General features: G+C 43.8%; 1 protein-coding gene across 1 annotated transcript; it reads right to left on the reverse strand.

Moving 5' to 3' along the window:
• Positions 1 to 45,203: 45,203 nt before the first annotated feature.
• On the reverse strand, positions 45,204 to 221,818 carry VOPP1 (VOPP1 WW domain binding protein). Its single transcript, XM_069730175.1, has 5 exons — positions 221,045 to 221,818; positions 110,175 to 110,233; positions 69,766 to 69,843; positions 55,292 to 55,428; positions 45,204 to 45,848 (listed from the first exon to the last, which is right to left on the reverse strand). The coding sequence occupies exons 1-5, from the start codon at positions 221,093 to 221,095 to the stop codon at positions 45,676 to 45,678; spliced, it is 498 nt and encodes a 165-aa protein (XP_069586276.1). The 5' UTR covers positions 221,096 to 221,818; the 3' UTR covers positions 45,204 to 45,675.
• Positions 221,819 to 288,358: the final 66,540 nt, after the last annotated feature.

Genomic DNA, 288,358 nt, shown 5'->3' on the forward strand with positions numbered 1-288,358 from the left:
CTTAGGTGACAAACCACACAATGTTTAAGAGTTGTTGGACAGCTCTGAAAGAGCAGGCAGATCTGTGGCTGTCACCGCTGAACCTACAGCGAGGCATGGTCGTGTGTGACAATGCCCGGAACCTGGTGGCCGCGAGGCGAGCTCACACACATACCCTGCCTGTTCCATGTGCTTAACCTCGCTGTTCAGCAATCTCTCAAAAGCTACCCAGTCAGCTATAGCTTCCGTCACCCTTGCCGTGCTTCAGCAGTGTTTGTAGCTTCCGGCTCACCGACTAGTGTGTGATGTCCCCAAACGTTGGAACTCTACACCAGGGGTGTCAAACTGCATTCCTTGAGGGCTGCAAACAGGTCATGTTTTCAGGATTTCCTTGTACTGCACAGGTGATAATTTAATCACCTAAACACATAATGATTGCAGCACCTTGTGCAATGCTAAGGAAATCTTGAAAACACGCATGGTTTTCGGCCCTCGAGGAATGCAGTTTGACACCCCTGCTCTACACTGTATATGTTGGAAAGGATTTGTGAGCAGAAGAGGGCAGTTGTTGACTACCAACATCAACAAGGCCATCTGTATTCAGTTCAGACTACGCGCATAAGACTTCAGGAGTGGACATGGATGTCAGACATATGTTCCATATTCCTAAACTTTGAGGAGTCCACCCAGATGGTGAGCGGTGATGACACCATAATTAGCGTCACCATCAAAGAGGATGCATTTCAAGCGGAGCACGATGAGATGGAGCAAGGAACCATACAGGGTGATTACACATAGCCCAGCCTCATGTCTTCCCAACATGGACTGGGTGACAGTGAGGAAGAGGAGGAAGAACAGGAGCTACTTTCATGCGTTATAGACTGTACTACAAGCACAACTGTCATACCTTCTGTTTAGTGTGGATGGCCTGAGAACAGGGAGGAGGAGGAGAGCCTGGTCTGTTGTCCTCTTGGTGAGGACACAGAGATCTTGCCTGTTAGCAGTCTGGCACACATGGCTGACTTTATATTGCGCTGCCTTTCCCCTGACCCTCGTATTCTCAAAATTTTGGGTGACAGTCATTACTGGTTGGTGACACTTCTAGACCCACGCTACAAGAACTTTCAATCTCTTCTTCCAGAGGCAGACAGGTCTTCTAAAATGGGGCAGTACCAGAAGGCCCTTGTTGTGGAATTATTTAAAAATTCCCATCTGAAAACACTGGCGGCAGATGTCACAGTGTGTTGGACAACCAAAGAGTACAGGCGAGAGAGATACAACTCCAATCCAGCAGAGGCAGGGGAACACTGTTAAAGTTCTGGGAGTTTTCTCAGACCCTCCCATCGCATAGGCACTGAGGCGTGGGGTACTCTCACAAGGAGTGCAAAGTTTGGGAAGATGCTAAGGGAGTACCTTGCTGACTGTACCAGCATCCTCTGTGATTCCTCTGTGCCTTATAATTATTGGGTATCCAAGCTGAACACGTGGCAAGATTTGGCTCTATGCCTTGGAGGTCCTGGCCTGCCCTGCCGCTAGCATTTTGTCAGAACAGGTTTTTAGTGCCGCTGGTGGAATTAAAACTGATAAGCGCATCCGCCTGTCTACTGAAAATGCTGACAGGCCGACTTTTATAAAAATGAATTGTGCTGGATTGGGCCAGACTTTTCTACACCACTGAATGATAACAGCTAAATATAACCTAAAATCCAGTGTCATTTTTTGGAGGTATATTCCCATGCACCTCTTCACAGGTGTAAGGAGTTCGCTCTGCTGGGCTCTGTGCTACTCTCACACAGGCTGTGCTCTTGCAGGGCTGTCTGCTCTACACCAGGGGTCCCCAACTCCAGTCCTCAAGGCCCACCAACATGTCATGTTTTCAGGATTTCCTTAGTCTTGCCCAGGTAATAATTACATCACCTGTGCAATGCAAAGGAAATCCTGAAAACATGACTTGTTGGTGGGCCTTGAGGACTGGAGTTGGGGACCCCTGCTCTACACCATGCAAACTCCACTCTGATACTGACACATCCAATGCTCTGCTGCAGGGTTTTTTACCAACAAACCTGTGGCTTTAGGCCACATGGAAAACCCGGCCAGGCATGAAACGTACTGCAACCACAGTTATGCCTGTGACTGCGATGTCCTCTCATGACCTCAATACGCCTCCTGGGGGAAACATACAGCGACCCCTACAGGTAGCACCAGTCACTGCCTCACACCTCCCTTTTGCCCCAATAAAAATAAAAATAAAGTACACATATTTAGTGAAAAAAATCTAAACCTCAGAATTACAGTTTTTTGTTCACCACAACATTGGAATAAAATGCAATATGAGGCAACAGAAATATGGTGTCAGTAAAAACATCCGCTCAAGGCTCAAAGAATCGCATTCACATACCCTCATATTGTCATGGGTGTGTTTGATGCAACAGACTGTCGCTCTGTATCTGGCTGCAGAAGGTCTATTTGTACCATCTAATCTGCAGCGCAAAGTAATTAAGGAACATCACAACTCTGTGCTTGCTGGTCATCGAGGTGGTAAGTCAACTGTGGGCCTCATTTCTCGTCGCTTTTGATGGCTGGGATTGTATCGGGATATGGTGAAATACGTGTTTTCTTATAGTATCTGCACGTGTTCTAAAGTATTGCATACCCGCCCATCTGGTACTTTTCTTCTGCTACCCATTCCTAGCAGGCCATGGACACACTTGTCCATGGATTTTTTTACTGACATACTGGTATGTGCAGTCAAGACTGTGGTTTTGGTGGTTGTAGATAAGTTCAGTAAAATGTATCACTTATCAGTAGAGTTGAGCGACCTTGACCTTTTTAGAGTCGAGCCGGGTTTTGCGAAACCCGACTATGTCCAAAGTCGGGTCGAGTGAAATCGGCCGATTATGACGTAAAGTCGGGATCGACCGAAACACGAAACCCAATGCAAGTCAATGGGGCAGCATAGTCGGCAGTGAGTGGGGGCCAGGAAAACACCTAGAGTGCCCATTTTAATGTCAAAACCATCCATTCTTCTTAATGAAGCTTGTCAAGCGTAATTTACCTTAAAATAATTGGAAGGCATTTGAAATTGGGGGTCATTTGGCTAAAGTTGTGGGGGGTAGGGCTGGTTCAAGTAATTAGTGGGCCCAGTAAATCTGGACCACGTCACGGCAGTGGAGCAGGGAGAGGTAAGTATTTCAACTTTGCAAGTGCTGTGATCCTGAGCAAGCAGGGGGGGCCCACTCGTTGGCATTGGCACTGGCACAGGGCCCCTCAAAGTACAGCGGTGTGTTTGCACGGCGGGGGCGCCTCCCACCGGCAGCAACACTTTTGCGTACTATGAGAGGCCCTGTGCCAGTGACGTCGCCAACTAGTATTCCTCCCCCCACCTGATGAAGGAACCTGCACTTTCATCTGCACCTTCCTCTTTGTCCCCGTGTAAGGTGGTATGGTATGCGGGAAGAGCAACCTGACTTTCAGCAGGGTCACAATGTTGTTGTGTAGCGTGCACGGGGAATGTTGCGTTATGGGTCAATGTACCAGCAGACTCATCTATCACTGGCTGGGCAATGGGCACGATGAAGTGGAAACACAGATATAGGCCCAAAGAATAAAGTGGGCTAAATGCAGTTCAAAATTGGTAACACAGGAATAACCAGGGGGCATTGCAGTGGAGGACAACTGGAATGAGAGGCTGACACAGAGAGTAGGGCCAAATCAGTAAGTAGTCGAAATGCAGTTCAAAATTGGCAACCGTAGTAAACAGGCGGCACAGCTTTGTTCAGTGGAGGAGAACAGCAAGGAGTGGCAGACACCGATAGTAGGCCCCAACCCAACTAGTAGGCCAAATGCAGTCTAACATTAACAACTACTTAACGAGAGGCTGAAAATGGAATTTCAGGACAGGAAACCAGGAGAACAGCAAGGAGTGGCAGACACCGATAGTAGGCCCCAAACCAACTAGTACGCCAAATGCAGTTGTTCCATTTAACCACAATTTAATGAGAGCCTGAAGATCGAAGCTCAGGAAAGGCAACCTGGGGAACACCTTGGAGTGTAACAACAACCTCTCTCTACACCACGGAAGGGCTGATTCTTAGGAAGGAAGGCTGTTGTAAATAAGCATTGCGCGTCCGAGGGTGATTATATTCTTATTCGGTATCTACTCACCCTCGGACGCGCCATGCTTCTTGATTTGTAATTAATGTTTATTTGCAATGTGCTTTTGACTTACTCAATAATTTTTTTAATTATTGATTTTATTAAATTAATAGTTTAACATCTTATTGGAAATAATTTAAAGGAGACGCGACAGGACAACACTCGGTGGATGCCATATCTGTGTTAACAACTCCAAAAAACTTTCAGTTAACTTCTTGCAGGAGAAAGAAATTGTAGCTGTTGGACCTTTGTAGTACAGTTCCAGATATTTGTTGTGTGTTTGTTTTGATTGTTAAAATGTCTGCATTTGAGATCTCAACACGATCTTATTTTTTATAATCAAATTAATTTTTTAAATATTTTATTAGGTTGGTTCAAGGGGTACACGGGCCGCAGTAGACAGGTCAGTGGAGGCCTAGTGGAAGGAGGGACCGCAGATGCGCCACTGTTTCACCCATACACAATTAGTAGGCCTAATGCAGCGTAGTTTCCAACAGCTACTAAACGAGAGCCGGAAGATCGAAGCTCAGGAAAGGCAACCTGGGGAACACCTTGGAGTGTAACAACAACCTCTCTCTACACCACGGAAGGGCTGATTCTTAGGAAGGAAGGCTGTTGTAAATAAGCATTGCGCGTCCGAGGGTGATTATATTCTTATTCGGTATCTACTCACCCTCGGACGCGCCATGCTTCTTGATTTGTAATTAATGTTTATTTGCAATGTGCTTTTGACTTACTCAATTATTTTTTTAATTATTGATTTTATTAAATTAATAGTTTAACATCTTATTGGAAATAATTTAAAGGAGACGCGACAGGACAACACTCGGTGGATGCCATATCTGTGTTAACAACTCCAAAAAACTTTCAGTTAACTTCTTGCAGGAGAAAGAAATTGTAGCTGTTGGACCTTTGTAGTACAGTTCCAGATATTTGTTGTGTGTTTGTTTTGATTGTTAAAATGTCTGCATTTGAGATCTCAACACGATCTTATTTTTTATAATCAAATTAATTTTTTAAATATTTTATTAGGTTGGTTCAAGGGGTACACGGGCCGCAGTAGACAGGTCAGTGGAGGCCTAGTGGAAGGAGGGACCGCAGACAGGCATCGAAGGCCTAAAATAATCACACATGGCTGTAGGCAATTTTAAATTGGTTCCAGGGGTACACGGGCAGCAGTGGTGTGGTCAGTGGAGGCCTAGTGGAAGGAGTGACCACAGACAGGCATCGAAGGCCTAAAATATTAACACATGGCTGTAGGCAATTTTAAATTGGTTCCAGGGGTACTTGGGCAGCAGTGCCCTGGTCAGTGTAGTAGTAGTTGAAAGAATGGACCGCAGACAGGCATCGAAGGCCTAAAATAAAAAAATTGGGCTGGCTGTAGGCAATTTTAAATTGGTTCCAGGGTTACACGGGCAGCAGTGGTGTGGTCAGTGGAGGCCTAGTGGAAGGAGTGACCGCAGACAGGCATCGAAGGCCTAAAATAATCACACATGGCTGTAGGCAATTTTAAATTGGTTCCAGGGGTACACGGGCAGCAGTGGTGTGGTCAGTGGAGGCCTAGTGGAAGGAGTGACCACAGACAGGCATCGAAGGCCTAAAATATTAACACATGGCTGTAGGCAATTTTAAATTGGTTCCAGGGGTACTTGGGCAGCAGTGCCCTGGTCAGTGTAGTAGTAGTTGAAAGAATGGACCGCAGACAGGCATCGAAGGCCTAAAATAAAAAAATTGGGCTGGCTGTAGGCAATTTTAAATTGGTTCCAGGGGTACACGGGCAGCAGTGGTGTGGTCAGTGGAGGCCTAGTGGAAGGAGTGACCGCAGACAGGCATCGAAGGCCTAAAATAATAACACATGGCTGTAGGCAATTTTAAATTGGTTCCAGGGTTACACGGGCAGCAGTGGTGTGGTCAGTGGAGGCCTAGTGGAAGGAGTGACCGCAGACAGGCATCGAAGGCCTAAAATAATCACACATGGCTGTAGGCAATTTTAAATTGGTTCCAGGGGTACACGGGCAGCAGTGGTGTGGTCAGTGGAGGCCTAGTGGAAGGAGTGACCACAGACAGGCATCGAAGGCCTAAAATATTAACACATGGCTGTAGGCAATTTTAAATTGGTTCCAGGGGTACTTGGGCAGCAGTGCCCTGGTCAGTGTAGTAGTAGTTGAAAGAATGGACCGCAGACAGGCATCGAAGGCCTAAAATAAAAAAATTGGGCTGGCTGTAGGCAATTTTAAATTGGTTCCAGGGGTACACGGGCAGCAGTGGTGTGGTCAGTGGAGGCCTAGTGGAAGGAGTGACCGCAGACAGGCATCGAAGGCCTAAAATAATCACACATGGCTGTAGGCAATTTTAAATTGGTTCCAGGGGTACACGGGCAGCAGTGGTGTGGTCAGTGGAGGCCTAGTGGAAGGAGTGACCACAGACAGGCATCGAAGGCCTAAAATATTAACACATGGCTGTAGGCAATTTTAAATTGGTTCCAGGGGTACTTGGGCAGCAGTGCCCTGGTCAGTGTAGTAGTAGTTGAAAGAATGGACCGCAGACAGGCATCGAAGGCCTAAAATAAAAAAATTGGGCTGGCTGTAGGCAATTTTAAATTGGTTCCAGGGGTACACGGGCAGCAGTGGTGTGGTCAGTGGAGGCCTAGTGGAAGGAGTGACCGCAGACAGGCATCGAAGGCCTAAAATAATAACACATGGCTGTAGGCAATTTTAAATTGGTTCCAGGGTTACACGGGCAGCAGTGGTGTGGTCAGTGGAGGCCTAGTGGAAGGAGTGACCGCAGACAGGCATCGAAGGCCTAAAATAATCACACATGGCTGTAGGCAATTTTAAATTGGTTCCAGGGGTACACGGGCAGCAGTGGTGTGGTCAGTGGAGGCCTAGTGGAAGGAGTGACCACAGACAGGCATCGAAGGCCTAAAATATTAACACATGGCTGTAGGCAATTTTAAATTGGTTCCAGGGGTACACGGGCAGCAGTGGTCTGGTCAGTGGAAGTCTAGTGGAAGGAGTGACCGCAGACAGGCTTCCAAGGCCTAACATAACAAAATTGGGCTGGCTGTAGGCACTTTAAATTGGTTCCAGGGGTACATGGGCAGCAGTGGTCTGGTCAGTGGAAGTCTAGTGGAAGGAGTGACCGCAGACAGGCTTCCAAGGCCTAACATAACAAAATTGGGCTGGCTGTAGGCACTTTAAATTGGTTCCAGGGGTACATGGGCAGCAGTGTATGGTCAGTGGAAGTCTAGTGGAAGGAGTGACGGCAGACAGTCTTCGAAGGCCTAACATAACAAAATTGGGCTGGCTGTAGGCACTTTAAATTGGTTCCAGGGGTACATGGGCAGCAGTGTATGGTCAGTGGAAGTCTAGTGGAAGGAGTGACCGCAGACAGGCTTCGAAGGCCTAACATAACAAAAATGTCAAAACAATGGTATTGTCAGTGCCAGGCATTGAAGGATGTCAGCGCCTAGACTACACATTGGTGAAGCTGTGAGAGATAATTTTGCTAGTGGTAGAGCACTGTTTGAGCTGGGGGGGGGGGAACTGGCTTGTGGCCGGCGGTACAGGCACAGGGCCCCTCATATTACAACGGTGAGTCTGACGTTGGGTGCGCACCACCACCGCCAGAGACACTTTATTGTACTATGAGGGACCCAGTGGCAGTGCCGTCGACCAAAAGCGGCCACACCCACCTCTTCAGACAAACAGCACTCTCAAGGGTCCAAGCGCAAAGTGGCGATAGCACGACCCCGTGTGGGGAGTTTGGCCATTTCGTGAGGTGGAAACATGTCGTATGCTGGACAATCAGGTGAAGAAAATTACGAGATTGGAAAAGTCATTCAGAATAGTCCACAGGCAAGACCTTTTCATAGGAAAGCTAGGTGTCAGCCGGGCAGGGTGGGGCAAAAGATTTTGAAATCCAGTTGTGGTTCATTTTAATGAAGGTTAGATCATCTACATTTTGGGTAGCCAGACGAGTCCTTTTTTCTGTTAGTATTGAACCTGCAGCACTGAATACTCTTTCTGATAGGACACTAGCTGCCGGGCAAGCAAGCTCCTGCAATGCATATTCTGCCAATTCTGGCCAGGTGTCTAATTTGGATGCCCAGTAATCAAATGGGAATGACGGTTGAGGGAGAACGTCGATAAGGGATGAAAAATAGTTTGTAACCATACTGGACAAATGTTGTCTCCTGTCACTTTGAATTGATGCTGCAGTACCTGTCCTGTCTGCGGTCATAGAAAAATCACTCCACAACCTGGTCAGAAAACCCCTCTGGCCAACGCCACTTCTGATTTCTGCCCCTCTAACACCTCTGGTCTGCTGGCCCCTGGAGCTCGTGTGAGAACGATCACGGGCGCTGTGTGCAGGGAATGCCAGAAGCAAACGGTCAACAAGAGTTGATTGTTTTGTTGCTAATATTAGTTCCAAGTTCTCATGTGGCATAATATTTTGCAATTTGCCTTTATAGCGAGGATCAAGGAGGCAGGCCAACCAGTAATCGTCATCGTTCATCATTTTTGTAATGCGTGTGTCCCTTTTGAGGATACGCAAGGCATAATCCGCCATGTGGGCCAAAGTTCCCATTGTCAAATCTGCGGTTGTGCTTGGTTGAGGGGCAGTTGCAGGCAAATCTACGTCACTTGTGTCCCTCAAAAAACCAGAACCCGGCCTTGCCACGCCACCAATTTCCCGTGCCCCCGGGAAAGCTTCCTCATTAAAAATATACTCATCCCCATCATCCTCCTCATCCTCCACCTCCTCTTCGCCCGGTACCTCGTCATGTACACTGCCCTGACCAGACAATCGCTGACTGTCATCAAGGCTTTCCTCTTCCTCTGGTGCAGACGCCTGATCCTTTATGTGCGTCAAACTTTGCATCAGCAGACGCATTAGGGGGATGCTCATGCTTATTATGGCGTTGTCTGCACTAACCAGCCGTGTGCATTCCTCAAAACACTGAAGGACTTGACACATGTCTTGAATCTTCGACCACTGCACACCTGACAACTCCATGTCTGCCATCCTACTGCCTGCCCGTGTATGTGTATCCTCCCACAAAAACATAACAGCCCGCCTCTGTTCGCACAGTCTCTGAAGCATGTGCAGTGTTGAGTTCCACCTTGTTGCAACGTCTATGATTAGGCGATGCTGGGGAAGGTTCAAAGAACGCTGATAGGTCTGCATACGGCTGGAGTGTACAGGCGAACGGCGGATATGTGCGCAAAGTCCACGCACTTTGAGGAGCAGGTCGGATAACCCCGGATAACTTTTCAGGAAGCACTGCACCACCAGGTTTAAGGTGTGAGCCAGGCAAGGAATGTGTTTCAGTTGGGAAAGGGAGATGGCAGCCATGAAATTCCTTCCGTTATCACTCACTACCTTGCCTGCCTCAAGATCTACAGTGCCCAGCCACGACTGCGTTTCTTGCTGCAAGAACTCGGACAGAACTTCCGCGGTGTGTCTATTGTCGCCCAAACACTTCATAGCCAATACAGCCTGCTGACGTATGCCAGTAGCTGCCCCATAATGGGAGACCTGGTGTGCAACAGTGGCAGGTGCGGATGGAGTGTTTGTGCGACTGCGGTCTGTGGACGAGCTCTTGCTTCTGCAGGAGGACGAGGAGGAGGAGGAGGAGGAGGGGGTGCGAACGGCTACAGACAACTGTTTACTAGACCGTGGGCTAGGCAGAACTGTCCCAAACTTGCTGTCCCCTGTGGACCCTGAATCCACCACATTTACCCAGTGTGCCGTGATGGACACGTAACGTCCCTGGCCATGCCTACTGGTCCATGCATCTGTTGTCAGGTGCACCTTTGTGCTCACAGATTGCCTGAGTGCATGGACGATGCGCTCTTTAACATGCTGGTGGAGGGCTGGGATGGCTTTTCTGGAAAAAAAGTGTCGACTGGGTAGCTCGTAGCGTGGTACAGCGTAGTCCATCAGGTCTTTGAAAGCTTCGCTTTCAACTAACCGGTAGGGCATCATCTCTAACGAGATTAGTCTAGCTATGTGGGCGTTCAAACCCTGTGTACGCGGATGCGAGGCTAAGTACTTCCTTTTTCTAACCATAGTCTCATGTAGGGTGAGCTGGACTGGAGAGATGGAGATCGTGGAACTAGCGGGGGTGCCGGTGGACATGGCAGACTGAGAGACGGTGGGAGATGGTATTGTTGCCGCCGGTGCCCTAGATGCAGTGTTTCCTACTACGAAACTGGTGATTCCCTGACCCTGACTGCTTTGGCCTGGCAAAGATACCTGCACAGATACAGCAGGTGGTGCGCTAAATGGTGGTCCTACACTGCCGGAAGGGATGTTGCGTTGATGACTAGCTTCATTGGCCGAGGGTGCAACAACCTTAAGGGACGTTTGGTAGTTAGTCCAAGCTTTCAAATGCATGGTGGTTAAATGTCTATGCATGCAACTAGTATTGAGACTTTTCAGATTCTGACCTCTGCTTAAGGAAGTAGAACATTTTTGACAGATGACTTTGCGCTGATCAATTGGATGTTGTTTAAAAAAATGCCAGACTGCACTCTTTCTAGCATCGGATACCTTTTCAGGCATTGCAGACTGAGCTTTAACCGGATGGCCACGCTGTCCTCCACCAGGTTTTGGCTTTGCCACGCGTTTTGGGCAAGATACGGGCCCGGCAGATGGAACCTGTGGCGATGTTGATGCCTGCTGCGGCCCCTCCTCCTCCTCTGCTTCAGAACTGCTGCCGCCTGCACCCTGTTCCCCCAATGGCTGCCAATCGGGGTCAAGAACTGGGTCATCTAATAACTCTTCTTGTACCTCCTGCGCAACTTCGTCTGTGTCACCGTGTCGTTCGGTGGTATAGCGTTCGTGATGGGGCAACATAGTCTCATCAGGGTCTGATTCTTGATCAGCACCCTGCGAGGGCAATGTTGTGGTCTGAGTCAAAGGACCAGCATAGTAGTCTGGCTGTGGCTGTGCGTCAGTGCACTCCATGTCAGATTCAATTTGTAATGGGCATGGACTGTTAACTGCTTCACTTTCTAAGCCAGGGACGGTATGTGTAAAGAGCTCCATGGAGTAACCCGTTGTGTCGCCTGCTGCATTCTTCTCTGTTGTTGTTTTTGCTGAAGAGGACAAGGAAGTGACTTGTCCCTGACCGTGAACATCCACTAACGACGCGCTGCTTTTACTTTTACCAGTTTCACGAGAGGAGGCAAAAGAGCTAGAGGCTGAGTCAGCAAGATAAGCCAAAACTTGCTCTTGCTGCTCCGGCTTTAAAAGCGGTTTTCCTAATCCCAGAAAAGGGAGCGTTCGAGGCCTTGTGTAGCCGGACGACGAACCTGGCTCCACAGCTCCAGACTTAGGTGCAATATTTTTTTCCCCACGACCACCTGATGCTCCACCACTACCACTACCCTCATTACCAGCTGACAATGAACGCCCCCGGCCACGACCTCTTCCACTAGACTTCCTCATTGTTTTAAAAACGTAACCAAACTAACGTTATTTGTTGCAGTCACACAACTTACACGGTGAGCTATAACTTCAGTATGATTTAGCTACCCCTTTACAGGTTGGTGAGACCACCGCGAAAATCAGGCACAATGTTACACACTCTTTTTTTGGTGGCTGCAAATTAGAGAGATGCCCCACACGCAGGACTGTCACTGAAGCACAAATGTTAATATTAATGTCACACTATTATTTGTTTTTTATTTTTATTTTTTTCAGGAACACTTTAGAAACCCCCCCAAAAAAAAAAAATTGATTTTTGCAGGGAGAATTTAGAAAACAAATGTAACAAACTATATGCTTTCTATGGGCCACTGAGTGAGAGATGACGCACACAGGAATCAGGAGTGGCACACAAGCCCAGAGGCCAATATTTTTCTACCAATGATTGATGGAGTTATTTTCTCTGGTAGATTTTGGAACCCAAATCAAGGAAAAAAAATATAGGCTTTCTATGGACCACAATTGGAGAGAGAGAGAGAGAGAGAGAGAGAGAGAGAGATTGCACACCCAGGAGTCAAGACTGGCACACAAGCAGAAAGGCCAATATTAATCTCCCACTGTTTTTTTTTTTTTTTTTCAGGGAGACTTTAGAAAAAAAAATAATAAAAAAAATATGATTTTATCAGGAAGAATTTAGAAACCAAATAAAATAAAATGATTTTTTCAGGGAGAATTTAGAAAACAAATAAAACCAAAAATAGGCGTTCTATGGCCCACTGACTAAGAGAGAGAGAGAGAGATGGAACGCTTAGTACTGGCACACAAGCCCAAAGGGCAATATTAATCTCCCTTTTTTTTTCCAGGGAGAATTTCTAAAACCCCCCCCCAAAAAAAAATAGGCTTTCTATGGCCCACTATTTGTGAGAGAGATGGGACGCTCAGGACTGGCACAGATGGCACACTCAGGACTGGCACAGAAGCCCAGAGGCCAATATTAATCTCCCTTTTTTTCTGGGAGAATTTATAAAACCAAAAAAATATTTAAATAGGCTTTCTATGGCCCACTATTTGTGAGAGAGATGGCACGCTCAGGACTGGCACAGATGGCACGCTCACAACTGGCACACAAGCCCAGAGGCCAATATTAATCTCCCTTTTTTCAGGGAAAATTTATAAAACCAAAAAAAAAATTAAATAGGCTTTCTATGGCCCACTATTTGTGAGAGAGATGGCACGCTCAGGACTGGCACAGATGGCACGCTCACAACTGGCACACAAGCCCAGAGGCCAATATTAATCTCCCTTTTTTCAGGGAAAATTTATAAAACCAAAAAAAAAATTAAATAGGCTTTCTATGGCCCACTATTTGTGAGAGAGATGGGACGCTCAGGACTGGCACAGATGGCACGCTCAGGACTGGCACAGAAGCCCAGAGGCCAATATTAATCTCCCTTTTTTTCTGGGAGAATTTATAAAACCAAAAAAATATTTAAATAGGCTTTCTATGGCCCACTATTTGTGAGAGAGATGGCACGCTCAGGACTGGCACAGATGGCACGCTCACAACTGGCACACAAGCCCAGAGGCCAATATTAATCTCCCTTTTTTCAGGGAAAATTTATAAAACCAAAAAAAAAATTAAATAGGCTTTCTATGGCCCACTATTTGTGAGAGAGATGGCACGCTCAGGACTGGCACAGATGGCACGCTCACAACTGGCACACAAGCCCAGAGGCCAATATTAATCTTCCTTTTTTCAGGGAAAATTTATAAAACCAAAAAAAAAATTAAATAGGCTTTCTATGGCCCACTATTTGTGAGAGAGATGGGACGCTCAGGACTGGCACAGATGGCACGCTCAGGACTGGCACAGAAGCCCAGAGGCCAATATTAATCTCCCTTTTTTTCTGGGAGAATTTATAAAACCAAAAAAATATTTAAATAGGCTTTCTATGGCCCACTATTTGTGAGAGAGATGGCACGCTCAGGACTGGCACAGATGGCACGCTCACAACTGGCACACAAGCCCAGAGGCCAATATTAATCTCCCTTTTTTCAGGGAAAATTTATAAAACCAAAAAAAAATTTAAATAGGCTTTCTATGGCCCACTATTTGTGAGAGAGATGGCACGCTCAGGACTGGCACAGATGGCACGCTCACAACTGGCACACAAGCCCAGAGGCCAATATTAATCTCCCTTTTTTCAGGGAAAATTTATAAAACCAAAAAAAAAATTAAATAGGCTTTCTATGGCCCACTATTTGTGAGAGAGATGGGACGCTCAGGACTGGCACAGATGGCACGCTCAGGACTGGCACAGAAGCCCAGAGGCCAATATTAATCTCCCTTTTTTTCTGGGAGAATTTATAAAACCAAAAAAATATTTAAATAGGCTTTCTATGGCCCACTATTTGTGAGAGAGATGGCACGCTCAGGACTGGCACAGATGGCACGCTCACAACTGGCACACAAGCCCAGAGGCCAATATTAATCTCCCTTTTTTCAGGGAAAATTTATAAAACCAAAAAAAAAATTAAATAGGCTTTCTATGGCCCACTATTTGTGAGAGAGATGGCACGCTCAGGACTGGCACAGATGGCACGCTCACAACTGGCACACAAGCCCAGAGGCCAATATTAATCTCCCTTTTTTCAGGGAAAATTTATAAAACCAAAAAAAAAATTAAATAGGCTTTCTATGGCCCACTATTTGTGAGAGAGATGGGACGCTCAGGACTGGCACAGATGGCACGCTCAGGACTGGCACAGAAGCCCAGAGGCCAATATTAATCTCCCTTTTTTTCAGGGAGAATTTATAAAACCCAAAAAAAAATAAAATAGGCTTTCTATGGCCCACTATTTGTGAGAGAGATGGCACACTCAGGACTGGCACACAAGCCCAAAGGCCAATATTAATCTCCCACTGTATTTTTATCAGGGAGAATTTATACACCCCACAAAAAAAAATACAGAAAAATGAAAAGGCTTTCTATGGCCCACTATGTGAGAGAGATGGCACACACAGGGATGGCACTCTAGCAGAAATGCCAAATTGCCAATCTTAATCTCCCACCAAAAAAAAAAAAAAAAAAAAAACAGGGAATGTCCTACAATTACTATCTCCCTGCCTGCAGTAATCTCAGCCAGGTATGGCAGGCAGCTACTATCTCCCTGCCTGCAGTAATCTCAGCCAGGTATGGCAGGCAGCAATAAGGAGTGGACTGATGCACAAATGAAATAAAAAGTGTGGACAAACAAAAAAGATAGCTGTGCAGAAAGGAAGGAACAAGAGGATTTGTGCTTTGAAAAAAGCAGTTGGTTTGCACAGCGGCGTACACACAGCAATGCAGCTATCAGGGAGCCTTCTAGGGCAGCCCAATGAGCTACAGCGCTGAGGGGAAAAAAAAAAAAAAAAAACTTCCACTGTCCCTGCACACCGAGGGTGGTGTTGGACAGTGCAAATCGCTGCAGCACAAGCGGTTTTGTGGTTAATGGACCCTGCCTAACGCTATCCCTGCTTCTGACAAAGCGGCAGCAACCTCTCCCTAAGCTCAGATCAGCAGCAGTAAGATGGCGGTCGGCGGGAACGCCTCTTTATAGCCCCTGTGACGTTGCAGACAGCAAGCCAATCACTGCAATGCCCTTCTCTAAGATGGTGGGGACCAGGACCTATGTCATCACGCTGCCCACACTCTGCGTTTACCTTCATTGGCTGAGAAATGGCGCTTTTCGCGTCATTGAAACGCGACTTTGGCGCGAAAGTCGCGTACCGCATGGCCGACCCCGCACAGGGGTCGGATCGGGTTTCATGAAACCCCGACTTAGCCAAAAGTCGGCGACTTTTGAAAATGTTCGACCCGTTTCGCTCAACCCTACTTATCAGCACTTCCGAATGCCAAGATTCTTGCTCAGGTGTTTATAAATGAGATCGTGAAGCTTCACGGGGTTCCCTCTGATGTGGTGTCAGATCGGGGGATCAACTTTGTTTCCAAATTCTGGAGAGGGTTCTTTTCTCGACTGGGGATGCAGCTGACCTTTTCCTCTGCCTTCCATTCCCGGTAGAATGGAGAGAACGAATGTGTTAATCAGAATTCGAAAACTTACCTCAGCTGTTTTTTTCTGCATAAGGTTACCATCCACAGTTTAGTACTTTTAGCGGGGAAGGGGCTTCGGGAGTTCCTGAAGAGGAATGTTTTGCTTCGTTGCTCATCTCAGTGTGGCGGGGGTTCTGAGTAATTTTAAAGGGAACCTGTCACCTGAATTTGGCGGGACTGGTTTTGGGTCATATGGGCGGAGTTTTCGGGTGTTTGATTCACTCTTTCCTTACCCGCTGGCTGCATGCTGGCTGCAATATTGGATTGAAGTTCATTCTCTGTCCTCCGTAGTACATGCCTGCACAAGGCAAGATTGCTTTGCACAGGCATGTACTATGGAGGACAGAGAATGAACTTCAATCCAATATTGCAGCCAGCATGCAGCCAGCGGGTAAGGAAAGGGTGAATCAAACACCCGAAAACTCCGCCCATATGACCCAAAACCAGTCCCGCCAAATTCAGGTGACAGAGTCCCTTTAAGATCATGTGAGACACTAACAAACGTATGGCTGACAGAAAGCACTTGTGAGGTCCGGGCCTGAATGTGAATGACTTTGTATGATTGTTTATCAAGTTGAATGTTCCTTCGTGGAAGTTGGGACCTAGATTTATTGGTCCCTATGAAATAACCTCCGTCATTAACCCCTTCATGACCTTGGGATTTTTCGTTTTTCCGTGTTCGTTTTTTACTCCCATCCTTCCCAGAGCCATAACTTTTTTATTTTTCCGTCAATTTGGCCATGTGAGGGCTTATTTTTTGCGGGACGAGCTTTACTTTTGAACGACATCATTGGTTTTAGCATGTCGTGTACTAAAAAACGGGGAAAAAAATTCCAAGTGTGGTGAAATTGCAAAAAAAGTGCAATCCCACACTTGTTTTTTGTTTGGCTTTTTTGCTAGGTTCACTAAATGCTAAAACTGACCTGACATTATGATTCTCCAGGTCAGTACGAGTTCATAGACACCTAACATGACTAGGTTATTTTTTACCTAAGTGGTGAAAAAAAATTCCAAACTTTGCTAAGAAAAAAAAAATTGCGCCATTTTCCGATACACGTAGCGTCTCCATTTTTCATGATCTGGGGTCGGTTGAGGGCTTATTTTTTGCGTGCCGAGATGATGTTTTTAATCATAGCATTTTGGTGCAGATACGTTCTTTTGATCGCCCGTTATTGCATTTTAATGCAATGTCGTGGCGACCAAAAAAACGTAATTCTGGCGTTTCGATTTTTTCTCGCTACGCTGTTTAGCGATCAGGTTAATGCTTTTTTTTAATTGATAGATCGGGCGATTCTGAGCGCGGCGATACCAAATATGTGTAGATTTGATTTTTTTTATTGATTTATTTTGATTGGGGCGAAAGGGGGGTGATTTAAACTTTTATATTTTTTTATTTTTTTCACATTTTTTTAACTTTTTTTTTAACTTTTGCCATGCTTCAATAGCCTCCATGGGAGGCTAGAAGCAGGGCACAGCACGATTGCCTCTGCTACATAGCAGCGATCTGCTGTTCGCTGCTATGTAGCAGAATTGCAGGTGTGCTGTGAGCGCCGACCACAGGGTGGCGCTCACAGCTACCGGCAATCAGTAACCATAGAGGTCTCAAGGACCTCTATGGTTACAATGGAGAAGCATCGCCGACCTCCGATCATGTGAGGGGTCGGCGATGACGTCATTTCCGGCCGCCCGGCCGGATGTGGTAGTTAAATGCCGCTGTCTGCGTTTGACAGCGGCATTTAACTAGTTAATAGGCGCGGGCAGATCACGATTCTGCTCGCGCCTATTACGGGCACATGTCAGCTGTTCAAAACAGCTGACATGCCCCGGCTTTGGTGCGGGCTCACCACCGGAGCCCGCATCAAAGCGGGGCTTCTGACCTCGGACGTACTATCCCATCCGAGGTCAGAAAGGGGTTAACCCAGCAGCGTTTCGTCTTGAGCTACCTCAGGCCCTTAGGATCCACAATGTCATTCACAGGTCTCTGCTCAAGAAATATGTGGAACCTCTTGAGTCCTCACCCCTACCACCACCCCCAATAATGGTTAATGGTAATTTGGCATTTCAGATTTCAAGAATTGTAGATTCTCGTCTCCAATGTTGTAACCTACAGTACTTGGTGCACTGGAAGGGTTATGGTCCAGAGGAAAGGATTTGGCTTTCAGCATCAGAGGTGAATGCCCCCAGGCTGGTTCATTCATTCCGTACCTCTTATCCTGAGAAACCTGGTCTTGGGTGTCCGGAGGCCACTTGTAGAAGAGGGGATACTGTCACGGGTGTATCAGATGCAACAGACCGTCGCTCTGCATCTGGCTGCAGAAGGTCTCTACGTTTGGTATTACAGACACCTCCTTAATCTGTCTGACTCTTGGACCCAGTGGCAACCTCCTTCTGGCTCTGATTGACACATCTGGACTTGGATGTTTATAAATCCTTAGTCTGCTGCAGAGAGTCGCAAGTAATATTAACATTTTTCTCTTATGAAGGCTTGGAGCTTTAGCAGTCGGCTTCCTCTCTGGAGCTGTTTGAGGACATTTGGTGTTACCTCTCTGAGTCTGCCCAAGCTAAGTTCCTTCCCCTTGTCTGTCTACCTTTTTGTCTTTAGTTTACAGTGGGGACTGATCAGTACTCATCTCACCCCCTCCCTATGCAGGGCATAGCTCTAAGGAGATACAGGGCTTAGGCTTTCTGTTCAGCGATTGGTGAGGAACAAATTTAGGGATCGTAGGGCAGGTAGGGTGTTTTTAGATCTGCCTAGGGGTCTCCACTCACCCTTTCCCTAGTGTCTGAGCTTCCTTCCCCTTATCCCTTCGTGTTGCACTTAGTCTTTCCCACACTGTACGTGACACATATCCCTAAAAATGACAATGTTACAGGTCACGGAAAATGACAACAAAAGCAAAACTTTTTTTTTTTTTTTTACAAAGTAATTTTTTTTTTTTCACCACTTAAATAAAAAAGCTACATCAGTTGTACCATATGGTAAACATGATGAATAAAAAAAAAAATTGTAAAATTACACTTTTTTTTACAGTTTCAAAATTCTTGGAATTGTTTTCCACTTTTTCCAGTACACTATGTGGTAGTATGACTGTCATTCAAAAGTCCCGCAAAAAACAAGCCCTCAAACAACTACGTTTTTTTTTTTTTTTTTTTTTTTTTAAAGCTATGGCTCTTGGAAGAATTGGATAAAAGAGAGCACAATGTAGCCCTGTCATGAAGGGGTTACCTGTCAATCAGATTATATCTCCTAGACTGTACATGTGGCCTTCAGTATATAGGGTATATAGGTTGTACCATTCAACCTCTAGGAAGTCATATAACAAACACAGGAGTAATGTACCCACTATGTAGTGTTTCCAGATATAGGGCCATCCATCACAATTGCAATTTTGGAGATTTTTACATCACCCCCAATGAAGAAATTAATTCCAACATTCCTCATACATTTAGCCACCTAAAGAAAACAAGAAATGTATATAAATTCCAAATATTAGCTCCCACCTCCAACAGGCATCAATGGAAGCCTTGAAGAAATTTGTTTTCTTAGTATACCTATGTACCTACCCTTTCCTTTTTGGTGTTATGACAAGAGATGAGCAGATGTTCGGGTTGGCTGGGTTCGGCTGAACTGTCCAAAGTTTGGTTCAGGAGCCAGAATTTGACATCGAACCCAATAGAAGTCAATGATGACCCGAATGTTGGTGCTGTAAAATGGTCATAGTAAGGACTAGGGGATTGCAAAATGGGGGCAAAAGCAGGATAATTTCCCTGCAAATAAATGTTGATGTGAAATGACTTAACCCCTTTCCGACATCGGATATAATAATCCGTCCATGTTACCATGGGCCCGCTCACACAGGTGATGTGTGGGAGATTGCTGCTGGGTGTCAGCTGCCAGAACATTAGCTCCTGAAATGCTGCAATCGAACATAATTGGAGCATTTCGGGACCCAGCAGAGGGCTGCCTTGGGATCAGAGAACCCGTGGGGTGACATAGGGTCCTGAATTCTGCCATGGTGACTGGATGTCGTTATGATGACATCTGTGTCACCAGAGCTAGGAATCTTGGTGATCACGCGCAGTGCATGATCAGAAACTTTCCATGTCAGTGCAGAGCTGGCAGTTTGTGCAGCATGGGAATGCTGCTGCATCCCCATGTTGTAGAAGCGATGAGCCTGGAAAAAATGATAGTCCCATAGTGGGACAAAGTAAAACAGTTAAAAAAAAACGTTAGAAACATTGTTTTAAATAATTGTAAAAATATTTTTTTTAAATCCAAAATATTAAAATCAAAAGATATTGTATTCATAAATAAATATTTGTATGAAAAACAACAATAAAAATATACATATTAGATATCGCCACATCCGCAACGACCCGACTTATAAAACTGTCCCACTAGTTAACCCCTTTAGTGAACACCATAAAAAAAATTTTTAAAAAATTAAAAACAAGGCAAAAAAACAATGCTTTAACATCATACCGTCAAACAAAAAGTGGAATAAAATACTATAAAAAAGATGGATATAAATAAACATGGTCCTGCTGAAAACATCTTATTTCGCAAAAAAAAACAAGCAGCCATACAGCTCTATCAGTGGAAAAACAAAAAAAACTCTCAGAATAAAGCCATGCAAAAATAATTATTTTTTCTAGAAAATAGTTTTTATTGTGTAAAACCGGCAAAAAAAACAATATAAATGAGATATTGCTGTAATCATGTAGACCCGAAGAATAAAACTGCCTTATCAATTTTACCACACACGGAACAGCTTACCCCCCCCCCCTCCAAAGCTGTCACTAGGATGGATAGTTGAATACCTGGCCGCTGTTGGTACAGGAACCCACCCTCTGAACAATGTGTGGATGACTGGCCTGATAATGGTGTGAATTGGCCTTTTTCCTCCTCTTCCTTCTGTGCCACAACCTCATCCATCATCGTCTGGAGCGTTTTTTCAAGCAGGCATAGAAGTGGAATAGCATCATCAGCGCTGGCCATGTTGGTGGAGTACTTGAAGCAGCGCAGCATGACCAACATGGTCGGTGGTAGTAGAACATGTGCCAAAATGCTTTCCGCCTCAGGCCCAGTGCTACCACATTTACCCTGTTTTTGCTGAATGCACAGTGGACCTTGACAGCTAGTCCCCCTTTTCAAATCCTTGCACCTGTCTGCTGGTGGGTCGAGGAGCCCCACTGCTGAGGCAGGTCTGAGCCTGACAGCGGCGCTGCATAGGACCCCATGCCCATGCCCCTCTCCCAAGTGACCCTGTGCGTCACGTTGGGTGTAGTGGGTGATGAGGTAGGGCAGTCGTGTGGTCCTCTGGAGGCCAGTCAGCTTGCCCTCCCCTTGCAAAGGGTGTTTTCCAGACGCCTGCCGCTTCGGGACCTGCCTACACAGCGAGCTCCTTTCCTTTCAGAGCACCCCCCTACGCCCTCCCTTACATGGTGACCATGAGTAATGGAGAATAGGGGTTCATTTCCAAAAAAGGGAGCCTGATAAATGGCTACCACATCCAAGGTAGCAGGCACGCAAATTACCCACTCCCGACCCAGTAAAGTAGTGACTGAGACTAAGTAACAGGACTCTTTAGAAAGGCTGTGTAATTGGAATGAGTACTTTAAATCCTTTAACAAGGATCTATTGGAGAGCAAGTCCCATGGATCCAGGACTCGTCCCTACATTCCCAGGAGGAGAGAGGGTGTTGTGGGCTGGAGTCTGGAGGTAGGCCCCCAACTTCCACCTTCGGGTCTAGGCCGGCAGGTGGTTGGAGGCTACATCAACTGGCCAGGGGACCTACAAGATCTTGTTGACACTGTGATTGTGCAAGCTGGGGGCCTCAGACACAAACCTCGGGGAGCTGGAAGACCCCTGAGGCTGAAGCTATGGCCGCGGTGGATCCTCCCAGAGGTAAGCAAGGTACAATCATATACACAATAGCATACGAGCAATGTATAGAGAAGAGAGGTGATCTTGTGTTTCTGGAAAGAGAGGCATGGATTGGCTGCCTTCCAAGAAGAAAGAGGGGGAACCGTAAGGTCCCTCCCGACAACCGGGCCAGGGGCCACCAGGAGGAATGTGGTCCATCTTTGATGGAGGGGTGGTGAAGCGTATCTGCCAAGGACTAAAGTGGTGGAGCTTCTCCTGAAGATGGATTTCAGGCAACCAACATCTTTACCCTGATGCATCCTTTTGGGACCTCTACTTTCAACATCAGCTTTGTTCGACTGGGGAACCTGGAGCTATTTTGGTGGAATTATGAGCTGGTGAAAGAAGAGCTTGGCTGGCGAGACTTTTCCATTCAGGCAGTGGGATAGAGATAGTGACCGTTGTTCTGCCTTCCTCCACGTATGGGGCCGTGTGGATTTCAGCATACGGCTAACCCTCATCCACTTCCCAGTAAACAGACAGTATGGATTCTTAAGTCTATATTTATTGAGATGACGAACAGTGGACGATAATGGGTAAAAACTACAAAGAGAATGAAGTGTATCAGTACGGGCAGATAACAGAGACAAAAGCATGATACAGAGTGCAATTATATCAGTAACTCACATTACAGAGGCTGCAAAGTAACATTACAACACAGGAATCCAGTTATAATATCTAAGGCAAATACATGCTGAAACACTGTTCTGCTCTATACAGAAATGCAATCTATCTGTAAGCAGTGCAAAGGCATTATAATAAAATGCAGGATACATTGCACAATATAACTAACTACACAGTACATTGCACGGTGACTGCATACACAGACTCTTACATAGCACACCCATGTAAGTACATTTGTGCCTCACCGGAATCCGCTTATCAAGAGCAATGATCTGCAGGATGAAAGAGCCAGGAACACTTGTGTAAGACTCAAGGTCCGGGGGAAAATGGCTACTCTTGCCCGAGAAACCAGGGGGGGCGGTTCTAGTCAGAACACAGGGCTTAAAGCGAAATGCTCCTGAATACAGGGGCAGGATAAATGTGTACCTAATGACCTCTAATGGTGACAACTGGTACTACATTGTGAATTAACTTGCTGCACATTAATGGGCAGAACAACCGTGCTGAAAAGTAACGAGCCACTTTCTAGAGTCGATATAATGATGTGGCTTAGCCAGTACAGGGAAGTCAAGGAAGACCCAAAGAAAAATCGGAACAAATTTGGCATCTGGTCAGGGGTTGGACCTTCATGATGAAGTTAAAATGTTCAGGTGGTGCTGACACCCACATCCCTTCCTTGGCAATCCTAGGGAGGGATAGGATCCTGGTCTTCTACTAGGAGCAGCTGAAAATTTGCCACAGGTGCAGCAATCCCCACCACTTTATTGTGAGATACAAGGTACAAAAATATGCCTGGAGTGGGGAGTAGGCCGTCAAGGCTGCATCCTCTGGTGATATTAGGTGTGGTGATCTAGGTCACCTATACAGCTGCTTCTCTAATGTCATCTCTGGCCAGGCAAGTGGAAGCCGAGAGGGGTCCCTGGCGGTGCAACTTCTGAGGCTGGAGATGGCAGCGTGGAGGGGGCTGAGGGTCAAGTGAAGAAGGGCGAGACCAGAAATATCGCTTATCAGAGGTGGCAAGAGGAGCAGGAAAGGACACGGAGCCCCAGGAAACCTGAGGGTGATGTCTGTTCCCTCCCTGGAGACAGTGATGTGTGTTTCTGTGGCCCCGGGGGAGGAAAAAGTGTGCGAGGATTTCAGGAGGATGGAGAAGGAGGAGTTGGCTGATCCTTCATATTTCTCCCAATATGAAAGTTTGGATGAGGAGGGTGGGGAACAACCTAGAAAAAAGGATGACTCAGGTACCTAAAAAAGAAAAAGAAGGGAGCTAAAAAGTCTCAACCTCTGACCGAGAGGGTGCCTGAGGAAGGGATGACAATTTCACCTCTGATCCCCCACTATAATTGGTTTCAAGCCCTCGACAACTCTGCTGAGAAGTGTCGGGGGTAAGGTTCCGGGGCAACACTAGGGGGTCGTTTGTGGATGGTGGGGACTGTCCTCCGGAGGCATTCATTTCTCTGGAGGGCTATCCCTGAGTAAGGATGCAAGAAAGTGTCGGGGGAGGAAATGGATGTTTCAGTGTCCTTAAAGAGGAAGGGGAGTCTGTTTTCACCACTGAGAGAAAGAAAAATGGGGTGGGGTTAAGGAAAAGGCCATCTAACTTGGATACTCAAGATGGGGAACCCACCCTGTTGACAGCTTAAATTTGGATGCAGCTAGATTTTCGGCCTTTGATTTTTCCACCCGACTTGAGGCTGGAATTTTGTTTTTGCAGGAAACCAGACTAACAAACATGGGGTCCATGTATAAAGCAAAGAGGGAATGGGCCCTCATACTGGTCTCTTGCTGCCGAGCCATATACCGGGGTGGTGGTCCTTTTTAAGGCCGCATTGGTGGAATGCTGACATGTAATGAAATTAGAAATGGGAGGTGCCTGGTCTTTGACATCTTCATGAGAGAAGAGGAGCTTTGGTTCATCAACATCAAGTGTCTCTTCCTGAAGATTAAGCCCTATCGTTTTACAATCCAGCAGGTGGTTTCCAGAGGAGATTTTAACACAGTAACTAGATCCCGTGATAGGGGAGGTTCCAAGGACTGGCTGGCTTATGATGGCATAGCTCTAAATAGCATAGTAAGCGAAGCTCACCTGGTGGATGTTATCATCTGGCACACTCCTGGTCACAGGGGTTTCATCTTTCATAGGGGTAAGGCAGTAAGACTACGATAGATAAGATTTTTTTAAAGGAGAAAGCCATCTCTTCGGCAGTGTCTGGCATTAAGGTGGAGGTCTCCAACCACTGTTTAATTTATTTTCCTTTGAATGTTGCAGAGACCCAGGGAAAGTTTCTACAGAAGCTGATTTCATCAATTTTGGAAGAAGTGGAAGTAAGACAGTCTTTTGAGGAGTTTGCTCAGACAGGTACCACTCTTGGATCTCTGTAGCAATAAGTCAGAGTGGTGGAAGATCTTTAAATAAAGGATGGCACATGCTTGGTTTTAGAGGAATTTTGGCAGGTACCGATTGACCGACCCTTACAAAAACTGTAGGATGTCAGTGAGTTGTAAGCTGGTTACAGGACTGATAGACAATGCAAGTTCCCTGGATGGATTCAAATCAGGGATCCTTGAAGTGGTCAAGTCCTTCTACTGACACCTCTTCGAAAGGAGGTATCCGTATCAGGATGGGATGTTGGCTTTCTTGGCTGAAACCATTCCTGAGCCAGGAGATAACCCCTCTCTTCTCATTTTTGCTGAGGCAGTCAGGGAGAAGAAGTGAGACTGGCAATTGATGGGCTCCGGCCCAAAAAAGTCACCAGGTCCAGATGGATTAGCATCTGAGTTTTATAAGACCTTTAGGGACTCCTTGGTTCCCTCTTGACTGAGGTGTTTAACAAGTGCCTCTCCTCAGACACTCTGCCCAGATCAATGAGTAGGTCAACCCTGATTATCCTGTCAAATGGTAAAATCTCATCCCATATTGAGAATTGGCATCCCATAGCGCTTCGCAACATGGACCGAAAGGTTCTGGCAAAAGTGCTGTTTAATTAGCTGCTGAAGTTTGCACCTTGGCTCCTTTCAGGGGCTCAGCACTGCTCTGTTCCAGGCCGCAGTACATTTACCGCTGTGCTCAGTGTTCAAGAAGCAGTGGAGTAGAGTAGGGCAGGTCTTTAGAAGGGGTACTTGCTGTCCTTAAACCAGGCAAAGGCTTTTGTCTGGGTGAATCAAGAGTACCTCTGGTCCGTACTTCTGGGGTATGGTCTGCCTGGGAGGTTTATCGATTGGTTAAAAGTATTGTAGAGAGGGGCAGAAACTTTTCTACTCATGAACGATTGGATTGGTGACGCTTTTGTGGTTGTGTTTGGAGTCCGACGGGGCTGTCCTCTGGCCAGCTATTATACGTGTTTGTAATTGATTCTCTTTTAAGGAGGATGGAGCTCGGGCCAATGGTAGAATTTGGGATGGACTGGACGGAATTAGAGGAGAATCTGATGGTGGTAGTCTCTTTTTGTGTCCTTGAGAGAGGAGGCAGAATGGGCCATCTCTGAGGTTGATCGCTACTCGGAAGCATGATTGTGACGATACAGCATTTCTTCTTAATTATGCCTGATGTAAATTCAGTAGGCCCAGAATCATAAACTGTTGTCTGAAGTAGTGACTCTTCTTGTAGGTTGTATTGATATTTGTAAATTTATGAATGGTTGCTATTTATCTCTTATATAAGCTCCTACAGTTTATTGTACTGTTATCTTTGCAAAAACAGGGATGCAGGGTCGCTGAACAATGATTTTTGCTAATATGTTGATTACACATTGTACCGGGCCATGCAGTTTGTTGACTTACAAACATTGAAGGATAAACTATAAATAATCTGACAATGCGAGTTAACTTGATCACACCTACCCCTTGACCTATGAATGATGGCTTGAAGGACAATTATATAAGGAGACTGTTCCAAGTGAAATATAAGAAAAAAGTTAATCAACTCACCCTTGATTTGTCCACAGTAGGTGCAGTTATCCACGAAGGTTCATGAAATAGCATTCAAGCCTGCATGGAAAGTTAATCCATAATGATCCAGCACATCTTCTTGATAATAAAAAACTTTTAACTTTATTCAAATCCTCTTAAAATCATTGTTGGAGATCAAGACAGAATGGGGTAGCTAGTCCCACATGAGAATAAAACTTTACGCGTTTCGACCCATGTGTGGGTCTTAATCATAATAAGTAAAAAAAAACAAAAAACTCCTGACTTGATATCCTGCTCAGCAGAGGAAATGACATTTGTGAAACAGCTGATGAATAATCAATGTTAGAACACATACCAATCAATAAGGAACACCATATATACAAGAAACCACATATCACATGTAGATCAAAAACTATGGAGCAAAATCCCAAAGATTATTTCTGCAGAGAAAGGAAAAAAAAAAAAAAAAAACCTTTATTTTTTGCTATTAATAAAAATAATTTAAATCTGTTTTCTGATTCAAACCTAAGGGAGTTCTAGTGATTAAACGCAGAATTCAGCATGCTTCCCTTTTATGCATTTCATGCACTATGTCCCCTCCTCAGTGTCTTATATTTATTTTTTCAATTACAGTGATTTTTAAATCAGATACATTGCAGGAGTGAGCATGCAGAAAATGCTTAGAAAAACTAGACAAACTGTGTGTTGTACGGTTTTGTGCATCATAACTGTGTTCTGATAACCGTTTGGGCAGTGTTCTGGTGGTGCACTCAACATATTGCACTCTGCACTTCTCACATGAGATAAGGTATACTAGATATGTGCTCTCACAATTCATCATCGGTTTTACATTGAAAGTTTCTCCTGTCTGATAATAAACAAACTGTTTGGTATTGTTCATATGCCTGCCAGCTCCACATGTTTTATGGCTACACCAATAGGAGCCTTTTGTTGCCAACCAATTTGTCTGATCTGCTGTACTGAAATTAACCCTATTCATGTGGTCACTTGGAGACAGTACGTTCCGGATAGTCAGACCCCTTTTCAAAACAAATTTAACCCCATTTTCCAATATTTTTTTCATTACAGGATCAGTATTTAAAATCGGTAAGTACTTTTTTACAATAGAAATATTTGACCGTATTGGTTGTTATAAGCGGTACAGAAAACAATCTGGGAACTGGAGGACTCTACACTAGATCTATTGATTTGTAAAAGGTATTCCACTCTGCTTTTTTGATCAGCTTTTGCAGTTATTGCATTTTAATGCAATGTTGCAGCGACCCAAATAAAGTAATTCTAGCGTCTTGACTTTTTTTCTCATTACGCCGTTTAGCAATTGGGATAATTTTTTTTAAATTGATAGATCGGGCAAATTCTGATACCCAATATGTGTATGTTTGTATTTATTTATTGTTTTATTTTTAATGGAGCGAAAGGGGGGTGATTTGAACTTTTATATTTTTATAATTTTTAAAATATTTTTAGAAACTTTTTTTTTTTTTTTTTTCACTTTTGGTATGCTTCAATAGTCTCCATGGAAGACTAGAAGCTGCCATAACCCGATCTCCTCTGCTACAGTTGTGAATTGGCCTTTTTTCAGAGAATATGACTTGGCCTTGTGTTTTGGATCATTGTCATGTTGGAACGTCCAAGTACGTCCCATGTACAGCTTCCGAGCTGATGAGTGCAAATTTACCTCCAGTATTTGCTGATAACGTGCTGCATTCATCTTTCCTTAAATTTTGACCAAGTTTCCTGAGCGTATGTAGCTCACTCATCCCCAAAACATCAGCGATCCTCCTCCGTGCTTTACAGTAGGAATGGTGTTCTTTTCATCATAGGCCTTGTTGACCTCTCTCCAAATGTAACGTTTATGGTGGTAGGCAAAAAGTTCAATTTTGATCTCCTCACTCCAAATTACCTTGTTCCAGAAGTTTAGAGGCCACTTCTTTCAGTGGTAAGGACAGGGTCTTATTAAGGGTAAATTTATTATAGTATAAATATAGCAGTATACAGCCATGGCCAAAAGATTTGAGACTGACACAAGCTTTAATTTTCATAGTTTACTACTTCAGTTTTATTGTGTAATTTGTATAACTACAGATTATTATAGATTGAATGGATGAATTACAAAAAATTGCAACGGCATTTCTTGCCTAGAAAATTAACTTAGTCACAAAAATCCAACGAGGACAAGGTAACAGATGTCACTTTGTCATGCTAATTGAATTATGATGAAACCAAAGTAGATCTGTTTAGTAGAAACAAAACTTGCCCTGTTTGGAGGAGACAGAATGCTGAGTTGCATCCAAAGAACTCTATACCTACTGTGAAGTATGGGGGTGGCAACATCATGCTTTGGAGCTGTTTCTCTGCAAAGGGACCAGGACAACTGATCAGTGTACATGAAAGAATGAATGGGGCCATGTATCGTGAAATTTTGAATGCAAACCTTCCATCAGCAAGGGCATTGAAGATGAAACATGGATGGGTCTTTCAGCATGATAATGATCCAAAGCACACCGCCAGGGCAGCCAAGGAGCGGCTTTGTAAGAAGCATATGAAGGTCCTGGAGTGGCCTAGCCAGCCTCCAGATCTCAACCTCATAGAAAACCTTTGGAGGGAGTTGAAAGTCCGCGTTGCCCAGCGACAGGCCCAAAACATCACTGCTCTAGAGGAGATCTGCATTGAGGAATGGACCAACATACCACCAACAGTGTGTGCCAACCTTGTGAAGACTTACAGAAAATGCTTGGCCACTGTCATTGCCAACAAAGGATATATAACAAAATATTGAGTTGAACTTTTGTTAATTACCAAACACTTATTTTCCACCATAATTTGCAAAAATAAATCTTGCCAAATCAGACAAGGTGATTTTCTGGATTTGTTTTCTCATTTTGACTCCCATAGTGTGGTCTACCCAGGGCAGTATTTGCCACTGGGCACTGGAGGGCACATGCCTAGGGGCGCCGGGCTGCAGGGGGCGGCACCAAGAAAGAGAAGGTTTTTTTTTAATTGTTTTTTTTTTTAACTTCCCCTCTGAAAAGACAACAGATTTCATGGGTTGGGTAACGGAGCAGAGGGGGGGAGGGTCAAGGTCAAGAGTGCCCCTCCATGTTCACTTCGATGCAGGGAGCTGACTGACCTAGGAAGTAGTGGTGCCACAACTTCCGGGGTCAGAGAGGTCCCTGCATCCGAGGTGCCGCAAAGTCTGTGTGTGCTTTTGAAGAGGATGAGATCATCTCTCACTGCACACTCACAGCAGAGGAGGTCTGAGGTAGACAACATGGGAGGACACAGGAGCAGGTGAGCGCTCATAGAGCTGAAGATGGGGGGCTGGTGACAGGGGAGGCTGGAGCTGCTGTATACTAGTGATGGGAAGCTGGAGCTGCTGTATACTGGTGATGGGAGGCTGGAGCTGCTGTATACTGATGATGGGAGGCTGCAGCTGCTGTATACTGGTGATGGGAGGCTGGAGCTGCTGCATACTGGTGATGGGAGGCTGCAGCTGCTGTATACTGGTGATGGGAGGCTGGAGCTGCTGTATTCTGGTGATGGGAGTCTGGATCTACTATATACTGGTGACAGGGGAGGCTGGAGCTGCTGTATACTAGTGATGGGATGCTGGAGCTGCTGTATACTGGTGATGGGAGGCTGGAGCTGCTGTATACTGGTGATGGGAGGCTGTGGCTGCTGTATACTGGTGATGGGAGGCTGGAGCTGCTGTATACTGGTGATGGGAGTCTGGAGCTACTATATACTGGTGAGAGGGGAGGCTGGAGCTGCTATATACTGGTGAACAGGGGAGGTTGTAGCTGCTATATACTGGTGAACAGGGGAGGCTGGAGCTTCTATATACTGGTGAACAGAGGAGGCTGGAGCTGCTGTATACTGGTGACAGGGGAGGCTGGAGCTGCTGTATACTGGGGAACAGGAGAGGTTGGAGATGCTATATACTGGTGAACAGGGGAGGTTGGAGCTGCTACATACTGGTGAACAGGAGAGGCTGGAGCTTCTATATACTGGTGAACAGGGGAGGCTGGAGCTTCTATATACTAGTGACAAGGGAGGCTGGAGCGGCTATATACTGGTGAACAGGGGAGACTGGAGCTTCTATATACTGGTGAACAGGGGAGGCTGGAGCTTCTATATACTGGTGAACAGGGGAGACTGGAGCTTCTATATACTGGTGAACAGGGGAGGCTGGAGCTTCTATATACTGGTGAACAGGGGAGACTGGAGCTTCTATATTCTGGTGAACAGGGGAGGCTGGAGCTTCTATATACTGGTGAACAGGGGAGGCTGGAGCTGCTATATACTGATGAACAGGGGAGGTTGGAGCTGCTATATACTGGTGAACAGGGGAGGTGGGAGCTGCTATATACTGGGGAACAGGAGAGGCTGGAGCTTCTATATACTGGTGAACAGGGGAGGCTGGAGCTGCTATATACTAGTGACAGGGGAGGCTGGAGCTGTTATATACTGGTGAACAGGGGAGGCTGGAGCTGCTGTATACTGGGGAACGGGAGGCTGGAGCTGCTATATACTGGTGAACAGGGGAGGCTGGAGCTGCTATATACTGGGGAACAGAGAAGGCGGGAGCTGCTGTATGCTGGTGACAGGGGAGGCTGGAGCTGCTGTACACTGGTGAACAGGGGAGGCTGGAGCTTCTATATTCTGGTGAACAGGGGAGGCTGGAGCTGCTATATACTGGTGAAGAGAGGAGGCTGGAACTGCTGTATACTGGTGAACAGGGGAGGCTGGACCTTCTATATACTAGTGACAGAGGAGGCTGAAGCTGCTATATACTGGTGAATAGGGGAGTCTGGAGCTTCTATATACTGGTGAACAGGGGAGGCTGTAGCTGCTATATACTGGTGAACAGGGGAGGTTGGAGCTTCTATATACTGGTGAACAGGGGAGGCTTCAGCTGCTATATAATAGTGACAGGGGAGGCTTGAGCTGCTATATACTGGTGAACAGGGGAGGTTGGAGCTGCTATATACTGATGAACAGGGGAGGCTGGAGCTTCTATATACTGGTGAACAGGGGAGGCTGGAGCTTCTATATACTAGTGACAGGGGAGGCTGGAGCTGCTATATACTGATGAACAGGGGAGGCTGGAGCTTCTATATACTGGTGAACAGGGGAGGCTGGAGCTTCTATATACTGGGGAACAGAGGAGGCTGGAGCTGCTATATACTAGTGACAGGGGAGGCTGGAGCTGCTATATACTGGTGAACAGGGGAGGCTTGAGCTGCTGTATACTGGGGAACGGGAGGCTGGAGCTGCTATATACTGGGGAACAGGGGAGGCAGGAGCTGCTGTATGCTGGTGACAGGGGAGGCTGGAGCTGCTGTATGCTGGTAAACAGGGGAGGCTGGAGCTTCTATATTCTGGTGAACAGGGGAGGCTGGAGCTTCTATATACTGGTGAAGAGAGGAGGCTAGAACTGCTGTATACTGGTGAACAGGGGAGGCTGGACCTTCTATATACTAGTGACAGGGGAGGCTGGAGCTGCTATATACTGGTGAATAGGGGAGGCTGGAGCTTCTATATACTGGTGAACAGGGAAGTATGGAGCTGCCATATACTAGTGACAGGGGAGGCTGGAGCTGCTATATACTGGGGAATGGGAGGCTGGAACTGCTATATACTGGGGAACAGGGGAGACTGGAGCTGCTGTATACTGGTGACAGGGGAGGCTGAAGCTGCTATATATTGGTGAACAGGGGAGGCTGGAGCTTCTATATACTTGTGAACAGGGGAGTATGGAGCTGTTGTATACTGGTGAACAGGGGAGGCTGGAGCTTCTGTATACTGGTGAACAGGGGAGGCTGGAGCTGCTATATACTGGTGAACAGGGGAGGCTGGAGCTGCTATATACTGGTGAACAGTGGAGTATGGAGCTGCTATATACTGGGGAACAGGGGAGACTGGAGTTGCTGTATACTGGTGACAGGGGAGGCTGGAGCTGCTATATACTGATGAACAGGGGAGGCTGGAAGGTCTGTATACTGGTGAACAGGGGATGATGGAGCTGCTATATACTAGTGACAGAGGAGGCTGGAGCTGCTATAGACTGGGGAACAGGGGAGGCTGGCAGTGGCGGGCTGGGCCGGGTGGCAGGGATGCATTTTCCCCCTAGATCGGTCCCCAGGCAGCTGTTCAGGCCCGCCGGAGGACCGGCACTGTACTTTTGATTGCGGCTGCCAAAACTTAATTTGCGGCCTGGCTGGCAGACTCCTTCCTGATCTTGCATGATGCATCCACATGTATTCGCCTCTTTGAGATGCGAATACATTTGAATACATGATATCCGGCACAGAGCAGAGCATTGCGTTTTTTCCCGCACCGCGGCCTAGCGTGCAGCAGAGTGATGAGGTCATCATGCTGCTACCTCGTCACACTGCTGCTGCTGGCAATGCAGAGCGGGGCAGAAGAGGCAGGGACGCAGCGGCTTACTTGAAGAATGGTGAGCAGCGCTCCGATGAGTAGCAGAAGCTGAGCTGCTGAAGATTAGAGATCTGTCATTTGCTTTGTATATGGAATTGGCCATGGTGTTGGTAGTCCACGAGGGCAGCCGCATGACATTTTGTGTGTGTGTATGAGCGTGTGTGTGTGTATGAGCGTGTGTGTGTGTATGAGTGTGTAAGGGCTCATACTCACATGCGAGAAACTCGGACAAGTCTCGCACGTCAATACCTGCCACTGCCGCCACCACTCGGATCGGAGCGTTCAGCTGCATAAAATGCGACACATGAGGTGCGTCTTTCCAGACCGCAGCATGTCTATTTATTTTGCGGAGACACTCAGTCTCCGCAAGATGTCACCCATACAATATTTTGGATGCGGTGATTCTGCACGGTTCAATGAGCACATTGAGAATCACCTACGTTCAAAAGCCGGCAGAGCTTTGGACAGAGCAGACATGTACTGCGTCCAAAGCGTTGCCTGATACTTACCATGAGAAAAGGAGAGAATAGACTGTCATGCATTCAGGCAGGGATCACCATAAAAAAATAACAAATTTTATTAGACTATATGTAAACCACACAAAAATATTAAACACATTTAAAAAAAAGTATTTGTATACTAAAGCTTGTCTGACAGCACTCTGTTAGCAAAAGTGAGTGCTGTCTAAAATCAGCTTGCAGGTCTGCGCTTACTCACTGAGGCTGGTTTCACACTCTTTTTTTTTTCAAGTCAGGCAAAATCAGGTTTTTCAGCTGAAGGTGTTAAAAAAAACGCTCAAAAGACTAAAGCACTTTTTAAAGTGTTTCACAGAGTAGATCTGCCTTAGGCCAGTCTCACACGTCCAGATAATTCCGGTACCGGAAAAAATCGGTACCAGAATTATCCGTGTCCGTGTGCCCCTACGTTTCTGTGGCACATCAGTGTGGCACACGTGCGGCACACGTGTGCCGCCCGTGTGCCCACTGGGTACCACACGCACCGTGCTGGGTACCACACGTACCAGCATCTGGTGCTGAAGCCCCATTCATATCTTCCCTGCAGCAGTGTTTGCTGTAGAGAAGATATGAATAATTGTGTTTAAAATAAAGATCTATGTGCCCTCCGCCCTCCCACCCCCTGTGCGCCCACCCCCCCTCCCCCCCTGTTCTGAAAATACTCATCCGGCTCTCTCCCTCGCTGGCGCTGCTTCCAGTTCTGGCCGCATCTTCTCCTGTATGCAGTCACGTGGGGCCGCTCATTTACAGTAATGAATATGCGGCTCCACCCCTATGGGAGGTGGAGCCGCATATTCATGACTGTAATCGGTGGCACCACGTGACCGCTGATACAATAGAAGATGCGGCCAGAACAGGAGGCAGCGCCAGCGAGGGAGTCGGGTGAGTATTTTCAGAACAGCGGGGGGGGAAGGGGCGCACAGGGGGTGGGAGGGCGGGGGGCACATAGATCTTTATTTTAAACACAATTTTTCATATCTTCTCTACAGCAAACGCTGCTGCAGGGAAGATATGAATCGCGGCTTCAGAACCAGTGGGGGGACAGCGCTTAATGTAGCGCTGTCTCCTGCACGGCACACAGACTGCACACGGACAACGTCCGTGTGCGGTACGTGTTTTACACGGACCCATTGACTTTAATGGGTCTGTGTAATACGTGCGCTCCCACGAACACTGACATGTCTCCGTGTTTGGCACACGGAGACACGGTCTGCAAAAAATCAATGACATCTGCACAGATGCATTGATTTTAATGCGTCTACGTGTGTCAGTGGCTCCGGTACGTGAGGAAACTGTCACCTCACGTACAGGAGCCACTGACGTGTGAAACCGGCCTTATATAGATGTCGTGTGCACAGACTCAGTGTGTGACATCAGTAAGGGGCACGACTACGAAAAGTGCCTAGGGCAGCACGAAGGCCAAATACGGCCCTGGGTCTACCTATGATGTCAATTACAGGCCTCTCTCATCTTTTTAAGTGGGAGAACTTGCACAATTGGTCACTGACTAAATACTTTTTTTCCCCACTGTGTGTGATTGCTTTCCATTCAAAGGAATGGGCATACTGTCAGTTATGCCTAAGAACAATTCTATAAGTAAATTATGGTCAATAAACTTGCTTTTTCCAGCATGATGAAACAAGTCATCATAAGGCATGATAAATATGTGGCTCGGTGAACAAAACATTGAAATTTTGGGTCTATTACCATGAAAAGCCCCAGATATCAATCCTTCTGTGGTCAATCCGCAAAAAGCAGGTGAAGAAATAACAACACAGAAATTGTAATAAACTCCAAGCACTAATTAGTCAAGAAAAGGTTGCCATCGGTCTGGATTTGGCCTAAAAGCTGATACCTAACATGCAATGGCGAATTGCTGAATTCTTGAAACATAACAGCCAACATTATAAATATTGCGTCATTGCATAAACTTTGTCAAAAAAGTTTTAAAACTTTTCAAATGCTTATAATTGTACTTCAGTATACCATACACACATCTGACTAAAAGATCTTAACACACGAACGCAGCAAACGTTGTAAAGAGCAAAATTTGTATCAGCTCAAAACTTTTGGCCACAACTATATACAGCGTATACTCGAAAAATAAAATGAAGTTGCCCTCACCTAAGGTCCAAAGAAGCAACTCATACTGATGCAGGTAAATTCACACATGTGCACACATTGCTTTTTCTGAAAGTCACCTGAAAAAATATCAGGAATTTTAATGTTATAAGCTGTAGGAAAAGTCCATCATTTATATTCCAGGGCACATTTATTTTATTGGTATCCTAATCTCAGTCTAATGACCCAGAAAAGGTGGTAATCTAGAAGCCATCTGGTTTGAAAGTGATGGATTATTGGATTTAGTATCATGGAAGTAACAAAACTACCACGAATTGAGGCTTTCACATGCATTCAGCTTAATGCCAAGAAGAAATAGTTAAGTCATGTAAAAATAAATACACAAAGCATCGCTACTGTGTAAAAGCTTTTAATAAATTGGAGGAAAATAGACTGTTAGGGAAAAAGCACATGTTGCAGATTTTGTTGCAAAAATTTTTGTGTCTGAAAATCAGTTCCATTCATATAAAGGGTTTTTTAGGGGTTAAAACAGCAGCACAATAATAACTGTTCAAAAGTAATTCTACTTCTTGTTCCCGCAGATATATGGCACTCCACTTTTTAAATAAAGATAAAGATAGAGTTCAGCAATAACAGGTATCGTAATGCACGTGCCTTGACCCAAGGACCACACACTTTAAAAGGTCCACTAACCCTTTAGGGTCCAAAAATACAGCTTTTTACCTTAAAAGCAAAGCCGTAGGGCTCACTCACACGTCCGATTTTTCCACATGAGTACTATCCTTGGTTTTCATAGCTAGCACTCGTTCCTATGATAGTCTATGGGGGCCATTCATGCGTCTGTGGTTTTTCACGGACTGAGATGTTCTAAAAAGAATTGCGGAGACATGTCCAATTTTGAGTGTCAAATCAAAATTGTCAATGGGTCCGTGAAAAGATAATGCTGCACTTTAAATTTTAATAGATTGTCAGAATGGAGAAGGTGGATACACTTTTTTTTTACATTTTTTATTCCTCCACACATAAAAAAATGGATGACACTCAAAATCTGATCAAAATAATGGGTCCGTTTTCTCGTACATGGAAAAATCGGACATGTGAATGAAACCTTAAGCTGCCACATACAGTGTGGAGTAGGTGACTCTCAAAATAGTCCGACAAACAGGTTCTTGGCAATGCAATCACCTTATTATTTGCAGAAATACGCATTTGCAACTCTAATCTTTTGTGTTTTACACAGAAGAAATTGTCTGCCATCTATGTCAACCATCTATATACATTTTTGTCATCCTAGATCACCTTCCACTTCACACATTAAACACTGTCTCCAATCTATATTGCAACATTAAGTATACTTGGAAAGAATTTACAGCAGAAAACATAAACTGGACATAGACCCCCGTCCCCCACCCTTTATAAAGGTGACAGCTGAACATTGTTAACCACTCTACTTACAGGGAGACCTGTTTCAATACACACACCCCAATTGAGCCTGACACAGAAAAATTGGTCTATATGGCCGTGTTCACACAACGCATTTTTTTGCATGAGGGCTAAACACAGCATTTTTTAAGCAATTTTGGAAACTCTCAGAATAAAATGCATCGAGAGGACATTGTGTGAACACGGCCTACACCTACATATGAAATCTGATTTTTATGAAAGTTCAATTATTGCTCTATATAAGGTGGAACTGCAATGAAAAGAAAAAGTTTTGCTATGACTGAAACAGGTTTTGAGTACTAAGCACATAGCCTATAGGGCATATGATCCCTATAAAAATTTCATATGACAATTTGAGTAATTGGTACACCCTGGGCGTCACCAATAATCAGTTCACTATTCCACCTATTGATTTTGCATTTCTAGGCTTTTTTCAGTGGTAATTGACAGTACTGGTCTGAGTGTTCTCTGCAGACGGTGCTCCAGACAAAACACATAGAAGAAGGCTAAGTTAGGACACCCACTCTTGATCCACGGAACCCACTCGGAAAATAAAAGCAATCAAGAAGAAGTAATAAAAGTACTTGATAAAGACCTACTACTGGTCGAAACGTCGTATCGTGTCATGGCGGAATAAAGCATTTTTCCAACCTCTTCACCTGGATTGGACGCTGCTCTTATTATTTCTTCTTGATTGGTTACTCCAGACAAGACAGAGGGTGAACAACATTTATTAAGAGGCCTGTGCTGCTTAATAATTTTGGTATGACTTTACATTCAAGTCTGGCATGAGAACCTCAAATTTTGGTATATTGCCCCAGACAGATTATTTCCGGTGTTAGGTCCTCGTATTGTCACGTTTTAAATAAAGTTGACCCATTGGTACCAACCAATACTGCAATTGTAAAGTTGTAGTGAGGACACTGTTCATGTAAACTCACAACCCAATATGCAATCCAACACAACTGGAATTTATGGATAAGCAGACTTTCATTTCACATATCCAATTTTTTATGATTGTATACAATAAGCTCTGAAGCCCACCTAGTGTACAATGCGGTGTATTAAAAAAAATGGTGCTGAATGCTTCCTAATGATTTCTGTTCATATATCAAGAAATCATGCAGTAAAGAATACTAAAGTTAAAGGGGTTGACCACTATATCATTAGTGGTAGTCTCTAGTATACTCTTCAACATGGAAATTGCAACACCAATGAGGAAAAGTCATAGAATTATGGAAATCATACAATTAATATGAATGTTAATGATATGTAAATGAAACAATTGTAACAATTTTCAAAACTTCAATTTTTTCGAGTACGTGCAAACTATGCATAAATACCTGCACTTACACGCCTTGTTATGCTATCAGTGAGGTTATTAATGATCTGAAGAATGTTCTGCCTCACTGAATGCATGTGGTCATGCAGATCTTCTGCTGGAATGAAGACTAATGGGGGTCTGACTACTGTACATTATTCCATCTCACACCATAATTCCGAGAATAGGATTGGTGTGATGTTCCCTCATGAAGGCCTCTTCATGGTGTTGCAGTATCCAGACCAATCGCCAGCTATTGTTGTGTCCAAGACAAAAACGAGACTCATTGCAGAAGAGACTGATGGACACACCTCTATTCCATCTTCCATTTCTCCATTCCAGCCTGCGGTATTCATCCAGAGACTATGTGAGCAATGCCATGGAGAGGTCTTCACAAGATAAAGCCGCAACTCTTCTACTCAAGGAATTATGATCTGGGGAGGCGTAATGTATAGCCAGACTCTTCTAGTCTTCATTCCAGGTGTACGCTAACATCTCAGTGTTGCAACCATTTCTCCATTGTGTCACAGGAGCCATTTTTCACCACAACAATGCCAAGTTGCATGTTGTTATGCTAGTATGAGCAGCCTGTATGGCTTATACGTACTACCATTACCAACAGCATTTCTGGAGATGTCTTACATCAAGCACATCTTGGACATCAATAGTTGGCAGTTGCAAAGGAGGGCGGCTAGGGGTAGATCTTGATGATTTGTGTGCCCAAGTGCATGTAGTATTGCAGAACATTCCTCAGATAGTGATTAATAACCTCATTGACAGCAGACAATTCATATAAGTTTAGGTATTTCTGCATGTGGCGGTTATACTTAATACTGAATAAATGGAGGTGCTTTAAAAATATTGTTTCCATTTTTCATAATTTGCTTATCATTAACATGTCTGTCTTGTGATTTTCATAGTTTCATAACTTTTCCTTCTCGGTGTTACCATTTCAGTGTTGAGGAGTCTATAAATATATATGACAGGTTCTCTTCCTGCATTTACAGTATTAGTACAGTTTTCCTTACAAACTGCACAGCTCTCCTGTCCACAAAATGTCAATGGGTGGAGGAGCATGTGACTAAACAAGCCCATCTGCTTTCCCCAATTGAAAGCCAGCTTAACCATATGTAGTGTTTTTCAACTGGAGTAGGCTGACGCACATTTCTGGTCCGATATAACTCCACTAATAGTCATTTTGTAGACAGGAGAGCTAAGCAGTCTTATGAAAGCTACACTGACATGTACAGAAGGAGAATATATAATGCTTAGTATATATATCTTATATTATACTTATACGTTAGTAAGTATCATAAAATTATACCCAGAACACATTTGTAAAGGTAAAGCAGCCAACCTCTTTAAAATGGCATGTTTTTCAAAGAAGAGTAGTGATGGGTGAATCCAAACGGTAGAGCTAGGGATCCATACTGGACACCTAGGACTTCTCCCAGAAGTCCGTGTTACTGTTCGGGTTCAGCAATCAACAAGCTTTTCCAGTGTGGGCACTTCTGGCTACATTACAGCCCCTCTATTTTGGATAACCAGCCAACAAGGTAAAGCAGACAGCTGGTGGCTGATATTCTCAGGCTGGGTAGATCCATGGATATTTAGCCTCCCCCAGCCTAAAAATAGCAGCTTGTAGTCTCCCTAGAAAAGGTGCATCCATTAGATGTGGTAATTCTGGCTTTTTGCTTGGCTCTTCCTGCTTGCCCTAGTGCAGTGGTCCCCAACTCCGGTCCTCAAGAGCCATCAACAGGTCATGTTTTCAGGATTTCCTTAGTATTGCACAGGTGATGGAATTATTGCCTGTGCAGGTGATGCAATTATCACCTGTGCAATAGTAAGGAAATCCAGAAAACATGACCTGTTGGTGGCTCTTGAGGACCGGAGTTGGGGATCACTGCCCTAGGGCATTGGCAAGCGAATAATATTTTGTGGTTGACACAGCTAACATCAAGCCTAGAGGTTAGTAATGGAGAGGCATCTATAAGAGAGCCACATTTATAACCCTGTTGTCAAAAGTAATAAACACACACAGAGAAAAGTCCAAAACACTTCCAATCCTCTTTTACCCATTTATTACCTTAAAAAATAAAATAATTCAAAGTGGTCTGCCATAAATCCATTCCACATCCCACGACGATCCCTGACTCTGCAACATCTGGATGCAGTGATGAGCAATAACATCTATAATGTGACTGCTCAGTGCGGCTGCCGGAACACACACACAGTAGCTTATGAATCCAGATTCTCCAATGAGCGCTGCCATCAATAAGGTTATCACAGTTCATAGCCGACGAACTGTGGTGACCTTCCTGACATTACTTCTCTCAGCGTGAGAATTTTCTCATGCTATGAGCTGTGATGTTAGTAAGTTTACCGCAGTTCATTGGCTACAAATTGCAATAAGCTTACTGATGTCAGTGCTCTTCACAGCAGCCGGATTCACACGCTACTGTCAGTGTGTTTTGGACACCGTGCTGAACGGTCACATTACTGATGTAGCAGAGTTGGGGAGTCATGGGATAGATTTATAGTGAACTACTTTGAATTATTTTATTTTTTAAAGGTAACAAATTGGTAAAAGAGAGTCAAAGATTGTTTTGTACAATTAAAGGACTTTTCTCTGTGTACTTGTTTATTACTTTTGACTATGGGGTTAGAAATGGGTGTATCTTATATTACTAACCCCTGGACTTGATATCAAGGGTCATTACACAGCTGACATCAACTCCAAAACCATTCCCCACTTCCCAACGCACCAGGGCAAGCGAGAAGAGCCAAAGCTAAGCAACAGAATTGGCACATCTAATGTATGCGCCATTTCTGAGATGGTTGAGGACAGGTGTTATTAGTTTGGGAGGGGGCCCATATCAAAAGGTCCTTCCCAGTCTATTAATATCAGCGCGCAGCTGTCTGCTTAGCCTTTGCTGGTTATTAAAAATGGGGGGACCCCAAATCATTTTTTCAGCCCCCCCTCTTTTTACTAACCAGTAAAGGCTATGCAGACAGCTGTGATCTGTTATTAACAGTGTGGGAAGCTTCATGGATATTGGCCTCTTCCCAGAATAACAACACCAACCCCCAGCTGATTGCTTTCCCTCAGCTAGGTATTAAATATAAGGGGGCCCGCTGCACTAATTATATCTCACTGACATCTTACTTACTATGCACGGATGCCGACTGGTGAATGCTCTCATCGCGTCGCCTTCTTTTGCAGCTGTCAGCGAGACAAATGATGAGAGTAGTAGTCATCAGCCAATGCCTGACTGGTGGTACCCTTTTCCCTGCTGGCCACAGCTGCTGGCTCACATGCTGTTCTCTGTGTGACAGCGTACAAACCGCGATAACCAGTGACTGTGATCGGCGGTGACTTCAGTAAGGTTACCGCCAGTCAGAGCCGGTGTTTCCCACGCTTTCACACAGATGACAGGGTGGAAACTGCCAGATTTTTGCCCCCCCGAAATAAATTGAATGGGATCGACATTCAGGATCAAGTTCTTAAACCATTCTGGTACCCAAACTGACCTTTTTTTCATAAAGGGTCTGTTCATCCCTAAAGGTGAACATTCACTTTGAGGAACAAGACTAAGACCGCAAGGAACAGAGCTTGTACATTGGCACATAAGGTACCCAAAGTCCAGTATTGCATTGCTATAGGCACTTTGAAATATTTCATGTGATGATACAATTCTCTATAAATCTGTATGAAATATAAAGCATACAGAGGTACAGTTTTGGTCCATTGATTACTATGTGTATGACTATATGAGTGCCATTGCAACAATTCATACTATATCCTTATTATGCATCATACAATCCATAGTAAATTTGTAGTGTATGCGGGTTTGGGCCGCACAAGTGTCAGTTTTCTAACACTTTAACACTTTCATTCAGTATCAAACGTAGTTTAAGACATGCTTGATATGATGTGTTCTACAACCTCATTGAGTGGCCATGTTTAACATGTCTAACTTTTAGATTGGGCAAATCTAGGGTGCATTTACACTGCATAATTATTATGAACAAGGGTTCCTAGTTTCACGATAATCTTGCAGTCTATACAGGCTGATGATTACCCGATGAAAAGCAAAATACATGTTCATTGAGTAAAATTATATTTTTACAAATGTGTGATCTTGCAATGTACAATGCACAATCAGTAATAGTTCATTTGGGCATAGAAATAGACCAAAGTGTGTACAGGTTGCTAGACTATTTTTCACTATTTAAAAACAAAGTCTCTTGTCCCTACATTTATCATTCCCCTCCAACTCCTGACCCAGCTGCTCCCTCCTCCCCTTTGCATTGATGACTTATGCAGGGAAAAATTGACCACCTGCTCTACTTAGAGCTTAGAAGGATTCAACTAGTCTGTTTGTAATCATGTGATGTCATAGACCTAATGGAAAAGAGAAGAATTAGCTGGGTAGAATACCAAAAGGAGCAATTGTAAGTACACAGTGCTATATAATATGATGATTGCAATATATTAAGAGGATAAAAATTTTGATGTGAGGAGGGCTTCTTTAATAGAAATTTTGTTCAAGAAATTTCTGAAAAAAAATAATGGATTTTTTTTCTTGAATCTGGTTGCTTTAGCAATAAGCATATGCTTTTCTGAAAGTTCCAATAAGATGAATTCAGATTTTGCTGCAGAAATTTCTGCCACTGTCTTAGTATGTGATTTCCCCCTATTTTGGCTCTTTCACAAGTTATACAGTCATGGCCAAAAGTATTGACACCCCTGCAATTCTGTCAGATAATACTCATTTTCTTCCTGAAAATGATTGCAAACACAAATTCTTTGGTATTATTATCTTCATTTAATTTGTCTTAAATGAAAAAACACAAAAAGAATTATCCTAAAGCCAAATTGGATATAATTCCACACCAAACATTAAAAAGGGGGTGGACAAAAGTATTAGCACTGTTCGAAAAATCATGTGATGCTTCTCTAATTTGTGTAATGAACAGCACCTGTAACTTACCTGTGGCACCTATCAGGTGTTGGCAATAAAAAAAATCACACTTGCAGCCAGTTGACATGGATTAAAGTTGACTCAACCTCTGTCCTGTGTCCTTGTGTGTACCACATTGAGCATGGAGAAAAGAAAAAAGACCAAAGAACTGTCTGAGGACTTGAGAAACCAAATTGTGAGGAAGCATGAGCAATCTCAAGGCTACAGGTCCATCTCCAAAGACCTGAATGTTCCTGTGTCTACCATACGCAGTGTTATCAAGAAGTTTACAGCCCATGTCACTGTGGCTAACCTCCCTAGATGTGGATGAAAAGAAAAATTGACAAGAGATTTCAACGCAAGATTGTGCGGATGTTGGATAAAGAACATCGGCTAACATCCAAACAAGTTCAAGCTGCCCTGCAGTCCGTGGGTACAACAGTGCCAACCCGTACTATCCGTCGGCATCTGAATGAAAATGGACTGTATGGTAGGAGACCCAGGAAGACCCCACTTATTACCCCGAGACATAAAAAAGCTAGGCTGGAGTTTGCCAAAACTTACCTGAAAAAGCCTAAAACGTTTTGGAAGAATGTTCTCTGGTCAGATGAGACAAAAGTAGAACTTTTTGGGCAAAGGCATCAACATAGAGTTTACAGGAGAAAAAAAAGAGGCATTCAAAGAAAAGAACACGGTCCCTACAGTCAAACATGGCAGAGGTTCCCTGATGTTTTGGGGTTGCTTTGCTGCCTCTGGCACTGGACTGCTTTACCGTGTGTATGGCATTATGAAGTCTGAAGACTACCAAAAAATTTTGCAGCATAATGCAGGGCCCAGTGTGAGAAAGCTGGGTCTCCCTCAGATGTCATGGGTCTTCCAGCAGGACAATGACCCAAAACACACTTCAAAAAGCACTAGAAAATGGTTTGAGAGAAAGCACTGGAGACTTCTAAGGTGGCCAGCAATGAGTCCAGACCTGAATTCCATAGAGCATCTGTGGAGAGATCTAAAAATGGCAGTTTGGAGAAGGCACCCTTCAAATATCAGGGACCTGGAGCAGTTTGCCAAAGAAGAATGGTCTAAAATTCCAGCAGAGCATTGTAAGAAACTCATTGATGGTTACCGGAAGTGGTTGGTCGCAGTTATTTTGGCTAAAGGTTGTGCAACCAAGTATTAGGCTGAGGGTGCCAATACTTTTGTCTGGCCCATTTTTGGAGTTTTGTGTGAAATGATCAATGTTTTGCTTTTTGCTTCATTTTCTTTTGTGCTTTTTCATTTAAGACAAATTAAATGAAGATAATACCAAATAATTTGTGTTTGCAATCATTTTCAGGAAAAAAATGAGTATTATTTAACAGAATTGCAGGGGTGTCAATACTTTTGGCCATGACTGTATTTTCTTATAGAGTGATATCCATGTTTTTCACTCATACCTATAATAGTGTATGTGGTAGTTCACATGTCCAATTTTTTTTTCCTCTGACCAAGTAGTCTCCACAAAAGCACAAACACTTGTCAATATTGATCCAAGTGTCAGATCTAAATTGCCAATGCAAATCTATGGATCTGTGATAAAACTGTACAGCACTCTGATGCCCTCTGTCTGTTTTTAACAAACCGGTTGATAGAAGAATCTTGAGAAACCTGCATCATTTTTGTTTTTCATCCAAGAAAAACTGTTGAAACTCTGATCAAACTTTGATGGTAAAAACTAACACTGACCAAACTCTGATGGTAAAAACTAACACTGACCAAACTCTGATGGTAAAAACTAACACTGACCAAACTCTGGGGACACTCTGACAAAAGACTGAGTGTCTTTTGTCAGAGTGTCCCCAGAGTCCATTCTTTTTTGCATAAAAGAAAAATCACTGTTTATGTGTCCTAAATTACTTCTAGCTACATTAAGAATATTCAACTTTCTGCCTAAAATGACATGATTCTGTCTTTCCCAAAATAATCTCCATTGTGTCACTAAAATGAACCTTCACTATATAGTCCAGCAATGCATCATTTAGCACCATCACTTCATTACACTTCATGCTATCTTTTGGACTTTTATTTTTCATAGGTGATCTTTGAGTAGCCATTTCCTCCTTTGACATGGTTTTATCTAAATTGTTATGATGATCATTTCCATAATATATCTTTATGAGCTCTGTATACAGTGCATTGAGCTCTGAAATCCACAGTAGAGAAATTGAGATGTGAGTTTGTCACATGAACTTGTTGCCATTTGTAAGGTCCTTTTTAATACTAGGCAAAATGGAACAAAAATAATGACTAATAGCAGAAACCTTAACTTTTTATGAAAAACACAACTTATCCAACATGGTTTCCATGAAGAGCATGCCTTTTATTGTAGATACTGCATATTCTGCTAGCACTCGAGAATAATAGGCAAACTAGGCGACGATATGTACTGTACACCACCGGCATAGATACAATAAAAGAGCTACGTACTAAGGAACGTGTAGAAAAAAAATAAATTACCGTAAACTAAAAAAAACTGCTTTCTTAGCAATGGAGGAGCGCAATTAACCATCATACCCCATGCTAGTGCCAAGTCGTTAACATAAACTGTAATTCTGAAAAATTGTCATGACTGCAATCATGTTACAGCATTACTGTCCCCTCTAACCAGATCTGAGCTTCCAATACTTCATACCAATAGATCAATCATCATGCCAAAAGAGAGTCCTCCTCATGGTAAAGTTGTAAAAAGTCAGATATTAGAAAAAAAATTGCCAAGTGCAAAATTGCTTCATTTGCAAGATTTCACCACTTGCTCGTAAGGTGGTGGAGGTGTGTTGTAGTAGGACGGAGGCGGTGGGAAAGCTGGGTTTCCTTGAGGGGAGTTTGGCTGCATGTGAAATGAAGGTGGGGCTGGGTTTCCCCCTGGATCAGAATAATATGGCATTCCTGGCTGTTGAGGTCCTGCAATATAAAATGAAATACATCAAATAACTGTCCCATATTAGGAGTTCAGACTATCAACACCATTGACATGCAAAAATGACTTTTACACAAAGTTGAGTCAAACTAAACTGCATTAAGTTTCAGGCTGCACTACTCTTTTATTCATGTTCACACCCGCTGATATACATTGTGAAATTTTCTTATGTTAAGCTGTCCCTCCTACTAATACATCCTGGATATGAGGCCGGTGTGGACAGGATGCTGCCGCCATCACTAGTTATCGTGTATTAGCACAGCTTTAGTCCTGTACTGCATCATTATTCTACAGTCTTTGGCTACAGTCACACTAGCAGAATTTGGTCAGTATTTCACATCAGTATTTGTAAGCCAAAACCAGGAGTGGGTGATAAATACAGAAGTGGTGACGTGTTTATATTATACTTTACCTCAGATTGTTCCTCTCCTGGTTTTGGCTTACAAATACTGAGGTAAAATACTGACCAAATACTGCTGGTGTGAATGTAGCCTATGAGGGATATCTGTAGAGGGATACACTGTGCTGATAAATACTGAGGCTACAGTCACACTCTCAGTAATTGGTAATTGGTCAGTATTTCACATCAGTATTTGTAAACCAAAGCCAGGAGTGGGTGATAAATGCAGCATTGTTGCAGGTGTTTCTATTATACTTTTCCTCTAATTGCTCCTCATCTGGTTTTGGCTTACAAATACTGATGTGAAATACTGACCAAATTATTGATAGCGTGACTGTAGCCAGATGCTGAGGAACGAGGGATTTTCTCCCTCCCTGTGCAGAGTTCTCTCCTTTCTCTCTACACTGCAGACTGTCCGGTTTGTCTACTTCAAGTCCTCTATACACTCTAATACAATTCAGCTTGTGTGATTTGCTCTTTGTAAAGGCTAGGGTTGTTTCCTTCCTCTCAACACTAGTATCTGCCCCATACCACTTTTTTCTTCTCATTGTAACACTTAGACAGGTTTCACATGTCCTGATATTTCCAGGACCGGAATAATAAGGTACCGGAGATGACAGTGTTTGTGTGTCCGTGTGTGTAATACTTGCGGCACATGTGTGGCAACTGTGTGCCTCCCATGTGCCGCATCAGCACCACACGGACAGGCGCCAGGGAAGAAGCGCTATAGTAAGCGCTGTTCCCCGGCGCCAGGTGCTGAAAGCGGCTCTCATTTTACTCCCCTGCTCTGCCGGCGATCAGTGTTAGAGGGGAGAATGATAAGAGTTATATTCAAATGAGAACAATGACAGCAGGAGTTTGCTGATGGGACCATTACTCCCATCAGCCTTTTCCTGCTGCCGCTAATAACAGTGACAGCCGGAGTGGCTGATGGCAGTATTCCTCACCCGCCGCCTGTGCTAGAAATGAATGAATGAAAAACCCGTCGTGGGTTCCCCTCTATTTTCTATAACCAGGCAGGAAAAACTCACAGCTGGGGGATGCAACCCTCAGCTGTCAGCTTCAGCAAGGCTGGTTATCAAGAATAGATGGGTCCCCATGTTGTTTTTTTAATTATTTAAATAAGAAATTTAAAAAAAATGGCAGATGGTCCCCCATTTTTGACAACCAGCCTTTCTAAAGCTGACAGCTGGGGGCTTGTATTCTCAGGCTGGAAAGGTGCCATTAATATAGGCTTCCCGAGCCTAAAAATAGCAGCCTGCAGCTGCCCAGAAAAGGCGCAGCTATTAGATTTGCCAATTCTGGTGCTTTGCCCGGGTCTTCCTACTTGCCCTGTAGCTGTAGCAAGTGGGGTTCATATTTGTGAGGTTGATATCACCTTTGTATTGTCATCAAGCCCACGGCTTAGGAATGGAGAGGCATCTATAAGATACCTATCCATTACTAATCTTATAGCTATTTGGTAAATAAACACACAGCCAGAATAAAGTCTTTTATTAGAAAGAAAACAAAACACAGTTTTCCATTTTTATTTAAAAATAACAAACACAGTTATACTCACCAAACATCTAATTCCACTGAAGCCTTTGTCTCCTGTAATAAACCAAAAATAAAAAACAACAATATCCCTCAACCTGGCTGGTTATAAAAAATAGAAAATAGTTATTTACAGCACTGGTGCCAGCTGAATACTCCCATCAGACACTCCTGCGGTCACTGTTATTAGCGGCAACAGGTGTAGGCTGATGGGAGTAATAGTCCCATCAGTAGCTGCCTGCTGTCATTGTTCTCACTTGAATATAACTCTCATCATTCTCCCCTGCTCACGCTGTCCGCCAGCAGAGCATTGGATGGGAGCTGTCTTCAGCACACAGGGCCAGGGAACAGTGCTTACTGTAGCGCTGCTTCTCAGGTGCCGGGTCGTGTCACACGGATGACATCCATGTGTGTTATCTGAGTGCACGTGGTGTGCGGGACGTTTTGCGGCCTGTGCTGATGGTAAAAAATGGACATGTCAATGTGTTTTAGTCACGGACACACGATCCGTGGAAACACACTGACATGTGCATAAACCCATTCACTTGAATGTACAGTGGGGCAAAAAAGTATTTAGTCAGTCAGCAATAGTGCATGTTCCACCACTTAAAAAGATGAGAGGCGTCTGTAATTTACATCATAAGTAGACCTCAACTATGGGAGACAAACTGAGAAAAAAAAAATCCAGAAATTCACATTGTCTGTTTTTTTAACAATTTATTTGCATATTATGGTGGAAAATAAGTATTTGGTCAGAAAAAAACAATCAAGATTTCTGGCTCTCACAGACCTGTAACTTCTTCTTTAAGAGTCTCCTCTTTCCTCCACTCATTACCTGTAGTAATGGCATCTGTTTAAACTTGTTATAAGTATAAAAAGACACCTGTGCACACCCTCAAACAGTCTGACTCCAAACTCCACTATGGTGAAGACCAAAGAGCTGTCAAAGGACACCAGAAACAAAATTGTAGCCCTGCACCAGGCTGGGAAGACTGAATCTGCAATAGCCAACCAGCTTGGAGTGCATAAATCAACAGTGGGAGCAATAATTAGAAAATGGAAGACATACAAGACCACTGATAATCTCCCTCGATCTGGGGCTCCACGCAAAATCCCACCCCGTGGGGTCAGAATGATCACAAGAACGGTGAGCAAATATCCCAGAACCACGCGGGGGGACCTAGTGAATGAACTGCAGAGAGCTGGGACCAATGTAACAAGGCCTACCATAAGTGACACACTACGCCACCATGGACTCAGATTCTGCAGTGCCAGACGTGTCCCACTGCTTAAGCCAGTATATGTCCGGGCCCGTCTGAAGTTTGCTAGAGAGCATTTGGATGATCCAGAGGAGTTTTGGGAGAATGTCCTATGGTCTGATGAAACCAAACTGGAACTGTTTGGGAGAAACACAACTTATCGTGTTTGGAGGAAAAAAGAATACTGAGTTGCATCCATCAAACACCATACCTACTGTAAAGCATGGTGGTGGAAACATCATGCTTTGGGGCTGTTTCTCTGCAAAGGGGCCAGGACGACTGATCCGGGAACACGAAAGAATGAATGGGGCCATGTATCGTGAGATTTTGAGTGCAAACCTCCTTCCATCAGCAAGGGCATTGAAGATGAAACGTGGCTGGGTCTTTCAACATGACAATGATCCAAAGCACACCGCCAGGGCAACGAAGGAGTGGCTTCGTAAGAAGCATTTCAAGGTCCTGGAGTGGCCTAGCCAGTTTCCAGATCTCAACCCCATAGAAAACCTTTGGAGGGAGTTGAAAGTCCATGTTGCCAAGCGAAAAGCCAAAAACATCACTGCTCTAGAGGAGATCTGCATGGAGGAATGGGCCAACATACCAACAACAGTGTGTGGCAACCTTGTGAAGACTTACAGAAAACGTTTGACCTCTGTCATTGCCAACAAAGGATATATTACAAAGTATTGAGATGAAATTTTGTTTCTGACCAAATACTTATTTTCCACCATAATATGCAAATAAATTGTTAAAAAAACAGACAATGTGATTTTCTGGATTTTTTTTTCTCAGTTTGTCTCCCATAGTTGAGATCTACCTATGATGTAAATTACAGACGCCTCTCATCTTTTTAAGTGGTGGAACTTGCACTATTGCTGACTGACTAAATACTTTTTTGCCCCACTGTATCTATGTGTGTCAGTGTTTCCGGTACGTGTGAAAAACTGTGAGTGTGAAAGCTCTAGACCCTGCCCCTATCTGAAATGAAGCATCATTGGTGACACTCGTTTCAGGGGCTGTGGGGGCTACTTAGGGTGCAATGATAGTGCGGTGTCTAGTAAAAGGTCTATGATACAGGGTGGGGGCTACTGTGAGGGCCATCATACACTGTGGGAGCTAATGTGGGGCCATAATACTGTGTGGGGTGCATAATACAGTGTGGGGGATATTGTGGGTGCAATTACACAATGTGAGGGCTAAAGTGGTGTCATTGTACAGTGTGGGGGTTATCAAACAGTGGGGGGCTACTAAGGTGCATTATACTGTGTGGGTGTTACTGAGGGGCCATTTTCCAGTGTGGGGGTCATTATGCACTGTGAGAGCTACTAAGGAGCCATTATACAGTGTGCAAAGTAAAAATATTGAGCACTCGCATACAAATGGGTGGACCCCTGGATGTTCCGGTCTGACAGGTTCGGCCGAACAGTTAAAAATAAGTTTGGGTTTGGGTACCAGAACAGTACTCCGACCCGAATCCGAACCCCATTCACTTGAATAAGGGGCTCGAACATCCAGTGTTTGCCATGCTGTTATGTGCATGACAGCACGGCAAACACTGCTTCTGATCGGCGGTAAAATGATTACCGTCGGTCAGACAGATGCAGCTCCCACGTTGTCTAATGACAGCATGAGCCCGCAGCTGAGATTAGATGTATAAAGTTTACCTTCACTGGCATCAGCTGATGGGACTACTGCTCCCCTCAGCCGGCATCTGCTGCCGCTAATAACAGCGAGTGCAGGTGCGGCTGATGGGAGTATTGATCAGCTGGCGCTTGCGCTCTAAATACATAATTTAAAAAAACTGAGTGGATTCCCCTATATTTTTGATAACCAGTCAGACAAAACTGACAGATGGGAGCTTCAACCCTCAGCTGACAGCTTTAACAAGATTAGTTATCAAGAATAGAGAGGTCCCTATGCTGTTTTTTAAAATTATTTAAATAAATAATTTTTTAAAAATGCCGTGGTATCCCCCCATTTTAGACAACCAGCCTTGCTAACACAGACAGCTGGGAGTTGGTATTCTCCGGCTGGTAAGAGGCCATAGATATTCCCCCACGGCTAAAAATAGCATCCCACAGCTGCACAGAAAAGGCGCATCTATTAGATGCCCCAATTCTGGCACTTTGCTCGACTCTTCCCACTTGCCCTGTAGCAGTGGCAAGTGGGGTTCATATTTGTGTGGTTGGTGTCACTTTTATATTGTCCGGTGACATCAAGCCCACGGCTTAGTAATGGAGAGGCATCTATAAGACACCTATCCATTGCTAATCCTATATTGTAAGTAAACACATAGCCAAAATAAAGTCTTTTATTTAAAATAAAAACAAAACACACTATCCTTTTTAATTTAAAAATAACAAACACAATTATACTCACCTAACACCTAATTCCATTGAATCCCTCGTCTCCTGTAATAAAACAAAACTAAATAAACAATATCCCTCACCTCTCCGATGTTCACTATCCATGGCTCCTTACCATCCTGAGAATGCCAGCCGTCAGCTGTCTGCTTTAGCAAGGCTGATAGTCAAAAGTGGGGGGACCCCACATTTTTTAAAATCATTTATTTAAATAATTAAAAACACAGATGTGGGGACCCCTCTATTCTTGATAATCAACCTTGCTAAAGCTGACAGCTGAGGGTTGCAGCCCACAGCTGTTAGTTTGCCTGGCTGTTTATCAAGAATACAGGGCCATTTTTTTATTATAATTTATTTAAAGCGCTGCCGCCTGCTCTTACTGTTATTAACGCCAGAAGTAGTCCCATCAGCTGATGCAAATGACCAGAGGTAAACTTTATACCACCAATCACAGCTGCGGGTTCACACTGTCATTTGACAGCGTGGGAACGGCGTCTGTCTGGCCAGCGGTAATGATTTTACCGCTCATCAGAACCAGTGTTTGTCGTGCGGTCATGCACCTGGTGTTTCTGGGGGGCCAAACCCAAACAGTAACATGGACTTCCTGGTGAAGTCCATAATCGGCGTACGTGCCCGAACAGTAGGTGTTTGGTACGGACGCCGAACTTTACGTTAGGGTTCGCCCATCTATACTCTCATATATTCTTTGCTTTTTATTGAATCCATGTCAATTGTGACTTATCAAAAAAAAAAAAACTGTGAGTTTTTAGTTATAACATTTTGGCTGATCCCAAGCCTGGTTCACACAGAGTCACAGTGATCAGATGAGGGAAGATGCTATCAAAAACAATTACAAAGTTCTTAAAAAATTAGGTGGATCAGTGATATCATCTACACGTAATTCGGCTTATTCTTCTCATGCTTACAGTATGTAGATCTCTTAACAGTACTCTAGTTCCATCTCACTTTTCAGAAACATACAGATCATTTAACTTCCTGCGGTTGTACATGCTTATTCCAATCATTTAAGGAACCGTGTGAATAATGAACTGCCCCCTTGTTTACTCAGTGAACTGTTTAAGTAAATGAATTAAAATTGATTAGAATTTACACACACAGGACTAATTACTGCCAATCTGGCTGCATTAAGACAATTCTACAAAGAAGCCGAGCAATCAAATGCCTTCACAGTTATCAGAAAAACTGATTTCCAATTATCAAAAGAGCTTAGTAGAGCTAAGTAGAGCTTAGGATTTCCTGCTTTGAGGCAATTTTTTAAACTGTCATGAGCAACCACTTAAAGGGAATTTGTCACCAGGGTTTTGCTACTCTATCTGAGAGCAGCACGATGTAGGGGCAGAGACCCTGATTCCAGCAATGTATCACTTACTTTACTGAGCTCTGCTGCTCTTATTAAAAATTGATTAATCTGCGCCTGGTCTAGCAGTTCTCTGATTGCTGAGCTCTCTATAACCTCGCCCACACTACTGATAGGCAGCTTTCTGTGTACACTGTGCATAAGCAGAAAACTGCCAATCAGTGCTGGGGGCGTGGTTGGACTACCTGACAGCAGGCCAAATAGTCTGCTAGTAATAATCTCCTGCTGATAAAACAATGATTTTATAAAAATTACCCTTAGCAGATTAGTAAGTGACACATTGCTGCAATCAAGGGATCTGTCTCTACATTATAATCTTCTTAGATTAGGTAGCAAACATCTGGTGACATATTCCCTTTAAAATGTGAACTCAATTCAAAATTATATAATGTGTTTATAAAAGGCATGTAAATAAAAATATAGTGGGACAAATAGGAACATAGTTATTAAGGTTGAAGGAAGATTTTAAGTCCATCTAGTTCAACCCATAGCCTAACCTAACATGCCCTAACATGTTGATCCAGAGGAAGGCAAAAAAAAACCAATGTGGCAAAATGTTATGGAATATTATATAGATTATAAATATTATAGATTATGGCATTTTTATAGTGTATTAATTAAATTAATTAAATTATGTCTCACCAAGCTAGTCACTGCATCATCAAAGAGGAGTTAAAAAAATATATATGATAAAGGCTAGATAGATAGAAAGAGATACAGCAGGCTATTTTTGTATTTATTATTACCCTCAGTTCAGGGCAATAGTCATACTTCAACACTCAATATTGATTCAGTTTTCCTTAAAGAGACAGTCCCAGAAAAACAAATGAAAGTTAATTTGTAATTTACAAAATGTAATATATAGTATAAAGTAATATAATATAATATTTTAATTGTATTACCATTAGCTTTATTTCTGAGTTATTTTAGTCCTGCACTGCACCACTTGACCTATACTTTTAATCTCTGGATCATTTCCAGTTAGAACCTTGATGCAACTCTTATAAGAAATCATAGAGAAGCTGAATTCTGTTTCACAGTGAAAACGATGTGACGTGCCCGCAGGGCAGTGGGGTACTCGGTATCGGGTCCGGTCGCAAAGGGGGGATGTCACGGTGGCTGCGACCAAGTCCGTGGTCCTGGGCGTTAAAGGGGGTTAAATGTTCAAGGTTTGTCGTGACGCCACCTGTGGAGTTCCGTCTGTTGAGGGACCGACGCTGCATTAAAGGGGTCCCCTGGGGGATCTTGCAGCAGCCCAGATGTTACACTTCCCACAGGTGAAGCGGGGTCCCCAGGGGTCCTATGGTGTATGGTGTAGATAGTGTAGCCGGTGAATAAATGGAGGAGACAAGTGATAAGTCTTTACCTGGTTTACTTGTGAATGAAAGGCCACAGTCCAGGGTACCAGCAACAGGTTGGTTAGGAGTCCGGGCAGTCCAGAGACAAGCGGGGTCCCTTGGGTAGGTCAGGTAAGGGCCTTCCACTCTGCGCTACTGTCTCTGAGGTCTCTGCTGCCACAAGTGTCTCAAACAAGGTCCTTATTCGTTCTCCTGTCCTGGGACAGGTATAGGTATGGCAGGCAGCTTGAGCCGAGCCTACTGGGGTCCTTCACGGTGACTCCAAGCTCCAAGGTGCTGCTTTGCCACAGGTAAATATGGGCAAAGTCCATGTAATTCAATGCCATCCGGTTCTGCTCTGTGTATTATAATCCACATAAGCCTCGGGCTCCCAGTTCCCAGATTCTCTGCGCACTGACTCCCTGGGGCCTACTCGTAGCCTCCTGGAGTCCTGTATTTCCACTGTGCTCCATCCCTGTCTGTGCTCGCACACAGACTGTCTGCACTAACTGAACTCACCCCGCCTCCAAACCAGGATCTTTATCCAGGGAAGCTGCCCTAAAACAGGGTCTTGAGCTCAACCTCCTGGCCTGGATTTGGAAGGTGTGTGTGTGATAACCTACCAAAGGGAATCCCACTTGTCTCCAGATATAGCACTACCCTCCCCGAGAGGAAGGCAGCACTACTGTGATTGTGTAATTCACAGTGTTCAGTGAACGACCATAAGGGAGCTGATAACTCAGGGGTAATAAAGCCACTGGTAAAATTAGTGCCAATACTATTTACCTTCCATACATTACACATGGACCATATAACAAAATTCCTTCTGGGATTGTTTCTTCAATTACTAGCACTGGCCAGAATGTAACAAGAGTGTAGTGAGCGCCATATCCTGCACCCTGGTGCATCTACTGATGTATACCAGATTGAACCCTACATTCACTCTTTTGTGGTTGAAAAAGTGACAGCAAACTTTAGTAAACTTGTTGAACACCTTGAAGGATTTATTCCTTTTATATGAAAAGCCCAAAGATTTTGTAGGATTGAAAAAACCTTATGAATTATTACTTTGGAAAACCAGTATATATAGTGATACATATGCACGTGTATGATTTTCCTACAATGACTTTTAAAAATATGTAAAATGATGTCCAGACCTGGTGGAGGCCCAGGTGTTTGCCTTGTGTAAGATACATTAAATGTTGGTTCTTCAACAAGCAATGGTGGATACATTCGCCTCCTAATGAAGAATCCTGCTCCGCAACAAAACAAAACTCCCATCATCAGTAGAAACCTAGAGAACGAGAGCAGAATATGTTATTGTGTAATAGAAGCATGACCTTAGGAAAATCTTCATCTGTTATACTGCTGTTACTACTTATAACAGTCAATTGCAGATATACAGCTCATCCCATGGTCTTTCATTACATTGAAGCCATATTCAGATGCCTGAAAAGTAATGCTTTCAGTAAGGGTCACAATCAAAGACAATGTCACCATATAGACCTGGACTAAGAACAGATATTAGGTACTGGGTTTGGGCTTAAAGGGTTTTTCCACTTTTTCAACTATATAGACCCCAATGCTCTAAAATACTTATATTACCAAATAGAGCAGGTATTCACCCTTCCCAGGTTTAGTGCTGGCTCCTTACCGCTGCTCAGTTCTCAGTGTATTGGCCGCAGTGGTGACATCAGATCACCAGTGTCCATCATCTCTGTAGCCAATCACGGAGCTCAGCAGCTTGTGCCAGACACCTCACTATGGTGAGCTCATTGATTGGCTACAACGGTGATACGTATTATCAATGTATCAATGTCATGTAACCACTGCAGATACTCTGGAAGGCTTCTAGTATCTGTGTAGTACATGTGTGAGGGTGGTGAACAATGTCTATAACGTTCCCACCCCTGAAGACACCAAATTCATCATTGTATTGTAATGTGAATAATGTCTTGCGTCATTTGTAAATATTGTGTCATGTGAAGTGACGTATTATATTGTGATGTTTGCCTGTATAATGTATAGTGTGTGGTAATGTAAGATAAGTAATGTAGTGCATAGTGTAAGGAATGTTGAGAGTTAATGTTTGATACTAGCCCACAGGGAGCGGGGCTAGTGTTAGGAAGAACAACTACTTCCTGCTAGGAAGACAGATTGGGTCTGGAGTGCAGAATGAGTAGTGTCGCTTACGAGTGTGAGCTAAAATGAGAGGAGACCAAAAAAGATTGATAGCTAAATCCTGAGGATGAGTGATAGAGAGACAGAGTGGTCTTCCGGAGATAGGTCCTATGAGAGGATGCCTAGTAGTGATGAACGAATATACTCGTTACTCGAGATTTGCCGAGCACACTCGGGTGATCTCCGAGTATTTTTCAGTGCTCGGAGATTTAGTTTTCATCGCCGCAGCTGAATGATTTACATATTTTAGCCAGCATAAGTATATGTGGGGGTTGCCTGGTTGCTAGGGAATCCCCACATGTAATCAAGCTGGCTAAGAGATGTAAATCATTCAGCTGAGGTGAGGAAAACAAAATCTCCGAGCACTAAAAAATACTCAGAGGACCCCCGAGCATGCTTGGGAAATCTCGAGTAACGAGTATATTCGCTCATCACTAATGCCTAGCCACAGGAACTTGAGCTAGGCCTAAACAGGACGGAGAGACTGGGACTAGTGAATGAGTTCCAGGGTGCCAGTACTGGAAGAAATAAGATGCGGAACCACTGAACAAGTAAAGGTGACTTGTTAATCATTACTGTAGCGTTAAAGCTGGGTTGTGGTGAAGTAGGGAGAAACAGTTAGCATAGAGGTCCCTGGAGTATACTACTAAGGAAACTGTGTGGAAAATACTTCATATTGCAAATGAAACGTCCATAAGACTTTGTACCCGCTCTCCCTTGTATATAACAATTACCAAATTGCTGTTTAGTAAAGAGTTTATTGTGGAATGGTGGTCTCCCTCATTGAACTGTAACACATCTGGTCCTGGCAAACCAGAATCATTGGTTACATGTGGCCTGTATCCTGTATGGGCATAATGCCCTCACAGCACAAGTCTACACACCCAGCCAGGACCTTAATTTTAATGTAATGTGCCTGGGCGCCCGAGATGAGTGCCTCGCCTGTGGCTACCGCCCACTGCCACCTTACACATGGACAATCAATTGGACATTATATTCAATGGGCACTGAAAAATGCTTCATGAATCTGTGTTGTAAAATTGAGCACTTTCTGCCTTGTGTTCTTTGAATCCCAAGAAAAGAGCACCCTACAATTACAAATGACCTTAGCAGAAAACCCCTTTAACATCTGCATATAGATGTTAGTGTGGCACCCCTAGGGGTATTTGCCACAAAAATAGTTACTGACAGTAAATGCAAATACTAAAATAGCAAGACTGCACTACCACCTCCGGCCAGAAGGGGGAGCTCCAGAGACTCCCCTTGATCCATTCTGGTCTGAGAGAAGAACTGGCAGTTGGGCTAAGGAGCTGAAAGTGAGAGGTCATACAGTTGAATCTCTAACAGCCCTGTGACTGTTACCAGGCCTAAATCACCGGCCTGAGGAGAAGAGGGATAGAGAAAAAGGACATTGTGAGAACCGGGTAGCATTAATCACTACCCAGAACAGGCGCAAAGACGGATACCGGATCCGTGGCTGTATTCATTACATATAATACAGCAACCGGAAAAACGTGAGGTGATATCAGCTTCACTAGGGTCGGACGCAGCAACAGACACAGAGTTCAGCGGTACTCCTGGAGGGGGTAAGCCGATAAAAGGACTCGGGTTGCCCGTCGAACCAGGACCCGGAGGGGACAGATTGGGCCGGCAGCCAGTTCACATACAGCAGCAGGGCCACACAGATATTGCGTACAATAAGAGGCGAAGACCCCGGCAGGGTCAAAGTAACTCAGAGTTCCCATACAGACTCCGGTGACAGGACTGGTTGTAAATCCTTTTTTGTTAAAGTAAACTGGTTAAACGTTTCAGTGCCTCAGTCTTTCATTTGGACAATAGCCATCTATCCAGGATTGGGATCATCACCGCTGGGAGAACCTGCTGCTGATCAAGTAAGTGCCTGTTCCCTCACGATACCCTTTACACTGTGCATTGCCTGAGGCCACAGCACCGGGTCAAGCCACCCGTGACACCCCCCTCAAGAGACAGACCCCATTGGTCCGGTGCTGGGTACCCCGGTCTCTTGGGCGTCACAATTTCCCCCTTAGTTAAGAACAGTACTCCGGGACTGTGGGACAATAACATTTTGAAATAACAATTAATATGTACAGAGTCTTAAAAATGAAAAGTTACAAAAACCACTCGAGGAAACAAAAATATAGTTCTGTACAAAGTCACTTCAAATAGCGTCCATTAATACAGTTCTATCCTTGAAGGTATTAGGAAAGGCACTGTACTTAGTGTCCAGGAATTTAGTTCCATTTTTCCAACGGAGTTATCAATATAAAGTCTAAAGAAAGTTCAAAAAGAGCGAGGAGCAAAGTTCAAAAAGCAGTCTTTCCGGAGCTTTGATTTAGTGCCTCCGGGCTGATAAAAAGTTCAAGAATATGCAAGAAGTTCATACAGACAAGTCTCTGTAGGCACTGGGCTTAAACGTTGCAGACTGATAACAATGACTATACTACATTTTCTGTTTAACTATATACGGCATAACATATATACAATTCACATTATGAGCTTTATAGTTGGTAATCTGCATACCTGGCCGGTAATTGACCCTGGGTACTACGCTGTGATCTACGTAATAGCGGTGTCTCTTCATGTGGTGTACTACTGTCTACTGCGGATGTAGTATCTGCCCGCTCTGCTAAAGATAATTCCACGACTATGGAGTTGGCAAGTCCACCGTGAATGGGATTACTCTGACCAGGAATCTGTTCTTCCTGGCCTGGAACCTCCTGTAGTACGGGGTCAGCCTCTTCCTGTCTTGGGACTTCTGGTATTGGGTTTGGTGTTGGGTAAAAGGCCACCATGGGAACCACTACTGCACCATGGTATGTTAGTAGGGTTTTGGGAAAGTCTCCTATACAGGTGTGATACACTTCCTCTTCTTTTTCCTTTACTGGTTGAACCTGTATGGGTTGAATAACTTCTGGTTCTGGCTGGACAACGTCTGGCTCTTTCAATGCCTCCGGACATAATTTAAGATTGTCTCTTGACACTAGTACAGATGTTAAGCCTCCGTTTTTGCTAATGAGACACATTTTAGGATTATCCACTCTTGTTGGTAAAACTGTGTAGGGTACGGCTTCCCACTGATTGTCCAGTTTATTGGTTCGACGATTTCTCTTGAGCACTTGGTCACCTGGTCTTAATGGGGTCGCTAGAGCATTCTGGTTGAAAGTTCGCTCTTGTCTTTCTCTAGTTTGCTGAAGGCTTCTTTCCACACTCTCTTGCACTTGGCGATACTGCTTTTGCCGTATGATATCCCAATTGGAGTCTTGGACTTCTGCGTCTGGTTTCAGAATTCCCATTTCTAGATCGATTGGTAATTGGCCGGGTCTTGCACGCATAAGGTAAGCTGGGGTGCAATTGGTGGAACTCACCGGGACATGATTATACAGATCCACCAAGTCAGGCAATTTCTCTGGCCATTGATTCCTTTCTGCCTCAGGTAAAGTCTTTAGTAGTTCTATTACAATATGGTTCATCTTCTCGCATAAGCCGTTTGTTTGTGGATGATAGGCCGTCGTCCGGATCTTTTTGCAACCATACATATTACAGAATTCTCTGAAGATCTCTGATTCAAAGGCTGTACCTTGGTCGGTGAGAACCTGTTCCGGATATCCATGGGGTCTACAAAAGTACGTTTGGAACGCTTTGGCTGCTGTTTTTGCTGTCAGATCTTTTACGGGTACTACTACCAAGAAGCGTGAATAATGGTCCACGATGGTCAAGGCATAGACATAGCCAGACCGGCTTGGTGTCAACTTCACGTGGTCCATGGCTACAAGTTCAAGTGGTTGTTTGGTGATTATGGGCTGCAGTGGTGCTCTTTGGTTCTTTTGATCGTTTCTTCTGAGGTTGCACGGGCCACAATTTCTGCACCACTGTTCGATTGATTTTCTCATCCCGACCCAATAAAATCTTTCTCTTAGAAGTACTTCTAACTTTTTCCAACCGAAGTGACCAGCACCATTATGGTAAGCTTCGAGGACCATCTTGACATCTTGTTTAGGCACGATAATCTGCCAAACCAATTCATGTGTTTTCGGATTGGTGTACCTTCTACAGAGCTTCCCTTGATACAGGAACATTTTGCCTCTCTCTTTCCAGAGTTGATGCGTCTCTTCTGGGGCATCCTCATCGGGATATGCACTTTGCTCAGTTAACAGTTCCTTCACCAACTTCACAGCCGGATTGCTGTCTTGGGTGTCAGCCCATCTATGGTGTGCTAACGGATTTAAATTCACCTCTTGTTGTTTCTGATAGGTACTTGACTGATGATGTTTTGCCTTGGGATGATGGAAGGCTGGTAGTTCAATTTCTTCAAGCTCCCCCATTTCTTCTTCTACATCTCTCAAGTGTGGCATCCGGGATAGGGCATCGGCATTTCCATTCTTGCGACCTGCTCGATACTTGATCTTGAAGTTGTAATTAGATAACCGGGCTATCCATCGCTGTTCTAACGCACCTAATTTGGCTGTGTCCAGGTGGGTCAACGGATTGTTGTCAGTATAGACAATAAATTCTGCAGTGGCCAGATAGTGTTTGAAACGCTCAGTCACAGCCCAAACTACTGCCAGTAGTTCCAATTTGAAGGAGCTGTAATTTTCTGAATTTCTTTCAGTAGGCCGGAGCTTTCTACTTGCAAAGGCGATGACTTTCTCCCGACCTTCTTGCTTTTGTGACAGCACCGCTCCTAGTCCCACATTACTGGCATCGGTGTAGAGGATGAAAGGTTGATGGTAATCTGGGTATGCCAGAACCTCTTCTCCGGTTAGTGCCTTCTTTAGTTGTTCAAAGGAGTCTTCCCTTTCGTCGTTCCACTGAAAAGGAGGGTTTTGGTTTGAAGGTTTCTTCGTCTGCCCTACCAAGGTGTCTTGCAAGGGTGCTGCCAACTTGGTAAATCCTTTTATAAATCTGCGATAGTAACCCACCAATCCCAGGAATTGTCTCACTTCTTTTGCGCTGGTAGGTCTTGGCCAATCCCTTATGGCGCTTATTTTCTCGGGATCTGGTGCTACTCCCTCCGAACTCACGATGTGTCCCAGGTACTGTACCTTTGGCTTGAGAAGGTGACATTTGGATGGCTTGACTTTCATGCCATACCTGGATAAGGCTTCGAACACTTCTGCCAGGTCTATTAAGTGTTGTTCGTAAGTCTTTGAGTAGACGATCACATCATCTAGGTACAGGAGGACGGTCTCGAAGTTCTTGTGTCCGAGGCAGCATTCCATCAGCCGCTGGAAGGTACCGGATGCGTTGCAGAGTCCGAACGGCATGCGATTAAATTCACATAGACCCATTGGTGTGGTGAATGCCGTCTTTTCCTTATCTCGCTCAGCCACAGGGACTTGCCAATACCCGCTTGTTAAGTCTAAGGTGGAAAAATAATTAGCAGATTTCAAAGCAGTTAAGGACTCTTCTATCCTAGGCAAGGGGTAGGCGTCTTTATGGGTGATGTTATTAATCTTCCGGTAGTCTACGCACATTCTCATGGTTCCGTCCTTTTTTTTGACAATCACTAGAGGGGCCGCCCAGGGGCTACAGCTGTCTCTTATTACCCCGGCCTGTTTCATCTCCCTCAGCATATCTTTTGCACATTGATAGTGAGCGGGCGGTATGGGTCTATATCTTTCTTTTATTGGGGGATGGTCACTGGTGGGGATTGTGTGTTCTACCCCTTCTATCCGTCCGAAGTCCAATGGGTGTTTACTGAAGACTTGTTCATATTCCGTCACTAGCCTATACACCCCTTGTTTTTGATGGGTAACATAGTAACATAGTAACATAGTAACATAGTAACATAGTTAGTAAGGCCGAAAAAAGACATTTGTCCATCCAGTTCAGCCTATATTCCATCATAATAAATACCCAGATCTACGTCCTTCTACAGAACCTAATAATTGTATGATACAATATTGTTCTGCTCCAGGAAGACATCCAGGCCTCTCTTGAACCCCTCGACTGAGTTCGCCATCACCACCTCCTCAGGCAAGCAATTCCAGATTCTCACTGCCCTAACAGTAAAGAATCCTCTTCTATGTTGGTGGAAAAACCTTCTCTCCTCCAGACGCAAAGAATGCCCCCTTGTGCCCGTCACCTTCCTTGGTATAAACAGATCCTCAGCGAGATATTTGTATTGTCCCCTTATATACTTATACATGGTTATTAGATCGCCCCTCAGTCGTCTTTTTTCTAGACTAAATAATCCTAATTTCGCTAATCTATCTGGGTATTGTAGTTCTCCCATCCCCTTTATTAATTTTGTTGCCCTCCTTTGTACTCTCTCTAGTTCCATTATATCCTTCCTGAGCACCGGTGCCCAAAACTGGACACAGTACTCCATGTGCGGTCTAACTAGGGATTTGTACAGAGGCAGTATAATGCTCTCATCATGTGTATCCAGACCTCTTTTAATGCACCCCATGATCCTGTTTGCCTTGGCAGCTGCTGCCTGGCACTGGCTGCTCCAGGTAAGTTTATCATTAACTAGGATCCCCAAGTCCTTCTCCCTGTCAGATTTACCCAGTGGTTTCCCGTTCAGTGTGTAATGGTGATATTGATTCCCTCTTCCCATGTGTATAACCTTACATTTATCATTGTTAAACCTCATCTGCCACCTTTCAGCCCAAGTTTCCAACTTATCCAGATCCATCTGTAGCAGAATACTATCTTCTCTTGTATTAACTGCTTTACATAGTTTTGTATCATCTGCAAATATCGATATTTTACTGTGTAAACCTTCTACCAGATCATTAATGAATATGTTGAAGAGAACAGGTCCCAATACTGACCCCTGCGGTACCCCACTGGTCACAGCGACCCAGTTAGAGACTATACCATTTATAACCACCCTCTGCTTTCTATCACTAAGCCAGTTACTAACCCATTTACACACATTTTCCCCCAGACCAAGCATTCTCATTTTGTGTACCAACCTCTTGTGCGGCACGGTATCAAACGCTTTGGAAAAATCGAGATATACCACGTCCAATGACTCACCGTGGTCCAGTCTATAGCTTACCTCTTCATAAAAACTGATTAGATTGGTTTGACAGGAGCGATTTCTCATAAACCCATGCTGATATGGAGTTAAACAGTTATTCTCATTGAGATAATCCAGAATAACATCCCTCAGAAACCCTTCAAATATTTTACCAACAATAGAGGTTAGACTTACTGGCCTATAATTTCCAGGTTCACTTTTAGAGCCCTTTTTGAATATTGGCACCACATTTGCTATGCGCCAGTCCTGCGGAACAGACCCTGTCGCTATAGAGTCACTAAAAATAAGAAATAATGGTTTATCTATTACATTACTTAGTTCTCTTAGTACTCGTGGGTGTATGCCATCCGGACCCGGAGATTTATCTATTTTAATCTTATTTAGCCGGTTTCGCACCTCTTCTTGGGTTAGATTGGTGACCCTTAATATAGGGTTTTCATTGTTTCTTGGGATTTCACCTAGCATTTCATTTTCCACCGTGAATACCGTGCAGAAGAAGGTGTTTAATATGTTAGCTTTTTCCTCGTCATCTACAACCATTCTTTCCTCACTATTTTTTAAGGGGCCTACATTTTCAGTTTTTATTCTTTTACTATTGATATAGTTGAAGAACAGTTTGGGATTAGTTTTACTCTCCTTAGCAATGTGCTTCTCTGTTTCCTTTTTGGCAGCTTTAATTAGTTTTTTAGATAAAGTATTTTTCTCCCTATAGTTTTTTAGAGCTTCAATGGTGCCATCCTGCTTTAGTAGTGCAAATGCTTTCTTTTTACTGTTAATTGCCTGTCTTACTTCTTTGTTTAGCCACATTGGGTTTTTCCTATTTCTAGTCCTTTTATTCCCACAAGGTATAAACCGCTTACACTGCCTATTTAGGATGTTCTTAAACATTTCCCATTTATTATCTGTATTCTCATTTCTGAGGATATTGTCCCAGTCTACCAGATTAAGGGCATCTCTAAGCTGGTCAAACTTTGCCTTCCTAAAGTTCAATGTTTTTGTGACTCCCTGACAAGTCCCCCTAGTGAAAGACAGGTGAAACTGCACAATATTGTGGTCGCTATTTCCTAAATGCCCAACCACCTGCAGATTTGTTATTCTGTCAGGTCTATTAGATAGTATTAGGTCTAAAAGTGCTGCTCCTCTGGTTGGATTCTGCACCAATTGTGAAAGATAATTTTTCTTGGTTATTAGCAGAAACCTGTTGCCTTTATGGGTTTCACAGGTTTCTGTTTCCCAGTTAATATCCGGGTAGTTAAAGTCCCCCATAACCAGGACCTCATTATGGGTTGCAGCTTCATCTATCTGCTTTAGAAGTAGACTTTCCATGCTTTCTGTTATATTTGGGGGTTTGTAACAGACCCCAATGAGAATTTTGTTACCATTTTTCCCTCCATGAATTTCAACCCATATGGACTCGACATCCTCATTCCCTTCGCTAATATCCTCCCTTAAAGTGGACTTTAGACAAGACTTTACATAGAGACAAACCCCTCCTCCTCTCCGATTTTTACGATCCTTTCTAAACAGACTGTAACCCTGTAAGTTAACTGCCCAGTCATAGCTTTCATCTAACCATGTCTCGGTTATTCCCACTATGTCAAAGTTACCTGTAGATATTTCTGCTTCTAGTTCTTCCATCTTGTTTGTCAGGCTTCTGGCGTTTGCGAGCATGCAGTTTAGAGGATTTTGTTTTGTTCCAATCTCCTCACTGTGGATTGTTTTAGAAATGTTCTTACCTCCCTTCTGAGTATGTTTTCCTGGGTCGTCTTTGTTCGAGTCTAATGTTTTTCTTCCCGTCCCCTCTTCTTCTAGTTTAACGCCCTCCTGATGAGTGTAGCGAGTCTTCTGGCGAATGTGTGTTTCCCAGGTTTGTTGAGGTGTAGTCCGTCTCTGGCGAGGAGTCCATCATACCAGTAATTCACACCGTGGTCCAGGAATCCAAATCCTTGTTGTCTGCACCATCGTCTTAGCCAGTTGTTTGCATCAAGGATCCTGTTCCATCTCCTGGTGCCATGCCCGTCTACTGGAAGGATAGAAGAAAAAACTACCTGTGCATCCAGTTCCTTTACTTTCTTCCCCAACTCTTCAAAGTCCTTGCAGATTGTCGGTAGGTCCTTCCTTGCCGTGTCATTGGTGCCAACATGTATCAGAAGAAATGGGTGGACGTCCTTGGAGCTGAAGAGCTTTGCTATCCTATCGGTCACATCCTTGATCATCGCACCTGGAAGGCAGCATACTTCTCTTGCAGTTATGTCCGGTCTGCAGATGGCTGCTTCGGTGCCTCTCAGTAGTGAGTCTCCCACCACCACCACTCTTCGTTGCTTCTTGGCTGTACTTTTTGCTGTCACTTGTTGCTGTGTGCCCTTTTCTTTTTTGCTTGCTGGTATTGCTTCATTCTTAGGTGTGCCATCTTCATCCTCTACAAAGATTTGATATCGGTTCTTCAGTTGTGTGGTTGGTGATTTCTCCATGGTCTTCTTGCTTCTTTTGGTCACATGCTTCCACTCATCTGCTTTTGGAGGTTCTCTGACACTTTTTGCACCTTCTGTGACCAGTAGAGATGCTTCTGTTCTGTCTAGAAAGTCTTCATTCTCTTTGATGAGTTTCAAAGTTGCTATTCTTTCTTCCAGACCCCGCACCTTTTCTTCTAAAAGGGCCACTAGTCTACACTTCTGACAGGTGAAATTGGATTCTTCTTCTGGTCGATCTGTGAACATGTAGCACATGCTGCAGCTCACCATGTAGGTTGTCACATCTGCCATGTTGCTCCTAGATCCTGCTGACTTGCTGTGTGTTTTCCTTCTTGTGTAATCTACTCAGCCAAGCTCTCTTGCAATAAAGTCCTTACGGCGCGCGGTTTGGTGATGCTTTCGAAGCAGCTGGTCCCGGCTGTACCCAACGATCTTCTAGCTTAGGGAGACTTCGCTTCTCCCAGAAGGCACCTGGAATATGCAAATTAGCCTCCTGAAGCTTGAATCCCTGGTTTGGTGATGCTTTCGAAGCAGCTGGTCCCGGCTGTACCCAACGATCTTCTAGCTTAGGGAGACTTCGCTTCTCCCAGAAGGCACCTGGAATATGCAAATTAGCCTCCTGAAGCTTGAATCCCTGGGTAGGTGTTGAATTTATGCCCACGTGTAGCTGTTGGCACCAATCCTCCATTTCTCCATCTGAGCCATTGCCTTCCACCTGACAGGTTGGTTCTAAGGGCTCAATGGTTGTGATGGCATTGTTGTCAACAGTATATAGCTTTGCCATTGTAGCATACCTTGGCAAAGTGACCTCTTCCTCTCCACAGTTCAAAAGTCGTACCGGCACTCGTCCCCGGTGTACCTCGACTATCCCTCGTGCTGTGAGTATAGTGGGCCTGCTGTCGGTGTACACTGGTTCTATTAAGGCTTGATAATCTCGTCCCTTAGTACCAATGGCTGCTCTACACCATACCAGCATTTCTGTTTTTGGTGGGATTACAATAGATGTTGGATCACTTACCCTCACACTGCCGATTTCTCCACCTGCAACTTCTACCTGTTGCCTTAACATCAATACTTTTATTTCCCTCCGGAGAACTCTCTGCTGGCAGGATTGGGCAGTTTCAGCAATTTGCTGTAAGACAGAAATGACTTCGGAAAAGCAGTTCTCTAACACATTCATTCCTATCAATACAGTTGGTTCACAGTTCCGCCGGTCAACATCAACAACAATTATACCCTGTTTCTTCAATTCTACTTTACCAATCTTTATGGTCATCTCCCTGAATCCTAGTTTCGGTACCAACTTACCATTACTGGCCCATATATCTAGTTCAACATCAGAGGGCCCTTTATCAATATCTGCATCAGCCCAGTACCTCTTATAAAGGATATACGGTATAGATGAAATCTGGGAACCTGTGTCCAGCAAAGCGTTGAGGGGCATTCCGTCCAGCACGATAGGGATAATGGGTCGTCCTCCGATGTACCTGTCGTGCCAGGGTGTTGGGCCTTGAAAGTTCATTCCTGCGAAGCGGCCCGCATTCCCAGGGGATTCCCGTTTAAATCACAATCTCGTGCAAAGTGGCCTGGCTGCTGGCAACGGCGGCAAATGGGCTGTCCATCCGGTTGGTAGCGGTCGCGGGGTCGTCCTCTCCATGTCGGGTATCTCCGGGGTCTCATCCATGGAACACCTTCTCTACGGTTTGACAACTCCATCTTGGGTCCTCTCATCTCCTGCATGGTTTTAGCCATTGAAGCAACAACATCAGTTAAAGAGTCGGGCTTAGCAATGGCCCCGGACATAGCTGATGTCACTGGTACTCCATGTTGTTGAGGAGCCTCTGCCATGAGTTGCGCAGGATCCTGATCCCGAGGTGCCTCTGCCAGCTGGAGACGTATAACGCTCTCCTTTAATTGGGCAAATGTCAATTCAGGGTTCTTAAAAACAAGCATGCTCACATGCCCCCGGTGAGAAGGGGTGTAGAGTCCCTCAATAAATTGATCTCTTAGCAGTTTATCCGCTCCGGTGTTAAAAATGGGTTCAGCCAGTGTAAGTGATTTAAGGGCTTCCTGCAGGTTTAAGGCAAAGTCTCTCACGCCCTCATTAACTTTTTGTTTGCAATTAAAGAATCGTACTTTAGCTTTGCTGCTGGCAGTGGTTTCAAATGTAGCTTTTAATCCAGCAAATATGCGTTCAACAGTGCCTTTTAGATCAGCTGCCCACGCTGTGACTTCTCGCTTAGCATGGCCACTTAACTGCATCATCAGGAGACTAACACGCTGAACTTCACCCACAGGGAACATGTCAAAATGGGCCAGCATCTTTTCTCTGAAATCGTCAAGGGTATTAGGCTCACCTTCATACATTGGAAGCCATGGGCCACCCGGGGTATATGGCATCAGCACCGGCATGATGGGCGCCACTCCTTGCACCGCTGCGCTACCGGACTCTCTATCGACACTCTGTCTTTCAGCTGCATTAGCGTCGCCGGGTGCTGCGGCGTCTCCGTGCTGCGACATACTGTGCCCCCTTAGTTAATCCGGACCCTTCCGGTCCTCCGCTTCCGTCGGGATAGTGTAGATTCGTTCCGCTGTGCAGCAGGATCGATTTTCCCCTTGCTCTGATGTCAGAGCGCTCAGCTTGGTGCCGCCCACAATGACACGCCCCCTGCTGCTCCCACCCACCGCGCTCTGTAATGGCGGATTCTGAAGTTTTTCAGTTAGACTGGGGCTCAGGTGATGGCGTAGCTCAATTAACAGTCTCGTGCCTAACGGTTATGAAGTGATTACCTCAGGGGATGGCGGCCATCTTTACTCCATTATAACCAATGGGGAAAAGTCACTTTCAATAGTTTTCAATGGAGAATGGATTTTTCTTTAATAAAGTCAATTTTCAAGATTTTTCATCCAAGTTTTCACAGTTTTGGGCTCCAATCACGGCACACAATACCCGGTATACGGGCTGGCTAGATCCTGTTCGTGACGCCAATTGTGACGCCCAAGAGACCGGGGTACCCAGCACCGGACCAATGGGGTCTGTCTCTTGAGGGGGGTGTCACGGGTGGCTTGACCCGGTGCTGTGGCCTCAGGCAATGCACAGTGTAAAGGGTATCGTGAGGGAACAGGCACTTACTTGATCAGCAGCAGGTTCTCCCAGCGGTGATGATCCCAATCCTGGATAGATGGCTATTGTCCAAATGAAAGACTGAGGCACTGAAACGTTTAACCAGTTTACTTTAACAAAAAAGGATTTACAACCAGTCCTGTCACCGGAGTCTGTATGGGAACTCTGAGTTACTTTGACCCTGCCGGGGTCTTCGCCTCTTATTGTACGCAATATCTGTGTGGCCCTGCTGCTGTATGTGAACTGGCTGCCGGCCCAATCTGTCCCCTCCGGGTCCTGGTTCGACGGGCAACCCGAGTCCTTTTATCGGCTTACCCCCTCCAGGAGTACCGCTGAACTCTGTGTCTGTTGCTGCGTCCGACCCTAGTGAAGCTGATATCACCTCACGTTTTTCCGGTTGCTGTATTATATGTAATGAATACAGCCACGGATCCGGTATCCGTCTTTGCGCCTGTTCTGGGTAGTGATTAATGCTACCCGGTTCTCACAATGTCCTTTTTCTCTATCCCTCTTCTCCTCAGGCCGGTGATTTGGGCCTGGTAACAGTCACAGGGCTGTTAGAGATTCAACTGTATGACCTCTCACTTTCAGCTCCTTAGCCCAACTGCCAGTTCTTCTCTCAGACCAGAATGGATCAAGGGGAGTCTCTGGAGCTCCCCCTTCTGGCCGGAGGTGGTAGTGCAGTCTTGCTATTTTAGTATTTGCATTTACTGTCAGTAACTATTTTTGTGGCAAATACCCCTAGGGGTGCCACATTAGCATAATGTTATCATAATGTGCCTATGATCACTCGGATGAAATGCCTTTAATGGTGATTCAAGGCACTTAAATAAGGTAACCTACCAAAAATACCATAGCCGTTGGATGGAGAGTGCCCGTACACAACATCTTGATCCACAGCAGTCTTCATATGCTCTGCATCTATAAAAAAAGCAGTATATTGTATTTTCAACAATAAACACATAGTGATCATTTTATTTAACAAAAGCAAGACGAAATGTTCTAGAAAGATCCCAAACTGAAAAGAAAAGAGTATTGAGAGGATTGTCACCTCTGGTCAAGACCGGGGGGGGGGGGGGAGGGCAATGCCTGGTGTTACCCATTAGTGGGAATGTGTGCACCCTGCCGTGCAGGTGAGGGAAGTGGCTACCTGGACATGACTGGGAGGAATGCATCACCTGATTCCTTAGATTTGGGCTGGCTATTTAAGCCCTGCTTCTAGTTCAGTTCATTTGTGCAGGTGTATAGTGAGTGCTTGCTGGTTGGGCTGTGGTTGCTTCTCAGTATTTGCTAATGGTCGTTATTGGTTCTGCTTTATTGGCTATTCTCTCGTGGTTTCCCTTTGATTTTCATTGGGGTTTTTTGCTAGCTTTGAATGTGCTCTGTAAAGTCCCCCTCACCTTCAGGAGCAGGTGGAGAATATCCCGGCCCCTAAGGACTTGCCTAGCAGTGGTGGCTTGCGTAAAGTGCATCTGTGACCACGCTTTTGGTCGTCCAATGCGAGTCGCTACAGAGTAGCTATTCCAGCACATAACAATTTTAGGCTGTTATTTTTAGGGGACTTTTATTTACAGTTGGCTAATAATTTACCGTAATATCTTGGACAATTCCATTATACAATATAGTAATCATCATCATCACATGCCTAACTAGTCAATTCATACAAGAATCATACCCCATAAATGACATGCTTAAATGACTACCCAAATACTTAATTGCCACCTGACTTGCATACATATACTGTAGGGTAAACTGGTCATCACGATTTCACAACAATAAAATAATAAAGATGTAATTCTTATCATCACGATCTCCTTCAAAGAAATCCTGAAGCAAATCTGATTCATTTGAGCAATTTATTCCTTATGACTCATGACATAAACAGGATGTCCTAGGACTCCTGGTATTATAGCAAAGCTGAAATTCTGGGAAGAACCTGACTGTAAGGACAAAGCTCTACAGAGCTTATAAACTCATTATTGCCAAACAGTGTGCTCATGAACAGCTGAAAAATGTATAAACAAGATTAATCATATAACAAATCAATCAAAGGCAATGTTAAACTACAATATAATACATTCAATAAAAATATACATCGTTTAAACTTAGTCTTAAAATCTAAGTTAGAAGTAAGGCTCATAAGGAATGTCATGTGCAACCAATACCAAAAAATAAGCACAACTAAAAAAAAAAATGGAAAAATATATAGAGGTCACCAAGGATTTCAGCTATTGTGCTGCCAAAATCTAGACAAAATCCCTTTTTTGTTGTGTTAAAATGGGGTTTGTTAAATATATTTTATAATTTCATGAATGAAAGAAGTCGCCTTATTGAGAAATAAATAAAAACATATCCTGTATTAAAATTTAGCCCATATAGAGACTGGAAAGTAATTGCACAGTTGTACATAGAATGCATGAAATTTATGCTATCTGTTAATTTGCAGGATTTATCCTGGTGAGCCTCATCAACCCTGGTTACCATCCTGAGTAGCCTAGTGTGTTTTATCATAACACACTCCCGATGCACATAGTGGATGAAAGTCTCTTTGTGCGTGGGGGGCACTTACAAGGCCCTCCACACTGTTGTTCATTTGTTAACCTTGTGGTTTTTTAGTTGTTTTTAACTTGTTTGTGGCTTGTCTAACTTTAATTGTCTTAATAAAATTAATATTGTTACTTGTTATATTGTTTGTGGTGATCCTTACCTTTACACGCTACTTTCCTCTCTTTGGTCACAGGAAATTTATGATAGGCACGTGCAAAAATGGTATAACATATCATAGGCAAGAGATAAAAATATCAAATACAAGGCTTACGTATTGCAACAAATACTGTCAAAGCCAGGAAGCACATGGCACTCGACTTGATTTGGGTACCAAAGCGGTACCCGAACCCGGACCCCAATCAAAAGAATTGGAGGCCCCAACATCTGTTGTTTGCCATGCTGTCATCTGCATGACAGCACAACAAACACAAGCTCTGATCAGCAGTAATATTTCCGCCAGTTAGAGAGCTGTGGTTTCCCTTTCTGAACCCTGCTTATACAGGTACTATACAGATGATCAAGTTTTTAAATACATCAGATAGGGATTATACACATTAGGTAGGACTGCTCTATATGGGTATACCTTGACGATTGGTGGAGCAGCTTACTATACATTTTTTTGCAAAAAAAGTATCAACTAAATACCCTGTTTTTCCATCTTTTGACTAGCACTTGCATATTACTGTGATTTTTTTTTACATCAGAGTATTTTTGACCTCACTGTGCTCTTTTGTGTCTTCAAGTTTCTTGGTGGTGTGTGAACAGGTTCCTACAGACTTGTCCATTGTGCAAGTAGCCCATGTGTTTCTGGTTCTGTAATTGTTCTCTTGTTTCTACAAGACTAGGGAGTCCACCACTCCTTATGGGTCATTTGCATCAAAGCTGTTCCATCCAGCATGTCCACATGAAAATTCCCTCTCTGAACCCTGCTTATACAGGTACTATACAGATGATTAGGTTTTTAAATACATCAGATAGGGATTATACACATTAGGTAGGACTGCTCTATATGGCTATACCTTGACGATTGGTGGAGCAGCTTAGTATACTTTTTTTTGCAAAAAAATGTATCAACTAAATACCCTGTTTTTTTCCATCTTTTGACTAGCACTTGCTTATTACTGTGATTTTTTTTTACAACAGAGTATTTTTTACCTCACTGTGCTCTTTTGTGTCTTCAACAATTTAATAATGTTGGCTTATATTTTGCTTCATCATAAAAGAGTCAAAGATAAAACACCAATCTGAGTAAGTCTCTCTTTTGTCTCAGATTTGTGAGAAGGAAGACAGTTTTTATGTAACACATATAGAAGAATCATTTCTAAATTTCTCATAGCTTTGGTTGCAATAATATGCAGAACAAGATGAAAGTAGAGGATATTTTGGGTAAAAAAATATGGTGTACATTAAAGGGTTATAAAAAAAATACTAGCGCGGACATTGGGCAGCGACTAATAGTATTTAGTAATGGTATTTAACAGGGATAAATGCAAGATTTTACATCTGGGCAAGAAAAACAAAAATATATATCTACAGAATGGGAGGAATAGAACTAAGCAACAGCATGTGTGAAAAACTAATGGATATACTAATAGATCACAGACTGCACATGAATCAACAGTGTGATGCAGCAGCAAACACAGTTCTGGGATGTATTAAGAAAAGCATAGAGTCTGGATCGCGTGAAATAATTATCCCCCTCTATTCCTCCTTTGTCAGGCCCATCTCGAATACTGTGTCCACATTTAAAAAAGACATTGAAAAACTGTAACAAGTTTAGAAAAGAGCTACCAGGATGGTGAAAGGATTGCAAACTATGTCCTACAAGGAAAGGCTAAAGGATCTAGGAATATATAAGGCTACGTTCAGACTAGCGTTGTGCGCCGCTGCGTCGGCGACACAACGCACCGAAAAACGCGGCAAAACGCACGCAAAAACGCTGCGTTTTGCGACGCGTGCGTCATTTTTTGCCGAAAATCGGACGCAAGAAAAATGCAACTTGTTGCGTTTTCTTGGTCCGACACTAGCGGCAAAAAAGACGCACGCGTCGCAAAACGCAACAGACAAAAACGCATGCGTCCCCCATGTTAAACATAGGGGCGCATGACGCGTGCGTCGCCGCTGCGTCGCCCGATGCTAACGCGACGCACACTAGCACAACGCTAGTCTGAACGTAGCCTAACTTGCAAAAAAGAAGGCCAAGATGAGCATTAATAGCTGTCTACAAATATCTGAAGGGATTTGCACAAGGAAACACGAGAAGCAATGAAATGAAACTCAAAGGTAGAAGAAAGATTAGATATTAGAAAAAAACTTTTTGACAGTAAGGGTGATCAATGAGTGGAACAGGCTGCCACGAGAGGCTGCAGAACCCCATTCTTAAGGTTCCAGGGCCTTGATGTTGGGGTTAGCAAGAGTTCTAGTGATTTGACCACTAGAAATTAGCAAGTTATACCCTATCCACCTTTTTTGTTGGCGGAATAGTGGTATGGGGGGGGCAGGCACTCTTTTTAAGAACTTTTTCAAGATTTATGAAAAACAGAAAATAGATCCAACGGTTGGGTGGAGGCTATTGAGTCAATAAGTAAGAAACTTTTTAAAGATTTACGCAGTTTTTGATATTTCTTCAAATCCCGGTGTTGTTAAGAACTCTTCTTGACAATGGTTGTGAGCACATTTTCGTCTTTACATTCTTTTTTTCATTGTTATATTATTCAGAAGTTAAATATTTAACCAAGTAAGATTTAAAAGCCTCATCATATAATAACCTGAGAATTATACAGTATTCACTGAAACAGCAAAGCGGGAATCAAAGCAAAGTGGCAGGGAAGCAAAAACATACTGTAACCAGTAAACTAAATGCTATGCGGCAAACCAGCAAACAGCTTATTTTTAGGTTGCAAATCATGTTCATTTGAAGCTGATGATGCACATATGGGAGAAAGACAGATGGGAAAAACAAATATGAAGTTACCTAATTATATGCTTGAAACAAAATCATAAGTGCAGTAACATTTCTTTAATCCAACATTTACAGGATTTCTCAGTAATATATTCTATGGCCTGTCCTCTGAAGTATGCCATGAAAGTCTGATCATGTGGGGTCTGACCATTAACATGCCACTTTTTAACAACTAAACTACAATAGAAGGTAGTCAGATGCCTTCTATATGCCATAAATCAAATTTTTGTGATTTGTAAAATGATCATTCCCTGATGAAGTCATTATTACATCACAGTTAAGCTTAAAGGGGTTGCTCCTCTAAATACATGTATTATCTATCAACAGGATAAAGGGTAGGATGACGGTTCCAAGGTCTCCTCTGTAATTAGAGTTAGACACTGGCTCCATTCACTTCTATGGGACTGAAGGAAAATCATGGAATTGAACAAATTGAGAATGTGTACTAATATTCCATTTATAAATAGGACTTTGCAACTTCCAAATCAAAGGAACAGCGGCTACAGCATTCAAATCCAAATGATCATATATTTATCACCTACTCTGTGGATAGGGGTTATATGAATTTAGTGGGAAAAAAAAAACTTTAAATAAACAAAGTTTCCATCATTGATTACAATTTTGAGAGTCAGAGTGTGGGACAATGGAATAATTGGAACAAAACTGATCATTCACTTAGTAAGTAATCTGTAAGAAAACTTAGACCAGTACTATTTATATCATATACATTGCAATCAGGCAAAACCTAGAAAAAAACCAAAATGAACAAATATCCTGTGGTAAGTAAATACTGTAAATAATAATAATACATGTAAATAACATAGGGTACTTAGTTTACATTATCTGTATCAAAAGAGCGTAAAGGCCATCCAACCGCGACAAGGCGTACCCAGGATAGTCACTAACTTTTGTACTTCAATCCACTATGTGTCAGAAAGCCCATGGGCAGGTGCAATACAGTCATCTCTGGGTCTGTGTCTATTTTGAGGTTTACTGACATATAGCGAGGTGAACTACAATAGTTTGTGATCATCCTGTCTGCATTTTTCATAGACAGCCATGTGCGCCTATCCGTTATGATTGCACCAGCCAAACTAAAAACCTGCTCAAACAACACACTTGCAGCAGGGCATGGCAGCATCTCCGAGGTGTAGAAGGAGAGATCAGGCCAAATGTGGAGCTTGGACAACCAATAGTTAAAGAGCACTGAAGAATAAGGAAGGATGCTGGTATGGTCACTTAAGTAGTCCTTCACCATCTTGGTCAACTTCTCCCTCATCGTCATCGTTACACCCACAGATAGCCCTTGCTGATGTGATGGTCTCATGAAAATGTGTCAAATGGTGGACATTTCCCTCCCAAGTTGCACCTGGTGTGCGTGGCCCTCCTCTGTAATCCTTGTGGGTGAGAAAAGCCGGTACCTCTGCCAACAGCGTTGTCTGGGGGTAATCTTTTTTAGCAAGTCTTCCACAATGGCCCTCTGGAATACATGTATACCTCTGCCTCTGACATGAGAGAAGCAAATTTCTCCTTGTACCGTGGGTCAAGAAAGGTGCACAGCCAGTATTTCATGTTGGGCAAAATGTGTTTCACACAAGGGTCTTGGGAAAGGCATCTGGACATGAACTCTGCCATGTGAGGTAGACTACAAAGAGTCAAATATTCAGTGTCCTCAGAAGGAAGAACACTAACCATCCTCTCCTCCTCATGATGCATAGCCTCCTCCTTCTCCTCCTTCTCCTCTTCAGGCCATTCATGCTGGACAGGCAGGAAGCTGGGAATGGGAGTCTCCTCTGTAGTGCAGACCAAAAACTCCTGTTCCGCCTCCTCCTCCTGTTCCTCGTCATCACCCAATGTGGCTTACATTATGGCTGGCCGGAACAATTAAAGCAATAGGCCGGAGTCACACTACTGTAGAATATGGCCGACTGCTATGAGAGAAAGCATCGCATAGTACTCGTCCCAGTGTTAATCTATGGGGCAGCTCACATCAGCATTTTTGTAAAATTGCAGCATGCTGCGATTGTATGCATATATCACCTGAGACTCACCAATGCAAGCCTATGGGTGCGAGAAAAGCGCAGACGCCACACGGACCATGCGAATGCTGTCCGATTTTTACGCATCGATGTCCTTTGAAAATCTGGCAATTCATCAGCCGAGTACACACACACACAGACACACACACACACAGAAATAAAGTCATTTAATTGAAAGAATGACACAGACTCCTTTAATAAATCTTAATTAAACCATACTTACGACTTCGCCCATTCCACCAACGCCTTTGTCTTCTGCAAAAGAGTAAAAAAAAACGAACAACCATATTCCTCACCTTTCCCAGAGATGATAATCCATTTGTCCCATGATGGGTTTAGCACTGCTACATCTAAATGGCAGGCTGCATGGTTGCATGATGCGACCATACAGTCTGTCATTCAGCAGAGACACTGAGCAGCGTGTGCTCAGTGTCTCCCTGTGAACTCCTATTACCTATCTGATGGCACCACGAGCATGAGAAAGTACTCCAGCTTGTGGTGCCATCTGACAGGTCGTGGGAATTCACAGCCAAGGAACTCACTTCACCTATGTGATGACAGCGCGAGTGCGGTGGAAAATTTTCAATTCCCACAAGTCAAAATGGCATTATTTCCAGGGCTACCAATCTGGCTATGTGGGTGTTTAGCCTTTTGGTCTGTTGGTGGGTCGATATTTCTTCTTTCTGTTAAAGCTCTGGGGCAGGGACTAGTGAACGCTGTGCTGGGACAATGAACTGGACTTGGTTGCTGACTGTTGTGTCTGTGCAACTGCAGGTTGTGGGCAGGAGGCATCAGTGCCTGCTTCATGGACAGCAGATTGGGAAAGCCATAACACAAGGGAAGGGGCAGTGGTTTCACCATCAGACAAAGATTTTGTACGCAGGCCTTCCGCCCACCTACTAGGGTGCTTGGCTGCCATGTGCTTTTGAATGCTGGTGGTGCTCAAGTTGGCAGTTTTCTTGCATCTTCTTAGCTTGGCATGGCAGATGATGCAAATTAAAGTTGTTTTGTCTGAAGGAATTTCACAATAACTGTCATACAGGGGAACAACGCACCCTTGGCCTGTTATCTAGCCGAGTACGGGGGGTTATCCCTCTGGTCAAACCACTACCAAACCATACCTATTCTTGCCTGTTTTTGTGTTATGGACCGATCCCTGTCTGCACTGCTATGTTCGTTAGGTATTCCACCTTTCCTGGTTGGATCAGTGGCCTCATGATCGACCACATCATCTTCAATTACTCTATCTGATCCTCCTTCTGTGTTGCGATTTTAGGCTGACCTGATGGCAACTGTGCGTCATGATTATCCTCCACCTCTTCAGACATGAATTGACCTTCCCCAACGTGACTTTCTCCTGGCCATGGGTGTTCAAATGTTTGGGCATCACTGCACTCCACCTCCTCTTGACCCTCTTTAATGGTGCATGTTAAGAGGCCTGACAAATTACAAGGGAATGTAAACAGCTTCTCAGAGTTGCCAGCGTTGGGGTCACATGTCTCCTAAGACTCTTGATGGCGGGAGGAAGGAGGACCAGGTTGAGGATTCAGAGGCCCAGCCTCTTGGCTACTGAGACTGGACTGTGTGGAAGACTTCGTGGTGGTGCTTGTCAACACACTGGAGCATTTGTCTGCCATCCAACCCACAACATCCTGGCAACTGTCTGGGTTCATCAGAGGTGTATGGCACTGAACATATTTTGAAAGGAAGCTAGAACTAGATCAGTCACCTTCTGATCTGTAACATGGCCTTGGCAGGCACCACCACATCCACATCCCTTAAAGCCACCCTTTTTCATATGCTTAATGCTTATGAAAAAAAAATTCCTGGCTTGACTTTTGACAAGTACCCTCACAGAGGTGTTATGTACAAATTCAATATATCTAGCAATGTGTGTAAATTTTTTTTAAGATATCAGCTTTATTACACACGGCAACAGCAGACTCACAAAAATTAGACATAAGTAGTAATGTTTGCGTATCTCTGCAGGCTTTGTGCCAGTTGCACAACTGCTAGATAAAGATACGCTATATTTTAAACCAATAGAAAATGTGAAGGCTTGTGCAGATTGGTTCATTGGCTCTATTGTCTCTTTCCCATGAGGAAGCTGCTTGCAAGTAAAATGAGGCTTATACATGTTCCTGACATGGGTTTCAGGCCTGACAGATTGACCACAATACAGGCCCTCGCTTGCATACACTATATTCAGAATTTAATTCTAATGCTTTTGGTGTCCGGTAGAATCCAATTTACTGACATTGATCATACAGCTCCCCCAACTCCTGTATTATATTCACCTTACAGCGGCTTCACCCGCTATGACAGTTGTTCCATTCGGATCCGGTGGCAAAAATGAACTGTGGAGCTTAAAAAACACAGGTTTCACAGCACCTGCTGGCACTCTGACAATTGTCAGAGAGTGCCACATAATGACATGGTGGTGGAAATGGTGGTGGTGGCAGGCAAAGCCCAAAATTCAAATGGGCATGTTTGAAATGGCATTGTAAAGTGATGGGGAATATGTATTCCATTATATGGCTAACTATTTGGCATGAGGGAAGGACCTCCCGAATGTAGGCATGAAAGCTCTCCCAAATGTATGATTCAGGGTTACGTGAGAGCTCTTACCAAAATCAGGTTTCACGGCACCTGCTGGCACTCTGCAAATTGTTAGCGAGGGCCGCAAATTGACATGGCGGTGGACATGGTGGTGGTGGTGGCTGGCAAAAACCAAAATTCAAATAGACATGTTTTAGTTGGCATTGTAAAGGGATGGGGAATATGTATTCCCATATCTTGCTAACTATTTTACATGAGGGAGGGACTTCCAAAATGTTCACGTGAGAGCTCTCCCAAATGTATGATACAGGCCCACCTGGGGGCCCTTTCCAAACTCAGGTTTCACGGCACCTGCTGGCACTCTGCTATTTGTTAGAAAGAGACGCATAATGACATGGCGGTGGAAATGGTGATGGTGGCGAGGAAAGGCCAAAATTCAAATTGGCATGTTTGAAATGGCATTGTAAAGGGATGGGGAATATGTATTCCACTATTTTGCTAACTATTTGGCATGAGGGAGGGACCTTCCAAATGTAGGAGTGAGAGCCCTCACAAAAGTTAAAGGAAAAACTAAAGTCAAAACGCTCCGTGTGAACATATGCTAAAGGGGAGGTATATTTTTTATTTTTATTTTGCATTATATACATGTAATTACGAAGGAAAAAATGTTTCTTAGCATTTTCCCTTAAAAATGTTTTTTGGGTTTGGTAGGTCTTTTTAAAAATCTGTAAAACCGGCACAATAGTCGGACAACATTACTCCAGATACCATATGTGAGTTAGAAAGGCATGCCGGCATCTTCTCCATGCTTTTCCCATTTAGTTTTAGCTCTTTGCCATCCATTTCAGCTTTTTTCCCATTTACCCAGACCTGTTTGTTGGGTCAAGCAGAAAAATATTTGCATTTCCCATTGACTTGCATTGGATTCGTTATTCGGTACAAATACAAGGATATTAGAAATCATTTGTGCTGATTTTACCGAATCCAAATATTTCACTATTCGATCATCACTAGTAACCATGTGATACTACATTTTCATGTGGAAACGGCAAGAACAAAGCTTGGATGATCATGGCTTCCCCTCTTATCAATTTTATAATGAGAGCTTCAGCAGGTGGACTGATTGCTCTGGTGGAATAGGGTTACCTATTATACAAAAAACCTATAGCACTTATTGTAATATCACCTTATGATTAGGTGGTCTTAATGTTTTTCTCCAATTGCATGCATATTGTCCATATAAGGATTCTACAGATCAAACATTTTTTACAATTAAATACAATTCAGATACTTATACAACTATTGCAGGCGGACTTGTTACTCTCTCTGTCATTCATTGCCGTGCCATTCTAAATATCATTATAAACCTTATTTCTGCTGTTACCTAGACAACTAGCCTCACAGGCGTAAAACCGCCAATCTGAGGATTCAATTGCTTCTAGCAGTGAAATTGTAAAAAAAGTTGGCCTCCTGAATAGAATTCAACATCAAAGAATCATCATGGATAATGATGTGTGACCTACAAACTGAATACTTAGCTATCCCTACAATATGTTTCTTTTTGGCAGATTGGGAAAAAAAAGAACTTGAAAACGAAAAAACGTATAAAGCAAATCTTAACACTTCTCCTATTAAGATGAACAGTGGAAACCACAATGTAACTGAGTTCCTATATAAACCTTGTAAACCTAGTCCATCTATTGGAAAATGTGACTTCCTTATAAAAAGATTTTTCTGATTTGTAGTCAGCAATAATAAGATGAACTCATGCTACGAAGGAAACTATTTTCCGTGTACAACTCAAAATATAATTGTTAAAAAATTATAGTTTGTAAATGCAGAATTTACCTAAACCATTTTTTCAGTGTGTCAGGGAATGTTATCCTGCTGATAGGGGCCACTGCTATTAGGGAATACCTTTGCCATATCGGGGTGTACTTGATTTGTAACACCGTTTACCAGGGCCGGACTGAGACTAAAATTCAGCCCTGGCATTTGAAGTTACACAGGCCCACTTGTCACATGGTGACTGTATAGTATCTTTGTACACTTGTAGGTTACAAGAAGTGAGGGGACTGTAACACGACTATATAACATATAATTACAGCTGTGTCCAGCATTACAGCTCAGTCCTATTTATTGCTTTTAGTTGCAGTACCAAGAAAAGCCGCTACTTTACCTACATAACTGGATCTCGTAGATAATGAAGGGATGAGACGACCAAAGGCTATGGAACCTCATTCTGATGCTCCATAAACTTTGCCTACAGCCACTTTTGGTTCCGCTGCGCAGCATGGGACCCAGTGACTCTGAAGAGCAGTGACATCAGTAACGTCACCGCTCTTCAGATATTTCGGGTCTTGCGCTGAGCTCGGCGACTGTGAAGAGTGGTATTGTTACTACTGTCACCAATCTTTCAGAGTTGCTGGATCTCGCCAGATCTGGGCTAGAAGTGGGGGTGTCTGATAGATATCTCTCCATTACATACACCAGAGATTGATAGCAGCTGGCATTACACAGCTGACATCAACCCTAAAAATCATTACACATACCAGAATTAAATGTTCTCACAGGTGGGAAAAGCAGTAGAGTTAGCGCTATTCCCAGGTGCCGGAAGCTAACTACAACTGTCATCATCCTTGCCTCATCAACCTGCGAAGCATTTCTGCTCTATTTACATGCGCTGATCTCAGGCCACTAAACGAGTGTGATCAAAATACTGAAGTCATTTGCTTGTTTCCCGGCCTCTTTACACCAACTGAGAAAGAATGAAGGGAACAGAACAATCACAATTAGATCAATCTGTCCTCATACAGTATCATGTTATCAGCAGCACAACTACAGTTTACACCAGCGATGTGCTGCTGAGAGCAAGGATAAACAATCCAATCACTCGATGAATAGGCAGCATTTTGCTTGTTTAGTATAATACACCCCACAGTCCTCCATATATTATAATGTGCACCTCAGTCCTCCATATAGTATAATACACTCCTCAGTCCTCCATATAGTATAATACACTCCTCAGTCCTCCATATAGTATATTACACTCCTCAGTCCTCCATATAGTATAATACACTCCCCATAGTCCTCCATATAGTATAATACACTCTTCATAGTCCTCCATATATTAAAATACACTGCAATTCCTCCATATAGTATAATACACTCCTCAGTCCTCCATATAGTATAATGTACTGCCACAGTCCTCCATATATTATAATACACTCCTCAGTCCTCCAAATAGTATAATACATTCCTCATAGTGCTCCATACAGTATAATGCCCTGCCATTGTCTTCCATGTAGTATAATTCACTTCCCATAGTATAATGCACCCCATAGTTCTTCATATAGTAAAATGTATTCCCCCTAGTCCTCGATACAGTATAATGCGGCCCACATATAGTATTATGATGCCACCCCAGAGTATAATGCAGCCACCCCACAGAATATATTGTAGCCGTGAGTATAATGTAACCCCCAGAGAATATAATGCAGCCCCCTCATATAGCATAATGCAGCCCCTGCATACATAAGATATGGTAGCCCCCTCACAGAGCATAATACAGCACCCCATAGAATGTAATACAGCCCCACATAGAATGTAATACAGCCCACCTCCCCATAGAATATAATACAGCCCCCATAGAATATAATGTAGCCCCCAGAGAATGTCATACAGCCCCCCATAGAATGTAATACAGCCCCCCCATAGAATGTAATATAGCCCTCCGCCATAGAATGTAATACAGCCCCCCCATAAAATGTAATGCAGCCAGCACCCATAGAATGTAATGCAGCCAGCCCCAATAGAATGTAATACAGCACAGCCCCCATAGAATGTAATGCAGCACAGCCCCATAGAATGCAATGCAGCACAGCCCCAGTAGAATGCAATGCAGCACAGCCCCCATAGAATGTAATGCAGCACAGCCCCCCATAGAATGTAAGGCAGCCAGCCCCCATAGAATGTAATACAGCACAGGCCCCATAGAATCTAATACAGCCAGCCCCCATAGAATGTAATGCAGCACAGCCCCCATAGAATGTAATGCAGCACAGCCCCCATAGAATGTAATGCAGCCATCCCCCATAGAATGTAATGCAGCACAGGCCCCATAGAATGTAATGCAGCCAGCCCCGTGTTATTGCCGCAATGCATTCTTGGGACCAGAGCGGCGCGCGAGGAGCGGGAAAGGCCTGGGCTGGATTCGGGTGCCACCGGAGGGTGAGTACATAACTATTTTTTATTTTAATTCTTTTTTTAACAGGGATATGGTGCCCACATTGCTATATACTACGTGGGCTGTGTTATATACTACGTGGCTGTGCAATATACTACATGGCTGTGTTATATACTACGTGGGCTGTGTTATACATTACGTGAGCTGTGTAATATACTACGAGGTTGTGTAATATACTGTGTGGGCTGTGCTTTATACTATGTGGGCTGTGTAATATACTACGTGGCTGTGCTACATACTATGTGGGCTGTGCAATAAACTACGTGGCTGTGTTATATACTATGTGGCTGTGCAATATACTACGTGGCTGTGCTATACACTACGTGGGCTGTGTTATACACTATGTGGGCTGTGCTATATACTACGTGGCTGTGCAATATACTACGTGGGCTGTGTAATATACTACGTGGCTGTGTAATATACTGCGTGGGCTGTGCTACCTACTACGTGGCTGTGCAATATACTATATGGCTATGCAATACACTACGTGGCTGTGCAAATATACTACGTGGCTGTGCAATTTACTACGTGGGCTTTGCTATATACTACGTGGGCTGTGTTATACACTACGTGGGCTGTGTAATATACTATATGGTTGTGCAATATACTACGTGGCTGTGCAATATACAACGTGGCTGTGCAATATACTATGTGGCTGTGCAATATACTACATGGGCTGTAATACATACAACGTGGGCTGTGCTACATACTATGTGGCTGTGCAATAAACTACATGGCTGTGTTATATACTACGTGGCTGTGCAATATACTACGTGGCTGTGCTATACACTACATGAGCTGTGTTATACACTATGTGGGCTGTGCTATATACTAAGTGGCTGTTCAATATACTACGTGGGCTGTGTAATATACTACGTGGCTGTGTAATATACTGCGTGGGCTGTGCTACCTACTACGTGGCTGTGCAATATACTATGTGGCTGTGCAATATACTACGTGGGCTGTGCTACATACTACGTGGGGTGTGCTACATACTACGTAGCAGTGCAATAAACTACATGGGTATGTTATACTATGTGGCTGTGCAATATATTACATGTCTGTGCAATATACTATGTGGGCTGTGCTACATACTACGTGGGCTGTGCTACATACTACGTGGCTGTGCAATATACTATGTGGGCTGTGTTTTACACTACGCGGGCTGTGTTATATACTGCGTAGGCTGATATATACTACGCGAGCTGTGTTATTTGCTACGTGGGCTGTGTTATATGCTACGTGGGCTGTTATATACTACGTGGCTGTGTTATATGCTATGTGGGCTGTTATATACTACGTGGCTGTGCTATATACTATGTGGCTGTGCTCTAAAGCCCATGGGCTGTGCTATATACTACCTGGGCTGTGTTATAGACTACGTGGGCTGTGTTATATACTACGTGGGCTGTGCTATATACTACGTGGGCTGTGCAATATACTACGTGACTGTGCAATTTACTACGTGGCTGTGCTTTATAGTATGTGGCTGTACTATATACTACGTGGCTGTGCTATATGCTACGTGGGCTGTGTTATATCCTACATGAGCTGCTATATGCTACGTGGGCTGAAATATACTACGTGACTGTGTTATATGCTACGTGGGCTTTTACATACTACGTGGCTGTGCTATATACTATGTGGCCGGCCGTGAACATTCAGCGACAGGCACACTCCGACTGCGAATTGGCGCGGGATTTGAACCATGCTTCGCTAATTGGTCGCACCCGGCCTGCCGAATCCTGTGTATTCATAGTATTATTCTAAAATCTTCATAAATAAACTACATACATATTCTAGAATACCTGATGCGATCGGGCCACCATCTAGTTAATATATATGTGTGCATGTGTATGGATGTCTGCATCGGTATAGCTCTACAACTGTTTGGTTATATAACATCATGTGCCATAAAGAACGCATTGCACAGTAGTCTCACTACTGCAAGCTATGTCCAGATATGCTCCACATCCCATATACATACATGTCCCTAGAACATTTGTGCTGGCACACTGAGGTGTACTACAATAAAATAATCATTAGGATTTATATACAGTATATGGCAAGGAGATAAATGGAAAACAAGTAGGTGAGAAAGTGCAATGAAGTTGAACTTCTTGATCACGCCTATAGTGCAAGCCCAGAATGAAAAGTGATTTCTGATAATACAGCAACAGATATAGACACTAAGGTTTTCCACACAAATCTTGGAGAACAGAGACTGAAATACATTTTTGTAGTAATTTATGCCACTTTTGTGCCATAAATTGTAATGAATTTGCCTTCATCACGCCCCTCCTGGTGAAACGCCAGCCACTTTTCAAAAAGTTAGCAGAACTGGCAGGGACTATCATAAACACAACAAAAGTCACATTTTTTTGATCATTTTAAACAGTTTTCTGGAAAAACTTTTTGATAAATCGGGACCAGTGATGAGCGAACATACTCCTTGCTCGGGTTTTCCCCGAGCACGCTCGGGTGGTCTCCGAGTATTTGTTAGTGTTTGGAGACTTAGTTTTCCTTGCCACAGCTAGATGATTTGTGACTACTAAACAGCTTGATTACATGTGGGGATTCCCTAGCAACCAGGCAACCCCCACATGTACTCAGCCTAGCTAATAGCTGTAAATCAAGCAGCTGAATCAACAAAAACTAAATCTCCGAGCAGTCATAAATACTCAGAGATCACCCGAGCATGCTCTGGAAAACCTGAGCAACGAGTATATTCGCTCATCACTAATCGGGACCCAAATGTACAATTATTCATATTTTCATACTTTTAAGGTTGAAGGTAGACACGAGTCCATCAAGGTCAACCTATAACCTACATAAATATAGAAAAGCAAAGACCCCATGAGGTAGAAGAAGCTAATAGATCCATATTGGGGGAAAAACTCCTTCCTGACTCCATACGCTGCAATCAGACTAGTTTGCTGGATCAGAGTCCCATTTTAATGAAAACATTGGTGCTATTGGTGAAGAGCAAAGAGCAAGATTTCATCAGGATATCAAGGAGATGTTACGATGTACCAGGGTAGATGCATTGTAAACATGATGTGGGACTACTGCTGGATGCTTCACAGAGAAGATCCGCAGGCCTTTTATAAGAGAAAAGGTATCAAGAGAAGCTTTGAAAACAAAAGGAAAAGGCGCAAGAATTCATTTACAATAAAGTTGCAGAATGAATGTGCAATGCATTTTTATATATAATATTGTGTACATTTTTGTCGACAGCAAAGATTTGCCTTGTTCTTCTCACTTGTTCATACATGATGCTTGAAAATAAAACTGAAATATCACATGGTCATAAGTATTCAGACCCTTTTATAAATTGCATGCAATGTTGATTTCAAAGAGAAAAAAAAAAAAAAAAAACTCCAAGTAAATGTGGCGCTAAGCACCTACGGATTTTTTGAATAAGATTTTATAGTGCTTATTGTATTGTTTGTTCTTTTTGTTTTTTTACTACCTGATGAAGGCTGCACTGTAAAAATAGCAGCCGAAACGCGTTGTACTGTTTTTTAAAAAAATTTACAAATATATTTTATTTTTTTATTTTGAGAAAATAAATGAATTTTTTAACATTTTTCACTTGAAGTGGATGAATTCAAAAAATCCGTAGGTGCTTAGTGCCACATTTACTTGGAGTTTTTTTTTTTTTTTCTCTTTGAAATTGCCACCTATGTGGATCTGAAGCAGGATCAACACATAGTTCTCCAAAGTGAGCTGCACACCTTATTGGATTATACAACATACGAAGAAGAGTTGCCTAAAGAATTGATTCCTTGAGAATCTCAACGTGCATTTCTTACCGATAGAAGGTGAGCATAACTACAAATAAAAGAAATGTTTTTAACTTGTTGGTAAAAACGTATTACGCTCAGAGGAAGCGCCGCACTTGTCTCTTTTTTTTTTCCCCTCTTTCCCTAAACCAGGGTATTTCTAAATGCAATATTGATTGTGGGAGATGAACCACTTGGGTACGATGTGAATATTGCACAATGCTTTTATAGGCCTGATTTGACAAAGAGCACAAGTATCCGATTACGCAAATAAGGATAGGATATCCTATGGGTTCCTAGGTGATTACTATGATTTAGTGTGCAGTACCAACGCTAATTTGTTTGTCTTTGCACGTGCACCTGTATTTGTTTTTGTATTTTGAATTTTAATTGATCCTAATAAAGTATATTAGCTTTATCATACACACCTATTATGATACGCTAATCCCTACCTAATTAGATTGGATAAGGCTGGGTTCACATTGCGTCCTGGCAGTCCGTTAGACGGACTACGCTACACTGCGGCATAAACGCGGTGTAACGTAGTCCGTTAAGGCCGCCATTGACTGCAATGTCGGACACATCGCTAGCGCACGCCCACAATGTGGGGATGTGCAGTCATTGAGTGACGGACCCGGATACGCGGGCTGCAGCATTTCCGGGTCCGTCACTGCTAGCGCAGAGAGAGCTAGCAGATGCTCTATCTGCGCTAGCGCGATGCAAACGCCGGCACTTGCGCTAACAGCAGCCCGTTAGCGTATCTGCTGAACGGGCTGCTGCTAATGCAGTGTGAACTTAGCCTTACCATCTGCTAAATACTACTGAGAAGCAGGAAGAGAAGCTAATTGTCATGTGCCCATAAGCATAAAAATTGCATATAAGTGGAGTGGCCATGTGATGACTGCTGAAACCAGCAAGCAGAACTGAATCCTGACAGTGAGGATATTACATGCTGTTAGCACTAGCATGCCATAATGCTTCATATTGTAATTAAAAGGCTTGTCCAGGTTTGAGATGAAAGTCTACAGTCACTCTATGTGACAGCAGACTTCTAAATTCTTACAGCGCATGCCCTGCTGACTTATAGGATTCCCTCTTGCTGGTGGCAAGAGTGAACGTTCATGTCAGCACAAGCATGCGATTTGTATACGTCTCATTTTGACTAGACGTGTCCGGTCTCACACAATTCATTTTCATTGAGAGAAGCCACGCATGCCTAGTCGGCACATGACCTCATGTATGCAAATCACCAGCATCAGAGAATCCTGACAGCGTGCAGTGTGCACTATGAGAATTCAGAAGTCTGAAGTCACATCACAAACTTGAACAACCCCTTTAATGCTCCAAACATAACTAAAAATATGAGAATTAGTCAGCATCACTATATTCCCTGCACAAAATATAACCCCCATACTATCCCTTTTATGGTACATGCGCTCCACACTGTCCTTCCCGTCCCATATCAGGCCCTCTCTTCACACTATCCTGTCACACTGTGTCTCCTCTATAGGACCCAGTGTGTATGCTGTGCCCCCTTATCACACTCCCCCTCCTTGGCATACTGTCACCTCCTGGCTGAACCCTTACAGTGTCCTCCATGCTATCACCCGCAGTTCTCAGTCTCTATTCTGTGCCCACTCACACTTTTCTCCCCCCATACTGCCTCCTCACACTATTCCCCTCAATAGGCTTCTCACATATTTCCCCTTCCCTCCTCAAACTGTCCTCTCTCACTACCCTACTGCTAACCATACTGTCTCCTAATATACAGTACCTTGCGAAAGTATTCGGCCCCCTGGAACTTTTCCATCTTTTCCCACATATCCACTCCTTCAAACATAAAGATACCAAATGTAAATTTTTGGTGAAGAATCAACAACAAGTGGAACACAATTGTGAAGTTGAACGAAATTTATTGGTTATTTGAAATTTTTGTGGAAATTCAAAAACTGAATAGTGGGGCGTGCAATATTATTCGGCCCCTTTAACTTAATACTTTGTTGCACCACCTTTTGCTGCGATTACAGCTGCAAGTCGCTTGGGGTATGTCTCTATCAGTTTTGTACATCGAGAGACTGAAATTCTTGCCCATTCTTCCTTGGCAAACAGCTCGAGCTCAGTGAGGTTTGATGGAGATCGTTTGTGAACAGCAGTTTTCAGCTCTTTCCACAGATTCTCGATTGGATTGAGGTCTGGACTTTGACTTGGGCATTCTAACACCTGGATACGTTTATGTGCGAACCATTCCATTGTAGATTTTGCTTTATGTTTGAGATCATTGTCTTGTTGGAAGACAAATCTCCGTCCCAGTTTCAGGTCTTTTGCAGACTCCAACAGGTTTTCTTCAAGAATGGTCCTGTATTTGGCTCCATCCATCTTCCCATCAATTTTAACAATCTTCCCTGTCCCTGCTGAAGAAAAGCAGGCCCAAACCATGATGCAGCCACCACCATGTTTGACAGTGTGGGGATGGTGTGTTCAGGGTGATGAGCTTTGTTGCCTTTATGCCAAACATACCGTTTGGCATTGTTGCCAAAAAGTTTGATTTTGGTTTCATGTGACCAGAGCACCTTCTTCCGTATGTTTTGTGTGTCTCCCAGGTGGCTTGTTGCAAAGTTTAAAAGACACTTTTTATGGATATCTTTGAGAAATGGCTTTCTTCTTGCCACCCTTCCATAATGGCCAGATTTGTGCAGTGTACGACTGATTGTTGTCCTATGGACAGACTGTCCCACCTCAGCTGTAGATCTCTGCAATTCATCCAGAGTGATCATGGGCCTCTTGGCTGCATCTCTGATCAGTCTTCTCCTTGTTTGGGATGAAAGTTTAGAGGAACGGCTGGGTCTTGGTAGATTTGCAGTGGTATGATACTCCTTCCATTTCAATACGATCGCTTGCACAGTGCTCCTTGGGATGTTTAAAGTTTTGGAAATCATTTTGTATCCAAATCCGGCTTTAAACTTCTCCACAACAGTATCACAGACCTACCTGTTGCATTCCTTGGTCTTCATGATGCTCTCTGTGCTTCAAACAACCCTGAGACTATCACAGAGCAGGTGCATTTATACGGAGACTTGATTACACACAGGTGGATTATATTTATCATCATTAGGCATTTAGGACAACATTGGATCATTCAGAGATACACAATGAACTTCTGGAGTGAGTTTGCTGCACTGAAAGTAAAGGGGCCGAATAATATTGCACAACCCACTTTTCAGTTTTTGAATTTCCACAAAAATGTAAAATAACGAATACATTTAGTTGAACTTCACAATTGTATTCCACTTGTTGTTGATTCTTCACCAAAAATTTAAATTTGGTATCTTTATGTTTGAAGCATGATATGTGGGAAAAGGTTGAAAAGTTCCAGGGGACCGAATACTTTCGCAAGGACTGTGTTTACCCCCTTGCTCACCATACTGCCTCCTCATACATCCCCCACTCCCCATGCTGTGTCTGCACACATCCTATCACCCTCGCTCCCCATACTGTGTCTGCCCACATCCCATCACACTCACTCCCCATACTATATCTGCACATATCCCAAAACTCACCATATTGTGTCTGCACTCATCCATCCATACTATTTCCTCATACATGCCCCCATCTATACCTTGCTCCTCATACTGTCTTCAAATTTCTCCCGCTTTCCACATTGTGTCTGCACCTGTGCCTTCCTTGCTCTCCAATCTTGTGATCTCAAATCTTCCCCACCCCCGTTACACTAAATCTTCCTCATCCCTCCCTCCTCTCTAAATCTCCTTAACACACTACATTTTCCCCACACTCTAAATACCCCAACCCTAAATCTCCCTCCCCCCCCATTACACTGAATCTTCAATGCCTTCAGCTTTACTGGTCTGAACCACCTACCACTGATGCGTGACTTTGCAGAGTCAGAAAATGACATCAGCACATGACCTGATCATACTGCTGACCTTGCTCTTATCTGGCACTCAGATCTTCAATTGTACTCTCGTTTGAAATATGCATGTACAGTTGTTCACTGGAAGCCGATGTGCTGCACCTTCTCTGAGTCGACTGTCATCTTGACAGCTGCCTCAGAGAATGGCTGACTACCAGTCTGGGGGGCGGCAAAATGCAGACCGGGGAAGACATTTCATACCACCACATTAGGCAGACCTGCTGGCTGTGCCCGGGAAGATGACCCGCCTGTCTCCCCCTAGCTACACCTCTGACTATCTACACTATCTTCTCCAGCTGTACAGTAATTGCCCACCCTTCACCCTCCCTAGGTTAAATACTCCTCCAACCTTCGACATTTTTTCCTCTAGCACAGTTGTACCCTCTCCATTTAGGTGCAGCCCATCCCTAGCGTAGACCCAGTATTTCCAAGAAAAGTCATCTCAGTTCTCATGAACCCCAAACCCTCCTTCCAGCCCCAATTCGTGAGCCACTTTTTCACCTCCCTAACCTCTCAAACCTCTCTGGTGTGGCACGTGGTACAGGCAGTATTTCAAAAAAATATTGTGTACCTGTATTAAGGACTCTGTCCCCCACAAGGTAATGTGCTTGGTTTGAACACTAATTTTCTATCGACAGACTCACTTTAAGAACCATGTTAACTATGTTTTGTTTATCTAAGAAGCCATTATTGAATTAAATACTAATATTCCTTCATGTATAAACATTCTTTAAGTAATTTAAATTATCCCACAATTCAGGAGACTTGTTTCTGTAGCCATTTAACTGTGATTTCCGGCAACTTTTATTCATAGAATTTTATATTTCTCAGATCATGATTACTAAAAATACGCAATAAGTTGCTAGTGGAGTTACAGTATATACTCCATTAAACAGGGAAAGCGTGTAAGTATAGTTTTATAGTATCCTGCTACCAGTGCTTTTCAGCTTCATCTGGTCTCACTATTTTCACCTTAATACACTCTGCAATAAATAACCTGTCACTACATAAATATACAATACACAACAGTAAAATGAGCACAAATTGCGTTCTGCACATTTTCTGCATACAGTTTTCTTTATCACACAATCGGTTTCTGCTCAAATAGAGGGCTAAATGACTAAACTCCATCCCCACACTGAATAAGCAACTATATACAAATAACATATTTTTCTTATAACTGAGAGGCATCAGTGTACGGTAATAAGGTCTTTATCACTGAGCATGTCACAATATACATTGTAACATTTCTGGCAAAGACCTATCTGCACTGTTAATGTACCAATAAATCTGGGATCATAGAACATAAATCTGGGAACAGCTCATTCGATTTACATTGGTGCAAATAGGAATTTGATCCCTTGCTGATTTTGTAAACTTGCCCACTGACAAAGACATGAACAGTCTATAATTTTAAGGTAGGTTAATTTTAACATTGAGAGATAGAATATCAAAAATAAAATCCAGAAAATCACATTGTATAATTATAAACATTTATTTGCATTTCGCAGTGAGAAATAAGTATTTGATCCCTCTGGCCAATAAGACTTAATACTTGGTGGCAAAACCCTTGTTGGCAAGCATAGCAGTCAGACGTTTTTTGCAGTTGATGATGAGGTTTGCGCACATGTCAGGAGGAATTTTGGTCCACTCCTCTTTACAGATCATCTCTAAATCATTAAGATTTTGAGGCTGCTGCTTCGCTTCCTCCATAAGTTTTTTATAGGATTAAGGTCTGGAGACTGGCTAGGCTACTCCATGACCTTAACCCTTTTCTGACATTAGGTGTAATAGTACGCCCACGTCGGACTCCCTTGCTTTGATGTGGGCTCTGGCGGCGAGAACACATCTTTCCCCGGGACACATGTCAGCTATTTTGAACAGATGACGTGTGCCAGAGACAGCCGCGGGTGGAATCGCGATCCACCAGGGGCAGCAGGTCAGGGTTTACTCATTGTATTATTATATAAGTATTAGCCAAGCACATGCACTTTTTCTACCCTGTTCTTTTGCACTGCAAGCACTTCAGCACTTGCAGCAGCACTGGCTTAAACACACCCCACTTATATCTCCTTCTCATATGAGCAGAGTACTCTTTATGTGAGACATTTGGAGCAAACACTGGACTGGACTAGGACTTTCTTTGTGGGTGATATAAAACAATTTTTTGCGCCCTATTATTTCTGCTTTGCCTTTTTGCACATTTTTATTCTTAATGAACTGTGTTCTGATATACTTTAATATACAGTATACTGGAGATACCAGGGGCACTGTGGTAGGCAGAGGCTGCACATACTGCTGTCCACCCTGTCTTTCCTATCTAATACGAGAGATGCAAGGACTGCTGAGGAAATAAGAGGTTGCTCATAGGGCTGTCTATACTGTCTTTCTCATCAAATACAGGAGTTAGCAGGGGAGCAGAGGAAAGAGGCTGATCACCCAGCTGTCCACCATGTCTATTATTATTATTATTTATTTATATAGCACCATTGATTCCATGGTGCTGTACATGAGAAGGGGTTACATATAAATTACAGATATCACTTACAGTAAACAAACTAACAATGACAAACTGATACAGAGGGGAGCGGACCCTGCCCTTGCGGGCTTGCATTCTACAGGATTATGGGGAAGGAGACAGTAGGTTGGGGGTTGCAGTAGCTCCGATGGTGTTGAGGTGGCCGTGTGATCAATACATGTGTATCTGATATAATACATGAGACACCAGGAACACTGAGGTAAGAAGAGGCTGCTCTCACTGCTGTCCACCCTGCCTTTATGAGCTAATACCCCAGATTCAAGGAGTGCTGAGGTAAGAAGAGGCTGCTCGCACCGTTGTCCACCATGTTTATCTCATCTAATACTGGAGATACCAGGGATATTGAGGTAAGAAGATGCTGCCTACGCTGTTGACCACCCTTTCTTTCTGATTTAACATTGGGGATATCAGGATTGCTGAGGTAAGAAAAGGACACCCACAGTGTTGTCCACCCTGTCTTTCTGATAAATACTGGATATACCAGGGGTGCTGAGGTAAGAAAAGCAGCTCATACCGCTGTCCACCTCGTCTTTCTGTCCTAATACTAGAGATACCAGGAATATTAAGGAAAGAAGAGGCTGCTCAGATGGCTGCCTACCCTATCTTTCCCATCTAATACAGGAGATTCCAGGATTGCTGAGGTAATAGGAGGATGCCCACAGTGTTGTAGACCCTGTCTTTATGGTCTAATACTGGAGATAAGAAGTGTACTGAATTAAGAAGAGGCCTTACACTGCAGCCTACCCTATCTGATCTACTACTAGAGATAGCAGGGGTGTTGAGTTAAGTAGAGGCTGCTCACACTACTGGCCACCTTGTCTTTGTGATCTAATACTAGAGATACCAGGGGTGCTATGAACGACAACACATGGTATACTGTAGGTATCTCCAGGTACTTCCAGGTCATACTGCTTCCTACAGCAGATGCTCACTGGCTCCTGTCCTAACATTCTAGGACAGGTTTCTGTCAGAGTAGTTGGCGACCATCTTAATTCTATAGTGATTGCCTCCCTAGACAAAATGAATGTAATTTGCAAATTAAAAGTATTTAGGAATTTATTTGTAACAACATTTCCAGTTATATATATTTTTTCTGTTCCCAGGAAGCCACTCTAAGAACAAAGAAGCATAAATGGGTATCTCGGCTCCCAGAAAACCACCAGAAATTATTTAATGTCTGAAAATCCAAAACAGGAGATACATCTTTAATTTTGAATATTTCAACATTTTATGGGAGAAATGACACATTGCAGCAATCTGCTTGTTAGGCTGGATGTTAATCAAATATGAACATGTGCGATCAGCTTGGGAATTTTAAATACAAAAGTCTTCCAGTAATGTACAAAATGGCTGGTAATGGCAATGCAAATAAATGAACGCTGGCAGAAATTCCAGGGATAAAAGAGAGATAAATTATTAATAACTTGTCATAGAAACTTGACTTGCACATTACGAGGTAAAGAGTGCTGCATATTTTATATGTGGGTGTGAAATGTGTGCAAGTCATCTTTTATTTAATGTGTCTCTTCTAGGTTGTGATATGAACACGCATGGAGACAACAGCATTTTTACATTAACATGTAGATCTGATGACAAGCATTTGTGTCTGATTATAACTTATACAATAAAAATTATCCATATGTTATATTGCAAGAAATGACTATAAAGTTAGTTACTGTACATGTGAATGAAATGTATCAGGAACAAAGAAAAGCCATTTTCTCACATATTCAACAGAGAACATCAAAGTAGTCAGAACACAAACAGGGCACAGTGACATCCATGTATAAAACCACAATGGCTGCTTCCATCTAAAATTGACTGTGCAGAAACTAGAAAGATGTTATATCTACTTAGCACGGCCGGACTGGGACTAAAATTCAGCCCTGGCATTTGAAGTTACACAGGCCCACTTGTCACATGGTGACTGTACAATAACTTTGTACACTTGTAGGCAGGGCCAGTTTTAGGAAAAGTGGGGCCCTAGGCAAAGTTTAAAATTGGGCCCCAAATGCTTGTCTCTGACTGTGATTTTGCTTATTCCTTTGGTACTCCGCTACAGTCTAGGATTTGACCCGGTTTGTTTTGACTATTCTGCTGCCACCTGTGGTAGCCTCACTGTTGCACTGCAGGTTAGCTCTGTTGAGGTGCAGACCTGCTTCCTCTCTACTGCCATCTAGTGAAACCTGCACCTAAATGCATTGCAGCAGCATGACAATTTTGTATGTTTTATTGTTAGCCCACAAATATGAAAAGTGGCGTAATGCTCTGATAATATTATTCCCAGCGGCGACCTGGGAGTCAGAGATGTGCTGTTCCCTCCATTTGGTGATTCTCCTGCCTCCCTAGCCCTCCCCTTAGGGTCTTCCGGAAAAATACTTGAGTTTCCCATTGATTTCCACTATACCCTGTACAGTACTCAAGTCAAGATAGTCCGAGCATCCGACCTGCTTTATTCGAGTACTGAGCACTCAAGCATTTTATTGCTCAATCTGCACTACTGTGTACCCATCTTTCTTGTATGGAAAACAACAATGGCTTCTGGTAGCATCCATATGCTATTTTTTTTTACAATTTATTCACCCTAATGGCCAAATTTTGTCTGCAAATCAACCCAGTGTAGGAAATATCCCCATTTTTTGGTAAAAATAACTAAGATGTCAGTATGGTGTCTTTGATAAACAAAAGAGCATGAAAAATCATGTGTAAAAAAAATGTGTTCCCTCTCTTTGTCATGCCTGCTGTTGACTTCAAAAGGGGGGGGCATGTTGAGTAACGTGCTATAAAGGAACAGGAACTAGCTGACAACCCCATGTCCCCATGTGGCCCAGCACACATCGTCAAACATCACATCGGTAATTGACATAATTCATCTGCTTATATCTTTTGCACTTCACCTGTATTTGCATATCTGACCGTTGCACATGTAAAACCATTGTGAATATAGTATATTGTCTAGTGTGCCCTTAAGGCAATTAAATATATAATTTAACATTGGGCTGCTCTTTTATCTGGATCCACAAATCCACACATTCGTGTTCTCGGGTTTTAACCTTTCATGCTACCGGGGCTGGTTTCTAGCCCGATATAATCCCGTTAACGGACCAGGTTTATATCTAATGAGGAACTGGTGGCAGTCCTACCTGGCTAGCATCGCTCTGTTTCACTGGTGAAAGGGGCCTCTAAGCCTGTTATGGTTGTGACCAAGTGTGGTGCCATGTCAGTGACTGCGTGGGCCACATACTCTCACTGTCCTTGCCGTCAGGGCCCGTGAGGACAGGATGGTGTCTATGTAAAACTGCCAAGATGACCTTAAGTGTCTCCAGGGGTGCGGAATGTCACATTAGTGTAAGTGAGGAGACCGTACCACGTGATCCCTCTGATGTATTAGTGACGTCAGGTGGGGTGGCGAGGTATGTCACATGTGGTGGCAGCGGTGGGATTCTGCTTGATCTCTCTGGTGCCATCCTTCACACAGGTTTTTTGTATTATCAGAAAATGGTTAAAAGAAAGTTGCTTTTATTTCACTATGCCATAGGTCTCTGTTCACTGTCAAGCACAGATTCTCTGTTCTATTAGGCAGATGTTAAAAAGTTACTCAGAAAATCCAGCTTCTATGTTGAGCCATGTTATTCTTCTCACCAGAGAACTGTCATTTTAATTTTTACTTCATGAATCAATAGTACACATGAAAATAAGCAACTTTGTATTATATCTTATCAGAGAATTCTGCTTCTTTGCCAAAACTGATCAGTCATTATCAAAATCTTTCCCATTACTGAGATAGGAGATGGCAGTTGATACGGATTCTATATAGACAGGAGGGGGAGGAGCTACAGGCAGAGCTCCTTCCTCTTCCTCCCCTTCCAATCTAGATAGAAGCTGATGGCTGCTACTGATGAGAGTCTATCTCAGTAATGGGAAAGTCTGTCTTCACTGAATACAAAATTTACTTAAGAATTGAGAAAATCGATAATGACTGCTCAGTTTTGACAGAGAAAGGAGCAGATTTCTCTGAGAAGACATTTTACAGGCAGCCTATCTAAAGGGCTTCTCCGGTTCATTGTATTGATGGCTATCTTTAGGATAGGTCATCAATATCTGATAGGTTGGAATGCAAACACCTGGCACCCACTGCCAATCAGCCATTCTCGTTGACAGCGGTGAGCTGATGTGCTAAGTTGCAGAGCAGAAATACATGGGTCCGTCTTGTATATTTGCTGCAGTGGAGTACTGCAGATCCACCCCTACTCAAATGAATAGGCGTGGATGTGCAGTACCCTGATCAGTGGGGATATTGATTGGGTGTTGCACTCCACCGATCTGATGCATTGATGACCTATATACTAAGTATAGACCACCAATATAAAGTACTGGACTTTAAAGCAAAACTTGGCAATGTCTATTTGCCTGCACATCAGACTACATGTGTATACCTGAATTATCATTCATGTTTTATTGACACGACGTGCATGTGATCGTTAACTCAGATTTGTTCCTGGATTACACTCTTGTCTTGGCCATTCAATATGTCACCTGGTTCCTGGTATAAGCTTTTAGTCTATCCCATAACTACGGATCTGTCTGGTAATAGTCCAAGAGTTTTTACTGAGAACCAGGCGACAGATTTAATGGTGAATGTGAGGAGCTGGCCACAGGCTTTCTTCAGCACAGAGCACTGGTACATCAGTCTTATTGTTGTATTTATTAGAGACTTGCTTGCTCATCAGTTTAAGGTGAACATATCTCGCCTGGAAAGTGTTCATCCTCTCAAATCAATGTTTCCATTCAGTGACAATAACTAGACAAAGATATGCGGGCTGGATCTCATGTATACATAAGGCCTACATTAGCAATTCTGTCCTGCATCTGGTGGGGACATTTGTGTCTTTGCGCTTCTCTACAGTGGGCATCCTTAATACACAACCCTGCAGACAGGCTGGAGACTTGGCTTTGGGAATATCCTTCAGCAAATGTTTAAGAGGGAGAGTGTGAATACCTCTGCCCATCCAGGGTGCTGATCCCAGGAGAGGGAGAACAATATGCCACATGTTTAGTGAAGGAGTTGGTGCAGTCATGTCGAGGGGCGAGGTTCTGTTGTTTAGGTCCTGGTGCCCATGTATGGAAGGCCTATGGAGATTGGAGATCACTTGCTGGCTGGAGCTAGATACATATGCTACGGTCGTGTTATCTGTTGTCTTGAAGAGCGTGGACTGTGACTATAGACTATACTGGCAGGAGATACAAAAGTTGTCGGGCAGCCAAATGTTGGGAGAAAGTGGGTATCGCCTGCTATGGGGGCAATGGAACTATTACTTGTGGAGTAGGGGCAATGTATTTTGGCCATCTACTCAGAGATGTTGTAAGGCCATGAACGTAAAGAATAAAAATTTGTTGCATCATTAACCTGCGTAGATGATTATTATAACCCACAACCTCAAATCTACACAGTGAAGAGCCAATAGTAAAGGAACAATTAAGGTAGCCAGATAAGTGTAAAGTGACCAAGGGCGGTAGCCGTGGACAAGATGCTGCTTTATAACGTCCTAGCAGTTTACAGGAAAATTGTATCCCAGTCCCAATGTACTGTCAGTAGTGGGGTGCATCACATTCAGTTGCCGGCCGCATGCATCATCTTTCTCTAGGCCTCCATCTGCAGGAGCTGCCACATATAACTCAGGGGACACACAGTATGTTTTAACAAGCAAAAATTAACTGGAAAGTTCAAGTTCATCAGATTGTAACACGCAGTATTGGTTACAACACTTCTTAATTTCTGTTTCCTTAATACAGTGCATCTTCAGCATTACTATCCGTTCATCCACGACTAGCCCTATATTTACTGTTCCAGTCAGCCCCTGGGATTTCCTGTCCAGTACAGTGTGGCGCACCAGGGTCCTGGTCATCACAGTAGCATTGCTTTCCTCACGGGGAGAGTGATGTTAAGTTTGGAAGCGATGATGGATATCTTTTATCAGGTAACCACCGTACACACAACATGTTCACACTCCAGGCCACAAGGGGGAGCTTTTGATTCTATTTACTTGGTGACTCCCCTATATATATTGTGGTTTGGAGGGAAAGTGAGTTCAGACTGTCAGAGAGACGGAAGTGAGCAGACCGACCTAGAGGGTCAGAAGGTCTGAAGGGGCCGTGTAGTCTGAAGTACTACAGCTCCTGGAAAGAGACATACAGAAAGCCGAACATTATTCAGTGAGCGTGAAGGAGAGTGAAGCACAGGAGAGCAACATCAGAGGAGACCACCTATGAGCAGGCTGCCTCCCTCTGAAGCGCAGATAACCGGTAGCCGGACCATTGAGGTTGTAAGGGACTCTACGACTTACAGCAGAGATCGACTGGACAGCTGAATTGCAAGTTACCTGTCCGCCACACACACACCTGAGACACAGTAACACATAGAGCCCGGGGTGTCATAGAGTCCCTGTAAAATGTCTCGAGTTACCTGTCATGCAGGTATTGTCCTATCCTATATGGGGGACAAAGAGAAGAACTGTGAGGACCTTATCTGAAGCCATAGGCAGTAAGGGACTACAACACCACCGCGCTAGAGGAAGGCTTTTAACTCCACCTGGTAAACGGGACTCTGGATTCGTTTCCAAACTGGCCAGACCCTGCCTGTCCTGTGATCTGGTACCCTGGACTGTAGCTGCCTGAAGTCTTCAGTAAACAAGGTAAAGAGACTGCAAACCTGTGTCCTCGTTCTTCACTGTGCAATTCACCATCTTCCATCTACGATACGATACGATACACTTTATTGATCCCGTGGGAAATTATGGTATCACAGCAGCACAACTTACATCATAAAAATCATAAAATTAATTACTTAATTGACATGACAGTTTGTTGACAGAAGAACATTATACATTAGAATAGGACATACACAGCGGGTGAACTGAAAAGTAGAAGAAATAAAGACCCGGGAGCCCTGAGGATACACTTCACCTGTGGGAAGTTATACCATCTAGCTGCCATAACATCACCCCAGAGGACCCCTTAAAGCAGCGTCGGTCCCCACAGACCAAATACCACAGGTGGCATCACGAACATAAACTCTATTCACCAAATCCCTTTAAAGACCTTCCCCTTTTACATGAGCGCCCAGGGCCACGGACCGGGTCACCACCACCATGACATCCCCCTCTGAACACTGGACCTGGTACCGGGTACCCCACAGCCCTGGCGGGAGACTCAACAGTGCACCCGGGATCTGCTATCTTCCCTTCACGCGGTTGCAAGTCCATCAACCCCTTTACGCCAGAGAATAAGGCACTCTTCATAGTACCTGTACTGAGCCTTGAGCTCCAGACATTGCAGGAATATCCACAAGAGATTTCAGTAGGCTTCCCACTGCCCCGAACGATGGATGCTCATCCACTGCAACTTGAACTTGACCCTAGTTACCGTACATCCCTATCTGATCTGATATCAGGAAGCAGTCCCTTTTTACTGGAGCTTGCCACTCCCACTATGGACTATGCTCGAAATTTAACTATGTCCGTCCCTATGTCTACAGCTGACAGATATACTTTTAGCAACACTATGCATTGCATTTGCATACATTAAACATCTTGCATTTATACTGCTTACCAAAGTCTGTCTTATCCTACTATGGTCACTTCCTTATGTCCTAAAACCTAACCTTTGTATTATATCATTTATCTTCGTGGATAGCACTGTTGCTTTGCAGCATTGGGGTCCTGGGTTCAAACCCCATCAAGGACAACATCTGAGAGGAGTTTGTATGTTCTCCCTGTGTTTGTGTGGGTTTCCTACCACATTCCAAAGACCTACTGATAGGGAATTTAGATTGTGATCTCCAATGGGGACAGCAATAATAATGTATGTAAAGCACTGTGGAATATGATAGAGTTATATAAGAAATGTGTAATAAATAAATATCTTATACCTATATCTTATATCTTATTTCTTTACATATAGCCGTGCTGCACACTTTGCCTACTATGCTAACAATGCTCTATACATTATACATTACAGAATATATCTAAAACCGCATGATACTGCTCACATTATAATGTATCACATAGTGCGATTAATATCTTCTGGGGTAGGAACCAGTAGTGTAGCTACCGGGGGGGCAGAGGGTGCGAGCGCCCCGGGCCCGGAGCTCTTAGGGGGCCCACCGGGAGCCATGTTACTGTAACTGCATCGGCGCGCCAGATGGAAAAGACGGGAAAAGTGAATGATTCCATCAGAAAGAACGTCAGCGGTAAGTCACTATCTGTAACTCTGCTGTGATCGCTTATATGTTCTGCAGGGCTGGTATCTACCACTGAACATATGACAGTAATATCCATGTTGGTCATTATATAGAGATAAATAATAATCTTTATTTTCATATAGCGCTAACATATTTTGCAGCGCTTTACAGGTTGCACACTATCTTCAGTAACAGCGCGGTCATCTGCTGAGGTTCTCCTCAACTATTAGGGTGCGCCACCCAGCTGTATTCAAGATTACCTGGTTAGGGTCCCACTTAGAAGCTTCGCGCCCCCTGAACCAAAACCCTAGCTACGCCTCTGGTCGGAGCACAATAGTACAGTCCACCACTCTTACATACGCATGTACAATGATCTGCAGGCAAGAAGACTTTGCCAACATTTACTTTAGGCTGCCTGGGAGACAGCTGAGGAAATCACTGATTGCCATGGCAACTGTATGCTCTTGCAAGAGAGGTGAATAGCAATCGAGAAAAGGGGTAGGCTCAGGACATGGCTGCCCATGGTGCAATTGAGGCGTGGATTAAGGAAAAAAATCTGCCTTTTTAATTTTTTTATATAAGCATCTGATAATGCTGTAGGTCCCAGTAAATGCTGAGCACTTTCTCTTTAATTCAATTCTATGAATGATCTTCTATCTATTTTGTCAGACTTTAAAGCTATGTACACACGGTGAATTTTTGGTCCATTTTTGCAGTGTTTTTTCTGCTCGGAAATGAGCCAATAACGCTATGGAATCATTAATTCAATGAGAATCCTGAAGTACTGTGCACATGATCACTAATTTTCCTTGCATATTTACAGTGCGTTTTTTCCTGCAGCATGTCAATATTTGTGCGGATTTTTAACGTTTTTTACCCATTGACTTCAATTGAGTCAGTCAAATCAGAAAAAACAGAGGTATAAAAATGTTTGCTGATTTGCTGAGTTTTTGTTTGCGTTTTTACAGGTTTCCTATGGTGTTTACCACACTGTCATCTGTGTATCAGCATATCAGCATGGGAAACACCAGTGTGGCGGTACCACCGGTAAGATCTCTACCTTCGTCAGAGTACTGCGGGGTCACGCTGTCAGATGTCTGCATGAACCAGCAGAAATACTGTGACCCGCAGTAAAAAGCTTACCGCAGGACAGCAGGCGTCGGCTGATGAGAGACTACTCCTCCCATCACGCTACGTCTGCTGTCACTAATAACAGTGATAGCCAGAGCCACTGATGAGAGAAGAAGTCTCCCAGCAGCCAGCGCTTGTGCTCAAACTTAAGAAAAAAATAAAACATGTAAAATAATTAAGTACATATTCAAATAGAAATACAAAACACATTATACTCACCTAACACCAAATCTTTCATGCCCTTGTCTCCTATAAAAAATGAAAAATAAAAAAATATATACTCACCTTAGCGCCCAATCCCCGTTGCCTTTGTCTCCTGTAAACAATCAAAAATAACAAACCACCATATACTCCCCTGTCCACCTTAGTCCATGTAATACAGGCTGTTCCATGGTGATATCACGTGTAGAAAAGTCACATCGGGAGATGTGACTGCTCTAACTAGTCACCAGCGATACCCTGACAGGAGCTTCATCATTCCTGCAGTGTATAGCGCTGAGCTGCGCTCAGAGACTTCACTGGAATTCATCAGCTGATGAGCTCCACTCATCTCATGGCACCTCAACTGCGTGAGAACTAATGCAGTGCTGGTGCCGTAACTGGGGCTCATCAGCTGATGAACTCCAGTGAACTCCCTCATCGCAGCTCAGCGCTATACACTGCAAGAGCGATTACCTCCTGTGTCAGTGTGTAGCCGGCTGTTCTTGAGAGCAGTCACATCAGAAATTTTTCTTTTTAAATATCTTTATTCAGCTAAAAAAACCATTCATTGCTGTCCAAAAATGCATGCAAAAATGCATACAAAACAGAGGCAAAAATGCACCTGAAAACGTGGCAAACCGCGTATTTTTGCCACAGCAGTTTTACTGCCAAGAGATGCAGAAACCTTGTAGAAATTTCTCAACTCAACACGCGCAAATACCCTAAGGTTATTGGCGGTGGGTAAGATACTGAAATTCATGCCTCCTGTTAAGCTAAATAGGACACTAGCTGTGGATTGAATATTTTTTTTCTCTATAATGTGCAATATATGTACAGGTGCTTCTCACTAAATTAGAATATCATCAAAACGTTAATTTATTTCAGTTCTTCAATGCAAAAAGTTAAACTCATACATTATATAGAGTCATTGCAAACATAGTGATCTATTTCAAGTGTTTATTTCTGTTAATGTTAATGATTATGGCTTACAGCCAATGAAAACCCCAAAATCCTTATCTCAGTAAATTAGAATACTTTATAACACCAGCTTGAAAAAATGTTTTAAAATCCAAAATGTTGGCATACTGAAATGTATTTCAGTAAAAGCACTCAATACTTGGTCGGGGTTCCTTTTGCATCAATTACTGCATCAATGTGGCTTGGCATGGAGGCGAAAAGCCTGTGGCACTGCTGAGGTGCTATGGAAGCCCAGGTTGCTTTGATAGCAGCCTTCACCTCATCTGCATTGTTGGGTTTGGTGTCTCTCATTTTCGCAGATGGAAGCATGAAGTGCTCTAAAATTTCCTGGTAGATGGCTGCGCTCACTTTCGTCTTGATAAAACACAGTGGACCTACACCAGCAGATGACATGACTCCCCAAACCATCACTGATTGTGGAAACTTCACACTAGACCTCAAGCAGCTTGGATTGTCTGCTGCTCCACTCTTCCTCCAGACTCCGGGACCCAGTGGCGTAGGAAACCTGCGCTGGGAATGGGAGAGGTGAGGATTTTACTTTTTTTTTTTCTTTGTCTGACTCTGTCTGTCTGGGGGCAATGCTGGAGACCCTGGGGCAGATTTCTGGACATACTGGAGCAGATTTCTGGACACACTGGGGCAGATTTCTGGACAGACTGGGGCAGACTTCTGGACACACTGGGGCAGATTTCTGGACACCCTGGGGCAGATTTCTGGACAGACTGGGGCAATCCTGGAGACCATGGGGCAGATTTCTGGACACTGGGGCAATGCTGGACACTGGGGCAGATTGCTGGACACGCTGGGGCAATGCTGGACACTGGGGCAGATTGCTGGACACACTGGGGGCAATGCTGGACACACTGGGGGCAATGCTGGACACACTGGGGCAATGCTGGAGACCCTGGGGCAGATTGCTGGGAACACTGGGGCAGATTGCTGGACACACTTGGGGCAATGCTGGATACACTGGGGCAATGCTAGAGACCCTGGGGCAGATTTCTGGACACACTGGGGCAATGCTGGACATTGGGGCAGATTGCTGGACACACTGGGGCAGACTTCTGGACACACTGGGGCAGATTTCTGGACACCCTGGGGCAGATTTCTGGACAGACTGGGGCAATCCTGGAGACCATGGGGCAGATTTCTGGACACTGGGGCAATGCTGGACACTGGGGCAGATTTCTGGACACACTGGGGCAGATTTCTGGACAGACTGGGGCAGACTTCTGGACACACTGGGGCAGATTTCTGGACACCCTGGGGCAGATTTCTGGACAGACTGGGGCAATCCTGGAGACCATGGGGCAGATTTCTGGACACTGGGGCAATGCTGGACACTGGGGCAGATTGCTGGACACGCTGGGGCAATGCTGGACACTGGGGCAGATTGCTGGACACACTGGGGGCAATGCTGGACACACTGGGGGCAATGCTGGACACACTGGGGCAATGCTGGAGACCCTGGGGCAGATTGCTGGGAACACTGGGGCAGATTGCTGGACACACTTGGGGCAATGCTGGACACACTGGGGCAATGCTAGAGACCCTGGGGCAGATTTCTGGACACACTGGGGCAATGCTGGACATTGGGGCAGATTGCTGGACACACTGGGGCAATGCTGGACACTGGGGCAGATTGCTGGACACACTGGGGGCAATGCTGGACACACTGGGGCAATGCTGTAGACCCTGGGGCAGATTGCTGGACACACTGGGCCCGGGCAATGCTGGACATTGGGGCAGATTGCTGGACACACTGGGGCAATGCTGGACACTGGGGCAGATTGCTGGACACACTGGGGGCAATGCTGGACACACTGGGGGCAATGCTGTAGACCCTGGGGCAGATCGCTGGACACACTGGGGGCAATGCTGGACACACTGGGGCAATGCTGGAGACCCTAGGGCAGATTTCTGGACACACTGGGGGCAATGCTGGACACACTGGAGCAATGCTGGACACACTGGGGCAGATTCCTGGACATACTGGGGCAGATTGCTGGACACACTGGGGGTAATATGCTGGACACACTGGGGCAGATTGCTGGACAACCTGTGGGTAATATGCTGGACACACTGGGGGCAATGCTGGACACACTGGGGCAATGCTGGAGACCCTGGGGCAGATTTCTGGACACACTGGGGGCAATGCTGGACACACTGGGGCAATGCTGGACACACTGGGGCAGATTGCTGGACACACTGGGGGTAATATGCTGGACACACTGGGGCAGATTGCTGGACAACCTGGGGGTAATATGCTGGACACACTGGGGGTAATATGCTGGACACACTGGGGCAGATTGCTGGACACACTGGGGCAGATTGCTGGACACACTGGGGCAGGACTTGAGGCATGGGCAGAATGTAGATACGGGGCATGATTGGAGACACGGGGCAGAATGAAAGACATGGGGCAGGATTGGATCATGGGGCAGGATGGATACGATGGAGACTGATGGGGCAGGATGGGGAGATCATATGGGGTAGAATGGATACTCATGAGGGCAGGATGCGAGAACATATGGCTGGAGCCAGGAATGAGACACACGGGGCCAGGGTGGGGAATAGTATTACCATAGGGGCTAATTAAGGGATGTTATTACTGCAGTGATGTATTTATTTTATTTTTTGAGTATACTGTTTTAAATGGGGAGGGGGCGGTCCTGTTAGTGTGCAGAGTGACACTATATCGCCTCTTTTTCTTCATGTGGTGTAATGTAGAAGTTGTTAAAAATTAAGTAATGTGTTCTGCAAGCGGAGCTCGAGATAACTGTGTTATTTCCTGCAGAAACGAGTGCTGGCTGGGAGAAATGATGGCGGTCTGTGCTGGATGAAAGATGAATGAAGGACTTCATCTAGAGACGTCACTGGTGAGTCAGTGTTACCTATACACTGACACTATACACTATATACTATATACAGCAGTCCTGTGTACAATGTCACCAGTGATCACTGTATTACCTATACATTATATACAGAGCTCCTGTGTATAATACCACCAGTGATCTTTGTATTACCTCTACACAGACACTGCATACAAAGTACAGATCTCTTGTGAATACTGGCACTTATGGTGATAGTATTGTGTTTTTTTTTCTTTATTACTGATCAGTATTGTAGTATTCAGTCACTATGTGGTGGTAATATGTGGTCTGGAAATGGTGTTGTGGTATTTGTCCCTTGTATGTGCTATTTGGTCACCAAGTGGTGGTAATATGTGATCTGGTCATGGTGAGGCGGTATTTGTCCCTTGTATATAGTATTATTCGGTCACTATGTGGTCTGGTCATGGTGTGGTGGTGTTTCTTCCTGTATGTGATATTATTGGTCTTGGTATAATGGATTCTGTTGTGTATGGCGGTCATTTGTTCTCTCTGATATTAATTAATTAAAAGTCACAGGTTTGGCATGTGGGGGTGACACCATTAGGCCCAGTTTAAGTTCTACAAAACTGGAAAACTATTTTTTGGTAAACTTTGTGTGTATTGAGTGGGGGGGGGGGGGGGGGCGCCAAACTCGGGAGCAGCCCCGGGTGGCAAAAGCTCTAGCTACGCCTCTGCCGGGACCTTGATTTCCAAATAAAATGCAGAATTTACTTTCATCTGAAAACAACACCTTGGACCACTGAGCAACAGTCCAGTTTTTTTTCTCCTTGGCCCAGGTAGGTAATACGCTTCTGGTGTTGTTTATTGGCCATGAGTGACTTGACACAAAGAATGCGACACTTGTAGCCCATGTCCTGGATACATCTGTGTGTGGTGGCTCTTGAAGCAATGTCCATTCCTTGTGAATCTCACCCAAATATTTGAATGGCCTTTTCTTAATAATCAACCACACTTTTTCCTTCCACAATTTGTTTTAGCATATACAGTAACCCACACTTACATACAATTAGTATGCAAACATCGCCCATGGTTTCATAAGAACTTCTGTACACTTTGTTTGTTTTTACAGTTTAAATATATTTTAAAATGCATTTTTTTTTTATTTTTTCTGTAATTATCCATACTTTAAAAAAAACCTGAAATCTTGCAACCATCAATCTTCTGCAGACCTCTTATTATCATTACAGGCAGAATTACACTGAAAAGTATTACCTATATACATATATTCTCACATACGGTATACTGTATATACAACTCGAATTCCAAAAAACCTTGGTACGCTGAGTAAAATGAAAAGAAAACGAGAATTAAATTATTTAAAAATCACTTAAAAGCATATTTTATTAATAATAATAGTAATAATAATAATAATCTTTATTTTTATATAGCGCCAACATATTCCACAGCGCTTTACAGTTTGCACACATTATCATAAGCTGAAAACCAACGCAATGAAACACGGATTAAAGTACCAAGAAAATATATAGAGGCATGGGATAAATATGGCTTTATTAATGGAATACCTATGATTACACAAATCTCAAAAAAATATCAAAAAAAGGAGAATTTATACATATATATTAAAAACATAAATAATTGATTACGCGCAGTAACAGGATATAGAAAGCTGTATATATTTTTTTACAGCAATAGCACCACCAAAAAAATACCAGGATTATATTTAAAACAAGCTGTACAAAAAAGTAATAAAATATATATGAGATAAAAATAGTGAAAAACAACCCCGATTGTTTGTATATATAAAAACAGCAGTGTGCAATTTTGCAAATAAAGTGACCAAGTGTAAAAAGTAACCAAGTGCAAAAAATAATAATTAATTAATAACAATGACTCACACCTATAGTGTTATTGCACAAACATATCCCTGCCATAAAAAAAGTGTATGGCCAAATACTGGAAGGACAGCATATAGCTGACCTGAGTGTCTCACACAAGACAATATATAAGGGCACCAATAAGGAAAAGCCGCTGCGGGGTTAAAAAATGTGCCAATTTCTGCCAAAGAATTATAAAAATATATATATAAAGTGCACAAGTGCAATTAATTTCAACACATAATTAAAAAAAAAGTGTGGCACCCACAACAAAAACCGTGCAGCAGTACAGCCAAAGATTGGATTTGTATATACCTGAAGGGGTTAATCCTGTATATGCGCTCACCCGACGCGCGTTTCGGAACGTTATTTTTCCTTCGTCAGGTGTTGAAATTAATTGCACTTGTGCACTTTATACGTCGAAACGTGGCACATAAATGGACGAATAAATTACCACATTTTTTTCACCATCTTACACTTGCTGACATTTTTGTCGCACGTAAACAAAATACAACACCTATACATCACCTATAGTAAGTGGTGGATGTGTATGTATGCATGCATGCATGTATGTATATATGTATATATATATTGTGACAGGGTCAATGGCACTGTATGTGATGGGATATATGTGTCACGGAGATTGCTTTCCTCCGTGATCTAGAAACCCTTAAGTTTCTTTTCAGCATGCTATGCGCTGAAGGAGTTGAGCGGCCATGTTGTGGGCGGGTTTTTAGGTGGGTAGGTAAGAGATGGGTGGGACGCCTACTCACTATATCTCCACCTCAAGTGTGTGGCTGGGAAAATAAATGTCCAACCAGTTTTTTTTTCCCGCTGTCTATGTTGTGTGGAAGTAGGAAGCCTCCTGACTGCTACCTCCTGCGAGAGCTGCCGCATGAGTTGTCTCAGAGGACCTGGGCAGGACTGCATATGAACTTTGTATTTTCATTTGAACCGGACAGACTATTTTTTTGTTACCATTTTTGGTTTATGATGAAATAAACCACCCAGAAACTTCAACTACACGTGCGCAGCCAAGTGAGCCAACCTTCCACAATATACAGTATATATGTATATGTATATATATATATATATATATAAGCACATCCACCACTTACTATAAGTGATGTATGCTACAGTAATCTCTGCACAGGTCATGGAGCATGTATATAATACTCTCCCATAAAGGGCAGTGAACATCTCCATATTATTGCTGTCTGTAGACCATGTGGCTGCTGTCAAACATCTATAAATAAAAAAATTGTTTCAGGATCTGGTTTTAGTGAGTAAAAAAGGCAGGCGATACAATCCTTTAATTTACAGTCAACACATAATGGAAATATAAATCGGGAAGCACAGTAATACTCACATGTAATATGTGGGATATAATCCTTCGAAGTACCAGCAGTGTTTTTTGGCTTCGGTGCACTGAAAAACAGGACAGATCAATTCAGTGAACATAATGTCCTATTATGTAAGAAAGTGACTATCCAAATATGACTTTGTGATCAAATCTCCAAGTAACATTGCGTTATGCTTACTTCAAGGCATGAAGTGATGGTAAGAACATTTGTGTCATGTATAGATAAAGCAGTTTGAGCTTTCTATAGCCCCCATGAACTACACTAGTGAGTTAATCTCACATAAGGTGGCCAAACCCGCGACTGCAAACAGGGATCGGTACCTTCAAAGCATAAACGATGATTTTGGCTTTCACACCACCCCTCAGACTTTATGTCATATACTGTATATCATTGACTTGACACTAAAGTTTTTCATCACAAACCATGCTTAATTCCACTAAACAAATTAAGGGGGATGCCCATTACCTGGACAACCACCTTTTGAATGAAATTGTCCCCTTAATAAATTAAAAACGCCATATACAGTACTCATTTCCTGTACTGGTACTGTTCCAGAGACGTCGGTGCCGTGTCTTGAATTACATTGTTATGCCACATGAGCCCTGTAGCCAATCAGCACTGTTATTGGCCTGCTGCGCTCTGACCTCTTCCACTTGGCCAAGGTTAACACAACCAGAGGACCTTCAGAGAAGTAGAAGTAATAACTTGATCCGAGGTAATGGCTGATGATTGACTGCTAGGCTCAATTGGCATAACAATTTCAACCGATTCCAGGGAGACCCTATGCCGATATTGCTGGAACGGTGTCGGTGTGAGAGCTGAATATATGGTGTTTTTATTTTAAAAGGAAGACTATTTAATTTAAAAAGGGGCTGTACACATTTTCAGCAGACAGTATATCTATATCATTATTAACCCCTTAGTGTCACAACCTGTTTTAGCCTTTTTGACAAATAATTATTTTTTTTTTTAACTTTTTTATTGTGGCGTTTCCAGGAACGATTACTTTTTTTATTTTTTCCAGCAACATAGTCATATGAGTGCTTGTTTTTTTTAGGGATGAGTTGTATTTGTCAGTGGTATCATTTTGGGGCATGTCCACATTGAACTTTCCTCTCATCTCTCACCTAACACACTCTTTGACAACCTATAATCTGGCTTCGATGCCTACCACTCCACTGAAACTGTCCTAAGGGTATGTGCACATGTTGAGGTTATTTTTTGCGTTTTTTTTGGCGTTTTTTCATGATAAAAACGCGATAAAACCGCATTAGAAACTGCAGACATATGCATCCTATCATTTAGAATGCATTCTGCAATTTTTGTGCACATGATGCATTTTTTCCGTGAAAAAAACGCATCGCGGTGAAAAAAGCAGCATGTTCATATTTTTTGCGTTTTTTTTCGCGTCCTATAACGCTGTCCATAATCTGTCTACTCCATATGTCTCCAAACTAATCTCCCCATACTTCCCCACACATAATCTCTGATCCTCACATAACCTCCTTCTTTCTTCTGCTCTCGTATGTTCTTCACTGAATCACCTCCAAGATTTTTCTTGAGCATCCCCATCCTCTGGTATTCAGTGCCTTAGTAGGTCTGATTGTGTCCCACATTTGGAACCTTCAGACACAACCTGAAGACTAATCTTTTCAGGAAAGGCTATAACCTGCAATGCCATTTCAACCACCACCAGAGATGCTGCAACTCCCTCAACCTACTGTCTGGTCCCCATTAGCTTGTAGACTGTAAGTCGGTGAGGGCAAGGTCTTCTCCCCCTCTGAACCAGCCTGTCAGTTTATCTACTGTGTTTTTTAAATGTAATACATATCTAACCCTATTCACATGTAAAGCACCATGGAATTAATAGTCCTTAAAAATAAATAATAACTTTTATAAACTCTTTATTGTAAGGAATATAAACAAATCTACCACTCTTTTCTTTTGTGTTTTAAATTTGGGTCAGCATGATTATCACAATACCAAATTTCTATGTTTTCATTTATTTGTTATACAGAAAAAAGTAGATTTTTTGCTGCCATATTCTGAAAGCCAGTTCTCCATCAGTCAATAGGGCTATGTGAAGGATTATTTTATTTTAATTGCAAGCTGTAGTTTTCATTGGTGCAGTGGCGTAGGAAGGGGGGTGCAGTGGGGGCGGGCCCCCCCGGGCGGCACAATGCGGGGGGCGGGCATCTAGCCCTGCTGGCACAAGCATCTTTTCAGTGAGTGCAGGGCCAGGCAGTGCAGGCACATCGGGGTTAAGAACGCAGCCAGCCTGACATTGTTTGTGGGCGGAGAGTTCTCCTGCTCTGCTCTCCCGCCCGCCCCTCGCTGGCTGCTGAACTTATCAAGACAGATGCAGATTCTGGAGGAGCTCCTTGGCAAGCCTTGCCGCCCTGAGAGTGAGTACGATGTATCTTTGTATTCTGACAGTCTGGGTGACCTGGGGCGGCCACAGCTGATGGAGAGCGCCCCTATATGTGGCCGGGACTGTCAGATCACATGGAGAGAGCCCCTATATGTGGCCGGGACTGTCAGATCACATGGAGAGAGCCCCTATATGTGGCCGGGACTGTCAGATCACATGGAGAGAGCCCCTATATGTGGCCAGGACTGTCAGATCACATGGAGAGCGCCCCTATATGTGGCCGTGTACTGTCAGATCACATGGAGAGCGCCCCTATATGTGGCCGGGACTGTCAGATCACATGAAGAGCGCCCCTATATGTGGCCGTGTACTGTCAGATCACATGGAGAGCGCCCCTATATGTGGCCGTGTACTGTCAGATCACATGGAGAGCGCCCCTATATGTGGCCGGGACTGTCAGATCACATGGAGAGAGCCCCTATATGTGGCCGGGACTGTCAGATCACATGGAGAGCGCCCCTATATGTGGCCGTGTACTGTCAGATCACATGGAGAGCGCCCCTATATGTGGCCGGGACTGTCAGATCACATGGAGAGCGCCCCTATATGTGGCCGTGTACTGTCAGCTCACATGGAGAGCGCCCCTATATGTGGCCGTGTACTGTCAGATCACATGGAGAGAGCCCCTGTATGTGGCCGGGACTGTCAGATCACATGGAGAGCGCCCCTATATGTGGCCGTGTACTGTCAGATCACATGGAGAGCGCCCCTATATGTGGCCGTGTACTGTCAGATCACATGGAGAGCGCCCCTATATGTGGCCGTGTACTGTCAGCTCACATGGAGAGAGCCCCTATATGTGGCCGTGTACTATCAGATCACATGGAGAGCGCCTCTATATGTGGCCGTGTACTGTCAGCTCACATGGAGTATACTGTATATTATATACTTCAGCAGCCGCCCAGGCCCCCAGCACCTGTCCTGTATATATACTGTATCTATACAGCCTGCATGACAGTATATATAATATATATACAGGACAGGTGCTGGGGGCCTGGGCGGCTGCTGAAATATATACACTGCACAGTACCATCACTCCCCTGTATATATACACTGCACAGTACCACTGCCCTGTATATATACACTGCACAGGACCACTGCCCTGTATATATACACTGCACTGTACCATCACTCCCCTGTATATATACACTGCACAGTACTCTCCTCCTATCCTGTATATATACACTGTAGAATTTACAATAGCTGTCACTCATGTTAGAAGTGAAATCTGGCATTGTACTATACCTAGATTTCTCTGCCGTATCTGGGCATCATGAATCGTGGTATGTGTTAAAGGGGGGGCCACTGAGACTCTTTTGCCCGGGGCCCTCAAAAACCTGGAGCCAGCCCTGGGGGTGGGTCACCGGGCCGCGGCCGGCGCTGCAGCTGTTTAACGCTATTGACGTGCGGGCCCGCGCCCACATGTCAATAGTTAACAGCCGCCAGCCAATCTGAGGCTGGCAGCTGACGTCAGTCCCAGTGTGCATGTCGCCGGCGTCTGACATCATTGTCAGTCGCCGGCGAGTGCACGCTTCAGCTGCGTGGAGAGAGCAGGAGCGCGGTCAGGTAAGCAGAACTTGTTTTTTTTTTTGCAGTCCCGATCATGTGATGGTAACATTCACCGGCGAAACAATTAAAGTTCTACATCTGAGGTCTTATTCTTGCTGGGGGGGGGGGGGGCGCCAAGCTCGGGAACAGCCCCTGGCGGCAAAAGCTCTAGCTACGCTTCTGCATTGGTGCCATTTTGCTGTAGATGCGACTTTTTGATCATTTTTTATGACTTTTTTTGCGTAGGAAAAATAGCAAAAAAATCAGCAATTCTATACTTTACTTCATTTTGGAAAACATCCTTCTTTATTGTATATAATTGTCATTTTAGGCCGGGTTCACACTTGCAACTGCAAGTGCAACTGCAATGCGTGAGTCTCTCGCATCAATACCCGGCACTTGGAACCGGAGCATTCAGCTGCATAGAAATACATGCAGCCGCACACTCCGGTCCCGGCAGTATTGGGTATTGAGGCGAGAGACTCGCGCGAGTTTCTCGCATTGCAGTTGCAAGTGTGACCCTGACCTTATATTTATTCTTCAGGTTGATACAATCATAACAATACCAACTTTATACAGGGCTTTTAAAAAAAATTCACACTTTTGCACAAGAAAGGACTTTAAAAATAAATTATTTTTTGGGTCACCATATTCTGTTGCCCAAAACATTCTTATTTTTCCATATATGAGCTACTGTATATTAGGGCTCATTTTTTACAAGACAAGCTGTACTTATACAGTTACTATTTTTGGGAACATTCAACTTTGTAATCACTTGTTAATTCTTTTATTTTGGCATTAGACATGAACCAAAAATCATTTTGCACAGAGATCACTGTGCAATTTCATCGAAACTTTAATGTCCTAGTTCTGTCTGTTTTTTTTCTCAGACAGCACAATGACCCATAGAGTGTCATTGATCTATACAAACATCATTTTTAAAAACAGGTTGGTGTCTCCGCTCAGAGGCTCAGAGCATGTCCTATTCTTATCTATCTTACAGATCACAGTTAAAGTCTTTGTGGATCCAAGTAAAACAGATAAAATACAGAAGACATACTTCATACTACAAAGTTCCGTCCGTGTTTCATATGTTTTTTAGTTATACATTATTAAGAATCAATGGATGAAAAATGCTCAGTGAAAAAAATGGATGAGAAAAAAATGGAAGCAACTAAGATAACAAACAGAGAAAAAAAAATCTGTTCAATTCTCTAGGATGATAACGCTCACTCGTGTGATTGTAGTCTGCGGGTGGACTCGATTGTGTCAAAACCATTTTTATGTTTTACTACTTTTTTACAAGAAAAATTACTGTTTTAAAAAAGAAAAAAAATCTTTTTTTTGGTCATCATATCATAAGAACTCTAACTTTTCATTTCTCTGTCTACAGTGTTAAAGGGAACCTGTCACCCCCTCAGGCGTTTGTAACTAAAAGATCCAAATTGTGCAGCACAAATGCTGCATTCTGGCAAGGTGGCTCTTTTAGTTATGCTCCCTGCACACGCTGAAATAAATGCTTATAAAATGTGCCCCCTCATACCGTGAAATGTTCCTCGAGGCGGGTCTTTCCCTCTAATCAGACGCAGCACAGCCGTCACTCCGGGCCTGTGCGCGCCGGGCGCTGCCTCCTCTTGCTTCATTAACGTCCCCGGCACTTGCGCTGTAAGGGTATGTTTCCACGTTCAGGAAACGCTGTGTGTTTGACGCTGCGTAGAGCCACAGCGTCAAACACGCAGCGTCCAGATGTTACAGCATAGTGGAGGGGATTTCATGAAATCCCGTCTCCACTATGCGGTAAAACACGCAGGCGGCAGACCCACGTAAACGGGCATGCGGCACATCTTTTCAGAATGCAGCATGTCCTTACAATGGGGCGATGCGTCAAAAAACGCATGAAAAATGCAGGAGACCTGCCAGTGACCTCAGGTGCAGATTTGGTGCAGATTTTACCTGCGTCAAATCCTGATGCAATCCTGAACGTGGACAAGTATTTTTTTCCAGACATGTTCAGTTGCGCTGCCCTTCGAACTTACAGCGCAGGCGCCAGGGACGCTGATGAAGCAAGAGGAGGCGGCACCACAGGCCCAGAGCGACGGCTGTGCTGCGTCTAATTAGGGGTAAAGACTTGCCCCCAGGACAATTTCACGGTATAAGGGGGCACATTTTATAAACGTTTATAAAATGTGCCCCCTCACAAGAGGGGTCCAAGAGATAAGGGGGCCACTACCTTTTACGAGTCAGCAAACAGAACTATTGGACCGCAAAGGGCCCATATACTGTTCTTGCACAGGGGACCTTTTCTACTAGAGTCCGCCATTGAAAAGAGGGTTGTGCATGAATCATGAGAAAATACAATCACAGAGATGTTTAATGTAAGTTAGAAATAGAGATTTTTACATGTAAATTGAGTCTTTATTCATTTTTTTTGTAGGAATGTGGTGCAGTGAGAGGAGAACATTTTTAATCTCTGACTCAGGCATTAGGAAGCTATAATTGGCCCGGCCAATGACTCGACTCAGAGCAGTGTTCTGCGGAAAAAATTTGGAATTCTTTGGTTTGCTGTACATTTGATAGAGAAAAAAGATCCCTGAAGATTGACCTGTGTGTTGATTCTTGTCACTTGCTCTTAGTTCTGGACAGTGCACCTGCAATTACAGTAATAATACAAGCAGAGTAACAGAGACGTGATGGTGTTGGAGAAACATTACAACGATGTATCTCTTAGATTGTGTTTCATACCATTTGCTTTTATTAGCGGCTACTGAAAATGAATCTGTCACCAGGATTTTACCGCCCAAATTATTTATATGCCCATGTAGCTTTTTCTCAGACAAGTCCTGGCACACTTTACATTGCCAGTCTGTTTCTCTGTTACTGAGCAAACCTTAGCCTATCTCTCACTCTTGACTCAAAGTACCGTACTGCAAAATGTACTAAGTCCAAAAGTACTGTAATATATGTACATATATAGGAGATCTGACTAGAAAAATTATCCATTCTGACTGCATCTAACCACTACTATGGGGAGATATTGACTTACACTACGGTTCCAAAGTTTAGGCTCACCCAGACAATTTTGTGTTTTCCTTGAAAACGCATCCTTTTATTAATCAAATGAGTTGCCAAATGAATTGAAAATCTAGTCCAGACATTGACAAAGTTCAAAAAATAGATTTTTATTTGAAAAAATAATTTTTTCCTTCAAACTTTGCTTTCGTCAAAGAATGCTCCCTTTGCAGCAATTACAGCATTGCAGACCTTTGGCATTCTGGCAGTTAATTTGCTGAGGTAATCTGGAGAAATTGCACCCCATGCTTCCAGAAGCCCCTCCCACAAGTTGGTTTGGCTTGATGGGCACTTTTTGCTTACCATACGGTCAAGCTGCTCCCACAACAGCTCAATGGGGTTGAGATCTGGTGACTGCGCTGGCCACTCCATTACAGATAGAATACCAGCTGCCTGCTTCTTCCCTAAATACATTACCTCCACCATGCTTGACAGATGGCGTCAGGCACTCTTCCAGCATCTTTTCAGTTGTTCTGCGTCACACAAATGTTCTTCTGTGTGATCTCAAACTACAGACTCTAATTTACTTGTCTTGTTGCTCAGTTGTGCATCGGGGCCTCCCACTTCTCTTTCTACTCTGATTAGAGCCTGTTTGTGCTCTCCTCTGAAGGGAGTAGTACACACCGTTGTAGAAAATCTTTAGTTTCTTGGCAATTTCTCGCATGGAATAACCTTCATTTCTAAGAACAAGAATAGACTGTCGAATTTCACATGAAAGTTCTTTTTTTCAGGCCATTTTGAGAGTTTAATGGAACCAATTAAAGTAATACTCCAGATTCTCAACTAGCTCAAAGGAAGGTCAGGTTTATAGGTTCTCTAATCAGCCAAACTGTTTTCTTCTGTGCTAACATAGTTGCACAAGGGTTTTCAAGGGTATACTGACCATCCATTAGCCTACCACCCGCTGTCATCACAGTGGCGCAATTGTGTTGGGTCAAACAGATCCTGTAACATCATATACATGCCTGTGTCACCAAATGGATGACTGGATGAAGCAGAGCGGCAGCAGCACACAGCTTGCATGGGCATCTTGGCGGCCATACTTCCGAAGTCCACAGTGGGCGTCCAGTTCTAAGACTATCTCCATGTAAAATATAGGAAAACCATATATATACTGTATATATATAAACATAGGAGTTACCATATATTTTAGCACCCAGGATTTTAATAAGCCTTTACCCAAAATGCTAGAAACATGCAAACACCATACAATATTGCAGGTTTTTATGTATTATTATGTAGAAAATAGCTGCACAAAAAACCATGGCCTTCCGATGCGGACTTGTATCAAATCTTTTCATAGTTTTTGCTTTTTTGCTGCATCCATATGAGGATACTGTTTAGCAAAGACAGTACTCTGAATATAATAAACTTCATTTTAAAGTACGGTAAAATCTATTTCATACACACCCTTGATAGGCTGATATATTCTCCCATTCATACATAATACTCCCTTCACTGACAGATGTTTCGCAGTACAGCTGCTCATGTAAGCTTGACACTGAAGTGCACATATACAGATGTCAGTGTTATTGTGTCACTACTTTTTTCTTATTTTATATGATTACAGCATATCTGTCACCAGGTATCAAAATTACACTGGATACATTATTAAATGGAGATCTTAGACCTTATGAGGCAGGTGTACTAGATGTGAAAATATTTTCTGAATGATTAAACTAAATTACCACCGACCTTGTCTCATTAACAGCTCCTCCATCATTCCTGCTGCAGATGAACTCTCTCAGTGCTCAGAACAAGCTGCAACTGTCAGGCTTGGTGGACAAAGACTGAATACACTTGAATTCATGAACTCTCTCTCTCCTTATTAAATGCTCATTTTACTATCACAATTATTTTGACATTCTGGCATGGATTTTCACAGAAAATTCATCAGACTCACCAGATTGAACCCCTTAACCACCAAGGGTGGTTTGCACGTTAATGACCGGGCCAATTTTTACAATTCTGACTGGAACGCTTCAACGGATCCTGATGATTCTGACATTGTTTTCTCATGACATATTGTACTTCATGATAGCGGTAAAATTTCTTTTATATTACCTGCGTTTATTTGTGAAAAAAACGGAAATTTGGCGAAAATTTTGAAAATTTCACACTTTTCCAAATTTGAATTTTTATGCCCTTAAATCACAGAGATATGTCTCACAAAATACTTAATAAGTAACATTTCCCAAATGTCTACTGTACATCAGCACAATTTTTCAACCATATTTTTTTTGTTAGGGAGTTATAAGGGTTAAAAGTTGACCAGCAATTTCTCATTGTTACAACACCATTTTTTTAGGGACCACATCACATTTGAAGTCACTTTGAGGGGTCTATATGATAAGGAAGTCTTATTGTCCTCTGATTGGGGTCTCGTTTTATGTTGTGATGGCCCCTCACGGTCAGAGGAGCAAATTCCTTAATTGATGTAAAAAGACATAAATCCATGCTACACATTCATTCCTGCACTGAGAGTGTCAAATGTCATCATCAGCTTATATTCCCAGACTCTACTACTGTCTCTCTGAGATTTGAAGTTACCTTTTAATACAACCTTTCCTTGCAACCAGATTTACCACTTGCTCAAGGTATATATATATATATAATATATAAAGCTGAATGTGTGTGTGTATGTATGTTTGTATATATGTATGTGTGTATGTCCGGGATTGGCATCTGCACTGTCGCAGCTACAGCCACAAAATGTTGCACAGTCACATGTCTGGACCCCGAGAGCGTCATAGGCTATGTTGTGAGGCGAAATTTTAACCCCGCGCATTCCAATTCACCAAACAATTTTGCCCCTATCTACATAATGGGGAAAAAGTGAAAGGAAAAGTGTTGGAGGTGTCGCAGCTGCAGCCACAAAATTTTGCACAGTCACACGTCTGGACCCCGAGAGCGTCATAGGCTATGTTGTGAGGTGAAATTTTAACCCCGCGCTTTCCAATTCACCAAACAATTTTGCCCCTATCTACATAATGGGGGAAAAAATGAAAGGACAAGTGTTGGAGGCAAATTGACAGCTGCCAGATGTGAACAAGGGGGACTTAAAGAGTGAGAGCGATGGCGCCAAAGAATATATACCGTACAGTTGCTAAGGTGTGGCCCCGACATGGGATACTCACCACACATGGTGATATGAACACACACACACAAAATGCACCACACACTACCACGTGCTTGAACACATATACCACCCTCAGCAAACATTTCACCACACATACACCAACCTCGCCACATAAAAGTCGAAACACAAAAGTCACCGCTCAAAACTCGCCATGCGCAAAACTCGCCACATGCCAAACTAGGCTCACGCAAAACTCGCCACACGTGCAAAACTCACCTCATGGAAAACTCGCCACACGCAAAACTTGCACCCGCGGAAAAATTGCCACATGCTCAAAAGTTGCAACACATGCAAAAGTTGCCTCACACAAAACTTGCGCATACTCAATTTCTAGGTTCTTCAAAGTAGCCACCTTTTGCTTTGATGACTGCTTTGCACACTCTTGGCATTCTCTTGATGAACTTCAAGAGGTAGTCACCGGTAATGGTTTTTACTTCACAGGTATGCCCTGTCAGGTTTAATAAGTGTGCTTTCTTGCCTTATAAATGGGGTTGGGACCATCAGTTGTGTTGTGCAGAAGTCTGGTGAATACACAGCTACTACTGAATAGACTGTTAGAATTTGTATCATGGCAAGAAAAAAGCAGCTAAGTAAATAAAAACGAGTGGCCATCATTACTTTAAGAAATGAAGGTCAGTCAGTCCGAAAAATGAACTCTCATCACCATACAAAACATTTTGGTCTCCCTGATTACAGCATAATGGACATGAGATTACTTGTATTAAAGGGTAATTTCAAATTTCAGTGAGACAGAAGAGTCTGGGAATATAAGCTGATGATGACCTTTGACACACTCAGTGCAGGAATGAATGTGTTGCATGGATTTGTGTCTTTTTACATAAATTAAGGAATTTGCTCCTCAGACCGTGTGGGGCCATCATAACATAAAACCAGACCCCAAGAAGAGGACAATAAGACTTCTTTATCTATGAACTGTCCCAATATTTATGGACATAACTGTTTATCACTCACATATGGTAATTCTGCTTCACGTCACCTGTCTTATCTATGGCATTTTTCTGTGCTGTGTTGTGCATAAATATGTGATTCTTCAGAATTTCTATTAGTCAGTGCCTGATGAAGAGACTTGAGTAGTCTCGAAAGCTTGCAATTTGTTACCATCTTTTCAGTTAGCCATTAAAAGGTATCAACCACTGAGGACTCTCAAATCTAAATATTTTTCTATCCACTGGCTAACATGGTACCAAGAGAATAAGATGGGCACACTGTATAGTTCAGTGAGAGAGGTGCTGGCTGGACATCCAACATCACATATACAAAAAACAGCCGCACTCAAGTCTTGGTTTCAACATAGAAAGTTTTTTTTGTTTTTATTCAAGTGCACAGGCACCACCAAATAATTTTTAGAGAGAAAAAAAACGAAAAAAAAAAAAACAAGTGATTTTATTACAACACGGTAACACGGTAACGTTTCGACCTGGCACGGTCTTTTTCAAAACCTCACTTAAATGGGAGGAGTGGTAAGGAAGAGAAAGTATGAGCAGAGAGTCCCCAAGGACAGTTCTAAGTAGAATCCAGGAGTAAGATGTCCGTATCGACTACACCACCAATGATACGGACATCTTACTCATACTTTCTCTTCCTTACCACTCCTCCCATTTAAGTGAGGTTTTGAAAAAGACCGTGCCAGGTCAAAACGTTACCGTGTTGTCCGCAATCACTTTTTTTTTTTTTCTCTCTAAAAATTATTTGGTGGTGCCTGTGCACTTGAATAAAAACAAAAAAAACTTTCTACGTTGAAACCAAGACTTGAGTGCGGCTGTTTTTTGTATATGTAACATGGTACCAAGATATATATCTTTCCTGTTAGCATATACAGTTTTTGTTGTTGCTTTAACCCCTTAGCGACCGCCGATACGCCTTTTAACGGCGGCCGCTAAGGGTACTTAAACCACAGCGCCGTTAATTAACGGCGCTGTGGAAAAAGTCCATAGCGCCCCCCAGAGGCCGATTTTCTCCGGGGTCTCGGCTGCCGAGGGTAGCCGAGACCCCAGAGAACATGATTCGGGGGGTTTTTAACCCACCCCGCATTTGCGATCGCCGGTAATTAACCGTTTACCGGCGATCGCAAAAAAAAAGAAAAAAAAAGCGATCTCTTTTTAATTTCTCTGTCCTCCGATGTGATCGCACATCGGAGGACAGAGAAAAGGGGTCCCAGGTGGCCCCCCAATACTCACCTAGCTCCCCCGATGCTCCTCGTGTCTCCCGGTGGGCGCCGCCATCTTCAAAATGGCGGGCGCATGCGCAGTGCGCCCGCTGGCCGGCACCGGGAGAATCTTTGGGGTCTCGGCTGCCGGGGGTAGCCGAGACCCCAAAGAGCACGATCGGGGTCGGTATTACCGACCCCTGTTTTGCGATCGCCGGTAATTAACTGTTTACCGGCGACCGCAAAAAAAAAAAAAAGTAAAGTGTAATTCTCTGTCCTCTGATGTGATCGCACATCAGAGGACAGAGAAATAGGGGGATTCGGGGACCCTAGCATACTCACCTAGGTCCCTGGATCCTCTTGCTGCTCCTCCTGGCCGCCGGCAGCAGAACATGGCGGACGCATGCCCAGTGCGCCCGCCATCTGTTTCCATCTGCCGGCCGGCAGGAGAACAGCAGTTGGGGCTAAAATTAGGGGTAGGGTTAGGGTTAGGGTTAGGGGTAGGGTTAGGGTTAGGGGTAGGGTTAGGTTAGGGTTAGGTTAGGGGTAGGGTTAGGGGTAGGGTTAGGGGTAGGGTTAGGTTAGGGTTAGGGGTTGGGTAGGGTTAGGGGTAGGGTTAGGTTAGGGGTAGGGTTAGGGTTAGGGGTAGGGGTAGGGTTAGGGTTAGGGTTAGGTTAGGGTTAGGTTAGGGGTAGGGTTAGGGGTAGGGTTAGGTTAGGGTTAGGGGTAGGGTTAGGGGTAGGGTTAGGTTAGGGTTAGGGGTAGGGTTAGGGTTAGGGGTAGGGTTAGGGGTAGGGGTAGGGTTAGGGTTAGGTTAGGGTTAGGTTAGGGGTAGGGTTAGGGGTAGGGTTAGGTTAGGGGTAGGGTTAGGTTAGGGGTAGGGCTAGGGTTGGGGCTAAATTTAGGGTTAGGGTTGGGGCTAAATTTAGGGTTAGGGTTGGGGCTAAACTTAGGGTTAGGCTTCTTTCACACTTACGTCGGTACGGGGCCGTCGCAATGCATCGGCCCGACATACCGACGCACGTTGTGAAAATTGTGCACAACGTGGGCAGCAGCTGTAGTTTTTCAACACATCCGCTGCCCAATCTATGTCCTGGGGAGGAGGGGGCGGAGTTACGGCCACGCATGCGCGGTCAGAAATGGCGGATGCGACGTACAAAAAAACGTTTCATTGAACGTTTTTTTGTGCCGACGCTCCGCCAAAACACAACTGATCCAGTGCACGACGGACGCGACGTGTGGCCATCCGTCACGATCCGTCGGCAATACAAGTCTATGGGCAAAAAACGCATCCTGCGGGCACATTTGCAGGATCCGTTTCTTGTCCAAAACGACGGATTGCGACGGAATGCCAAACGACGCAAGTGTGAAAGTAGCCCTAGGGCTAGGGTTAGGGTTGGGGCTAAAGTTAGGGCTAGGGTTGGGGCTAAAGTTAGGGTTAGAGCTGGGATTAGGGTTAGGGTTTGGATTAGGGTTCGTATTAGGGTTAGGGTTGGCATTAGGGTTATGCTTGGGATTAGGGTTAGGTTTGGGATTAGGGTTAAGGTTAGGGTTGTGATTAGGGGTGTATTGGGATTAGGGTTAGGTTTGAGGTTAGGGTTGAGATTAGGATTAGGGGTGTGTTGGATTTAGGGTTTTGATTAGGGTTATGGTTAGGGTTGACATTAGGGTTGTTTTGGGGTAAGGGTTGTGATTATGGTTAGGGTTAGTGATTAGGATTATGGATGAGGTTGGGATTAGGGTTAGGAGTGTGTTGGGGTTAGGGTTGGAGCTAGAATTGGGGGGTTTCCACTGTTTAGGTACATCAGGGGGTCTCCAAACACGACAACCAATTTTGCGCTCAAAAAGTCAAATGGTGCTCCCTCCCTTCTGAGCTCTGCCGTGCGCCCAAACAGTGGGTTACCCCCACATATGGGGCATCAGCGTACTCGGGATAAATTGGACAACAACTTCTGGGGTCCAATTTCTCTTGTTACCCTTGTGAAAATAAAAACTTGGGGGCTACAAAATCTTTTTTGTGAAAAAAAAAATATTTTTTATTTTCACGACTCTGCATTCTAAACTTCTGTGAAGCACTTGGGCATTCAAAGTTCTCACCACACATCTAGATAAGTTCCTTGGGGAGTCTAGTTTCCAAAATGGGGTCACTTGTGGGGGTTACTACAGTTTAGGTACATCAGGGGCTCTGCAATCGCAACATAATGCCCACAGACCATTCTATCAAAGTCTGCATTCCAAAAAGGCGCTCCTTCCCTTCCGAGCTCTGCCGTGCGCCCAAACAGTGGTTTACCGCCACATATGGCGCATCAGCGTACTCGGGATAAATTGGACAACAACTATTGCAGTCCAATTTCTCCTGTTACCCTTGTGAAAATAAAAACTTGGGGGCTACAATATCTTTTTTGTGGAAAAAAAAATATTTTTTATTTTCACGACTCTGCATTCTAAACTTCTGTGAAGCACTTGGGCATTCAAAGTTCTCACCACACATCTAGATAAGTTCCTTGGGGGGTCTAGTTTCCAAAATGGGGTCACTTGTGGAGGGTTTCTACTGGTTAGGTACATCAGGGGCTCTGCAAACGCAACATAATACCCGCAGACCATTCTATCAAAGTCTGCATTCCAAAACGGCGCTCCTTCCTTCCAAGCTCTGCCGTGCGCCCAAACAGTGGTTTACCCCCACATATGGGGTACCAGCATACTCAGGACAAATTGTACAACAACTTTTGGCGTCCAGTTTCTCTTGTTACCCTTGTGAAAATAAAAATTTGGTGGCTAAAAAATCTTTTTTGTGGAAAAAAAAAATATTTTTTATTTTCACGGCTCTGCATTATAAACTTCTGTGAAGCACTTGGGCATTCAAGGTTCTCACCACACATCTAGATAAGTTCCATGGGGGGTCTAGTTTCCAAAATGGGGTCACTTGTGGGGGATTTCTACTGTTTAGGCACATCAGGGGCTCTCCAAACGCGACATGGCGTCCGATCTCAATTCCAGCCAATTCTACATTGAAAAAGTAAAACGGCACTCTTTCTCTTCCAAGCTCTGCGGTGCGCCCAAACAGTGGTTTACCCCCACATATTGGGTATCGACGTACTCAGGAGAAATTGCACAACAACTTTTGTGGTCTAATTTCTCCTGTTACCCTTGTGAAAATAAAAATTTGTGGGCAAAAACATCATTTTTGTAGAAAAAATGCAATTTTTTTTTTCACGGCTCTACGTTATAAACTTCTGTGAAGCACATGGGGGTTCAAAGTGCTCGCCACACATCCAGATAAGTTCCTTAAGGGGTCTAGTTTCCAAAATGGTGTCACTTGTGGGGGGTTTCCACTGTTTAGGCACATCAGGGGCTCTCCAAACGCGACATGGCGTCCAATCTCAATTCCAGCCAATTCTACATTGAAAAAGTAAAACGGCACTCCTTCTCTTCCAAGCTCTGCGGTGCGCCCTAACAGTTGTTTACCCCCACATATTGGGTATCAGCGTACTCAGGAGAAATTGCACAACAACTTTTGTGGTCTAATTTCTGCTGTTACCCTTGTGAAAATAAGAATTTGTGGGCAAAAAGATCATTTTTGTGTAAACAAAAGCGATTTTTTATTTTCACGGCTCTACGTTATAAACTTCTGTGAAGCACTTGGGGGTTCAAAGTGCTCACCACACATCTAGATAAGTTCCTTAAGGGGTCTAGTTTCCAAAATGGTGTCACTTGTGGGGAGTTTCCACTGTTTAGGTACATCAGGGGCTCTCTAAATGTGACATGGTGTCCGATCTCAATTCCAGCCAATTCTGCATTGAAAAAGTCAAACGGCGCTCCTTCACTTCTAAGTTCTGCGGTGCGCCCTAACAGTGGTTTACCCCCACATATGGGGTATTGGCGTATTCAGGAGAAATTGCATAACAAAATTTATGGTTACATTTCTGTTTTTACACTTGTGAAAATAAAAAAAATGGTTCTGAATTAAGATGTTTGCAAAAAAAAGTTAAATGTTCATTTTTTCCTTCCACATTGTTTCAGTTCCTGTGAAGCACGTAAAGGGTTAATAAACTTCTTGAATGTGGTTTTGAGAACCTTGAGGGGTGTAGTTTTTAGAATGGTGTCACACTTCATTATTTTCTATCATATAGACCCCTCAAAATGACTTCAAATGTGATGTGGTCCCTAAAAAAAAATGGTGTTGTAAAAATGAGAAATTGCTGGTCAACTTTTAACCCTTATAACTCCCTAACAAAAAAAAATTTTGTTTCCAAAATTGTGCTGATGTAAAGTAGACATGTGGGAAATGTTATTTATTAACTATTTTTTATGACATATCTCTCTGATTTAAGGGCATAAAAATACAAAGTTTGAAAATTGCAAAATTTTAAAAATTTTCGCCATATTTCCGTTTTTTTCATAAATAATCGCAAGTAATATCGAAGAAATGTTACCACTAACATGAAGTACAATATGTCACGAAAATACAATCTCAGAATCAGCGGGATCCGTTGAAGCGTTCCAGAGTTATAACCTCATAAAGTGACAGTGGTCAGAATTGCAAAAATTGGCCTGGTCATTAAGTACCAAATTGGCTCTGTCACTAAGGGGTTAAATTAAGTTAGAACTAAGAAAGTTAATCTAGAAATGTCATCAATGTGCTTTTATAAACCATCTGCACTGCAGTACTGTAAAAAAAGGGTTTTATTTTGTATTTGGTTCAGATATGTCAATCAAATTTTATGTCTTCTGGATATTACAACTATAAATATATCTAAACTGATTTATTTATCGTGTTCACTTGCTTTCAAAAGCAAAAACAATACATTTCCTAAGGAGTACTTTAAAAATTTCCTACCAGTAGCTGATGTAGAGTCAATTCAACTTATTCACATAGTTAGCTGTTCTGCTACTTCTGAAAAACATTTGGCAGGACACAGCAAAGTATTGTTTCTTTTCTTTTTTTTTCTACGCCATATTTGAAAAAAAAATAAATATAAAAGTTTGATAACTTCTATAAGGTCTTAAAAATAAATAAAAGATTCCCACTTTATCAATCTCCATGTATGGAAATTACAATATTACAGATTTTTGCATTTATTAACACTCATTGATAATTGGCTTGCTTTCAACCTCTTTAAATGGTGCAGTGAACTTAAAAGCCAAGTGCTGGCATTGACATGAACACATGATGGTGCCAGAATAAAAATCTGAAAATAATATAAACATAATGCAGCTAATCAAATTTTGGGCAGGTACCGATTATTATTTGCCATCTGCTTACATCAGTTGTGTCCAAAATGAAAACATAAGTAATAGGCAAAAATTGTCAAACGTTTGCCCAACTTTGTCCTGACGTGTTCAAGTTCCGTAACTGCCTCTTTAAACTAATATTAAGATAAGATTTTAATTTTTTTTTTAGCAAAACACAAAAATGAATTGAGATTTTAATAAAGTATTGAAAAACACCTGCATACTCTGGGGTTAAAAAGCAAAGGACATTTATTCCAGTAGCCACTTTTAGCTTGGTTATTGGCCCAGCTGTGTGGCAAACTCCATTGTAACATCTTGGCAGTGGCGTCACAACGGCGGAATAAGGTTCACACATACACGACCACACTTATTGTCTGTACACAGAATAATAACACTTACACCACATCTGAACTTTCTTTTGTCCTTGTCATGGCTGTGGATCTTTCTATTATCCTCTCTGTAGTGTCTAATTAGCATCCGGGAGCGTGGGAGTTGCTTGTTAAAAAGCCTAAAACATTCCATGCTTGGAGAATGGCCCAAGCTGCTACCAAGGAGTCGAACAATCACTGCAGCTAATAAAGCAGACATAAAGGATGATGATCTCATGAGAACGTGTTCCGCATAAGACATATGACACTATAGTTTTACACTAAAAATATTAAGAAATCCGATTTTTGTTTTTTCCTGCTTCTTATTAAAGTGAATTGCCCACAACGGAATACTACAAATTGTCTGGAACCTAAACTTTATTAGAAATATTCCTGCTTTCTTCAATTGATTGGAATTTTAAATGTTTAAGCTTCTTACACACATTGCATAATTGGTAACTTCTGCATCTTGTAAAAGGAAAATAAAATGGAAAAATATAGCTTTAGCTTCATATTTCAGGTAATTTCCCACAATCGGGTGCACGGTTTTGTCTCGGGGATGGTACGGGCGCAGGAGTTGTGCCTGTGCTATCTTCAACATAGACTGACTCTAAGGGCTCTCTCACACTAGCGTCTAACACAGCCAAGTGCTATCTGATGTTTTATCAGCACTAGGCCCAATGTTATACCATGGGGTAGGGCAGATCGGCTTTATTTTCTTATGCCAACTCGGCATGAGAAAAATATTTCAGCATGCTGCAACTACATCTGATAATTGGACAGTGCGCACTGTGAGACAGTGACAGGTGTTATACGAGAGGGTCGCTATGTGTCCCCTAGGATGCGCATGGAAGCGTATGAACGCTGCTGGAGTGCATTGCAGTCACAGGTATAGCTGTGGTTGCAATGCAGAATTAGTTTGGTCTTTGACAAGCTATATGATTTAAGATTTAAGAAAATCCGGCAAGGGCTTTTATTTTTGGAGCAAACTACAGGATGGTAGTAGGGCGGTTCGCTCCCTTCAGGCTGGGTCTTACAAGTGGCCCATAGCCACAGATTCCATTTAAATACCCTGCAGCAAAGAGTTGGGTATGCTGAAAACAAGAGGAAAGTCCAGCTCCAGGTAAAACCAATGCGTTTATTTGAAAAATAGATTTTTTGAAAAATACATCCTTGTCATGAAAAAAATAGAGAGGTGGGAGGGGAGGGCAATGCAATGCGTTTCAAACGCAACTCCGGCGTTCTTTGTGACAGCTTCCAATATGGAGTGCGGTCAACTCATATATATGTGCTAATTGAAGACAGGTGGGATAAACACACCATGTGGGAGTAGCTGGGTGGCCGCACGCCAGAATGAAAAAGGTCAGCATTATTGCAATTGAAAAAAAACAGCTGTGGGGGCAACCATATTGAGTGGGGATAATCATGGCTATCATATTGAGGGGAGGACTGTAGGGGGTCATTTTACTATGTAAGGGGCCAAGTGACCGTTCATAATGTGTCTCAGCGCAGTGGCGGTAATGATACTGTGTGGGGGAAGTGGGGGCATCATATTGAGTGGGGGCTGTGGGGCATAATACTGGCAGGTCGTCATACTATGTGGGGGCCATGATACTGTTTGTGGGGGAGCTATCGTGACATAATACTATGGGGGGTTGTATTATGCTGTGTTTGGGGTACTGTGAGGTGTTATACCTTGCTGGAGGCACCGTAGAGTCATTTTAGTGTAATGGTGTAGGGGGGCTGTGGGGTAAAATTGTGGGGGAGGGATCACTGTGGAGGTATCATACGGCAATGAAAGGAGTACTATGGGTTAGAACACTAAGGGATTTCAATAGTTGCATAATTACTGTGTGTTATGACCCCTGCTGAATATTTTCTAGGGCAAGAGGGGGATTTATAACTTTTGCTGTAGGGCCCTGTGATTTCTATGTATGCCCCTCTTTATACGTATAAGTTTGTGTAAGATTTAAGTGTTCATTTGCACTAATGGCTACAATGCTGTGTAATTTGCCGCCAATCTAATTTGCAGCCTATCTGGCTTTAGATTGTGATGTAATGTAGCTTTGGGGGCACTTAGTTCTTCGCCTACAGCCTGGAATGAATGAGAAACACTTCTCTAGTGAATAAAGAACTCCCTCAGATCAATAGTTTAAAAACAGTATTTATTATTATGTTGTAAAGAAAAATATGTCTAGGAGGGGGCAGGAATAGGCGAAGTAAATGGAGGCCCCCCATGACTGTGCTTGGTCATGGGCTCCAGTTTTAAATAAAATAGCCGCATTGATTGGTCAATAGTAGGGTGGGAGGGGTTATGAGAGGGAGGTGGGGGCTATATAGGTAAAAGTGCGGGAAACTGGGCACACTTTTAGCTGGCAGTTCAGGATTTTAGTGAGAGCAGCCACCCACACAGCCTTTCCACCTACCTGAAAAGGCCTGAAGAGCGACCAGCCATGGAGTCGGTGGATACCTTGGTGGGGCGCTTGAGGGATGCAGCCAGATCCAGAAGAGGTGGATGGCTGGAAGAGCAGCTAGCGGCGCTGCTCGGAGCAGCGGGAGCACCGGAGCCCAGCAGCAGAAGAGGCCGGCGCACGAGGCCTCCTCAGCGACTCTCACCGGAGGTGAGCACGCGCGGCCGGCGCAGGCCTAGGAGCCCCTCACGGGACCCTGCGGAGGCTGGGTGCAGCGGTGCGGCGTCCCCCCGCTGTGCTCCCTCCGGCAGGAATCCTCCTTGCCGGCCGGTTGGTGTGGGGAGCAGGAGAGGCGCGCAGCGTGGAAGAGCGACGCCGGAAGTGAGGACGGCAGCAGCGCGGCCCACAGCTCCGAGGACCAGGAGTGCAGCGGCGGCAAGTCCGGAACACAGCCGCATGACGTCCGGGGCGGCGAGTACCGGGGGTACGAATGAAGGTGCGGCGAGCGGCGGTAGAGGGACGGCAGGAGGAAGGCCAGGCAGAGGGCGTGCAGGAGGTCGGATGACGGCGGATGCTGCGGTGCAGGCGGCATCTGAGCTGAGGACACCAGGAAACGAGCGCGGTTCTGGAGGAGCGGCGGGCAGTGGGACCCCACTGTCTGGCAGGCGGAGTGGTCGGGAGCCTGAGAGGGAACAGAGGTCGGCGGAGCAAGTACGGTCCAGGTCCGGGAGAAGGTCGGTCGAACGTGGAGCAGCTGACGCTCAGGTCCCCCCTGGTGACGTGGAGGCCAGGGGCGCGGGCCGGGAGCAGCACGATGGTGCCGAAGAATCGTGGTCGGACGGAGAACCTGATGCCGGGGAGGATCGGCGGGATGCGGGACGCACGGCTGGCAGGGACACAGCACCTGCGCAGCTCGGTGAGTACCATGCTATTTCTGACTTGTCGCCCAGAGGGGCTTATGGTGAGGGGGTTAGAGGTGATCAGGCGTCGGGTGGGCGGGCGCCGGACATTGGAGGGAGCAGCGGGGCGTCGGAGCCTGCGCTGCGGGATGTATTGCTGAGCGTGTCGCAATTGCTGAGTAGTTTACAGAATGGGGCAGTGAGGGAAGCGGGGGTATCACCGGCCAGGGCTTGGCTACCTGGGGCCGGGGCTTCGGGTTCGTCTACAATGGATTCGGGGAGTCTGTTAGTGGGCGAACAGTCGCCATCAGTGTCTGGAGTGTCTGTATCCGTGCAAACGGAGAAGAATAAAGGGGATACGGTAAAGTTGGATGATAGAGCAAAAGGCGAGGTATATGTTTGTTTTGAGGGGCCGTTGGGGGCTCATTTGAAAAAGGAGGTAAAAGAAAAGATTTGGCGCGATGATTATGTGGAGATTTTTTCTTTGCTGCCATTAGAAAAGTTTAATCTTGATAAGGGGAAAAAGGACGATAGTAAGAAAGAGGAAGAAGAGAAGAGGAGGTGGCGTCTTATACCACAGACGTTCATTAATTGGTTGCAAGCATTCGCTATACTAGCGAGCGTAATAGGTGAAAAGGCCCCGGAGAATTGTTCCGGTTTATTTTGTTATCTTGATGCGATAGGTGAAGCGCATCGTACTTATGGCGGACAGGCTTGGTTACGCTATGATGAACAGTTCAGGCAGAGGAAAGCGGTAAGGCCTGAAATACGCTGGGATCAAAAGGACATCGGGCTCTGGTTAAAAGTGATGGCTCCTAGCAGATACGGGCAGTCCTTTCATGGGGGCGGAAGTAGCTCCGGACAACAGGCGGGACATAGCGGTAGTAGTCAGGGGGGACAGGGAGCTAAAGAAAAATCAGGAACGTGTTGGCAATTCAATGAGGGCCAGTGTAAGTTTGGGAACACCTGCAGATTTAAACATGTGTGTTCCCATTGTGGCGGAGTTTCGCATGGGGCTTCCAAATGTTTCAAAAAAGCAAGAGGCAAGCCGTCAGTGGGTACCGGTCAAGGGGGAGACGCCAGTGAGGCTGGAAAGGATGGCCCCCTTTCTAAGTAGGTATCCGGATCAGGAGAAGGCCGGTGTCATTACACGGGGTTTTGCGGAGGGTTTTCGTATCCCTCCTCCAGAACACGTTGTTCCGTTTTCAAAAAAGAATTTGAGGTCAGCAATGGCGCAAGCAAGTGTGGTGAATGATAAGTTGAGGAAGGAGGTGGAGTTGGGGAGAATGGCTGGTCCGTTTACTTGTTTGCCGATAGAGGGGCTGATCATCTCACCGTTGGGGGTGGTCCCCAAAAAAGAGCCGAATAAATTCCGTTTAATTCATCATTTGTTGTACCCAAAGGGGTTGTCTGTGAATGACGGCATTTCGCAGGAGTTGTGTTCAGTTGTTTATACGTCGTTTGACATGGCAGTGCACTGGGTCCGCTGTTACGGGCCAGGAGCCTTGTTGGCAAAGACGGATGTGGAGTCGGCTTTTCGTTTGCTTCCGATTCATCCGGATAGCATCCCGTTGTTGGGGATGTGTTGGAATGACGGTTACTATGTAGACAGATGTCTACCGATGGGTTGTTCCATTTCGTGTTCCTTGTTTGAATCTTTTAGTACGTTTCTGGAATGGGTGGTTAGAAAAGTGGCTGGTGTTCCATCCGTCATTCATTATTTGGATGATTTTTTGTTCATAGGTCCTCCTGACTCGAATGTGTGCAGGAATATTTTGGCGGCTATGGAGTGGGTAGCGGACCATTTCGGCGTTCCCCTTGCTAGGGAAAAAACTGAGGGCCCTTGTACGGTGTTGAGCTTTCTTGGAATTCTGATAGACTCTGAAAACATGGAATGCAGGCTTCCGGACGATAAATTGTTGGCGCTGAAGCAGGAAGTGAGTCGCGTGGCTAAGCTGAAGAAAGTGACATTGAAGGAATTACAGTCTCTGCTTGGTCGTTTGAATTTTGCATGTAGGATTATGCCCATGGGGAGCATATTTTGCCGAAGGTTGTCCAGGGCGACGGCGGGGGTGCGGTGCCCGCATCATTTCATTCGACTTGGGCAGGAGCACAAAAACGACTTGTTGGTATGGCATAATTTCTTGGAGCAATATAACGGTCGCTCGCTGATGCAGCAGCAGTTGGTGAGTAATTTTGATTGCGAGATCTACACGGACGCAGCGGGAAGTGTGGGTTATGGGGCCTATTGCGCAGGCCAATGGAGCGTTGGAGCATGGCCGGACTGCTGGCACACGAGTGGTTTTACAAAGAATCTGGCCTTGTTGGAGTTGTTTCCCATTGTGGTAGCGGTATTCATTTGGGGGGACGCGTTTGAAAATCGCAGGATCAGATTCCATTGTGACAACATGAGTGTCGTGTCCGTGATCAACTCGTTATCGGCATCGTCACCACCCGTAATAAAATTAGTGAGAAAACTTGTCTTAAGATGTTTGAAGATCAATACGTGGATTTCTGCGGTTCATGTGCCTGGCGTTCAGAATTCGTTAGCGGATGCATTATCTCGTTTACAGTGGGAGCGTTTCCGGGAGTTGGCACCAGAAGCGGACGCAGCAGGAGCAGTATGCCCTTCGCACTTGTGGCAGATACCTATGGAGGAGCGGGACGTTTGATTCGGGCCTCGGTTACGAGTCAGACCTGGGCGTCTTATGAAGCTTCCTGGAATGTTTGGCAGAATTCTTTGGCGCAGTGGGGGGAATTGGTGTCTGACGAAGACAAGTCATTAGCTGTTTTGTCATTGGTGGGTAAGGCGGCGGATCCAGGTTGGTCGTTTTCGAAAGTAAACAAGTTGGTGACCGGGTTAGCTTTCGGTTTTAAGCTTGAGGGCTCAGTAGATGTGACGAAAAATTTTTTGGTGCGGCAGGCACTGAAGGGTTATAGGAGAGATGTTAGACGGGTGGATGGGCGCAGGCCTATTTCGTTTCAGGTGCTTGAACGTTTGGGTGGTGTTCTGGGTGATATATGCTGCTCTCATTTTGAAGCGGTGTTGTTTCGTTTGGCTTTTTCCTTGGCATTTTTTGGGGCGTTACGGATAGGTGAATTGGTGTCTCGTAGCAGGGTTCAAGCGGGTGGTTTATTGGCGCAAGATGTGGATTTCTGGTCTGGGGGCATCGTTTTTTGGATACGTCGTTCAAAGACGGATCAGACAGGGGTTGGTAAAAGAGTTGTGTTGGGTAAAGTTTCGGGGTCATTGATGTGCCCTGAACAATGTTTACGTGAGTATTGGTCTTTATGGTCGGGTCGTACGGGACCATTGTTGTGCCACCAGGACGGGGTCTTCTTGTCCCGTTTCCAATTTATAGCAATTCTGCATAAAAGTTTGAGGGTTTTGGGCTTTTCGCGGTCCGATTTCGGTTCGCATTCCTTCAGGATAGGGGCAGCGTCAGAGGCCGACAGCCTGGGCTTGGGGTCGGATGTTATCAAGCGTATTGGGCGTTGGAGCTCAAGCCGTTATCAGTCCTATATCCGACACTAAAATGGTTGGTTTGTTTACGTTAAGTGGCATTATGTTAACGGTTACTGTTATTGTATATTGCAGGTCGGGAGCCGTATCTCGTCTGGATTTTTGGTCATTCGTTTGTCTATTGGGGGGCGCATCGGGCGGATGCCAGGCCGGACGGTAGGCAGTTGGGTCTCAGCCGGAAAGATGCGGTAGTTCGGTGGCTGGGTTTTCGAGGTATGGTGTGGAGCAGGGCGATTCCTTGTTTTTCTCGTGCGGTCCGTCTGGATAGAGCACCGGATATCGTGGTTTTTCATTTGGGAGGGAGCGATTTAGTTTCCAAACCAGTGAGGGAGTTGATACGGGACATTCGTTCCGATTTTCTCCGTTTGTGGACGGCCTTCCCCGGTGTTCTAACTATATGGTCGGACATTGTTCCTCGAAAAAATTGGAGGGGTGCGCGATCAGTCAAGGGTATCAACAGAGCGCGGGTGAAGTTGAACAGGGCAATTGCCAAGTTTGTAGCCAGAAATGGTGGGATATGCGTTCGGCACTTTGATTTGGAGTCGGGTGTTGGTGAATATTGGAGGGACGACGGGGTGCACTTGAACGAGGCGGGGATTGATTTATGGGCCTTGTCCATTCAGGAGGGAATTGAAAAAGCGTTAGTGTCTTTGGGGCACTCGCGGGCCTGAGGTGTCCGGGCGGCGAGTTTGTGGCGGGGGTGGGGTTCTTGGAGTTTATGCGGATTCAGCGGCGAAGGAATTTGATGGAAATTCCGGACAGTTAAACGGGTTTGGTGTTCTGGCATTTTGGTTACAGGCTCTGGACGGGGTGTTTACCCTGGGAGCTGGTGGTGGTTTAATTGTTCCCAAAACGGGAATTATGGTGCCCCTGAGCTGGTGTTACGGCTGGGGGTAAATTGAGGTGTTTTACGTTTTTTGGTTTTTGCCAAAATAATTTGAAGCCAGAACTTTTTCCCCGGTGGGCTCCAAGAACCTCCCCTCAAATTATTTGCATAAAAATTATGCTAATGTTTATTTAAATGTTTTTGTTTGTTTGTTAATAAACTGGCCGCTGTGGCCATAATTATCCAAAGACATTGGAGTTACGTTTTTTATTGGAATGTGGGTTTGCTTTTAGCAATGGTGGTTGGGTGGTTTGGAATGGTTAGTAAGGGAGCCATATTGGCCATACACGGTCATGTATCCTAATCTTTACCATCATTATTTTGAAATATGTTATAGCATTTGATTTATAAATTACTACTTTTCAATCCTGCACTCCACTGTACTCATCTGTAAGACACGAATGACAAGCAAAATGTAAATTCCAACAACAACGTCATAACGCTACAATTTATTATTTGAATAATGCAGAATGACTGAGGAAATACCTTGATAAAGTTGGAAAAAAACAGCTGGATGAGAATCTGCCATGGGGTTCAAATTATTAAGAACAAAACTTGTCTGATATAGAATAAGAGTGAAAATATAAGGGAGCACATGATACATCAAAACGGAGCTCAGATTAATTAAAGGGGTTATCTGAGAGTTGTAAAATAAACGCAAAAGATGTTAAATTCCTAGCCATTGCAGCACCTATGCTCCAGTTGTCCCCACTGGTCTATTTTCGGCAGTGATTACATTTCTTACCACCATATGACCACTGCATCCAATCACTGGCCTCAGCAATCACTTTTCTTAAATATTGATTGGCCCCAGGACAGTTAGGGATTACTGGAGCATATCGGCTGAAGCTGTAGAGGAATATAACTGGTAAATAATGTTTGCTGCTAACTTTATATTTTAAAGGGAATTTGTCAGTAGGTTGAACCCTCTAAAGCCAACTAAATGAGCATGTAGGTCATAGGAAGCTGAATAAAATGATACCTTGATCCCTGTGATCTGATGTCTGATTCCAGAGAAATCCATGCTTTTCTTACATGGAAATGAGCTGTTTAGGACTATGGGCAGGACACTGATCTGCATGAGAATCTGCCTCCAGAGACTATTTTTAATGAAAGTGGCATTAATAGTGAGAGACAAGTAACAAAGAAAGAACAGTAGAACTGAAGTTTGACTCATAGCAAACATTAACAGCTGCAACACTCACAGCTCTGCTGCATTGTAACACTATTGCAGCCCTGTCTGCCTGTGAGCTGGAAGCTGAAGATGAGAGGAACCTGCAGATGTGTCAGGTATAATCACACACAGCTCTGAAGGAGATCAGGAGACCAGAGAGCGGCCATTACACATCACACTGGTAATTCCCTAATTCATCTAAAATAGGTTCTGAAGGCAGATTCTCATGCAGATCAGTGTCCGGCCCATAGTCCTGAACAGCTTATTATACATAAGAAAAATTTGGATTTCTCTGGAATTAGACATTGTATTACAGATACAAGGTATCACTTTGTCCCCCCTTCCTTGCCGAAAACAGTCACAGCGTGACCTAGGCATAGGCATACTACAGTTTTCTCCACGTTCTTTTAAGAGATCAAAAAGTGTAAGCAGATTATTCACCGTGTTCGACCAGGATTCCAAGGGCTTATCGGTAACATTGACTCAGGGGACCACTTTTCAGCTACATGCAAATATTACATTACCTCATTCACAAATTTACTTCTGCTTCGTTATAAAAATAAATTGGGTAGTTTTTTAAATGAATGATGAGATGTTGCTTTTGTCTTTACATCGAGTATATGTAGGCAACTATTGCATTCATATAGGATGGCAGTGAGACACCTGCAAAGGTGCCCACCAAGGGGTTTACTTGTCCCCCTGTGGTCCAGTCCGAGCCTGATCAAGGGAATGTGTTGTCAGAAAATGACTTATTGTTTGACTTGAGCTATTATCGTTAACATATTTTGTCAATTTTCCCTTGTCATTATCTATATTGATAAAAATAATTCTAAAGTCTTGCAGAATTTTTTTCAGTAATTGTCACTTTTCAGAAATCATGATATTATCATCACAGGCAGGATTATAAATAAAAGTATAATCCTATATATAACAAACATAGGATCACATTACAAACAATAGAGCAGGCCGGAGCGAGCCGTCCCCTTCCCACAGACGGCGTACGTGCAGGTCGACATGACAGGGGTTTGGAGCAGAAGGGTAGAGGGTGGGGTTATGTTTAAGGGGAGGGGGGTAATATGCATTAGGGGGGTTTATAGGGAAATCAGGGGGTGGGGTTTGGTCAGTTCCCGCTCTGGAGGCAATCAAGAGTTCACGCCCGCCCTGTTTTTGTTTTCTCGTTTGGAGGGTTTTTTCTCGGTTAGTTGCTTTGGGTCATAGTGGCTGGTGGCTGTGGGAGGGTTCCTTGGAGTTGGTGCTAAATTGGCCTGGGGGATCTGTCGGGATACGGATTCTTCAGTTGGTGTAAAGTTTGGTTTCGAGTCTTGTGGTGGGGGGATCTTGGCAGCGCTGGGCTGGATTCCAAAGTGTTAATTGGACAATGGTAACCCTTCGGGGTATTTTGGTGCTCCCGAGCCAGTGTGGTAACAGCTGGGAGTAAATTATGGTCTGTTTCTGTCCACTCTCTCTTATGGTTTAACACCAGTTTGGAGCTTCAAGGACCTCCCCACGTTACTTTACTGTTATGTTTGTATGTTTATAATAAAGGCCGCTGTGGCCAATTATTATCCAAGTTTAGAATCCTGTTGTTTTTGGGGATGGGGTTTATCCAGTGAAAATCGGGGGTAGGGGCTGAAAGGTGGGAGAGTCCTACCAAGCTATCGAACAATACCAATGTCAAGATGATACTTGCAGATCACAAGGGGACAAACAATTGTATCTAGAACTGGGACCCTAACTATCCCTGTCCCAGGGGTATTCTTAAAGGTAGAGTGGCCAGAGTTTCTGACCTTACTATGCTCCTGTTAAGGTCCTAAGTTGTCTCCTCCCCCCTCCCAGGAGGCCAGGGACAGATGTGTTAGTGTAAATACATGTAAGATGAACAGGGAGATCACAAAGCAACTTACATACCAAAAGACTCACCAAGAGTTTAATAAAGGGAAGGGTAGGAAGGTACAAACCAAATGGGATTAGGATGATGGAGAAAGCATACACCCAAAAACAGCAGACAACAATCTCCAGCAGCAACTGCGAACTCCAACTTCAGCACACCAACTCCAGCTAGCCAGGAAGCAAAGCTTTCACAGGCGGGAATGATAAGGTCTATCCAGGTTTTATAGAGGGTTAAAACCAGGTCAGGAACAGCTGTGAGATGGAGCTGCATGTCTCTAACCAGCATACAAAGAGTTGTTAACCTCTTCAGCGCCACAGGAAACAAAGTCCATTTAATATGAGGAACAAAACACACAGGCTAAATGGAAGACCTACAATTCACAGTTCGTTAAGATCACCTAACCCCAGATCTCCCAGGAGGACATGACACACTTGTGACAGCCTAGTACTAAAACTGGATACCTGAGTTGAGGTCACAGGAAATCAAATATAATGATTGAGATTCCCTGACTTATGTACTGACCCTCATGCCCCATATGGGAATAGTTCCTGTAAAGTGAAAGTCCACCCTTAACCCCTTCATGACACCGTTAAACATTAAATGGGCCTTAATCCTTCATCGGGAATAAGAGAAAGATGCTGCCCCCCAAAATTCCTGTGGGTGACAACTGTGCATGAGAGCTGACACCATGCGGTATCAGCCCTGGCCATTTTTGGAGCTGATTGACACCGATTAACCCATTAAATACAGCTATAAATCAAACAGAACTTTGGAGTATAACTGCGCTCAGAAGAAAGTGGGTAACAAACGGAGTGGTCCGCTTTTTCATATTACCTCTTGAAACAAATACAAATTTGGGATAAATCAATATTTTCATGAAAAAGATGAACATTTTCAATATGAAGACCTCGTGTTATCAAATTCTGTGTAGCACCTATGAGCTCAAAATGCTCAGAATCAGTGGGATACATTAAAGTGTTCCAGAATTGTTACTACATGACGAGACACTGGTCAGATTTAAAAAAATTTGGCATGGGCATTAAGGTTAAAGTTGGATCGGTCAGTCAATGAGAGGTTAATACCAATTTGATGTTTTTTTTCCTTAAAAGAACTAAAACTCAATGATTTCTAAAAAGAAACATGTGGATTGAAACTGAGCTGAAATTCAATCCTCACAATTCCTTACAGTCATAGCTAAGTGATATATCAATGCCACCACTAGGCGAAGTTTAAGAGATTCCCGTATACTATTAAAGGGTTTTTCATGTTTGGGATGAAAGTCTGTAGTCAATCCTCATAGCGTGTGCACAGCATGATGCCAGGACTCTTTGGTCCTGTTGGCAAGTGTGGGCGGTCATGTGACTGCAAGTATGTGATTTGCATACATGAGGTCATGTGCTAACTAGATGTGCTCAGCCTCGATTAATTCACTTGTATTGAGCAAGGCAGCACACTTCTAGTCAGAATGTGGCAGAAAATATGCAAATCGCTTACTTGTGGTCACATGACCGCCCACTCTCGATGCCTGCACCAGAGACTCCTGACAGCATTGCGATGTGTGCTCGGCGAGGATTCTACAGTCTACAGTCAATACAAAACAGGATTCCGAATACATATCAATTGACACTGGGAATAACTGCTAATGCATATAGTAATAATAACCCAGGTAGTATATATGGTTGCTCAAAACACTAAATTAAAAAAAAGAGGAGGACCAAGAGCATATAGTAAAGCTATAAAACGCAATTTTTATTCATACAAAAAACTATTAAAATATGGACATCAGTACTAATTACAGCATATACCACGATACAGCATAGATAGGGGGACAAAGAAGGACAGTAAACACCCCACATCTCAACACCCCTTATACAAATGTGAATAGTGGTAACAATTGCGGCTAAAAAACGGGAAAACACCGCATAGCAGCAAGTAATTGCATGGGAGAAGGTGTACACAAAACTGCCAGGACCTAGTCAGGCGAAACGCGCGTCGGGGCGTACCCACCAGGCGGGACCCCTTCACCTCTCTCCCCCCTCTGCATGGGTAAGCATTTTTGCTTAGGTTTTCACCGCTGTCATAGGGGTTACTTTAGACATCGCTGTGCACTTGCCTTATACCCTGACTAGGTCCTGGCAGTTTTGTGTACACCTTCTCCCATGCAATTACTTCCTGCTATGCGGTGTTTTTCCGTTTTTTAGCCGCAATTGTTACCACTATTCACATTTGTATAAGGGGTGTTGAGATGTGGGGTGTTTACTGTCCTTCTTTGTCCCCCTATCTATGCTATATCGTGGTATATGCTGTAATTAGTACTGATGTCCATATTTTAATAGTTTTTTGTATGAATAAAAATTGCGTTTTATAGCTTTACTATATGCTCTTGGTCCTCCTCTTTTTTTGAGTCTACAGTCAAGTAGAATGACTGTAGACCTTCACACCAAACCTAGACAGCCCCGCATTGAACACAGTATGCTGAAAGCTCCCAGGCTCCCTCTAGTGGTGGTAGAATGTTGTCTTTTAGCTATACACAGTAATTCGGATAAATATTTGGATTACTATTTCATTAAAACTAAGCTCCAGTCACAAAAGGTACATGATGATATTAATCAATTTGTGAAACAGTGTAAAAATGCAATCTCTATTAACACAAAATACAACAATAGATAGTGTAGAAAAGCCAGAAGTAAAGTCCTAGATGGGAAGTATGTGTCACAGAAGCGGCTAGCCTCAGTGATGTAAGTCCGGAGGTGAAGGCTCCCGCAACAGTAGGTTGCTGGGAGTTTTTTGTATTGGGACAGATAAGGGATCCATGTTTTAGGAGTGACCAGAAGAGCTTAGGAGGGAATAGTCACTCCCATACCTCCAGTCCGGGCTTTGCAAGTTCTAATAAAGAAAGCTGGGCTGTCTCAGTGATGTCTGTGCATGGGAAGAGGAAAAAGATTCTAGTGAGAGAGTTGGACTGTTATCTGAGCGGGTAATCCCGTATTTGCTGTATGAACTTTTTACTTTATATTGTTATACCTTTTTGCCAAGAAGAGGCTGTTTTTTGTGTGTTGAGTCCTTCAAAGTTTTTGAGAGCAATAAACATTTCATTGTTGGACAAGAACCCACTGCTTGTGTGTACGCTAATGGCTGCCAATGAATGTGAATCCCTACAAAGGTGTATGAACTATAGCTGTAACTCCATCATATTGCCACCTGTAAAAAAAGAAACGCTACATGTAAGTGATACATCCTTTCCTCTTGCAACGCCGATCCCCAAAAATGTAGATTTGAAGTGCTAATGATACAGTGCTTATTAGCCAGTGGTAGAACTTCGCACAGTCCTATGACTGTGAAAACTAAAAAAAGATCAAAGAAACTGAAATCTAATCCAATTGTAATGTCTTAGAAATAATTAAGCCAGTAAACCATGGCAAGTTTCCTCCATAACAGCTAAAGAAAGAGGAAGAAATAGAAAGAGTTCAGAAAACCTTTTCGATGACTAATGCCATTAGGAAACCTCCAACGCATCGTATGCCCACACAACCCACTGTGCTGTATGTAATGCATTATAATCAGGTTTTATTTGGTGAAAAAGAAATGTTATTGTGTTCTGTATGTAATGCCAGAAGAGTGTGAGCAGCATACACATGTGTAACGGCACGGAACAGCCGACAGATGTCTACTCCCATACTTATTCCCAGAAGACCGAGATGCCTCAGTCAGCTATTAACTTGCTTCCTTCCCTTGGTTGACTAAAATGCACCAAAGCTATCAAATTCTGAAAGCCTTCTCCCTGGAGGTAGATATCAATCCCTGCCAGTGAAATCACGAAAGGAAAAAAAATCATTCCAGCGTGAAGCAGATTTTATTAACGTGCGCTGGAGACCTGAGCAGGGGCCTTCTAAGGCCATCATGTTGACATGTCACATGCGAATATTCACCGCAAAATCTGTGCACCTTATAAAATGTACAATGCCTTGAAAAAGTATTCATACCCTGTGAACTTTTCCATTTTTTTTCATGTTGTACCCACAAAATTGAATGTATTTTTTTCCAGATTTTATGTGACATACCAATACAAAGTAACAACTATTTGTGAAGTGTAAAGAAAATTCGACTTTTTTTTTAAGTCCAGACCTAAATCCTATTGAGAATCTGTGACGAGAAAATTGCTGTTCACAGACGCTCTCCGTCCAATCTCACTGAGGTACTGGCAGTGTGCAAAGAAGAATAGGCAACATTTCAGCCCCTAGATGAGCAAAGCTGGCAGAGACCTACCCCAAAAGACGTGCAGCAACAAGTAGTCCTACAAAGTATTGACTCAGGGGGGCTAAATCCAAATGCAACTCACAATTTTCAGATTTATGTTTTTAAATAATTAGAAAAACCACGTATCGTTTCCTTTAGGCCGGCGTCACACTTGCGAGTTTTACGGACGTAAGAGCGCAGAATCTACGTCCGTAAAACTCGCAAAAAATACGGCACAATTATTCTCTATGCCCCTGCTCCTATTTGCCGTATTTTACTGATCAGTATTATACGGCTTTCTACGGCCGTACAAAATCGCAGCATGCTGCGTTTGTCACCGTACTGCGCAAGAAATACGCCAATGAAAGTCTATGGAAGCGTGAAAAATACGGATTACACACGGACAAGCAGTGTGACTTGCGAGAAATACGCAGCGCTGTTAGAGAGAAAAGCCGGTAATTCAGTGCGGTGTACAGTAAAATCACACTGACAGCTTACAGTAGAATAGGTAGAATAAATGTGTACACATAGAATAGGTATATATATATATATATATGTCAGTGAGACACATATGTGTATATATATTAATATTTTTTCCAGCGCTATACAGCTTGAAAGCCGGTAATTCAATTACCGGCTTTTTCTTTCTCCTTCCTAAAACCCGACATGATTTGAGACATGGTTTACATACAGTAAACCATGTCTTCTCTCCATTTTTTTTGCAGATTCCACACTACTAATGTCAGTAGTGTGTATCTGCAAAATTTGGACGTTCTAGCTCTTAAAATAAAGGGTTAAATGGCTGAAAAAATTGGCGTGGGCTCCCGCGCAATTTTCTCCGCCAGAGTAGTAAAGCCAGTGACTGAGGGCAGATATTAATAGCCTGGAGAGGGTCCACGGTTATTGGCCCCCCCCTGGCTAAAAATATCTGCCCCCAGCCACCCCAGAAAAGGCACATCTGGAAGATGCGCCTATTCTGGCACTTGGCCACTCTCTTCCCATTCCCGTGTAGCGGTGGGATATGGGGTAATGAAGGGTTAATGCCACCTTGCTATTGTAAGGTGACATTAAGCCTAATTAATAATGGAGAGGCGTCAATTATGACACCTATCCATTATTAATCCAATTGTAGTGAAGGGTTAAAAAAAACACAAACACATTATTTAAAATTATTTTAATGAAATAAAAACAATGGTTGTTGCAGTATTTTATTCAACGCCCAATCCAGTCACTGAAGACCCTCGTTCTGTGAGTAAAAAAACATAATAAACCAACAATATACTTACCCTCCGCAGATCTGTAACGTCCAACGATGTAAATCCTTCTGAAGGGGTTAAAACATTTTGCAGCAAGGAGCTGTGCTAATGCAGGCTGCTCCTCCTCCTCCTCCTCCTCCTCCTCCTCCTCCTCCTCCTCCTCCTCGCTGCAAAACTCCAGGGAATGAGGCTAAAAATAGATCAATGATCTATATTTAGCTTCATTTGCGGTGAGGCGCCCTCTGCTGGCTGTTCATAGATCGTGGGAAATTACCTAGAAAGCTCCCTGGCTACTGACATATATATATATATATATGGACAGTATATATATATTTTCTTTTCTTTTTGGGACACATGGATCACTTCTATAGCGGTATGTTGGTTTTGCTAGCCTGCGAGAAAACCACGCAGTACGGATGCCATACGGATTACATACGGAGGATGCCATGCGCAAAAAACGCTGACACACCCTGCCTACGGAGGAGCTACGGACCACTTTTTTCGGGACTTTTCAGCGTATTACGGCCGTAATATACGGACCGTATTGTTTTACGCTGTGTGTGACGCCGGCCTTACATTCACAAAATACTTGCCACTTTGTGTTGGTATATCACGTAAAAACCCAATGAAATACATTTCGGTTTCTGTGTGTAACATGGAACAAAATGTGTAAAAGTTCAAAGGGGTATGAATACTTTTCAGAGGCGCTGTAAGTACAGGTAGATACGAGAAAATACTCTAAAATCACCATAAAGTAGTAATAATTCAAATGCAAAAATAAAAATTAATCACCTCCTCTCCATGTCAAATGAGTCTCCTTTGTAGCTAAACTTGAAGTTTAATTACAGAATTACAATGATATGGGAACATTCTCCTTATGGGCGGCACTGTGTATAGTAATGCACACATACTCATGCCAGGGTCTTATAGGAATTCATTTCTATCATGTCATGATAATCCAGGAGAGATTAAAGGGAATCTGTCAGCAGTTTTTTCTTTGTAATCTGAGGACAGCATGTTGTAGGGGCCGGGACACAATTTCAGGGATGTGTCACTTATTAGACTGTGTGCTGTTTTATCAACAGAAGATTATCAATAGATTATCAATGCCTGAACTACAGCTCCATGAGCCGTGGTCTGACTAGTGATAAGCAGCTCACTGTCAGTATACAATATACACAGAAAGCTGTGGTGTGGGTGTGGATAGCTTTCTCAGCTCTGCTTCATAGTATATATAAAAATTCTGATTGTGTCACAGCTGCTGCACCCAGCAAACTAAGTGATACATTGCTTGAATCAGGGTCTCTTTAGCTAAATGTTACTATTCTCAGATGAGGTGGCAAAAACTGGGTGACAGATTTCACTTTAACCTGTGAAAGTCGATTTTTTTCCATCTTTCTGCATCCTGGGAAGTTATTGGAAATGGATACTTGTCATGTTTTCACTATAGAGATAACTATGTTTGGTATAGTAATTTCTCACTTAGTACAGAACCTTAATACTATATGAGAGCCATTTTACCCATCATGCTGTGCACATTTTGGGCATTTAGTGTAAGCAAGAGTAAGATAATGTATATTCTTCTCTTATCAAGTAATCAATTTGTTCCTTACGTGAATAGAATCAAGTAGTCATTATGAAGCCCAAACATAGCTGTACCAGCAGACTAATAATATGTCGATCCATAAATAAGTGTAAAAGATTGTACAGTTTATTTTAAAAGTTTGTCCAACTTTTTCTATTAAAATCTTTTAAAATGGCTAAAAAATGTTACAAAATATATAAATAAAAAGCTAAACAGTAGTCACACTGATGCTCTAGTGGTCAGCAGTCTTGGCATTCCAAGGTAAGGGGACTATTTCTGGAGCGCCCCCAGACGCAGGGCCGCGGGGTACTCGGTACCGGTTCTCTCTGTCTTGGTGCTGGGGTTGTCATGGTGGCTGGACCCGGTCCGTGACCCTGCTAAGGGGCGTCCAGTAAAAGGGGTGATGAAAGTGGCTGGACCCGGTCCGTGGCCCTATGAGGGGCGCCCAATAAAAGGAGCTAGAGTTTGTAGATAACGGTAGTGTTCGTAACGCCACCTGTGATTTTCGGTCAGGGTGACCGACGCTGCTTAGGGGTCTGCTGGGGGGAAGTAATGTCAGCTAGATGGTATACCTTCCCACAGGTGAAGTATATCCCCAGGGATTCCCAGTAGTGTAGGTGGCGATGATGTGGGGCGCAGTTAATAATGAGGACACAGGGTTGCAGTCTCTTTACCTTTTTACTGAAGACTTCGGGATCTGCAATCCAGAGCACTGCTAACAGGGCTGGCTGAGTCCGGCCGGTCCGAAGGCACATCCAGAGTTCCCTTTGCAGGTGGAGATCAGTGCCTACCAACTAGCGCCTGTGTGTTGTAGCCCTTCCCTGCTGAGCACCACGGGATAGTCCTCACAACTTTCGTATTCGTTCGTTCTCTCCGTCCCCCAAGTTTATCTGGCTAGGACGCACCCATTTGACGGGAAAGCCTGGAGTTATTCTGGGACCCTAGAGACGCCCCTCTTCCACAATTGCCCCCTATGTCTGCTTAGGTGATGTAAGGTAGACAGCCAACCTATAATCAACTGTCCTGCCGCTGTTTGAAGTAATGCTTGAAGTCTGTTACTTCCTCGGCGTTCCGGCCACTGGCTATGCGCCTCAGTAGGATGTTGCCGATTTCGGGGCACGACTCCTACTGGTCTATCTCCTTGTGCTGTGATCTCGTTTCTCACTTCTCCACAATATCCTTAGCTTCGTGTCCTTCCTTAGGATGCCGCCGCAAGGTAGTGCAGGCGCAGCTCCGTAATGATCTGTCCTTTCGGCTAGGTACTTGCCAGGAACCCACCCCTGACAGGTCCTCCCTGGAGCTCTCCCAGGCTGCGTTCTGTCCTAACTTCCTATCCAACCCCCAGTTTTATCAAAGTGTGAGGAGTGGCCTAATACATAGTGCCTTTTGCTCCCCCTGGTGGCCGAAGTGTGAAGTGTAATGTGTGACTGTGATACCTGGTCAGGTGAACTCCTTTAGTGCAATCAGACGTAACATCACTCCCCTTAGTGGCAGAGCGACATTACTGCAACGACCAGGACTCTGGAGCGCTGCATTTCCACCTTCAAAGCAGGTGGCATTGTCCATTCTGATGAGCTATTGGGCTACCAAGGGCTCATATACTGTTCTTGGGCAGAGGCCTTCCTCTGTGTTCGACTGCCAGTGGCTTGTAGAATGCCTGATTTAACGAACAAAAAAAAGCCAAATGACCTGTTTAAAAGGGAAGCTGTGTGTGATCTTCAGAGATTGTTACACCCGAGAATACATGCAAAAGGCTCATAGAAAGCCCTGAAAGCTCCCCAGCTCACTCTGACGGGAGGGACAACAATCCTGAAGCGGCATAACCTCTATAAAGCCACCAGTCCCGAGAGTCACCATGAGTACCAGGCAGGGGCGGACATAGACACACACACGTACATGTATATAAGTATATAATACATAGTCTCCTTTATTATGTGTATTGCCGTCCCTTATTATACAGTGCCCTCTCTTGTTATGTACAGTACCGTCCCTTACATATTGGATTTTATAGAGCCCTGTTTTTTATTACATACCATCCTGTCTTGTTAGCTGTATAATGCAATGATGGCTCATGGACATGGGAAAGCTTCTTTTCTAAAGGAGGAGCTGATGACTGGTCATCTAGTCACCGGCTCCTCCATCAGTAGTCATTTTATATCTAACAAGAGAGGGTACTATGTAATAAAAGAGGGAGCTGTGAATAACAAAAATAACAAGAATACACTATGTAAGAGACAGCACTGTACATAACAGCAGAGGAAGCTATATAATAAGGGAGGGCATCATATGTAACTAAAGAGGATGGTACGTACTGTAATAAGGGATGGTGTTATACATAACAAAATAAGAAATTATGTAACTAAGGATGGTGTTATACATAATAAGTGAGAACACTTTACACTAAGGGACTGTGCTATACGTAAGTGAGTATGCTATATACTAAGGGACTGTGCTATACATAATAAGTGAGTACACTTTATACTAAGGGACTGTGTTAGACATAATAATCGATAATAACGTCTTCCTCCACCACCCCGTTCCTAAATCCATTATAAATCCCCCTTCCTTCCATCCCCCACACCCCTCATTGTCGTCCTCCCCTCGCATCCCATTATTGCCCTCTCACTCATGACTGCCCTCTTCACCACCTCCATCATTGCTTTCTCCCCACCACCGCATTATTGCCCATTCCACCACCTCCATCATTTCCTCCTCCCCACCACCCTATCATTGTCCTTTCCACTGCCACCATCATTGTCTTCTCCTCCACAACCCCATCATTACCCATTCCATGACCTCCATCATTTCCTCCTCCCCACCACCCCCATCATTATCCATTCCACCACCTCCATCATTGCCTCCTTCCCACCACTCAATCATTGTCCTTTCCACTGCCATAGTCATAGACACATGCAACACCATTCACCTCTCTGCATACACATATACACAGATTACCATTCACCTCTCTGCATGCACATACACACAGAGCACCATTCACCTCTCTGCATACACATACACACACAGACAGACACACACACACACAGCCCCATTCACCTCTCTGCATATACATACACACACAAACACACGCAACACCATTCACCTCTCTACATACACATACACACAGAGCACCATTCACCTCTCTGCATACACATACACAAACACACACAGACACACACAGAGAGCACCATTCACCTCTCTGCATATACACACACAGACACATGCAACACCATTCACCTCTCTGCATACACACACACACAGAGCACCATTCACCTCTCTGCATACACATACACACACAGACAGACACACACACACACAGAGCACCATTCACCTCTCTGCATACACATACACACAGAGCACCATTCACCTCTCTGCATACACACATACACACACAGAGCACCATTCACCTCTCTGCATACACACATACACACACAGAGCACCATTCACCTCTCTGCATACACATACACACACACACGCACATACAGACACACACCATTCACCTCTCTGCACACACACACAGAGCACCATTCACCTCTCTGCATATACATACACACACACACAGACAGACACGCGCAACACCATTCACCTCTCTGCATACACAGACACACACAACACCATTCACCTCTCTGCATATACATACACACAGAGCACCATTCACCTCACACAGCCGCGGCACTGAATGATGATGTCATTCAGCAGCTGCTGTGTGAGACAGGAAGCGCGGGCAGGAAGCAGGACGGATCCATTCCCTGCAGCTCCGTTCCGCTGCCATATTCTCTTGCATGCAGAGGAGCTGCAGAGACTGCACCCTGCCCACCGCACATGAGGTCAATCTGGCAAGGAGCCCCCTGGAGCCTCGGGGCTGGATAAACTGGCCAGATTGCCCTTATTATTAGCCACCCTGCAGGGGCCCCCCTGGAGCTTCCGGGCCCCGATGCAGCCACACCAGTTGAACCAGCGGTATGTCCGCCCATGGTACCAGGGTCCGCCTCCAAGGATTATTCTGCCTCCAATTACATTAGCATCCCTGCTGCTCCAAGAGGCACTCCACAACCTGCGGTTTTGTAACATTGTTGTTACTTTGTGCTATGTATTTTCTTGTACTTTTTTCTATATTTGTATTATTTCTACTTGGTCTAACACAATGTAACCTCTTAAAACATAATCCTCATATTTGTTTCATTCTCCTTTCTTGTAAGCATGAGTATGCCCTGAGTTCAGGCTGGGGTTTCCCTGCAGACGAAGAAGACCCTCCTGGATCTCTAGAGAACTCCCACCCAGATTGAAGTTGAGCCTCTGTGTCAGGCCGGAGTCACACTACCGTATAATACAGACGAGTGCTATGCGATAAAACATGCGATCCGGTGCCACTTCTCCCATTAACTTTTGGTAAGTGTTGCTCCTGTTATGTTTTTGCATATTCAGACCACTTGGTCTTAACAAGTATATACTGCATTTGGAGCATACCTCTACCTTTTTTAGATGTACTGTGCACTATTGGGATATGGGTGGCGCTGATGATCTGGCACATCATCTGTTTTTATTACATTTTTGGGAGTATATTTATGTCACTTGATGCGTTTATAATAAAGTAAATTTTTTTAAACCCTAAACACTCTTGTTTCCTCCGATTTTCTATGCGATAAAACATGGCCTAGCACTCGGACCAGTATTCATCTATGGGGCAGCTCACATCTTATTTTTCCTCGTTTTTCTCATCCCAGTCGCACTCATATAAGCATATGGGTGCGAATGAGACAACGCACATCACTCAGATATCATCCGAGTGATGTGCGTTATATGCTGACCCCGGCAATGGAGGAGATGGAGAAATTCTGGCTCCGATAATCACTGTGTCAGAGGCTCGGAGCACAGACACATGACACTCGGCTCCCGCTCGCAGCAGAGCAGGAGCCGAAGGTCATTAGCATATCGCATCTGATGCTCTCGCATCGGATGCCATACGCTCGTCTGACCCCAACCTTATAGTGAGTTGTCAACTACAAGAAACCAGAGGTCGACACAAAAGAAAAAATGGACAAATAATTATTTTATATTATTATATTACTATGATTCATTTAGCATACAACTTAACAAAATGTGCCATATATAAAAGTAATTGAAATTAAATTAGTATATCCATGTTGACTTTTTGTTTGACTACTATTGCATTTAATGAGGTTCAGTTATTGTTTTGGCTTCAAGTTTAATGCTGGTAAAATCTAATATAACTAAACAGCGACAAGACTGCAGGACATGATTTATAGTATATGAATTACAAATAAGATAATTATAGTTTAATAAAAAAAGTCCAGAGAACACCTGCTGCCGTAGGGCGACCAGCAGAAAGTGAGATAATACGGCAGCGAGTGTAATTATCTTTCTCCAGGGATTCTGCCCTAATTGCACAGTCGCAGACAAGCTGATGCAGCATTAACCTCGATTGCGTGATGGCTGTATTAATAGGAAAGAAGGGCATGCTTCACACATCTTGTTTCCAAGGAAAGAGCAAAACTGAGTATTTTGTATCTTACAGATCATTATTGTCATAATTCTATATCACTAGGACCTGCCTGCTCTCCTGGCATACCTGTTTAGCAAGGATTTGCATTGGCCACCGAGGTAGTTCCCCAAGGATGTCACCCACCTTCAGTAAGCTAGATGAATAAAGCACCTAGGGGCTGCTTTGACATCTTGGTTGGTGCTACAGGCTCCAATGAAGACTACAACAGTCAAGATAAAGTGGCATCAGCTTCTGCGCTCTGCATAGGCAGCAACCGAGTTGCAAGAGATCTAAGTATAATTAAATGAGTTGTCATGTTAGATGCTGCCTATGCAGAGCAAAGCAGCCAATGAAAAACTCCTTTTGATTGCTGCGCTCCACATAGGCAGTGAATGAGATTACAGAGGTGGCACTGCGCTCTTTAGCGGCACCTCTACTCTAATTTAGTGAGAGGAGAGACAGAGACTTGCTGGGGGAGCGGTCTTAAATTAAAAAAAAAAATCCCCTGTAGAAAATACTACTAACATTATAAGAAATGTTAAGATTTTACTTTCTTGCAAAAATGCTTGTTTTGGAATAACCCTTCAAAAAAAAGTATTCATTTTTAAATCTGGGGAGCAATGTATTATGTAACCCCTTCTTTTATAAAATGGTCTAAAATAAATGGTCAGTGGCAAGTAGTGATGAGTGAGTACACTCGTTACTCGAGTTTCTTTGAGCACGCTCGGGTGGTCTCCGAGTATTTCGGCGTGCTCGGAGATTTAGTTTTCGTCACCGTGGCTGCATGAGTTGCGCCTGCTAGACAGCCTGAATACATGTGGGGGTTGCCTGTTTGTTAGGGAATCTCCACATGTGTTCAGCCTGTTCAATTAAATTCAACATTGTACATTACTTAGAAGATACTTTAGCCAACCGGAGAGAATTTATCATATTTGCATCATTTTTGGGCATTTTTTTTAACTTTTTTTGTAGTGAGTTTTTTTCTGACCCTTTTGTGTTGTTTTTTTAAAAATGTTTAATGCCTATGTACCAAGTTTGTCATTTTTTGACAAGGGTGAGCATATGACAATTATTATTTGTGACCGCTTGAGCAACCGTACTTGGCATAAAGACGATTGGCGTGCGCTAATGGAATATTAAATAAATTAAACAAATAATTTTTGCTGTGCAAAGTTTTTGATATATCGTATGCCAAATTAATAAATTAGGTGCAAATTCATGCACACACGGACTTAAAAAATGGCAAAAAAACTGAGATCTTTACCTTATTATGGATAAGAAGACACTACTGATAACAATGATCAGCTCAAAGATCTTAACCAGAACTAAAAAGATCTGTAATATTTGACATGGATCCTTCAAAAGCCACAGTCAGTATAACAAGAATATTAGGTCCTCCTCAGTTATATATGGCATTCTAAAAGTGAAAAGTTACATTAATCCAATACAATAGCTAAATGTATCTACATTGTAATAAAACCACTCTGTCAGGAAAATGATAAAGCCAGTATGATAATTCTCCATCCTGTTGCTGAAGTACTCCCATGAGTAATCTGATGCCATCTCTCTCTATGGAAATGACGAGTTCTTGTCACAACACAGCTATACTAACGCCAGAAGAGGCCCATGGAGACTGGATGGAAGGATACACTGAAATGAAATGTCAGCCCAGGTGTTTGGAGAATACATCACTGTCAGGACAATATGAGGAGCGCTAAAGCACAAAGAATACGCCACTTTAGTAGTGATACCCAAGCTAAATCAATATTTCAAGATGTCTGTCTGTCTAGCAGAATGATAAAGGTTACATTTTAGAAGATAAATTGTAGAGATGCCTGCAGAGATTTATAAGTAGAGGAGATGTTGTCATGACTCTGGATGGGCTGGTTCTGGCTCCTTCCTGGTCAGGTCTGGGTTAAATTAGTCCGCCTCTCTTTGGTTCTGGGGCGGCTATTTAATGCTGGTGGTTCCTGGGTTCTGAGTCGGTTATACTTCCGTCTATCCGGAGATAGCTGACCCAGGTTATTTGTCTGTAATCGTTGTGCCTCTGTGCGTGTGTGCCTTGCTGTGTTTGACCCGGTTTGCCCCCTGACTACTGCTCCTGTTTTCTGCTTTGTACTTTTCTGTCTGTCCTGTCTTTCTGACCCCTTTACTGGTCTCTGACTAATCTGCTGTTTTGCCCCTCGCTCACGTCTGGCTCGCGACCCTCGGCTTGTCCTTTGACTACGTCTCTGTCTTAGTACTCTGTGTCTTGCGTTTTTTGTAGGCCCACCGTTCTTGTGCGATAGCTCCGCCCCCATCGTCCTTGCAGTGATCACGTGACCTGCCTAGCTCAGGTCCTGTATGCAATGTGTGCCTCATTCCTCCCTCTCCCTGCGCTCCTGCTAGCACCCCATTAAGCTGCCTCTCTTCTACACCAGGCAGCGTCATTACAGATGTATACGCAAAGGATGAGAGGCAATGTCAATGGCTGCTTGGAACCTGAAAGAGTCTTACAGATGTTGTCTATTCCCTAAATCTTCATGGCAATGAAGGAGAATAGATAAATATAGACAAAGCTGCACCACACTATACAACCACCACACCACACAATCACCAAAGCATATAACTACAACACCATATGTCAATGCCACCACACCATTCAACCACCTCACTGTTCAACCATTAAAGCCCCACATCATACAACCAACACACAATACAGCCACCTCACTGTACAACTACAGTAATACATCATACAACCACCACACCATACAACCATAACATCAGACTGCCACCACACCATACAACCACAACAGCATACAGCCACCACAACACCATAGAGCCACCAAAACATACAGCCACCACACCATTCAATCACTACACCATACAAACACCACATCATAAAGCCAACACACAATACAGCCACTTCATTGCACAACCAAAACACAATACAACAACCACATCATACAAACACACTATACAGCCACCACACCATAAAATCACAACACTATACAACCACAACACCAAACAACCACATCATAGCGCCACCACAACATATAACCATAACACCATACTGCCATCACACCATACAACCACAACATACAGCCATTGTTTATAGATTTTTCTTTATAGGTCTTTATTTTTCCTCGGCCCATCCTGTTTCCCATCTGTTTGTAGCGGGACTGTGACTATTTAATGAGGAATCTAGTTATGCTTTGCTCTACTTGATTCCCCCATTTTTAGGAGGTTACACAGATTACTGTGAAGAACCTTGTGATAAAAAATATTCCTCGGATTTACTGACATGCTGTCTATAGGTAACCTAATGAAATCGCATAAGTTTTTCATTGGTTTCTGATTTAGCCCAGGATTGGAGGGTAATAGGTGCCCTGTAATATTTAAATATATATGAGTGTTTATGCGATATCTCATCAATTTGCTTCATCTGCGATTTTCTATGCTATTCCTTGTTGGAGCTCAAAAAGATGGAAATGCGCTCCATTTGAGGCATGCGCAATGATATGGGATTACTTACAAGCCGGCAATATGTGTGTTGAATGACAGGGAAATGCAATAGCTACAGTTGCGTTCCACCGGGAGTATGCGCAATGAATACTCTCTATCCACTAAGAGGCGCACTTCTGGCTTTATAAATAGGAGGAGGGGTGGAACGCTAATAAGATGGAGTTACATTCCTTTTCACGCATGCGCAAGGAGAAGGAAAGTACCTGCGAGCTGCACTATATTGGAACACCGTATTTAGAGGTGCGTTCCATCGGGAACATGCACAATACCCATCCTCTACCCATGGTGCAGCGGGAGAGGTGCACTTCCTGTCAACAAACAGGAAGTGGGTCGGCATCATATGCGCTCGAGCGGGCCTTTTTAAACCGAGGTTAGTATATTGAGATTGAATACATCACATACTATTGAGACACATGTTATGAGATCGGGCCTTCTGATGAGCCAGAGGGGCGAAACGCATTGAGGCGATGTTTATCGAAGGTGGGCAGCATACGGTCTCAGGATGAGTACCCTGCTTGTTCTGATTGTACCATTCTATCTGTCACAGTATCTCAAAAGCACGGCATAAGAAATAAGAAAAATCTGTGGCGGTTATATCTAGATAATGATTAGGTGCTGATAATTTTGGGCACTGAGGTCTGTGTATTGGTACTATATTGTTACATATATTTATATAAAAGTATAGACCGGTATCATGCCAAATCTATGTATATTGCCGCCTTATGTCAAGATACATGTTCTCTATTATTAACTCTATGGTTTGGGGATCAGGATTTCCTTGGTAATAGGTGTGACCTTTGTTTAGACACTTTCTTTAGCTACTTATCTGGGCAGAGGGGCCCAACAGATTTGGCAGGGTGTATCCAGGGACCCTAGCGCTAGCCATCGTTGAGCGGGGCGCCACAACCCTCCCCCTAGGGTGCCAACCCCCGCAGCTAGGAAGATATCAGTGTAAGCACCACAACAGGGAAACAGTATCCCTTAAAATCAGTTTTTGGTTCACAGTGTTTGTTAGTTTGTGTGGTAGTAGCCACAGGTTTGGTGGCATTTTAAATTAAGGAATAAAATTTGTATTTTATAGGGTTTGTTATGATTTATATATTTGATAGGTACCCTGGATTACTATTCTAACTTGAAAATTACCACAGCATACAGCCACCACAACACCACAGAGCCACTACAACATACAGCCTCACACCATTCATCTACTATACCATGACATCACAGCACCATACAGCCACCATACCATATATCTACCACACCTTACAACCACCAAATCATACAGCCACACACCATACAATTACTACACCAAACAACTACCACATCATACAACTGCAACATTATACATTAAATCCACCATACTATAAAACCAGCACACCATACATCCATGGCACTGTGCTACTACCACACCATACAAGCTATACAGCAATTTCAATATACAACATCATCATAAAACCACCACAGTATACAACTATCACACCATATAGCCACCACACAATACAACTGTAGCATCAGACGACCAGTAAACCATAAAGCCAACACACCATACACTCACCACTCCATACAATCACCATGCCATACAACATCAACACCAATTTCAAAGAGACCACATCAAAAAAATACCACACCATAAATCCAACACACTATACATAATCTCCACACTACACAGCCACTGCACTATACAACCACATCATTAAGCCACTGCACCATACATCACACCATACATCACACCATATAACCACCACAAAATACAGCTGAACCACCAAACAACCACCAAACCATACAACCACCACACAATACACACTGCACCATACAATTACCTCATTATACAGCCACCATGCACAACACAATACGTACAAGCCACCACACTATAAAAAAATTACGTTACATCCACAACCATCACCACACCATATAGCCACCTCATTATACAACTACCACACCATACAGCCAGCACACTATACACCCTCGATATCATTTAACAGAAGCACATAAAAACACTACACAATACAACAGCAGCATAATACAACTGTAATACCATACTAGCACCCCACCAGACAGCCACCACACGCACTAGTCTATACAACTACCACACCATTATTTTATACTATTGATGGTCATATAGCATTGTAGCTAGGAGATTCTCTACATTTAGTCACACATCACCAAACATGCCGTACATGAAAATCATTTTGAGAATGGCCACAACATCAATAGTCCTTATTAACATTTCCTGTGAGGTTACTAATTACATGGAGATGATGGAGCATTTTATAACATTCGGTAGAATCTAAATAGCAGTCTAGGGTATTCATACCTGACCTTTAGTTACAAATGTGCGAAAGACCCCTTTAATGCGTGAAAGACTTCCTTTACCTCAAAAAGTCTCCATGAGTTGCAGTTTTTGGATGCTGATGATAATCATATTAATGTTTTTTAGTTTCTATATATATATAATGGTACAAAAAATACTGAATTACAGCAAGTGCTCATCCAAATATTGGATCTGAATTCTACAACTGACCATTTTTCAGAATGAGACATACAGAAATCCATATATCATACTTCCACTGAAAAAGACTCCATTTAGATGAAAATAACTAATTTTCAGTTGCTGAAATTTATGGAATAAATGTACCACATTTGACTATACCCTTAAGCATGCCTTGCTTGTTCAGTGACTGCAATGTATTTGCTTTAGCAATGAAAACCATTAGTTCAGTCCTTTACATGCAATCTCATAGGCAGTAGAAAATTCCTTCTTAGAGCAGTGTGACTGAACGCTTTTCATATATGGTATGTACAGTTGTAGCCAAAAGTATTGACACCCCTGTAATTCTGTCAGATAATACTCAGTTTCTTCCTGAAAATGATTGCAAACACAAATTCTTTGTTATTATTATCTTCATTTAATTTGTCTTAAATGAAAAAACACAAAAAAAATTGTCCTAAAGCCAAATTGGATATAATTCCACACCAAACATAAAAAAGGGGGTGGACAAAAGTATTGGCACTGTTCGAAAAATCACGTGATACTTCTCTAATTTGTGTAATTAACAGCACCTGTAACTTACCTGTGGCACCTAACAGGTGTTGGCAATAACTAAATCACACTTGCAGCCAGTTGACATGGATTAAAGTTAACTCAACCTCTGTCCTGTGTCCTTGTGTGTACCACATTGAGCATGGAGAAAAGAAAAAAGACCAAAGAACTGTCTGAGGACTTGAGAAACCAAATTGTGAGGAAGCATGAGCAATCTCAAGGCTACAAGTCCATCTCCAAAGACCAGAATGTTCCTGTGTCTACCATGCGCAGTGTCATCAAGAAGTTTAAAGCCCATGGCACTGTGGCTAACCTCCCTAGATGTGGACGGAAAAGAAAAATTGACAAGAGATTTCAACGCAAGATTGTGCGGATGTTGGATAAAGAACCTCGACTAACATCCAAACAAGTTCAAGCTGCCCTGCAGTCCGAGGTTGCAACAGTGTCAACCCGTACTATCCGTCGGCGTCTGGATGAAAAGGGACTGTATGGTAGGAGACCCAGGAAGACCCCACTTCTTACCCCGAGACATAAAAAAGCCAGGCTGGAGTTTGCCAAAACTTACCTGAAAAAGCCTAAAACGTTTTGGAAGAATGTTCTCTGGTCAGATGAGACAAAAGTAGAGCTTTTTGGGCAAAGGCATCAACATAGAGTTTACAGGAGAAAAAAGAGAAATTCAAAGAAAAGAATACGGTCCCTACAGTCAAACATGGCAGAGGTTCCCTGATGTTTTTGGGTTGCTTTGCTGCCTCTGGCACTGGACTGCTTGACCGTGTGCATGGCATCATGAAGTCTGAAGACTACCAACAAATTTTGCAGCATAATGTAGGGCCCAGTGTGAGAAAGCTGGGTCTCCCTCAGAGGTCATGGGTCTTCCAGCAGGACAATGACCCAAAACACATTTCAAAAAGCACTAGAAAATGGTTTGAGAGAAAGCACTGGAGACTTCTAAGGTGGCCAGCAATGAGTCCAGACCTGAATCCCATAGAACACCTGTGGAGAGATCTAAAAATGGCAGTTTGGAGAAGGCACCCTTCAAATATCAGGGACCTGGAGCAGTTTGCCAAAGAAGAATGGTCTAAAATTCCAGCAGAGCATTGTAAGAAACTCATTGATGGTTACCGGAAGCGGTTGGTCGCAGTTATTTTGGCTAAAGGTTGTGCAACCAAGTATTAGGCTGAGGGTGCCAATACTTTTGTCTGGCCCATTTTTTGAGTTTTGTGTGAAATGATCAATGTTTTGCTTTTTGCTTCATTCTCTTTTTTGTTTTTTCATTTAAGACAAATTAAATGAAGAAAATAATACCAAAGAATTTGTGATTGCAATCATTTTCAGGAAGAAACTGAGTATTATCTGACAGAATTGCAGGGGTGTCAATACTTTTGGCCACAACTGTATGCATTTGAAAGCTGAGCTCATTCTTTCCCATATTTTTCATTTTGATACATGTATTGACAGACACAAAAGCGCACAGAGAGGTAAAAAAATACTCTGTTGTAAAAAAGTCACAGTAAATAAGCAAGTGCTAGTCAAGAAATGAAAAAAATACAGAAATACAGGGTATTTAGTTAATACGTTTTTTTTTGCAAAAAAAAAGTATGTTAAGCTGCTCCGCCAATCGCCAAGGTATACCCATAATAGAGCAGTCCTATCTAATGTATATAATCCCTATCTGATGTATTTAAAAACCTGATCATCTGTATAGTACCTGTATAAGCAGGGTTCAGAGAGAAAATATCCATGTGGAACTTGCAGGATGGAACAGCTACAATGCAAATGACCCACAGAGGAGTGGTGAACTCCCCAGTCTTGTAGAAACAAGAGAACAATTATAGAACCAAAAACACATGGGCTACTTGCACAGTGAACAAGTCTGTAGAAACCTGTTCACACCACCAAAGAACTTGAAGACACAAAAGCGCAGATAGATGTAAAAAAATACTCTGTTGTAAAAAAAGTCACAGTAAATAAGCAAGGGCTAGTCAAAAAATGAAAAAAATACAGAAATACAGGGTATTTAGTTAATATTATACAGATGATCAGGTTTTTAAATACATCAGATAGGGATTATATACATTAGATAGGACTGCTCTATTATGGGTATACCTTGGCGATTGGTGGAGCAGCTTAACATACCTTTTTTTTGCAAAAAAATGTATTAACTAAATACCCTGTATTTCTGTATTTTTTTCATTTTTTGACTAGCACTTGCTTATTTACTGTGACTTTTTTACAACAGAGTATTTTTTTTACCTCTCTGTGCGCCTTTGTGTCTTCAAGTTCTTTGGTGGTGTGAACAGGTTTCTACAGAATTGTTCACTGTGCAAGTAGCCCATGTGTTTTTGGTTCTATGTATTGACAGACAGTCTGCTTTCCTCAGTACAAAGTGATAATATGCTGGAGAACAGCAGACCTGAGTATGATGATTAAGTGACAGCTTTTTGCTCTCATTTCCAAAAGTATGGGGAACAGGGCAGTGTTGCATAGTTGAGTATCATTGCAAAAGCTTCTAGTAACTCATCTCTCATAGTGCTGCCGGCTCTGCCAATCCTAAACAGTCATCTACATACATCCACTTTGAACAGGCTCTGTGTTAGACGTAATGATGCAATTTAGGCTACTTTCACACTTCCGTCTTTTCAGATCCGTCACAATCCGTCGATTTTTGAGAATGCAGGATCCTGCAAAAAAACTTTGCAGGATCCTGCATTTTCCCATAGACTTGTATTAGCGACGGATTGTGACGGATAGCCATCCGTTTCATCCGTCGTGCTCTGGATCCGTCGTAAAATAGCGGTCTGTCGTGCAGAGAAAACGTTCATTGTAACGTTTTTTGTGTACGTCGGAAAATCGGTCAGCGACGCATCCTGCGCTGCCCGTCGTCGGCTACAATGGAAGCCTATGGATGCAGGATCCGTCCCTGACCGTCACACACAGGAATCCAGCGACGGATCCAGTTTTTCCCTTCTGAGTATGCCCAGAAGGATTTTCAAGTCTGGAAAAATATCTCTCTCTCTCATCCCCTCTCTCTCTCTCTCTCGTCCCTGGACATTTAATTCCCGGAATTTCTGTACGACGGATCAGTCATTACACTGGATCCGTCGCACACGTTTTTACCTATTTTCATGTCGTCCGTCGATATTTCATTTTACTGCACCACGACGGACCCCAGAAAACGGAAGTGTGAAAGTAGCCTTACTCTCCTCACTGCAGAGATATTACATGTGCTGGAGCACAGCAGACCTCAGTGTGATTAACATTCCAACAGTTAGTGTAGGGGAGGGACAGCAAGCAGAGTTGGTAGCACCACACTTGCTTTGGCAATGCTAATGTGTATTTGACCCTAGCAATAAAGCTCATTTGAATTGGAGAAGTGAGCTACAAAAAGTATGATGGCCATAGAGCAGGGGTGTCAAACTCAACGTCCGCGACAACGTTTTTTGTGGCCTGCAAGGTCAGAACACAGAAGGACCAGCTCTACATTTTCCCAGCATGGAGCTAGTCCTTCTGTGTCTACTGCCTGTTCATTTCTTTTAAAGAGCAGTGTGAAGGAGTGCACCAGCGCTCCAAGATAGCAACCTCCTCATGTGCTAACACCATCCCTTCTATTAAGTACTGGCTGCGTTCTACGTTGACACAGCCAGCAAATAGCAGAGGGGGTGGAGAAAGTGGTATTATATTGGAATCTGAATTTACACATCCAGCACTTAGTAGAGGAGGGCACAATCTTTGAAATTGAGAGAACAAAGTCAGCCTACATTTAAGAAAGGGGGTGGCAAAAGGAAAGGAAACAGGCTTCATCTTTGAATCATTAAATCAGAACTGAAGCAGCCAGTACTTAGCAGGGGGAACAGCAAGCAAGTGAGCAGTTTCTATCTTTGAATCAAAGCAGATGCAGCCAATACTTAGCATAAGGAGCAGTCCATTTTGGTCTGGCACAGCTTTCTTAGCCCTGCAAGTTAAGGTCAGCTCTCCTAGCCCTGCTACCCAGGGAAAGCTATCTTAGCGTTACTACCCAGGAATAGCTCTCTTAGGCCAGCTACAAAGGGACATCTTTCTTAGACTAATTGCCCAGGGACAGCTGTCTTAGTCCTACTACCAAAGAATAGCTCTTTTAGCCCCACTACCCAAAGACAGGGCTCTTAGTCCTGGTACTCAGGGAAAGCTCTCCCAGACCTACTACCCAGGAACAGTACTCTTAGCCCTACTACTCAAGAACAGCTCTCCTAGATCTACTATCCAGGAGCAGCATAGGGAGCAGTCCATCTTGGACTCTGAGGTCTGGCAAACCTCTTTTGCCCTACAAGTCAAGGAGAGCGCTCTTAGCCCTACTCTCCAGGAACAGCACTCTTAGCCCTACAGCCAAGGACAGCTCTCCTAGACCTACTACCCAGATTGCTAACTTGACAGATGTCCAGAAATAGGTCATTGACACATTCCGCAAGGAGGGTAAGCCACAAAAGGTCATTGCTAAAGAAGTTGGCTGTTCAAACAGTGCTGTATCCAAGCATACTAATGGAAAGTTGAGTGGAAGGAAAAAGTGTGGTAGAAAAAGGTGCACAAGCAACCGGGATAAACACAGCCTTGAAAGGATTGTTAAGAAAAGGCAATTCAAAAATTGGGGGGTGATTCACAAAGAGTGGACTGCTGCTGGAGACATTGCTTCAAGATCCATCACACACAAACGTATCCAGGAAATAGGTTAAAAGTGCCGCATTCCTTGTGTCAAGCCACTCATGACCAATAGATAACACAAGAAGTGTCTTACCTGGGCCAAGGAGAAAAAGAACTGGACTGTTGCTCAGTGGTCCAAGGTGTTGTTTTCAGATGAAAGTAAATTTTCCATTTCATTTGAAAATCAAGGTCCCAGAGTCTGGAGGAAGAGTGGAGAGGCACACAATCCAAGGTGCTGGAGGTCTAGTGTGAAGGTTCCACAATCAGTGATGGTTTGGGGAGCCATGTCATCTGCTGTTGTAGGAACACTGTGTTTTATCAATATCAAAATGAGCACAGCCATCTACCAAGAAATTTTAGAGCACTTCATGCTTCCCACTGCCAACAAGCAGATGGAAATTCATCTTTCTCCAGCAGGACTTGGCACCTGTCCACACTGCCAAAAGTACCAATACCTGGTTTACAAACAACAGTATCACTGTGCTTGATTGGCCAGCAAACTCGCCTGACCTTAACCCCATAGAGAGTCTATGGGGTATTGTCAGAGGAAGATGAGAGACACCGGACCCAACAATGCAGACGAGCTGAAGGCTACTATCAAAGCAACCTGGGCTTCCTTAACACCTCAGCAGTGTCACAAGCTGCTCGCTTCCATGCCACACTGCATTGATGCAGCAATTGATGCAAAAGGAACCCCGGCCAAGTATATTTACTGAACATACAATTCAGTAGGCCAACTTTTCGGATTTTAAAATTATTTTTCAAGCTGGTGTTATAAAGTATTCTAATTTACTGAGATAATGACTTTTGAGTTTTCATTCCGTGTAAGCCATAAACATCAACATTAACAGAAATAAACACTTGAAATAGATCACTGTTTGTAGTTACTCTATATAATATACGAGTTTCACTTTTTGTATTGAAAAACTGTAATCAATTAACTTTTTGATGATATTCTAATTTTATGAGCAGCACTTGTATACATTCAGCAGCCTCATCATTACCGACAAGATAACAATGAGGTGTACATAGAAATCATAGGGCCCATAAAAAATCTCTAATCTTACCCCCACTCCTCTCCCCCAAAAATATTTGTTAAAGCAAGAGGGGGTCATATCTTCCAACTTTTATAAATGGAGCTAGACATGCATGGAAGCAGGTTCACTGTTATTATGACCCTATTGAAGCCTCTAAACCTCTTAGTGTTTTCATCTATGATACCTCTTTCATGGCCATTATAGAGTATTCACAGACCCTACTCAGTATGATGGCCCCCACAGCCCTTCACTTAGTATGATGGCTCCCACAGCCCCTCACTTAATATGATGGTTCCCGCAGCCCCTCACTTAATATGATGGCTCCCACAGCCCCTCACTTAATGTGATGGCTCCTCATCCTCATCCTCATCCCCACATTTGTATGACGGTTTCTACATTGTTTTCCTCAGTATGATGGTCCTCAAAGTCCCTTACTTCGTATAATGTCACTAAACCCCATCACTCAGTTTGATGCCCCCACAGGCCCTCACTCAGTAGAGCATCTCACTTAGCATGCCCCTAGAGCATCTCACTTAGCATGCTTCCAACATAAGTATTGACATTTAAAAGAAAAAAAAAAAACAGCACCACTCAACTAGCCACATTCCTCCGACTCACTGCTTGGGTCTGTACAGTGTGAGCACTGAGGCTTTTCCCTGAAGGCGCAATATAATGACGTCTTTGCACATGCAAAGTACTTTGTCTCAGATGAACAGGCTGTTGGCTCCCTAAATCACCAATCTCTTCAATGAAGATGCGGATACCGCTGAAATTGTAATGATGGTCTGCTGCTATGAACGGGACGCCCCAGCCTCTATACACAATATATAACATAGGTTACACCATTCACAGTTGGTGATGGTCACAATGTGAGGGAGCGCCAGGGCCGTAGTCATGGCTGAGAATATCTGTTTACACGCCCCCCTGGTCTCCCGCCACATGAAAACAGTGTCCCCTTTTCAGCATACCTTCAGCAACACCATCTGCACTGTCAGGGTCCCATCTGGGCGGCCGAAGTTCTGCTGCTGGCGTTGTTGCACAAATGGAGTCCAATTTCAACTTTAAACATAGAACTTTACTTGTTTTCAATCACAGCACGTCCACATCAGTTACAGCATCAACACAGAGTTCTGAACCGTTCACATCCTTTACTTTCCCTGTGCTATTCCCTATGTCCTTCAGTTTGTACCTGGCTCGTCCCATCTCAACTGATACCACAGCGTCCTCCCTGTTCAGCTTCACTCCATTCAGGAGTTCCCTTTTCTGTTTCTCGCCTCAGACATGAGAGCATCGGCCCATGTAGAAAGCTGCCACATCTTGGAGCGACCTGCGTTCTTATTCTGCTGCACTTCTGGCCCACTGGCCCTGGATGGCGGGGCCCTTTGCTTAAAACATTGCAGAGTCACTGCGCTGTCCTGGCGGCTCTACAGCCCAGCAGGACGCCTTGGGCTCCCTGGCCCTTCTGCCTACATTCAGGAAATGCTTTTGGCTTACCCACAGTCTCCTCCTATTAGTTAACTATATACACTATTGTGCCCCATCTAGTGTCCTAACTACTAACTGCACTTTCCCTAAGCTACAACATAATGCATATCTTACAACACTATTTACACAGTAAGACAAGAATCATCAATTTACCGGGACAAGTGTGAGGAATAATACCGTCTTTTGTAACCCTTACAACAGTTCTCTTCCTCCCCACCTATTGCTGCTAATGTCCATTTGAAAAACGTGCAGTACTTTTCTAAGGTGAGAGTCTAGTGGCCTAGTATAATATTTAATATAGCTAATGTCATGAGAAATGTATTAAAAAAAACTATCAAAATTCTTTAAATTGTATATTTAACATAAAAATCAGATTTAAATACCGGTAATATGTCATTTTTTGATGACACATTCCCTCCTAAAAACCAAGGAATGAGTCTCTTTTCCAGTCTGAAGAGCTCCTGTTATTCAGCTCCTGCATACAGTTCTTATTTCAGGCTGATTGTTCTAATATAATAGACTTTAAAACAGCCACTTTTATTATTTTCCGTAAAACTTTTTTTTCAAAATAGCAGCAATGACCTGAATAATATAAAAATAGCAGGAGGTAAAAGAAAAAGAAAAGGGTACATTAAAGTAGTCATACAGAAACCGAGAGGAAGATAATAATAATATGCCAAAAAAAGAAGTAACAAAAGCAAACGTCGGTGAAAATCATTTGGAAAAATCCAGGAAGGCGGAAGATGGGGTCTGAAATTATACCTCTGCTGGTGAAATGAACACTCAGTTAAAATGAGTCAATTAAACCCTTAGTAACACGTATAAAGTCAACCTTTTTAACCTTATTGTAATGAGTTCAGCTTGTAGAGATGTGACACTGCCACATCCCAACATTACTGCTATTAAGACACAGAATATATCAATGACAGACGGCTCTGATTCACAAGCTTCTGCGGCTTGTGGTCTAACCCCTTTAAAATATAAGCAAGTCATGATTATGAATGAATATAGTCTATATTAATAAACATTGTGTCCGCATGAAAGTTGAAAGAGTATTTCTGTGCAGAAGTAACTGTATAATACATTACATTATGTAACACACAACTAAACAGGGTCACAGGGATGAAATACGCTTCCGACACATTATAAATGCTGCTCCGGAGTATAATACAGGCTGTGACTGCAGAGAAATAGAATGTCAGAGATGTCATTTACCTTCAAAGTCTCAACTCTTGATGAAAATCTTCCACTGACATGTCTGTATGTGATATTTATACACTCCTCAACATTGAAATATTTTGATATATATATATATATATATATATATATATATATACATATACAGTTAGGTCCATATATATTTGGATAGAGACAACATTTTTCTAATTTTGGTTATAGACATTACCACAATGAATTTTAAACAAAACAATTCAGATGCAGTTGAAGTTCAGACTTTCAGCTTTCTTTGAGGGTATCCACATTAAAGTTGGATGAAGGGTTTAGGAGTTTCAGCTCCTTAACATGTGCCACCCTGTTTTTTAAAGGGACCAAAAGTAATTGGACAATTGACTCCAAGGCTATTTCATGGACAGGTGTGGGCAATCCCTTTGTTATGTCATTCTCAATTAAGCAGATAAAAGGCCTGGAGTTGATTTGAGGTGTGGTGCTTGCATTTGGAAGGTTTTGCTGTGAAGTAAACGTGCGGTCAAAGGAGCTCATCCATGCAAGCCATCCTTAAGCTGCGAAAACAGAAAAAACCCATCCGAGAAATTGCTACAATATTAGGAGTGGCAAAATCTACAGTTTGGTACATCCTGAGAAAAAAAGAAAGCACTGGTGAACTCATCAATGCAAAAAGACCTGGGTGCCCACGGGAGATAACAGTGGCGGATGATCGCAGAATAATCTCCATGGTGAAGAGAAACCCCTTCACAACAGCCAACCAAGTAAACAACACTCTCCAGGAGGTCGGCGTATCAATATCCAAATCTACCATAAAGAGATGACTGCATGAAAGTAAATACAGAGGGTTCACTGCACGGTGCAAGCCACTCATAAGCATCAAGAATAAAAAGGCTAAAAAACATCTAAAAAAGCCGCACAGTTCTGGAAGAAGATTCTTTGGACAGATGAAACCAAGATCAACCTCTATCAGAATGATGGAAAGAGAAAAGTATGGCAAAGGCGTAGTACAGCTCATGCTCCAAAGAATCCCACATCATCTGTAAAACACGGCGGAGGCAGTGTGATGGCTTGGGCATGGATGGCTGCCAGTGGCACTGGGTCACTAGAGTTTATTGATGATGTGACAGAGGACAGAAGCAGCCGAATGAATTCTGAGGTATTCAGAGACATACTGTGTGCTCAGATCCAGCCAAATGCAGCAAAACTGATTGTCCATTTGTAGTATGAAACGTGACCAATGACCCAAAACATAAAGCCAAAGCAACCCAGGCGTTTATTAAAGCAAAGAAGTGGAATATTCTTGAATGGCCAAGTCAGTCTCCTGATCTCAACCCAATTGAGCATGCATTTCACTTGTTAAACCCTAATCTTCAGACAGAAAGGCCCAAAACAAACAGCAACTGAAAACCACCACAGTGAAGGCCTGGCAGAGCATCAAAAAGGAGGAAATACAGCGTCTGGTGATGTCCATGAGTTCAACACTTCATTGCCAACAAAGGGTTTTCAACCAAGTACTAAAAATGAACATTTTATTTAAAATTATTGAATCTGTACAATTACTTTTGGTCCCTTTAAAAACAGAGTGGCACTTGTTAAGGAACTGAAACTCCTAAACCCTTCATCCAATTTTAATGTGGATACCCTCAAATGAAAGCTGAAAGTCTAAACTTCAACTGCATGTGAATTGTTTTGTTTAAAATTCATTGTGGTAATGTCTATAACCAAAATTGGAAAAATGTTGTCTCTGTCCAAATATATATGGACCTAACTGTATATATCTCAAGAAGAAAAAGTTGTGGAAGTATGGAAATCTGAAGATCGATAGATTTGTTAATTATATTTTAAAAAATTAAAAAAAATGTCAAAACATCCTATGTTATTAAATGTTGAATAAAAGCACCATGTGCAGTAATACATGCACTTACACGTCTGTAAGTGCACTTAATAATGCTTGTCCGAGGAATGTTCTGCCATGCTGAATGCACTTGGGCAAAAAATCAGCCCCCTTTGCAACTGCCAATGACGTCCCAAACGTGCTGGGTAGAAGACATGTCTGGTGATGCTGCAGACCATAATATCATGTTTAGTCAACACAGGATGCTTACAATAGTATGAGCAACATGTAGACTGGCGTTGTTGCTTTAATAACTGGATCCTGGGACACTTTGGAAAAATGGCAGTACCACTGATTCCACGTCCAAATCATTGTAACACAAAGCTGTTAGTGTACGTTGAATGAAGTCTATAGGGGTCTGGTACATCCTGCCGGCTTTGCCAAATGCGAAATGTCCAAGTGAGGTAGTTATGGGCAACCTTCTGTTCTGATTCACTTTGGCATCCTAGTAGTGCAAACTGTAGGAAAACAAGGAGCGCAAATAGGGTATTTTCCCACATTATACGAAACGTGCAGAATAAACCACCATCATCCTTTAACCATATTTTGCATTCCGAATTGTCTGGCAGCGCGGATATAATCCACTATCTTCCTTGATAATCACTTTGGCATCCTACAGACAACACGTGCCCCAGTCTCAGTGCACTGCTGTGTGTGGGGCGCATCATACTTACTTCAGGACCGCAGGCCTCTTCAGACTCCAGGAAACCCTCTTCTGGAAACAGGGCAGCAATCAATTCAGGAGACACAAGGTTCATAAAAACAACCAAACTGTTACTTGGAGACTGGCAGTATTTACAGGCAGGTGTAGAAGATAAGGCCCAACGGTTTGTCATCTTTCCCACAGGTACCGGCCAAACTTCAGCCGGTACCTGTGGTCTCGGTATAGGTGGAACATACCCCTTACTATTTTATCAGGCTTTACGGAAGCTTCTCTTTTTCTAGCAGTAATTCTCGATTCCATCTCACTTTGCCTCTTAGCAGAGGCGTAGTTAAGGTTTTGGTTCGGGGGGGCAAAGCTTCTGAGTGGGCCCCTAACCAGGTAACCTTCATTACAACTCGATGATGCCCCCTAATAGTGGAGGAGAACCTCAGCAGATGACTGCGCTATTACTGAAGATAATCTCTATATAACGACCAACATGGATATTACCGCCATATGGTCAGTGGTAGATACCAGTCCTACAGAACATAAAAGAGATCACAGCACAGTTACAGATAATGACTTACCACTGATGTTCTCTGATGGAATCGTTCACTTTTACCGTCTTTTCCATCTGGCACAGACCGACATGACAACTTCTTCCAGCCAGGACTCGTCTGTAGAGAATACAACAAAGACACATTTCACTTCTCATATTCCTGCCCCATCACCATCTATTCCCAACCTGCACAAGCTCCTCATCCTGCTGATACCCCAATACTGAGCTGCTGCTGCTGTATGTGTCCCTATTACTGCCCCTGATACCCCAATACTGAGCTGCTGCTGCCATATGTGACCCTATTACTGCCTCTAATACCCCAATACTGAGCCGCTGCTACCGTATGTGTCCCTATTACTGCACCTGCTGTGCGGTTCTCTGTGCCTTCTAAATTCTAAAGCACCCCTCTGTCATGATATGTACTTTTGCCCTGTCCTGTATTTGAATAATATGCCATTTGATGTATGTAACTGTTCTCTGGTTTCTATTAGCTGTAATTTATGTATTTTCTTGGCTGGGAGTTCACCTGTAACAATGTCTCCTTCCCCCAATACTTGCAGCCCAAAGCTCTAATGTAATTAAGATTTGTCAACATCACTAGTGGAGGAATAGCCATTCTTCCTCACAGCAGGTGGCTAGTCAAATGTACATATTACATAGACTGCCTGGAGCCCACCAGTCTAGAATCTTCTGGTGGACCCAACCATTGAATAGAAGGTGTAACCCCTACCCCTTCATGGGTGGATCCCAGGAGCTCAGACAATCCATTCTTATTTTGAGATCAGATGTTAGTTGATCCTTGAAGGAGAAGGAGTGGGGATTCTTAGCTGAGGCAAGACCCCACGCCCATCTAGGACTGTGGAAGCGAACGGGGCGAGACTTGAGCTGAGGACATATCTCGTCGTTTGTGAGATTGTTTTGGGATCCCTTGGACTAATTGTGGACTATTGCTTTGTTACCTGGCACAAGGATTATCGGGAGGTGCCCCCGAACCTGTTCCATTGGACTAATTGTGGACTCTGTAGATCTACCTGCATGTGTTGTTCCAGCATTCTTGATAATAAATCTGTTGAATCATCCCTCGGCCTGTTGTCCCTTCTTGCTCTGCCGTACACCCCGTCACAAACTGGTGGCAGCAGTGGGAGCAGAGCAGAAGAAATGGAGGACAACGGCCCATCAACATCGAGAACCAGCACCACAGAGTACAAGAACTGGAGTTTGGAGAGCCTACAATCAAAGACCCGGGAAGTAGGAGTCCGTTTTAAAGGACTCTCCAAGGAGCAGCTTATTGAGGCTTTGGAAGGAGTTCGCCTGCAAGATGACGCTGAGGAAGGATCCTCACAGCAAATGAAGGAAAGACTGCAGCCGGAGGTAAATGCCCAAAGGAGTCAGTGAGTTGTGTGGTACGAGAAGGAGTTGACATTGCTGGGAGAAGAGGCCACCATAGACTATAAGAAAGAGGCCATTCACCGAGCTCAGGAGAGGGAGAGGGAGGCCATTCACAGAGCCAAGGAGAGGGAGGCCATTCACAGAGCCGAGGAGAGGGAGGCCATTCACAGAGCCGAGGACAGAGCTCAGGAGATGGCATTGCTGGAGAGGCAGATCACTTTGGAAGCAGCTAGAAGCTCCAGACAGACTCTAACCCCAGCACCCACCATGAGGGAACTCCCCAGAGTGTCCCGCAAAGACTTCAAGCCCTTTAATGAGGCTGCAGGCGACATTGAGGGCTTCTTCCAGGACTTTGAGCATCAGTGTCGATTAATGGAAGTCCCGGAAAGGGACCGAGTCCGACATCTGGTGGGGCTCTTAGAGGGTGGAGCTGCCGCAGCCTATAGAGCTATGGACCCTCAGGGGAACTGTGAGTATGCGGAGATTAAACGGACTATTCTAGAACATTATGCTGTTACCCCAGACACTTACAGGACTCAGTTCCGTACTTTAGCCTGTGATGAGGAAGTGTCTTTCAAGATGTATGCCCACAGACTCAAGCAGATATGTCATCGCTGGCTGGAGGCAGATGAGGCCTTAACCTGGGAGACCTTCCTCCAGGTTATCCTAAAAGAGCAGTTTTACTTCAAGTGCCCTGCTGAGATCCGGGAATGGGTGCGTGAGAGGAGACCAGCCACTGTGGAGGAAGCTGCAGCTCTAGCTGATGAGGCTCTCACCATCAAGCCTCAGTGGAGGGTTCTGTTGGAGGATGGAGAGAGGCATACCAGCTCCACAACACCGGTGGCCCCCTGTTCTTCTGTCCCCATTGTTCCCCGTTCCTCTAAGCCACCACCTCATGCTGATACCCGTGTAAATGTGCCTCCAGTTGCTTCTACTGCGTTTTCTGGAATGCGACGAGGAGAGGAAGTAGCAGAGCGCAAGTGTTATGGTTGTGGGCATCTGGGGCATCTGCAGGCCTCATGCCCAGCCAGCTCATGGAGAAGTCGTCCTCAAACCCCTACAGCACCTTCAGGTGGAAGCCGGCCTCCAGGTTCCTCTACCCCTCGCCCAAGAGGACGCCTTGGATGGAGTGAGACCCAGCAGAGATGCTATCGATGTGGACAGCCGGGGCATCTGCAAGCCTCCTGCCCAGCTGTTCAAATGAGGATTAATCCTGTACCCAGTCGTATTATTAATTATGTACACCCAAGTGCCATGGAGGACGACGTGTCACCACTACGTGAGGACTGGCCTAGTGCCTCACCCACCCATGTTGCACCACTAGGAGTTTATGGTGTGCGACCCGCAGCTATGACGACTTCTGCTCATCGAGGTAAGCACTTGCAGGAGGTTGTGCTGGATGGACAGAGACTTATTGGATTTTGTGACTCAGGGGCTTTCCTCACACTGGCTGATCCCCGAGTGGTTCGGCCTGAGGCAATCCATCGAGGACCTGGGATTGTCATTGAACTAGCTGGTGGACAATGGAGGACTATTCCCACAGCCACTGTGGATCTGAACTTTGGTTTTGGGGTCAGGCGATGTGTGGTTGGGGTGATGGGTGGTCTGCCTGCAGATGTTCTCCTGGGCAATGATGTGGGAGAGCTACGATGCCAATTCGTGGCTGCATGAAGCCACATGTAAGTTACGCTCTGCCTGTGTGTACTTAACCAGCGACCTGTAGAGGTCCCTGGTACGTACACAAATTGGGAGGGGAAGGGATTGTCATGATATGTACTTTTGCCCTGTCCTGTATTTGAATAATATGCCATTTGATGTATGTAACTGTTCTCTGGTTTCTATTAGCTGTAATTTATGTATTTTCTTGGCTGGGAGTTCACCTGTAACAATGTCTCCTTCCCCCAATACTTGCAGCCCAAAGCTCTAATGTAATTAAGATTTGTCAACATCACTAGTGGAGGAATAGCCATTCTTCCTCACAGCAGGTGGCTAGTCAAATGTACATATTACATAGACTGCCTGGAGCCCACCAGTCTAGAATCTTCTGGTGGACCCAACCATTGAATAGAAGGTGTAACCCCTACCCCTTCATGGGCGGATCCCAGGAGCTCAGACAATCCATTCTTATTTTGAGATCAGATGTGAGTTGATCCTTGAAGAAGGAGTGGGGATTCTTAGCTGAGGCAAGACCCCACGCCCATCTAGGACTGTGGAAGCGAACGGGGCGAGACTTGAGCTGAGGAAATATCTCGTCGTTTGTGAGATTGTTTTGGGATCCCTTGGACTAATTGTGGACTATTGCTTTGTTACCTGGCACAAGGATTATCGGGAGGTGCCCCCGAACCTGTTCCATTGGACTAATTGTGGACTCTGTAGATCTACCTGCATGTGTTGTTCCAGCATTCTTGATAATAAATCTGTTGAATCATCCCTAGGCCTGTTGTCCCTTCTTGCTCTGCCGTACACCCCGTCACACCCTCTATAATATAGTAATGCTGGATGCAAGTGCCCTAGAAAACAGTGCCCACATTTTGCACCCTAGAAAGTAATATTGCCCTGTGTGCAGCTTTGATAGTCACAGTAACCTGAGATCCCCTATAACAAGAAGTGCCCACTTTACATTTAATAATGTCCTGAGTCTGCCCCCCTGTACAGCTCCCCTATACAGTATAATGCCCCCTCACTGTATAGTACCATCCACACAGTATACTGACTCCTTAGTAGACCCCAAACTGTTTGATGGCTCCAACACTGTATGATGGCCCCTTTACTGTAATCTCCACACTGTACGATGGCCCACTAGATGGCCTCCATATAGTATAATGCACCAGATCATCCTAAATATAGTATAATGCACTCCCCACAGGTCTCCATATAGTATAATGCCCTCCCCATAAGCCTCCATATAGTATAATGCTCTCCCCATTGGACTCCATATAGTATAATGCACTCCCCATAGGACTCCATATAGTATAATGCACTCCCCATAGGCAGCACCCCTATAGGCAGATCCTGAAGTATAAGGCAGCCCCCCTATAGACAGATCCTGAAGTATATGGCAGAACGCATATAGGCAGACCCTGTAGTATAAGGCAGCCCCCATAGGCAGACGCTAGTAAAAGGCAGCACCCCATAAGCAGACCCTGTAGTATAAGACAGCACCCCATAGGCAGACCCTGTAGTAAAAGGCAGTACCCCCTTAGGCAGATCCTGAAGTATAAGGCAGCCCCCCTATAGGCAGATCCTGAAGTATAAGGCAGCACCTATATAGGCAGATCCTGAAGTATAAGGCATCCCCCCTATAGGCAGATCCTGAAGTATAAGGCATCCCCCCTATAGGCAGATCCTGAAGTATAAGGCAGCACCCATATAGGCAGATCCTGAAGTATAAGGCAGCACCCATATAGGCAGATCCTGAAGTATAAGGCATCCCCCCTATAAGCAGATCCTGAAGTATAAGGCAGCCCCCATAAAAAAAAAACAATAAATAAATACTCACATCTCTTCCTCCTTGTTCCAGCGGTGCTCCAACCTTCCGCTCATCTTCTGACAGCGGGCGTCGGGTGGTGACGTCATCGCGTCCACTGTCAGCGTCGGCATTGGTGACACCAGACACTGACAGAAGGAGTGCAGCTGTCCTTCCCTGCTCAGGGGCCCCATAGTGGGCGGCAGAGCAGGGAGATCGATTCCCCTTGCTCTGCCGCAGATGATAACTGTATCAGCGCGCTACAGTTACAGCAGCGTAGCTCTGGGAGGGCCCCCTATGAGCACCAGGCCCGGGGCGATGGCCCCTTCTGCCCCCCGGTAGTTACGCTACTGCCTCTCAGGGTTTCAATCCTATTTCTCCTGCAGCTTCACAGGCACAATGTGCCACCAGGCCCCGACATCTATTTAGAGATTCCCAGGCCGGCAAAGGGGACTTGAGCGGAGGGGTCCTCTGACAATCCACTGCCTCGAGGTTCTAGGCTCATGCTGTTCCTAGCAGCCCCTGACCTGAGCCTGCTGCTTGTCACTGCTCACAACCGACTGACTGTCACTTCCTGGACTTGCTGCTAATACTCTTCCGCCACCTTCCTCTACTGGGTCAGTCGAAACAGTTAACCCTACCTAGGCTAAACTGCAGCACCAGGGGGCTCTACCTTCAGAAACACACATTCAACCCCTTTTGAGTGTCAGGGGGCAGGCCATCACCTCCACCACTACTACAGATCAATCATAGAACCAGTGGAATGGCCATTTGTCCCAGGAGCTGTTTTTCAAGATGATGCCAAGCCGCATATTGCTAATGTTACAGTGAACAGCCTGCGGGGTCTAAACATGCTACCATGGCCTGCAGTGTCTACACACCTCCCATCAAGCATATCTGGGGATGCATTGGTCAGCAATTGTAAAGTGAGCTACTACTTGCGGATAATGTGCATATCATTAACATGTCTATCAATCATATGATTGCCTTAATTCCTCAACTTTCTCTTCTTGGTTTTGAAGGTACACTATTGAGGAGTGTATAAACAATACAATTCTGATGTCATGATTATCCGCTCATTATACAGATGAGCGGTGCTATATAGACATTCCTTAGCTCTTCCTCCAGAATTAATATTTTTTTCCAGTGCCAATCACTTTTAGGCAAAAAAAGAATAGAAGCATTATTATTCATGGGTAAAGCAGGAATTTTCGTCTGACTCTTCTGCAGCAGCTGAGGTGTATTATAGGGTAAAATTCACCACCTACTATAAATCATAAACAATATTAAATTGGGTTATTCATTTCTTATCCTATTCTTAGGATAGAGCATCAATATTAGATCAATGGGAGATCGATTTTTGGCACCCTTTACAATTAATTGTTTGTAGAGATGATGGTACTCCACAGATAGGCTGCAGCTTTCACGTTCTGTCTGAACTGGAAGAATAACCTACTGTATCTAGCTTTATAGACAAAATGTGAAGGTTGCAGTCAAGTAGTGGCTGATGATTAGTTGCAGTCGCCATGAGTGGCCCCATCCAGATGTTGATAGTCCTTGTAGGTGATGTAGGTAGACCAGTGGGGTCACAGTGCTGAGTTAGGTCCAGTAGAAAAGTATAGTTTATTAATTTCTTACACCACCCTAGGCCCATTATGGTTAAATTTTAAATTTGAGGACACCCCAGTTAAAGTGAATTTGTGTCAGATAACACTATGAACCTGAAGATATAGGGTTGATCTGCAGTTTAATAGTGTTATGAAGGTGTCTGACCACCATACTTAAAGTGCGGCATCCAGCCGAAAATGGACGTTATTTTTCCCTGGATCCACCGGCTTTCAGTCATGTAGATGTGGCGGCGTGGCTATAGTAACCACATAGTACACAGAGCAGCGGCTATGAGCACACCCCGGCACTGTAATTGACTGCAGCTGTCATTGTGCCTAGAGGTATGTACAATTGCCGCTCATGGTGCTGTGAGTGATGACTGCAGCTGTGTAGGCATCACTGAAAGCCGGCACCTTCCAGGAGAAATAAAGCACATTTTCTCCTGGGTATCAAATTTTCAGTACAGTGGTCAGGCACCATCATAAGGCTATTAACATGCAGGTTAACCCTATATCTGCACGCTAATAGTATTATCGGACCTAACAGGTTCCCTTTAGGCTTTATACCAAAATTACTGCAAATTGTGGTGCAAATCTGCACCTGCTCATTGTCGGTATAGATTTCATTCTCTGATGTTAGAACAGTCTAAATCTGCACCAGATTTACTATGTGGAATGTAGCTTTGATAAATTTGCTGCTTTTTCAAATTTTTTTAAACTGGCATATACTACAATCGTGATAAATCTGCCCCCCACTCCCAGAGTGCCTGAGGGTGTGTGGTGCAAAGAGCAAGAGGTCCTCCATTTACTACAATCTTCATATGGTTGCTTTTTATTCATCACATTCAAAATGAGCAGTCCTATCCAATGTAATAGCAAGTTCTTACATCTCCCACTGCATAATATAAAGTGTGAAATCCATTAGAAAAATGAGACACATACAGGCCCACGAGCACAATATTAGCTCAGAGCCCTTTGTTATGTATGAAAATGCTTATTCACAAGTGTCAAGTTCATTACAAAAGTTCAACACAAATTTATGCATAACAAAAAGCACCAAAACAAAGCACCCCCATGGTTCTATATACAAAGATGAAGAATAAAGCTATTAATGGGCTCTATTGGAGCAAAGAGTAAAGCTCTATACTGTGTCTCAGTGGGTGCTAAGATACCATTATTCTTAAGCTGAAGTGTCTGGAAACAAATATTTAAGAGGAAACTTATAAAATGGTAGAAATAATAAGGCATGATGTAAAAATGTTTTAATCCATCCTTCCGGCAATGGCAATTTCCATCCCTTCTACTACATTCTTAGCATGAAGACACAAAAGAGCATAGGAAAACCAAAAACACTCAGTTTCAAAAATATCACAGTAATCCGCAAGTGCTAGTAAAAAGATGTAAAAAACAGGGTATTTGGTTTAAAAATATTTAGAATTGAGAGTCCTCAGTGGTTGATACCTTTTAATGGCTAACTGAAAAGATGGTAACAAATTGCAAGCTTTCGAGACTACACAGGTCTCTTCATCAGGCAAAGACTAAAACAAATTCTGAAGAATCACATATTTATGCACAACATAGCACAGAGAAAAAAAAAGGGAAAAACCATGGATAAGCCAGGTGACATGAAGCAGAATTACCATGGGTGATAAACAGTTACGTCCATAAATGTTGGGCCAATTCTTAGATAAGGATTGTCCTGGGAATTAGGGTCTCTGTTGTGATGACCCCACATGGTCTGAAGGGCAAGTTCCTTAGTTGATGTAAAAAGACATAAATCCACATTCATTCCTGCAGTGTGAGTGTCAAAGGTCGTCATCAGTTTATATTCCCAGACTCTTCTGTCTCTCTGGGATTTGAAGCTACCTTTCAACACAAGTAATTTCACGTCCATAATGTTATGATTTGGGAGACAAAAATGTATTGCTACAGGTAGATCCATTCTTTTTTCTCTTATTGTATGGCGATGAGAGTTCATCCTTGTTCTCAGTTTCTGCTCTGTCTCCCCCACATACAGACCCCCAGTTGGACATTTAGTACAAATAATTAGGTACACCACATTAGAAGTGACGCAGCTGAAAGTACCTGGCTAACACGGTACCAAGATATATGTCTTTCCGGTATTTGGTTGATAAGTGTTTTGCAAAAAATGTATACTAAGCTGCTCCACCAAACGTCAAGGTATACCCATATAGAGCAGTCCTAACTGATGTAGGCAATCCCTGTCTGATGTATTTAAAAACCTGATTATCTGTATATTATCTGTGTGAACAGGGTTCAGAGAGGAAATGTCCATGTGGACACGCGAAGTGGAACAGCTTTTGTGCAGATTGCCCACAAAGAGTGGTGGGTAACTCCCTAGTCCTGTTTACATTCTTAGCATATCAACATTAATGATCGCTCATGCACAGTGGATTCACTGTTCAGCCTTAGCACAATTAAACCTTAGCACAGTTATAGATAGATAGATAGATAGATAGATAGATAGTAGGCGGATGACAGGGAGTATACTGTACAGAGTCCATATCTCTCCCAGAAAGTTAAGCTGGGAGAGATATTAAAAGCCGTTTAGTATTGGTTGGTGCAGCAGCTTAGGTGCTGAGCTGTTTTATTCATTGTAGTTCCAGGCCAGTTTTTAATGGAGTGGTGAGGAGGATTTGGTAGTGGGACTTATCACTCCTACTCCCAGACTAGTACGGGTAGTATTGGAGGCTTAGCCAGCTCAACTGAGGACAGGTAGTCTCATTACAGACACAGAAAAGGCTGAAGGAAAAGTTTCAGAGAAACACAGCCTCCGGACTGATATGGTGTGTCTCTGAGAAGGAGATGCATGATGGTTAAATGTGCTAAACACTGAGTTGCTGGAGAGCCAAGCCCCGCACACATCCCTGGTAGCGATAGTCTGAGGTATGGTGTATTTGTTAGCATCTAGCTGGGTAAGTCTTTGTTGTTTGCTGCATTTCATCTGAAAATAAAACCTCTACGTTTCTTTTATAAGGACTGTTTCTGTCTATGTCCCTGCCATGCTGTCCTACAACACCCCTAGCATTTTACAATATGGTGGAGAATGCGGGCATTCGGGTTTCTAAGGGCAACGGTATGACACATAAATGATTCACGGGACAGTGAGGGTTGCAGTGTGCTGTTGCTTTGAATTGGTGAGTTCAAGAAGACTCCTGGAGGCAGGAGAAGCATTTATAGGGAGTCCATGGGCTCCCAAAATTTTGTCTACCCTGCGGTTTGGGGAGTGTCCGGCTGATGTCCTGAGTGCAGTCATTGAATGTTATGCAGTCACAAGCCTGGACTACGGAGGAAGTGATCAAAACTCTGATCCAAGCCCAGGAACAGCGCCAGGCCCAGGAGCAGACTACCCGCCTAATGCTGGAGAAGATGGCATTGTTGAAAGAATAAAAGAAAAAATCGTTCCAGCTCCAAATAGTAAAATCCAAATTCCAACTTTATTAAACCAATATAAAAACAACGGTGGACATATGCTCTACATGTGCATATCAGGACACGAGCGACGCGTTTCGATCCTACACGGATCTTTATCAAAGCTACATATGAAATGGTCATCAACCAATATATAGACCCTATACACCAATGGCATTCAAATGAACGGTCACATGATCGTATGGGCGGTCCTTCATGAATACACATAGTAATGAAAAAAAAAAAAAAAAAAGGGAAAAAAAAGAAGAGAGAAAAAAAAAGGGAAATAAAAAAAAAAAAAGGAAAAAAAAGGAAAGAGAAAAAAAAAAGGAAAACACATTATGATAAAAACAAATCTGTGATAAACCACATAGCAACAACATATATAAACACATTCTAATAATGAAACATTAATTCGTTACGTCTATTCAAACCTGTGGGAGATCGAGTGCTGAGATGGTAAATCCAAAAGGCCTCACGGGTATGGAGGCAACGAATAATGTCTCCACCCCGTAGAGGTTTATTAACACGTTCAATCCCGTATGCCCGAAAGAATTTGGTGCTGCGAGCATGAGCAGTTACAAAGTGTCTGGAAGCCGCTGATAAGGTACGTGTAGATTCACCTGTATAACCTATATCATAAAGATGTTCATTGATACGAATTTTCAACTTTCGTGACGTACATCCAACATAGGACAACTGACATGCAGTACAATCAATTTTGTAAATAACACATTTAGTATTGCAGTTAATATACTGCTTGATATTAAAACATTGTGTGTTATTATAATTAGAAAATTTTTTGGTAATAACAGCATGTGCGCATGTTCTACAGTTATTAGTACCGCACTTGAAAAAACCATTGCACTCTAGCCATGTTTTATTTCTTTTTTTATCTGTGCAGAAAAAACTCGGTGAGACTCTGTTACCTATGGATGGTGCTTTTCTTGCAACAACATTGACACCAGTTTTCAAAATTTCTGCTAAATTTGCATCCTCATATAATATGGGAAGGAATTTATTTATGATCCCTTTAATTTGGTAAAATTGTCGACTAAATTGAAAGCACACATAGGGCTTTCTGTATGTGGGAGATGTCGATGTTGATATTTTCTTCTCTTTCCGTGCAATAAGATCTTCACGATTTTTATTATCGAGAATCTTTTTAGCTCTTTTGAGTGTCCAATCTGGATAGTTACGACGTTTCAATTTGCTAGAGACCAAATCTATCTCCGCATTTAAATCACCCTGATCGCTACAATTACGTTTAATTCTAACAAATTCACCAACCGGCACAGACCGGATGGTGTGTCTGGGGTGGCCGCTGCTGGCATGTAGTATAGTGTTTCCACTTAACGACTTATGGTATGTGCTAGTAGAAATGAAACAATTATTTATACCTTTTAATTTTAAATCCAAAAATTGAATATGAGCCGGATCTTGCCTGTATGTGAAACGAATGTTGTATTGATTGGAATTCAAATATTCAATGAATTTAGGTATGGCAGATATATCGGACCCCCAAATAATTAGTAGGTCATCAATATATCTGCCATACCATATCAAACACGACAGAAAAGGATTGGATGCTGAAAAAATAAATTCGTACTCCCAAAAGGCCATTACAAGGTTAGCTAGAGATGGTGAGAATTTAGCGCCCATAGCCACGCCTGATTTTTGCAAAAAAAATTACCATTAAACGAAAAAAAATTATGTGTCATCAGAAAAAGAATTGCCTGTAAAATGAAATTTTTTAAATCAAACGAATAATTACTGAAATGATCCAAATGAAATTGAATAGCATGCATAGCCAATTTGTGTGGGATACATGTGTATAATGAGATGACATCGCAGCATAGCCATGAATAGTTGGGCAACCATAATTTGTCAGAGAAGACTTTTAATACCTCTTTGGAATCTCTCAAATAACCAGGAATTCTACGTACCAGAGGCTGCAATACTGAGTCTACCCATTCACACAGGTGCTCATTTGCTGAGCCAATGCCTGACACTATTGGCCTCATGGGTGGAATCACATCGCTCTTGTGGACTTTGGGGAGACCATGAAGGATTGGGCACACAGGATTGTCCACAATCATATCCTCTTTTTGTTTCACAGATAATACACCAATGCTGTGCCCTTCCTCAATAATTTTGTCCACCTTTTCTTTAAATTTAATTGAAGGGTCACAACTCAGTTTATCATACACTAGTGTATCAGAAAGCAATTCCATGATTTTAGAGCAATAATCTGTAGAATTTAATACAACCACCAATCCACCCTTATCTGACATCTTAATCACAATGTCATCCATTTCTTTGAGTTCATGTAGCGCTTTGCGTTGTCTATAGGAGAAATTGCCAGACTGGTAATTACCATTAACAGAGGTGAGATTATCACTCAGCTTTTTTAGTTCTCTCTCCACAATCTCCTGAAATCTGTCCATGCAGTCAGATCTAGCATGGACTGGATAAAAATATGGATTTTTCGTTACAAAACTAGGGGAATGATCTATAATAACATTATCAACCCGATTCTCCATATCAAGAGACTGTAAAGAAACCAAAGCGACTTGCTCTGAAAAATTCATACCCAAAAACTCATTAATCAAACCTGTGTCACGGCAGATATGTTCATCAGGATTAATACCCTCTGTGTTGTCCATATTATTCAGAAAGTGTTTTTTCACATTAAGGTTTCGGACAAACTTGTTGATATCTAAAATTGTAGAAAATAAGTCAAAGTTCTGATTGGGCACAAAATTCAGACCCAGAGACAGAACCTCAAGTTGGTCTTGTGTTAGAGTCCTTGATGATAAATTCAAAACATTGTTATTAGCCGTAGAATTTATTTGAACAGACGTTTCTTCCGACGAGTCACAATTCCGTATGCTTCTGTGGTGCTTCCTGCCACCACGCCTTTTGCGTTTTTTGAGTGACGAAAAAACTTCTTTCTAGCTCCAAATACAGATTCTCCCGATGACACATCTGACATGCTGGGATTATTGTCCGATGACTCAGGATCAGATGGGTTGAAATTGACATGCGGTTTGGCTAGTTGTCTACGGTTACCTGAGCTGCTTTTCAAAATGGACCTAGGGGTCCTATTGCCGTGCTCCCATTGGCCCCACTCATAGACTTTTTTAGTGGCATAGTCATTGAGATCTCGGGCAAACTTGCGTTTTTTTCTCTCCATAATGTCCTCTTCCACAGCATTCACATTGTCCTGCATTTTATTAACAAGAGAATCAAACTGTGCCATAGTTTTAAATTGAACCAGGGACAAATTAACAGCCTCCATTTCTTGCTGAACTTCCCTCAGTTTAACCTCTTCATGCTTGACAATTAGTCTCATGAGATTCAAAGAACAATTGCTTAAAAGAGTATTCCATTCATCCATAAATTCCATGGAATAAACAGATTTGTTTTTATCATAATGTGTTTTCCTTTTTTTTTTTTTCCCTTTTTTTTTTTTTTCTTTCCTTTTTTTTAATTTTTTTTTTATTTTTATTTCCCTTTTTTTTTTCTCTCTTCTTTTTTTTCCCTTTTTTTTTCTTTTTTTTTTTCATTACTATGTGTATTCATGAAGGACCGCCCATACGATCATGTGACCATTCATTTGAATGCCATTGGTGTATAGGGTCTATATATTGGTTGATGACCATTTCATATGTAGCTTTGATAAAGATCCGTGTAGGATCGAAACGCGTCGCTCGTGTCCTGATATGCACATGTAGAGCATATGTCCACCGTTGTTTTTATATTGGTTTAATAAAGTTGGAATTTGGATTTTACTATTTGGAGCTGGAACGATTTTTTCTTTTCTTCATGAGATGACCGTCTCATCAACGCGTGGATCAGCGTTGGGTTCCGTGCTCCTGCGGTGGCTACTTGGTGAGCTGGCTTTTTTTCTTCATTGTTGAAAGAATGTAGATGTGGTGCACTCCAAGACAAGGCCAGCTAGAGGCCCCATTTCGTGGTATACCAGGGAGATGGTTCAATGCATCATGCAAAAAATGACTCCAGATGATGATGTGGAGACTTATCTCACTATCTTTGAACCGGTGACCCAAAGGTAGCAGCTCCCCACGGAAGAATGGGTGGATGTACTTGTGCCCTACTTGATTAGAGAGTCTCAAAAAGCCTACCATGATCTTAGTGAGCAAGATATGCAAGACTATGCTAAACTGAAAACTGAGATTCTTGCTCACCTAGGGGTCATGGCTATGGTGCGGGCTAGACAGGTCCGGGCCTGGGAATACCAGTCAGACAGATTTCCCCATGTTTGACTTATTTAATTTAGTAAAGAAATGGCTGGAATCCGATGTCTGCATACCAGCACAGATCGTGGAGCGACCCCATGGCCTTTCCAGTAAACTACAGCGCTGGGTCAGCCATGGTGATTGCTCGAGTGTGGACAACTAGTGGAGCTGGTGGAGAGATTTGTCACTATGGAGGATAATCTCCAGGATGCTTCCCCCAACCCGTCACCTGCAAGGAGCCACCGACCAACTCTCAATCAGAAATGTCTCACTGTCCAAGGGGTGATGGAAGTGGCTGCCAGGAAAAATCCTGGCCCTTGTTTAGAAAACCCAGGCTGGTCCAGTGTTGGAGGTGTTGTGAGTTCGGTCATGTCATGACAGAGCCACAAGTGTGTAAAATCAGACTGAATGGTTGTCCTTTCACCTCCCTACTAGAGATGGGCGAACCCGAACAATAAAGTTCGGGTCTGTACCGAACACCTACTGATCAAGCACGGACCCCGAACAAGGATTTCACAAGGATTTCACAGACGTGTTACTGTTCGGGTTTGACACCCTGAACACCAGAGGCTCTGACCGGACGTAAGTTAATACCACCGACGCCCCTGCTCTCTAAATTAATAATTTACAAAAAAATGTAATGGGACAGAATTACAAAAGACATAGATTATGGTGTGGTACAGAACAATGGACTGGTGGTGAGGGATATGGTTGGTTTTTATATTGTTTTTTTTTTACAGGAGACCATGACTTTAGTGGAATGGGCATTAGGAGAGAAAAACAGTTTTTCTTTATTTTTAGATAAAAAAGTAAAAGTGTGGGTTTTTTTGCAAATAAAATACTTTATTAGAGGCAGCAGGCATAGGCTGATGGGAGTAGTATTCCCATCAGCTGACGCCAATGACTAGAGGTAAATGTTTTACCTCCAATCACAGCTGCGGGCTCACCCTGTCAAATGACAGAATGGGTACTGCAGCTCTCTGACTGGCAGTAATGATTTTCCGCCGATCAGAGACAGTGTTTGCCATTCTGTCATGCATACGACAGCGTGGCAAACACTGGGTGAATGGGGTTCAGGTTCAGATACCTGAACCTAACATTTTTTAACTGTTCGTCCAGACCCGAACATCCAGGGGTTCGCCCATCACTACTCCCTACTAGACTCAGGTAGTCTTGTGACACTAATACATGACAGCCTCATACTCGAGGGTCATATATGCGACAGGTTCATAAGTGTGGTGTGTAGACATGGTGACAACAGAATGTATCCTCTGGCCCTTGATTTTTCCTATCATTAACCGTCTTTGCGTCTTTTTGAGCAAAAAGTCTCATCTTTTTCAAAAAATCGGGTGACGTTTGTAAAAAAAAAGATGTGAATAAAACCACACCATGGGGAAAATGAAGTGGAGTTGCACCAAATTTTGAAACTTTTTCAAAAGTCGCAGTTGATAAATCAGCCGAAAGCATCTTGAATCATTAAACTTCTCCTACAAAGCGAAAAACAAACAGACGAGCAGTGCACGTATAAAATAAACTTTAAAAAGGTGCAAACAAAAAGGTATAAACTACACAAAACTAGGCGAAAAATAGGCGCAAAGGCAATGATGAATAAGGGCCAAAGTTTACCAAAAAGATCTTCCAAAAACATAATAATAAAGGTGTATTTACAGAAAACTGGAAAGATCCTTTAAATAATATTTTTCTTTCCCTACTTTGTACAGTATAAGAATGGATACTTTCATACATGGATACTTTCATACATGGATTTTATGTAAAGGACAAGGAAGGAGTTCACCAACTATAAAAATGTATTGTAATGCTCTAAATAAGCCACAGTGAACCTGGCGTCCACCCAGCAAAGAATAATCCACGCACAGGTCACGTCCTTAAAGTAAAGCCTCTCCAAGCATTGGTTATGCAATGTTTTGGAAGCATTCTGAAACCTGAGGCTAACATAGCACAGAAGCGGTTAAACCAACAAAAACATTTTGTCTTATTAAAAATATATCTTATGGTTGGATAGGTTCGTGCGTTCCAGCACAGTATACATTATAGATGGCAATTCATGCCCATACGGAAACACACATATGGGATTTGGCATAGAAAGAGATGAAACAGTGGCGGCTCGCACATTTTAGTATTTGATCACTTTTCTTCTTTTCCAAAATCCAGATACAAAAGTGGATTCTCTGTCTTCAATTAATTTCTGATTTCCCCCCATCAAAAAATAGAACACAAAATACAGATGAAAAACTGAAGCGTGATTGAGGGCTAATTGTCTTTAGTGAGAAGCTCCATGTTTTTTTACAGATTATTTTAGATGTTATAAATAAAAGCCACACCAACGCAGCAGTATCATTTTGACCTACTTTTCACATAGGCTGCTAGGTAACGTTTCTTGAACACTACACTAGCAGTTTCAAAGGAAAAAGCTCCATTTGCTTTCATTTTGGCTAGCATCTTTTAAGACTGTAGTTCTTACTGGATCTGAACTTCAAAAATGGAAAATGCGAATGTAACTGTAAACTAAAATCTTAAAATGGAGTTTAAAGGGAACCTGTCACCCCGTTTTTTCAGATTGAGATATAAATACTGTTAAATAGGGCCTGCGCTGTGCGTTACTATAGTGTATGTAGTGTACCCTGATTCCCCACCTATGCTGCGCAATACATTACCAAAGTCGCCGTTTTCGCCTGTCAATCAGGCTGGTCTGGTCAGGTGGGCGTGGTGACATCGCTCTTTTCTTCCCCAGCTTTCCGTTGGTGGCGTAGTGGTGTGCGCATGTCGCAGTGACGAATCCACTGCGCGCACGTGCATCTCGGCTTTGGGAAAATGGCCGCCGCGATCTCTTCTGCGCACGCGCGGTATCCCGCGGCCATTTTCCTGAAGCCCCGTGCAGCAGAGCACTCCATCTGCGCACGCGCGGCCCCAGGAAGATGGCCGCCCCCACCGATGACAGGGGGTAATAGCGCAGATCGCGCGCTGCTCCTTCACGTGCGCGCAGTGGATTCGTCACTGCGACATACACTATAGTAACGCACAGCTCAGGCCCTATTTAACAGTATTTATATCTCAATCTGAAAAAACGGGGTGACAGGTTCCCTTTAATGTTACTAATGTGGGAAATTGCTCAGCATATTATTGTTCAAACATTCAACAGCTGCAGGCTTATGCTATGGAACAGCGCTGTGTTGTTACAGCTTGTTGATATGTCTGTAGATCCTCCCTAGACTGTGTTGCGCAACCTCTTAGCAGTTTATTTTATCAGTTATCAGTTATTATTTATCAGTTATTTAATCAGTTATCTTCCTGTATACATTGGTGATGATGATGATGCTAATGGTTGATGTATGTCACACATGTAATACTTCATTCTCCAACAATGAATGATGATGATTCTGCTGAAATGTTCAACAATTATCACCTAATACAGCTATAATGGTTCCATATACATACTGTACACTCCTCAACATTTAAACTTCAACACCAAGAAGGAAAAGGAAACGTCATGGAATTATGGATAAATTCCAGGTCTGATAAATATGTTAATGATATGCAATTTATGAAAAAATGGAAACAAAAAATATTCAAAACACCTTGATTTACTCAGCAACAGTTATGAGGGCCATGTGCAGTAAAACATGCACTTACACTCCTTGTCTGCTATTAATGGTTGTCTGCGGAATGTTCTGCCACGCTAAATGCACTTGAGCATGCAAATCATCAAGATCTGCTGCAGGCAGCATCCTTTGCCATTGCCAACCAATGATATTCCAGATAAGCACGATATAAGAAAAGTCCAGAGATGCTGAAGTCCATGGTAGTACTTTTAGGCCACGCAGGCTGCTCACATTAGCATGAGCAACAAGCTATCTAATGTTATCCTGTTGAAAAATGGCTTCTCGGACACTATGAAGAAATGTTTGTACCACTGGTTTCATGACCAAATCAATGTAATTCCAAGCTGTTAGTGTACCTGGAACATGTCTATCAGTCCTTTGATTTCCATAATTTCACAACTTTTCCTTCATTGTTGAGGGGTATATGTTCAAAATTTATTTGGTCTATGCCCTAAAAAAATTATACAGTTGTCTTTACAAAACATTTTTACAATTCAACAAAGTCTATCTTTTCTCGTGACATAAGTTACTGTTTCTATGTTTCTAGTATACTGTACATATGTCAGACACTGACAAACCCAGTTCAGGAGGTAAGCACTGGCTAGGGAACATCTTTAGCCCAAATTGTAAGCAGGTTGGGTTGCATCAGACATATTACTCAGCGGTGAATCATTACTGTAGATACAGGGCCTCAACCAAGCTTATGCTTATTACCATAAGAAAAAGGGTGATAAGAGACAAGTCCCTTTGGTCTCTGCTTATCTACTGACAACATAGCATTGGGCTATCAAAATTCAACATGCCTGATCCTTATTATCTCGGTAGAAAAAATGATGAAATAATGATTACATCTTTATAGTTTTCTTGTGTATTTAAATGATATTTTTACTATAGCCTCTGGATATTTGGACAAGCTAAGACTAAATTCACAAGAATATTTATGTATCAGCAGTGGAATTAAACATGACAACTAGCACCATGTGGCTGGAGAAAATCCCATATGTCGTATTATATACAGAATTAATCCATTACTTTAAAAAGTCTACTAATACCAAAGTGCAAAAAAGTATAAGGAGTGAAAGCCGATTTTAACATATGAATCACTAAGAACATTGTCACCAAAAGTAATGGCGTCCACACAATGCTCAAGACAGAGCTGACCGTGACATAGAAGCCGTCCTGTTGAATAATGAGATCTGAAAATGGAAATGGCATTCGCAGACTTGTTAAATTGTATCACCTCTGTGCTCACCACATATACACAGTCTTTTTCTTAAATTTTGAATAGTCCCTGTACTGTAGGATTTTCTTCAGGAAACATGTCAAGAATTCCACCTGAGTGTATGGACACAGTTCTGCCATCCTAGGAATGGGGCGTGCTGAGCTGTCAATGTCTGGAGTGACCGTTTAGTTGTTCAATCAGGCCTAAGTTGTGCAGGGCTTCATCCATGTGTCTCTTGTCCAGATTAATTACCTGACTATTTAACCAGCTCTCTGCCTTTGATTGCTGCCAATTGTAGCTTTGCTCATGAGGTGTGTGTGTCCTCAGTGCTCAGAGCCACATATTCTGATCTGTGCTGGTCGACCTAGGATTTGTCTTGACCATCCGTTTGCCTAGCCCTTTTGTTGTGATCTGCTACCTTCTTGGAAAATTGATGTCGGACTGTTTCCTGACTATGCCTTCATTGCAACCCTCCATCTATGACATACTCTCCTGGCTTTTGACTATGGATCTCTTGACTACCCAGCCTCCCAGCTTATCCGCGAGTAGTTGTTAAGGACCGGCGGAACGCATCAAGTATAGATGATATGAAACTAGGTGCGTTCGCAGTCAGAGGTCCACCGTGCAGGTAAAAGACCCTGCTGCTAGTAAGACGGACTATATGGCGGTACTAAGTATACACACATGGGTTAACTTCACCCTGCATGAAGGAAGCGATCCTGTTGCGTCACAGGACCGCAGTACCACACATAGAGCGCGAGCAAGAAGTCAGCGAACTCAACCCCTACACAGGATTGAAGTCCGATTAGACACTTGCTGGCACAACACCGCAACTGGGTGTGTAAGGAAACTTCTAAAATAGAATCTATAGGCATGAGAGTGCGTGCGGTGCCGCACTGACGGACGCCACTAACCACCCAGGCTTGGGTAAGGAAAGCGCAGAGGAAGCGCACGGCGCCGTACTGGCGGGCACAGCAACAGGACGCTGTGATGTGTGTTACGTGCAGATGGCTAGTCGGGCGCTAGATAGCTACCATCAACCGCGAGCAGTTAACAACTCTAGGGAGGGATACTTAGGAGCTTTCATCCATCGACATACATCCATCTACACACACACATAATATCAAGACAATACTAGCGCATGGCCGTGCGGTCATGCGCAGTTTATATAGCTGCAGCACAGGAAACAGCTACAGAAGTTTTGCCCTTTCAGGACCTGCCAAAAGGACCAATGGGATGTGCTGCAGTACCTGAGCATGTGACCCTCGATCTCCAACGGGAGATCTTGCCCTGGGCATGCTCAGTGTGTGCAAATAAGGACTTAGTCCCAGAGAAGCCCGCTCACCGCAGATCAGTGCAGGGTACAACAGGAGAGCCAGAAAAGGCAGCAGTAACCCTTTGCACAGAATCAGTCCCAGCAAGACACTGGGAGCGACGCCTCCGCTGAGCAGAGCCCACTGCGGCCGAAGCAGAATGGGAGACCGCAGCAGACACGGATCGAGATTCCCCCTGTGCAGCAGAGGAAACTCGACTCCTAATATTAACCCCCTCCTAGGGCCCCCCCTCCTTGGGCCTCGCTACGTTCGAAGGCAGCAATAAGCTGCGGAGCCCGAATGTGCTCAGCAGGCTCCCAGGACCTATCCTCAGGACCGTAACCCTTCCAGTCCACCCAAAAAATTTTTTTGCCACGTATCACCTTGTACCCCAAGATAGCGTTCCCCTCTAAATCGTCCGTAGACGAACCCAATGTCTCGGCAGATGACTCATTAAACCGGGACATGTATACGGACTTAAGGAGGGACACATGAAAGGTGTCGGTGATACCAAGGCGTGGAGGAAGGGCCAGACGGTAGACCACAGGATTAACCTGTTCGAGGACCTTGAAGGGGCCCAAGTAGCGAGGAGCAAACTTAGTGGACTCAACTCGCAGCCTGATGTTACGGGCGGAGAGCCACACCAAGTTGCCAGGAGCAAAGGTCGGAGCGGGGCGCCGATGAGCATCGGCGGATGAGCATCGGCGGAGGACCTCATTCTCTCCTTAGAGGCCCGAATGGCATCCTGAGTGCGGTCCCAAATATCCCGTGCCTCCACAGCCCAGTCTGCCACCCTGGAGTCTGCGGAAGACACGGGCATAGGCACAGGTACCCGTGGATGCTGACCATAGTTGAGAAGGAATGGGGTTTGTCCAGTGGAGTCGGCTACAGCGTTGTTCAGCGCAAACTCTGCCCATGATAGCAAGGATGCCCAGTCATCCTGCCTTGCTGAAACAAAATGTCGCAGGTATGTGACCAAGGTCTGGTTGGCCCTCTCTACCAACCCATTCGTCTCGGGATGATAAGCGGAAGAGAGATTCAACTCGATACTGAGAAGACGACAAAGCTCTCTCCAGAACCGAGACGCAAACTGGGGACCCCGGTCACTGACAATTTTGTCAGGCATACCATGTAGGCGGAAGATGTGTTTAATGAACAACGCTGCCAAGGCCCGTGCAGAAGGTAACCGTGGTAGCGGCACCAAATGCACCATTTTTGAGAAATGATCGGTGATGACCCAAATGATGGTACAGCCGCGAGACTTGGGTAAACCCACGACAAAGTCCATCCCGACCATCTCCCAGGGTCTATCTGCCACTGGCAAGGGATAGAGCAACCCAGCTGGCCTTTGACGCGGAGATTTATTTTTGGCGCAGGAAACACACGCCAGAATATAATCCCTGACATCCCGGACCATATGCGGCCACCAGTACATCCTCGCCAGTAGCTCAGATGTCCTTTTTGTCCCAAAGTGTCCACCCACCCTGGACGAATGAGCCCAAGAGAGAACCTCCGGTCGCAAATTAATGGGCACAAAAGTCTTGCCCAGAGGCACAGACTCTAGCGAAACCGGCGCGACGGTTCTCAGGCTCTCAGAAGGGACAATAAGCCGAGGCTCCTCTTCCTCCTCCTCAGTTGACATAAGGGAGCGAGAGAGAGCGTCGGCATGAATATTCTTCTCCCCGGCGAGATAATGCAGAGTAAAATGGAACCGGGAGAAAAATAAGGACCATCTGGCCTGACGAGAATTCAGCCGCTGGGCTGTGTGTAAATACACCAAATTTTTGTGGTCCGTGAAAACCTGGAAGGGAAACCGTGCACCTTCCAGAAGATGTCGCCACTCTGAAAAGGCCAATTTCATTGCTAGCAACTCCCTATCCCCGATGGAGTAATTTCTCTCCGCTGATGTGAAGGTCTTAGAGAAGAAGAAGCATGGATGCTTCCGACCTTGAGCATCCTTTTGATAGAGGACTGCTCCAGCACCAACGGATGAGGCATCCACCTCCATTAGGAATGGCTTATCCACATTGGGGCGATGTAAGATGGGAGCGCTAGCAAAATGAGACTTAACAGAAGTGAAGGCCTTGGAGACCTCTTCCGACCACAATTTGGGATTCGCTCCCTTCTTGGTGAGGGCCACCAAGGGAGCTACCAGAGTTGAGAAGTGGGGAATGAACTGGCGGTAATAATTAATGAACCCCATAAAGCGCTGCACCACCTTAAGAGAATGGGGCTCTTGCCAGTCCATCACAGCCTGTAGTTTGGCAGGATCCATAGCCAATCCCTGGGCGGAGATGATATAGCCCAGGAACGGTAAAGACTCCTGCTCAAACATACACTTCTCCAACTTTGCATAGAGAGAGTTTGCCCGTAAGAGGTCGAAGACTCTGCCAACATCTCTCCGGTGGGAGTCAATATCTGGAGAAAAGATGAGAATATCATCCAGATAGACTACAACGGAGGTGGAAAGCATATCCCGGAAGATGTCGTTGACAAAGTCTTGGAAAACGGCTGGGGCATTACAGAGCCCGAAGGGCATCACCAGATACTCATAATGCCCATCTCTGGTGTTAAACGCCATTTTCCATTCGTCCCCCTCACGGATGCGAATCAGGTTGTAAGCACCCCGCAGATCTAATTTAGTAAACACTCTAGCTCCCCGAAGCCTATCAAAGAGCTCGGATATCAAGGGCAAAGGATATTTGTTCTTAACGGTGATAGCGTTAAGACCCCTGTAGTCTATGCATGGACGTAGTTCCCCATTCTTCTTCTGCACGAAGAAGAACCCTGCCCCAGCAGGTGACACTGACTTCCTGATGAACCCTCTTGCCAGATTCTCTTGAATGTACTGAGACATGACCTCCGTCTCCGGAAGAGATAATGGATAAACTCGACCCCGGGGAGGCTCTGCACCAGGCAAGAGATCGATAGGACAGTCATAAGGGCGATGGGGCGGAAGGGTCTCCGCCGCCTTTTTGGAGAACACGTCTGCATAAGACCAGTATTGCTTGGGGAGAGAGGAAAGATCTGCGGGTACCTCAGTAGTAGCAACCTGAACACACTCTCGGTAACACCTACCCCCACATGATTCACCCCATCCCAGAATTCTGCCTGAGGACCACTCGATGTGAGGAGAGTGGAACCGTAACCAAGGTATCCCCAACAGGACCTCATCAATCCCCTCGGGAATGATGAGCAGAGATATAATCTCCTGATGGGATGGTGACATGGACAGAGTAAAAGGGATGGTCTGATGTGTTATCTGTGCGGGGAGTGTCGACCCATTCACCACTCGTACCGTTACTGGTTGAGATAGCATAACCAGGGGTATTGCGTGATGCTGGGCGAAGGCAGAAGACATGAAATTGCCTTCCGCCCCAGAATCCACACAGAGCTCTAACGAGTGGGAGGATGAGCCAAAAGTTATTGTCCCCTTAAAGGACAATTTGGAGGCAAACATCGCCGTGTCTAGTGCACCTCCACCTACTACCACTAGACGCTGATGTTTCCTCGACCGCTGGTGACATCTGGTGGCAAGATGTCCTGACTGTTGGCAAACATGGCAAACCTGGAGTGCACGAGCGGTCCGGGACTTAGATCCCGCTCGAGACACTACCTTAGGTTCATGGAACTCAGGAGCCTGGACTGGAGATTCCAAAGGTTTGGCGAAGGTGGGAGCCAGCCAAAACCTCTGCCTACACTGGGCTCGCTCTAACCTCCGCTCGTGAAAACGGAGGTCAATACGAGTAGACACTGTTATTAATTCTTCCAGTGTGGCGGGAATCTCCCTAGTGGCCAGGGCGTCCTTAACGTGGTCAGCCAGCCCCCTCCAAAATATAGGAATAAGACTTTTATCCGACCACTCCAACTCAGATGCTAGAGTGCGGAAGCGGACGGCAAAATGGCTGACCAAGGACGAGCCCTGAGTCAATGCCAACAGTTGGAGCGGCGTATCATGGGTGACACGAGGTCCTAAAAAGACCTGTTTCAGAGTGCTCAGGAATAACGGAGCACTCTGCACCACATGATCGCCACGCTCCCACAGCGGCGTAGCCCACTGCAACGCCCTGTCCGACAGTAAAGATACGATATAGCCCACCTTAGCCCGCTCTGTAGGGAAACAAGAGGCCAGAAGCTCGAGATGTATTGAGCACTGACTCACGAAACCCCTACAGGACTTACTGTCACCAGAAAATTTCTCTGGTAGCGGGAGGCGAGATAGCGTCGGTACAGGGGCGGCAGTGGACAAGGTAGCTGCAGCCACACTTGCAGCCTGAACAGCGACAGCAGTAACATATACAGCTGAGGTTGAACGCTCAAGAGCCGCCAACCTTCCCTCCAGCTGCTGGATGTACCGCTGTAAACGCTGATCGTCCGTCATTACTAGCCAGACCTTGGCGCTAGTATTATGTTAAGGACCGGCGGAACGCACCAAGTATAGATGATATGAAACTAGGTGCGTTCGCAGTCCGAGGTCCACCGTGCAGGTAAAAGACCCTGCTGCTGGTAAGACGGACTATATGGCGGTACTAAGTATACACACATGGGTTAACTTCACCCTGCGTGAAGGAAGCGATCCTGTTGCGTCACAGGACCGCAGTACCGCACATAGAGTGCGAGCAAGAAGTCAGCGAACTCAACCCTTACACAGGATTGAAGTCCGATTAGACACTTGCTGGCACAACACCGCAACTGGGTGTGTAAGGAAACTTATAAAATAGAATCTATAGGCATGAGAGTGCGTGCGGTGCCGCACTGACGGACGGCACTAACCACCCAGGCTTGGGTAAGGAAAGCGCAGAGGAAGCGCACGGCGCCGTACTGGCGGGCACAGCAACAGGACACTGTGATGTGTGTTACGTGCAGATGGCTAGTCGGGCGCTAGATAGCTACCATCATCCGCGAGCAGTCAACAACTCTAGGGAGGGATACTTAGGAGCTTTCATCCATCGACATACATCCATCTACACACACACATAATATCAAGACAATACTAGCGCATGGCCGTGCGGTCATGCGCAGTTTATATAGCTGCAGCACAGGAAACAGCTACAGAAGTTTTGCCCTTTCAGGACCTGCCAAAAGGACCAATGGGATGTGCTGCAGTACCTGAGCATGTGACCCTCGATCTCCAACGGGAGATCTTGCCCTGGGCATGCTCAGTGTGTGCAAATAAGGACTTAGTCCCAGAGAAGCCCGCTCGCCGCAGATCAGTGCAGGGTACAACAGGAGAGCCAGAAAAGGCAGCAGTAACCCTTTGCACAGAATCAGTCCCAGCAAGACACTGGGAGCGACGCCTCCGCTGAGCAGAGCCCACTGCGGCCGAAGCAGAATGGGAGACCGCAGCAGACATGGATCGAGATTCCCCCTGTGCAGCAGAGGAAACTCGACTCCTAACAGTAGTGACTAGTGCCACAAAGCACTTTTCCTTTTTTGATTTCAGGATTTTTGTTTAAATGTTGACAGGCGCCCATTAAAATCAGTGGTTGCCCATCACATACATTGTTTTCAAGGACCACTTGCCATTCTTTAGTTTTAACCCTAGCTAACGTGAGAGCACTGAAATTATAATAACCTTCTATTTTTGGTGAAAGGCCATAGATGAGTATAAAATACATGGATTATTACAGCAGACTTAGTATACATGTATAGTTACGTTTTAAATTAGCCAAATCCGAAGTTATACTGTGGCTATTGCTTTAAATGTGATGTTTTGGGCTTCTAATAGGTTGTTGTTCTGTTCTTGAAAAATAAGTGGCAAACAAATTTAAAAAAAAGCTATTCTTCTCTCCATATGGCGCTCAGATAATTGGGGCCTCGGGTTAGTTGGTGATTTTGGGTGAATGAATGTTAGGTTATATTTATTAAAAAACGAAGAAGACAAAAGACTCTACTATAAGATGCACACCACCCAACATAACAACAAAATACAAATTTTATTGGCACAAAGATTAAAACACAATTAAAAGCACTATGTTGCTTGCAATCCACTTGAATACATAGTATAAATTGCTACAAAACATGCCCCTGACGAAGTCTCATTCGGGAGGCGATACGCGTGGGGCTATGGCTTGTTAAACCCTCCTGTATCCTCCAGCCTGTTCTCTTCAAACGCTGGTTTGTATTTGTTTATGGCATTTTGTTATCCCTTGCATGGTTCTGATTATTGGTGTCCATATATATTTAGATACCCCATGAGCCATTAGGCAGGGCGCTCTTGAACCTTATATGGTATACAGATTATTATATAATTGTATCTGTGCCTCAGGCTGGAATATGGATGTTTTGTAGCAATTTATACTATGTATTCAAGTGGATTGCAAGCAACATAGTGCTTTTAATTGTGTTTTAATCTTTGTGCCAATAAAATTTGTATTTTGTTATTATGTTGGGTGGTGTGCATCTTATAGTAGAGTCTTTTGTCTTCTTCGTTTTTCATTCAGTTTTTTCTACTACATTGCACCCCCTATATGTTGTGAATTCTGTTATCGAACTCCCTCCTGTGGTCATGAATGGTACTTCGGCGAGTTCTGTCCATGGACTCCCTCAGGTGGCTGTGAGTGGAGCTGCTGCTTCTGAGGTTCCTTCCACAGGTGACTTAGTTTATTCTTTGGCTGGCTGCTCTATTTAACTCCACTCAGATCGTTACTCCATGCCAGCTGTCAATGTTCTTGTACTGGTTCAGTTCGCTCTTGGATCTTTCTGGTGACCTGTCTACTCCAGCAGAAGCTAAGTCCCTGCTAGTTTATTCTTTGTTTATTGTTTTCTTGTCCAGCTTGCTATCATGATTTTGCCTTGCTAGCTGGAAGCTCTGGGATGTAGAGTGGCACCTCCGCACCGTGAGTCGGTGCGGAGGTCTTTTTGCACACTCTGCGTGGTCTTTTTGTAGTTTTTTGTGCTGACCGCAAAGATACCTTTCCTATCCTCAGTCTGTTTAGTTAGTCTGGCCTCCTTTGCTGAAACCTGTTTCATTTCTGTGTTTGTGACTTTCATCTTAACTCACAGTCAATATATGTGGGGGGCTGCCTTTTCCTTTGGGGAATTTCTCTGAGGCAAGGTAGGCTTTATTTTCTATCTCTAGGGCTAGTTAGCTCTTAGGCTGTGAAGAGGCGTCTAGGCAGAGTTAGGTACGCTCCACGGCTATTTCTAGTGTGTGATAGGATTAGTGGTTGCGGTCAGCAGAGCTCCCACTTCCCAGAGCTTGTCCTGTGTTAGTTTAACCATCAGGTCGTTCCGGGTGCTCCTAACCACCAGGTCCATAACACCTATATACATACTAGCTTTATGGCGGTGCACCGGTTGTTTTTTGTATAATAAGGTTATATTTATTAGTCTTCATTTATGAAAGGACTCTTTCAGCAGAGTCTGAAAACCCCCTTAACTACAATTGCCCAAATTGGCTAACCTCTTTACCATTAAACATGACAATTAGTATGCCTACTATAAATCCAGTAATCCAGTGATCACCTACTTTCACTAGAGGATGCTATGGCACATATATAAATGGTATTTCTGATAGCTCTCATCTCTACACTCTGGTTTCCAAGGATCTAAGATATTCCTTATGCCCTTATCAGTCATAGTAAGTGTTTGTCAAGTCAAGGCAACCATTTAAAAAATACAGAAGTTTACAATGAAGGCCATATTTACAAGGAACTTAAAGGAATATTCTCACGTTCCTAAATTGATTTAGTTAATTAGAAAGCATGAAAATAAGCAACTCTACAATTGACTCACCTTTTACATCCACAGTCATTCTCCTGTGATGAGAGCTTTTGTCTTTTATAGTGTACAGCTGATTTCCATGGAGCTCATCCACAAGTGCTTACACAGAGCCTATTGTGCTCAGCAGTTACATTCCAGAAGAGGAGTTAATTCTAAACATTCCAGTCAGCTTTTTAAAACCATTGATTTCTATACAGCAGTTAGCTTCTCAACTCCCTCCATCACCCTCTCTCTCATCTTCTGAAGAGAGATGCTGTTATAAATCACCAGCTAGCAGTTTTTTAGAGCAGGTCTCCTAATCATGGTTCTCTGCACTTACTGTCTGGAACCATGTGCTTGTCCAAATTCCCTGTTATTTTTATGTGTAATAGTGACGGGTTGTTCGTGAAGGAACTGAGACAAAGAGCCAGCTCCCTAATGTGAATGACGGGTCTCACTTGGAGTAAAATTAGGGTGTTCGACGAATGTAATCCTGCCCACCCAAATCAAACCTCGCCGCTCATCAATTTAATTGGCTAGCTGCAAGTAGGCAGGGATTAGGCCGCAGGTAGATGGAGTTTTGGCAGCATTAATGTCATCTTAAATATGTGTTCACCCACGGTGAACACATATTTAATAGGGATCCATTAAGGATCCAAAACAGTCTGCTCTTTTTGGTGAGGGGAGCCAAGAGAGCTAGATCACCAAGAGAGTGGGATGGACAATCACTAATGTGTAAATGCAGAGCTAGCAGTGTACATGCCAGAGCAAAATACTGATAGCTGAATGTGTTACAGCAGGACTTGTGCTGAGCTATATACAGTTAGGTCCATATATATTTGGACAGAGACAACATTTTTCTAATTTTGGTTGTAGACATTACCACAATGGATTTTAAACAAAACAATTCAGATGCAGTTGAACTTCAGACTTTCAGCTTTCATTTGAGGATATCCACATTAAAATTGGATGAATGGTTTAGGAGTTTCAGCTCCTTAACATGTGCCACCCTATTTTTAAAGGGACCAAAAGTAATTGGACAGATTCAATAATTTTAAATAAAATGTTCATTTTTAGTACTTGGTTGAAAACCCTTTGTTGGCAATGACTGCCTGAAGTCTTGAACTCATGGACATCACCAGACGCTGTGTTTCCTCCTTTTTGATGCTCTGCCAGGCCTTCACTGTGGTGGTTTTCAGTTGCTGTTTGTTTGTGGGCCTTTCTGTCTGAAGTTTAGTCTTTAACAAGTGAAATGCATGCTCAATTTTGTTGAGATCAGGTGACTGACTTTGCCATTCAAGAATATTCCACTTCTTTGCTTTAATAAACTCCTGTATTGCTTTGGCTTTATGTTTTGTGTCATTGTCCATCTGTAGTATGAAACGACGACCAATCAGTTTGGCTGCATTTGGCTGGATCTGAGCACACAGTATGTCTCTGAATACCTCAGAATTCATTCGGCTGCTTCTGTCCTGTGTCACATCATCAATAAACACGAGTGACCCAGTGCCACTGGCAGCCATGCATGCCCAAGCCATCACACTGCCTCCGTCGTATTTTACAGATGATGTGGTATTCTTTGCATCATGAACTGTACCACGCCTTCGCCATACTTTTCTCTTTCCATCATTCTGGTAGAGATTGATCTTGGTTTCATCTATCCAAAGAATGTTCTTCCAGAACTGTGCTGGCTTTTTCAGATGTTTTTTAGCAAAGTCCAGTCTAGCCTTTTTATTCTTGATGCTTATGAGTGGCTTGCACCATGCAGTTAACCCTCTGTATTTACTTTCATGCAGTCTTCTCTTTATGGTAGATTTGGATATTGATACGCCTACCTCCTGGAGAGTGTTGGTCACTTGGTTGGCTGTTGTGAAGGGGTTTCTCTTCACCATGGATAGTATTCTGTGATCATCCACCACTGTTGTCTTCTGTGGGCGCCCAGGTCTTTTTGCATTGATGAGTTCACCAGTGCTTTCTTTCTTTCTCAGGATGTACCAAACTGTAGATTTTGCCACTCCTGATATTGTAACAATTTCTCGAATGGGTTTTTTCTGTTTTCACAGCTTAAGGATGGCTAGTTTAACCTGCTTGGAGAGCTCCTTTGACCGCATGTTTACTTCACAGCAAAACCTTCCAAATGCAAGCACCACACCTCAAATCAACTCCAGGCCTTTTATCTGCTTAATTGAGAATGATATAACGAAGGGATTGCCCACACCTGTCCATGAAATAGCCTTGGAGTCAATTGTCCAATTACTTTTGGTCCCTTTAAAAACAGGGTGGCACATGTTAAGGAGCTGAAACTCCTAAACCCTTCATCCAATTTTAATCTGGATACCCTCAAATGAAAGCTGAAAGTCCGAACTTCAACTGCATCTGAATTGTTTTGTTTAAAATTCATTGTGGTAATGTCTATAACCAAAATTAGAAAAATGTTGTCTCTGTCCAAATATATATGGACCTAACTGTAGTTGTACTAATACCACAATTCTGCTAGTCACCAGAACTGTCACTTAACGAAGAGCCGCCCTGCTAAAAAACAGTAAGGAAAAGTAAGGAAACTAAGGAGAGTGCAGATTTGTGTGCTATTCGAGAGATAACTTGAGAATCTCCCTTTAATTAACTTAGGCAAATCTACTGTGGCTTTTTCAAAAAATTCTTAGTCAAAACAGAAAGTGAAAATTAGATTTATGATGCATACCAGCCAGCAGATCCGCATATGGATTAGAAACATAGTAATTTCCGATCACAGCTAACTGCAATAGGCATATCAATGAAACTAAAATTCCAAATGATATCATTTATCATTCTTTATGCTTTGTTTATAAGCTCCCTATTCCAAAAAAACTAATAGTCCAAGATCTCCAATAATTGAGAAACCAGCAGTTGACTGATACGGTAGTTATACAGTTAATATTTGTACAAGGGGCTGTACATAACAGCAATAATAAAACTGCTAAGGAATAGTAATGGATATAATCCCGCAAGACGCACTGACTTGCATATTTGGATGGAGCAAGAAAAAAAATGATTTGAATTGAAAACACTGGCATGCTGAGAAGTGCAAAGCTTCTTACTGATGCCCAGGTGGACGTCTGCCAAGAGACAATGCGCAGCCAGAGATCAGCCAGAAGGGGTTGTCCTTGTAGTGGAGAACCCCTTCATCAATCAGGTGCATCCTATATTGATCCAATCCAAATTGCTAAGTTGCACCTCTCATTGTTAACTCTCCTTGACTATACTGACCCTGTGGAAATGTTTCACAGTCAAGAAATCACAACAAAAGCCTGTTAGATATTTAGGAAAGTAAGTGGCACATGACGCAAACAATTCATTACCCCCAACCATTCCCTGATTATCATGGGACAATTAGTTGGTTCAGGTTCAACAACAAGCTTCACTTTATAGTATACGTTTGGAAACTTTTATCTATAAATGCCGTATTACTGCACAACTATTAAGGCAGAAATTCACTTTGAAATCAGCAGAAAGGTACAAGGTTCCCTGCAGATATCTGTTTGATAAAATACATGTACGTATATTCATGTAACGGCTACAACTTGTATTTTTTACTTGGATTGTGAGAAGTTTCCTTACAATTACAAATGAACATCTTTCTCTGGATCTGAATGTTTGCCCCTTTTTAACATAAAAACACTTATACTCATCTCCCGTGGAGGCGGCGTTCCAGCCTGGGTTTGTTATGTCACATGAGCACCTGCGCCCAATCAGCACTAGCATCACTGTCCCCGCTTTCAGACAAAAAAGTAATCAACTTCCTCTTCATTACTTATACTGTATGTCCAAAATCCAAAACAGGATCAATGACCTTGGGGAGATCAAAACATCCAACACTGCGGAGACACCATCACGTGTTTCTCAACGCAGTTATTCAGAACACTGCCCCTATCCCTTATGGGAAATATGCAAATGCATGAAGAAAAGCCGCGGAGACACCATCACGTGTTTCTCAACGCAAGCAATAAATAGCCAGGTCTTTCACCAGGAAGGAACAACCACGGGAAGGGCAGCATCCAAAAAGGAAAACCACCTATGCCAAAACATGGTATCCATCCACAGACAGCTGTTTTGGGGTATTTGCCCCTCATCAGTGTGGGGTAGGAAACTGGCTATTAGGAGCAGTGCCTAGTAAAAGGACTATAAACATAAGGATGAATGACCTCGGGGAAATCAAAGCATCCGAAACTGCTGTCTGTGGATGGATACCATGTTTTGGCATAGGTGGTTTTCCTTTTTGGATGCTGCCCTTCCCGTGGTTGTTCCTTCCCAGTAAAAGACCTGGCTATTTAATGCTTGCGTTGAGAAACACATGATGGTGTCTCCGTGGCTTTTCTACATGCAAAATCCAAAACAGTGACACCAGTGCTGATTGGGAGCAGTGGTCTCCGTCAAAGACTACGCCAGAGTTTCTGTCCGACCTGAGCCACGACATGATGCTGAAAAATTAATTGTATGGCCTCTGTCCTGGCAGCATTTGTCTTTTCCGACATGCAGAAAAGGTGGCAGAACTCATTTTCTGACTGTCGGAAAATGACGAATACTGTAAGGACAGAGGTCATATGTTGATTTCTTTGGCTACATTTCGGTAATGGCTCTGTCGGCACTATGCCAGGGTTCTCATTGGAATCCATTTTTTCCTGGATTCTGAGAGAAACCACATTGCAATGCTCGATGAGGTCCCGTGTGTAAGTGTCATCCTACTCTTAGCTCTCCTGGTACATGATGTACGGGATATTTATGTTCTGTTTAGCTAAACGAAAACTTTTGGGTGTGTGACATCTGACTTTGAGTCTTATTACTTCTTCCATCTGTTCTGCACTTGCACAGATGGGAATAGGAACGTTGTATTACAGCACCACAACTGCCTCAGTCCCCATTGACCCCCATTAGGGATTGACTATGTACTGCAACTTCATTTTTACTAGGTGATATATATATACAGTTGTACTGAGTACTGAGTTAAGAGAGTTGTACAATGTTAGAAGATAGAAAAAGGAAAGCATAAAAAAAGTATGTCATGTGAAATATTTGTTTTTATGAATATGCCCCCCCTTCCCCCACTGCCACCTTTCCTCTCTGAATAGTGACAGTATTGCCTAAAGAGTAGTCATATAGGTAAAACTGCTTTGGGTGCACATCTACCGTAATATGTCTAGGAACCAAACCAGTTCTCATACTCTGTAACTTGCTACCCAATATCTTTGAATGGGCAGTTTTTCTTGATCAGCATTCTCCCAGCATCATGGGTGCTGGAACTCCTTTGCTTTCACTTCCCAGCATGTAGTGCATTTGACATTGTCCAGTTGAAGTGTATGCAAAGGACTCCAACTTTCACTAATCCGTGTCAGTATAAACTCTGCTGCTAGAGACAGATTGACAAGAGTTGAAGGTTGTGGGATCCACTTGTAAGGGGATTGAATAATTTTGCTGCTTTACCTTTCCTCCTTAATAGGTCCCGGTACCGTATGTTCTAGTGTAACATAAGTTAGTGTGTATTTGCTGCTATACCGTGGTACTGCTACATGAGTATATGTATTACCGCCTATATATAATGGTACTGCTACACTAATACTTGTATTACCGTTTCCTGTAAAACATACATATAATATGTTTCTTTGTGCAGTAATGAATATCTAGTGTTGTAATATTAGGTATTGTATTTTGTACTTTTGATAGGGAAAGTGTAGTGTTTATGTTTGACTACTAGATGGGGGGCACTATAGCATTTATAGTATATATGGAAACTTAGTGTAAGTAAATGGTTACTGTAGGAGAGGCTGCTGTGTGGTAAGCAAGTGTGTTATGTTAGGAAGTGCAGAAGGGCCTAGGCGCCTGAAGCGTCCACATGGGCTCTAAGCCCAGGACACTGCAGCAGCCGCGTAACGTTGCAAGTGGAGAATACAGTCATTCAGAGTCCTATAGGGACAGAAGGACAGTATACAGCAGCAGAGCTACTGCAGTTCGGAGTGGAAGAAAGGTAGCGGTCCGGGAAAGTACAGGGAGCAGATGGTTCAAGATGTGGTAGATCATTGCATGGGCAGATACTCTCAAATCCGGGGTGAAACGGATGAGAAGAATCCAGAAGTAGTGAGTCTGGACAAGAAGAATGCTGCGGTAGTGCCTAAGGCGTTATTACCCCGTACTGAAGGACATGGGGCTGAGTACAGGGAAGATGCAGGATGTGTACAGTATGGAGCATGATGTGTATGCTGATTCTGACAAGAATGTTCTGCAAAGTGCATTGAATAAAGGTCTTCGATTTGCATTTGAAACGGACTGTGTCTCAATTCTTGTAAAGACGACTACAGAATGTCCACCGCACCGCAGAGGAGTCCCTGACGGTGTAGAGAGAGAAGACACATATATGCTGACAGAAGAATGTTATTTTTCTGTGAGGGGAGGCCAGGACACAGAGAACCCGGTGTCCTCGGCCAGGACTACGGTCCTGGCCAAACCTTACACACTCTGCATGCTGAAATCCCATAACACGGAAGCTCGGGTCTGACTTTGGTAGAAAGTCAAGCACTTTCAGGGACATTCTTTGCACTTTTGGGTGATTTTGACACAAACTAATGTATAATAAAATAACCAGTCTTGGGCTGCTCACTCTTTTTTTTTTAAAGGAAATCAGTCAGCAAGTTTTTGCTATGTGTTCTGAGAGCAGCATAATGTAGGCAAAGAGACCCTGATTCCCGGGATGTGTCACTTATTGGGCTGTGTGTTTCTGTTTAAAAAAAACAAAACAGTATTTAATTATAATGAGATTAGCACTACCTGACTAGCCTCCTTGTGCTTACTAGTCCAACCATTCCCCACAACCGATTAGTGGCTTTCTGTCAATATACAGTGTACAGAGAAAGCTGTCAAGCAGTGGTGGGGGTAGGGTTAACATTAAAAGTTCTGCTAAATATGCAGCATAGAAAACTGATTCTGTCACAGCTGCTGCATCCAGTAAACTAAGTGATACAAAGAAAACAAGCCAAGGATAGTCATGTAGGATTGGAAGTGTCCTTTAAAATTATACTACCTGTCTAAAATGTAATTTCACCATCATGTCAACAGCCTGAAATATATCCATTATATATTTCTGCAAATAAAATATTGTATTAGGGAATTATTATTAATCTAGTACTCCAATATCATCTAGAATTGGTCACTATACAGTTAAACAGCCCAAACTAATTCATAGCTAATGTGCTATATAGGCAATCTGTAAGTCACTTAATTTAAAAATAATATTGTCTTACCTTAAAAAGATGTCTTCAGAGTAACACTAAATAGATATAAACATTCTGCCGAATTCGCAAAATCTTGCTTTTTGTGCTAGCCAAGTGGTGCCGTATATTTGACCGAGGTGTTGTAAGGGGTGTGCTGGGGGGCTAAGTTATGCCCTGCACCCCTTCATGTTCCTTCCTAATAAAATGGGTACGTTTTATGTGTAAAATGGTGTGTTATGCGGTACTGTTTTATTGTGTAGTAATACTCTAAATAATGTTATGATGTTTGTGTACTGTGTAAGTTATGTATCTTTATGGACTAGAGATAGAGATAGGGAAATATAGTGTTAAGATACCATCACACTCAGCGACGCAGCAGCGATATAGACAACGAGCCGATCGCTGGAGCGTCGCTGTTTAGGTCGCTGTAGAGACGTCAAACACAGCAGCTCCAGAACGATGCAGGAGCGATCCAGTGACGTAACGGCGACTCACTTATCGTTCTCGCTGGTTGTTCGCTCCATGTAAAACATTGCTGGCATGATTGCTTTTGATGTCAAACATGACGATACATGCTGACCTGATGACCAAATAAAGTTCTGGACTTCTAGCTCCGACCAGCAATGGCACAGCGGGATCCTGATCGCTGCTGCCTGTCAAACACAATGAGATCGCTATCCAGGACGCTGCAACGTCACGGATCGTTGTTGTTGTTCTCATTGCAAAGTTGCTGAGTGTGACGGTACCTTTAGAGTAAGGTTTAGTAAAAGTAATGGGTAATATACAGTTTAGTACAGTGGGGGGCACTATAAATTAGGAGATAAGATAAGGTTAGGATAAGAAGTAGAGGATTTCTGGGTAAAAGGAGCCAGGGTAGTTATAGTTGAGACACTTCCTGAGTTTAGTTAGAGTGTGGGATGATGAGAAGTGAGGTTGTTGCAGTAACAAGTTCAAGAGGAGCTCAGCAGTCCAGGGCCTCAAGGCCGAAGGTTACATGAGGACGAGAGGACAAGTGCAGCAAGAGAGTAATAGCAGCTAGGTACAGTGGGAAGACCTGGAATGTCCGAGACCTACAGTCTGAGAAGGATTGGAAAGCGCCATTCTCTGTTTCGCCCTCGGAGGGGAAAACGGCCAGGGAATCCCAGGCACAAACTAATCTGGCTAGTCGGGAAGCTGCGGTACCGGAAGGTATGGTATGGGAACAAGAAATTTCAGGAGGACAAGGTACAGCACAGAGGAAAGGATATATGATCAATGAGATTTACTGTGCTTTTACAGTATTGGGACCTGTTCTCTTCAACATATTCATTAATGATCTGGTAGAAGGTTTACACAGTAAAATATCGATATTTGCAGATGATACAAAACTATGTAAAGCAGTTAATACAAGAGAAGATAGTATTCTGCTACAGATGGATCTGGATAAGTTGGAAACTTGGGCTGAAAGGTGGCAGATGAGGTTTAACAATGATAAATGTAAGGTTATACACATGGGAAGAGGGAATCAATATCACCATTACACACTGAACGGGAAACCACTGGGTAAATCTGACAGGGAGAAGGACTTGGGGATCCTAGTTAATGATAAACTTACCTGGAGCAGCCAGTGCCAGGCAGCAGCTGCCAAGGCAAACAGGATCATGGGGTGCATTAAAAGAGGTCTGGATACACATGATGAGAGCATTATACTGCCTCTGTACAAATCCCTAGTTAGACCGCACATGGAGTACTGTGTCCAGTTTTGGGCACCGGTGCTCAGGAAGGATATAATGGAACTAGAGAGAGTACAAAGGAGGGCAACAAAATTAATAAAGGGGATGGGAGAACTACAATACCCAGATAGATTAGCGAAATTAGGATTATTTAGTCTAGAAAAAAGACGACTGAGGGGCGATCTAATAACCATGTATAAGTATATAAGGGGACAATACAAATATCTCGCTGAGGATCTGTTTATACCAAGGAAGGTGACGGGCACAAGGGGGCATTCTTTGCGTCTGGAGGAGAGAAGGTTTTTCCACCAACATAGAAGAGGATTCTTTACTGTTAGGGCAGTGAGAATCTGGAATTGCTTGCCTGAGGAGGTGGTGATGGCGAACTCAGTCGAGGGGTTCAAGAGAGGCCTGGATGTCTTCCTGGAGCAGAACAATATTGTATCATACAATTATTAGGTTCTGTAGAAGGACGTAGATCTGGGTATTTATTATGATGGAATATAGGCTGAACTGGATGGACAAATGTCTTTTTTCGGCCTTACTAACTATGTAACTATGTGCGAGGCCTGTGACTGAACTGGATGAGCTGAGTAAAGCTGTGTTGTTGAAAATGAACTTGGACTCTGATCATTGTGTGATGCTGATGGAAATCGGGACGCTACAACCTGAGGAGGACTCTAACCCAAAAGTGTGTGACTGGCACTGCACACACATCACACGGCAGATAAGACTTCGTAATTTCTTTGCGGGTTGCCAGGGTGTGGAAACATAACAGCCCTTCGCCATGACTACCACCCTGGTAACCTCACAGTGTTACCGAACAATGACATCAATAACGTGGTTACCATTGGGTAACAGCTCAGGAAAGCAGCAGCAGCGTTGGATTAGTGTAAAGAGCAAGATATCTTGAGGTCTCGCAAGACCTTACTCTTTCACTGCAAGAGTGGGGGAACTACAATACCCAGAGACAGTAGCAAAATTAGGATTATTTCGTCTAGAAAAAAGACTACTGAGGGGAGATCTTATAACCATGTATAAGTATATAAGAGGACAATACAAATATCTCTCCAAGGATCTGTTTATAACAAGGAAGGTGACGGTCACAAGAGTGCATTCTCTGCATCTGGAGGCGAGAAGGGTTTTCCAAAAGCATAGAAGAGGATTCTTTACTGTTAGGACAGTGAGAATCTGGAATTCCTTGCCTGAGGAGGTGGTGATTGCGAACTCAGTTGAGTTGTTCAAGAGAGGCCTAGATGTCTTCCTGGAACGTAACAATATTGTATCTTACAGCTATTAGGTTCTTTAGAAGGACGTAGATCTGGGGATTTATTCTGACGGAATATAGGCTGAACTGGATGGACAAATGTCTTTTTTCAGCCTTGCTAACTATGCTACTGTGTTACTATGTAAGTGCTCTGCATGCAGGGGTCCTACAACATAGAAAGTTGGGCCAGACTTTGGTAGATGGTTGGGCCAGACTTTGGGAGAAGGTTGGGCCAGACTTTGGGAGAAGGTTGGGCCAGACTTTGTTAGAAGGTTGTGCCAGACTTTGTTAGAAGGTTGTGCCAGACTTTGTTAGAAGGTTGTGCCAGACTTTGGGAGAATATTGGGGCAGACTTTGGGAGAAGGTTGGGCCAGACTTTGGGAGACGGTTGGGCCAGACTTTGGGAGACGGTTGGGCCAGACTTTGGGAGACGGTTGGGCCAGACTTTGGGAGACGGTTGGGCCAGACTTTGGGAGACGGTTGGGCCAGACTTTGGGAGACGGTTGGGCCAGACTTTGGGAGATGGTTGGGCCAGACTTTGGGAGACGGTTGGGCCAGACTTTGGCAGACGGTTGAGCCAGACTTTGGGAGACGGTTGAGCCAGACTTTGGGAGACGGTTGGGCCAGACTTTGGGAGATGGTTGGGCCAGACTTTGGGAGATGGTTGAGCCAGACTTTGGGAGATGGTTGAGCCAGACTTTAAGAGAAGGTTGGGCCCTTTCGGGTGTCATTAGGAGCACTTGTGATCAATTTGTACAGTAAAATTTTAAATAAAATCACCAGTCTGGGGCTGTCTACTCTCTTATTAAACAAAAGCCACAGATTGATGATAAGTGCTCTTTAAAGCCCAAACAACTATCTAAGTGATATCGTCATTATCAATGTAATTATATTTGCATAGCCGGAGATTTCATGGCACACAGAGCCCAAAAGCATCTGCCTTGGTCGACTCTTCTAATAAAATCTCCAGAATGAATAGACCCACTGTACTGTGCATTACAACAACTGCACTTATGATCTTCTGCTGCCCTGCAAGAAACCCATTGCTTCAAGCACTATAATTCAATATTGGAGAAGATAATATTATTGGGCTTTTGACAACCTTTTATTGATTTCTACCAAAGAGAGAACGAATGTTACACATAATGGATACTAGAGACAAAATGGAATTTGATCTTGGTGGACCTCATAAAACACTTGATCAAAATGTAAAATGGTAACACAGGTAAAACGAGGATAAAATAAGAAGGCAAGAACTAATCATATCTTGATCCTTCAAGTTCCATTTAAGAAGAGCAAATTCTAATGGCCTTACAATACTTATCCGTGCAAATAGACAACACTGCAGCTATATAAAATCTAATCTGAATTCTAAGCAAGATATCAACATTTTACATTTTGATTATTTTTTAATGTCCCATTCAACATTAAACTATAGCAGTAAAATATCTATAATACATAACCTGTAGCTCCTCTATAAACAGTTTCTTGGTAGGAGGAAAATCCTAAAGATTTGTATCCTTCCTTTTTTGGATATTTTTTGGCTATTCTGCCAATGACTTTCACAAGACACAGCCTCCATCCCTGTCTAGATTCTCATTAAATATAATCGATTCTGAATGAAAACTCTAAATACTGTATATATTTGGCTTGATTTTACAGATTTCCATCTCAGCTTGTTTCTTTTTTTAGGTCATACATTATTATTACATTACTAGATGGTGGCCCAATTCTAACGCATCGGGTATTCTAGCGTATGTATGTATATAGCAGCCACATAGTATATAGCACAGGCCACATAGTTTATAGGAGCCATGTAGTATATAGCAGACACGCAGTCTATAACACAGCCACGTAGTATATAGCACAGCCATGTAGTATATAACACAGCCCACGTAATATATAACACAGCCCAAGTAATTTATAGTACAGCCCATGCGGAAGGTGAGAATATAACACAGCCCACGCAGTATATAACACAGCTCACATAGTATATTACACTGCCCACGTAGTATATAGCAGCCACGCAGTATATAACACTGCCCACGTAATATATAACACAGCCCAAGTAATTTATAGTACAGCCCACGCAGTATATAACACAGGCCACATAGTATATAACACAGCCCACGCAGTATATAACACTGCCCACATAGTATATAACAGCCCACGTAGTATATAGCAGCCACGCAGTATATAACACAGCCCACGTAATATATAGCACAGCCCATGCAGTATATAACACAGCCCACGTAGTATATAGCAGTGTGGGCACCATATCCCTGCTAAAAAAAATAATTAAAATAAAAAATAGTTATATACTCACCCTTCCGTTGTCCAGTGAAGCTGTCCCTATGCGCGCGCTGCTGCCGCCAGCTTCCATTCCCAGAGATGCATTGTGAAATTACCCAGATGACTCAGTGGTCTCGGGAGACTGTTAAGTCTTCTGGGTAATTTCGCAATGCATCTCTGGGAAGAGAAGCTGGCAGCAGCCGCGCGCGCATCGGCGGACGATGGAAGGTGAGAATAGCAGGTTTTTTGTTTTTTTATTATTTTTAACATTAAATCTTTCATACTTCCCTGATTGGTCGCCCCGGCGGGCTGCCTGGGCGCGACCAATCAGCGATATTGGGGCGGGATTTAATTAAATCCTGTGCCAATGTCACTGATTGGTCACGTCGGCTGGGCGCAACCAATCAGCGAAGCGCTATTTAAAACCGGCGCCAATATCGCTGATTGGTCGCGCCGGCTGTCCGCGACCAGTCAGCGAAGTGGTGGGACCGGAGCGAGCTGCTGGAAAAGCTGCTGCGGAGGCGACGGGAGGTGAGAATATCATGATTTTTTTATTATTATTATTTTTAACATTATATCTTTTTACTATTGATGCTGCATAAGCAGCATCAATAGTAAATCTTGCACTAATGTCGCTGTTTGGTGGCGCCGGCTGGACGCAACCAATTAGCGAACCTTGATTTAAATCCCGTGGCAATGTGGCTGATTGGTCGCGCCGGCTTATCGCGACCAATCAGCGAAGCGTGATTTAAATCCCACGCCAATGTCGCTGAATGGTCGCGCCGGCAGGGCGAGACCAATCAGCGAAGCGTGATTTAAGTCCTGCGCCAATGTCGCTGATTGGTTGCACCAGCTGGCCACGACCAATCAGCAAAGCGTAATTTAAATCCCACGCCAATGTCGCTGATTGGTCGCGCCGGCAGGGCGCAACCAATTGGCGAACCGGTTTAAATCCCATGGGAATGTTGCTGATTAATTGCGCCGGCTTGCCGCGCGCAGTCAGCGAAGCGTATTTAAATCCCGCGCCAATGTCGCTGATTGGTCGTGCCGGCTGGCCGTGCCCAATCAGCAAAGCGATGGGACAGGAGCATCGCAAGCTGCAGGAAAAGCTGCTGCGGAGGCGACGGAAGGTGAGAATATCGTGATTTTTTATTATTTTTAACATATCTTTTTACTATTGATGCTGCATAGGCAGCATCAATAGTAAAAAGTTTGTCACACAGGGTTAATAGCAGCTTTAATAGACTGCGTTACATCACGTTATGCCGCGGTGTAACGCAGTCAGTTTAACGGACTGCTAGAAAGCCATGTGGTTGGTGGGTGCTGACTGGCAGGGGGGGAGTATAGAGGGGGCACTGAGTGCAGGGGAGTAGGGAGCGGTAATTTCGTGGCCGGACTGTGCCCGTCGCTCCCAAGAGTGCATTGCGGTCTCGCGAGATGATGATGTAGCGGTCTCGTGAGACCACACGTTATCTTGCGAGACCGCAATGCATGGACTGTCGCGAGGAGCGGGAAAGGCCTGGGCTGTATCAGGGGGGCCGACAGAAGGTGAGTATATAATGATTTATTATTATTTTTTTATAATTTTTAACATTAGATCTTTTTACTATTGATGCTGCATAGGCAGCATCAATAGTAAAAAGTTGGTCACACGGGGTTAAAAGCAGCATTAACGGAGTGCGTTACACCGCAGCATAACGCGGTCCGTTAACGCTGCCATTAACCCTGTGTGAGCACTGACTGGAGGAAAGTATGGAGCGGGCACTGATGGCTGGGGAGTAGGGAGAGACTAATTCTCGGCCGGACTGTGCCCGTCGCTGATTGGTCGCGGCCGTCAGGGATAGAAAGACAGACAAAAAGACAGACAGAAAGACAGACAGACAGACGGAAGTACCCCTTAGACAATTATACAGTAGATTCAGATTTAGCTCTCTAATGTGTACATATGCTTAAAAATATTTAAATAGAAAATAGCCCCCTCAGTGGAATGCCTTGGGCCGCATGAGATTCTAGGAAACACTCACTGAATTGTCAGCTTTCGCTTAACGATACATTTTAAAGGGGTTATCCATAATGCAGACAACAGCTCCAAAAATTGAAATCAGCAAAGTGCCAAGGCAAACAGATAATACGTTTGGAGACAATATATGGAATGAAGTGGTAGTTCCAGCTCCTTAAAATTCAAAGTCTTTATTTTCCAAGTTAAAACTTCATAGTCATAGAATCCTTGTAAATCATGGATGCATAGGCAGCGAAAAAGAAAGGTATAAGCAACGCGTTTCAATCAATTAAGATCTTTATCACAGCTGGAAACTTGGAAAATAAAGACTTTGATTTTTAAGGAGCTGAAACTACCACTTCATTCCATATATTGTTTCCACTGCATGTCAGGTCAGGACTAGAGATGAGCAGTGTTCGAGTCAAACTGTTCGCCAATCTCAAATTCGAGCTGTTTTGGGCGGTGTTCGAGTCGTTCGACGAACCCGAACAATTTGCTTAAAATTCGGCTGTTCGAGTTTCTGTTTGATAACTGTTCGTTCACAAAAAGCCTTGCTTGATTTGCACATTAAAACTGTTTATCATTGTTAATAGACTGTTTCAGTGTATAGTGGGCGGGGGGGGGCGGGGGATAGATCTGTGCTGAAATAACGCCGATCTCCATTTTTTTTCCCCGCATTTACAGTGGGGCGGTGCAGTCTCTCAGCCTATCAGCAGTGCACACACACAGCAATGTGCATGTGATGCACACAAGCAAGGGCATGTGTCATTGGCTGTGTATGTCACATGTCCTTGCCCTATAAGAACCAGCCATTTGCCCCATCGCCACCATTTCCTCACTGCTGCAGCTTAGTGTTAGACGACACCGCTGCTGCTGTGGCCGATATACAGAAAAAGAGTGTTTTTTGGAGTGAATTGTCAGAGAGATAGGTTTAGGGAGTCGGTCAGAAGGAGTCGGGACTAGTTGTAATATCAGCCCTTTTCAGGGTAGGTTACAGCAGTTCATAGCACTGTTTGCCAGGCAGGTCTGTGCCAGGGCTGTGCAAGTGTTTGTCACAGCATTTGGTGTAATATAGCTCAGCCAATCCTTGTGGGCAAGTAGCATTGTCTGATAGTCATCTGAGTAGCCCGCCTGTGAAACTAGCTACACCGCCTGTGTATCTCTATTTTCACTGCATCTAATCCAGTTAATAGTTTAGGGCCTAGGAGCAGTGTCTGCACATCAGCAGAGTAGCCCGCCTGTGAAACAAACTATAACGCCTGTGTATCTCTATTTTCACTGCATCTAATCCAGTTATTAGTTTAGGGCCTAGGAGCAGTGTCTGCATGTCAGCAGAGTAGCCCGCCTGTGAAAAAAACTATACCGCCTGTGTATCTCAATTTTCACTGCATCTAATCCAGTTATTAGTTTTGGGCCTAGTACCACAGTTTGGCCATTCAGTTCTGCTCGGTTTTCATCCATCGGTTGTTGTGCCAACAACTACAGATACAGAGTTGCCAATTAGTTAAGCACTAAAAATGAGTGGCAAAAGGCCTGCTGCTGGTGGAAAGTGGAAAGGGGAATAGGCTTGTTGGAAAGGTTGTGTCCGTGGGGTAGGTGGTAAAGCAACAGTAACATCTGCATAAGATAGACCATCTTCCAGCCAAAGTAAGATGTCTACTTCTTTTCGTGGACAATCTGATATGATCCCTTTCTTACAACCATCGCTACAAGCATCGCCAAAAATTGCAGATGAGGCACAAAAACAGCAGGTGCTTGAATGGATATCAAGTGCTCGTTCAAGTGGGATCTCCTCCATGTCAACTTCAACATCACAACTACTCCAGTCCTCAGAGTTGTCACCCCTTCACATTTGCTTCCTCACAGCTCCAAAGTCTCCAGCTGCCCGTCTGAGCATGGGGTAACACACATGGTTGAGTCTGTAGAGCTGTTTACGCATACTATAGCCTGGGAATCAGAGGTCTGCTCCAGAGCTTCTGTGAATCCAGATGAGGAAATGATCTGCACTGATGCCCAGAATCTTTGTGAGTCGGATCCAGGCCCAGATGAAGAAGGTTCTGATCATAATGTAGACCCTCGTTCCCAAACTGTAACTCCTGTTGGTGGAGACAATGAGGAAGATGATGGTGAGACTGAGATACCTGATTGGAAGAAAACTTGACTTTTCGGTCGGGGCAGGAAGAGGTTGGCTCTGAGGACGACGGGTGTAAGAACACACAGGATGATGATGACAAGGTTGTAGACCCCACTTACTGTCAACCCCCAGTCCGCCAGTCCATGAGGTCAGCAGAGGAGGTGGAGGAGGATGCTAGTGACGAGTCTGATGATGAGGTAACGGTGCGCCTTCCTGGACAGAGACGGAGTACTGGAAGCAAGTCAACAACTGCATCCTCAACCCCAACTGTGCCTCAGACCAGAAGTCGGGTTGGCTCTTCAGCTCGCATGGGCTCTAAGCCTTGCATAGCCTGGGCATTTTTTGACATTGCAAAGGATGACCCAACTCATGTTGTCTGTAAGATTTGTCAACAAAATCTCAGTAGAGGCCAAATAATCACTAGCTTGAGTACTTCGTGCATGAACCGTCACATGGATATGAGGCATAAGTTACAGTGGGAAGCTTACTCTGCTACAATGCGGCCTAGTGGGCCGGGTCAACCACCGTCTGCCCCATCAAGTGCATCTGCATCCTCTTCATCCTCTGTGACAGTCGCACATGGTTTTGGATGCAGACCTTCCACCTCTTTACCCGCAACAGCCAGTGTGATTGGCAGGTCGTCAGGACATTTCCTAGTGGAAACACCTGCTGGTGTTGAGCGCTCTCCGACATCGACACCACATTTTGATCAAGGCAACATAACTTCTCCGCCTGCACCTTCCTCACAGACCAGCAGTTTGCCGGGGACACCCTACTCAACTCCGTCTAAGCACGGCAGCCAGCCCTCAGTCTCTCAGCTGTGGACAAGTTCACCCGCTGAAATGCAATGTGCCCACACGGTGGAATTCAACTCTGCACATGTTGCAGCGACTGTGGCAGCACCGACGAGCCCTGGTGCAATAAGTTATGACGTATAGCCTGGGCCAATGAGATCAAGAGGTGGGGCAAATCACGCTGCAGGAGTGGTCTCAGATCAGGGAACTATGCACCCTTCAGTTTTGAAATAGCAACGAAGATATTTAGTGCTGAAGATGCCATAATCAGCATTACCATTCCAGTGATTTACATGCTGGAGCATACCTTACACAGTGTTCGGAGTCAGGTGGTGGAACAAGAGGAGGAGGAGGAGGAACAGGAGGAGTCGTATGCGGAAGGGATCATATCTCCAAGGTCAAGAAGGTTGGCAGCACCAACGCGGCTGGCATTGGAGTCTGGGGGAGAGGGGTTACCGTGGGCACATGGTAGCAGCCAAACTGTTGAGGAAGGTGCATGAGGCGAGGAAGAATTGGAGGATGAACTGGCGCTGGGCATGGAAGACTCATCAGATGAGGGAGACCTTGAACAAATTTCTGTTGTGCGAGGTTGGGGGGAGAGGGTAGACGAAAGAAGCATGATTCTCACCTCGCCACCACCAAGACAACAAGGACTTGGTCCTCCTGGATGCACAAGACACATAAGTGCCTTCTTGCTGCCCTACCTGCAACATGACCCTCAGATTGTCAGAATCTGAAGTAATGCCGACTACTGGGTTGCCACACTCTTAGATTCCCAGTACAAAAGCAAATTTGGCGAAATAATTCCTGCCATAGAAAGGGATTCACGCATGCAGGAGTATCAGCAGAGACTGTTACAGAATCTAACATCTGCTTTTCCACAAAACACCAGTGGTGCACGTAGTTAATCTCTGAGTTCTAACTTGCCAACCGTGGGACTATCGAGTTATCACTCAAACCGTAACAGTTAAATCGTATCTGGTGGTAACAGCAATTTTTTCCAATCGTTTCAAGATTTTTTAGACCATCCTTTGCAAGGCCACAGGAGACAAGAAGTCTGACGCACAGCTGACGCCTAGAGAGGATGGTACAAGAGTATCTCCAAGTTAACATCGATGCCATGACTGTGGAACTGGACCCTTGCTCATTTTGGGCTTCCAATCTTGAAAAATGGCCTGAGCTCACCACTCGCGCCTTGGAGATCTTGTTGTGCCCGGCAGCCAGCGTTCTCTCTGAACGTGTGTTCAGCGCTGCTGGTCATGTGCTGACAGATAAGCGCACGCGGCTGTCCAGTGACAATGTAGACAGACTAACATTCATCAAGATGAACAAATCCTGGATCCGCAAGGACTTTTCTACCTCTTTGTCATCTTGGGGAGACTAAAAGCTTGATGATTTTTGAAAATCACCTCATCAACCGTTTTAAAAAAACTCTGGCGAAATAGATGCCACTTAATTGGTGTCTGTGGCCGAATTTTGGAAAAAATTGAGACTCTTTTATTTTGTCCCCTTGCTGAGTTTTACATGACGTTGCCATCGTCAATTCCAGGTGGGTGGGGTCGTCTGCAGAGTTGTTTCCTCATACTATGGCCTGGGATTCAAAGCTTCAGTGCCTGCTAGCCAGCAGAGTAGCCCAGCCACCCACCGCCTGTTTTTAGCCCAGCCACCCACCGCCTGTTTACCTAAGTGCTATTTTTAACGGCATGTAGCCCAGGAAATCCTTTTGGGCCTAATGGAATTTGGTGCTATTCAGCAGCGTACTTCACCCATGAAGCAAGCTACACCACCTGTTTACCTAAGTACTATTTTTTAACGACATCTAGCCCAGGAAATCGTTTTGCACCTAATAGCATTTTGTGCTACTCAGCAGAGTACCCCACCCATGAAGCAAGCTACACTGCCTGTTTGCCTAAGTACTATTTTTTAACGACATCTAGCCCAGGAAATCATTTTGGGCCTAGTAGAATTTGGTGCAATGCAGCAGCGTACCCCACCCATGAAGCAAGCTACACCGCCTGTTGATCTAATTACTAATTTTTAACTGCATCTAGCCCAGGAAATCCGTTTGGGCCTAGTAGAATTTAGAGATACTCAGCAGCGTACCCCACCCATGAAGCAAGCTACACCGCCTGTTTACCTAACTACTATTTTGTAATGGCATCTAGCCCAGGAAATCCGTTTGGGCCTAGTAGAATTTAGTGATACTCAGCAGTGTACCCCACCCATGAAGTAAGCTACACCGCCTGTTGATCTAATTACTAATTTTTAACTGCATCTAGCCCAGGAAATCCGTTTGGGCCTAGTAGAATTTAGAGATACTCAGCAGCGTACCCCACCCATGAAGCAAGCTACACCGCCTGTTTACCTAACTCCTATTTTGTAATGGCATCTAGCCCAGGAAATCCGTTTGGGCCTAGTATAATTTAGTGCTAGTCGTGGGTACATGACTAAGGGTACCGTCACACAGTGGCACTTTGATCGCTAGGACAGCACGATCCGTGACGTTCCAGCGATATCCTTACGATCTCGCTGTGTCTGACACGCTACTGCGATCAGGGACCCTGCTGAGAATCGTACGTCGTAGCAGATCGTTTAAAGCTTTATTTCGTCGCTGGATCTCCCGCTGACATCGCTGAATCGGCGTGTGTGACGCCGATTCAGCGATGTCTTCACTGGTAACCAGGGTAAACATCGGGTTATTAAGCGCAGGGCCGCGCTTAGTAACCCGATATTTACCCTGGTTACCAGTGTAAATGTAAAAAAAAAAAACACTACATACTTACATTCTCGGTGTCTGGTCATGTCCCTCGCCTTCGGCTTCCCGCACTGGTGAGCGCCGGCCAGCCGTAAAGTACAGCGGTGACGTCACCGCTCTGCTTTCCGGCTGTCCGGCGCTCACTGTCAGTGCAGAGAAGCACAGCGCCGAGGGACGCGACAGGAATGTAAGTATGTAGTGTTTTTTTTTTTTTTACGTTTACGCTGGTAACCAGGGTAAACATCGGGTTACTAAGCGCGGCCCTGCAAAATGAATTCTTGCCCCGGGTGCCAGAAACCCTAGATACACCTCTGACCTCAAAGTCACCAACACTCTGATGACTCAGTGACTGCCGAGCTCCAACCTTCCCTGGTGTTAACAGCAACACAAAAATGGTGAGCCACAAGCGTCATGGCATGGGTGTCCATGGCCAAGTGGCTGCATGCAAAGCTGGACTGCACCAGTGATAATGAGTCTGGAGAACATTGCCTGTCTGGATAAATTGTGCAAACTGGAAAGTTTGATGGAGGAAGGAAAACGCAGTGGGGTTGTTTTTTAGACGTTGGCCTAGGGTCCTAAAGATCCATTCCCTCAGGCTGATAAGCAGAGGACAAGTATTCAAAGGACCGATCACAGCCAGTCACCCTTTAAAGTTGTCAAAGTTTGATTTTTTTTCCTCACAAAGTAGGATAAAAGATTTTTTATGTTTAAAGAAAGATTGTTTGTACCTGAGCAAATGTAGACTAAAATATGTATAGCTGTGTTGGCATGAAGTTTGTTCTTTAAACAATTGTTCAATCTGCAACACACTTTAAAGGGAACCTGTCACTAGATTGATGCTGTCCAAACCATGGGCTGGTTGCATGACTGTTGCCAGGTAAGTTTAAAGCCCCCATACACATCTGACTAATATCAACCGAACCTGATGATATTGACAGGTAAGGCTAATGGTCCAGTGGGTAATGGGGTGCCAATTTATTGTCCGAAGAGGTGATGATAGTGCATGTCCAATTTCTCACCCAATCACAATGTTCTCCCAGAGATAAGCCTCTGGCCAACGTGTCAGCCAAAACCTCATTAGGCCTCCAGCCATATAATGTATCGCCAGCTTTACTTGTGAAATGCTGTGGAGTTTCAGAATAAACATAGTTTGAAAAGCTGGCCTGGAGTCACAAAAAGGGCCCGACAAGTCTGGTGAACCCTTCTCCAGTGACTTGTCAAGTCTCTCCCATGCATGTACATTAGGAACGATCTGACGGTTATTCTAATTATTTTATTAGAAAAGTACCACAGTTTAAGTAAATATTTGCTATAAACTGAGATGAAAAAAAGTTGCAAATGATGGCGCACTTTTGGACAACAATGTATAACTTCCAAATTGGGGAGAACCCCAAATAAACCCCCACCAGAAGACCATAAAATTTAACTTTTATTTCTATGAATGAAAATAAAGTATGTACAAAAGGGTATCAAATGTTTTGTCCCTAATCTGTCTCAGAAGTCTGCAGTTATTTTATGCAGCATTCCTGATCATTTATAGTTAGAAAGTGTATAGCACCCGGTATGCTAATACATATTCACAGAATAGGGCAACAAATTTTAGCACCAGCTTCCCCCCAACATGTTTCCCAATGTTTTATGGTCGTCTAGTGAGGGTTTATTTGGGGTTCTCCCCAATTTGGAAATTATACATTACATCTCATTCCAAAGACCATCTTAGTTCCGCTGTTATGTTTGCTAGAACAATGTATAACTCATAATGTACTGAAAGTGGGTGTGGTCTGTAGCTTAGCTAACACCTAAAGTAGAAAATTATGCAAATTTATGCAAACCAGGTGTATAGCTAGTCTTCTTACTTTAGGATAGTCCAAAATGCAACAAATTATTATGAGTTGTGAGTTTTTTTAATTTAATTTGGCAAAATTCCCTCCAAACGGACTTGTCTTTTAGAATGGTGTGCGACATGCAAGTCGTTATAAAGGTGGGTCATAGTTTCTTTGTCTGTGGCTCAATTTTTTTTTTTTTTTTTTAAAGGGTGTCTGTAGGGACGTGGGGCACAAATACACAAATGTGACTTTAAGAAATAAAACTCAGGGATTGTGAAGCGCGGAAGGAGTCGCGGAAGATTTATTGATGATTGAAGAAGCGGGATATTTATCGATAATTGTAATGATATTCATGATCCAGGCAGCACCTCTTTCTAGAAACCTGTTGTCTACATCCCGAAATGTCAAATGACAAGTGCATTCTTTTACTTAACCGTCACACGTCTATAAGGTTGTGCCTTGCTCTAGCCGGACCGGATACACAGCTGCTCTGTTTGAATTTCACTTTTTGACCTCATTTACATGTACAACAGTGGAGTATTGATCACGACAACAACAGAAATTATTAATAACCCCGAGCCTTAACAAATCTGTTCTGCTTTCCAGGGTAAGAGGCACAAACCAGTTAAAGTTACACTAGTCCATTCACACAGTGAATACAATGCATCCATACATGTCACATAATAATAACTAGCTTGTAAGCAAATATAACGCATGTAAAACGCGTGGGAGAAGAAAGGTGCTTAGAATAAAATAGAGAAATCACAGCTCTCTGGGAGAACAATGGTCGCACACATGCAGGAAGAGTACAGGAGCAGTAAGGCCTTACATTTCGTACTATGCTGAGTACAGGCTTTTATTTTTTCCTGCTGTAAATAATGAATGAAACAAAGGAAAGGCTGCAGCTGGCAAGAGAAGCAAGAAGACATTTAGATGGCCTTGCCCCCGAGTCCAGACACCTAGCTACATTGCTAATGCACATCTCAGCTGCTGCGGAGCCTCTTTAAAGACAGCACTGACGGTGGTCCTAAAAGTATTTAGAAGTGCCATTTCTTTTAGAGTATAAAAGATGTTCTGCAGCAGTTATTACTTTGCAATCATTGGTAAATATGTAAATGTGGACTATGAGAAAAGGTACCGGGGATGGGGAGGCATGAACTAATGTCAAGAGGGATTTTGTTATTTCGGATGTATCCAATGCTTCCATACACAATGAATTATACAAGTTGACTAATCTGTTAGAAGTGACACCCTTGCTCATCAGGTATAGACATAGTAGGAGGGCGTCACTGGGCGCCTTAGCTGAAGATTTTAGAGCCATATATAGAAGCCAGGAGAGCAGTTTGTGCAACAAAGGAGGGTGGATGTTGGGAGATCTCTGGAATAGAAACTGCTTTCCATAATTTGTAATATCACATCATGTCGCAATATGGTGAGCGGATGACATCCATAATTGAGGACAACCCCCAGCAGTGTGACAGTAGTCCTGGCTGTGACCTGTGCTTACCTCCAGCAGCAGTGACAGCAAGAAGAAACCAGCACACTGCAAACTCTTCATGTCTCAAGCACTTCCTTTAAGACATCAACCCAGTGATCAGCCCTTCTTCGCCCAGCATCGATGGCCACCAGTTCTCCACAGATAGTAATGACAGCAGTAGAGTTCCCCCCCAAAAAAAACAAATTACTGCTCCAGCCTTTAGTTTAGGGTGTCCTCCATTTGTTGTGAACTCACATAGCGGGTTCTAGATCATCAGGACAATCAATACAAAAGCAGAGTATAGAAGATTGACCGTGGGACTCCGGCGCTGGTTACAGGCTCATCCTCATCAGATGACGGAGGGGGCGAGGATGCTGATCATGTGCGAAAGCGAACACAAAAAAAAAGGATGCGGGAGGGGACGGGAAAAATGAAGAAAGAAATAGCAGCTGGGAAGGGAAGGCAGGATGGAATTGTAAGCTTGATCCCTGATGGAAATGGACGGAGAGGAAAGCCTGAGAACACACAGCGAGGAGGGGATTAGGAGGAGGGGGTGCTGGCCTTTTACACCTCCCTCCCTCCTTCCCTCCCTGTCGGGTTTCTCTATGGCAGCAGTAATGAGATCTTTCATATTACATTATTATTGTTGCCGTGTCAGTGGCCTGTGAAGCATCCAGTGATGGTACAGACTGTACTGCCGGGCTCTGCTCCATGTCATGGGATTAATGCAGTGTCTATGGCCATACAGCACCTAACACCGAGCGCTCCATTCCTCATGGTGTGTCTGCTGGAGCTCACTGAGCCGAGATATTGCAATAAAGAAGCAAGTTAAGTGAAAGCAGTCAGAGGGGAGCGCAGAGGAATTGACCCAGGGAAGGGGAGATGAAAGGGAGTTGTCGAGAGATATTGCAATAGGGTTACCTTTATCTCATTAATTAGGTTCACCCTTATACAGTGCTCCACACCGGGGTTTCCGTTAGATTCCCCGAAAAACTGTATCCCAACTGACTGTGCACACCGTCTGGCCTCCATCCTATCAGTATCCATTGGTTTCAGACATGCATAAAAACATGGTTAAAAATGAGCCAAGTGAAAACTTAACTCATCTCAGCAGCACGGTGGCTCAGTGGTTAGCACTGTTACTTTGCAGCATTGGGGCCCTGGGTTCAAATCCCACCAAGGAAAACATGCGCATGAAGTTTGTATGTTCTCCCCGTTGTTTGTGTGAGTTTCCTCCCACTCTCCGAAGACATACTGATGGGGAATTTAGACTGTGAGCCCCAATGGGGACAGCGATGATAATGTCTGTAAAGTGCTGTGGAATATGATAGCGCCATATAAGTGAGTACAATAAATACATCTGTTAGGGCCTTTGCGTTGTAACAAGATGGTAAAAAGGTGTATAATAGATATAAAAAGGGCATGACACTTCAAATTTTCATAGTAGTGGTCTTGTGGTCTTTGGACATTGACAGTGAAGGCTACTGCACCAAAGTCAATTGGAATCATTCTGAGCCTCGGGAATATACAAAGCTGGCATCAAAGTGCTGCTTATTAAAAAAGTAACATGTTTGTATAGGTCTAAAAGCATTATTCGGCTGAAAGAAGCTTGAAACAAGTGGTTCTGGGTAGGGAACCTTTTTGTTTTATTATTTTTTAACTATCAATTTATTGACATTACTTATTACATCTATTTCCAGTATTTTATTGTGTTTTATCAGTGCAAGCAAAAGTTTAATTAGATATGCAACTTCAGCACTTTATACCAATCATGTTACAGCAAATCATGGAAAAAGAATAGTGGTGTATAACCTCAGAACTATAAAGATAGGGGCAATAAAACAAAGCACAATGGAAAAAAAGGGAGGGTGGGAAGGGGGTAAATCAGGAAGTGGGAGACAGAAGGGGCACACAGAAAATTAGGAGGAAGGGGGAAGATATTGATAAAAGTAAAATGCATTGTGGTATATAATTAACAGGGGAAGCGCCGATGGCAGGGCCTTTTTTATCTGGATGTGTGTCCGAGGATGCACATTCAGCTGAAGTGTATTGCAGCGCAGGGACCATGAACTGCAATACATGTGGCCGGGCATACAGAGGTCCGCAGCTGACGTTGGCGTGCCAGTCACCAGCAGCACATGGCAGTGACATCATGCGCACACTGAAGTCTGCTGCTGGCTCCAGAAGAGGACTCTGCAAGATGTGGGAGTGGAGGAAGGTAAGAAGAGTTGTTAATTTTTATTTTTACTGTAAAATGTTTTCAACATGAACAATATACCAGGAAGGGGTCATGGATGAGGGGCAAATACCAGGATGAGGGGTATTATAACAGGAAGGGGCCCATGATGGAGCAAAATACACCAGAAGGGCTCAGGATGGGGGTTAGTATAGCGAACTGGGTCTAGGATGGAGATCATTATACCAGTAAGGAGTTCAGAATGAGGGACAGTATACCAGGATGAGGGGTATTATAACAGGAAGGGGTCCAGGATGAAGTACATTACACTTGGAAGAGCCCAGGATGGGGGTTAGTGTAGCAGAATGGGTCCAGGATGGAGATCAATATACCAGGAAGAGGCCCAGGATGGGGGCATTGCTATAGAATGGGGGACATTATAAAAGGAAGAGGCCCAGGATGGGAGACATTGTTAGAGGATGGAGAACATTATACCAGGAAGGAGAGCTACAGTATGATGGAGGATTTTATACCAAGATGGAGGACATGGTTACAGGAAAGGGTCAGGATGGGGGTATTATAACAGGAAGGGGCCTATGATGGAGCAAAAAACACCAATAGGGCTAAGGATGGGGGTTAGTATAGCCAAATGGGTCCAGGATGGAGGTCATTATACCAGTAAGGAGTTCAGAATGAGGGACAGTATACCAGGATGAGGGGTATTATAACAGGAAGGGGTCCAGGATGAAGTACATTACACTTGGAAGAGCCCAGGATGGGGGTTAGTGTAGCAGAATGGGTCCAGGATGGAGATCAATATACCGGGAAGAGGCCCAGGATGGGGACATTGCTATAGAATGGGGGACATTATAACAGGAAGAGGCCCAGGATGGGAGACATGTTAGAGGATGGAGGACATTATACCAGGATGTAGGACATGGTTACAGAAAAGGGTCAGGATGGGGGTATTATAACAGGAAGGGGTCCATGATGGAGCACAATACATCAGAAGGGCCCTGGATGGGGGTTAGTATAGAAGAATGGGTACAGGATAGAGGTCATTATACCAGGAAGAGGCCCAGGATGTGGGACATTGCTATAGAATGGGGAACATTATACCAGGAAGGGTATCCATGATGGGGGATATTATACCAGGATGGGGGAAGGATTTGGTGACCTACTGGCATCTAGGCAATATTTTTAATGCTGTAAGGTCTCAATCAGGCATCTGTTCTTTTTTTTGCATATAGAAAAAATGCATTGATTTTAATCAGTGGTTTTATCCAATTTTCATCTTCAGATAGAGGAATTATCATTACTATAAAAATGTGGTGGTGAGAATAATAAGCCCGAGAATGGTGAGAGTGGCTTAAGTAATATCTTGTCCGAATGGTTTTAGATTGGCATTTTAAAACTTGTCCATATAACTAGGTCCCCAATGTGAACAGTGGTGCTACGGATCTGATGACTGTCTATGGACTGTCCTAAGTACTCATCTCCTGTAAGGGTAATTTGTCACCACTACGGAAGAAGGAAGAGATGAATCACATGCTAGCTAGCCAAAACTCAAGGATGCCTTTTATCAGCATAGCATAGAGCAATTAACATGGTGTTATCCAGTGAAGCAATTTTTGATTTATAATGTAGTAATTGATCTGTACAGCAGTATTCAAAGTCTAAGGTTTATGAATGTGGCCACTTTAATAAGCTGGCTCACCAGGAGACCGAGGGATCAGATAGTAACATGTCACGCAGTTCCTGCACACCTCGTAACTAGGATTTCCTTTTGATTCTGCCGTTACTGCGCTGTGTGAAGACTTCAAAGTGAGGGCATTAAATATTCACATTAATGTAGGCCTTGTGGAAGTCTAGGTCAATATGCATCCAAGGAAAGTGCTCTCTTTTGTTTTTATTCTCACAGTCGTAAATGCTGTAAAAATAAGGATAACCGTAGATTCTTCTACAGGACCTATGAAATACAGTGCCTACAAGTAGTATTCAACCCCCTGCAGATTTAGCAGGTTTAATACAGTTAGGTCCATATATTTTTGGACAGAGACAACATTTTTCTAATTTTGGTTATAGACATTGCCACAATGAATTTTAAACAAAACAATTCAGATGCAGTTGAAGTTCAGACTTTCAGCTTTCATTTGAGGGCATCCACATTAAAATTGGATGAAGGGTTTAGGAATTTCAGCTCTTTAACATGTACCACCCTGTTTTTAAATGGACCAAAAGTAATTGGACAGATTCAATAATTTTAAATAAAATGTTCATTTCTAGTACTTGGTTGAAAACCCTTTGTTGGCAATGACTGCCTTAAGTCTTGAACTCATGGACATCACCAGACGCTGTGTTTCCTCCTTTTTGATGCTCTGCCAGGCCTTCACTGTGGTGGTTTTCAGTTGCTGTTTGTTTGTGGGCATCTCTGTCTGAAGTTTAGTCTTTAACAAGTGAAATGCATGCTCAATTGGGTTGAGATCAGGTGACTGACTTGGCCATTCAATAATATTCCACTTCTTTGCTTTATTAAACTCCTGGGTTGCTTTGGCATTATGTTTTGGGTCATTGGTCGTCGTTTCATACTACAGATGGACAATCAGTTTGGCTGCATTTGGCTGGATCTGAGCACACAGTATGGCGGCTCTGAATACCTCAGAATTCATTCGGCTGCTTCTGTCCTGTGTCACATCATCAATAAATACTAGTGACCCAGTGCCACGGGCAGCCATGCATGCCCAAGCCATCACACTGCCTCCGCCGTGTTTTACAGATGATGTGGTATGCTTTGGATCATGAGCTGTACCACGACTTCGCCATACTTTTCTCTTTCCATCATTCTGGTAGAGGTTGAGCTTTGTTTCATCTGTCCAAAGAATGTTCTTCCAGAACTGTGCTGGCATTTTTAGATGTTTTTTATCAAAGTCCAGTCTAGCCTTTTTATTCTTGATTCTTATGAGTGGCTTGCACCGTGCAGTGAACCCTCTGTATTTACTTTTATGCAGTCTTCTCTTTATGGTAGATTTGGATATTGATACGCCGACCTCCTGGAGAGTGTTGTTCACTTGGTTGGCTGTTGTGAAGGGGTTTCTCTTAAACATGGAGATTATTCTGCGATCATCCACCACTGTTGTCTTCTGTGGGCGCCCAGATCTTTTTGCATTGATGAGTTCACCAGTGCTTTCTTTCTTTCTCAGGATGTACCAAACTGTAGATTTTGCCACTCCTAATATTATAGCAATTTCTTGGATGGGTTTTTTCTGTTTTCTCAGCTTAGGGATGGCTTGTTTCTACCCGCATAGAGAGCTCCTTTGACCGCATGTTTACTTCACAGCAAAACCTTCCAAATGCAAGCACCACAACTCAAATCAACTCCAGGCCTTTTATTTGCTTAATTGAGAATGACAGAACGAAGGGATTGCCCACACCTGTCCATGAAATAGCATTGGAGTCAATTGTCCAATTACTTTTGGTCCTTTTAAAAACAGGGTGGCACATGTTAAGGAGCTGAAACTCCTAAACCCTTCATCCAATTTTAATGTGGATACCCTCAAATGAAAGCTGAAAGTCTGAACTTCAACTGCATCTGAGTTGTTTTGTTTAAAATTCATTGTGGTAATGTCTACAACCAAAATTAGAAAAATGTTGTCTCTGTCCAAATATATATGGACCTAACTGTAAGATGCAAATAAATTAGAGCCTTCAAACTTCAAACAAGAGCAGGATTTATTAACAGATGCATAAATCTTACAAACCAAAAAGTTTTGTTGCTCAGTTAAATTTTTATAAATTTTAAACATAAAAGTGTGGGTCAATTATTATTCAACCCCTAGGTTTAATATTTTGTGGAATAACCTTTGTTTGCAATTACAGCTAATAATCGTCTTTTATAAGACCTGATCAGGCCGGCACAGGTCTCTGGAGTTATCTTGGCCCACTCCTCCATGCAGATCTTCTCCAAGTTATCTAGGTTCTTTGGGTGTCTCATGTGGACTTTAATCTTGAGCTCCTTCCACAAGTTTTCAATTGGGTTAAGGTCAGGAGACTGACTAGGCCACTGCAACACCTTGATTTTTTGCCTCTTGAACCAGGTCTTGGTTTTCTTGGCTGCGTGCTTTGGGTCGTTGTCTTGTTGGAAGATGAAATGACGACCCATCTTAAGATCCTTGATGGAGGAGCGGAGGTTCTTGGCCAAAATCTCCAGGTAGGCCGTGCTATCCATCTTCCCATGGATGCGGACCAGATGGCCAGGCCCCTTGGCTGAGAAACAGCCCCGCAGCATGATGCTGCCACCACCATGCTTGACTGTAGGGATGGTATTCTTGGGGTTGTATGCAGTGCCATCCAGTCTCCAAATGTCACGTGTGTGGTTGGCACCAAAGATCTCGATCTTGGTCTCATCAGACCAGAGAACCTTGAACCAGTCAGTCTCAGAGTCCTCCAAGTGATCATGAGCAAACTGTAGACGAGCCTTGACATGACGCTTTGAAAGTAAAGGTACCTTACGGGCTCGTCTGGAACGGAGACCATTGCGGTGGAGTACGTTACTTATGGTATTGACTGAAACCAATGTCCCCACTGCCATGAGATCTTCCCGGAGCTCCTTCCTTGTTGTCCTTGGGTTAGCCTTGACTCTTCGGACAAGCCTGCCCTCGGCATGGGAGGAAACTTTCAAAGGCTGTCCAGGCCGTGGAAGGCTAACAGTAGTTCCATAAGCCTTCCACTTCCGGATGATGCTCCCAACAGTGGAGACAGGTAGGCCCAACTCCTTGGAAAGGGTTTTGTACCCCTTGCCAGCCTTGTGACCCGCCACGATCTTGTCTCTGATGGCCTTGGAATGCTCCTTTGTCTTTCCCATGTTGACCATGTATGAGTGCTGTTCACAAGTTTGGGGAGGGTCTTCAATAGTCAGAAAAGGCTGGAAAAAGAGATAATTAATCCAAACATGTGAAGCTCATTGTTCTTTGTGCCTGAACTACTTCTTAATACTTTAGGGGAACCAAACAGAATTCTGGTGGGTTGAGGGGTTGAATAATAAATGACCATCTGAAAAGACTTTTCACAATTTAAGAAAAAAAATAAACAAAGAAATAACATTATTTTTTGCTGCAATGCATTTCACACTTCCAGGCTGATCTACAGTCCAAATGTCACAATGCCAAGTTAATTCCAAATGTGTAAACCTGCTAAATCTGCAGGGGGTTGAATACTACTTGTAGGCACTGTAACTGCATTTCTTAAAAAAGAAATAGTCGAAAATCTTTCATCCCTTTCACCCTAATTCTGCATACACATACAGCATATTGCTGGGACGTGCTGATGCCCCCTACTAAACCTGAAATTACAAGATCAGAGATTTCAATGTACAGTATGTAGTGATAACATGCTACAAAGAAAGTACATATCTGGTAAAATACATATACATCTTAAGATAGTGATTGTGGCATTACACTATATAACCCAGCTTTTATGTCATGTATTACACTTTGCCCCTGTCACAATTGCCATGGCAATATCTGAATCTACTATACTTATATAGTTTATCACATATGATACCTGCATCTCAAAAACATTTCTAGAATTCGCCCTTTTCTTACTCTCGACTCTGCAAAAACTCTGACTGTTTCACTTATTCATTCTCGTCTGGACTATTGTAACTCTCTACTTATCGGCCTCCCTCTTGCAAAACTCTCCCCGCTCCAATCTGTCCTGAATGCTGCAGCCAGGATCATATTCCTCACCAACCGTTACACCGATGCCTCTACCCTGTGCCAGTCATTACACTGGCTACCCATCCACTCCAGAATCCAGTACAAAACTACTACCCTCATCCACAAAGCACTCCATGGCTTAGCACCACCCTACATCTCCTCCCTGGTATCAGTCTACCACCCTACCCGTGCCCTCCGCTCCGCTAATGACCTCAGGTTAGCATCCTCAATAATCAGAACCTCCCACTCCCGTCTCCAAGACTTTACACGTGCTGCGCCGATTCTTTGGAATGCGCTACCTAGGTTAATACGCTTAATCCCCAATCCCCACAGTTTTAAGCGTGCCCTAAAAACTCATTTGTTCAGACTGGCCTACCGCCTCAATGCATTAACCTAACGATCCCTGTGTGGCCTATTTATAATAAAAAAAAAAAAAAAAAGGTTCCTCGCATCATGTTCTCATACACATTATGCAGTTAATAGCCCTCTGTGTCTGTACTGCTACATACTTAGGCAGGTAACTGGTTCATGCAGCTTTACATGAACACCTGAGCCTTACACTATAGCTGGTCCGAATAGCTAAAGCAATTGTTACCATCCACCTCTCGTGTCTCCCCTTTTCCCCATAGTTTGTAAGCTTGCGAGCATAGTAACATAGTAACATAGTAACATAGTTAGTAAGGCCGAAAAAAGACATTTGTCCATCCAGTTCAGCCTATATTCCATCATAATAAATCCCCAGATCTACGTCCTTCTACAGAACCTAATAATTGTATGATACAATATTGTTCTGCTCCAGGAAGACATCCAGGCCTCTCTTGAACCCCTCGACTGAGTTCGCCATCACCACCTCCTCAGGCAAGCAATTCCAGATTCTCACTGCCCTAACAGTAAAGAATCCTCTTCTATGTTGGTGGAAAAACCTTCTCTCCTCCAGACGCAAAGAATGCCCCCTTGTGCCCGTCACCTTCCTTGGTATAAACAGATCCTCAGCGAGATATTTGTATTGTCCCCTTATATACTTATACATGGTTATTAGATCGCCCCTCAGTCGTCTTTTTTCTAGACTAAATAATCCTAATTTCGCTAATCTATCTGGGTATTGTAGTTCTCCCATCCCCTTTATTAATTTTGTTGCCCTCCTTTGTACTCTCTCTAGTTCCATTATATCCTTCATGAGCATCGGTGCCCAAAACTGGACACAGTACTCCATGTGCGGTCTAACTAGGGATTTGTACAGAGGCAGTATAATGCTCTCATCATGTGTATCCAGACCTCTTTTAATGCACCCCATGATCCTGTTTGCCTTGGCAGCTGCTGCCTGGCACTGGCTGCTCCAGGTAAGTTTATCATTAACTAGGATCCCCAAGTCCTTCTCCCTGTCAGATTTACCCAGTGGTTTCCCGTTCAGTGTGTAATGGTGATATTGATTCCTTCTTCCCATGTGTATAACCTTACATTTATCATTGTTAAACCTCATCTGCCACCTTTCAGCCCAAGTTTCCAACTTATCCAGATCCATCTGTAGCAGAATACTATCTTCTCTTGTATTAACTGCTTTACATAGTTTTGTATCATCTGCAAATATCGATATTTTACTGTGTAAACCTTCTACCAGATCATTAATGAATATGCTGAAGAGAACAGGTCCCAATACTGACCCCTGCGGTACCCCACTGGTCACAGCGACCCAGTTAGAGACTATACCATTTATAACCACCCTCTGCTTTCTATCACTAAGCCAGTTACTTACCCATTTACACACATTTTCCCCCAGACCAAGCATTCTCATTTTGTGTACCAACCTCTTGTGCGGCACGGTATCAAACGCTTTGGAAAAATCGAGATATACCACGTCCAATGACTCACCGTGGTCCAGCCTATAGCTTACCTCTTCATAAAAACTGATTAGATTGGTTTGACAGGAGCGATTTCTCATAAACCCATGCTGATATGGAGTTAAACAGTTATTCTCATTGAGATAATCCAGAATAACATCCCTCAGAAACCCTTCAAATATTTTACCAACAATAGAGGTTAGACTTACTGGCCTATAATTTCCAGGTTCACTTTTAGAGCCCTTTTTGAATATTGGCACCACATTTGCTATGCGCCAGTCCTGCGGAACAGATCCTGTCGCTATAGAGTCCCTAAAAATAAGAAATAATGGTTTATCTATTACATTACTTAGTTCTCTTAGTACTCGTGGGTGTATGCCATCCGGACCCGGAGATTTATCTATTTTAATCTTATTTAGCCGATTTCGCACCTCTTCTTGAGTTAGATTGGTGACCCTTAATATAGGGTTTTCATTGTTTCTTGGGATTTCACCTAGCATTTCATTTTCCACCGTGAATACCGTGGAGAAGAAGGTGTTTAATATGTTAGCTTTTTCCTCGTCATCTACAACCATTCTTTCCTCACTATTTTTTAAGGGGCCTACATTTTCAGTTTTTATTCTTTTACTATTGATATAGTTGAAGAACAGTTTGGGATTAGTTTTACTCTCCTTAGCAATGTGCTTCTCTGTTTCCTTTTTGGCAGCTTTAATTAGTTTTTTAGATAAAGTATTTTTCTCCCTATAGTTTTTTAAAGCTTCAATGGTGCCATCCTGCTTTAGTAGTGCAAATGCTTTCTCTTTACTGTTAATTGCCTGTCTTACTTCTTTGTTTAGCCACATTGAGTTTTTCCTATTTCTAGTCCTTTTATTCCCACAAGGTATAAACCGCTTACACTGCCTATTTAGGATGTTCTTAAACATTTCCCATTTATTATCTGTATTCTTATTTCTGAGGATATTGTCCCAGTCTACCAGATTAAGGGCATCTCTAAGCTGGTCAAGCTTTGCCTTCCTAAAGTTCAGTGTTTTTGTGACTCCCTGACAAGTCCCCCTAGTGAAAGACAGGTGAAACTGTACAATATTGTGGTCGCTATTTCCTAGATGCCCAACCACCTGCATATTTGTTATTCTGTCAGGTCTATTAGATAGTATTAGGTCTAAAAGTGCTGCTCCTCTGGTTGGATTCTGCACCAATTGTGAAAGATAATTTTTCTTGGTTATTAGCAGAAACCTGTTGCCTTTATGGGTTTCACAGGTTTCACTTTCCCAGTTAATATCCGGGTAGTTAAAGTCCCCCATAACCAGGACCTCATTATGGGTTGCAGCTTCATCTATCTGCTTTAGAAGTAGACTTTCCATGGTTTCTGTTATATTTGGGGGTTTGTAACAGACCCCAATGAGAATTTTGTTACCATTTTTCCCTCCATGAATTTCGACCCATATGGACTCGACATCCTCATTTCCTTCGCTAATATCCTCCCTTAAAGTGGACTTTAGACAAGACTTTACATAGAGACAAACCCCTCCTCCTCTCCGATTTTTACGATCCTTTCTAAACAGACTGTAACCCTGTAAGTTAACTGCCCAGTCATAGCTTTCATCTAACCATGTCTCGGTTATTCCCACTATGTCAAAGTTACCTGTAGATATTTCTGCTTCTAGTTCTTCCATCTTGTTTGTCAGGCTTCTGGCGTTTGCGAGCATGCAGTTTAGAGGATTTTGTTTTGTTCCAATCTCCTCGCTGTGGATTGCTTTAGAAATGTTCTTACCTCCCATCTGAGTATGTTTTCCTGGGTCTTCTTTGTTCAAGTCTAATGTTTTTCTTCCCGTCCCCTCTTCTTCTAGTTTAACGCCCTCCTGATGAGTGTAGCGAGTCTTCTGGCAAATGTGTGTTTCCCAGGTTTGTTGAGGTGTAGTCCATCTCTGGCGAGGAGTCCATCGTACCAGTAATTCACACCATGGTCCAGGAATCCGAATCCTTGTTGTCTGCACCATCGTCTTAGCCAGTTGTTTGCATCAAGGATCCTGTTCCATCTCCTGGTGCCATGCCCGTCTACTGGAAGGATAGAAGAAAAAACTACCTGTGCATCCAGTTCCTTTACTTTCTTCCCCAACTCTTCAAAGTCTTTGCAGATTGTCGGTAGGTCTTTCCTTGCCGTGTCATTGGTGCCAACATGTATCAGAAGAAATGGGTGGACGTCCTTGGAGCTGAAGAGCTTTGGTATCCTATCGGTCACATCCTTGATCATCGCACCTGGAAGGCAGCATACTTCTCTTGCAGTTATGTCCGGTCTGCAGATGGCTGCTTCTGTGCCTCTCAGTAGTGAGTCTCCCACCACCACCACTCTTCGTTGCTTCTTGGCTGTACTTTTTGCTGTCACTTGTTGCTGTGTGCCCTTTTCTTTTTTGCTTGCTGGTATTGCTTCATCCTTAGGTGTGCCATCTTCATCCTCTACAAAGATTTGATATCGGTTCTTCAGTTGTGTGGTTGTTGATTTCTCCATAGTCTTCTTGCTTCTTTTGGTCACATGCTTCCACTCATCTTCTTTTGGAGGTTCTCTGACACTTTTTTCACCTTCTGTGACCAGTAGAGATGCTTCTGTTCTGTCTAGAAAGTCTTCATTCTCTTTGATGAGTTTCAAAGTTGCTATTCTTTCTTCCAGACCCCGCACCTTTTCTTCTAAAAGGGCCACTAGTCTACACTTCTGACAGGTGGAATTTGATTCTTCTTCTGGTCGGTCTTTGAACATGTAGCACATGCTGCAGCTCACCATGTAGGTTGTCACATCTGCCATGTTGCTCCTAGATCCTGCTGACTTGCTGTGTGTTTTCCTTCTTGTGTAATCTACTTAGCCAAGCTCTCTTGCAATAATATCCTACAGGTAAAAATTTGCGCGCCATAAGGCGCGCGGTTTGGCGATGCTTTCCAAGCAGCTGGTCCCGGCTGTACCCAACGATCTTCTAGCTTAGGGAGACTTCGCTTTTCCCAGAAGGCACCTGGAATATGCAAATTAGCCTCCTCAAGCTTGAATCCCTGGTTTGGCGATGCTTTCCAAGCAGCTGGTCCCGGCTGTACCCAACGATCTTCTAGCTTAGGGAGACTTCGCTTTTCCCAGAAGGCACCTGGAATATGCAAATTAGCCTCCTCAAGCTTGAATCCCTGGATTGGCGATGCTTTCCAAGCAGCTGGTCCCGGCTGTACCCAACGATCTTCTAGCTTAGGGAGACTTCGCTTTTCCCAGAAGGCACCTGGAATATGCAAATTAGCCTCCTCAAGCTTGAATCCCTGGTTTGGCGATGCTTTCCAAGCAGCTGGTCCCGGCTGTACCCAACGATCTTCTAGCTTAGGGAGACTTCGCTTTTCCCAGAAGGCACCTGGAATATGCAAATTAGCCTCCTCAAGCTTGAATCCCTGGTTAGGCGATGCTTTCCAAGCAGCTGGTCCCGGCTGTACCCAACGATCTTCTAGCTTAGGGAGACTTCGCTTTTCCCAGAAGGCACCTGGAATATGCAAATTAGCCTCCTCAAGCTTGAATCCCTGGTTTGGCGATGCTTTCCAAGCAGCTGGTCCCGGCTGTACCCAACGATCTTCTAGCTTAGGGAGACTTCGCTTTTCCCAGAAGGCACCTGGAATATGCAAATTAGCCTCCTCAAGCTTGAATCCCTGGTTTGGCGATGCTTTCCAAGCAGCTGGTCCCGGCTGTACCCAACGATCTTCTAGCTTAGGGAGACTTCGCTTTTCCCAGAAGGCACCTGGAATATGCAAATTAGCCTCCTCAAGCTTGAATCCCTGGTTTGGCGATGCTTTCCAAGCAGCTGGTCCCGGCTGTACCCAACGATCTTCTAGCTTAGGGAGACTTCGCTTTTCCCAGAAGGCACCTGGAATATGCAAATTAGCCTCCTCAAGCTTGAATCCCTGGTTTGGCGATGCTTTCCAAGCAGCTGGTCCCGGCTGTACCCAACGATCTTCTAGCTTAGGGAGACTTCGCTTTTCCCAGAAGGCACCTGGAATATGCAAATTAGCCTCCTCAAGCTTGAATCCCTGGTTTGGCGATGCTTTCCAAGCAGCTGGTCCCGGCTGTACCCAACGATCTTCTAGCTTAGGGAGACTTCGCTTTTCCCAGAAGGCACCTGGAATATGCAAATTAGCCTCCTCAAGCTTGAATCCCTGGTTTGGCGATGCTTTCCAAGCAGCTGGTCTCGGCTGTACCCAACGATCTTCTAGCTTAGGGAGACTTCGCTTTTCCCAGAAGGCACCTGGAATATGCAAATTAGCCTCCTCAAGCTTGAATCCCTGGTTTGGCGATGCTTTCCAAGCAGCTGGTCCCGGCTGTACCCAACGATCTTCTAGCTTAGGGAGACTTCGCTTTTCCCAGAAGGCACCTGGAATATGCAAATTAGCCTCCTCAAGCTTGAATCCCTGGTTTGGCGATGCTTTCCAAGCAGCTGGTCCCGGCTGTACCCAACGATCTTCTAGCTTAGGGAGACTTCGCTTTTCCCAGAAGGCACCTGGAATATGCAAATTAGCCTCCTCAAGCTTGAATCCCTGGTTTGGCGATGCTTTCCAAGCAGCTGGTCCCGGCTGTACCCAACGATCTTCTAGCTTAGGGAGACTTCGCTTTTCCCAGAAGGCACCTGGAATATGCAAATTAGCCTCCTCAAGCTTGAATCCCTGGTTTGGCGATGCTTTCCAAGCAGCTGGTCCCGGCTGTACCCAACGATCTTCTAGCTTAGGGAGACTTCGCTTTTCCCAGAAGGCACCTGGAATATGCAAATTAGCCTCCTCAAGCTTGAATCCCTGGATTGGCGATGCTTTCCAAGCAGCTGGTCCCGGCTGTACCCAACAATCTTCTAGCTTAGGGAGACTTCGCTTTTCCCAGAAGGCACCTGGAATATGCAAATTAGCCTCCTCAAGCTTGAATCCCTGGTTTGGCGATGCTTTCCAAGCAGCTGGTCCCGGCTGTACCCAACGATCTTCTAGCTTAGGGAGACTTCGCTTTTCCCAGAAGGCACCTGAAATATGCAAATTAGCCTCCTCAAGCTTGAATCCCTGGTTTGGCGATGCTTTCCAAGCAGCTGGTCCCGGCTGTACCCAACGATCTTCTAGCTTAGGGAGACTTCGCTTTTCCCAGAAGGCACCTGGAATATGCAAATTAGCCTCCTCAAGCTTGAATCCCTGGATTGGCGATGCTTTCCAAGCAGCTGGTCCCGGCTGTACCCAACGATCTTCTAGCTTAGGGAGACTTCGCTTTTCCCAGAAGGCACCTGGAATATGCAAATTAGCCTCCTCAAGCTTGAATCCCTGGTTTGGCGATGCTTTCCAAGCAGCTGGTCCCGGCTGTACCCAACGATCTTCTAGCTTAGGGAGACTTCGCTTTTCCCAGAAGGCACCTGGAATATGCAAATTAGCCTCCTCAAGCTTGAATCCCTGGTTTGGCGATGCTTTCCAAGCAGCTGGTCCCGGCTGTACCCAACGATCTTCTAGCTTAGGGAGACTTCGCTTTTCCCAGAAGGCACCTGGAATATGCAAATTAGCCTCCTCAAGCTTGAATCCCTGGTTTGGCGATGCTTTCCAAGCAGCTGGTCCCGGCTGTACCCAACGATCTTCTAGCTTAGGGAGACTTCGCTTTTCCCAGAAGGCACCTGGAATATGCAAATTAGCCTCCTCAAGCTTGAATCCCTGGATTGGCGATGCTTTCCAAGCAGCTGGTCCCGGCTGTACCCAACGATCTTCTAGCTTAGGGAGACTTCGCTTTTCCCAGAAGGCACCTGGAATATGCAAATTAGCCTCCTCAAGCTTGAATCCCTGGTTTGGCGATGCTTTCCAAGCAGCTGGTCCCGGCTGTACCCAACGATCTTCTAGCTTAGGGAGACTTCGTTTTTCCCAGAAGGCACCTGGAATATGCAAATTAGCCTCCTCAAGCTTGAATCCCTGGTTTGGCGATGCTTTCCAAGCAGCTGGTCCCGGCTGTACCCAACGATCTTCTAGCTTAGGGAGACTTCGCTTTTCCCAGAAGGCACCTGGAATATGCAAATTAGCCTCCTCAAGCTTGAATCCCTGGTTTGGCGATGCTTTCCAAGCAGCTGGTCCCGGCTGTACCCAACGATCTTCTAGCTTAGGGAGACTTCGCTTTTCCCAGAAGGCACCTGGAATATGCAAATTAGCCTCCTCAAGCTTGAATCCCTGGTTTGGCGATGCTTTCCAAGCAGCTGGTCCCGGCTGTACCCAACGATCTTCTAGCTTAGGGAGACTTCTCTTTTCCCAGAAGGCACCTGGAATATGCAAATTAGCCTCCTCAAGCTTGAATCCCTGGTTTGGCGATGCTGTCCAAGCAGCTGGTCCCGGCTGTACCCAACGATCTTCTAGCTTAGGGAGACTTCGCTTTTCCCAGAAGGCACCTGGAATATGCAAATTAGCCTCCTCAAGCTTGAATCCCTGGTTTGGCGATGCTTTCCAAGCAGCTAGTCCCGGCTGTACCCAACGATCTTCTAGCTTAGGGAGACTTCGCTTTTCCCAGAAGGCACCTGGAATATGCAAATTAGCCTCCTCAAGCTTGAATCTCTGGTTTGGCGATGCTTTCCAAGCAGCTGGTCCCGGCTGTACCCAACGATCTTCTAGCTTAGGGAGACTTCGCTTTTCCCAGAAGGCACCTGGAATATGCAAATTAGCCTCCTCAAGCTTGAATCCCTGGTTTGGCGATGCTTTCCAAGCAGCTGGTCCCGGCTGTACCCAACGATCTTCTAGCTTAGGGAGACTTCGCTTTTCCCAGAAGGCACCTGGAATATGCAAATTAGCCTCCTCAAGCTTGAATCCCTGGATTGGCGATGCTTTCCAAGTAGCTGGTCCCGGCTGTACCCAACGATCTTCTAGCTTAGGGAGACTTCGCTTTTCCCAGAAGGCACCTGGAATATGCAAATTAGCCTCCTCAAGCTTGAATCCCTGGTTTGGCGATGCTTTCCAAGCAGCTGGTCCCGGCTGTACCCAACGATCTTCTAGCTTAGGGAGACTTCGCTTTTCCCAGAAAGCACCTGGAATATGCAAATTAGCCTCCTCAAGCTTGAATCCCTGGTTTGGCGATGCTTTCCAAGCAGCTGGTCCCGGCTGTACCCAACGATCTTCTAGCTTAGGGAGACTTCGCTTTTCCCAGAAGGCACCTGGAATATGCAAATTAGCCTCCTCAAGCTTGAATCCCTGGTTTGGCGATGCTTTCCAAGCAGATGGTCCCGGCTGTACCCAACGATCTTCTAGCTTAGGGAGACTTCGCTTTTCCCAGAAGGCACCTGGAATATGCAAATTAGCCTCCTCAAGCTTGAATCCCTGGTTTGGCGATGCTTTCCAAGCAGCTGGTCCCGGCTGTACCCAACGATCTTCTAGCTTAGGGAGACTTCGCTTTTCCCAGAAGGCACCTGGAATATGCAAATTAGCCTCCTCAAGCTTGAATCCCTGGATTGGCGATGCTTTCCAAGCAGCTGGTCCCGGCTGTACCCAACGATCTTCTAGCTTAGGGAGACTTCGCTTTTCCCAGAAGGCACCTGGAATATGCAAATTAGCCTCCTCAAGCTTGAATCCCTGGTTTGGCGATGCTTTCCAAGCAGCTGGTCCCGGCTGTACCCAACGATCTTCTAGCTTAGGGAGACTTCGCTTTTCCCAGAAGGCACCTGGAATATGCAAATTAGCCTCCTCAAGCTTGAATCCCTGGTTTGGCGATGCTTTCCAAGCAGCTGGTCCCGGCTGTACCCAACGATCTTCTAGCTTAGGGGAGACTTCTCTTTTCCCAGAAGGCACCTGGAATATGCAAATTAGCCTCCTCAAGCTTGAATCCCTGGTTTGGCGATGCTGTCCAAGCAGCTGGTCCCGGCTGTACCCAACGATCTTCTAGCTTAGGGAGACTTCGCTTTTCCCAGAAGGCACCTGGAATATGCAAATTAGCCTCCTCAAGCTTGAATCCCTGGTTTGGCGATGCTTTCCAAGCAGCTGGTCCCGGCTGTACCCAACGATCTTCTAGCTTAGGGAGACTTCGCTTTTCCCAGAAGGCACCTGGAATATGCAAATTAGCCTCCTCAAGCTTGAATCCCTGGTTTGGCGATGCTTTCCAAGCAGCTGGTCCCGGCTGTACCCAACGATCTTCTAGCTTAGGGAGACTTCGCTTTTCCCAGAAGGCACCTGGAATATGCAAATTAGCCTCCTCAAGCTTGAATCCCTGGTTTGGCGATGCTTTCCAAGCAGCTGGTCCCGGCTGTACCCAACGATCTTCTAGCTTAGGGAGACTTCGCTTTTCCCAGAAGGCACCTGGAATATGCAAATTAGCCTCCTCAAGCTTGAATCCCTGGATTGGCGATGCTTTCCAAGCAGCTGGTCCCGGCTGTACCCAACGATCTTCTAGCTTAGGGAGACTTCGCTTTTCCCAGAAGGCACCTGGAATATGCAAATTAGCCTCCTCAAGCTTGAATCCCTGGTTTGGCGATGCTTTCCAAGCAGCTGGTCCCGGCTGTACCCAACGATCTTCTAGCTTAGGGAGACTTCGCTTTTCCCAGAAAGCACCTGGAATATGCAAATTAGCCTCCTCAAGCTTGAATCCCTGGTTTGGCGATGCTTTCCAAGCAGCTGGTCCCGGCTGTACCCAACGATCTTCTAGCTTAGGGAGACTTCGCTTTTCCCAGAAGGCACCTGGAATATGCAAATTAGCCTCCTCAAGCTTGAATCCCTGGTTTGGCGATGCTTTCCAAGCAGCTGGTCCCGGCTGTACCCAACGATCTTCTAGCTTAGGGAGACTTCGCTTTTCCCAGAAGGCACCTGGAATATGCAAATTAGCCTCCTCAAGCTTGAATCCCTGGTTTGGCGATGCTTTCCAAGCAGCTGGTCCCGGCTGTACCCAACGATCTTCTAGCTTAGGGAGACTTCGCTTTTCCCAGAAGGCACCTGGAATATGCAAATTAGCCTCCTCAAGCTTGAATCCCTGGTTTGGCGATGCTTTCCAAGCAGCTGGTCCCGGCTGTACCCAACGATCTTCTAGCTTAGGGAGACTTCGCTTTTCCCAGAAGGCACCTGGAATATGCAAATTAGCCTCCTCAAGCTTGAATCCCTGGTTTGGCGATGCTTTCCAAGCAGCTGGTCCCGGCTGTACCCAACGATCTTCTAGCTTAGGGAGACTTCGCTTTTCCCAGAAGGCACCTGGAATATGCAAATTAGCCTCCTCAAGCTTGAATCCCTGGTTTGGCGATGCTTTCCAAGCAGCTGGTCCCGGCTGTACCCAACGATCTTCTAGCTTAGGGAGACTTCGCTTTTCCCAGAAGGCACCTGGAATATGCAAATTAGCCTCCTCAAGCTTGAATCCCTGGTTTGGCGATGCTTTCCAAGCAGCTGGTCCCGGCTGTACCCAACGATCTTCTAGCTTAGGGAGACTTCGCTTTTCCCAGAAGGCACCTGGAATATGCAAATTAGCCTCCTCAAGCTTGAATCCCTGGTTTGGCGATGCTTTCCAAGCAGCTGGTCCCGGCTGTACCCAACGATCTTCTAGCTTAGGGAGACTTCGCTTTTCCCAGAAGGCACCTGGAATATGCAAATTAGCCTCCTCAAGCTTGAATCCCTGGTTTGGCGATGCTTTCCAAGCAGCTGGTCCCGGCTGTACCCAACGATCTTCTAGCTTAGGGAGACTTCGCTTTTCCCAGAAGGCACCTGGAATATGCAAATTAGCCTCCTCAAGCTTGAATCCCTGGTTTGGCGATGCTTTCCAAGCAGCTGGTCCCGGCTGTACCCAACGATCTTCTAGCTTAGGGAGACTTCGCTTTTCCCAGAAGGCACCTGGAATATGCAAATTAGCCTCCTCAAGCTTGAATCCCTGGTTTGGCGATGCTTTCCAAGCAGCTGGTCCCGGCTGTACCCAACGATCTTCTAGCTTAGGGAGACTTCGCTTTTCCCAGAAGGCACCTGGAATATGCAAATTAGCCTCCTCAAGCTTGAATCCCTGGTTTGGCGATGCTTTCCAAGCAGCTGGTCCCGGCTGTACCCAACGATCTTCTAGCTTAGGGAGACTTCGCTTTTCCCAGAAGGCACCTGGAATATGCAAATTAGCCTCCTCAAGCTTGAATCCCTGGTTTGGCGATGCTTTCCAAGCAGCTGGTCCCGGCTGTACCCAACGATCTTCTAGCTTAGGGAGACTTCGCTTTTCCCAGAAGGCACCTGGAATATGCAAATTAGCCTCCTCAAGCTTGAATCCCTGGTTTGGCGATGCTTTCCAAGCAGCTGGTCCCGGCTGTACCCAACGATCTTCTAGCTTAGGGAGACTTCGCTTTTCCCAGAAGGCACCTGGAATATGCAAATTAGCCTCCTCAAGCTTGAATCCCTGGTTTGGCGATGCTTTCCAAGCAGCTGGTCCCGGCTGTACCCAACGATCTTCTAGCTTAGGGAGACTTCGCTTTTCCCAGAAGGCACCTGGAATATGCAAATTAGCCTCCTCAAGCTTGAATCCCTGGTTTGGCGATGCTTTCCAAGCAGCTGGTCCCGGCTGTACCCAACGATCTTCTAGCTTAGGGAGACTTCGCTTTTCCCAGAAGGCACCTGGAATATGCAAATTAGCCTCCTCAAGCTTGAATCCCTGGTTTGGCGATGCTTTCCAAGCAGCTGGTCCCGGCTGTACCCAACGATCTTCTAGCTTAGGGAGACTTCTCTTTTCCCAGAAGGCACCTGGAATATGCAAATTAGCCTCCTCAAGCTTGAATCCCTGGTTTGGCGATGCTTTCCAAGCAGCTGGTCCCGGCTGTACCCAACGATCTTCTAGCTTAGGGAGACTTCGCTTTTCCCAGAAGGCACCTGGAATATGCAAATTAGCCTCCTCAAGCTTGAATCCCTGGTGAGCAGGGCCCTCACTCCTCTTGGTATCTATTTTGAACTGTGATTTCTGTTATGCTGTAATGTCTATTGTCTGTACAAGTCCCCTCTATAATTTGTAAAGCGCTGCGGAATATGTTGGCGCTATATAAATAAAAATTATTATTATTATTATTACATATGTGCTGCAAACCTTTGCTCACTTGCCAGTTTCCAATCTCAAATGGTCATCACAACTACCCAGATAAATGCCTGGCAGGTTGGCCAACTCTCTTGGCCCCTGAATTTCACTGTGATACCTGTCAGACAATCATTCATTTGTCTATTATATGGCTCTAAATAGAAGCATTCATGGTTCCCCAGGCACCTACAGCTTTATTAGCATCTCCGATGTTATGTCCACTAGGTTTTACTAATAATTGTCATAGCAGTTTACTTAAGATTTTGTAATCCCAAATAATCATAATAATAATAACAACAATTTTATTTATATAGCGCCAACATATTCTGCAGCACTTTACAATTCAGGGGGCACTTATACAGACAATAAAGACATGACAATCCAAGAAAGGATTTAGTCATACTGTTCCCACAAACCTCTTTTCTTACAAACCCCATTAAATAAAATACACGACTGCTTGGGTTAAATGGCCAGAGCAGACTTTTATTAAAAATTACGCACACAACCTGAGGCAGCCACAGCAATTGTGCTGCAAAACATTACAAACAATAATCATGTAAATCCATAGAAGAAAAGAGAGAGCACTCACCGTCCGTGTGTTCAAGTCCGGTCTTTATTAAAGTGGCTTACGATAAAAAACAGAGCATGGCAGGGAGATGCAGTGGAGGGACGACAGCTGTTTCGCGCTCCTGCGCTTCAACAGGTCCAATGATGACTGCAGGTGGGCGATACCTTTACTAATACACTTCCGCTCCGGGAGTGCAAGCCCAGCTGGAGTCATCACCACTAACCATATTCCTACTAATGGATAAAAACAATTAAAAACAACTTAAATAGAGCAACATTGAGATTAAATCCTTAGTAAATACAGAACACACCATAAATGATTATAAAAAAACAGACATATCGGTTCTCTCATTGAGCCCCAAGGGACCCGTAGCATTAACCCTTAATATCCACCTTCCTTCACTTCTTAACAATAATCTATTGTGGTCTCCTCCTTGTTCCGGTAACTCGATTTTTTCTATTCCTGCGAATCGCATGCAAGTCGCGTCACCGTCATGAACATTACGTATATGGTTAATGAGTCTTGGGACTCCTTTACCAGTACTGACAGATCTAATATGTTCCCTGAATCGGACAAATAAAGGGCGGATAGTTTTCCCTATGTAATAGAGACCACAAGGGCAAAACAACACATATACCACATATGTGGTCCTACAAGAAATGAAATCTTTCACTACTTTGTGTATGGGGCCAATTTGCAGAGTTGTACCTGTAAGGTGATATTTACAGAAATTACAATGGCCGCACTTTATATTACCCTGTGGAATCCCCCGGGATAGCCAATTTTCACGATTAGTTTTAACCCTATTGTGCACCAAAATGTCTTTTAAGTTCGTGCCCCGACGACAAGCAAACAGAGGACCTGCATTTACCGGATCAAATAAAACCGGATCACTTTCTAAGATGTGCCAGTGCTTGCGTATAGCGGTTCTAATACATTTGTCCATGGGGCCATATTTAAAGCTGAAAACAAATTTTCTTGGTTTGGCTTCTGGTACCATGTCCTGATTCCTTTCCCTGTTTACCTCAGTATTAGTTCCTACTGTCCTCGCCAAAGCCTGGTCTAAAACGGGGGGAGGATAACCTCTGGCTCTAAATCTGTTATACAATTCGCGTGACTGACGTGTAAAGCCCTCCTGACTGCTATTAACTCTTTTCACCCTAAGAAACTGGCTATAGGGGAGAGATGTCTTGGTGTAATGAGGATGCGCACTTTTAAAATGTAAAAGAGAGTTCGTTGCTGAAGGTTTTCTAAATATCTCCGTTTCAATAGTGCCTTCGCTAATCCAAACTTTCACATCTAGAAATTCTAAACTAGAGCCCCCAAATACTGATGTAAATCTCATGTTCATATCATTCGTCGACTCTAGATACTTTACAAATAATTGAAAGGCCAATTGGTCTCCATCCCATACAATGAGGATGTCATCCACAAATCTTATATAAAGTTTTATGTGTTTTAAAAAAGGGTTGTCCTCTGTATATACGTAACGCTTTTCAAAGACCGCTAGGTACAAATTTGCGAAGGTACAAGCTACGGGCGTACCCATTGCTGTACCTTCGGTTTGAAGAAACCATGAAGAATCAAATTTGAAAGCGTTATGCGTGAGGACAAACCGCAGGCCATCACATATGAACGCTATCGTTTTCTCATCCGTGGGGGTAGAAGAAAGGACATTTCTTACTGCCTCTACACCCTGTTGTTGAGGGATGCGCGTGTAGAGGCTTTCTACATCGATAGATGCAAGACAAAAACCTTCCTGCCAATTAAAACCTCTCAGTGTTTTTAAGAAATGTTTGGTGTCTCGTATGTAAGAGGGAATGTCAGGAAGGAGAGGGTGTAAAAGCCAGTCCAAGTAACGCGACAGGGGTTCCGTTACTGCCCCTACCCCCGATACGATTGGGCGGCCCGGTGGGGCTGATTGTGATTTATGTACCTTAGGTACGTGGTACCAATGTGGTTTTTGTGGGAAGGCAGGAAAAAGTTTTTCTGCCTGTCTCTCCGATAATATCCCTTTTTCAACGACCGGTCTCAGAAATGCTCGCAACTCATTCTTAAATTTAACTGTGGGATCCGATTTCAACGGAAAATACGTTTCTGCTTTGCTTAACTGTCGGTGCGCTTCCATCATATAATAATCTTTGGATAGAAGTACTAAATTGCCCCCCTTATCTGCTGCACGAATTACGACATCATCCCAACTACTGATTTCTTTCAGTGCACGTTTTTCTATCTGTGTGAGATTCGGAGGGGATTGCCGATAAATCAAAGCTTCCACCTCTTTCGTTACTTGTCTTTCAAAGATGTCTATAGCATTACCTGGTGTAATAGGTGGCATAAAGGTGGATGGTACGCCTCCTATAAAGGGAATATCGGCTACACGGGCTATGTTTGTTTTGGACAATTCCAAATCCGTGAGACTAAGCAACAAAAAAGCATCATTCTGTGCCTCTGTGTCTTCCACCGGATCTACCATAAAACCTAAGGGACCCACCGTGCAACGCACCTCTCCTGGATGCTGCATTTTATCGTTACCTGCTGTGGAATAATATTTAAACAAATGCATCTTTCTGACTGCTTTGAACAAATCTATTTTGAATTCGACTAAGTCGAAAGGTTCTGGTATACAAAAATTTAAACCCTTTGATAACACCTCTAAGTGGGCTTCATGCAAATTACGTGTGGACAAATTCAATACTGCGGTCGGCGATGTGTCTGTGGAAAAGTCTGTTTCCAAGACACTTGTTTCCTTTTTCGCCGATTTTCTTGCTCTATTTCTTTTGCCACCCCGCCGCGTCCTTCTTCTAAAGGGACTGTTTCTATCGGTGACACTTCGTTCGCCGCTGAACTGGTTGAAGGTAATAGATCTTCATTCAAACTGGAGTCAGAGTCTGTGGTCAAATAGTCCTTTTTTGATCTATAGAAGTTCCTATTTCTGTTGCCCCGAGACCTAAGGAACTTACGGGGACCTTGTGTTGTTTTGTTCTTATTCCAAGAAAATATTTGTCCGTTATCAAAGTCTGCTTTGTCCCTTATGAATTTGTCCCGTTTTCTTTGTTTTATTTCTGATTGAAGAACCACTAATTTGTTATCTAGTTTCTTGTCAATGGAGGTCCACTGGGTATCTGTTAACCGTGTTTAAATTTCATCTTTGGTTTTGATAAGGTCTGCTTTTACAATATCATAGTTAGTGATGTTCTGTTGTATGACCAACTGAAGAAGGTCTTGAGAGCACTTTAATAAAATCCTTTCCCATTCCTTTATGAAATTAGCATTGTCTTTAAATTGGGACATATCTTTATACACTCTCAGACCTCGTGGAACTCGACCATTATCCATGTAGGACTTCAATGATTTATTGGTCCAGAAAAGATTTACCTCTCTTTCCGCCAAACTGAAAAGTTTATGTTCCAGAGTCTTTGTACTTAAGGAAAAAATCTCATCTTGTTGCTCAACCTCCAAGAAGTAGGAGTCCACATTCTCCCTGCCTGCCATTAAGCCATGGGACAGTGGTAACGTTCCTGGTTCCATTTTGGGTGGATTTCCACCTGCTTGTGATTAACAAAGCTTGGGTGAAACTGTTCTGCTGCTGAGTGCTGCACCGTGAAGATAAATATCGAAAATAAACACAGTAGAACAAAAGACGTGCGCACTGCTCAGTCTGAGCTTCCTGTTTCACCTCCCTTCGGTTTAAGAACGTGTACTACCACTACGGACCAGGGGTGCTCATACAGAAAAAAAGCTAATCCACATGAATCCATAGAAGAAAAGAGAGAGCACTCACCGTCCGTGTGTTCAAGTCCGGTCTTTATTAAAGTGGCTTACGATAAAAAACAGAGCATGGCAGGGAGATGCAGTGGAGGGACGACAGCTGTTTCGCGCTCCTGCGCTTCAACAGGTCCAATGATGACTGCAGGTGGGCGATACCTTTACTAATACACTTCCGCTCCGGGAGTGCAAGCCCAGCTGGAGTCATCACCACTAACCATATTCCTACTAATGGATAAAAACAATTAAAAACAACTTAAATAGAGCAACATTGAGATTAAATCCTTAGTAAATACAGAACACACCATAAATGATTATAAAAAAACAGACATATCGGTTCTCTCATTGAGCCCCAAGGGACCCGTAGCATTAACCCTTAATATCCACCTTCCTTCACTTCTTAACAATAATCTATTGTGGTCTCCTCCTTGTTCCGGTAACTCGATTTTTTCTATTCCCGCGAATCGCATGCAAGTCGCGTCACCGTCATGAACATTACGTATATGGTTAATGAGTCTTGGGACTCCTTTACCAGTACTGACAGATCTAATATGTTCCCTGAATCGGACAAATAAAGGGCGGATAGTTTTCCCTATGTAATAGAGACCACAAGGGCAAAACAACACATATACCACATATGTGGTCCTACAAGAAATGAAATCTTTCACTACTTTGTGTATGGGGCCAATTTGCAGAGTTGTACCTGTAAGGTGATATTTACAGAAATTACAATGGCCGCACTTTATATTACCCTGTGGAATCCCCCGGGATAGCCAATTTTCACGATTAGTTTTAACCCTATTGTGCACCAAAATGTCTTTTAAGTTCGTGCCCCGACGACAAGCAAACAGAGGACCTGCATTTACCAGATCAAATAAAACCGGATCACTTTCTAAGATGTGCCAGTGCTTGCGTATAGCGGTTCTAATACATTTGTCCATGGGGCCATATTTAAAGCTGAAAACGAATTTTCTGGGTTTGGCTTCTGGTACCATGTCCTGATTCCTTTCCCTGTTTACCTCAGTATTAGTTCCTACTGTCCTCGCCAAAGCCTGGTCTAAAACGGGGGGGAGGATAACCTCTGGCTCTAAATCTGTTATACAATTCGCGTGACTGACGTGTAAAGCCCTCCTGACTGCTATTAACTCTTTTCACCCTAAGAAACTGGCTATAGGGGAGAGATGTCTTGGTGTAATGAGGATGCGCACTTTTAAAATGTAAAAGAGAGTTCGTTGCTGAAGGTTTTCTAAATATCTCCGTTTCAATAGTGCCTTCGCTAATCCAAACTTTCACATCTAGAAATTCTAAACTAGAGCCCCCAAATACTGATGTAAATCTCATGTTCATATCATTCGTCAACTCTAGATACTTAGCAAACAAGGAACAAGGAGGAGACCACAATAGATTATTGTTAAGAAGTGAAGGAAGGTGGATATTAAGGGTTAATGCTACGGGTCCCTTGGGGCTCAATGAGAGAACCGATATGTCTGTTTTTTTATAATCATTTATGGTGTGTTCTGTATTTACTAAGGATTTAATCTCAATGTTGCTCTATTTAAGTTGTTTTTAATTGTTTTTATCCATTAGTAGGAATATGGTTAGTGGTGATGACTCCAGCTGGGCTTGCACTCCCGGAGCGGAAGTGTATTAGTAAAGGTATCGCCCACCTGCAGTCATCATTGGACCTGTTGAAGCGCAGGAGCGCGAAACAGCTGTCGTCCCTCCACTGCATCTCCCTGCCATGCTCTGTTTTTTATCGTAAGCCACTTTAATAAAGACCGGACTTGAACACACGGACGGTGAGTGCTCTCTCTTTTCTTCTATGGATTCATGTGGATTAGCTTTTTTTCTGTATGAGCACCCCTGGTCCGTAGTGGTAGTACACGTTCTTAAACCGAAGGGAGGTGAAACAGGAAGCTCAGACTGAGCAGTGCGCACGTCTTTTGTTCTACTGTGTTTATTTTCAATAATCATGTAAACATTACATATATAATTACAGCAGATAAGTCTGGTCCAGAAGCAACCCCAATGGATAACCTAGTCGCAACACACCAGCTCAGGGATGAGGTATTAATATCCCGTAATTAATACCCCGACCCGCACGTTACCTTGACCTGTAACAGAAGCCACTATTCTCACTAGTGACTTCCCACCAAAATGGACCTTATCAATAACCAGCATCTGAACTAGACCTATCCCCACTACAGAAATCCAAAAAGAGAAAAACCGCACCCTATGTCCATACAGCTTCCATACGCATATTGGCGCAAGTCAATGCCAAGGGGTCCAGCCCGGCTGCAAGTCCATATCCCAGAATAGAAGAAAGACAGTGCCACAACGGTCAGTGATGAAGACCTTACGTGTTTAACCTGCCTCCTGCGGCGACGTTTCGGTACAATAACCTTTGTTATGGCGCTGTCTTTCTTCTATCCCCACTACAGACCTGGCCAAATGACACCTTACGTGGCCTGGTTCCGCTAAACCCCAAAGACTTGCTCAATAGCATCCCTTAAGAACAACATCCATAAGTTAATGCCAATCGTATTGAGATGAACTCCATCTGATCTCAAGTGTTCCCTCCAAATCATTGTCCCACCATAATACCGCCATTAGTTGCCACAAACGAGCCACTGTTTTGTTGAATTTAATCCTGGTCTTAATATTTTGCGTTCTTCCAACTCACACGTGCCATAATAGCCGCCAAAATGATAATAATTCCCAGATAAGATGACCACAACCTTTAAGGATCAAACTTGATGTCTCTAATTAACTCCCAATAAGATCTAAAGGTACCTTCACAAATAACGATTTCGTCACGCTTTTTGTGACGTAGCAACGATCCCGCTAACGATCTCGTTATGTGTGACAGCGACCAACGATCAGGCCCCTGCATTATCTGTGCAGGTGATTAAATTGCCACATGTGCAATACAAGGAAATCCTGAAAACATGACCTGTTTGCGGCCCTCGAGGAATGCAGTTTGACACCTCTGGTATAAATTATATAAATTTGTTTGTACTGTAAAGCCCCTTCAACTAACCATGAAGGTCTAAACAATAGAATAATACGAAAAACATAATAAAAAGCCAAAACAAAAGCTGCTGAAAATAACAACACCTTATATTTAGAGGGATACACACAACAAATCAACCTAGCCAAATGATCAAAGGAAACCAGTCTCCTTCTATCCCGAGTTATTGCTTTTTTCAAAAACGTTTCAGCACCTGGTTCACCTTACATTCCTTTGTTACATCACTTACGCCTTCCAATTCAAACAAAAATGCCAATGCCACTAACCTCTGCGACACCATTGACACCAATCTCCCGGATACAAAATCCTGCCACAAAAACGATAATACTAAAAATAACCTACGGTTGTGTGAAAAAGTGTTTGGCCCCTTCCTGATTTCCTATTCTTTTGCATGTTTATAACATTTCAATGTTTCAGATCAACAAAAAAATTAAATATTCGACAAAGATAACACAAGTAAACACAGAATGCAGTTTTTACATGAAGGTCTTTATTATTAAGGGAAAAAGAAATTCAAACCTACAGTGCCCTATGTGAAAAAGTGATTGCCCCTCCCACTTAAAACTTAAATTAACTGTGCTTTATCACATGTTTGGGAAGCTGAGTTAAAATTCCCTAGGCACACGCGGGTCTGATTACTGCCACACCTGTTCTCAATCAAGAAATCACTTAAATAGGACCTAGCTGACAAAGCGAAGTAGACCAAAAGTTCCTCAAAAGCTAGACATGCCGCGATTCCAAGAAATTTTGGAACAAATGAGAAACAAAGTAATTGAGATCCATCAGTCTGGAAAAAGTTATACAGCCATTTCTCAAGCTTTGGGACTCCAGTGAATCACAGTGTGAGCCATTATACACAAATGGCAAAAACATGTAACAGTGGTGAACTTTACCAGGAGTGGCCGGCCAACCAAAATTACCCCAAGAGCATAGCGACGACTCATCTAAAAGGTCACAAAAGACATTCAAATAACTGTAGGCCTCACTTACCTCAGTTAAGATCAGTGTTCATGACTCCACCATATGAAAGAGACTGGGCAAAAATGGCCTGCATGGCAGAGTTCCAAGAAAAAAAATCACTTCTGAGCAATAACAATATAAAACCTTGTCTCAGTTTTGCCAGAAAATATCTTGATATCTCCAAGACTTTTGGAGAATACTCTGTTTTTGGAACGTGTATGTCCCATTATATCTGGCGTAGAAGTAGCACAGCATTTCAGAAAAGGAACATCATACTAACAGTAAAATATGGTGGTGGTACTGTGATGGTCTGGGGCTGTTTTGTTGCTTCAGGACCTGTAAGACTTGCTGTGGTAAACGGAACCGTGATTTCTGTTGTCTACTAAAAAATCCTGAAGGACAATGTCCGGCCATCTGTTTGAGACCTCAAGCACACTTGGGTTATGCAGCAGGACAATCATCCAAAATACACTAGCAAGTCCACCTCTGAATGACTTAAGAAAAACATACCGGCAATTTAGACTGGAGTGGCCTAGTCGATATCCTGACCTTAATCTGATAGAGATGTTGTGGCATAACCTTAAAAAGGCAGTTCATGTTTGGAAACCCTCCAATGTGGCTGAATTACAACAATTCCACAAAGATGAGTAGGCCAAAATTCCTTGAGAGTGTTGTGAAAGACTCATTGCCAGTTATCGCAAATGCTTTATTGCAGTTGTTGTTGCTAAGGTGGCCCAACCAGTTATTAGGTTTAGAGGGCAATCACTTTTTCACACAGGTCCCTGTAGGTTTGAATTTCTTTTTCCCTTAATAACTACACGACACTTTCACCAGGTTCCACAGCAAATTAAGACATTCTGCTTCTACTTCGTCTGCCCAAGGTAGCAAATCTCGAAATCTGTTGTCCTGAAAACGAGACAGCCACTTCATTGGACATCCCTGGAACATGTCTAGCCCTTATGCACACATTCCACTCCAAACACTGCAACACTAAATGACGCAGATAACTTACTGAAAGTTAATTTATTGCATACACTGCCGACAAATTGTCAGAATAAAAACACCGTTTTTTCCAATAAATTCTGCCCCCCACAGCTCAAGAGCCACTACAAGAGGAAATATTTCCAACGAATACAAATTCCTCATTAAACCTGCTGCATGCCATGACAGAGGCCACTTTACAGTACACCAGTGACCCCAAAAGAATACACCAAAACCAACTGAGCCATCAGCATCCATGTAAAGCTGCAATCAACATTTGAACAGCACCTTATCCATCCACAATGTGCGACCATTTTAAAATTGAATCCCAAACAAATCAGCCTCGATCTCCTGAGTAATGTGAACAAAATGATGCTGGTCAAACTTCCCTGATATGGCCGCTGTCAACTGCTTTGAAAACACCCAGTTCACTGGCATAATTTGGCAAGCAAAGTTAAGCTTACCCAACAAAGTCTGTACCACTTTCAACGTAACTTTTTTGGTTCAAATAAAAGCCACTACCGCCAGCCGCAAGTCAACAAGCTTGTTTTCTGGAAGTCTACAATCCATGGCTATATTATCAATCAACCTTTTTACCGTCACCAATAAAACTGAACACAGCAATGAACCTGACCTGAGTAACGAATTATCGATGGAACACCTGTAGTAGATGTGGTTCTTTGGGGATGAAGTTTTGCTAGCAAAAGCATTTTGCTGTCATCAGATAATAAAGGTCCAGTGTTTGCAATAAATTGTTTATCGTCGAGATGTATTCTAGTGGTAAAATTGATTGGGCAGTTGGTCCTTCTACTGTATGTTTAAATTTTATTTTTGGTTGAAGGTGGTATATATTGAGAGTAAATCCAATTTAATAGCAGATTCGCTTTCTTGATTCCAGTTCAACAAATTCTCCAGTCTTGCCAGACGCCTAATTCATGGGCGAGGATTGTCTTGAGAATCTATGGGGATTAGTCTGGTCCTAGTGATGGAGCTTTTTCAGCGCTCAGAGGTAACGTCGACAAGGAAAGGTTGTTTGGCAGCACGGGGGGCAGTGGTCCAGTTTCTGAAAAAGCAGAGATTGGGATATGTTTAAAAATTTGGAGCAGGACACTTTGCTGTTTGGTGTTTTTTGAAAAAAGGCTTGCATATTCCTCCGCAGTGAGAAATTTGATTTGTGTCTTATTTTCTTTTTTTAGTCAGTGGGTACTAAACAGTTATTTTTTGGTGAAGCAAGTTTTAAAGGGTTACAAGAAGGATCATTGTGTCCAGGATGGCAGATGTCACTGTACTGCGTCTACACTACGGGATTTATGCATGATGGCACACGCATGATGTTTTAATTCATTTGAAACATTACTATTTTGTACAGCTGCTTCTCTACTAGCTCTCTGCTACCAAGGAGTAAACTGGGAATAGATGGTTTAGGCTTTATGAATGTGTTTCCGGGGGGGCTATATTATAGTACATATAGCTAGATGAAAACTGATCAGTCAGGAAAGGGCAATTGGTTGAGATTAATGTATTCACAATATATGTGCAATTTGTCTAGTCAAAGCATACGTAAGTTTGCACCTGGCAGGGGATAATCAATAGCTTGTACACCAGTCTGGTGAACCACTGACCCAGTTTCAGTTCAGGAGTATCCTACATAAGTGTGTAACTTGGGTCCAGACGATACGTATTTCTCTACGTACTCATTCCGTATTGTGGCTGCAACGAAGGTTGACAAATTGGGTTTGAGCAAAGCAGTGATAAAGAAGCTAGGTAGATGGGAGTCAAATTGTTATCAATTGTACATTAGGAATTAATATTTGCACTAATATATTTTTTATAGTTTTTATAGCTTATACAGTCTAGATTTTGGGTAGTTCCTTCATTTACTGGGCGGAATGCAGTGCGCAGCAGTAGTGTTATGGGCCAAACTTATTACTGTCTCCTGATAAAGTTAACGTTTGTTGGCTGGGGATCAGGAGTCAAAGATGGGGTAGCTTAATTAATCAAATACTCATGATGAGCGGCTGATCTCCAGCACCTGATATTATTATCATTTATTTAGGAGGAAACGACATCGGGAAAGTAGTGACAATGGAACTATTATTCCAAATGAAGAAAAGTTTGCTGGAAATCTAAAGACTATTTCCTAGTGTCAAAATGATCTTTTCAGAAATTGTTCCTAGATTGCTTTGGGTCAAATAAAAAAATATGGAAACATTTAAATAGCTCTATGTGTAAGTTCATGCCAACAATTATCTGTTTCTCCTTTTGTCATGCTGATTAGATGGTGGTGTGCCTGACCTTTTGAGCGAGGATTTGGTGCATTCATCTGAAGTCGGTAATAATATTTTTAATTTGAATCTACAGGCTATGATAGAGATAGCCCTTGGTGGGGCGGAGCCATGCTTGTCTAGTTAAAGGGAACCTGTCACCAGGAATAACGCTGTTAACCTGCAGATATGGGATTAATCTCCAGGTAGCGTTATGATGCTGTCCGGCACCTGCACGCAGACAAATGTAGCGGAGACAAAATGATCTTTATGCTTCCCGCCAGCATTTGGTATTCAGTTATAGTGGCGGGGCGGCGCTGGTTCAGTCACTGCTCTGAGTATACAGGGTGGCTGCTGTAATCACGCCCCTAGCTCTGACTGATACTGACTCTACATTGAGGCCAGCTGTCAGTGAGGGCCAGGGGCGCTTACAGCAGCCGCTCTATATACTCAGAGCAGTGATTGAACCAGCGCTGCCCCACCTCTATGACCGAATGCGGAATACTGGTGGGGAGAATACAGATAATTTTCTCCCAGCCGCATTAGGCCACTTGCAGGCACCAGATAGCATCAGATATGCGGTTAATCTGCAGGTTGACAGCGTTATTTCTGGTGACAGGTTCCCTTTAAGGCAAGATAGACAGTTGGGGTCAGTCATTCCGGCAACTTAATGGACAGCATGTCTTCTTTGGGTTATCGGGCTTGAGTTTTAGCTAAGCTTTGGTTATTGGTGTACTATCATGACTGCCAAAGCACAGTTACACAGGTAACGTACAAACCAGGGAGACAAATACTGGAACCTGACAGGTCCCTATTCAGGCAAGGTAAAGCCCTTCTCTGAGTCTGGTCTGTCTCTGCCTGACCACGGAGGCTGGCACTCTAAGACAACACAATAGCGCCACCACTCAACGGCGGCTTCTCTGGAATGTGCTAAACAGCTACAGTAGCTAGAGTAGCAGTTCACTAAGGAATACAGGAATCACACACAAAACAACTGCAGCCAACACAAACTACATCAAAGTGAATGAATCCAACAAAGTCTATCACCAGCAGGTAACACCAACCGGGGAAGGTAGTTAAGGCTGCACCCAAAAAGTGATAGGACAGACAAACAGAGGAAATGAAGAACACCAGTATTAAGTTAGACAGACTATAGTCAGAGAACAGAACCCAAACACTCAAAGAAAAGGTGTGTCTCGGCAGAAAGAGAAGCCAACCACAGAACACAAACTCAAGGGATTGAATCCAGGAGCATGACATGTACAAGTCTGATACGTGAGTTTTGATTAATTTTGGAATATTTCTGTATAATATAAATAAAAGCCATGGCCAAAAGTTTATCCACTAAGTCAGCGTATCATGTAATTAATTATACATTGTTATATAGTAATGGTATTTGTTAATTTACAGTGTAATGCCGTGGTGGACCCTGGACCTTCAGGAGAAGAACGAATGAAATTACCATGTATTAGATGTTCCTCTCCTGAAGGGGTTAATTGGTGGGAAAGGCACCCTTTCCACCAAGTCTCTCTCTGCACATCCATGGTGTCCTCTAATGGTGGTTGGATAGGGAGAGTAGCCAGTCAGCTGGCCATTACAGGGTAGGGTTAAAGGAGTATTCCCATCTCCAAGATCCTATCTAAATATGCTGTAGGTGTAATAATATTAGCAAACACCTCCAATTAGAAATGTAGTAAACTTTTTATGATTTGCTATGTCTCTTTCCTCATGTGCAGGTATTGCAGGACCTTTTATATGATAATGGTATTAGTTAATTTATGGTGTAACGACATATCCCAGTTGGATAAGTGGAACAGATGGGAAAAGAGAGCTCAGCTGCAGTGAATACGGAGATATAGATGTCAGTTGTTGGTAATCCTGAGACAACACAGCCAAAGTTGGGTCTGAGAAGGCAAATTGTAAGCTGGACCTGTGAGTCTTAATGAAGGAATCCTGGACTTGCCAGGCCAGACATGGGTACAGCTGGAAAGGGCTGTAGTCAGTGAAGAACAGTTAGCAAAGATGGAGTATTCAAGCAATGTTTGATGTATTACAACACTGTTGTTGCTAACAAGTGATGTGCCGCCACATGGAACTGATATGTCTGTGCCTCTGTGTAATGCAGAAGATGTAAGCAACAAGCTCCATACCTGCTAGCTATTGTATATACAGTGGAGGAAATAAGTATTTGATTCCTTGCTGATTTTGTAAGTTTGCCCACTGACAAAGACATGAACACTCTATAATTTTAAGGGTTTGTTAATTTTAACATTGAGAGATAGAATATCAAAAATAAAATCCAGAAAATCAGATTGTATAAATTATGTAAATGTATTTGCATTTTGCAGTGAGAAATAAGTATTTGATCCCTTTAAGAGTCCTGGCTCCTACAGACCAGTTAGATGCTCTTAATCAACTCGTTATGTACATTAAAGACAGCTGTCTTACATAGTCACCTTCATAAAAAAAACTCCTGTCCACAGACTCAATTAATAAATCAGACTCTAACCTCTAGAATCATAGAATCATAGAATGGTAGAGTTGGAAGGGACCTCCTGGGTCATCTGGTCCAACCCCCTGCTCAAAGCAGGATTCACTAAATCATCCCAGAGAGATGTCTGTCCAGCCTCTGTTTGAAAACTTCCATGGAAGGAGAACTCACCACCTCTCGTGGCAGCCTGTTCCACTCATTGATCACCCTGTCAAAAAAAAATTTCTAATATCTAATCTGTGTCTCCTCCCATTCAGTTTCCTCCCATTGCTTCTAGTCTTTCCTTGAGCAAATGAGAATAAAGATGATCCTTCTGCAATGTGACAATCCTTGAGATATTTGCAGACAGCTATTAAGTCTTTAAGCCTCCTCTTAGTGTTCTTTTTTGCAAGCTAAACATTCCCAAATCCTGTAACCGTTCCTCATAGGACATGGCTTGCAGACGGCTCACCATTCTGGTCGCTCTTCTCTGAACTTGCTCCAGGTTGTTGATTTCTTTTTTAAAATGTGGTGCCCAAAACTGGACAGTATTCCAGATGAGGTCTGCCCATTCCAGATGAGGTCTGTCTATTAGTACACCCTAGTCTTTTCACATGTGCTGTTGCTTAGCCCTATTCCTCTCTTTCTGTACATGCTTTTTTCATTTCTATTGCCCAGATGTAGTACTTTGCATTCTGTATTCTGTTAGTTGCTGCCCACTGCTCCAGTTTATTTATATTTTTTTGAATCCTCTCGCTCTCTTCTCTAGTATTAGCTATCCCTCCTAGCTTTGTGTCATCAGAAAATTTAATCCATGTACCCTCAATTGCTTCATCTAATTCATTGATAAAGATGTTGAAAAATACAGGGCCCAGGACAAAACCCTGTGGTACCCCACTTGAGACATTCTTCCAGCTGGATGTGCAGCCATTTACAACCACTCTTTGAGTCCGATTACTAAGCCAGTTATGAATCCACCTAACAGTTGCTTTGTCCATTCCATCATTTTTTCAATAAGAATGGTGTGAGATACTTTGTCAAATGCTTTGCTGAAGTCAAGATATACTATATCTACAACATTTCCCTGATCCACCCAGTCAGTGATTCTGTCATAGGAGGAAATTAAGTTAGTCTGACATGACTTATTAGTTACAAACCCATGCTGACTCTGGTTAATCACTTCATTTTTATCTTGGTGCATACATACATGTTGTTTAATAATTTGTTCAAAGATCTTTCCTGGTATAGAAGTCAGACTCACCGGATTACAGTTCCCTGGGTCCACCTTCTTCCCCATTTTGAGGATAGGAACAACATTTGCTCTTCTCCAGTCTTCTGGGATGTCTCCTGCTCTACAAGAATTTTTCAAAGATTATGGAGAGTGGTTCAAAAATTTCTTCTGCTATCTCCTTCAGTACTCTGGGGTGTAATTCATCTGGACCTGGAGACTTGAATTCATTTATGTTAGCTAGGTGTTTCCTCACTATCTTTCTGTTTATAGATATCCTGGATTCTTCTATTCCTTTAATAGGACAGTGAAGATCAGTTGATGTTACATTTTCTTTCTGAGAGAAAACAGATGCAGAATAGGAATTTTAAAAGTTCTGCCTTTTCAATATCTTTTCTTACCATTTCATAATTTTCATCCTGTAAAAATCCTATAGCATCTTTGACTTTTCTTTTACTTTTGACATATCCCCAAAATCCTTTTTTTTGCTTTTGATGTCTCTTGCAATCCTTAATTCATTGTCAACTTTAGATAATCTGATTCATGCCCTGCAAGTTCTGCAGACATCATTATATTCTTCTTTAGATATGCCTCCCTCTTTCCATTTGATAAACATTTTTCTTCCTTTTTAGCATGTGTTTAAGTTCTGTGTTCATCCATCCTGGTTTCCTTAAATGCTTTGTATTCTTCCCTCTTTTTGGAATTGTTAGCAATTTGTGCTTTGAGAATCTCATTTTTCAAGATTTCCCAACCTTCCTGGATATTTTTGTCCTTAAGGATATCCAGCCATTGGATCCCTCCGATTCTCTTTTTGAGTCCCTTAAAATCTGCTTTTCTGAAATCTAACCTTGATGTCTGAGTATTCACAGGTCTTCCTCTTCTAGTTAACCAAAATTCTAAAATAGCATGGTTGCTGCCTCCTAGGGTCCCAGCCACTCTTACCTCCTCAACCATTTCCTCCCTGTTTATAAGGATTAGATCAAAGGTAGCAGATCACCTTGTTTTCTCCCCTACCATTTGTAAGATAAAGTTGTCAGCAAGAGAGGATAAGAATTTGTTTGACCTGTTAGTTTTGCCTGAGAGAGATTCCCAACAAATGTCTGGATAGTTGAAATCTCCCATGACCACTATGTCATTTTTTTTGTAGAACTTGGCTATTTGATGCATAAAAACAGAGTTCATCCATATTTTCAGCTTGCACAGGTGGCCTGTAGTAAATGCCTACAATGGTGTCCTTTCCATTGTTCTCTCCTTGTTTTCCTAGGCTAGGTTCACATTGCGTTAGCAGCAGCCCATTCAGCACATACGCTAACGGGCTGCTGCTAGCGCAAGTGCCGGCGCTACATCACGCTAGCGTAGATGGAGCATCTGCTAGCTCCATCTGCGCTAGCAGTGACAGACCCGGAGACGCTGCAGCCAGCGTCTCGGGTTCGTCACTCAAATGACGGCACATCGCTAGCGCACGCCCATTGTGGGCGTGCGCTAGCGATGCATTCACCATTGCATTCAATGGCGGCATTAACGGACTACGTTACACTGCGTTATGCCGCGGTGTAACGTAGTCCGTTTAACGTAGTCAATGAACGCAATGTGAACCTAGCCTTATCCAAACAGTTTAAACAGAACTCCCAGTCTCTGAAGCTTCAATCTCTGTGGAGATATACGCTTTTCTAACATACAATGCAACACCTCCTCCTCGTTTATCAAGTCTGTTTCTTGCAAATAAGTTGTATCCTTCTAGCCTTGTGTTCCAATCATGGGTATCGTCCCACCAAGTTTCATTGAGTCCAATGACATCATATTTCTTCTCCTTGTTAGTAGTTCCAATTCTCCTTGTTTGTAGCCAATGTTTTGTGCATTTGTATAGAAGCATTTTAGTTTGTCATTGGTTTCTCTTCCTCCAATATTTTTATTATTTAGATTTTTTTTGTCTTTGTTCTTCCTTTCCACTTCTAATAGCAGAGTTCTCAATAGTATTTGTCAGGTGTATGGCTTTTTCTGTCCTTTTGCTTCCCTTCCCATATTGTTCTAGTTTAAAGCTCTCCTGATGATTGTAGCAAGGCGACTTCTAAATACATGTTTTCCAGTCTTCGTAAGGAGCACCCCATCTCCAGCAAGCAGTCCATCTTATAGGTAATTCACTCTGTGATCCAGAAATCCAAATCCTTGCTGATGGCACCATTGATGTAGCCAGTTGTTCCCATGCAGAATCTTATACCACCTCCTTGATTCATGGCCATCCACAGGGAGGATGGAAGAGAAGACCACCTGCGCTCCCAGTTCTTTCACTTTCTTACCTAAATTTTCAAAGTCACTGCAGATGGTTTCCTGATCCTTTCCTGCAGTGTCATTTGTCCCCACATGTATGGGTGGTCATCTGTAGGTCTGAAGAGTCCTGATATCCTGTCAGACACATCTTTAATTTTTGCACCTGGAAGACAGCACATTTCTCTTGAGGTTATATCCAGTCTGCAGATAGCAGCCTCTGTTCCTCTCAACAGGGAATCCCTCATGACAACTCTCCGTTTTTTCTTCACAACATTTTTCTTTCTCCATCCAGGAGGACTCTGAGGGCATACAAGGTTGTTCCCTTTGTGGATAAAGTCTTATCTTGATGTATTTCTTCATTGTTCTCCTGCGTGAGAGCCTGGTACTGGTTTCTGAGCAGTATGAGTGCTGACTGCCTGCGGATCCTCCTGCTTCTCTGTGTCACATGCTTCCATTTCTCTGTTTCTTCAGGTGCACTTCGAATTTCATCTCTTTCAGTAACATGAAGAAAAATTCTGCTCTAACAACTCTTCACCTTCCTTAATGGTTTTCAATGTAGCTAACGTCTCTAACTCTAAATCAGCAATGGATCAAATACTTATTTCCCCCACTGGAAATTACATGTGTTTGATCAGAAAAGTTCACTTTATTTTCATAAAATGGACTGAATATTTCCTTGCTAATACACCACTTCTGAGGTTCTTGAGTCATATGGTGGTATGCAGCCTAAGTGGGAAACATGAATGAATAACATCCCACACTCATAAGAAGCCATCTCAGTGGTGCCTAGTGTTCGACAGAATACCTCAGCCCCTAAAACCCTTGCAGTAACGTCACATATAAAATATACTGTAACTGCATTTTATAGGGAATATGACATGTTGAAAATGGAATATAGGAAACTCAAGGCACAGCGCACACAGGTACTTATGTAAGGGAGGAAACCATCACCACCAGTGTGCACCAATAGGAATTGTACTGGACAATCGGAAAACAAGCAATAAGAACGAAGAATAAAAACCCGACACAAAGTCCAAGATAGGGTATACTATAACAATATTTATTAAAAATATATATATATATCAACTGAAAAAATGGTGTGGTGAGAAGATACCGTAAAAAGGCACACCAGGGACCTATATTTACCTTCATTTGCGGTGAGGCGCCCTCTGCTGGTTGTCCTCATATGAGCTCGAGCCTGGGAGCTTTCTAGGAAAGTCCCCACGCTCGAGGAACAACCAGCAGAGGGCGCATCACCGCGAATGAAGGTAAATATAGGTCATTGACCTACTTTACCTTCATTCCCCGGGGTTTTGCAGCCACGAGCACCGCTGCATTAGCAGAGCTCCTGGCTGTAAAATATTTTAACCCCTTCAGATGGATTTACATCGTGGGACGTTACAGATCTTCGGAAGGTATATATATTGTTGGTTTATTATTTTTTCTTTGTTACAGAGCGAGGGTCTTCAGAAGGATTGAGTGTAGAATAAAATATTACAACAACCTTTGTTTTTATTTCATTAAAATATTTTAAATAATGTGATTGTGTTTTTTTAACCCTTTACTACTATTGGATTAATAATGGATATGTGTCATAATTGACGCCTCTCCATTATTAATTTGGCTTAATGTCACCTTACAATAGCAAGGTGGCATTAACCCTTCATTACCCCATATCCCACCGCTACACGGGAATGGGAAGAGAGTGGCCAAGTGCCAGAATAGGCTCATCTTCCAGATGTGCCTTTTCTGGGGTGGCTGGGGGCAGATGTTTTTAGCCAGGGGGGGGGGGCAATAACCATGGACCCTCTCCAGGCTATTAATATCTGCCCTCAGTCACTGGCTTTACTACTCTGGCGGAGAAAATTGCGCGGGAGCCCATGCCAATTTTTTCCGCCACTTAACCCTTTAATTTAATAGCTAGAACGGCCAAATTTTGCATATACTCACTACTAACATTAGTAGTGTGGAATATGCAAAAAAAAAGTGATATGAGATGGTTTACTGTATGTAAACCATGTCTCATATCATGTCGGGTTTAGGAAGGAGATAGCAAAAGCCGGCAATTGAATTACCGGCTTTAAAGCTATCTCGCGCTGTATGAAATATTAATATATATACATATATGTGTCTCACTGACATATATATATATATATATATATATATACCTATTCTATGTGTACACATTTATTCTACCTATTCTATTGTAAGCTGTCAGTGTGATTTTACTGTACACCGCACTGAATTGCCGGCTTTTCTCTCTAACACCGCTGCGTATTTCTCGCAAGTCACACTGCTGGTCCGTGTGTAATCCATATTTTTCTGGCTTCCATAGACTTTCATTGGCATTTTTTTTGCGCAATACGGTGACAAACGCAGCATGCTGCAATTTTCTACGGCCGTAGAAAGCCGTATAATACTGATCAGTAAAATACGGCAGATAGGAGCAGGGGCATAGAGAATAATTGGGACGTTTGTTAGGCGTGTTTTACGGACGTATTTTATGCGCTCTTACGTCCGTAAAACTCGCTAGTGTGACGCTGGCCTTAGAGGGGAGCCAGAGGAAATTATGCACAGCAGTGAGTGAAGTTTCCCCTGAGATACTGGAGGGTCGTGTGGATGTGAGGCAGGAACAGAAGAGTCTGCAGCCCCCCTCAGGTCCACCCCTGCACCCCTCCCAGAGTTACACATGCAAAAGGAACTTTCCAAGCAGAGCTGTGTATTAGCTCAGCCTGCAGCACAGGAGACATCTCCCATCCCAGAGCCAGGTCAGGGCTCTAACTACAGGCAAGATCCATATATAGCAGATTCAGAAGGGAATAAGGCTGATATATCAAGTACTCCCTGCCTGTCTCAATTTGCTAGTAATACAGACCAGGACTTCTCTTCAGACTCTGAGTTTACAGCACCTGATGATGCTCATGATAAATGGAGCACATATATGAAACAACTTCTCACAAAAGCAGATTTTAAATTGCTTATAGCTGAAGTGCGTGATGCATGCAGAGTGGAGATTGCGACTATAAGGAGGGATATTCAACTTATTTCACACAGAGTTGAGACCCTAGAAGATGACCATGATCTTACCCGTACATATGTTTCTCAGCTCCATTCCACGGTTATGGCGTAGCATGAAGCAATTTGTGACTATCAAAGACACCTGGAGGATTTGGACAATAGGGGTCGCAGACATAATATTAGGGTTCGTGGCTTGCCAGAACCTCACGGCGAGGAAAATGTTCCTAAGATTTTACAGAATATTTTAACAAAATAATCGACGCTCCTCTGGCTCAACAGATCAAACTTGATAGGGCACATAGAGCACTATATCCTAAAGGATCATCTCCTCTGCCCCCTGATATCATATGCTGTGTCACAGATTATGGACTAAAGGAAGAAATAATGTTCCATGCCAGGAGAAAACGGAGCATTGAGTTTGAGGGAAATCAACTCCAGATCCTGCCAGATCTCTCCTGGGTCACTCTGCAAAGGAGGCGTCTGCTATGTCCTCTTCTAACATTGAAAGATAACCAAATCATGTACAGATAGGGGTTCCTATTAAGCCTTACAGCCAGAAGAAATGGCCGCTCAACCACCCCTAGAGTTGCAGCTGACCTGCACCAGTTTTGCTCAGCCTTAGAAATTCCGGTCCCAAAACTACCAAACTGGGAACTGACCCCCCTGCTCCACCGCCGTCCCCAGCTTGGCAGCAAGTTTCAGCTAAAAAACGGCATGCCTCCCCCCGGTCCTATCTCAGGAGAAAAACCACCACCCTTCTAGGCTCTGATGGAAAATTAAGAGGACTATTTTGCCTGTGTTCACAACATGAACAGACCCTGGGACTTGCAATACGGATCATCTTATATCTACAGAAATATGACTGCATAAGATAATACTGCTCAACTGCAAGGCTGGCAGGGAGTGCAAGAAGGAACTCTAACGGCTCAGACTACTTGAAATCTCCAGAATCTTCTAGTTCGTTTTTTTCCTGTTTTTTACCCCCGTATTCACATTTCCAGTTTCCTGATGTCAGTTCGGGCGTCAAAGAAGGAATATGGTCAATGTAGGATTTTGACCACGGTTCAAAAAGTAATCGGGGTCTGGACTTGTTTTTGGAGTCTAATTTCGAAGGGGGTCACACTTGGTAACGTGACCAAGAGTTTGTTCCCTACCTTCCCTTCTCCCTCCTTTTCTTTTTCTTCTCCTAGGTAACGGCATCATGTATCTATCCCAATATGGAGTGGGCAGCTTGGTGGGACACTACTTGGTCAAGAGAGGGGGCCAGTGGACCTGGAAGGGGGTGAGATATATTGCTTCATCTCGTATATATTGTTTTTTTTTTAAACAATGGCTCTATCATGGTGCAGCTCATGTCATTAAATGTTAAGGGGCTCAACTCGCATGTTAAGAGATGCCTCCTTCTGCGAGAATTGAAGTCTTCAAAGGCAGATATTGTGTTTCTGCAGGAGACGCACCATGATGGAACAGGATCCTTCAACTTTGCTAGGGGAAGATTCCCAATAGTATATTCAGCCACCCAAAATAGGAAAAAAGCGGGAGTGGCGATTATGATAGCTCAAAATTGCCCTTTCCAGGTTATTAGCTTGGATTCAGACCCTAATGGACGATACTTGATCCTAACGGGAACTTTGAAGGGAGTCCCTGTGATACTATGTAACGTATATGTCCCCAATTCTGGACAGTTACTTTTCCTAAATCGGGTATTAGCTAAATTACGTCAAACCCCATCACATGCGCTATATTTGGGGGGTGATTTTAATTTGATGTTTTCAGTATTAAAGGACAGGCTTTCTGTAAGTGGCGCCCCAACCCCATTGACTTTGACTAGACAAACGAAGGCATTCCGTGCGCTAATTCGAAAGCATGGCCTCTATGACCTGTGGTGTACCTCGAACCCGACAGCCAAGCAATACACATTCTATTCACATCCACACTCAACCCACACGTGGATAGACTCTTTCTTTAGCAATCTCTTGCAACAGCAGACATTGGCCAAATTACGTGGTCGGATCATGCACCAGTTATACTGGATCTCTGCCCGGCCTCCTTGCCAAGATGGGAATGTCATTGGAGGCTAAATGATTATTTACTCAAACACCCAATGCATAAAGCCAAACTCCAAGAATAGTTGGAGGATTACTTTACTCTAAATAAAGACTCTGTCCCTTCGCTCTCCTCAGTTTGGAAGGCGCATAAAGTTGTAATGAGAGGGAACTTCATTTTATTAGCATCACACTTAAAAAGAGACAGTAATCATCAACAGATGACCCTTTTGGCACGTCTCAAAAAGTTGGAACAAAGAATGTCTGTGCAACCCTCTACACGTTGTTAGGGCTAGCGGAACGCACCAAGTAAATAGAGATGTTTATTATAAATGGTGCGTTCGCAGCCCGGGGTCCACCGTGCAGGAAGAACCTGCTGCTAGTGAATGGTGGCACTGTTTGGCGGTATAGACTAGCTCTGTTACCTCACAGAGCAGCCGCGAGAGGAAAGCACTGCGCCCTGTTAGCCTCACAGGAGCACAAGCTTACTGCCGAACTGATAGCAGTCAGTGGTTATGCACACACGCAATCTCCTCACCGGAGGTGCCGGTATTCTAGGGGCTTATTTCAGCCAGGTCCCTGAAACACGTTCACACAATCTCCTCGCCGGAGGTGCCAGCATTCTAGGGGCTTATTTCAGCCGGGTCCCTGAACACATAAATGCATAACCACACTGGCGCAAAGCACATATTAGAATTGATACTAGTGTATGGCCGTGCGGCCATGCGAGCCTTAAATAGTTGCAGCACATTTAGGACCTTTCAAAGAAGGACCAATGGAGTTGCTGCAGTACCTGAGCATGTGACCCCAGATCTCCACTGAGAGATCTTGCCCTGGGCATGCTGAGAGTGCAAAGCAGGACTTAGTCCTAGCACCTACAAGGACCTTCCAAGAAGGACCAATGACCTAGCTGCAGTATCTGATCATGTGACCCTCGATCTCCACTGAGAGATCTTACTCTGGGCATGCTCAGAACGTGAAAAGCAGGACTTAGTCCCAGAAGCGTCTGCTCGCCGCTGCCCAGCACTGACTTCAATGGCAGAAGCAGGAAATGCAGCAGTAACTCTTAGAACAGAGTCAGACTGAGCGAGACGCTGGGATCGACGTCTTGCGCTGAGCAGGCTCCACTGCGGCAGGAGAAGAATGGGAGACCGCAGCGGAGATGGCCCGAGATTCCTCCTGTGCAGAGGCAGGAACTCGACCACTAACACACGTATGCTTAATAAAATTGTTGAGGTAAGGGGTGGGCTGAGGGATCTCGCTATCCAGAAAGTTGAAAAAATGATGGTGTATACTAAGCAAAAATACTATGAGAGGGGTAATAAGGCCCACTCTCTCTCGGCAGCTCAGTTGAGGGAGCGATTGGTTCAGGCTTCCCCTTTACCATCAAAAATAAACAGGGACACCTCATACTGTATATGACCCACAGAAACAAGCAAATATATTTCAGGATTACTATTCCCGTCTATATTCTTTACCCTCAACTCTACCCATAGACCAGATTGCTAGATCTGAAAGACTCAAAATTTACTTGGACAATTACCAACCTTGAGTGCGGAAGCCCTTTTAACACTGAATAACATAATAACCGAAGAAGAACTGGAGAATACAATTAAAGAATTGCCCCAGGGTAAAGCTCCAGGACCTGATGGGTTAACATATTTATACTACAAAACATTCCAGAAAGAATTAATGGCCTTTATGTTACCACTCTTTAATTCCTTCATATCGGGTTCTCCCATTCCCCCCTCTATGCTGAGTTCACATATCACAGTAATACATAAGCAGAGAAAGGACCCTGCTGATTGCGCCAGCTATCGTCATATATCCCTACTAAATGCCAATCTTAAAATATTTACTAAATTCCTGGCTAATAGATTGAGTTTGCTTCTTCCGGATTTAATCCATAAAGATCAGGTCAGTTTTGTGACAAATAGGCAAGCGGGTGATAACACTAGACGTACTAAAGATCTTGTTGATGTCCTTGAAAGAAATGGGCAATCTGGTCTTCTGCTCAGTTTAGATGCTGAGAAGGCATTCTACCAACTGAGTTGGCCTTTTTTATTTGCGTGTTTACGCAGGTATGGCCTATCAGGTCCATTTCTTCAGGCTATACAAGCTTTATATTCCTTGCCCAATGCTGTGGTTAAACTCCCCCATGCGTCTTCCTCTCGTATCAATATCTCAAATGGATCTAGACAGGGGTGTCCTCTCTCTCCCCTGCTGTTTGTCCTCTGTATAGAGCCCTTGGCTTCCAAAATAAGGAATAATCCAGGTATCCAGGGCATTAAGGTACGGGAGAGAGAGTTCAAGTTGTCTCTATTTGCAGATGCTATTCTACTCACCCTCACCAACCCACACATTTCCCTCCCCAATCTTCAATCTATCTTGACAGAATATGGACTACTCTCAGGGTACAAGGTAAATACAACAAAGACTGAAGCTCTCCCAATTAACTTACCATCCGAAATAGTGAACGCTCTGAAATCAAAGTTTAAATTTGCTTGGAAGGACACCAAAATTAAATATTTGGGTATTTTCCTGACTGGCTCTCATGACTCCCTTTATAAACATAATTTCCTGGCCTTCTTTCAAGAGATTAATGGGTTACTTTCTAGATGGTCTAAACTTCTTCTCTCACTTTTTGGCAGCGCAAATGCGATAAAGATGTCTATTATGCCTAAGTTCTTATACATGGTGGAGGTTTTGTCGGTGCTGATCGCACGAGCGGTGTTGAGGAGGTTTCAGACTGTGCTTCTTAATTTTTTGGGGGGTCAGAGACGACATCGAATAGCTAAATCATTCCTCACATCTCCAAAAACGCAGGGGGGAATTGCCTTTCCAGACATCTGGAGATATAACTTGGCCGTGCACCTTAGAAGGATACCAGCTTGGGCCTCCTTGCGTGCTTATAGCAAATGGGTAGAAATCGAGAAACTTTGGATGGCTCCAGCGCATCCCAATTCATTGCTATGGGGAGATGGGAGTACATGTGCAGCGCCCCAGAGACATGGTCGTTGCAGTATGGCGCTCTGCCGCTAAGGGGAGCAGCGGTACGTCTGATGGCACTAAGGAGTTCTCCTGACCAGGTATCACCAGAACACATTACAATTCACACTACGGCCACTAGGGGGAGAAAAAGGCTTTATTTATTGGGCCACTCCTCACACTGGTAAAACTAGGGGCTGGGGAGGAAGTTAGAGAGAAGCTGACTGGGTTGGAACCAGGCAACTTCCCGTGGCAGGGGGTGTTGCAGGGAGAAGGCACAGGGGGTCCCTGTCAGGCGTGGGAACCTGGCAGGTGCCTAGCGAACAGAACAGAACGTGACGGAACCGCGCCTGCACACCTTGCGGCAGTATCCTAAGAAAGAGACACGAAGGGAAGGATATTGTGGAACCGTGTAAACGAGATCAAGCACAAAGGAGAGCCAGTAAGAGTCGTGCCGAGAAAGAGAGGCAACATCTTACTGAGGTGCGTAGTCGGTGGCCGGATCACCGTAGGACTAACTGACTTCAGGCCTTACTTCAAATTCCGCTGGACAGTTAATCATAGGTTGGCTGTCTACCTTCTACACCTACGAAGACATAGGGGGCAACATTGGGAGAGGGCGTCTCTAGGGTCCCGGAAGACCTCCAAGCCTTCCCGTCAAACAGGTGGCGTCCTAGCCATAACATGTCTGGGGACGTTAGAAACTAGTAACATCTGGAACCAAAGAACGAGAGAGAGAAAGAAAGCTGTAGAGAATGAACGAACGAGAGCAGCAGTTGTGAGGACTATTCCGAATGCTCAGCAGGGTAGGACTACAACACACAGGCGCTATTGGTAGGCAACGATTTCCATCTGCGAAGGAAATTCTGGATGTGCCCATCGGACCGGCCGGTCTCTGATAGCCCGGTTGAACGTGCTCTGGACTGAGGATATTGAAGCCTTCAGTAAAGAGGTAAAGAGACTGCAACCTTGTGTCCTCGTTATTGCCTGCACCTCACACCATCACCATCTACCTTACTGGGAAGCCCTGGGGACATACTTCACCTGTGGGAAGGTATACCATCCAGCTGCCATTCCATCACCCCAGCGGACCCCACAGCAGCGTCGGTCACCCTGACCGAACACAACAGGTGGCGTCACGAACCCCTGACAGACTGTACCATCACCTTTATTGGACGCCCCTTAGCAGGGTCGCGGACCGGGCCTAGCCACCATGACAGCCTCAGCACCGAACCAGAGAGGGTGATCCACATGCCCCTCAATGCCTCTGCTGGGCTCTATGGCATTTACAATGAAAATTTGGAGGATAAGTAGCAAGGCCTTTCATTGATCTCCCCCAAGTCCCCTATGATCTCCTTCCTTTTTACACCCTCCATACCTGATATTCTTACTGCAGCTATGACAGAACCATGGCTGTTGTGGATTCTGTTTTTGGGCTCCCTCTGGTGGTTACTGATGGTACTGGGTGACTGGTGTTTTCTGTGGTCTCTGGTGTCCACCTGTTCTATCAGGATATGGGAGTTTCCTATTTAACCTGGCTTTCTTGTCATTTCCTCGCCGGCTATCAATGTAATCAGTGTGTCTTGTTACCTCTGCTTCCCGCTTCTGTAAATCTTCAGGACAAGCTAAGTTTTTGATTTTCCTGTTCCACGTTTTGCTGCTTAATTTTTGTCTTAGTCCAGCTTGCAGATATGTGATTCCTTTTTGCTGGTTGCTCTAGTGGGCTGATATTACTCCTCATGTTCCATGAGTTGGCACATGAGTTCAAGTAATTTCAGGATGGTTTTTTGTAGGGTTTTTCGCTGACCGCGCAGTTCACTTTTGTATCCTCTGCTATCTAGCTTTAGCGGGCCTCATTTTGCTGAATCTGTTTTCATAACTACGTATGTGCCTTCCTCTCCTTTCACCGTCATTACATGTGGGGGGCTGCTATTTCTGTGGGGTGTTCTCTGGAGGCAAGAGAGGTCTGTGTTTCTTCTAATAGGGGAAGTTAGTCCTTCGGCTGGAGCGAGACGTCTAGGATCATCGTAGGCACGTTCCCCGGCTACAGCTAGTTGTGTGTTTAGGTTCAGGATCTCGGTCAGCTCAGTTTCCATCACCCTAGAGCTTGTTTTGTTTTTTGTGCTTGTCCTTTTGTGATCCCCTGCCATTGGGATCATGACAGTATAGCCGGCCCCAAAGTGGTATCGTATTGGCTGAAGTAGGAGGAAAAGTAGTCTGAGGAAGTTTTTTTTTTTTTTTTTTCTCCCTCAGAGTTTGCTGTCTAGCATTAATTGCAGCCTGGCTGCGTCTTTCCTCCTCTTAATCCTTGAATGGCTCTGACCTCAGCTGTTTATCATGGACGTCCAGAGTTTGGCTTCCAGCCTGAATAATCTTGCTGCTAAGGTTCAAAATATACAAGATTTTGTTGTACATGCTCCTATGTCTGAACCTAGAATTCCTATCCCAGAGTTTTCTGGAGATAGATCTAGTTTTCTGAATTTTAGGAACAATTGCAAGTTGTTTCTTTCTTTGAAATCTCGCTCTTCTGGAGACCCTGCTCAGCAAGTCAAAATTGTTATATCTTTCCTGCGGGGTGACCCTCAGAATTGGGCATTTGCATTGGCACCAGGGGATCCTGCGTTGCTCAATGTGGATGCGTTTTTTCTGGCATTGGGTTTGCTCTATGAGGAACCTAACCTAGAGATTCAGGCTGAAAAAGCTTTATTGGCTCTCTCTCAGGGGCAAGATGAAGCAGAAATATATTGTCAGAAATTTCGGAAATGGTCGGTGCTTACTCAGTGGAATGAGTGCGCCCTGGCTGCAAGATTCAGAGATGGCCTTTCTGAGGCCATTAAAGATGTTATGGTGGGGTTCCCTGCGCCTACAGGTCTGAATGAGTCTATGACTATGGCTATTCAGATTGATCGGCGTTTACGGGAGCGCAAACCTGTGCACCATTTGGCGGTGTCTTCTGAACAGGCACCTGAGACAATGCAATGTGATAGAATTCAGTCCAGAAGTGAACGGCAAAACTATAGGCGAAAAAATGGGTTGTGTTTTTATTGTGGTGATTCAGCTCATGTTATATCAGCATGCTCTAAACGCACAAAAAAGGTTGATAAGTCTGTTGCCATTAGTACTTTACAGTCTAAGTTCATTCTGTCTGTGACTCTGATTTGTTCATTATCAGCCATTTCCGTCGATGCCTATGTGGATTCAGGCGCTGCCCTGAGTCTTATGGATTGGTCATTTGCCAACCGCTGTGGGTTTAGTCTGGAGCCTCTGGAAGTCCCTATTCCTTTGAAAGGAATTGACTCTACACCTTTGGCTATGAACAAACCTCAGTACTGGACACAAGTGACCATGCGTATGACTCCCGTTCATCAGGAGGTGATTCGCTTCCTGGTACTGTATAATTTACATGATGTCTTAGTGCTTGGTCTGCCATGGTTACAAACTCATAACCCAGTCTTGGACTGGAAAACGATGTCTGTGTTAAGCTGGGGATGTCAGGGGGTTCATGATGATGCACCTCCGATTTCTATCGCTTCATCTACTCCTTCTGAGGTTCCTGTATTTTTGTCTGATTATCGGGATGTTTTTGAGGAGTCTAAGCTCAATTCGCTTCCTCCTCACAGGGATTGCGATTGTGCTATAGATTTGATTCCTGGCAGTAAATTTCCTAAAGGACGTTTGTTCAATCTGTCAGTGCCAGAGCATACTGCTATGCGGGATTATGTTAAGGAGTCCTTGGAAAAGGGACATATCTGTCCATCTTCGTCCCCTTTGGGAGCAGGTTTTTTTTTCGTGGCCAAAAAAGATGGTTCCTTGAGGCCTTGTATAGATTACCGTCTTTTGAATAAGATTACAGTCAAATATCAGTATCCTTTGCCATTGTTGACTGATTTGTTCGCTCGCATTAAGGGGGCTAAATGGTTCACTAAGATTGATCTTCGGGGTACGTATAATCTTGTGCGGATAAAGCAGGGTGATGAGTGGAAAACCGCATTTAATACGCCTGAGGGCCATTTTGAGTATTTGGTGATGCCTTTTGGACTTTCTAATGCTCCTTCTGTCTTCCAGTCCTTTATGCACGATATTTTCCGTGAATATCTGGATAAATTTATGATTGTGTATTTGGATGATGTTTTGGTTTTTTCTGATGACTGGGAGTCCCATGTTCAGCAGGTCAGGAAGGTGTTTCAGGTCCTGCGGGCCAATTCTTTGTTTGTAAAAGGTTCAAAGTGTCTCTTTGGAGTCCAGAAGATTTCTTTTTTGGGGTATATTTTTTCCCCTTCTACTATTGAGATGGATCCCGTCAAGGTTCAGGCTATTTGTGACTGGACGCAGCCTACATCTCTTAAGAGTCTACAGAAGTTCTTGGGCTTTGCTAATTTTTATCGTCGTTTCATAACTAATTTTTCTAGTGTTGTTAAGCCTTTGACGGATTTGACTAAGAGGGGTGCTGATGTTGCTGATTGGTCTCCTGCGGCTGTGGAGGCCTTTCAGGAACTTAAGCGCCGGTTTTCTTCTGCTCCTGTGTTGCGTCAGCCAGATGTTTCGCTTCCTTTTCAGGTTGAGGTTGATGCTTCCGAGATTGGAGCGGGGGCGGTTTTGTCGCAGAGAAGCTCCGATTGCTCAGTGATGAAGCCATGTGCGTTCTTTTCTAGAAAGTTTTCGCCCACTGAGCGGAATTATGATGTTGGTAATCGGGAGCTTTTGGCCATGAAGTGGGCATTTGAGGAGTGGCGCCATTGGCTTGAGGGTGCTAGACATCGTGTGGTGGTCTTGACTGATCACAAAAATCTGATTTACCTTGAGTCTGCCAAGCATCTGAATCCGAGACAGGCTCGTTGGTCACTGTTTTTCTCCCGTTTCGATTTTGTGGTTTCATACCTGCCAGGTTCAAAGAATGTGAAGGCGGATGCTCTTTCTAGGAGTTTTGTGCCTGACTCCCCTGGAAATTCTGAGCCCACTGGTATCCTTAGGGATGGGGTGATTTTGTCGGCTGTCTCCCCAGACTTGCGACGTGCTTTGCAGGAGTTTCAGGCGGATAAACCTGATCGTTGTCCGCCTGAAAGACTGTTTGTTCCGGATAATTGGACCAGTAGAGTCATCTCCGAGGTCCATTCTTCTGCGTTAGCAGGTCATCCTGGAATATTTGGTACTAGAGACTTGGTGGCCAGGTCCTTTTGGTGGCCTTCCTTGTCGAGGGATGTGCGTTCTTTTGTGCAGTCTTGTGAAGTTTGCGCTCGGGCTAAGCCTTGCTGTTCTCGGGCCAGTGGATTGTTGTCACCTTTGCCTATCCCGAAGAGGCCTTGGACGCACATTTCCATGGACTTTATTTCGGATCTCCCTGTCTCTCAAAAAATGTCCGTCATCTGGGTTGTGTGTGACCGCTTTTCTAAGATGGTTCATCTGGTACCCTTGCCTAAGTTACCTTCCTCCTCTGAGTTGGTCCCTCTGTTTTTTCAGAACGTGGTTCGTTTGCATGGGATTCCGGAGAACATCGTTTCTGACAGGGGATCCCAGTTTGTGTCTAGATTTTGGCGTACGTTCTGTGCTAAGATGGGCATTGATTTGTCCTTTTCGTCTGCATTCCATCCTCAGACGAATGGCCAGACGGAACGAACTAATCAGACCTTGGAAACTTATTTAAGGTGTTTTGTTTCTGCTGATCAAGATGACTGGGTTACCTTTTTGCCGCTTGCCGAATTTGCCCTTAATAATCGGGCTAGTTCTGCTACCTTGGTTTCTCCTTTCTTTTGTAATTCGGGGTTTCATCCTCGTTTTTCCTCTGGTCAGGTGGAGCCTTCTGATTGTCCTGGAGTGGACATGGTGGTGGATAGGTTGCATCAGATTTGGAGTCATGTGGTGGACAATTTGAAGTTGTCCCAGGAGAGGGCTCAGCAGTTTGCTAATCGCCATCGCCGCGTGGGTCCTCGACTTCGTGTTGGGGACTTGGTGTGGTTGTCTTCTCGTTTTGTTCCTATGAAGGTCTCTTCTCCTAAGTTCAAGCCTCGGTTCATCGGTCCCTATGGGATCTTGGAAATTCTTAACCCTGTGTCATTTCGTTTGGATCTCCCGGCATCGTTTGCTATTCATAATGTGTTCCATCGGTCGTTGTTGCGGAGGTATGAGGTACCTGTTGTTCCTTCGCTTGAACCTCCTGCTCCGGTGCTGGTGGAGGGAGAATTGGAGTATGTTGTGGAGAAGATCTTGGATTCTCGTGTTTCCAGACGGAAACTCCAATATTTGGTCAAGTGGAAGGGTTATGGTCAGGAGGATAATTCTTGGGTGGTTGCCTCTGATGTTCATGCTGCTGATTTGGTTCATGCATTTCATAGGGCTCATCCTGGTCGCCCTGGTGGTTCTCGTGAGGGTTCGGTGACCCCTCCTCAAGGGGGGGGTACTGTTGTGGATTCTGTTTTTGGGCTCCCTCTGGTGGTTACTGATGGTACTGGGTGACTGGTGTGTTCTGCGGTCTCTGGTGTCCACCTGTTCTATCAGGATATGGGAGTTTCCTATTTAACCTGGCTTTCTTGTCATTTCCTCGCCGGCTATCAATGTAATCAGTGTGTCCTGTTACCTCTGCTTCCCGCTTCTGTAAATCTTCAGGACAAGCTAAGTTTTTGATTTTCCTGTTCCACGTTTTGCTGCTTAATTTTTGTCTTAGTCCAGCTTGCAGATATGTGATTCCTTTTTGCTGGTTGCTCTAGTGGGCTGATATTACTCCTCATGTTCCATGAGTTGGCACATGAGTTCAAGTAATTTCAGGATGGTTTTTTGTAGGGTTTTTCGTTGACCGCGCAGTTCACTTTTGTATCCTCTGCTATCTAGCTTTAGCGGGCCTCATTTTGCTGAATCTGTTTTCATAACTACGTATGTGCCTTCCTCTCCTTTCACCGTCATTACATGTGGGGGGCTGCTATTTCTGTGGGGTGTTCTCTGGAGGCAAGAGTGGTCTGTGTTTCTTCTAATAGGGGAAGTTAGTCCTTCGGCTGGAGCGAGACGTCTAGGATCATCGTAGGCACGTTCCCCGGCTACAGCTAGTTGTGTGTTTAGGTTCAGGATCGCGGTCAGCTCAGTTTCCATCACCCTAGAGCTTGTTTTGTTTTTTGTGCTTGTCCTTTTGTGATCCCCTGCCATTGGGATCATGACACATGGCTTCAAGCACAATTATTTTATTACGCGGATATTGTAGATCCCTTTAATAGAAATATTCTTCCTTTTCAGACTCTTAGAGAGCGGTTTAAACTCCCACTTAGGACCTACTTCTCATACTTACAAATCCGCCACCTGGCCTAACTTTATATAAAAACACAGCGTCCTCCACTTCTACTCCCTTTGGGCGACTCTGTAAAGGGAATCCCTCTACAAAGGGTTTGATCACGGACATTTATAGTATACTGTTCACTCCGCCATCAGACCCCCCTCCTAAACATGCTTACATGATAAAGTGGGAGAGATACCTGGGGAGGGAACTTCCGCTTCCTATCTGGCAGGTCATATGGTCTAAGGCAGCTAAATCGTCACCATGCATAACACAAAAGGAAAATCAGTACATGATACTGATGCATTGGTATCATACGCCGGAGGTTTTATATAATATTTACCCTGCCACGTCGGATAAATGCTGGAGATATATTCTGGGATTGCCAGACTATATCCCCATTCTGGAAGAGAGTACAGGGGTTGATTTCTCAGGTGTTAGATGTAGAGATTCCTCTGGATCCTGTGACTTTTTTGCTTAATGTTCACCCCCGTGCCCATGACAAAGGTCCCTGCCAGGCTGCTCCTCCATATCCTAACATCGGTAAAGTGTCTATTAGCCTCGTACTGAAAGAAAAGATCAGCTCCCACTATGAAAAAAACTCCAGATGAAGATTAAAGAAATGAGACGTATGGAGAATCTTACGGCCTGTACTAATAATCAACTTGATTTGTTCAATCGCATGTGGGCTCCATGGGATGACTGTAACTAAGCTAACCAACTGATGTTACGTGCCTTTTTCCTTTCTTTCTGTGGCTTGTCCCTTCCCTGACTTTTTCTCTATCCCTTCTCTGTACCCCACCTACTCTTAGATGATGCATTAGATGTTTGCCCTAATTTTATTAGGAGCAGCAGTGCTGCGCACTGTACCGCTGGAAGAAACATCTAAAATGTTTTGCATTGTTTTGCATAATTTTGCTACAACTATACTTATGTTTATGATGTTATTTGTACGAGAAAAAGGAAAATCTTTAAAAAATAAACAGTTTAAAAAAAAAACAAAAAACCAAAACATAAACCATTCTACTTACCTTCCCTGCGCTCCCTCGCAGCATCCTGTTCTGATGCCAGCAGCTGATTTATGCTTGGAAGCTGTGCATGACAGTGATGTCAATCACTGCTTACAAGCAAAGTGCATCTGCCGAACTACCAACTGCTTTCAATGCCAGGACTATGGGCATGTGGAACAGTGAATATTCATTGATCTTTAATAACGGGCACATGTGATCGCCTGGCTGCTGTAGGAAGCCGGCGACTACAACTACTGTGCCCGCTATTAAAGATCAATGAATATTCACTGCTCTCCTCACCTATGGAAGTGGATAGCAGTGAATATTTATTCCCTTAAGTGGCGGGCACACTTCCTGAGCCCAGCCGCTGCAGGAAGAAGTCGGCTGCAGCTTTGTTATGACCTGGTGGTTAAGAGGCCACACTGATATGACCTGGTGGCTAAAATGCAACATGGGACGATCTCTGAGAAGGTGGTATCTCTACTGACCGCAGTCCCTAATCCTAACAACAACACTAGAAATAGCCGTGGGATGTTCCTGACTCTCCCTAGACACCTCTTCACATCCTAAGAAATAACTACCCCTAAAGAAGGAAATAGAAAGCTATCTTGCCTCAGAGAAACCCCCAAAAGGAAAGACAGCCCCCCACAAATATTGACTGTGAATGGAGAGGGAAATGACGTACAAAGAAATGAAATCAGAATTCAGCAAAGGAGGCCAATACTAAACTTGATAGACAGAGAGAAAAGGATACTGTGCGGTCAGTATAAAAACTACAAAATCCACGCAGAGTTTACAAAAATGAACTCCACACCGACTCACGGTGTGGAGGGGCAAATCTGCTTTCCCAGAGCTTCCAGCTAGCCTGAATAAGACATAGTGACAAGCTGGACAAAAAGAGACATATTTGCAAAGCAATAGAGTCCAAACAAATGGACAAACAAAACTAGCAAAAACTTATCTTTTGCAGACAAGGACTGGCCATATGAGAAATCCAAGGAGAGAACCAAATCCAACCATGAACATTGACAACAGGCATGAACTAAAGCCCAGAGCAGGTTTAAATAACAAACCCAGGCAAGGCGATTAGTGAAGGCAGCTGCTACAGCTACCTAAAGGAGCAGCAGTACCACTCAAAACCACCAGAGGGAGCGCAAGGGCAGAACTCACAAACATACCATTAGCAACCACAGGAGGGAGCTCCAGAACGGAATTCACAACACAGCTTACAGCGTGTCCGCTATTAAAAAGAAATGAATATTCACTGCTCTCCACTCCCATGGGCATGAAGAGCAGTGAATATTTCTCTTTAGCAGTGGTCACAGGTGGTAGCCGCAGCAGTCGGCTCCTGCTTCCTGTGACTTGCTGTTCCCCTGCTGCTGCTTGCCCACCTCCTCAACTATAGCAGGTACATCCAGACTATAAGAAGCACCCCCCATTTGCCTTCAAATTTTTGGAGGAAAAAAGTGCGTCTTATAGTCCAAAAAAAACAGTAATTATCATTTCTGCCGGGAATCGAACCGCGCTATTTACTAGTCATACAGGTGGGTCCCCGCATCATTTTAGAGACAAACATACATAACTGTGATTGCACAGCCAGTGGCTGATACATGCTGCCCATGGTTTGGGCAACATGTACAGATTCTTACCCATATGGTTCGTGCTGAAGTCTGTATCCTCTATGCTTAAAGTTTGTGAATAAAGAAAACTCTTTTTTATGGATTCGGTGAAGCTGGACTTGGGAACACAAAACCCACACTTGAATAAAATAAAACACAGACACAAATTATTGGAATATAATGGCCGAGGTGTTTATTTAGGGTTACCGAAATATATCACTTTAATTTAAAATAAATAAATAACCAATTACGAATAAATTATAAACCATACCAACCAAATCCACCCAGACACCTGGGCGATTTTCCCTCGAAATAAACACCACGACAGGGGGGAAAAACAATAGGGAGGGAGGGTGGAATCTTCTTTCTTCTTGATAACTGACAGGACTGACATACCATAGGGCTATAAATAGCCAAACTTTTCCCAGTCTTTTTCAAAACAGCCAATCACCTTCCTGGCAAAAGGCGCCAAAACAACTGGATAAAACCAGAATCCACCAGCTCGTGAACCTCACAGCTTAAACAAGGGCTAATTTCAACCCTAAAACCCGCAGTTAAAATTTACTTTTTTTTTTTTTAAACAGAAAAACAACCACTACCGACTAATTAAAAAACTCATAGTCAGGGTCCGTGTTCCCATGAGACCCCCCTACATTAGATTCGGGGGAGGGCTACAATGGGAACACAAAACCCACACTTGAATAAAGTAAAACACAGACACAAATTCGAATATAATGGCCGAGGTGTTTATTTAGGATTACCAAAATATATCACTTTAATTTAAAATAAATAAATAACCAATTACGAATAAATTACAAACCATACCAACCAAATCCACCCAGACAGCTGGGCGATTTTCCACACGCCAGCCTCAAAGAGGCATGGCCCCCCAAAAACACTGCAGCCATTGCTCAACCATGGATTGAAGATCAAGGTTGAAAATGTCCAACCCCACATCCAATAAATGAACTAGATCATTTCTGTATAAACCTGAGTAAAATCTTCCAACTCCCTATGCCTAAAAGAAAAAACAGCTAACAAGTGCATATAACGCTCCATGGCTCTATCGACTCTTTTACGAATCTTGTTAAGAAAAACTGAGATTTGAATTTGACCAGATGAGCCTGGGGATGATCTCCGAAAAAATAAAACATGTGCTGGGAAATTTGCACTTCAAGTAAGATAAATCATTCTTCATTTTGACCAAAAGGTCCAAAGTTTAACTTTTCCTGAGATGATTACCCCCTAAATGAATTATAATTACGTCAGGCAGCGGGATTAACGCAATTAGCTTAACAATTCTTTAACTAAGTCCCTCCATTTCATGCCTCTGACACTATGCCAGAAAATTCTGACGTGGGAACAGCTGAAAGATAGGTTTTCTGAATATGACCTTCGGCATGCTCTATTCTGTGCCCAAAACACAAAAGAGTGCCCGATAATCCAAATTGAGAACGGATCTGAAAGACAATATTGAAATTTAGTAAAAGTAAAGTCCTGGACGAACATAAATATTAAAACGTCTAGAGTTCCATTTCCCCAGCTGCATAATTTTATCATCCCTAAGACCAGATCTAGCCGCTTCTGTTGCAGCTCCAATCCTGAAAGAATGAGAGGTGATTCTCATATGTTCTTTCCCTAACTTACCCAAACATTTTTCAAGAACTGCGTTAAATTGAAAAATAGTGGCCGGTTCGCCATTTGCATGAACAAAGATCGGACCAGGCCTGGTGGATCTCAATAAAAGCCAACGTTTTGTGTTCGCTACTGGGCAAATAGGAGAGTCGGGAATTGCATTTAGCCGGGTACTAGCCCCTCTACCTAACTGATCCGATTTAGACTTTCTTATAAATAGAACTAAAAAAGAATATTTTAATAATAGATCAGATAACATCAAACCTGAGGGCTCAGATTTTTTATAAGACACTATCTCCCCTACTCTCATTGCCCCAAAAAATGCGAGACAAAAAGCAGTCCTAAACAAGCATGACTCAAAACTATCAGTGCAAACCGATGGCGAAATTAAGCATAAATCCTTTAATAGTTCAAAAGATATCAGCCTCCTCTCATCTACTTTAAAAGTGGCCTTCTTAAAGCCTTTCAAAAACTGCTTCACTGGAAAGAAATCGGTTAATGGAGTTTTCCCAGTCAACTTTAAAAAGAAAGAATCCCCAGCGAGGGATTTATATACTGCAGAATAACATAACCCTTTGCATACTAAAAACTAAGGGCTGAAATTGAGGATAATTCTAAGTAACTAAAGTCATTTGTAAGGCAGAAATTAACCCATTGCTTCCATGCGACTGAATAATTAGCCCATGTTTTTGGTGCCAATGAGTTTTCGATAAATTTCGGAATTATACCTGTATAATGTCCCAAACATGAGGGGGGCAAGGAGTTGGTTCCTTGTCTGCGTCCAGAGCCAAGCGATGAAACATTGACCACTGCTGATGACAAATAGAATCACAGATTAATAAATCATCCGTAACGCCTATCTTGGATTTTAGCCAAATATTAAACTTCAGGCAACATAAAACTAAGGCCCTCAATATCCTAGCGGCCAAAACGTTCTTTGAAGATAACGTATTGATACAAAAAACCATGCTCTGGCTGCCAGAGAAAATCAAAAGCCTTTTGTTTTGCAATAACAAACCCCATGTAGAAATGCAGACAAATAGCGCAAAAATGTCCAAAACCATTTGATTCGCAATCAATGTAGCAGTACCCCAAGACTCGGGCCAACTATGCCTCATCCAATGGCGATTGCACAAAATTCCAAAACCAAACGACTTATCGGAATAGAAAGATAAATGAATAGAGTCGGCACTAAACAACGAGCTGTGCCAGTACGAAACGCCATTGTAATTAGCAAGAAACTCAAGCCAAATCTTAATATCCTCCCTAATTTCAGAGTCGATCCTAATATGACAATGGGCAGACTTAATCCCTTTTGTAGCGTCATAAAGACGTCTAGAAAAAACCCGCCCCATGGGGAGAACCCTTAAAGCAAAATTCACCAAACCCAAAATAGATTGAAGCTCTTTTAAAGTAATTTTTTTCTTTGCAAGAACATTCAGAAGAGCACCCTGCAGTTTTGAAACTTTCTCCATAAGTAGCCTGCACTCCATTCTGGATGAATCTAAAACAATAACCAAAAATTCCAAAGTGTTAGTAGGCTGAACCGTTTTTTCATCACTATAGGAACACCGAAATAAGAACAAACTGCGATGAACTTATGAAGAAGGGCTTGGCAGATGTCAGAATTTGGGGGACCTACAAACAAAAAATCGTCCAAATAATGAAGGATACCCCTTCTCCAAATTCGGACTGAACAGCCCACTGTAAAAAAGAGGAAAAAGCTTCAAAATAAAAACATGAACGTGAAAACCCCATTGGTAAACATTTGTCAAAAAAAAAATTTATTGTCAAAACAAAAACCTAGGGAATTGAAACCGGATGGGCTCACAGGAAGTAATCGAAAAGCGGCTTGAATATCTGATTTTGCTAAAAAGGAGTCTTTTCCAAATTTTTTAAGGATATCTACCACTGAGTCAAATGAAGTGTAGTGAACTGAGCTTAGAGACTTATCCACTTCATCATTTAAAGAAAACCTGTGAGGGTATGATAAGTGGTGGATAAGTCTAAAAGCACCAGGTTCCTTCTTAGGAACTGTACCCAATGGGGATATTCAAAAAAGGGGGTTCATCAAATGGACCAGCGACCCGGCCTAAATGCAATTCCTTCAAAATCTTAGATCTGGCGGCATCAGGGAACTCGTTTAAAGAGCTAAGATTATTAACTATAAAGCAACCATTACCTTTAAAAGAAGGTATAAAATATCCAGAAGAAAAACCTTGAATTAAGAGCTCTCTAATCACTAGATCTGGGTAATTGCCTAGCCAAGGTAGCATTTTTTCCAGTATCACTGGTGTCAGAGCTTTTTAGAAAATTCTCCTTGTTAGGGTGTTGTTGAGAAACAAGGGATTGCTTCTTAAAGCATTTGGTTAAAGGATGCGACCCACCACAGAAAGAGCATTCATGCTTAAAACGTCAATTGTCTAATCATTTGCAATTTGACTCATTAAAAGCAAAGCAAATCCCCTTCTTAGCTGGTAAGGTGGTTTGCTGCTTTGTGAAAAATTGTCTCTGTGGGAGCATCAAATTCAACCAAAGGCCCACATCCTTAACACCCCATGATACATTCGGATGGACCGCTAGTTTCTGACGAAAGGCTTTGTCATAGCTAAGCCACGCCATACCGCCGAAATTATGGTAAGCCTCTAGTATTATGTCTACATGATGGAAAAGACCACTACATAGTTGAGGGAATTTTTCCCCGAGAACAGCAGAATATATTGGAAATGCCTGAAGCCAGTTATTAAAAGATTTAGAGATACCTGGCTTTTTTTCTTCATTTATCGATTTGTTATCCTTTCTTTCAAATCTATTCTGCTGTTCCTTTTGAGCAGGCAATAATGAAAATAACTCCACCTAGCCCTTACTCCAAATCAGCTCCTTAACTGATGCACTCAGGTGAAACCCCAGGGGAGACAATTCCCAAGTAATAGCCTCCTTAAACAAAGATTGGGGTACACCAGGGTGAACAGGGTTAGAACTACATGCAGGCTGAATAACCTTATTAGAGCCCACATCAGCAGACTCTTTTAAGGCTTCAGCCATCATAGAGCTAATTAAAGCTTTCAACTCTACTTGAGACACAGACAGGGGCATAAGAAAATTCTCATCCCTTCTGGAGCGTGTTACATCTTGATCTTCCATCCCACTTCCACTCACGCCTGCTGTGGGGGGCGAGGTGAGATGGACTGGAACTTGCCTTGTAGGGATCTCTTCTTCTTCTACCTCAGAATCCGACGATCTTCAGGCTCGTGCAGGCATTTCGGTCTCCTGGGGGTCCTGCTGCCATACACGGGGGCCACTACCGTGATACTCAGAAGCGATATCAATGGACTCTGCAGCGCTTTTACGGCCGTGGCATCTAGGATCATTGCTGGCGGGGCGTGATGACAGGCACGGTGCCGACATATGACGTCGACGAGAATCACGAACCGGACTGAGAGACTTCCGTGTCTTCGGCTCAGATGTCTTCACGCGCACGGACGGTGCGCGGCTGCTGGACCTATCTGTCGCATGGGGTGGTGAGTAGGGCATTCTCAGGTGCCGGCTCCTCTTGGCTCCAATGCTCACCTGACGCGCCTGGGCTGCTACACCTCCCAGCTGGCTGAGCAATGGAGAAGGGACCGGAGCAGAAGCTTCGCCCACTGACAGGGCTGGTTTAAAAGCAAGGCAGCTATGCAACCACTCTGCTCCATCCTCCTCACCAGCCCGTAACACGACCTGCTTTAGCAAACTGTCCATCTTCTTTCTTCTTGATAACTGACATGACTGACGTACCACAGGGCTATAAATAGCCAAACTTTTCCCGTTCTTTTTCAAAACAGCCAATCACCTTCCTGGCAACAGGCACCAAAACAACTGGATAAAACCAGATTCCACCAGCTCATCAACTTCACAGTTTAACCAAGGGCTAATTATAACCCTAAAACCACAGTTAAAATTTACTTCTTTTTTTTTTTTTTTAACAGAAAAACAGCCACTACTGACTAATTAAAAAACTCATAGTCAGGGTCCATGTTCCCATGAGACCCCCCTACATTGGATTCGGGGAAGGGCTACCATTCTCTTCTTTTTTTAACACGTACAGTGACATGTAAGTTTGAACACCCCTGGTCAATACTACTGATATTGTGAACAGTAAAGTAAGTTGAAGATGAAATGATCTCTAAAAGGCCTAAAGTTAAAGATGACACATTTTATTTGTATTTTAGGCAAATATATATACTAGATGATGGCCCGATTCTAACGCATCGGGTATTCTAGAATATCTCTGTAGTTTATTTATGAATATTTAAGAATAATGCAATGAATACACAGGATTTGGCCATCCATTGCGACCAATCAATGAAGCCAGGGCCGGCTCCAGGTTTTTGAGGGTCCCAGGTGAAAGAGTCTCAGTGGGTCCCCCTTTAACACATACCACGATTCATGATGCACAGATACAGCAGAGAAATATAGCACAGCCCACATAGTATATAACACAGCCCACATAGCATATATCACAGCCACGTAGCATATAACACAGCCCACAAAGTATATAACACAGCCCATGCAGCATATAGCACAACCACGTAGCATATAGCACAGCCACATAGCATATAACAGCCACGTAGTATATTGCACAGCCCATGTAGCATATAACACAGTCTATGTAGTATATAGCAAATCCACATAGTATGTAACACAGCCGTGTAGTATATAGCACAGCCACGTAGCATATAACACAGCCCACATAGTATATAACACAGCCCACGTAGCATATAGCACAGCCACATAGCATATAACACAGCCACATAGTGTATAACACAGCCACGTAGTATATTGCACAGCCCATGTAGCATATAACACAACCCACGTAGTATATAGCACAGCCGCATAGTATATACCACAGCTACATAGTATATAACAGCCCATGTAGCATATAACACAGCCCACGTAGTATATAGCACAGCCACGTAGCATATAGCACAGCCACATAGTATATAGCACAGCCACGCAGTATATTCCACAGCCACGTAGTATATTGCACAGCCACGTAGTATATAACACAGCCCACGTAGTATATAACACAGTCCACATAGTATATAACACAGCCCACGTAGTATATAGCACAGCCCACATAGTATATAGCACAGCCCATGCAGTATATAACACAGCCCATGTAGTATATAACACAGCCCAAGTACTACATAGCACAGCCCACGTAGTATATAACACAGCCCACATAGTATATAGCAGAGCTACATAGCATATAACACAGCCACGTAGTATACAGCACAGCCACGAAGTAAATAGCACAGCCACGTAGTATATTGCACAGGCACATAATATACTGCACAGCCATGTAGTATATAGCACAGCCCACGTAGTATATAACACAGTTCACATAGTATATAGCACAGCCCAAGTAGTATATAGCACAGCCCATGCAGTATATAGCACAGCCACATAGTATATAGCACAGCCCATGTAGTATTTAACACAGCCCACTTAGTATATAACACAGCCCACATAGCATATAGCACATCCACATAGTATATAGCACAGCCACGTAGTATATTGCACAGCCACATAGTATATAGCACAGCCCACATAGTATATAACATAGCCCATGTAGTATATAACACAGCCCATGTAGTATATACCACAGCCCACGCAGTATATAGCACAGCCCACGTAGTATATAACACAGCACATGTAGTATATAGCAGTGTGGGCACCATATCCCTATTAAAAAAAGAATTAAAATAAAAAATAGTTATATACTCATCTTACGGCGGCCCCCGGATCCAGCCCAGGCCTTTAGCGATGCTCCCGACAGGTCCGTTCCCAGTGATGCTTTGCAGCAATAACCCGTGATGATGTAGCAGTCGGGCGCGACCAATCAGCGACGCAAGATTTCCGTTACAGACAAACAGACAGAAGTGGACCTTTTATTATTATTATTATTATTTATTTATATAGCACCATTAATTCCATGGTGCTGTACATGAGAAGGGGTTACATCAAAATACAAATATCACTTACAGTAAGCAAAACCAGCAATGATAGACTGGTACAGAGGGAAGAGGACCCTGCCCTTGCGGGCTTATATTCTACAGGATTATGTGGAAGGAGACAGTAGGTCGAGGGTTGCAGTAGCTCCAATGGTGTTGAGGTGGCCATGTGGTCTTTAGAGGCTGTAAGCTTCCTTGAAGAGGTGGGTTTTCAGGTTTCTTTTGAAGGATCCAAAAGTAGTGGATAACCGGATGTGTTGGGGCACTGAATTCCAGAGGATGGGAGATATTCGGGAGAAGTCTTGGAGGCGATTGAGTGAGGAGCGAATAAGCGTGGAGGAGAGGAGGAGGTCTTGGGAGGACAGGAGATTACGTGAGGGAAGATATTGAAAGATTAGTGTGGAAATATACGGAGGAGAAAGGTTATGGATGGCTTTGTAGGTCAGTGTTAGTAATTTAAACTGGATACGCTGGGAAATTGGGAGCCAGTGAAGGGATTTGCAAAGAGGTGAAGCAGGAGTGTAGCGAGGAGAGAGATTAATTAGTCGGGCAGCAGAGTTAAGGATGGACTGGAGCGGTGCGAGAGTGTTAGAAGGTAGGCCACAGAGGAGTATGTTGCAGTAGTCGAGGCGGGAGATGATTAGGGCATGCACGAGCATTTTGGTAGAGTGTGGGTTGAGGAAAGGACAGATTCTGGAAATATTTTTGAGCTGGAGGCGACAGGAGGTGGCGAGAGCTTGGATGTGCAGTTTGAAGGACAGGGCAGAGTCAAGGGTTACTCCGAGGCAGCGGATTTTGGGGACAGGGGAAAGTGTGATTTCATTTATTTTAATAGATAGATCAGGTAGGGAAGATATGCGCGATGGATGAAAGATAATGAGTTCAGATTTGTCCACATTGAGCTTGAGGAAGCGAGAGGAGAAGAAGGAGGATATGGCTGAAAGACACTCTGGGATTCTGGAGAGCAGAGAGGAGACATCTGGGCCAGAGAGGTAGACCGGAGTGTCATCAGCATATAGATGGTACTGGAAGCCATAGGACCTTATGAGTTGTCCCAGGCCGAGTGTATAGATTGAGAAGAGTAAGGGTCCTAGGACAGAGCCTTGGGGGACTCAAACAGAGAGGGGGCGAGATGAAGAGGTAGTATGGGAGTAGGAAACACTAAATGTGCAGTTGGCAAGGTATGAGGAGATCCAAGATAGGGCAAGGTCTTTGACCCCAGAGGAAGAGAGGATCTGTAGTAGGAGGCAGTGGTCAACTGTGTCAAAGTCTCTAGCTCAGAAACAGGGAGCTAGACACTATATAAGGCTTCCCCAGTCTGGTGTTTCACTGGTTGGGCCCAGTCCTTTATGTCTGCCCTTATTCACACTGAGGTCAACATTGACACATGGTAAGGTTTTAATATTAGACAGTGTAGGACTGTCCCGATCAGAGTTACCGTGGCGAGGTGGGATGGCTTTTGTGCTATTTTTTTAATCAAAAAACAGTATTACTAAAACTCTGTATTAGTTAAATGCACTTTTGCTTTTTTACTTAGTTACATCAGGGTTTTCGCTTATTTTTTTTCTCTTGTAGGTTTTAATGTTTTGTGGCCAATATGAACATGCGTTTAACCTCTGCATGTGTACCAACTCAAAATAAGCTCAATTTTTGTGTTTTTTTTTTTAACTTTACCTACATAGCTGGATCTCGTAGCTAATGAAGGGATTGAGACGACCAAAGGCTATGGAACCTCATTCTGATGCTCCATAAACTTTGCCTACAGCCACTTTTGGTTCCGCTGCGCAGCACGAGACCCAGTCACTCTGAAGAGCGGTGACATCAGTAATGTCACTGCTCTTCAGATATTCCAGGTCTTGCGCTGAGCTCGGCGACTGTGAAGAGCGGTATTGTTACTACCGTCACCGCTCTTCAGAGTCGCTGGGTCTCGCCAGGTCTGGGCTAGTAGTGCGGGTGTCTGATAGACACCTCTCCATTGCTTTACACCAGGGATTGATAGCAGCTGACATTACGTAGCTGACATCAACCCTAAAAATCATTACACATACCAAAATTAAATGCTTTGATGGTTGGGAAAAGCAGTAGAGTCAGCGCTATTCCCAGGCGCCGGGTGCTAACTACAACTGTCATCATCCTTGCCTCATCTCCCTGCAAAGCATTTCTGCTGTATTTACAAGAGCTGATCTCAGGCCACTAAACGAGTGTGATCGACAATAGTGAAGTCTTTTTCTTGTTTCCCGGCCTCTTTACACCAACTGAGAAAGAATGAAGGGAACAGAACAATCACAATTAGATCAATCTGTCCCCATACAGTATCATGTTATCAGCAGCACAACTACAGTTTACACCGGCGATGTGCTGCTGAGAGCAAGGATTTCTGTTCCCACATACACAATCCAATCACTCAATGAATAGACAGCATTTTGCTTGTTTAGTAAAATACACGCCACAGTCCTCCATATATTATAATGTGCACCTCAGTCCTCCATATAGTATAATACACTCCTCAGTCCTCCATATAGTATACTACACTCCTCAGTCCTCCATATAGTATAATACACTCCTCATAGACCTCCATATATTAAAATACACTGCAATTCCTCCATATAGTATAATACACTCCTCAGTCCTCCAAATAGTATAATACATTCCTCAGTCCCTGCATATATAATATATGGTAGCCCCCTCATAGAGCATAATGCAGCCCCATAGAATATAATACAGCGCCCCATAGAACGTAATACAGCCCTCCCCCATAGAACGTAATACAGCCAGCCCCCATAGAATGTAATGCAGCCAGCCCCCCATAGAATGTAATGCAGCCAGCCACCCATAGAATGTAATGCAGACAGCCACCCATAGAATGTAATGCAGCCAGCCCCCCATAGAATGTAATGCAGCCAGCCCCCATAGAATGTAATGCAGCCAGCCCCCATAGAATGTAATATAGCACAGCCCCCATAGAATGTAATGCAGCCAGCCCCCATTGAATGTAATGCAGCACAGCCTCCATAGAATGTAATACAGCACAGCCTCCATAGAATGTAACGCACCCCCCAATAGCCCCACAATCCAGTTATCACTCAGTGATATATTTTTTTGCAAAAAACACTCACCTCTCCTCGTGCCCAGCGCTGCTCCTGGCTCCGGTTTCAGCAGCTGCAGTCTGCCCGGTCACACAGCAGGTGCGCGATGATATGACATCATCGCGCACCCTCAGTGTCAGCACCAGGCAGAGCGTGGCATGATGGGAGAGGGAGCGTCAGCAGACGCTCTCTCCTCAATCATTGCATTTAACTGTAGCGGCGTCAAAGACGCCGGTATAGTTGAATGAGGCGGCGCTGGGGGGTGAGTCAGCGGTGGCGGGGGGGTGAGTCAAGGGGGAGTCGGCGCTGGCGAGCGGCCCACGACTGCCACCGGCCCTTCTGGCATTTGCCAGTCTGGCCCGGAACACACACACAAAATGCGCCACACACTACCACATGCTTGAACACATATACC

Source organism: Ranitomeya imitator, chromosome 6 (genome assembly GCF_032444005.1).
Source record: "Ranitomeya imitator isolate aRanImi1 chromosome 6, aRanImi1.pri, whole genome shotgun sequence".
Lineage (NCBI taxonomy): Eukaryota > Metazoa > Chordata > Amphibia > Anura > Dendrobatidae > Ranitomeya > Ranitomeya imitator.

Coding starts and splice junctions, on each gene's coding strand:
- VOPP1 (XM_069730175.1), bottom strand. CDS start 221,095: ATGAAGAGTTTGCAGTGTGCTGGTTTCTTCTTGCTGTCACTGCTGCTG. Junction 55,429..69,765: donor CAACGGCTATGGTATTTTTG/GTAGGTTACCTT, acceptor CTCGTTCTCTAG/GTTTCTACTGATGATGGGAG. Junction 45,849..55,291: donor AACACCTGGGCCTCCACCAG/GTCTGGACATCA, acceptor TTTATATTGCAG/GACCTCAACAGCCAGGAATG.